The sequence below is a fragment of the Bos taurus genome, chromosome 15 (assembly GCF_002263795.3).
Source record: "Bos taurus isolate L1 Dominette 01449 registration number 42190680 breed Hereford chromosome 15, ARS-UCD2.0, whole genome shotgun sequence".
Taxonomy (NCBI): Eukaryota; Metazoa; Chordata; class Mammalia; order Artiodactyla; family Bovidae; genus Bos; species Bos taurus.
Window position 1 is genome coordinate 17,776,438 of NC_037342.1, and position 237,418 is coordinate 18,013,855.

Here is a 237,418-nt window from a genome sequence, read left to right on the forward strand (position 1 = left end):
CAAATGATGAGTTGCTTGTTACGGATGAGAAAAGGAAGTGGTTTCTTGAGATGGAATCTACTTCTGGTAAAGATGCTGTAACAACTGTTGAAATACAATTAAAGATTTAGACTATAACACAAACTTAGTTGATAAAGGAGTACCAGGGTTTGACAGGATTGACTTCAGTTTTGAAAGAAGTTCTATTGTGGGTAAAATGCTACAGAGAAATTGTTTATAAAAACAAGAGTCAAGTGATGTAGCAAACTTCACTGTTGCCTTAGAAACTGTCACAGCCATGCTAACCTTTAGCAACCATCATCCTGATCAGTTAGCAGCCATCAATATAGAGGAAAGACCCTCCACCAGCAAAAAAAATTATAACTTGCCAAAGGATCAGTTTTTAAAATTTATTTTTATTATTTATTTTAGATTATTCAATCTACTTTTTTCCTTTTTTTTTTTTTTTTTGGCTAAGTAGTATGGTTTGCAGGATCTCAGTTCCTCAACTAGGGATTGAATCTGGGCTATGGTAGTGAAAACCCGGAATCCTAACTACTAGGCCACCTGGCTGTGTGTGCATGCTAAACCACTTCAGTCATGTCTGACTCTTTGTGACCCTATGGACTGTAGCCTGTCAGGCTCCTCTGTCCATGGGATTCTCAAGACAAGAACACTGGAGTGGGTTGCCAGGGGATCTTCCCAACCCAGGGATCGAACCCTCATCTCTTATGTCTCCTGCATTGGCAGGCAGGTTCTTTACCACTAGCTCTACCTGAGAAGCCCTGGCCACTGGGGACTCCCAGCAAAAAAGTATTTTTATTTTTTAAGAAATATTTTATCTACTTTTAGTCTTCATTGCTGCATGTGGGCTTTCTCTAGTTGCAGTGAGCAGGGGCTACTCTTTAAGTTGCTGCCCAAAGGCTCTAAAGCACAGGCTCAGTAGTTGTGACACAAGGGCTTAGTTGCCCTGGGGCGTGTGGAATCTTCCCAGACCAGGGATCAAACCCATGTCCCCTGCATTTGCAGGTGGATTCTTAACCATTGGACCACCAAGGCATTTCAAGTATTTTTAAATTAAGGGATGTACGTTTCTTTTTTAAGACATGATATTATTTTATAGGCTACAGTATAGTCCGAAGATAACTTCCATGACTGGGAAACCAAAAAATTCATGTGACTTGTGTTATTGTGATATTTGCTTAACTATGGTCATCCATAACTAAACCTGTAATATTCCAAGGTATGCCTGGTACAAAAACCTTTTGCATTTATATACACAAATAATGAACTATCAGAAAGAGAATTTAAGAAAACAATCCCAATTGTAGCTGCATCAAAATTAATATACCCTAGGAATAAATTTAACCAGGGAGATGACAGATCTGGACACTGAAATGTATGACACTGATAAAATAAATTGAAAACATAAATAAATACAAAGATATTTTGTGCTCATGGACAGAAAGATTATGGTTAAAATGTCCATACTATTCAAACCCACCTATAGAGTCAATGCAATTCCTACCAAAATGCCAATGGCATTTTCTCAAAGAAATAGAAGACTAATTCTAAAATTTGTATGGAAACACAAAAGACCCTGAATTGATAAAGCAATCCTGAGAAAGAACAAAGCTGGAGAAATCATGCTTGTTGATTTCAAATTATGTTATAAAGCTATAGTAATTCAAACAGTATGGTATTGGCATAAAAACACAGATCAGTGGAACAGAATAGAAAGCCCAGAAATAAATCTATGCATATATGACCAATTAATTTACAACAAAGAAGCCTAGAATATACAGTGGGGGAAAGGACATGCTCTTCAACAAGTGGTGCTGGAAAAACTGAGCAGCCATTTGCAAAACAATGAAATTGGACCACTATCTTACATGATTCACAAATCAATTCAAAATGGATTAAACACCAAAGTTTAAGACCTGAAATCGTGAAACTTCAGAAGAATACACAGGAGGTAATATCCTTGAGATGCATCTTCATTTTTTTCTATATATATTTTACACCAAAAGCAAAAATAAGTACAACTAGATCAAACTAAAAAACTTCTACACAACCAAGGTAATCATAATGAAAAGGCAACCTCTGGAATGGGGAAAAATATTTGTAAACTATCTATAGACAGGAGGCTAATGTCCAAAATATGTATTGCATGCATGCATGCATGCAAAGTCACTTCAGTTGTGTCTGACTCTGTGCAACCCTATAGACAGCAGCCCATGGCTCCTCTGTCCACAGGATTCTCTGGGCAAGATTACTGGAGTGGGTTGCCATTATTAGAACTGATATAATTCAACAGCAAAAAAGCAAACTGATGAGAAAATGATCAGAAGATGAGAACATCTTTCCAAGAAGACATACAAATGGCCAGAAGGTGCATGAACAAGCAAGTACATAAAAATCCTTTGAGCTAGGCTTCAGTGGTGCATGACCCAAGAACTTCCAGATGTACAAGCTGGGTTTAGAAAAGGCAGAGGAACCAGAGATCAAATTGCCAACATCAACTAGATCATAGAAAAAGCAAGGGAATTAAAGAAAAAAAAATCTGCATCACTGATCACGCTAAAGCCTTTGACGGTGTGGTCACAACAAATTGTGGAAAATCCTTAAAGAAATGGAAATACCAGACCATCTTACCTGTCTCCTGAGAAACTTGTATGCAGGCCAAGAAGCAACAGTTACAACCGGACATGGAACAAAATCAGGAAAGGAGTACGTCAAGTCTGTATATTGTCACCCTGCTTATTTAACTTATATGCATCATGCCAAATGCCATGCTGGATGACTCACAAGCTGGAATCAAGATTACTGAAAGAAATATAAAAAACCTAAGATATGCAGATGATATCACTTTAATGGCAGAAAGCAAAGAACAACTAAGCCTCTTGATGAAAGTGAAAGAGGAGAGTGAGAAAGCTGGCTTAAAAACTCAACATTCAAAAAATGAAGATCTCAGCATCTGGTCCCATCACTTCATGGTAAATAGATGGGGAAAGAGGCAACAGTGACAGATTTTATTTTCTTGGGCTCCAGAATCACTGTGGATGGTGACTGCAGCCACGAAATTCAGACTCTTGTTCCTTGGGAAAAAAGATAAGACAAACCTGAACAGCATATTAAAGAGCAGAGACATTACTTTGCCAACAAAGGTCTGTATAGTCAAAGCTATGGTTTTTCCAGTAGTCATGTATGGATGTGAGAGATGGACCATAAAGAAAGTTGAGCACTGAAGAATCAATGCTTTTGAACTGTGGTGCTGGAGAAGACTTTTGAGAGTCACTTGGACAGCAAGGAGACCAAATCAGACAATCTTAAAGGAAATCAACCCTGAATATTTATTGGAAGGACTGATGCTGAAGGTGAAACTCTAATACTTTGGCCACCTGATGCAAAGAGTCAATCATTGGAAAAGACCCTGATGTTGAGTAAGACTGAGGGCAAGAGGAGAAGGAGGCGACAGTGGATGAAATGGTTGGATGGTATCACTGACTCAACAGACATGAGTTTGAGCAAACTCCAGGAGATAGTGAAGGACGGGGAAGCCTAGAGTGCTGCAGTTCAGGGGGTCTCAAAGACTCAGACATGACTGAGTAACTGAACAACAACATGAAAAGGTGTTCAACATTAGTAGTCATCAGAGAAATGCAAACCTAAACCAGAATAAGATATCACCTCACACATGCTAGAATGGCTATCATCAAAACGACAAAAGGTAAGTGTTCAAGATGTGAAAAGACAATCCTTATGCATTGTCGGTGGAAATGTAAAGTGGTGCATAAAGTACGGAAAACAGTATGGAGATTCCTTACAAAATGAAAAATTGAGGGATTTCCCTGGTGGTCACTGGTTAAGACTCTGCCTTCCATTGCAGGGGCTGGGTTTGATTCTTGGTCGGGGAGCTAAGATCCCCCATGCTTTGAGTCCAAAAAACCAAAACATAAAACAGAAGCAATGTTGTAACAAATTCAATAAAGACTTTAAAAAATGGTCCACATAAAACACTTTTTTAAAAAATTGAAAAAATATGATTCAGCAATCCCAGCTCTGGGTATACATCAAAGGAAATTATATCTCTCTCTATATATATATAATAAATATATATATATTATAAATATATATATATATATAAATCTACATCTCCATGTTCATTCCAGCATTATTCGCCATAGCCAAGATATGAGAAGATTTAAGTGGTAGTCAATGGATGAATCAGTAAAAGATATGGTAAATATATACAATAGACTATCATTTCACCAATGAGAAAGAAAGAAATCTTGCCATTTGTGACAACATATATGGATCTTGAGAATGATGCTAAGTGAAATGGGCCAGAAGAAAGACACATACTGCATGTAATCATTTACACATGGAATCTGGAAAAAATATTAAAAAAACACCAAAAAGAAGCCCCCAAACCAAATCAGTAGGACAACTAGGGGATGGGAGTATACAAGAAAAATAGGAAGAGATCAAAGTGTACAAAATTTCAGTTATAACATGAATAAAGTCTGAGGATCTAATGTATATTATGGTGACTGTAGATAATGGGCTTCCCTGATAGCTCAGTTGGTAAAGAATCCATCTGCAATGCAGGAGACCCCAGTTCAATTCCTGGGTCATGAAGATCCTCTGAAGAAGGGATAGACTACCCACTATAGTATTCTTGGGCTTCCCTTGTGGCTCAGCGGGTAAAGAATCTGTCTACAATGCAGGAGACCTGGGTTTGATCCCTGGGTTGGGAAGATCCCCTGGAGAAGGGAAAGGCAAACTGCTCCAGTATTCTGGCCTGGAGAATTCCAAAGAGTGGGACACAACTGAGTGACTTTCACTTTCATAGATGATAATACTGTATTATGAAACTGAAATTTGCTGAGAGTAGAACTCAAATATTATCCCCCTCCCCAAATTAAAGATGAATATGTGAGGTGATAGATGTGACAAATAACTAGTTGCGCTTTCAACAATGCATATGTAGATCAAATCATGATATACAGTACACTTTAAATATGTTACAGGTTTGCCAATTATCTCAATAAAGGTAAAAAAAAATGAAATTATGCTACTTACAGACTATGCACTAATATCAAACAACTTAACTAAAAACTATATCCAAGATAATTATAATGGGAAATTAAATATTTTTATCAAGTATTAAAAGCAAAGTTAAATGGGATTTGATAGTAAACAATTAAATATCAAACTTTGTACCTTTATAAACCTAATACTTGTTTTTAAACACCTATAAAACACAGAAATTTTAACCTTTTAGCCACAACAATCAAAATACTATAATGTTTAAATAAAAAAGCATGCTACCTTATTCTAAGTAGATAGAAAAAAAAATGAAAATACAATGAAAGTAACTTAAATGCTTAGGAAAGATAGGAAACAATAAGCAATTAGTGAATCAGAAAAAATATTATTTTTAAGTGTCAAGAGGTGATTTTGTTAGAAAAAAACACATGTAATTTAAACAGAACAAAAGCAAAAATTGAGAGAAAATATAATTTAATTCAGTAAAAAACTCATAAGTCTGACAAGAACAATCAGATTGAAAGAAAACTGGGGGAAAATAAACTGAACTGCTTCTGCAAAAGCTTTCAGTCTTGGATAATTTATTGGTGATTTAGTTTCAATTTTGTATTCCATTCTAAATACACTTACACCAAGATATGGAAGCAACCTAAATGTCCTTCTACAGATGGATAAAGAAAATATGATATATATATATATATATACACATATATATATATACACACACATTAGTTATTAAAAAGAAATCATGTTGTTTGCAGTCAACATGGATGGACCTAGAAATTATTAAACTAAAAGAACTAAGCTGAGAAAGAGAAAGACAAATACATATTGTTTATATGTGAAATCTTGAAAAAAAAAAAAAACACTAATGAACTACAAAACAGAAATAGATCCACAGACATACAAACTTATGGTTACCATAGGGGAGATGGTGGGGGAGGGATAAATTAGGAGTATAGGATTAACATATACACACAGCTACTAATAAGAGAGATAACAAACAAGGATCTTCTGTATAGCCCAGGGACCTATACTCAATATTTTGTAATAACCTGTAAGGGAAAAGAATCTGAAAAAAATATACATTCACACACACACATACATATATGACTGAGTATTTTGCTATACACCTGAAACTAGTGTAATATTGTAAACCAACTATCCATTAAAAACAGTCACAGAAAATAAAAATCAGCATCAGCTAGAGTAGCAGCTAGATGTTAAAATGCTTATTATGTTTCAGTGACCTAAATGCTTTACATATATTGTCTTATTTAAGTATCACATTAAAAATAGGTACCCTTTATTATTCCAATATTCAGACACATTAGAAAGTTTCAAGTTCATGTAAAATATTGGAATTTAAGCTTGAAACCAACATCAGTAAATATTTAAATAGAAATTGGGCAAATCAAATTTAGTTTTTTTTTTTTTTCAAATTTAGTTCTGTTTAAAGAAACACTAAGACTGCAAAGTATACAATATTAGGGTTAGAAATAAAAAGAGAAATTCTGGATTTTTTATTTAATAAAAATAATTGATATTAGAAGAGCATCCAACTAGGTTGAACAGATAATCCTGATATAATTTTTTTACATTTTTCTTGGCTGGTGGCTCATAGGATCTCAGTTCTCTGACCAGGAATTCAAACCAGGCCATGGCAATGAAAGCCCAAAATCCTAACCACTGGGCCACTAGGGAACTCCCTTGATATAAATTCTTAAAACTCTACAAACAAAAGCCAAAATTATACTCAGCATTCCTATTAAAGAATAAGACAAGAAAGCCTACTTTGATCATTATTAGTTATAACAGAAATAACTATTTGTTGTAAGAAGAAATTGAAGCTGGAAAGAAAAGCTGAAGTTGATCAGTTTTATGAAGACTTACAAGACCGCCTAGAACATCAAAAAATGTCTTGTTCATCATAGTGGATTGGAAGGCATAAGTAGGAAGTCAAGAGATACCTGCAGTAATAGGCAAGTTTGGCCTTGGAGTACAAAATCAAGAAGGGCAAAGATTAACAGTTTGCCAAGAGAACACACTGGTCATAGCAAACACCCTCTTGTAGCAACACAAGAGATGACTTTATACATGGACATCAAAAACAGTCAATACCAAAATCAGATTGATTATATTCATTCTTTGTAGAGAAAGATGGAGCTCTATACAGTCAGCAAGAACGAGATCTGGAGCTGTGGCTCAGATCATCAGCTCCTTATAGCAAAATTAAGGTTTGACCTAACAAAAGCGGGGAAAACCACTAAGGCAGTCAGATATGACTTAAATCCCCTATGAATATTAAGTAGAGGTGACAGATAGATTCAAGGGATTAGATCTAGTAAACAGAATGCCTGAAGAACTATGCACAGAGGTTCGTAATATTGTACAGGAGGCAGCGAACAAAACCTTCCCAAAGAAAAAGAAATTTTCTTTGCAAGAAGGCAAAGTGGTTGTCTGAGGAGGCTTTACAAATAGCTGAGGAAAGAAGAGAAGCAAAAAGCAAGGGAGAAAGTCAAAGGTACACCCAACTAAGTGCAGAGTTCCAGAGAATAGCAAGAGACAAGAAAGCCTTCTCCAATGAATAATGGAAGGAAACAGAGGAACACAACAGAAGGGGAAAGACTAGAGATCTCCAAGAAAACTGAAAATATCAAAGGAAAATGTCACCCAAAGATGGACACAATATAGAGAAACGGTATAGACCTAATAGAAACAGATCAAGAAGAGATGGCAAGAATATATAGAAATGTACAAAAAAGATTTTAATGACCCAGATAACCACGTGGGGTCATCCACCCAGAGCCAGACGTTCTGCAGTATGAAGTCAAATGGGCCTTAGGAAGCACTGCTGCCAATAAAGCTAGTAGAGGTGATGGAATTCCATCAGAGCTGTTTAAAATCCTAAAAGAAGATGCTATTAAAGTGCTGCCCTCAATATGTCAGTAAATTTGGAAAACTCAGCAGGGGCCACAAGACTGGAGAGGTCTTCATCCCAATTCCTAAGATTGCACTCATCTCCCATGCTAGTAAGGTTATGTTCAAAATCCTTCAAGCTAGGCTGGCTTCAGCAGTATGTGAACCGAGAACTTGCAGATGTTCAAGCTGGGTTTAGAAAAGGCAGAGGAACCAGAGATCAAATTGCCAACATCCGTTGGATCATACAGAAAGCCAGGGAGTTCCAGAAAAACATGTACTACTGTTTCATTGACTATGGTAAAGGCTTTGACTCTATGGATCATAATAAACTGGAAAACTTTTAGAGATGGGATACCAGATCATCTTACAGGTCACCTGAGAAACCTGTATGTGGGTCAAGAAGCAACAGTTAGAACTTATATGGAACAATTGACTAGCTCAGAATTGAGAAAGGCGTACAAGGCTTTTTATTGTCACCCTGTTTATTTAACTTATACACAGAGCACATCATGTGAAATGCTTGGCTGGATGAGTTACGGGCTGGATCAAGATTTCCGGGAGAAATACCAACAACCTTAGATATAAAGACGATACCACTTTAATGGCAGAAAGTGAAGAGGAACTAAAGGGCCTCTTGATGAAGGTGAAAGAGGAGTGTGAAAAAGCTGGCTTAAAACTTAACATTCAAAAAACTAAGCTCATGGCATCCTGCCCATAACTTCATGGCAAATAGAAGGGGACAAGATGGAGGCACTGACAGATTTCCTGCAAACGTCACTGTGGATGGTGACTGCAGCCATGAAAATACTTCTCGGCAGGAAAAAGCTACAGCAAACCTAGACAGTATATTAAAAAGCAGGGACATCACTTTGTGGACAAAGGTCCATATAGTCAAGGCTATAGTCTTTCCATTTGTCACGTACGGATGTGAGACCTGGACCATAAAGAAGACAGAGCATCAAAGAATTGATGCTTTTGAACTGTGGTGTTGGAGAAGACTTTTGAGGGTCCCTTGGACTGCAAGGAGATCCAACCAGTCAATCTTAAAGGAAATCAACCCTGAATACTCATTGGAAGGACTGATGCTGATGCTGAAGCTCTAGTACTTAGGTCACCTGATGTGAACAGCTGACTCACTGGAAAAGACCCTGATGCTAGGAAAGACTGAGGGCAGGAGGAGAAGGGGGCAACAGAGGAAGAGATGGTTGGATGGCATCACCAATACAATGGATATGAACTTGGGCAAACTTCAGGAGAAGGTGAGGGACAGGGAAGCCTGGCACGCTGGTCTGTGGGGCTGCAAAGAGTTGGACATAACTTGGTGACCGAACAACAACAAAGAAGAGATTAGAAAATAATTATATTGAAACCATTTATCTTTAGCAAATTAAAAATAAGCATCAGCAAAGTCATTAGCTCCATAAAGTCTATTCCGTAAGGGGTCCAAATAGAAAAAAAAAGGACACAAAATAGACTTCCTATAGCACTTAAGGTGTTGCGCTACTGGTATATCTTTACAAAAACAGACCAATGAAACAGATTGGGAGTCCAGAGGCAAATCCACACATACTCAGTTTACCAGCTTATGACAGCATAACAGTACAACATATTTGGGAAAGGATAATCCTTCTCAATAAATGTGCTGGATATGCCATGCTGTTCTAAGTCTTGTCTCTTTGCCCACCCCATGAACTGTATCCCACCAGGCTTCTCTGTCCTTGGGATTTCCCAGGCAAGAATACTGGATTGGGTTGCCATTTCCTCCTCCAGGGAATCTTCCTGACCCAGGGATCGAACCCACATCTCCTGCATCAGTAGGTGGATTCTTTACCACTGTTCCTCCTGGGAATCCCTCTCAACAAATTGTAGTGTGTTAACTGGATATACAAATGGGAAATCCATTACAGATGCATTATTTATCAAAATATAAAAGGCTGAATAAAACTTAGAAGAAAAAATGGCAAAATATTCAGACTTTAGATGTCCATCTGAAAAAGAACTTATATCGACAGCGACTGACAACTGGAACTCTCCTTACACTGCTGACAGTCATATGACTTAGTATAGCCACTCTGCAAACTGAAAAATCTGAGTAAGGTTAGATATATGCAACCATATGACCCAACGCTCCCCTCCTAAATATATATATATATATATATATATACACACACACACACAAGTGAAAAGTGTAATACATTCATCAAAAAATATACACAGGGATATTCACAGCAGTTCTGTTCATAACAGCTCCAAACTGGAAATAATCTATATGTTAAAATACACAAGAGATTAACAGTGGTACAATACAATGTGGATAAATACAATGAAAAATCACTACAATGATGACAACTGAATTAGATACGTGAATGGATCTCAACTTTGTGCAAGAGAAGTAAAACTCACTATATCCTGATAAGTCAATTTATGCAAAGGTAAGAAGAGCTAAAACTATAGTTTTAGAAGTCAGAATAATTACCTGTGGGGTTAGCAGTTAGTTACTAGAAGGAATATGGGGGGATTCTAGGGTACTGATAATGTTCTAGTCTTGACCTTGGTGATTTGTATGGATTTGTGTACTTCTAGAAAATTCACTGAACTATATAACAATATTTTATGCACCTTTTCCCTTTTGCTGCTGCTAAGTCACTTCAGTCGTGTCCGACTCTGTGCGACCCAATAGATGGAAGCCCACCAGGCTCCTCCGTCCCTGGGATTCTCCAGGCAAGAACACCGGAGTGGGTTGCCATTTCCTTCTCCAATGCATGAAAGTGAAAAGTGAAAGTGAAGTCGCTCAATCGTGTCCGACTCTTAGCGACCCCATGGACTGCAGCCTACCAGGCTCCTCTGTCCATGGGATTTTCCAGGCAAGAGTACTGGAGTGGGGTGCCATTGCCTTCTCCGTTTTCCCTTTTAGGTTTTCATAAAATTTTTACTTAGTTAAAATACTGGAATGCAGTTCCCTAAAAATAGCAAAAAACACCATAATATCCAGTTTAACAAGAAATTTATGAGAATAGGGATAACTACAAAATTATGGATATATACCATATTACTGTTAGCCTCTTTCAGTATCATTAACTCATAGGGTTAATGTATTTCAAATGAATATTCAAGTATCATTTTAACTTGGAAAAAATACAAGTGATTCTAAAGTTAGTCTGGAAGCATAAGAGATGAATTCTTGAAAAAAATCAGAATAGTTAAAAAGACACAAAGCTATAATGCTTTCATCAATGGCACAAAATAATCTCTACACTATATACTGTATTTATATGTATACAAATTTATTAATAATATAGGTACAAAACCTTTGATTTTATAACTCTGGTTAACTGGGTGTCAGCATTCAGAATACTTAGAATTTTTTAGAAGTAGTGTATGTATCAAACACCTCCAGCTGAGTCTGAAACGGTGTACTAATTAAGCACATTACTATTTTTCCAGAAAAATATGAATATTCGTATCAAAAGATATAAAGATTCATGTAGCCTCAGGTCAAACCAGGTCAGATTTTGCCTTGAAATGAATTTTGATGCTAAACTTAAGGGAAAAAATTAGCTGTCAGAACATTTTGGATTTTAGAATTGTGAATAAAGACAGACTGGGAATCCATGTAGGATAAGAGACATTATACATGTGTGTGAAGAGAGAAACCTTATTTTAAGCAGTTATATGAGTCAAACGTTAAATATTTAGGGAAAAAGGTACTGATTCTTTCTTCGTATCAGATATCAAAACAAATTACATACGGATGAAGAGCTTATCCTAATTTTAACAAATCAAGAAGAAGTAAATAGAAACCAAAATGATACAGTTGAATATTATCTGTGGTAAGGGATAAGCATGTGCTATGGAAGAAATGACAATTTCCTGCCAGAAATATAAACTGAAAAAAGTTTTCTAAAGAATGTGGCAAAATGTATTGAGATCCTTGAAAAGATGTACACTAACTTTCTGACTTGGTAATTCCATCCTCTAAAATATTACCTAAGGAAATAATCGAAAACATAAATATTTATTTACAAACATGTTCACTGCTAGTTATTTTTTAATAAGAGCTAAAAACTGGATAATGCTTGATATTATTTGAAGTAAAAAAAAAAACCTAGGAAGTCATATTTACAGTTTTAAGTTCAATTATGTAGAAAAAATAATTTAGGACAAAAAGACCAGAAAGTATACAAAAATGTTATCCAATATTTACAAAAAGAGGAAATTCTATTACAAGAGAAAGCATCATATTAGTCAAAATTTGATACATAATTTCAGTAAGTTAAGTCTGAGACTGAAAAGATGGTGGTCTGAAAAACGATGAACGTAGAATATATAGCAACATGCTTTTAAAATGACTTCTTTTATCAAAGCTTAACCTTGGTCTTCCTACTAGTCATGACATCTAGCCTTTGGCTGAATGCTGATGGATGTTAACTTACGTACAATTTCAACATATTTACTAAATGGTTCTAACTAAAACAATCAAATATTTTAATTGTAAGTCTTCTAAGATTTGTCATACAACTGAATACACTAAGTAATGTCCAAAGAAACAGTGGATCCTTACATGTAGTTGCAAAAATACAGTACCAGGTACAGCAATTAAGTCTAGCACATTTTGACTTTTAAGGTAAAATCAGAATTATGGTTTTGTTCTTGAACATAAATGAAAGCTCTGAATACAGATTATCTTCATACTATTTATCTAGTGGATTCTGGCCAAGTGAGTTTATTTTACTAGTATATGAATTCTTAGTACTTAGCATATACAAATTAATTGAATGAGAAGAAAATTTATAATCTTCAGCATTATGTAAACTTCTGAAAACAACAACTGACTTGGAAAGGGATTTATTAAAAGTATCTAAACTAGAATGACTGCCAATATGAAAGAATTCAAACTTTTGAAGTTAATGAAAATATTTATTCAAACCTAACTGTACAAGCTTAGTTAAATAAACATTAACTGTATTAACTATCCCTGGTTCTTTAGAAACAGACCACTTCCACATTATAAAAATTTATTACAACACAAATTTCTGCAGTAAGGTTCAGCAAGTAAGACGTGATTTCCACATTGAGAACTGTTGTGTTAAAGTAGGATGTTAAAGGCCCAGTATTAAAAAAAAAAAAAGTTAAGGAAAATGACTCATAAATATAGACATTTTCAGAAAAAACCTTGCATATACTGATAATAAACAAAACAGAAAGCACTTAAGAGAACATACTTTAATATCTAGGCACAATTGGTCAAATATGAATTATAATTTCTGTACTCATTTAAAGGTTTAAACCAATTCTTCAACTTGACTGATGTGTGTGAGTCTAACATACAGAAGGCACCTCTTTCATTCTCCTTAAGGACCTTTTGAGAATAACTCTATAATAAGGGGTACAGAGACAGCATCCTCTATCCAAGTGTAACACAGCCCATTTTAGGAGAAACTAAATTAAAATAGAAAACTATGATTTCTCTTTTTACATCTTATGATGGACATGGCTTTCTAAAAGGACAACAGAAGATAATCCTCCATACAAGCTTTAACATAGAACACAAAATTTAAATTAAATGTGCATTGGTCACTACTATGTAAGAAGTTTATGAATTAGTGCAATTCTTTAAATCCCCAGTATTTAGGGGAAAAGTATATACATACCAAGAAATTTCAACTACTACATAACCAAACTTTTTATGGCTCAATAGTCTAAACGCTTAAAGTTTTGTAAAAGATCTTACAAGTTATAAGTGAAAGATCAGAACACTTGAATGGTGTTCAAATGGCATTAATATTCTCTCCTTAAAACAAAGAGACCGGAACAACCAGAAGAGACAAAGTGTAAAATTTTAGGAGTACAATCTTTACTGCAATTGTAAGGAGTGGCAAAGTATTCACTCTAGGGAAAAAACCCAAATCGTTAATTTCTGGTTACTTTATTACCATTTGAATTCCTTATCACTTCTGCACTAATTACTGGCTGTCTTCAGATGTCTTGTAGGACAATTCCTGAAGGCAATTTATAAGGAAAAGTGTAATTTTCCCACTCAAAGTGAGAAACTATTCCAGATGAGTAAGTTTCAAAATTAGAGATCATAAGAAACCAAAAAATAAAAGAACATCAGGCTGATTTAACCTCTATTTCAATAAGATTTACACAATATTAACAAGATGCAATTGTTAAAGCTATACAGTTTTGCAGATTGGCTTTACTTACATTTCTGCAAATGTTTTTTCCACAATACCAGGCACATCTATTTACAAATTAGGAAGCTGTTTTAAAACAGCATGATTTAGAAATAAAGTGAAATTTCAGTACAATGAAAGAAAGTGCAGGTCATGCTCTCAGATTCCGTCAGTATCTCATTCCCTACACTCGTAGTTTAAGGAACTGTAGTTTTAAATAGCCAATGTTCTTATATGTTCAGAATATTTACTCATCATAATGCAATGATAACAAAAATTTGTCCACATCCATTCCAGCTGGAAATGAACTGGGTAGCTTCTTTTTCTGTCAAAAAAAGAAAGAAAGAAAAAATGAACTAAGTTGACATATCAAACTTAAACAAGGCCCAAAAGCTAGCTTTCTTATTAAGTCATGTAGAACTTCATACACTACCAAAATTTTTGTCGGAAGTTTAGTTCATTAGAATTTTAGTTATACAGAAAGGTAGACACAATTTTTTATAAATCCAAGTTTAATAAAGTATACTTCAATGGCACCTCAATATTATTTTAGAGCACAAAACATTATACAAATTCAGTATATGAATGTTGAGACAAGATAGAACATGCTTTTTATATAAGGTACTCATTATTGCTAAACCGTAAACCTCAGAAAGCTTTACTAAGATTTTAAGAGTAACAAGTACTTTTCAAGTTCCAAATATTTAATATACTCCAGACACTTTACAAACACTACATTTAGTCTTACAGCCATTGGGTAAGATGTGTGTAACTTCATGTCCAATGATGCAGTTAAGACTCAAGGGATGTTACAGGCTATTTAATAATTAATGGTAATAGAACCAATAAGCAGGAGATGCAGGATTCAGCCCAGGCTTAGAAACCAGGATTCTTTCCTTGATATCATACTTCCTTTATGACATTTTAAACCTTTCTATTCATATTCCACTTACTAAATGGCTAAACAGATTGAGGAAAAATTACTTCATCAGTGATAATCCTATATTACTTTCCTCAGGTAAGCATGGTTAAAGACAGGTAAATTTAACTTTTACACTGCTCCAACATATTAGCAAGTATAACAATCTATGGAAGAGATGGCAGGACATGGGAAAGAAACCTAAGATGAAGGGGCTGCAAGCAGTTTTCACTTGATAATTACAAATAGTAGCTTCCCAATTTTTCATCTTATGTCATTCTTTCCACCAAATACCTTTTCCCAAGGAAGATGTTTATAAATAAATGCCTTAGCAATTGTTTGGAAAATGTTTCACCTAGTTAACTTCTGAGTACCACAATGGCTGAGAGATACTGCTAGAGAATGTATTTTATCAATCAAAACCCAAAGCTATCTTGGTTAAATGTTAAGTAGCTATGGCAAAAAATGATGAGACCTTTAACCTGAGCGCTCAAAGAAGGACAACGTGTGGTTTTGAAATTAAAGACTTTCAAACTTGCCTTAATTTTCTTCTTTTTCATTGGCATTGACGAATTTGCAAGACCTTTGTTAGAAGTGCGGGAGTTTCGCTCATGTTCATCTACTTCCTCAATTTTCCGCTTTTTTGTGGTGCTTCTTGAAGATGCTCTAAATTGTTGGGTATTGTCTTTTAGAGGAGTAGAGGAAGTAGTCCTAGAGATGGCTGCTCTGGAGAGAATCATTAATGTATGGGCGGCCATGTTCACACTGTTTTCACTCCCTGTTTCACTGGCAGGGCTGCAGGCAGGCAAGTCTGGTGTGACAGGAGGGACCATTACTTTGGGTGTGCTGTCTTCACCAAAACGCCTACTAGAAGGGACCTTAATACCATCTGTAGGTTCTTCTTTAAGTTTTTCCCCTGCTCCTGAGCTAGATGTTCGGGGTACAGATAAATCAGTACTATCTGTCAGTCTATTTACTGGGCTATGCCACTGAGTATCTTGTAACATTTCTGTGGTATGTTTGGTGAGTGGGTTAATCAAAGAACTGGCAGACCTGGTTTGATCTTGTTTCAAATCCTTCACAGGTGCACCTACTGAAAAGACATTTTTACTGTTTGAGGATGTGCCTTGTTTTCTGGTTAGCTCTTGAAGTGAAGTTACAGTTTTCTCATTCCGCACACCCCCATTTTGCTGCCCATTAGACAGTTTTGAAGTTTCTGGATTTTTCTGCCTTTCCACATCGCTGCACAGTTCATTCTCCTTATTAGCTGTTGCTTTATGGAAAGATTCAAGTATAGTTTCTGTTGGTGAAACTTTCTTTTCTGACGGAGTTTCCTTTATGGTGGCATGTCGGCCAATGGGAGTTTCTGATTTAGATAAAATTTTAGGCATAGAAGGTTTCTCCCGCTCTCTTCTGACAGCATTATTAGCAGGGGGTTTTAAGGTGGAGGACACAATGGGTGAGTCAAGGTTAGAAAATGAAATGTCATTTCTTTCCTTGCTTTGGGACACCAACTTTTGATTTGTCCCCTGTGTATTTGCCACAGGAGAAGCAGTGGTATCAAAACAGAGCACACGTCTGTGGCTTTCAAATGGCTTGCTAACTGGAACTGTACTTTCTACTGAGAAGGGAACTGTGGTTTCTTCCAATTTTTTCCCAAGATCTGTAGCCATAATCTTGTCAGAAACTTCAGTTCTACAAGAAAAAAAAATTTTTTTTCTTAGCCACATAAAGAAATTCTTTGTTTTTAACTTGAGCATTCAAATATTCTATGACAGAAACTATGTTTATGCTCACCGCTGTGCATGACATCCAACTGAGTGACTTGATGAATCCACCAAATTATTTACCTGTTTCCCTGGAATTATAAACAAGTTAATTAGAAAAGAAAAACATTCCTGAAAGTACATTTTTCTGAAAGAAAATAGAACAGATCACAGAATCTGACATCATGAGAAAAATTTAAGCTATAGCTAATGTATAAATGAAATACTTTAATATACTGGATCTAAAAAAACAGCTTGGTAGTATATACAAGATAATCATTTTACTGAAGAAATATGTAACAAATGACCTGCTTCAACTTCAGGTAAATATGAATCCAGTCTTTGATCTACAGATTACAATGATCAATGTAACAGTTAAGGGCAGTACTTAGATCCAAAAAGTTACTTAAACAAAACACTTTATTCCTATTTAAAAATTCTGCTTATTTAAGGTGTCATGTTTGCAAACCTATGTCACTGAGAGGACATGCTCTGGAGTTTTAATATCCATATTTTAATTTCCAAGGACTTCTGAGTTTATGTGGAAGGGCAGCAAGATATGAAGCTGGGAAGGAAAGCAAACATGATACTGTGGAGGACTTTGTGTATTATTCAAAAGGTTTTATAGAGAATCTTTTAAGAGTTTTAACTAGGGATGATGTATGAATAGATTTGTTTTAGGACGTCACTCTGGCGATGGCACAGAAGATGAATTAGAAATAGGAATTCTACTTAGATGGCTAAAAATATTAGAGGTAGGAGATGATGAAGGTCTTACAGATGGGCACTCGCACGGATATGAAGAATAAATGAGGAATACATGTTGACACTAACCAAGAGGTAAAAGGTAGGCAGAGGAGGTTTTTGAGGAAGAAGAGAGACTTAGATATGTAGAGTATGTAGATCTTAAGTTACATAAAATTAGAAAGGGAGGAATGCATTCATTCTAGAAGCTACCAAGAGTATCAACTGTTAGACGGTAAAGTAAGAATGGAAAACATCCAATGGATATGGCAGTATTAGGAGGTCACTGGTGAGTTTAAACAGTTTTAGTAGAAACATGAGAAAGGACATAATATGGATGAACAAAGACTGGGAGATAAAGAGGGTTGGGGATAAAGGGCTGGCAGGTGGAAAAACCCTAAAGGAATGGTGGGAATGATCCTTGTATCGATAGTTGAATAGCCACAGAGGGAAGGAGCCAAAGAAAGAAAAGATGAAGATACACAGAAGACAGAAGGTAGACTGCATTAACCTTAGAAAGAATGAAATATTTCTCTAAGAAAGAAGGGAAAAGGGAAGAATGATTTTAGATGAATGGGTACATATTTAGTGGGAGTGATGTGAAAAAATGGACGTTACTATTGATAAAAATCAAAATCATTGGCTTAGAGTGAGGATAGTAGTGACTGAATAGATGTGAGAAAACCTGTGTAAGTATGAAACAGTATGAAGGAGAAATGGGAAAAAAGAAGACAGGTAAGCATTTAAAATGATCACTAAATGGCAGTGAGGGTGAGAAAATTTTAAGTGTTACTGAATGGCATCACTTCTGCAGTCATTAAGTCATGTTTGACTTTTTGGGACCCCATGGGACTGTGGCACATCAGGCTTCCCTGTCTCCCGGAGTTTGTGAAAATTCATATCCATGAGTCGGTGATGCTATCCAACCATTTCATCCTCTGTCGTCCCCTTCTCCTCCTGCCTTCAATCTTTCCCAGCATCAGGGTCTTCTCCAATGAGTTAGCTCTTTGCATCAGGTGGCCAAAGTACTGGAGCTTCAGCTCAGCATCACTCCTTCCAATGAATATTCAAGGGTTGATTTCCTTTAGGATGGACTGGTTTGATCTCCTTGCATTCCAAGAAACTCTCAAGAGTCTTCCCCAGCACAATTTGAACACAGCAATTCTTTGGCACTCAGCCTTCTTTATGGTCCAACTCTCACATCTGTACATGACTACTGGAAAAACCTTAACTTTGACTATACGGATCTTTGTCAGCAAAGTGATGTTCTAAAGCATTGCTAAGAAGCCCAGGTATAAAGGCAGAGAATATCTGGCTGCATAGATCCATGACTAGAGGGTATCAAGCAGACATGTTAGAAGAATGTGAATATGAAAGTGTTTAGGAATAGTGGGAAAAGTGGCTGATGTGGTAGATTCTGGGGTTTAGCCTAGATAGGGAATGAAATGAACCCAAGTGAAAATTCAGGTAAAGGTAAGGATTCAGGTAGTAAGAGCTCTCACTGGTTGAAGACAGATTCAATGGTATATCCATGAAAATGAGAGTATTTAGAGAGAGGTTACTGTTCAAAATTACATCAGATCAGATCAGATCAGTCGCTCAGTTGTGTCTGACTCTTTGCGACCCCATGAATCACAGCACCCCAGGCCTCCCTGTCAATCACCAACTCCCGGAGTTCACTCAGACTCACGTCCATCGAGTCAGTGATGCCATCCAGCCATCTCATCCTCTGTCGTCCCCTTCTCCTCTTGCCCCAATCCCTCCCAGCATCAGAGTCTTTTACAATGAGTCAACTCTTCGCATGAGGTGGCCAAAGTACTGGAGTTTCAGCTTTAGCATCATTCCTTCCAAAGAAATCCCAGGGCTGGTCTCCTTCAGAATGGACTGGTCGGATCTCCTTGCAGTCCAAGGGACTCTCAAGAGTCTTCTCCAACACCACAGTTCAAAAGCATCAATTCTTCGGCTCTCAGCCTTCTTCACAGTCCAACTCTCACATCCATACATGACCACAGGAAAAACCATAGCCTTGACTAGACGAACCTTTGTTGGCAAAGTAACGTCTCTGCTTTTGAATATGCTACCTAGGTTGGTTATACCTTTCCTTCCAAGGAGTAAGCGTCTTTTAATTTTATGGCTGCAGTCACCATCTGTAGTGATTTTGGAGCCCAGAAAAATAAAGTCTGACACTGTTTCCACTGTTTCCCCATCTATTTCCCATGAAGTGATGGAACCGGATGCCACGATCTTCGTTTTCTGAATGTTGAGCTTTAAGCCAATTTTTTCACTCTCCACTTTCACTTTCATCAAGAGGCTTTTTAGTTCCTCTTCACTTTCTGCCATGACGGTGGTGTCATCTGCATATCTCAGGTTATTGATATTTCTCCCGGCAATCTTGATTCCAGTTTGTGTTTCTTCCAGTCCAGTGTTTCTCATGGTGTACTCTGCATATAAGTTAAATAAACAGGATGACAATATACAGCCTTGACGAACTCCTTTTCCTATTTGGAACCAGTCTGTTGTTCCATGTTCGGTTCTAACTGTTGCTTCCTGACCTGCATACAAATTTCTCAAGAGGCAGATCAGGTGGTCTGGTATTCCCATCTCTTTCAGAATTTTCCACAGTTTATTGTGATCCACACAGTCAAAGGCTTTGGCATAGTCAAATAGATGTTTTTCTGGAACTCTCTTGCTTTTTCCATGATCCAGCGGATGTTGGCAATTTGATCTCTGGTTCCTCTGCCTTTTCTAAAACCAGCTTGAACATCAGGAAGTTCACGGTTCACATACTGCTGAAGCCTGCCTTGGAGAATTTTGAGCATGACTTTACTAGCATGTGAGATGACTGCAATTGTGCGGTAGTTTGAGCATTCTTTGGCATTGCCTTTCTTTGGGATTGGAATGAAAACTGACCTTTTCCAGTCCTGTGGCCACTGCTGAGTTTTCCAAATTTGCTGGCATATTGAGTGCAGCACTTCCACAGCATCATCTTTCAGGATTTGGAATAGCTCAACCGGAATTCCATCACCTCCACTAGCTTTGTTCGTAGTGATGCTTTCTAAGGCCCACTTGACTTCACTTTCCAGGATGTCTGGCTCTAGGTCAGTGATCACACCATCGTGATTATCTGGGTCATGAAGATCTTTTTTGTACAGTTCTTCTGTGTATTCTTGCCATCTCTTCTTAGTATCTTCTGCTTCTGTTAGGTCCATACAATGTCTGTCCTTTATCGAGCTCATCTTTGCATGAAATGTTCCTTTGGTATCTCTGATTTTCTTGAAGAGATCCCTAGTCTTTCCCATTCTGTTGTTTTCCTCTATTTCTTTGCATTGATGGCTGAAGAAGGCTTTCTTATCTCTTCTTGCTATTCTTTGGAACTCTGCATTCAGATGCTTGTATCTTTCCTTTTCTCCTTTGCTTTTTGCTTCTCTTCTTTTCACAGCTATTTGTAAGGTCTCCCCAGACAGCCATTTTGCTTTTTTGCATTTCTTTTCTATGGGAATGGTCTTGATCCCTGTCTCCTGTACAATGTCACGAACCTCATTCCATAGTTCATCAGGCACTCTATCTATCAGATCTAGGCCCTTAAATCTATTTCTCACCTCCACTGTATAATCATCAGGGATGTGATTTAGGTCATACCTGAATGGTCTAGTGGCTTTGCCTACTTTCTTCAATTTCAGTCTGAATTTGGCAATAAGGAGTTCATGGTCTGAGCCACAGTCAGCTCCTGGTCTTGTTTTTGCTGACTGTATAGGTCTAATAAAACATTAAAGGTAAAGGTATGGGAGGGATTGGCTGAAAAGAATATTAAAAAAGACTTAGAAATGAAACTAGTCAAAAGTTCCTAAGGTTAGGCATTTTGTCACCCATGAAGATTAAAAAGTCTGAGCTAGAGAAGTTTGAGAACTCAGCACAATATTCATAAAGGTCTTGAATGAAAATCTCATGTTATTTTGCATATGCTGTCTTTTATTGTACTAAAAATCATTTACTTTAGAGTAGTCAGCATTATCAAATTTTTTCCATTTATAAATTATTCTTTTTTAATTTTTCAAAAGCAATCCTTTATTTCAGCCCTCATTAGGATTCTTCTATATTTTCTTTTATTATTTGTTTTGCTGTTCACTTTTACCTGTTAATCTTCTTGGAATTCCTAATTTTATATATAGTGTGAGGAAGAGATTATTTTTTCCCTGTAATACATAATAGCTGGTAGATTTCATTTATTAAACAAACCATTCTGTTTCTTCTGACTTTTGATGTTATCTCTACTACATACAAGTTCCTATAAATACATGATCTTTCTAAATTCTGTTCTGTTCCATTTTTTTTTCTATTTACTGCAAAAAACTTTAAGCAAAGGTTAGACAATCACAGTTAAGAAAGCTATTAATATTAAAGAAAACAAAAAACAAAAAGATTACATAAAGTTGACATGAATCAACTCAAAAACATACCTGTACAAGGTTTGTTTTTTAGTCCCTGACTCTTCAAAGATTTTTGAGGGATAGGGAATTGAGAGATACTTCTATTGCATACAGGTGCTGCCAAAGGCATATGAAGGACCTAGAAGAGAAGAAGCCATTAACTGTATTTTGTTTGAAAAGTGGCACTGAGCCATTTTCAGTTCATAAATCTTACCTGCCGAGGAGGAGCAGAAAAGGTATTTCCATTCTGTCCAACCACAGACACAGGAATCATTCCCACCATTCCTTGCAGTACAGGTTGGACCGGAGAAGCGATTATAATGGCAGATCCTTCAAAAACAATGATGACAACAAAAAAAACAATTCTCAATAAAATGAGATTTTTCTTTCATAAATACAAGGCACCAAAGTAATTATTAATTTGAAATAAATTCTATACAATTATAAATTCCTTTTTATATAAATCTACTCTCCTTAAAAAAATTAATTTAGGGACAACAGCAAGACTAACAAATTGAGAAAAAGTCAATATGAAGTAAAGTATTCTATGGCATTTAGTGAAGCTAAACGTCATGAGTAAGCATAAGACTCTATAGCCAGGAGATCATATTACAGTTGTAACCTTGATTCCCCTCTAGAAAAAACAGTGCAAATGATTGAAAAGTTGGTAGTACAGGTTTCAAGTCTGAATCTTTTACCATAAAATTATGTCCTAACTGAAGACTGATAAATCTAAGATTTACTCACAAACCCAAACTATTATCTCAGTGGTATTTGTCCAAAAAGGTCCAGATAAGTGAGCAACAAGTCAAAACTGTGGGGGAAAGTACAATGTTCACAAGGAAACATCAACCATATAGTCTACGGCTATTATAATTCATTTAATCCTGTCCTATAAATGAATCTTTTCCTAATAAATTCATTAACTGTTCCTGTAAGTTTGATCTCCTCACCTTCATGAACACTTTTCAGTCTCTCAAATATCCACCTATCCTTGTGCTGCTTAAGATTCCCTTCCTTTTACTCCAAATACTACTTATTTCTCCAAGCTTCGGCTGAAGACCCACACGGCCTACTAATTCTGACCCTTTCTTTAACTTTAGATCCATCAGGCTTGATACTTAACTGCTAATATTTAATCTGCTTTAACTGTATGCCTAAATGTAAAAAGAAAAAAAAAAAGAGGGGAAAAGAGCTTGGGAATCAATAAATAAGAAGTATAGATGAATGTGCCACAAACTGCAACTATAAGGAACATACAATCAAGAATGACCATCATGACAGGCATTCAATCAGGAACTACATATAAAATGGCATGTAATAAATGCCACAAGTCCTCCTATAAACAAAGAATTCAAAAGACAGGGATCAATTTTCAAAGGTGGAAAATAGTGAGAAATTACAGAGTATTACAGAGGGAGAAATTCAAGTTTTTGTCTTGGAAGTCTGTCCAAATAGGTAATAAATTGCTGGAAAACCAAGACTCTAAACAGCTATTTAAGAAAAATCTCCCACAACATTGGGTTTTAGTAGGTATACAGCTTTTTGATGAATTAGTCTCCCCACTGCTCTTTTTCTTATAGCTTAGACACGGATTGAGAAGTGTGGAAAGAAAAAGAAGTGAAACACTAAACCACTGAATTTCATAGCTGAGCAGTAGATTAAAAAAGAAGTATGACTGAATTCTCTAAAGTACAGAAGGCATAATCACAAATTTCTGAATCTTATACCATCATCCATGATTTATTACCTTCTAGTCAATCATTACACACACAAACTAAAGTAGATCCCGTTCCAGAGAAATGAACTTCACTATGATGTTCTTAGTTACCTTGTGAAAAGTTGGGTGACACAGCTTGATTGACAGCAAATACACTATTTGACCTTGGGGGTGTCTGTAATTGAGATAGTGGAGGTTGAGCAGTCATAGGTGCAGAATTTCCAGGCAACACCACAACATTTGACTGACTGACAGTTGTTCCTAAGGCTGTTGGATCAGTTACACAAGTAGCTATCAAAATATTACTTGAATTGCCAAAAGTTGTGCTCGTAGCTGGCATTAACTGTATGTATCCTCCATCCTTGGAAACACATGGCGTAACATTGGTTGAAAGAGCAATGCTGTCTTCATTCTGCATGTTGTTTACTTTAGAGTCCTCAGGTTTGAGTGCTAAAAGGCTCTGTTCCATTGAGGCTGAATCCCCAGTTCCTTCAGCAGATGAGATAGCACCTGTGGTTTCTTCGGAAGACAGGCATTTAACTAATTCTGCATTTCTGGCAGGTGATTTAGCAGGAGAAGACAAAATTATAGTTGGCAAGTTTTCTCCACTGATACTAGAAACTGCACTGTTAAGTTCAGTATCTGAGGAAACAAATGGATCATCACTGATGATAATTTTGAGAGAGACTATATTTGATGCATCTATCTCTGTAGATTTGTCGTTAGCAGGTTTATTATTAGTATTCTGGGACTCAGGATGAGACTCCCTCATTGAAGAACACACAGATTCTGAAGGAAGAGAATGTCTATCTTCTATAGGATTACTTTCTGAAGGCATCAGTGTAACTTCTTCACAGTTATTTTCACCTAAAGAGAGAAAAATACTATCTCCATCTTCTTTTACAGAAGATGAAGGCTCTTGTGAATCCAAAGCAGCTTTCTCAGACTTGGAGGACTGAGTTTCATGTATTGTATGATTTAACTCAACAGATGATGAATCATTAGACGGCTGTTTAATTGAAGATACAGAATCTTCAAGGTGAATTTCTCCTTTTTGTTCAGATACAGTTAAACCCGAATTTTCAATAGACGCAGGTAATATCTGAAGCGAAGAATTATCTTGGCAATCTCTAAGATGCTGTGATGTAACTGGTAACACATTATTAATTTCAATTTTATTCTGATGAATTTCTCTAGAATCTGGTGACTTGGAATTATGGAAATCAGCTTTAAGTCTTCTTGTATCATCAGAACTTTCACAAAATTGACCTTTTTTAGATGCCTTTCCAGCTAATGGAATATTTTGGGGTAAAAGCTGAGAAGTTTTTCCAGAAAGAATTAAGTTCTCACTGTTAGTTTCACCACCAAGGGAAACAACTGAACTTATTGGTATAGGAGACTGATCGGGCTGTAACTGAGATTCATTCTGTACATTGGGAGATAAAGAATTCTTTTCAACTTCCAGAGCCATTTCAGTCTCAGTGGACATCTGACTGGTGTATAATTCAGCACAATGCTGATTACATTCAGCATCAGAGTTTACTCTTTCATTAAAGTCACTCAAACTGGGCACAGACTCAAAGGTAATATCAAGGTTACACTTCTGTTCAGTAGATACAACTGTTTTAAACGCCTTTTTCTGGATGCTAGAGTCTATGTGGGAAAAATGTTCCTGGGCTTCCTGTCTAAGCTCATCATGGTTGCTGCCATTCTTCAAAATATTTGATGTGTCTTCATTTTGATAGGAAGTACAAAATGAGGGTTGACCAGATGGATCATCTGTAAAATATCAGGATGGCAGAAACATATGTTGAGTGTATATAACAGCCTGAGGTAGTCATCTTTAGTGTTAAACATATTTTCCAAGGAGATAACTAATCTTTGACATACCAGCAAATGGAAATATGATAAATTCTCTCATTTTTTTGAGTACCAAAAAATTTACAGATACTTCTCTTATCACTGATGCCTATTTATACAAGTGTCAAATTGTTTTTCAAGCTTTTTAGAAAACAGATGACACATGAAGAAAAAAAAATATACTTTTAAGAACATTTAATATGTACCAACATATAAAAACTGGCTACAAACACAGTTTTTTCAAAACTGCTGACTTTTCAACTTCTACCATACTATTTGATATATTCATTAAGAAGGTGAAATGGGGCCAAGTACATTTTGCATAACTAACATTTGATGTTATTGTGTACTGTTTAAGATTACACACTGAATAGCAATCATATGATCAGTACTGGGATATAAAGATGAATGACCCAATTTGCCTTTGGTGATTTAGAAAGGGAGGCAGATACAGAACAGAAAGTCATAATAAAACATGCTAATAACTGTAACAGTATAGAACAAAAGGCACCTTTTCGAGCCTATGGAATGTGAGAAAGTTATAAAGAAGTATGTCATGAGGAGACCTTGACAAATAAAAGAAGTGCAATAGTTAGAAAAAAGGGCATATGAGAAAATACTTATATACTGTCATAGATCATTCACAGTTTAGAAAATATTAACAATATGAAATATATAATGGGAAAAATCTAGAAAAATGTATAGCAATCATTATCAAATTCTGTTAATGTGACACTGGTAACATAATAATGGGTATGGAGCACGTGAAAATCCTTATTGTGGGGAAATCAGTAAAAATTACATCCAGGTAGTCAGTTTCAATGGAGAAGGCCATGGCACCCCACTCCAGTACTCTTGCCTGGAAAATCCCATGGATGGAGGAGCCTGGTGGGCTGCAGTCCATGGGGTCACTAAGAGTCGGACATGACTGAGCGACTTCACTTTCACCTTTTACTTTCATGATTTGGAGAAGGAAATGGCAACCCACTCCAGTGTTCTTGCCTGGAGAATCCCAGGGACGGGAGCCTGGTGGGCTGCCGTCTATGGGGTCGCACAGAGTTGGACACGACTGAAGCGACTTAGCAACAGCAACAACAGTCAGTTTCAATCAAGTGGGAAGAGACTTTCTTAGAAAATAGGATTTCAAGTTTCATTTTGTGCAGGGCAGGGTACAATCTTCCACACATAATATATATGAGAAAGACATCCTACTACAATTCAACCTAAGAAGAAATGGAGGATTGGGCTTGGGTACAGGCAAAGGACTCTCAGTAGGAATGTAGTCTGACATATTCTAAAACTAGGTTTTGGAAGACATATTGTGAAACTTGGAAGTCATGAAGTTTTTTGATGAAGTTGGAAGGAGTAATGGCATTTAAGAACAGATGAACAGAAAAGATTACGTTGGCATACCTTGGTGTAGACAAAAACAGACAGAGTGGTACCAAACAGGCATAAAGTTTAGCAAGTGTGAGATGCCAGGATAACATGAGAGAAGCCAGGATAATGGTTATGAAAGGAATAGTGGTTGGGAAGGGATACGAACAGATGTTTTTGTGGTGCTGGCGGTATTCTATTTTTTGACCTGAGAGATTGTTATGTGGGTGTTTCCTTGCTGATAATTCAATGGGCGAAGTATATTTTTATTGTACAACATTTCTGCAAGTGTTACAGGATTCCCAGGTGGTACTAGCGGTAAAAACCTGCTTGCCAATGCAGGAGATTTAAGAGACATGGGTTTGATCCCTGGGTCAGGAAGATCCCCTGGAGAAGGGGATCTAGTATTCTTGCACCCCACTCCAGTATTCTTGCCTGGAAAAACCCATGAACAGAAGAGTTTGGTGGGTTATAGTCCATGGGTCACAAAAAGTCGGACATAACTGAAAAGTGACTTAGCATGCATCACATAAATGAAATTTTGAAAAACTTGGCAAAATTTTAAAAGATCTGAGACAGACATATTCACTGCCTGACCTCAGTTACTGTAGGACAATTATGTGCCATACTGGTATTCCATGAGAGGCAGAAACATAAGAAGTGACTTAGTAAACATACAGGAATATGACCTAAAACCTCAAAAATCTATTAATTCAGGACCATCAGCAGAGTATACAACCTCCTCTAAATAAGAGGTATAGATACTGAGCACTCAGCTGTATTTGCTTACTAGGCTGGATATTAATACCACAAATCAACCTTATATATGGGATTTATTCTGAACATGTGCCTCAAAAAATTATGTTTGAAGTTATAGACTTTGGTTGAATTGGTCAATACTAGTCATACCAAATTGTGCATGTCAAGTCTATTGTATCATGAAGGAATGAATAATAAAAATTCATCATTTAATCAAAGTACTAAAAGTGTGGGAATAATTCAAACAATTTTCAAATTAAACAACATTTTCTGCCCTAGAGATTTTCGGATTGATATTAGGATTTAGACTGATATTAACACATCGAATTCTTACCAGATTCTTCTGTTTCAAAAGTACCTTTAACTGCTAGATTAGTTTCACCTGCTAAGACTACACTGGGATTGGTTTCCATATGCTGACTGCAAATGCCTTGTGATATATTTTTATTATTCTTTGTTTTACCTGTTAAAACAGGAATAGGGAAACAATTGGTTAAATGACCAAAATAAAAATAAGCATCAATTAATACATCTTGACAGTGGTCAGCAAATATTAAAGTTTGGTTTTAATTATAGTCCTTTGATTATGGTTTTTAACATGTTGCCTTATATATCATTGACAAGTATGATTTTTCCTCTAGACCAGTAGTTCTTATACTTTACTGTATATCATAATATACAGGTCCAAGAATTTGCATTTTGAACATGTTCTCAGATAATTCTGATCTGCTGGTTAGGAGACTACACTTTTAGCACTACTGCACTAGGCCATAAGATGGAAGGCAGTGGCCAAATATTTTTATTTCTTTTGTGTTATCCAACTGTGTTTAGTATAATATGCGCATAGTAGTAGACCACATTTTTTTTTTTCACAACACATTTTTGATGACTGGAAATACTGCTCACAACTATCCCTCTCACCCACAAGACTGCTCTCTATTTTTACAGCTACTCTTTAAGAGAAACAAGACTTTCCTGGTGGTCCAGTGGTTAAGAATTAGCCTTCCAATGCAGGGCATCTGGGTTCGATCCCTGGTTGGGGAACTAAGATTCCATATGCCTCAGAGCAGCTAAGCTCACATGCCACAACTAGAGAGCCCCACGCACCACAATGAAGACCCAGTGCAGACAAAATTAAAGAGAAAGAAAAAAACTCTTTCATATGAAAAAACACGAACTTTCTCCAGATGCTCTGGGAAATGTTATTTCACCATTTAAGCTACTTCTCCAAAGAAACTGGAGAAACATTTTTTCTGAACTATCTTGAAAGAAATGGTCTACCTACCATAGTCAAATAGATCAAAGAGTGCCTGAAAGGCTGGATCTGATTCTGTCTGCTCCAATATATCCTGTATAGCTTCTTCAGACATATGGATCTCACTCTGCAAAAACAAAAACAAATAAAAGTGACTCCAATTGAATTGATATGGTTTAATACCAAGGAAGTAATTACAGGACATCTATTCCCTTCCAAGAAAATTTTCTTCTGATTATAACACTATTCACTCAAATTAAAACAAGAAGACTAGCAAATAGAAAGTGAATGTTCCCTAATTCTACTATTTAATCACTTTGGTGAATATATTCCCAAACATTACAATAAAATAAATCTAAGAATATTTATGAATACAAAGTAATATCAAGCTGCAATGTTCATACTTGAGATACAGCACTGTGTAAGTTTAAGTTATACCATGTAACTTGATGTACATATACTGTGAAATGATTACCAAAAGAAGCTTACTTAATATTCATCATCTCATACATATTTTTTAAAAAGAAAAAAAAAAAAAAAAGTTTTTTTTTTCCTTGTGAGAACTCTTAGGATATACCCTCTTAACTTTCAAATACTGTTGACTGTTGAACAACATAGGTTTGAACTGTGCAGGTCCACTTATATGCAGAATTTTTTCAATAAATATGTACTATAGCCCTACAAGGAGAAGGAAATGGCAACCCACTCCAGTACTCTTGCCTGGAAAATTCCATGGATGGGGGAGCTTGGTAGGCTACAGTCCATGGAGTCGCAAAGAGTTGGACATGACTGAGTGACTTCACTTTCTTTCTTTCTATAGTTCCTTTTGGAGAAGAAAATGGTAACCCACTCCAGTGTTCTTGCCTGGAGAATCCCATGGACAGAGGGGCCTGGTGAGGCTGCAGTCTATGGGGTTGCAAAGAGTCTGACACGACTATGCAACCACCACATAGCCCTACAAAATCCAACTTTGGCTGAATTTGCACTTGTGGAACTGATACATGAAGGGCTGACTATAAGGTTTGAAGTGGGCTTTTGATTGCATGTGGGGTCAGCACCCCTAACCTCAAGCTGTTACAGCAGTGTTAACTGTAGTCACTGTGTTACACACTGCATCCCCTGCACTTATAACTGAAAAGTTGTACCTTTTGACCACCTTTGTCCAGTATTCCAACTTCATATCTCTTTTTCTATGAGTTTGGTTTAATAATGTTCTTTAATCAGCTTTCTTCATATTAGTTTGTTGTACACTGCTTTCTAGATCCTCCAATATAAATCTATCTCATTCTTTTTATCTGCTTGTTTTTGTCTCATTTTATTTAAAAATTTTTTTTACTTTTTTTGGCTGTGCCACGAAGCATGTGGGATCTTAGTTCCTTCATTGGGGGTGGAACCTGTGCCCCCTGAAGTGGAAGCAAGGAGTCTTAACTCCTTACTGCCAGGGAAGTGCCTGTATCCATATTTTAAATACTTCCTCTAAATGTTGGACAATCCTTTCTTATGTGCTCATCCTTAAAAGCAGCATGCCAAAAGCTACCTTTAAATTCTGTTTAAATTCTTCAATTTTGGTGAAGCATACATTTGGATCCCAAGGGAGAGGAAATTCATGTGGAGCAAGAGATAAGGTGGAACTCTCATGAAATGATTAAAAGCTTGCATTTTTAAAATAAAAATGGCCATAAAATGAAAAGAGAAACTAAAGAACCAGTTAACCTTTGACAATGAAGATGTGCAGAGACCATCAATAATTCTTGATGAAATGTGATTTAGAAGAAAGCCAGGAGCTTGAACAAATACTTCTTTATCTATGAACTTGAAAAATCTATCATAATGTAAATAATGTCAAGAATCAACAATCCAATGTTAATCAAACTATGAAGTGGTACATAACCTCTTCAAAAGTTATTGCTGAGGAAAAGCAATTTTCTAGTAAATTTCTCATTACATTCAAACTTTAAAAATAATAATTGAAAGAATCCTGAAATACATGTTCCAAACTTGTCAGTCTGCCTTTTAACTTTAATGATGCTTTTAAAAAAATAATTTCTAAAACTTAAAACAATTTGTATTTATCTTTTATTTTTGGCTGTGCTGTGCTGTTGCTGCATGGGCTTTTCTCTAGTTGCAGCAAGTGAGGGTTACTCTTTAGTTGTGGTACACAGACTTCTCTTGCGGTGACGCATGGTCTCTAGGCTTCAGTATTTGTGACTTGTGGGCTCAGCAGTTGTAGCTTCTGGGCTGTAGAGCACAGGCCCAGTAGTTGTGGTACACGGGTATATGGGATCTTCCCAGATCAGTTATCAAACCAGTGTCTCTTGTATTGGCTGGTGGATCCTTTACCACTGAGCCACCACGGAAGCCCCTTTAATGTTGCTTTTAACAAGCACATATTTTGAATTTAAGGAAGTCTTAAAAAAAAATCACAGTCAGTGATTTGTATAACCCAAGATATCTTGCCTATCCCAAGGTTACAAAGAAGTATAAAAATATTTTTAAAATTTACCTATTTGTACAAGTGGCTCTGTTCTCTTAGTGAAGCTGATGCATGTATTACTCCATTGCTGTTCTTTCAGTTATTGAAATCTGAATTTTAAACTTTTCCCCAGTATACAATATTATGAATACCATGAACAGAGGGCTGTGTCTTCATTTTCTTTTAACCTCTCACAGTATCTAACAGAGTGTCTTCATTACAGTAAGCACCTGATGTATTTGTGGAGAAAATATAAGCAAGGAGTTGAAGATTATAAAAATTTAGAATAGGGGATATGTTAAACTTTAAGATAGTGGAAGACTACTAAATAATTTAAAAAGTGAAAGTGAAAGTTGCTCAGTTGTGTCTGACTTTGTGACTCCATGGACTGTCCATGGAATTCTCCAGGCCACAATCCTGCAGTGGGTAACCCTTCCCTTCTCCAGGGAATCTTCCCAATCCATGGATCAAACCAGGGTCTCCAGCATTACAGGTGGATTCTTTACCAGTGGAGTCACAAGGAAGCCCAAGAATACTGGAGTGGGTAGCCTATCCCTTCTCCAGCGGATCTTCCCGACCCAGGAATCGAACTGGGGTCTCTTGCACTGCAGGAGAATTCTTTTACCAACTGAGCTATCAGGGAAGCCAGGTTGCTTTCAAAAAGCTTGTTCATATTTTGTTAAAATTTACTGAATTATAGGAAAATGTATAAAAAGTTTTTTTTTTTTAAGTATTCTGAAGGAAGTGATTAAACAAAAAAAAAAAACTGAGTGGTTTTACTCAGAATTCATCATCTAAAAATAAACTGCTATCATGAATTCATTATTATGAATTCATTTGGTGGTACAGCAACAAAATGACTACATTATCTCAGAGTCTAAGTAAAAGCATATGCAACAACCACAATCTCAGCTGCTTTTCAAAAAGATATTTGCAAATCTTAAAATATGTATTGTTCAATTCTTCCTTTACCAGCTCATCCTCTTTCATCTTCACTGTCACTGGACTGCAAGTGATTATAGCCCCTATTTATATACTCTCAGCAGTAAATCTCACAGACAAGTATTCATTTAGTTAGTAACTTCTTTTTAAAGTGTCATGCTCACTTTATTTTGTTAAATATTACTTGGATTCTTCACATAAATTTAACGTATCATTTCATTGTTTCTTTACTTTTTATATAGTTTGTGCACGTGCAGAAGAAATGTAATTTATTTTATATACATTGTTCAGTACTGCTTACTGAACAAAAACACATCCACTGCTGCTGCTGCTGCTGCTGCTAAGTCGCTTCAGTCGGGTCCGACTCTGTGCGACCCCATAGACGGCAGCCCACCAGGATGCCTCGTCCCTGGGATTCTCCAGGCAAGAACACTGGAGTGGGTTGCCATTTCCTTCTCCAATGCATGAAAGTGAAAAGTGAAAGTGAAGGCGCTCAGTTGTGTCAGACTCTTCGAGACCCCACAGACTACAGCCTACTAGGCTCTTCTGTCCATGGGATTTTCCAGGCAAGAGTACTGGAGTGGGGTGCCATCGTCTTCTCCAACTAGATGGGTTAAGAATGTCTTATTCTACCATCTCAATAAAGCAATTTTAACATATTTAAATCAAATCATTGTACTGCATGCCTAAACTTATACAGTGATGTATACCAACTATTTTTTAATAAAACAGGAAAAACTATTGCAATTTTGATACTGAAAATTCACTAACACATTTTCAGGAACAGATTACATTTGGATAATGAAGGAAATCTGTATTTTAATTATTATTTTAAAGCATCTTATACATATGGTTAGCCATGGCTTTGAAATGAAACCAGAATACTATCAGTTTTAATGATGAGTATACCTACTGCACACACACATACACCCTTAACCATACCTGAAGTCCCAGGAGTTCATCAATTGAAGTCTCTGGTTCACTAGGGTTGCTATCTGTTTGCTTAGGTACTTGAGCAATACTGTTGTCACTGTAATACGCAAAGGAAAACTTTTATTGTAGTTCTCAACTAGGCAAAAACAATTAGGTATTTTAGACACAAATATTTTACCTAGTCAAAAATTTATTAATGTTTTCTGCAAGCTTTTCTTGAAGAGACTTGTTGCTTAGTATCTTTTCTCGTGCATTTTCAATAACCATTTGCTGAAAAAGAAATCAGTATTAGTAAAAGCACAAGATGGAGTATTATGTTATTTGTCTAAAAAGAATCAATGGAAGCTGGATAGTTTTAATGAATCTAGGTAGAAACTCAAAAGTTATGGTGGTGCCTTCCATATTAATACCAGATTACTATGTTAACCACTTACAAATATTTTCACAGATCCTTCACCAACTTCTTTTTCACTTTGGAACTGCATAGTTCCAAACTCTTTAGCTTTTCATACAAGGTTTTAAATAAGCTGACTCTATTCTGGAAAAATGTCCTATTATATTGCATAATCCAGCAATAACAGTGTATTTACAGTTTCTTCAACATACTTCTGTTTCTTACTTGGTGCATTTGCACGGGTTAGCTATTCTGACTGGACTGTTTCTTACTGGTAAATATCCCTACAGTCTTAATGATGTTCTTCAGTCCCTTAAGTTGTGTACTATTCTTTGCGCCACCAAGGACTGCCAGCATGCCAGGCTTCCTGAGCCTTCACTATCTCCTGGAGTTTGCTCATATTCATGTCCATCAAGTTGGTGATGCCACCTAATCATCTCATCCTCTACTGCCTCTTCTCTTTTTGCTTTCCATCTTTCCCAGCATCAGGGTCTTTTCTAATGAGTTGCCTCTTCACATCAGATGGCCAAAGTATCAGAGTTTCAGCTTCAGCATTAGTTCTTTCAATAAATATTCAGGGTTGATTTCCTTTAGGATTGACTAGTTTGATCTCCCTGCAGTCCACGGGACTCTTAAGAGTCTTCAGCACCACAATTCGAAAGCACCAGTTCTTTGGTGCTCAGCCTTCTATATGGTCCAACACTCACATTCATTTGTACAGGACGACTGGAAAAACCACAGCTTTGAGTATGCAGACCTGTGTCTGTTTTTTAACATGCTGTGTAAGTGTGTCACAGTTTTGCTTCCAAGGAGCAAATGTCTTTTAATTTCATGGCTGCAGTCACCATCTACAGTGATTTTGGAGCCCAAGAAAATAAAGCCTGTCACTGTTTCCACTATTCCACCTTCCTTTTGTCATGAAGTCATGGGCTGTATGCCATGATCTTAGTTTCTGAATGTTGAGTTTTAAGCCATCTTTTTCACTCTCCTCTTTCACCTTCATCAAGAGGCACTTCAGTTTCTCTTCATCGCCTGCCATTAAAAGTGGTACCATCTGCATATCTGTGGCTGTTGATATTTCTCCCAGCAATCTTGATTCCAGCTTATGCTTCACCCAGTCTGGCATTTCACATGATGTACTCTGCACACAAGTTAAATAAGCAGGGTGACAATATACAGCCTTATTGTACTCCAGTCCCAATTTTGAACCAGTCCACTGTTCCATGTCCAGTTATAACTGTTGCTTCTTGACCTGCATACAGATTTCTCAGGAAGCAGGTAAAATGGTCTGGTATTCTTTTTTCTTAAGAATTTCCCAGTTTCTTTGTGACCCTTACAGTCAAAGGCTTTCACATAGTCAATGAAACAGCAGTAGATGCTTTTTTTGGAATTCTCTTGCTTTCTCTATGATCCAACAAATGCTGGCAATTTGATCTCTGGTTCTGCTGCCTTTTCTAAATCCAGCTTTTTCATCAGCAAGTTCTCAGTTCACATACTGCTCAAGTCTAGTGTGAAGGATTTTAAGCATAACCTTGCTAGCATGTGAAATAAGCGCAACTGTATGGTAGTCTGAACATTCTTTGGCATTGCCTTTCTTTGGGATTGGAATGAAAACTGACCTTTTCTAGTCCTATAGCCATTGTTGACTTTTCCAAGTTTGCTGACATGTGTGCAACACTTTAACAGCATCATCTTTTAGGATTTGAAATAGCTCAGCTGGAATTCCATCACCTCCACTAGCCATGCTCTTAGTAACGCTTCCTAAGGCCCACTTAACTTCACATCCTAGGATGTCTGGCTCTAGGTGAGTGACCACACCATTTTGGTTATTTGAGTCATTAAGACTTTTCCTATATAGCTCTTCTGTGTATTCCTGCCAGCCGTGCTTAATCTCTACTGCTTCTATTAGGTCCTTACCATATTTTTCCTTTATCATGCCCATCCTTGCATGAAATGTTCCCGTGATGTCTCCAATTTTCTTGAACAGATTTCTAGTCTTTCCCATTCTATTGTTTTCCTCTATTTCTTTTGCCTTGTACACTGAAGGCTTTCTTCTCTCTCCTTGCTATTCTCTGGAATTCTGCATGCACTTGGCTGTATCTTTCCCTTTCTTCATTGTCTTTCACTTCTCTTTTTTTCTCAGTTATTTGTAAAGCCTCCTCAACAACCACTCTGCCTTCTTGCATTTCTTTTTCTTTGGGATGGTTCTGGTCATTACCTCCTGCATAATGTTATGAACCTCTGTCTGTAGTACTTCAGGCAGTCTGTCTCCCGGATCTAATCCCTTAAAGTATTTGTCACCTCCACTGTATATTCATAAGGAATTTGATTTAGGTCACACCTGAATGGCCTAGTGGTTTTCCCCACTTTCTTCAATTTAAGCCTGAATTTTGCTACAAGGAGCTAATGATCTCAGCCACAGCCAACTCCTGGTCTTGTTTTTGCTGACTGTATAGAGCTTCTCATTTCTGGCTGCAATGAATATTATTTATCTGATTTCGGTATTGACCATCTGGTGATGTCCAGGTGTAGAGTTTTTTCTTGTGCTCTTGGGCGAGTATGTTTGCTATGACCAGTGTATTCTCTTGACAAAACTGTTATCCTTTGCCCTGCTTCATTTTGTACTTCGAGGCCAAACTTGCTGTTACTCTAGGTATCTCTTAACTTCCTACTTTTTCACTCCAATCCACTATGATGAAAATGACATCTTTTTTTGGTGTTAGTTCTAGGTCTTCTAAGTCTTCACAGAACCAGTCAACTGCAGCTTCTTTAGGATCAGTGGTTGGGGTATAGACTTGGATAACTGTGATACTGAATGGTTTGCCTTGGAAACGAACCAAGATCATTCTGTTATTTTCGAAAGTGCACCCAAGCACTGCACTTTGGACTTTTTTGTTGACTATGAGGGCTAATCCATTTCTGCAAGGGATTCTTCTTGCCCACAGTTATAGATAAAATGGTCATTTGAATTAAATTCCCCCATTCCCATTCTAATTTTAGTTCACTGATTCCTAAGATGTTGATGCTCGCTTTTGTCATTTCCCACTTGACCACATCCAATTTTCCTTGATTTATGGACGTGACATTCCAGGTTCCTATGCAATATTGTTTTTTACAGCATTGGACTTTACATTCGCCACCAGGCACATCCATAACCGAGTGCTATTTGTGCTTTGGCCCAGCCTCTTCATTCTTTCTGGAGCTATTAGTAATTGCCCTCCATTCTTCCCTAGTAGGATACTGGACACCTTCTGACCTGGGAAGTTCGACTTCTGGTATCATGTCTTTTTGCCTTTTTTTACTGTTCATGTGGTTCTTGTGTTAGTAATATTGAGAGGTCTGCCATTTCCCCCCACCTCTAGTGGACCACAGTCCACAGTTTTGTACTTACAGTCTATCCCAAAGCAATTCTACGACAGTTTTTTTTGTGTCACATCATATGGCTTGCTGGATCTGCTTCCTGACCAGGGATTGGATCCTTGAAGTGGCAGTGTGGAGTCCTAAACACTGGGCTGCTAGGGAATTCCCTCTACTGTAGTTTTACAGAAATAGTACATTTTACACAGACACACACTATATATTTATATAAATCGTATACATATGAATAGTTATAAACTCAGGAATATCTTAAGTTGCAAAGTTTGGGAAGGTCACTTACTTTTTCTACTACAAATGCATTTGGATCCTGCAAATTTCGTATTGTTGAATGAGGCCCAGACTTCCGTTGAGATTCACTGAAACACATTTTAAAAGCTTATCTTTTAACTAGTATGAATAATCCAATGATCATTACATATAAAGACAAATCTTAGTCATGGTGGAAAAGATATTTTCTCTATTTGTGGTAGGAACAAAGGGCAGTAGAGTTGAAAAGCATTAATAGTCTTGAATTGAGAAATGAATCTGAGATCTAGCTTTATTATTTATTAACTATATGGTCTCTACCAGGTACCCTCTGACCTACTTTATAATGGGATAAAACTAAAGCTTTACAGGGTTAATGCAAGAATTCAATAAACATAAAGTATATGTAAAGACTTTATAAAAAGGTCAAAGTTCTTATAAATGTTAGATATTGTTACAGTACTTTTATAATTTCATGTGGTTAAGTGTGAAATCTTGCCAAAGAGGCTGAGGTCAGCCTTGAACGAGAGACAACCAATAGTAAACATTCCAACAAAAATACCCAGGGCATGGCAATTGAGAAAAAGCAAAAACATTTTAAACTATTATCTCTCTTTTCTGAAATATTCTTCAAAAAAAGACACATGGGCTAAATAGGACAGAAAGAGTACTTCTCAGAGAATGTCTGAGAAGATTTATAATTATCAGTTTAGGAGTTTAAATATATGTTTGTAGACCCTAAAATATGCTGATAAAAAATGATTATTTCCAAAAATCTGAGTTAACATTAATTTTAATGTTTTTCTATACTACTACAGAAAAAACACTTCTAATGAAACACATTCCTAGATCATTGATTTCTGAAACAATCTGATTTCAGGGAGATTATAAAGTAAAAAAAAGAAGTGCTTTGAAACAGCTATAATAGTAGAGTCTCAAGTACTTAATGCAATTTTGTTACTTTATTCATAATGTAAGTATCCTTGTGCAATTTTTTTGTAATGGTTACTGGAAACATGTCTTTTTAGAAAGCATTTACCTTTTGCGTCTACCAGGAGACATTAAACTGGCATGATTTTTCCTTTCCTGAGCACCAGTATTATTATTTAAAGCCTCTCCAGCTGTATTTCAAGAGAACAAAACAGTAAGTCAAGGAAACAGAATAGTTTTTTAAAACTTGAATTAACTGAATAAAAATAGCACTACATAGTGATTATTTTAAATTCAGTTAGTATATATTGAGTGCCTACTATGTGCAAGGCACTACAGAAGATATTGTGTGTGTTAGTTGCTCAGCTGTGTCCCACTCTTTGCAACCCATGGACTGTAGCCCACCCGGCTCCTCTGTCCATGGAATTCTCCAGGCAAGAATCCTGGAGTGGGTTGTCATTACCTTCTCCAATAGAAGATATTAAGATACATAAAATATAGCCCCCATGACTTAAGGTTTTACAGTAAAATACAAAGTAGAGTATACAGAATAGTTTCAACAAAAAATACCATGGCAGAACAAACGAACTGTAAGAAGTATAAACTAAATATACTGCTAAGTGTTTTTACCCAGAGGTGTTAAAGAGATTGGAGCAAAGATGGAAATAAGGGAGAATGTAATGGTTGTCAATACATTTTACATGCACAAAGAGAAAAAAAGACTGGTCTAAGAACCGAGAGGGGTGACACCTCAATTCTAATCCCAGTTCTGTTACTAACTAGCCTTTTGCTCCTAAATATCATGTGCTTTTAATACTATCAAGTATATAACAAACAAGAAGTACTAGATGACCTCTAAGTTTATTCTTAGCTCTAAGATTCAGCCAGGAATACGTAGGATTTTCAACATGTAGAGATGGAGGTTAACCAGAAAAACATTCCTCATTTCAGCAGGACAGACTACTATGAACAAAGTGTTCACATATAATGTGCATTCCTTTTAAAAGCAAATAAGAGGGTTTTTTTTTCCAATTAATGCAGATAAGTGAGAACTAGAAGAGACTTCAAGGTTGGACATCAGTTAGAACAGATAAAAGAATCCCAGATTAACACATCTCACAGATTTAATAATATGCTTAATGGCAAATTGAACAAGTGAGCGCGCACATATTATCTAAATTTACCCACTTCTAGCCTCTTATCTTGGAGAAGGCCATGGCACCCCACTCCAGTACTCTTGCCTGGAAAATCCCATGGACAGAGGAGCCTGGTAGGCTGCAGTCCATGGGGTCGAGGATACGACTGAGTGACTTCACTTTCACTTTTCACTTTCATGCACTGGAGAAGGAAATGGCAATCCACTCCAGTGTTCTTGCCTGGAGAATCCCAGGGACAGGGGAGCCAGGTAGGCTGCAGTCTATGGGGTCGCACAGAATCGGACACAACTGAAGCGACTTAGCAGCAGCAGCAGCAGCAGCCTCTTATCTACTTTTTGCCATATTTTATACCATGAATATAAAGATATTATTACATCATCTCATTCACACAATTTGATTAAAACAAAATTTAAAAGCACAAAATGTAAACTTACTGGTCATAGTGTCTTGTGACTGTGAATGGTTGACCACTACAAAATCTGACCTCAAAGGAGCTGAAATTTGGCCAGTTGGCCTAATAACTTGTGTAGCTGTCAAAGGAGAATTGGTAAATTGTCCTAAAAGATACGGTAAAGGCTCTGAACTGACAGGAGCTGCTTGAGATGCAAGCCTTCTCTGACGTTTGATTTCTGCAATCCCATTTCTTGTTCGGGCTGAAACACACAAGCATTTAAAAAATTAACTCAATGTCAGAGTAGTTTGGGAATTTTAAGATGTCTATACAATATATGTTCTACACATTTAACAGTGAACCTAAAAAATAGCCCCTAGAATTATCACCTGTTTATGTGATAATTTCACAAGAAACAAACTAAAATTGAGTACACTTGAAATTTTAAAAATCCAAGAATACATTTCTTCTGTAATAATTAAAACTGATAACATCTCCACAATCAGGAAAACAAATTTATGGAATGAGAATTAAAGATGTGAATACATGAGAGCCAATGAGAAAAATAAGATATACTATTTTAAATGCATATTTTTACAATTAATGAAAATATTATTTTCTAATATGATAACGGTACTTAGAAAAACAGAAGTTTAAACAAAATGTAAATGCAGCACACATGTATTGTTAACAAAAACGCTCATCTGACATTAAATTTGAGTTAAAGTAAAGTAATTCTGAACATTATTTAGAGTTTAAAGTTGAATACCAACCTCTCTGACTGGCAGCAAACCCTGGGGAACTTTGCATGCTCCTAATAAACAAAAGTAGTTAGACATTAAAAAATTTCTGTTGCTACGATACATTCTGATTTAGTTACAGTCAGACCTGAAGTAAATTATGAGTTAAAAGGCAAGAAATTTCTCTCAGATAAAAAAGATAAGCACTTTTTTTCTGGGTAACCAAATCTTATCTGCTTTAGGAAAAAAACAGTGGCATATAAAAATGCAAACATGTATAATTTTATTAATCAAGTTTCTATCCAATGCAGTAAGCAAGAGCTTTGAAATACCATTAAGAATACAATTTGCCTTGAATTTAGGAACTCAATATATTTAAGAAAGTTATATATAATATTTTATAATTATCAATTATCTTTTATAACTATAAAAATGCCTTCCCAGAGAAATTCTGATTTTATATAACTGCATACATAAATACTTCAGAATCCAAGTTGATTTCAAAAGAGATCCTGCTTTCATCAAATTTATGACTATGACATTGTTTCACCAAACTTCTAAAGAAGGAACAAAGCAAACAGGTAAGAAAATTCACAATATAAACTGATTCTCCTTTTGCTATGAATTGGTTACCCATGTATTTTGTAAACAATCAGATACTGTGCCATTTTCCTCAGAAATCTGTCAAATAAGTGTCTGCCAACAAGAGCCACAAAACTTACTGAATCAAATAAGCATTTTTAACAGCACACAAACCAACCTTGGAGAACATCTGGCTAGGAGGTTTCTTTTTTTATGTAATACCTTGTCAGTAAAACACTGCAGTAACTTATAAATACTTCATAGGTGTTAAGTTGTGAATGTCTTTGAAGACTGTTTGCAAGGGAATGAAAGAGGAAAGGGAAGTCAGGAAAGGGGAATAAAAGTAAGACTACCAAATAAAATGTAGTACAGAGTCACACAAAAAGCACTTGGAGCCATTCTAGCAGTTTCAGCTGAGGAAGGAAAGGAGGCCCCTGCTGAAGTGGGGTATTCACTTGTAGCTCTGGGAGAAAGTGTAAGAAAGGATGGTTTTCATACTAGACTCAAGTTGAGTAAGATATGTTATAAAATTGATTCCTATTCTAAAGATAGTGAGACTAGCATTCCAAGGCCATGACATAGTTAAGTTCTAAAAGCAGAAGTGTTATTATTCGGGTTTGTTCCTTTATCCAGTAGTGTTATTATTCGGCTTTGTTCCTTTATAAGGGAAGAACAAAAGTGGCATGGATTACACATATCAATTTTCTGCATGTGTAATGAAGATGCAACTGTATAAGGGAAGTCACATGGGGCTTGAGTTAGTAGATTTCTATCCATGAAGACTGGACTAGATTTGTATTCAGCCAGAGATCTGCCTCTAAATTGTTACGGGAACCTGGGAATATCATTAATTTCCTCATTTCTAAATATTTTATTAAAGTACACAATTTATTTAAAATCATCTAATCAAAGACAAATATCAATAACCTGTAGCATAATTTCAAAATTAGATCAGTGTTAAATGCACAGTGTGGGTCATAAGATTTAAATGTGAAGTGACTCTTAATTGTGCTTGCATTCCAAAATTATTATGCACATTCTGATAAGCTGATGGTATAAGCCTTTTATTACCTGATCTGAGAAAGTGTATGGTCTAACTTCTTCCACAGAGATGACATAATTGCTGGGACATCATTTGATGTTTCTAAATCATAAGAGGAAATGTTTCATAAAAAATCCATCATTTAATTTGAACAGACACAGAAAATCAATAAGGAAAACTTTTCTCTCAGCTGCTGATATTATGTTGGGAACTGAGAAATAAGCCTATTTTGTAAAGAACTGCAAAGCTATAATGATGTTGCTTTTTTGGCTCAAATCACTGAGAATCAGATACAATATGAGGGAAAAGGAAACTTGTGAAAACTATGAAGTTTTTTTAAGATCAATAATCTTGTATTTTCTTTGAATAAAAAGACAAACTATTTTAAATCTTTGTTCTACTTACGTGAAAGTAGTAGAATAAGTAGTAGTAGAATAAGTAGTACTTATTTCAAAGTCAAAATAATTTGATTTATAAATTTATAAAATTATACAAACTCATGTAAATATAGAAATTAGTTTTCTATATCCAATGTTTTCAGGTCCAAATCACCGTGATTTCTCAGCAACTCCTTGGTTACTCAGAATTACAGATAAAATTCTGCAGGACTAATCAGTCAGAATTACAGATAAAATTCTGGAGGACTAATTAGTCTTTTTCAGGATGTGTTCTAAAGCCACACTGATAGGAAATTCAAGGTATTTATATTCTTTACTATATACTTCTAAAAAGCTCAAACAAGAGAAAGTTACCAACATAAAAGTGGGATATAAACCTTTGTACTGCAGTAACATATTGTTTCTGAGGTCATTTATATTTATATTCTGAGGTCTAAATATTCCTGTAAGATAGTTAAGATAGTCTGGGAAAAGAAAACCTTGGTAGAATGATCAAATAACCTATTTAAGAGAAAGAAATGAAATTCACACTTTGAAATTCTAGGCTTATTACTTTCTACAGTTTCTAGTTTTGTGATATTAGAAAAGTTATCTGGCTTTCTAATCCTTAATTTTCTGACACTTAAGGTCTAGTGAACTTCCCTGGTGGTCCAGTGGTTAAGAATCTACCTTGCAATGCAGGGAACTTGGGGAGGATCCCTGCTGGGGGAACTAAGATCCCACATGCTGTGGAGCAACTGAGCCGATGCACAGCAACCACTGAGCCTGAATGCTCTGGAGTCCCTGTGCCACAACCAGAGAACTCTACAGTCCTTGCGCCACAACCCGAGAGTTCTGTGAGCTGCAATGAAAGATCACACGTGATGCAACAAAGATCCCTTCTGCTGCAACTAAGACTTGATGCAGTCAAATAATGAATAAATTAATAGATCTAAAAAATCAATACCTCTCATTGGATTATTTTAAGGACTGAAATAAAACCTCTGAAAGAACCTAGCACAATGTTGCAATAAACAGTACTCAATAATGTGAAGCTTCCATTTTAAAATGTTATCAACTGTACTACTTAATTCTTTACTGCTGAATCTTTTCTTAATATGTTGCAAACTATGGAAATAACGAATATGAGAGAATAAATTTAACTTTCCTCTTCAAGACACTAATTTAGCAAAGTATTAGTTATATTTATCACTCAATATAAACAGACTTTAATTGGCTATCTCTCAGTGAATTTTTAAAATTATTTCAAAATTTAAAAAATCACTTCTAATTAAAACAATTAGATAAATGCTGTATAAAACTGACAAAAAAAAAAAACACACCCTGAACCTGAATTCTTACCTTTTGCTTTCATAGCTACATATTCATTCAAAATTGTTGTCAAATTTTTTCCAAATAAAGACTGAAAAGAAAAAGATCAAGCATTACCAAAACCATAAAATACTACCAATAATTTCCCACTATGAAATATTTCACCATAAAAGTTACTAAAAGATATAGATTAAAAATTAATCGATAAGGAAATGGTAAAGAGTAGGTCATCAAAGGACTTCCTCGGTGGGTTAGATGGTAAAGAACCTGCCTGCAATGTGGGAGACCTGGGTTTGATTCCTGGGTTGGGAAGAATCCCTGGAGAAGGAAATGGCAACCCACTCCAGTATTGTTACCTGGAGAATCCCCACGGACAGATGAGCCTGGAGGACTGCAGTCCACAGGGTCGCAAAGAGTTGGGACACAACTGAGTAACTAAGCACAGCTGCTGCTGCTCCTGCTGCTAAGTCACTTCTGTCATGTCCGACTCTGTGCGACCCCAGAGATGGCAGCCCACCAGGCTCCCCAGTCCCTGGGATTCTCCAGGCAAGAACACTGGAGTGGGTTGCCATTTCCTTCTCCAATGCATGAAAGTGAAAAGTGAAAGTGAAGTCACTGAGTCTGTCCAACTCTTAGCGACCCCATGGACTGCAGCCCACCAGGCTCCTCCATCCATGGGATTTTCCAGGCAAGAGTACTGGAATGGGGTGCCATTGCCTTCTCCGAATAAGCACAGCACAGGTCATCAAAAATGAAAACAGTCACTCCTCAAGGACTGAATTCTTCTGTGGGTAAAGAAGCTTGTCTACTTGAATAAGATATCGTGACTATGTTTCCTTAGCTAAGATAGTACAATAGCAGGAATGCAGGTTTCAGTTTGGGAGGTAGGGATCCAGTCAAACAGATAAGGACCTACTTCTTTCTGCCCTTTTAATGCCAAAAAAAGCAAAACACCTGAGTGTAAGACATATCCTTTCCAAGGATCAGTACCTTTTCTATTCTCACTTCTATCATCTCATAAAGTCACCCCATCCCCCACCACCTTTGTATCAATAATAAAGGGCAGGTTTTAATCGACTCAAGTTTGAGGTCATATAATAGAACAGGGAAAAGCAAGGATTTTTTAGAACAGACAGTTCTGGATTTAGGTTCTACATTTACCGTATGTGTGAAAAATTACCCAGATTTTCTAAGGCTTACTTTCATATATAAAAACAGACACAGAACTTTTTAATTAATACAATTTTTTTGTGTGTTGAAGATTGAGGATATACGTAATATATCTAAGACAATGTCTAACACATAGTAGCTAATTAGTTTTCTTTCCTCTCCCGAACTTTCATTGCAGATTCCTATTTTATTGTTCTGTATTATTAAAAAAAATTATTTTATATTGGAGTATAGTTGATTAACAATGTTGTGCTAGTTTCAGATGTAAAATGATTCAGTTATACATATACATGTAACTATTCTTTTACAAATTCTTTTCCCATTTAGGTTATTAAAGAATATTGAGCAGTTTTTCCTGTGCTATATAGTTCCTTGTTGATCAGATCAGATCAGATCAGTTGCTCAGTTGTGTCCGACTCTTTGCAACCCCATGAATTGAGGCACGCCAGGCCTCCCTGTCCATCACCAACTCCCGGAGTTCACTCAGACTCACATCCATCAAGTCAGTGATGCCATCCAGCCATCTCATCCTCTGTCGTCCCCTTCTCCTCCTGCCCCCAATCCCTCCCAGCATCAGGGTCTTTTCCAATGAGTCAACTCTTCGCATAAGGTGGCCAAAGTACTGGAGTTTCAGCTTTAGCATCATTCCTTCCAAAGAAATCCCAGGGCTGATCTCCTTCAGAATGGACTGGTTGGATCTCCTTGCAGTCCAAGGGACTCTCAAGAGTCTTCTCCAACACCACAGTTCAAAAGCATCAATTCTTCTGCACTCAGCCTTCTTCACAGTCCAACTCTCATATCCATTGATAATCTATTTTAATTACAGCATTGTGCACATGTCAACCCAAAACTCCCAATCTATCCCTCCTCCCCACCTTCCCCCTTGGTAACCATAAGTTTGTTCTCTAAGACTGTGAGTCTGTTACTAAATAAGTTCTCTTGTACCATTTTCTTTAGTTTCCACATATAAGTGATATATTTGTCTTTCTAACTTACTTAGCATGGTAATCTTCAGGTCCTTCCACATTGCTGCAAATGGCATTATTTCATTCATTTTAATGGCTGAATAATATTCCATAGTGTTTATGTACATCTTCTTTACCCATTCACGTGTTGATGGACATTTAAGTTGCTTCTATGTCTTGACTACTGCAAACAGTGCTTTACAAAACATGTGGTGCACCTATTCTTTTGAACCATGTTTTTCTCCAGATATATGTTCAGGAATGAATTTTCTAGATGGTAATTCTATTTTTAGCTTTTTTAAGCTCTATTTTTAGTTTTTCTCCATTGTTGCTGTACCAATTTATATCCCCATCAACACTATAGGTGGGTTCCCTTTTCTTCATACCTTTTCCAGCATTTGCTTGTAGATTTTTTGATGATGGCTAGTTTGAGGTGATATCTCATTGTAGTACTGACCTGCATTTTGTAATAATTAGCAATGTTGAGCATGTTTTCATGTGCCTCTTAGCCATCTTCATGTCTTCTTTGGACAAATGTCTGTTTAGATCTTCTGCCCATTTTTAGATTTAGCTGTATTATTTATTGACTGAATGAACTATTTGTAAATTCTGGAGGTTAATCCATTATCAGCTGCATCGTTTTCAAATATTTTCTTCCATTCTGGGGGCTGCCTCTTCATTTGCTTATGGTTTCCTCTGCTATGCAAAAAGCTTTTAAGTAGTTCTCATTGTTTTAATTATTGTTTTTATTTCCATTACTCTAGGAGATGGATCCAAAACAATACTGCTGCCGTTTATGTCAAAGAGTGTTCTGCCAATGTTATCCTTTGGGAGCTTTATACTATCTGGTCTTACATTTAGGTCTTTAATCCAGTTTATTTTTTTTATATGGTGTCAGACACTGTCTAATTTCAACCCTTTACATGTAGCTGTCCAGTTTTCCCAGCACCATTTATTGAAGAGATTCTCTTTTCTCCATTGTATGGTCTTGCCTTCTGTGTCATAGATTAATTGACCATAGGGTTTATTTCTGGGCTTTCAATCCTGTTCCATGGAGCTATATTTCTGTTTCTGTGTCAGTACCATACTCTTTTGATGACTCTAGATGTCTAATAAGAGTCAGGAAGCCTGATTTCTCCAGCTGTTTTTCTTTCTCAAGACTGCTTTAAGCTATTCAGGGTCTTTTGTGTTTCCATAAAATTAAAAATTTTTTTGTTCCAGTTCTGTGAAAATGCTACTGGTGGGACTTCCTTGGTGGTCCAGTGGTTAAGACTCCATACTATCAATACAGGGGATATGGGTTTGATCCCTAAATTACAGAAGTAAGATCCCATATGTCCCAGGGAGGAAAAAAAAGCCACTGGTAATCTGATAGGGATTGCATCAAATCTATACATTATATTGGGTAGTACAGTCAATTCTGACAGTACTTGTTCCTCCAATCCAAGAACATGGTTGTATCTTTCCATCTGTTTGTGTCTCTTCTTTCATCAGCATCTTACTGCTTTCAGAATATAGGTCTTTTGCCTTTGTAGGTACGTTTATTCCCAGGTGTTTTATTATTCTTTTTGATGCAATAGTAAATGGGATTGTTTCTTTCTTTTTCTGATCTTTCATTATTAGTGTATACAAATGCAACAGATTTCTGTGTATTGATTTTGTACCCTGCACCTTTACCAAATTCATTGATGAGCTCTAGTTTTCTGGTAGCATCTTTAAGATTTTTATGTACAGGATCATGCCATCTGCAAACAGTGATGGTTTTACTTCTTCAATTTAGATTCACTTCTTCTCTGACTGCTGTGTGTAGGCCTTCCAAAACAATGTTCAATAAAAGTGGTGAGTGGACATTCTTGTCTTTTTCTTGATCTTAGAGAAACTGCTTTCAGGTTTTCACTGTTGAGTATGTTAGCCGTGGGTATGTTGTATATGGCCTTTATTAGGTTGAGATAGGTTCTCTCTATGCCTGCTTTTTGGAGAGTTTTTGTCATATTAATAAATGGGTGTTGAATTTCATCAAAAGCTTTTACTATATCTATTGAGATGATCATATAGTATTTAATTCTTCAATTTTGCTGACGTGGTGTATCACACTGACTGATTTGTGGATATTGAAAAATCTTTACATTCCTGGGATAAATCCCACTTGACCATGGTATATCATCCTTTTACTGTATTGTTGGATTTAGTTTGCTAGCATTTTGTCGAGAATTTTTGCATCTGTGTTCATCAGTGATATTGATGTGTAATTTTTCCTTTTAGTGGTATCCTTATCTGGTTTTGGTATCTGGGTCATGGTAGCCTCACAGAATGAGTATGAGAATGTTCCTTCCTCTCCAATTTTCTTGGAATAGTTTCAGAAGGATAGGCGTTAACTCTTCTCTGAGTGCTTGATAGAATTCAGCTGTGAAGCCACCTTGTCCTGGACCTTTGTGTTTTAGTCAGTTTCAATTTCAACTCTTGTGACTGGTCTGTTCATATTTTCCATTTTCTCCTGGTTCAGTCTTAGGAGATTGTACCTTTCTGAGGATTTTCCCATTTCTTTTAGGTTGTCCATTTTATGTGCATATAGTTGGTTGCAGTACAGTAGCTTTTATGTTATTCAAAGTCTGAGAAGTTAAGGAATTGCCTAATACTAACCTAGTCATTATAACTTGCTTTTAGTAGCTAAAAAATAACTGAATGAATGCTATATAATGAATTATGTCCTCATAAACTCATATAGCGCTTCTCTGGTGGCTCAGAGGGTAAAGGATCCTCTGGTTTGATCCCAGGGTGGGATCAAATGGGAGGCCCTGGTTTGATCCCAGGGTGGAAATATCCCCTGGAGAAGGACAAGGCAACCCACTCCAGTATTCTTGCCTGGAAAATTCCATGGACAGAGAAGCTTGGTGGGCTATAGACTATGGGACTGCAAAGAGTCAGACATGACTGAGCGACTAGCACACACAAACTCATGTGAGGTCACAGCAAAAAGGAGGTTGTCTATAAGTCAGGAAGACAGCCTTCACCAGGAACTGAAACAGGAGTACTTCATCTTGGTCTTCCCAGCCTCCAGAACAATGAGAAGTAAGGATCTGGGTGGTAGATTTGCTGGTAGTTACTAGGTTATCACTGTAGCTAGGACCCCACAGCACACAGTGCTACACAAACAACACAGACAGGCTACTCCACATTATTTCTGAATACATCTGTACATATATTAAAATAAACATTAATTTGTATTGATATCTCTGACTGTATAATTTAACACCACAGGTCTCATGCTTATTTGTATTTTCTTTCTCACAGAGTGAGAAGCTTGGCCCCCACTGTCTGTATGAACTTACTTGTTAAAATTGCCTACTTAGAAGAACTAAGAAGAATTTTAAGATTTGTTCATGTTATTATATGAGTCATCAGTGCTGCTTTTTACTGCTTAGTAAGAAGAACACACCAGTTTATTCACTCACTTGTTGAAAGACATCTTGGTTATTTTCAGTTTTTGACATCACACATAAACAGTATGTTTTTGTGTGAATATAAGTTTTCCATTTCACTTGGATAAATATCTGGGTATATGAATGCTAGGTCACATGGGACTCGGTTGTTTAACTTTAAAAACAACAGCCAAGCTGTTGGGGAAAGCAGCTGTATGATTTTGCAGCAATTTAAAAATTATTTTTTATACTAGCCATTCTAACATGTATGTATTGGTATCTGCTTGGGGTAGTAACGGTCATTTTCCTAACAGCTAATAACGTGGAGTACTTTTTTCATTTTATTGCCAGTCCTATAGTTTTGTGGGGACAGGTCCTCAGATCTCTTGCCCATTAAAGAAAAAATTCAGTTAAAAAAAGTTTCTTATATATTCTACACACAATCCCTTTTTCAGAGCTGCAAAAACTTTTTCTTACTCTATAGCTATCATTCTTTTAACAGTGTTTTTTATAGAGCAAAAATTTTAAATTTTTATAAAGTTGAATTTATCAAATTTTTATTTTACAGTCAGTACTTTTTGTATCATGCCTAAAAATTCATTACCAAAACCAAGACTGCACAAATTTTGTTCTATGTTTTTTCTGGAAGTCTTACGGTTTTATGTTTTACAATTTTGATCTATTATCCAGACTGGTTAACTTTTTATGAGGTATGTGTAAAGGTTCTTTTTTTTCTTTTTTAAATCTGGTTGTCTAATTGTCCTATCACCATTTGTTGTTAAGATTGTCCTTTTTCCAGTGAATTATCTGAATTTTTGCCAAAAATCACATTTGAAGTTTGTATTTTGTTTCACTGATCCAATGCCTAACCATTTCCTAATGCCATTCAATCCTGATTACTATTGCTGGTTAGTTAAGTCTTAAGATCAAGCAATGTGAGTCCTTGAACATATCCTTTTTAAGAACTATCTGGGTTATTTTTCCACAATACTACTTCAGTGGTACCCGTGCTCCTCCTCCAAGGGACCAGCATTGCTCATCAGCAAGCCAGCAACAGTAGTGGCTGGGCCTCAGGCCCCTGCTCACCAGCACACCCACAGCAGTTGCAACTCAATCACAACAGCAAGGTGCACACAGCCCACACAATGCATACCCTTAGAGCACCTGGCTTTGGTGACAGGGGAATTGTACTACTGAGCCCACAGGACACCTTCTACGTTAGGCCACTCTTTCAAGACCAGAAAACACAGTTTATACACCTAATAATAGAAACAAATACAGAAAGTTAGGCAAAATGAAGAGACAAAGAAGTACCTTTCAACTTCAGAAAATGAACTAATTAACAAAACAGAGATTATCAGTTCACCAGATAGTTTATTATAATAGTCAAAAAGATGCTCACTGAACTCTGGAGAAGAATGGATGAACTCAAGGGAGAACTTCAACAAAGAGAAAATATAAGAACCAATAAAGACTGAAGATCACAATAACTAGAGTGAAAAGAACACTACAGAGAATCGACAGACTAGAGAATGCCAAAGAATGGATCAGCAACCTGGAAGACACAGTGAAAATCACCCAGTTAAAAATGAAGACTGAAAAAAATGAGGATAGTTTAAAGGATCTCTGGGACACCATCATGCACACTAATATTCCCATAACAGGGTTTCCAGAAGCAGAAGAGAGAAAGAAAAGAAAACCTATTTAAAGACAAAATGGCTGAATACTTGCCTAATTTGTCAAAGGAAAAGACATCCAAATACAGAAAGCATATACTCCCATACAAAATGAAATGAAAGAGACCCACACCAAGACACAATATAATTGCCAAAAGTTAAACAGAGAATCTTAAAAGAATCAAGACAAAAACAGCTCGTGATATACAAAGATGATCAGAGGATATTTCAGCAGAAAATTCACATGCCAGGTAAAGGAGAGATACGGTTTCCTAGACGTTCAAAAACCAAAGGAGTTCATCACCACTAAACTGGCCTTGTAAGTAATGTTTAAAGGGACTTCCTTAAATGGAAAAGTAAAGGCCATAGCTAGAAATAAGAAAATTATTAAAAAAAAAAAAAAAAACCTCACTGGTAAAGAAAAACACATAGTAAAAGTAGTGGATCATCTACTATAAAGCTAGTATGATGGTTATATGCGGGTACGTGCTGTCTACAAGACACTCAGTTCAAATCGAAAGACACATATAGACTGAAAATGAAGAGATGGAAAAAGATATTCCAGGCAAATGGAAATGGAAAGAAAGCTGGGGTAGCAATACTTTGATAAAAGAGACTGTATAACAAAGACAAAGAAAGGCATTACAAATAATAAAGGGAAAAATTATCTTTCATTTGGGTGCTACTTATAAAAAAATCAACTACTGGCAATTAACCAATTCAATATAAACCAATCTGATACTGGAATATAAGTTAATGTTAAAAATGTGATTAGGACTTCTTTGGTTTTTTGGAACAATGTTTTTTGTAGTTTGACAAATAATTATATGAAGTATTTGGCAGGAAGGATAAATTATTTCTGGAATAAACCTTATTTTATGATGTGAATTCTAAAAAGTTTACTGAGTAATTTTCCCTGAATACTCTCATTCTTTAAAAGTACTGTCATTAAATAAATGAAGAAGCCAAGAGTATCAAGTCATTGGCGGTGAAGACCCCAAATCCCTGAAACTGTTGGGATTATATGTGCTATTTAATTTTTAAAAGCATCTAATGTTCACAAGAAAATTGAGAGGAAGGTATAGAGATTCTCCATAAACCCCTGCTTCCATATATGCAATGCCTCCCCCATTATCAGCATCACTCTTAAATGTGTTTTAAATTTCAGATTATGGATATAAACTGCATATTATGTATAATATGATACATATTATATAAACTGCAGAGTTATGTAATAACTGTTGGGATTGGGGCAGTATCCCACAATATAATATTAACATTTCTACAACTAAATGGATAAACAGTTACACAGACTTAGACTTTTAAAAAGGGCTATGAATATCAGTTTAAATGAGGTCCTGCTGTCAAGAGCTGTCGATATGTATAATTTATAAGATGTTATCATCAGTTTACCAATGATGAGTACGTTCCTGGCAGATATTTCGTAAATTAGGAGAATCACATCCTAATTGGTATCAAAATGAAAGCTGATTACATTAAGTCTCCTACGTGTGAATGAGTTCCATTCCAAGAGCATGTTTGTAAGTCCAACAAAGTTAGCCTAGGTACCCAATTAACACAATTGGCTATATAGTACTGCACTGTGATAGGTTTATAATACTTTTCACACAAATAATACGTAAAAAATAAACAGAAAGAAAACAGTTTTGAGTTTACTTAAAAAAAAAAAAAAAAAAAAAAAGGAAAACATTTTCAATCTTATACTACAGTACCTTGAAAAGAACAGTAGTACAACAGCTGGCATGGAGCCAAAAGGCAAGAAGAAAGTTACTGACTGGAGGAGGAAGTGAAGGTGGGATACAGTAGAGCTGAAGGATTGTCAGTAATAGATGGAGGGAAACCTGCAATTTCACTCACACCTGACTTTGAAGGCGCAGGTTCTGGTTCCTTGATGGATTCAATTTTATTTGCTCTCTTGAAAAAAATGGTCCAGTGATATCTTGGTAGTAAGTGGCATGCTTGCATCTTTGAAAGTTTGCAATTTCAAGGTTTATATGTAGAGGACTTATTATATTTCCCTTAGGCAGACACAAGGACTTGTGTGTCACATTGTTAGACACACTCCCCTTAAGCAAATGTGTTAGATATAGTTTGTCTGTTTATTCTTGAAAAAACTGTGTAAACAGCAAAAGGATGTACATGGTACCTTGCAGGCAGATATATTCAATAAACGGCCATTTCAAAACAAACAAAAAAATTACTTGTTGGGATTTTAACTGTAATAAATGTATAGATCAAAATGTAGAGAATGGACATCTTAATAGTACTGAGTTGCTCATTCCATGAACACAGTGTATTTTTCCTTTTATTTAAGTCTTTGATTTCTTTCATACAAATTTTAGCATACAGAGTCTATGGATACTTTGTTAGCCTTATTACATAAGTATTTTATTTTTGTTTGTTGAGTGCTACTGTAGATGATATATATATATTTTAAAAATTGTTCATTGTAGGTATAAAGAAATATGATGCACTTTTATATACTTTGTATCCTCTGACCTTGCTAAAACTCTGGCAATTTTACAGGTTTTTTTTTAAGGTTTCCTCCATAGATGATCATGTTGTCTGTGACAGCTGAAATGAATCTAAGGATCTATGTTTAAAATAAAACGACAAAATACCATTTCAAATAATGTAGTTCTAGCATATATCCACCAATACCAACAAACAATGCTCTATTGGTCTAGTGATGTTTAAAAAACAGGTGACTAGATATCAAAATATCTGTTTTATACTTTTCTGAAGTAAGCAACTACAGGAAAGCCAGATATAGGAAAGACTGGACTGCTATATAACGTCATAGATCAGGTGGCTTAAATAACAGACATTTTTTTCTCATTGTTCTTTCTGAAGGCTGGAAAATCCAAGATCAAGTTGCCAGATGATCTGCTTCCTGGTGAGGACCAAATTCCTGGCCTTATTCCCCTTCTTGATATGTGTTCACATGGCCTTTCTTTGGTGTGTGCAAACAGAGATTTCTCTTTCACTTTTCAAACCACATCATGAGGGTCTCAACTGCATGACCTAATCCAAAACTTAATACTTTCTAAAGGTCTTACCTCTAAGTACCATCACACTGAGGGATGGGATTTTAATATGTGAATTATGCAGGGATACAAATATTTAGCCCCTAACAGGCAATAAACAAGTGAGCCCCAGGACAAGCAGTTGTGAAACTAATTAGAAATGAGGGTGTCACTTTAAAACTGATTCTCAAAATCAAAGTTGTAATTCACTTCCCAGCTTTGACATAAATGTGGGAAAAGAAGCTAGTCTTCTTTGGGTCTTTCCACTTACGCATGAATACAAACTATCAAATTTCTGCCCATTTGGTTTTTGCTAATGAGTTGATTTTTAACACAATATCAGTCAGACTCATATTAACATGTATTTTGTTACCTGAATACTATTGACAGGAGCGTTTCAATATTGACTTACATAACAAATCGCTGGCCAAAGGAATTAGTTTCTGCAAAAATCCTATGGTCAATGTTTGTTAAGACGGTGTTTATAGTGTCTTATGTTGGTCAATGATGAAATACTTCCTTAAGGAACAAATCACTCACCAGTAGGCAGGCTGGGATAAAACCTTCATCTGTACAGTGTTCTGCATATTCTTTTAAGTCTGAACTTTCCAAAATAAAAGCCTGGCAGGTAGAAGTAAGGTTCTCCTGTTGTAAGTATCCTAAATGAAAAATAAAATGGAATTCAGTAATATCAGTAAATTCTGAACTTTTGATTAAAACTGCTGTTTTAAACACTATAGCAATTTCATATCAGAGATGCAACTTCAGATGAACATTATGGAATTCTGCAGCCTTGCCAGAAACACCAATTTGTGCTGAAGTACAAAGCAGAGATTATAAAATAGCTGTTTAAAAGAAAAACTCTAGTTAATAGGCTATAAAGTCATAATTAACAGAGTATTTAGTATGGTACTGGCATAAAAATAGACCAGGGAACAGAATTGAGAGTCTAAAAATAATCCCCAGGATATACGGTCAACTAAATTTGAGAAGGGAGCCAATAATACTTAATGGAGAAAAGACCATCTCTTCTATGAATGGTGCTAGGAAAACTGTATATTCACATGTAAAGGAGTGAAACTAGACCCCTGTCTTACAATACTCATGAAAAGTAACTTGAAAGGGACTGACTTAAACATAAGACCTGAAAGCATGAAACTCCTAGAAGAATATAGGAAAAAGCTCCCTGATATGGGTCTTGGCAATGATTTTCTGGATTTGACACCTAATGCACAAGTAACATGGAGAAGGCAATGGCACCCCACTCCAGAACTCTTGCCTGGAAAATCCCGTAGGTGGAGGAGCCTGGTAGGCTGCAGTCCATGGGGTCGCTGGGAGTCGGACATGACTGAGCGACTTCACTTTCACTTTTCACTTTCATGCATGGGAGGAGGAGATGGCAACCCACTCCAGTGTTCTTGCCTGGAGAATCCCATAGACAGAGGAGCCTGGTGGGCTGCCGTCTATGGAGTCGCACAGAGTCAGACACGACTGAATCGACTCAGCAGCAGCAGCAGCAGCACAAGTAACAAAACATAAAATGAACAAGCTGATTACATCAAATTAAAAAGCTTCTGTACAGCAAAAGAAACCATCAACAAAATGAAAAAACAACCTGTGGAATGGGAAAAAGTATTTGCATATATCTGATAAGGGATTCATAACCAAAATAAAGAACTCAATACAATTCAAGAGCAAAAAACCAAATTATCCAGTTAAAAAGTGGGTGAGAGACCTGAAGAGACATTTCTCCGAAGAAGAAAGGGAAAGGTCAACTGATATGTGAAATAATGCTAAACATCACTGCTGCTGCTGCTTCTGCTAAGTCGCCTCAGTCGTGTCCAACTCTGTGCGACTCCACAGACGGCAGCCCACTAGGCTCTCCCGTCCCTGTGATTCTCCAGGCAAGAACACTGGAGTGGGTTGCTATTTCCTCCTCCAATGCATGAAAGTGAAAAGTGAAAGTGAAGTCGCTCAGTTGTGTCCAACTCTTCTCGACCCCATGGACTGCAGCCTACCAGGCTCCTCCATCCATTGGATTTTCCAGCCAAGAGTACCGGAGTGGGGTGCCATCGCCTTCTCCTACCCATTAGGAAATACAAATAAAAACCATGATGAAAGCATTTCATGCCTTTTTAATGGCCATCACCAAAACAGACTCACTTAATATGATAATCTCCAAGTCCAGTCATGCTGCTGCAAATAGCATTATTTCATCCTTTTTTATGACTGAGTAACATTCCTTTGTATATATGTACCACCAGTCATCTGTCAGTGGACATTTAGGTTTTTTCCATGTTTTGGCTGTTGTGAATGTGCTGCTATAAACATAGGCATATGTGTTATCCTTTTGAATTACCATTTTGTCTGGATACATGCCCAGGAGTAGGGTTTCTAGATCATATGGCAATCCTATTTTTAGTTTTTTGAGGAAACTCCATACTGTTTTCCATAGTGGCTGCACTGACCTACATTTCCACCAACCATGTAGGAGGGTTCCTTTTTTTCTACACCTTCTCCAGCATTTGTTGTTTGTGAAACTTACTAATAATGGCCATTCTGACCAGTGTGTGAGAAGGTACTTTATTTCTTAATAATTAGTGTAGCAATATTGAACATCTTTTCAGTATATGAATGCTCTTATTTCAAGAACACTGTATGTGCTATTGCCTTTGCTTGGGCAGCTTATCTTTTCTTAGCTTGCATGTGAATGTTAGTCGCTCAGTTGTGTCTGACTCTGCAACCCCATGGCTGCAGCCCATTAGGCTCCTTGACTGGAATTCACCAGTCAAGAATACTGGAGTGGGTATTTGTTCCCTTCTCCAGGGATTCTTCCCAACCCAGGGATCAAACCCAGGTCTCCTGCATTGCAGGCAAATTTTTTACCATCTGAGCCACTAGGGAAGCCGAAGAGTACTAGAGTGGGTAGCCATTTCCTCCTCCAAGAGATCTTTTTGACCCAGGGATTGAGCCCATGTTTCCTTCATTGTAGGCAGATTACCATCTGAGCCACCAGGGAAATTCCAAAGGGAGAGGCTGGTGTCATTGCTGTTTTTACTTGCTAAGTTTGTCGACTCTTGCAACCCCATGAACTGTGCATAGGATTTACCAGGCAAGAATACTGGAGTGGGTTGCCATGCCCTCCTCCAGGGGATCTTTCTGACTCAGGAATTGAACCCACAGCTCCTGCTACATCTCCTGCATAGCAGGCAGTCCTTTACAGCTGAGCCACTGGGGATGTTCTTTCTTAGCCTAGCTAATTCCAACTCATTCTTCAGGTCTACTGAAGTAATTATCACTTCCTCAGAGAATTTTTTCTTTGAATTCTCTATATATCATACTCCTATTACAAGATGCTAGATTCCCTTTATAATATATTTACCTCAGTATCAGTATCAGTTCAGTTGCTCAGTCGTGTCTGACTCTTTGCAACCCCATGAATCGCAGCACGCCAGGCCTCCCTGTCCATCACCATCTCTTGGGAGTTCACTCAGACTCACGTCCATTGAGTCGGTGATGCCATCCAGCCATCTCATCCTCTGTTGTCCCCTCTTCCTCCTGCCCCCAATCCCTCCCAGCATCAGAGTCTTTTCCAATGAGTCAACTCTTCACATGAGGTGGCCAAAGTACTGGAGTTTCAGCTTTAGCATCAGTCCTTCCAAAGAACACCCAGTGCTGATCTCCTTTAGAATGGACTGGTTGGATCTCCTTGCAGTCCAAGGGACTCTCAAGAGTCTTCTCCAACACCACAGTTCAAAAGCATCAATTCTTTGGCTCTCAGCTTTCTCACAGTCCAACTCTCACATCCATACATGACCACAGGAAAAACCATAGCCTTGACTAGACGGACCTTTGTTGGCAAAGTCATGTCTCTGTTTTTCAATATGCTATCTAGGTTGGTCATAACTTTTCTTCCAAGGAGTAAGCATCTTTTAATTTCATGGCTGCAATCACCATCTGCAGTGATTTTGGAGCCCCCAAAAATAAAGTCTGACACTGTTTCCACTGTTTCCCCATCTATTTCCCATGAAGTGATGGGACCAGATGCCATGATCTTAGTTTTCTGAATGTTGAGCTTTACGCCAGCTTTTTCATTCTCCTCTTTCACTTTAATAGTTAATAACTACTAAGCCAATTTTGGGGCTTCCCAGGTGGCGATAATGGTAAAGAACCTGCCTGCCAACCCTGGAGACATAAGAGACATAAGTTCAATCCCTGGGTTGGGAAGATGCCCCGGAGGAGGGCATGGGAACCTATTCCAGTATTGTTGCCTGGAGAATCTCATGGACACAGGAGCCTGGCAGGCTACAGTCCAGAGTCGCACAGTCGGATCAACTAAAGTGACTTAGCATGTGTGCATGCAAGGCAATTATTACTAAGGTTTTTCTCAACTTTAAAATTATAAAATTTACCGACAATAATATCTTTAACCAGGCCCTACAAGTCAAAAAATTGAGAAGCCCTGCAAAATTATTATATATGAGCATTAAAAAAAGAAAAGGGCAAGGAAATCGTCCCATTTTAGGGAGAAGGAAATGGCAACCCACTCTAGTATTTTCACCTGGAAAATTCCATGGACAGAAGAGCCTGGGGCCCTACAGTTCATGGGGTTGAAAAGAATCAGACACTACTAAGCACACACACATATGCACTGGCTGGGATGCTGGCACCCATTCATCAGTGGCTCAGCAGTAAAGAATCCACCTGCATTGCAGGAGACACAGGAGACCCGGGTTTGATCCGTGGGTCGGGAAGATCTCCTGGAGGAAATGGCATCCCAGTCCAGTATTCTTGCCTGGAGAATCCCACGGACAGAGAAGCCCAGTGGACTCAGTCCACAGGGTCACAAATAGTTGGACACGACTGAAGTGACCATGCATGCGTGCAAGCACCAGTTTGTACTCACTGCTGATGAATCAGTTTTCCAACCTCTTGTTAATTAATGCTATAGAAGAAATAAACATACCAAAGACACTGTGGTTTGGAGTGTGCAAAAACACTTAGAAATCAGAAGAAACCTTTTATTTCAGATACTACTATTTCAATATCCCCATCACTGAAAATATAAAATCACCTTTGATGTGAAATTAGGTGGATCAAAGATGGCTATTTCCCTTTTTTTTTTTTCATTTTTCACAAATAAAACAATCCAATATAAACCCTTATAAAACTATAGCCAGCTGAAATCAGTTTTTATGATTGGCTTTCTGACAGTCACATTACTTGGAGTAAGTTAAGTCAGCCACCACTAGGGTTTCATGAATTTAGAAATTTAGACCACTATAGTCCACTATAGCCTACAGACCACTAGAGTCATCGTGGAAACAGAGCAGTCAGTGCTTTTTCTTTATATGCTTCAAAATTTAAATCAAAGACCCCAAACTGTTTCTTTTTACGGTAGAAAGTTTTAAAAGTACTAATCACCCCAGATACACTGGTAATCACTTGGGGCTTGTAATAGGTAATGGCATGAAATCTAACTCCTTAAAGTAGATTTGCTTTTCTCTAAGACCAGGTATTCTCAAAAACAGTGACACAGCCCCAACGGGGTGACAACTGGTACTGGGGAGGAAAGAGAATGAATTAAATATGTCTTTTATGCATAAATCACAGGTATACATACAATATGTAAACAGTCTATTTGTAACTTGGCTTAAAACATTAAAAAAACTAAGATCATGGCATCCAGTCCCAATACTTCATGGCAAATAGATGGAACAAATAGGGGAAACAATGGAAACAGTGACAGACTTTATTTTCTTGGGCTCCAAAATCACTGCAGATGGTGACTACAGCCATCAAATTAAAAGATGCTTACTCCTTGGAAGGAAAGTTACAACCAACCTAGACAGCGTATTAAAAAGCAGAGACATTTCTTTGCCGACAAAGGTCCACCTAGTCAAAGCCTGGTTTCTCCAGTAGTCATGTATGGATGTGAGAGTTGGACCATAAAGAAATCTGAGCGCTGAATTGATGCTTTTGAACTGTGGTGTTGGAGAAGACTCTTGAGAGCCCCTTGGACTTCAAGGAGATCAAACCAGTCCATCCTAAAGGAAATCAATCTTGAATATTCATTGGAAGGACTGATGTTGAAGCTGAAGCTCCAATACTTTGGCCACCTGATGCAAAGAACTGACTCCTTTGAAAAGACCCTGATGCTGGCAAAGACTGAAGGCAGGAGAACAGGACAACAGAGGATGAGATGGTTGGATGGCATCACCAGCTTGATGGACCTGAGTTTGAGTAAGCTCCGGGAGTTGGTGACGGACAGGGAAGCCTGGTGTGCTGCAGTCTGTGGGGTCGCAAAGAGTTGGACACAACTGAGCAACTGAACTGATACTGATATTTATAACACTAAAATTTCATGCAAGGGGTACTTAGGGAAAATAGCAAAATAAGGTTTGAGAAACACGGCCCAAGACTGAATGTAATGATATACAGTTAACTTTTCTAGAAAATATGGTGGGAATTCCCTGGTGGTCCAGTGGTTAAACTCTGTGCTTTCACACTGATGAGGTCTGGGGTTCAATCCCTGTTTGGGCAACTAAGATCCTGCAAGCAGTGCGGCCAGAAAAAAGAATCACCAAAGCTCAGACAGTTTTTGTCTTCTCATATTATAGTTTTGTATAGTCTACACTTGAGCAAAGGCTTTGTTAAAAAGATAGAATGTCTTTTAACAAGTGTTTAAAAAGTTAAAATGCATCTTTAAGTAGCAGTATCTGAGATGTATGTCTTCTGCTCTTAAAAAAAATAAGCCCAACTTTGGACTATCTAGAATATCCATTTCAGGCTTGATGTATTCTGGTTTACTTTTGTCCAGAAAGTTCCAAAATAAGGTTAAAGTGACAGCTGATTGCTTTATGCTCATTTATTATTACATTTACATTGCCTACAAAAAGCTTATTTATCATCCTTACGTACCTATTGTACAAGTTCTCAATCAGAACAATGGGGGAAATTTTAGGTACAAATTATCTGAACTCTAAAATGCTACAATGAAAACACAAAATAGAGACCAATTATCTTTTATCAAAAAAAAACAATTACTCTTCAATCACAATGTTTTAATTTTTCTTTTTATTCCTTTAAAAAAATTTAGAGTAAGATAACTACATCTTTTGTATAAACTTACTGGCCTATGTTCAAATAGGTAACTTGAATTTCTTTTTTTCTTAATATTGTCCTGTGCCTGCTTTTCAGTGGAGGTAATGACAAAATAGACTGAAGGGAAAACATAACTGAAAAAGAAAAGGTAAAATCCGAGCTATATCTAGGGTTCTGAATTTTCGAAATTTGGATGCCAAGAGTCTGCCCTCTCTTATCCCTATTTATAGAGAGGAAACGATAAATTGCCATGCCCTCCTCCAGGGAATCTTCCCGACCCAGGGATCAAACCTACATCTCTTGTCTCCTGCATTGGCAGGCAGGTTCTTCTTCACTAGCGCCACTTGGGAAGCCCCCAGTAATGAGTAATAAGATAGACTGAAGGGAAAACATAATTGAAAAAGGAAAAGACAACATCATAGCAAAATCTAGGGTTTTGAATTTTAGGAATGAGGATGCCAAGATTCCGCCCTCTCTTATTTATAGAGTGGGAAAGATAAAGAGAGATGCATCTGATGAAGAAACCAAGAGTGAGCTAATCCCCTTATCTGAAAATATTTCCTTTACATATTGTAATAGTTTCCTCAAAATATCAGTAGTTTGAGATTCCCCCATCCCCACCACCCCTCCATGCACCTTGTGAGATTTTAGTTCCCTGCCCAGGGATGGAACTGTGCTCCCTGCAATGGAAGGGTGGAGTCTTAACTGCTGGACTGCCAGTAAAGTTCTTAAGATCTTAAGACTTAACTTCCAGTGCTTTATATTACTAGATCCACAAAAACAAAGAAAATCTCTCCAAAAGAAGCTATAGTCTACAAGGACCCAGAAGATATATATGCAAATAACTGTAATAAAAAGCAAAGGTGGTAAGACAATTAGACTTATTTTATAGGGGCTAGAGAAAGTATAAACTGACTTGGGGAATATTACACACGTTTCAAGGAAGAGATGAGTCAACCAAGCTGATGGAAAGCATATATGGAACATGTTTGAAGAACATGCCTGGTTTGAATGAAGCACAGAATCTATGATAGAGAACAGTTGGAAATACAACTGAAAACACAGAAGGGGTGAGGATCATAAAATGCTGTAAATGTCAGCAATGACATATGATTATGAATAAATAACAGAATCTGAATAAGTGACAGATATTATTCAGTCGACAAAGGGGAAGGTCATGATCACAGCTACACCTTTGTAAATATTTATTAAATATCTATGTCTTAGTGATACAGTGATGCAAAGGTGAATAGAACCAGTGGCTCTTCAACTTTTGCAGGGTATGCCAGTCCTGGTTGTTTGCCTTCAAATCTACTCTGCCTGCTTCCCCTGCTCTGTACTGGAGTTCAGGAAACCTGACCCCCCTGCAGACAATTTCCTGGGTTCCATGTCAGCTGGCTTCTGACTGGGTTCCATCAATGGGAAGCACCAGTGGGAGACTGGAGGGCAGTTGTTAGGAGCCATGGTTTTTTCCTCCCATTTCCTCTTTACCCTCGTAGAACTTCCTCTACTACTGCTCCCATATAAGACAAGTCTACCTTCTAGTTTTCACATAGTGAAACCAGCCTCTGGGTTTCATCTCTACTTGTCCTCCTGATATCAGAGTGGTTTCCTGCTTACTGCCCTCCAGGTTGGCTCATGTAAGCTGCTCATTTTCTTAGCTTTTCACCAGTGTAACCAATTCCTTCATTAAATTCCTCCATGCTAAATACTCAGATTAGTTTCAGTTTTCCTGAATGGATGCTGACTCATACAGAAAGGAACAAATTTATTTAGGAATCTACAGAAAGTTCTGGATACCTTACCTCTAAAAAATGCCCCACCTGTACATAAAACTTTACAGATAGTTTGGGGCCTCCCACAACTCTTGAAGCCTGTACATTAATTCTAGAATAAAAATACTGAATGGAGTAGCAAATGGCAACTCACTCCAGTATTCTTGCCTGGAAAATTCCATGGGCAGAGGAACCTTGGCACGCTATAGTCCATGGGGGTCACAAAGAGTTGGACAGGACTGAGCATGCACAAACAAAGAATACTAAATAGGTCAAAAAGTAAGTTTTGGTTTGGGAAGGCAAAGTTCTACAAGTGAGATGGTGATGGTTACAGAAAAATATGATTGTACTTAATGCCACAGAATTGTAAAAATGGCTGCTGCTGCTGCTAAGTCGCTTCAGTCACGTCCAACTCTGTGCAACCCCATAGACGGCGGCCCACCAGGTCCCGCCGTCCTGGGATTCTCCAGGCAAGAACACTGGAGTGGGTTGCCATTTCCTCCTCCAATGCATGAAGGGTTAAATTTCATATTAAAAAAAAAAAAGAGTAAGTAAACACACAGCTACAATAAAACAAAGAGAGTATAATACAAGTAATCTACAATGCCACCAGAGCATGTAAGGAGAAAGTACTAACTGTACCTGCTGGAAACAGTTTGAGATTACAATTGACCTGAACCTTAAATACAAGTGTACTAGGAAGAGAAGGAGAAAAACATTGCAGGCAGAGGGAACAAAATACATTAACAAGAGTATCTGGAGAAACTGCAAATAGTTTGGAATGCCTGGGGCATAGGGCATATGTTGAGAACTTGAGATCAAGCAAAAGAGACTTGTAGGATCAGGTCCGAAGAATACCTTGTATGACATAAAAACCAAAACTGGTGGCCCAGAAACAACAAATGGCATTTTGACGTATATATTTTGACCTGTACAATATTTAAAGAAATTCTAGCAAGGCAATAGCTGGATATGGCCGAGTAGCAAGGCTATTTAAATGGAGTAGTGAGGTATAAAAGTCAGTGTAGTATGTTGAAGAATGAAAGTTAAGTAAGGAAGTACAGTAACTAAGCAGAGCTTATTCTTTGAATAAATTTGACTTGTAAAAGGGTAACATAGAGCATTAGATAAAATAAGAGGTGGGGGTCTAGGAAAGTGTTTTGGTATGTGTGGTAAGGGTAAAAAACCTAATTATGTAAATTCTAAGGGGAGAACTCTATTTTTAGCAATTGGCACAGTGCCTGGAACATACTAAGCAACCAAAGATTTGCTGCAAGAACATGATGAACAAAAGGGGCAACAATGAGAAGGAGTGAAGGAGTACTGAGAGGGAGGGAGTACTGACAGAAGAATCATGGCAAAGAATAAAACTGTTAATTTTTAAGCCACTAAGTTTTGTGATTCATAGATCTCCGTGGTGACATGATAATGCTAAATGAAAAAAGCAAGAGTGGTGATATTTGCTTTTTTTGGTAGTATATATTCTTTCGCACAACTTGAAATTTCTGGTAAGTGCACAGCTCTTTCAACTATTAGAACTGGAGGTGTAGTGTGAATGCTTTAGGCAGATTTTTGTAACCACAAATAAGATGAATTACAAGACTATATGAGAAACTATGAAAACAGTCCAAAGGAGAAATGGGACGCATACTGTTAGGACTGGTGGCAATAAAAATGGAATGTGAATGACAAGAATTTTAGGATAAGAAACAATGACTGTAATTTTTATCCATTTTTAAAGAAAAAGGAAGTCTAGGAGAATACTCACAAGTTTGTTTAAATTACTCCAGTTAGAAAATCGTACTGCTTTCTTAAGGCCAGTGGTCCTTGCCCTTCAGGAAATATACTGGCAACATTTGGACACTTATTCTCACAGTTGGGTGAAGGCGGGAACTGGGTCCCTGCTGGCATCTAACGGATAGAAGCCAGGGATGCTGCTAAACATCCCACAAAGCAAATAGGACAGCTACCATAATAAAGTATGTCAGTCTTATTGTGAATTTTGTGAAAGTCTATTTTGGATCTGTTTACAAATAAGCCTAATTAATATAACAATTACAAGATAGACAGCTTTCTTCTTTCGATGTAGGTTAACTGTTGATATTCAGTTTTGATAAAGTGGGCAAAATATTAACCAAACATTAACAAAATATGAGTTTAAATTTAAGTGATTATTTTCTCCAAAAACAGATGGTTAGAACCATTACCCTCTAAAGTTTCCTGCAAAATGTGCCTGTCAAGATTCTGTGCGTAAAAACTTTCTTCTTTTTTTGGACAGGGCAGAATACTTTAAAAAGGGAATAAGAAATGAATTTTTCTGACAGTAAAATAATGTTAGTAATGGCCTTTGGATACCAAGGGAAGTTTTAGAACAAATGTTTACCATTTAACCATTCACATATGATGTCTGTAAATCTGGCTCGGTTTTGAGTTTTATGTGGCTCTCATTCCCAGCAATACAATACTCTTTATTCTTTCAGGGGACAAACAACAAAACCCGTTTCCTGCACAGACAATACACCCTGACAACTGGCAGTGTCACTCTTCAAACTGAGGAAAAACTAGGACTAGAATACGTTCAACTGGAAGGCATTTCCAGTGAAAAGTCTTGCTAATTAAAAAAAAAAGGAATTGCTGCTGTCTTAAAAGTATGAAATTGGCGTTTCACACCTCTACATTCTACGACTTCTTGCAGGAGGTTGGGGGACAGAGAGGCAGGATCACTTCATTCGTTCCAAATTCGTCGCTCTAAAGGCAAGTTATGAGAAGGCCGTCAGGAAGGTCCTTCGCTAAAGCTAGGTGGCTGGGGAAGTCTTTTATTTTTCCTTATTCGGCCCCAGCTCTGACACGGGAAAGTGAGCCCAAGCTTGAAGAACACGCAGTCCATCCATCACGTAGGCAACTCCCCTGCAGGATTCTAATTAAATGTGCAGGCCTGACTTTCCCTCCAAATCCGGGCCTCAGGTGTTCCACCCGGAGTTTCTCTTCAGCCGCCCCTCGCCAGAGAGTCTCGGAAGAGAGGAGCATTCACATATAAAGAAACTTAAACCGCCCGAGCCTCCCACTGAAGAAGATTCACCGCTAGTCTGAACTTGTAGGTGGGGAGGCAAAGCCCCAAAGCTTCCCCTCCCTGGGAAAAACCTCTGGCTCCAAAGGTCCTTCCGTCCGGCTTAGCATGATCCAGTACCCCTCCCTCCCGCGCCGGCGCTTACCCAATACCAGCCGGGCTACATCCGAAGGTAACAGCATGATCGAAGCCGCAGAAGAAACCGTAGTGAGAGACGAGACTCGGGTAAAAACCAACACAGCGACAGCCCCTGCGCCGCATCTCCCAGTTCCAGTGGCGGCACTGAACCCGCGGCAACTTGTCCCGCCTCTTTCGCTCCCCGCCAGCCAATCGCTTCCGCCGGAGAAAGAAAGGCGCCGAAAAGAAACCCGCCTCCGTTCTACTTGGAGCTGTCGTCACATCCGCCCTCACATTTGGATGGGGGCGGGGCGGGAAGGCGGGAGCAGAGAGGCAGAGCAGGCGCTAGAGGGCGAGCGGCGGACGCAGGGCCGCACGCCATTGGCTGACAGGGCGCACGCGCGTTTCCCTCAGATGAGCGCTGTGTTTGGGGAAGCGAGTCTTGGGAGCGGAGAGCGTGCGTGTTTGGCCAGCGTGGGCAGACGGTGCCCCGGCGCCAGTCCGCCTTAGTGCTTCCTTTGGAAACGTACGCTGTGCGATCATTCCAGGTTTGATCCGGAAGCCAAATAGTGCTTGGACAGCCGGCTCGGGCCTTGGGGGAGGCGGGTTGAGCGGGCTTGTAGGCTGCGGACATCACCGCTTACAGAGATTCCGCTTCGGCCGAGTCCAACGGTAGGGCCGCCGAAGAAGCTGGCTTGACTAATCATCTTTTTCTCCCCTCTTATAATTAGCAGTTTTAATCACCGAGCAATTTGTAGAGGCTTAAACTGCAGTCTCCTGATTAACAGCTTGGGCTTTGGAATCACTCTCCAGTTCAAAATTCTGACTGTCGGCTGACTGTGTACTATCTTCCCTGTGGTAATTTTATCCTGTGGTAAGTGTCGTGGTCTGTGTGGGGGTTGGAAAAGAATTTCGAGGCATGAGGCAGAATGAGGAGGAGGATAAACTTTATTAGAGTGGGAGCTGCTGTTAAAACAGCTGGCCATTTCAGGGGAGAGCCAAATGCTTTTGCAGGCTTACAGCCAGTTTCCATAGCCTTAAGACAGAAAAACTTCCCACTGGAATGGTGGCATTAGATGATTGGTTAGGACGCTATAGGAGAAGGCAATGGCAGCCCACTCCAGTACTCTTGCCTGGAAAATCCCATGGATGTAGAAGCCTGGTAGGCTGCAGTCCATGGGGTCGCTAAGACTGAGTAGCTTCACTTTCACTTTTCACTTTCATGCATTGGAGAAGGAAATGGCAACCCACTCCAGTGTTCTTGCCTGGAGAATCCCAGGGACAGCGGACCCTGGTGGGCTGCCATCTCTGGGGTCGCACAGAGTCGGACACGACTAAAGTGACTTAGCAGTAGCAGTAGGATGCTATAGGATGGACAGTAGGGTGGGTATCTTACATATTATGGGGTTAGGGTACTGGCCGGTTTAGATCCGGAGGGTCATGGCAACAGTTGCTATGGGGCTTGGTCAGTTCCAGAGATTTTTTTCCTGTGACCTTGGTATAGGGCTCCACATTCCCCCCTCTTTTTATTTATGGGCCACACTTTGGCCGGTTAACACCCTGCTCACGACTACCTGTCTACCTACCCTATCCTTGTCTCAGGCCGCAGGGACACAAGTCACTGGGGAATGGGGCAATGACCACTCTGGCTTCTTCAAGCCGAGCAGGGACATTGTGGGGTCCTGAGTCCCAGTGCCCACTTTCTGTCAGGGTGCATTTACAGAAGGAGGTGAGAGTCCACAAAATGATAAGGCAGCTTGTTCCAGCATTGTCTGGATGTTGGTTGGGGGATATTCTAGTATTACTATTTGGAGATGTATTTGTTGTATTCTAGAAGAAACAAACTTAACAAGAAAGTTAAAGAAACATGGCCTAAAGCTTAAAAGAAGTAGAAAAACTGCTGAGGGGCTCACCAGGAGAACCAAGACCAAACATTGGTCCGTAACGTTAGTGTTTCTCTAGGTATGAGAGGATGCAAGAATTTGGGCTCATAAAAATCTTGACCTGAAAACATCTGACTATCTGAAGGCCTGTTCTTCCAGTTTTTCACAGAACACAAAGTGCCTTATTTCTGATCTCTACCCTGAACTTCTTTTAGGGGCTGTTGAAGCTCAGCAGCTTGCAGTGGTCATGATTTAATTTTTGTAGAGGCATCTGGCAATTACCAACGTCCAGTCAGCAGGTCCCCTTCATAGCCACATTTTTGACCGTGTTTTGGAGGCATTTCATGGCCACTGTGTCCCACAATGCGGGGAAGGCTCATTCCCAAGTCTAGTGAAGATTCCATTGATAGGTCACTCAATGTACTGTTACTAGACCAGGCCTTGTGAGTAGCAAAAGTCTCTGGACCATCCATGTTTTACTGGCCTCTTGGTCCAGGAAAATATTCCCTCCTGTTACTTCTTCCCGTGTCTAGAGTTACATTATTAAAATAGTTGATCTCATATGGAACTGCATATCAGCATTTTATCATAGGCTTAGTCATTCATTTGGTAACATAAGAAACAAGTTTCTGAAACAGGTGACATAGAATATAATATACCTAGCAGCAGCAGCAGCAGTTGTTAGTAAGATCATAAGTAAGAATTTAAGTCAAGAACTTCCATTAGGTATAGCATGGTATATGCCCAGGTCATCTGACTTAGTTGTTAAATGACTATAGCTTCAGTTCAGTTGCTCAGTTGTGTCCAACTCTTTGTGACTTGATCAACTGCAGCACGCCAGGCCTCCTTGTCCATCACCAACTCCCAGAGTCCCCCCAAACCCATGTCCATTGTGTTGGTGATGCCATCCAATCATCTGATCCTCTGTCATCCCCTTCTCTTCCTGCCCTCAATCTTTCCCAGCATAAGGGTCTTTTCAAATGAGTCAGCTTTCCGCATCAGGTGGCCAAAGTATTGGAGTTTCAGCTTCGACATCAGTCCCTCTAATGAACACCCAGGACTGATCTCCTTTAGGATGGACTGGTTGGATCTCCTTGCAGTCCAAGGGACTCTCGAGAGTCTTCTCCAACATCACAGTTCAAAAGCATTAATTCTTCAGCACTCAGCTTTCTTCACAGTCCAACTCTCACATCCATACATGACTACTGGAAAAACCATAGCCTTGACTAGGCAGACTATAGCTTGGTGGCAATCAAATTAAGCCTTTTAGCGATATAACAACTATCTCAGAAGTGAGTCTTAGTAAACAGACCTTAGTAAACAAAGCTAGAACTTAATATTCAGTGAAGCATATTTTTTTGTTTGTTTGTTTTTTTTTTCCTCTATTGTGAGGACATTAACCCTGTAGCCAGAGAAGGCTTTAACTCATCAAATAAAATGAGGTTTGTCAGGGACCTGGGAAAATCCAAGTGGTCATCTTGGATTTACCTTAGCCCTGACTCTGATTAGCAGCTATTCACCAATTTTTAATTCCCCAATTTAGGAGTAGACTCAGTTCAATTCAGTCACTCAGTTGTGTCTGAGTCTTTGTGTAGACTCTGAGTGGAGTGGTACACTCAAAGGGTGGATTTGAGTGGACCATTCTTTGAGTGGATTATTGCCATGTTTTAAATTGACAGGGGTTAATTTTTGCAGAAACAGAATAAGCTTTGTCTACATCTACCATAATTTTTATAGATCATGGTGAAATAATGCTTATTTAACAAAAGAACAAAAGATTTTAGAAACAAATATAAATCACTTAAAGGCAAAGAAATTCACAATCTGTGATCAAAAGCTGTATTCTAAGAAAACTTTTTCTCTTAACAGAGAGAGACGACCAAATTCCAGTCTGGTACCAGCTTACTGTTAATAATAAAATATGTTTATTTGGTTAACCTTAGAAAAGTCTTTTCCATAAATCTTGAAGTAGCAGTATTCTTGCAAAGACATCAGAGTGAAACTACAGAAGACATGTTTAAAATTTGGTTAACTTGCCATTGACAAAGAAACCTGGTCATTGCTGTGACATGTAACACTTTAACATGGTAGGTAACTAGAATTATAACTGACATTTTACCAGGACATATCAGATTTTCATGTATTCCACATAATTTTTAGGATATCTGCAGTAGAAGCATCAACCATACAATATAACCTGAGATGATTCATCATTCCTCCAACAGTACTTCTCATATAATTTAACATGTCAAATGAACCCAAGTAATTTAGTATCTCTTTTTGGAACATCTCACGGGCCCTCTGAAGCATCCTAAAGTTAGCTAAAAGTCAAATCATTTGGAAAGTTTTGTCAATAAATATCAAAAGGGTTTATAACAGTCAGATAGGCTCATATTGGTCACTGTGAAACAATAGTTATTCACTTAGCCAAAGTAGCAAAAAGGATTTCAAAGGCAAATATAAAACAGATCAATTAAGAGGTAAAGAAACTTAAATTTATTATTGGAAGCAGGACATACTTTCTGAAGAAAGTATGTCCTCTTAACAGAGAGAAAGGCCAAATTTAAGTTTTTGCACCAGCATTTAAATTCATTTAAAAGCAAATTAAATTTATTTTAAACTTAGTCCTAACCATGCACAAAACTTTTCTCAGGGTCCACTTTCCACAAAACTTCTTATCACTTTCTGTACCCATTACTTTGTTCTCCCATCCTGAAGCAACCACCTGTAAGTCAGACTTACTTCCTTTTCCCTTCATAAAATGCAATTTCATTCCTCATACCTTCTTTATTAAAAACATTCAGCCTACTTTGCTTAAGCAACCAAGAACTGACCTTTATATTAGCATTCTGTAGATTGGTGAGCATAATTTCTAAAAAAACCTTTGCTTTCTTATAGAAAATATCTCAGAGTAGCACCAAACATATTTATGAATAGTCCCAAATCTCTTTAGTTTCTCTGTAAAAGGAAGTTAGCATTCAGTGATGAATATTTCAGAATCTTATTTGGAAGTGACCTAGGTATTCAATAAACTTCTTTCACTTAGTTTAGCACAACTGTAGACATTCAGGTTACCAAAATCTGGAGAGATTATTTTAGACAGACATTTCTAAAGTATATTTATTCCTAATAGAGTTTATCTAAAAGCTCATATCATTTGCATATTATTTTTTAGAAGTTTCTTTACTCGAGATATTTTCCTCATTGACAAACATGTAACAGATATACAATATAACTATTTAACATGTTAAACCTAGGCACAATGAAAACATTATTCTTAATGTTAATGACTTGACATGTCTATATTAGATTAGCAAACAAACATTAATACTAGATACTTAATATTGAATATTTCCCAGCTCACGTGAACGTCAGATTCATTCAGTTAAGTTTCTCTTGTATTTAGAATTGTTTGATTTGTAAGCAATTACTTTTCTTTAGGCCAATTAAATTAGAGCTCATTTATATCTTAACTTCAGTATTATCGAAAAATATACACACTGAGAAATACGTAAGTCCAGATGGACAGATAGAGATCTCATAGTTTTCCAGTTGAGATTTAAAATGTCTCTTTGACACTTTTTTTTTCTTGGCTTGAAGTTCTAATTTGACCAAGGCTGAGGTCTCAGGCAAAGTGGGCTGTGTATTTCAAAGACCTGGCAAGGGTTAACATCAAGTTTTCCCTAGGCAGGCCTTTTTAACAAGCTAGTTGTTTTTAATTGCATATCCAAAAAGAACTGTTTTTGCAAGTTTCCAAGAAAAAAATTTCATTTTAACCAGTTTTCTCCAGGGTCTAAACAATATACGGCCATCCGTGTCAAAAAGTCATCTTTCCTTTCTGCAATGATAGTTTTATAACTAAAATATAGACCAAATAGTGCTCAAATTGACTCTCATGTCAGAGACAGACAGCTGATGAAAATATTGGATTGCCTGTCTGGGAGAAGTGGGGTCTTGTTTGATCAGAAGAATCTGAAGGAGTAAGGGAATTTGCAAGGGTAGGGAAGGAAGCTTGGTCCCTCCCCACCCTGAGAGACAGGAGTAGCTAGAAGGGAATTCTCTAGAATGTTCAGGAGAGTTTTTGATCCCTCAAGCTTTTGGATATAGGAGAAAGACCTGGACCAAAGGGAACCTCAGAATCCTTTCCTAGTCTCCAACAATAGATATCAAATGGGGATAGGAAAGGTCGAGTAGGGGTTGTCTAGGAAATCTGATGGAGAAGGAGGCAGAGGGGGATGGGATAGGGAGGCAACAGAAACACACATGTAGCATGAGTCCCTCAAATCCAGATTCTAAGGGCCATGAAGGACTGAACATAAGGAAACTCTGAGTCCTTTCCCTGATTTTGGCAAAAGAGATCAAGTTGAAGGATTCTGCTACAATCTAGTGTTTCATTCAGAGGATATTTTTTTTGTTCCCCCAGTTTGTATTGGGTCTAGGCCTTTTGCAGGGTCAAATTTTTCCAGTTCCAGAGAATGTAGCCAAGGGGTGAGTCTGAGACAGAGGCTCCCAGGACGTACCAGAACCCACTGTTAGCCTTCATGCCATAGAATGGGGGTACTGAGAGTCACCAGCTGACAGAAAGGCGTCTCTTTTGTTCCAGTGATCTCTCCGTGCGACTGATGGCACAAAATGGTTGACCGTCTCAACAGGTGCATCGGGCAGTGAGAGGTGACCCCTGAGAACGGTTCAGCTAAGGTACCGTGTGACCCAGGCAGAGAAAGAGATTCTCGGGAGTGACCATGGTTGACTCACCATTTGGCATTTCCCTGAAGTGTGGAGGGCACTCTTAGAATGGCTCAGAGGCAACACCTAGACTCCTGTAAATCAATCTGGACTAAAAAGGAAAGAAGTGAAAGTAACAGGGAAGATAGGCTGAGGAATCCAGCTTACAATCCTATTGGGGAGGCGGTGGCCAGCGGACGATGGGCTCTATGTTTTGATTCAACCACTATGTGCCTAACATGAAGCATGGAAGTTGTCTTGCTAGGGGGTAGATGCCCTTGTGGTGTGATTCATTCCATGACTCCCTTATCCTCACATGGGTATCTTCATGTGGCAGACACCATAGTGGCTTTTAAGTGCCTGGCCTGTGCCCACACAACCTGGCCTGTGCCCACACAATGTTGGTTGGCCTAATCCTCAGAAAGGAGTCAAAAGGAGAGACCTTCACCCATCTAGGTGGCAGCTACTGGGATGCAGTGAGCAGTGGGAGCCTTCCAGACAGAAAGTAAAGTGCATGTAAAGGCAAATAGATGGGGAAACAATGGAAACAGTGACAGACTTTATTTTCTTGGGCTCCAGAATCACTACAGATGGTGACTACAGAGCCATGAAATTAAAAGATGCTTGCTCCTTGGACGAAAGGCTATGACCAACCTAGACAGTGTATTAAAAAGAGACATTACTTGGCTGACAAAGGTCTGTATAGTCAAAGCTATGGTTTTTCCAGTAATCATATATGGATGTGAGAGTTGGACTATAAAGAAGGCTGAGCACTGAAAAATTGATGCTTTTGAACTGTGGTGTTGGAGAAGACTCTTGAGAATCCCTTGCACTGCAAGGAGATCCAACCAGTCCATCCTAAAGGAAGTCAACCCTGAATATTCATTGGAAGGACAGATGCTGAAGCTCCAATCCTTTGGCCATGTGATGCGAAGAGCTGATTCATTAGAAAAGACTATGATGCTGGGAAAGATTGAAGGCAGGAGGAGAAGGGGATGAAAGAGCACAAGATGGTTGGATGGCATTACCGACTCAATGGACATGAGTTTGAGCAAGCTCTGGGAGATGGTGAAGGACAGGGAAGGCTGTTGTGCTGCAGTCCCTGGGGTCGCAAAGAGTCGGACACAACTGAGCAACTGAACAACAACAAGGTTATGCAGCTTTTAAGTGGCAGGACCAGGATATGAATTAGTACAGTCTGACCACAGAGCCCACACTTTTACCATTAAGATGAGAATGGCATGCCAAGGGCAGAATTAGATCCAGGAAGATCAGTTATAAACATCATTGTCAAATTATGCAAAGGGATCAACTTGGTTGAGATCAGCAAAGGACAATGGATTTGCCAATTCAGAAGCTATTACTTAAGAAATATGTATCCATACCAGTTGCATGTTGGGACTGGAACCTAAATTGTTGTGGATTAATATATTAATTGAATTAAACTCTATCTAGTGATGCTCTTACTCTAGCTAACTACTCTAGTTCCTCTAGTTATCTTAAGTTCCTCCAACATTCTCTGCCTTTTCCATCTTAGGAACCTTTGGCTAGGCTAGTCTCCTTCTCTAAGATGTTGGTTCTCTTAACTCTTTCTGTGATTGGCATCAGTTCATACAGATCTTGGCTTTATTGTAAGCTCCTCTGATACATTTTCTTTGGTAGTTTATAAAAAGTAAATTTTACTTATTTTTTTGTTGTTTTCGGTCATTAAGTCATGTCTGATTCTTTGCGACCTCATAAACTGCAGCACGCCAGGCTTCCCTGTCCTTCACTATCTCTGCTGCTGCTGCTGCTAAGTCGCTTCAGTCGTGTCCAACTCTGTGCGACCCCATAGACAGCAGCCCACTAGGCTCCTCTGTCCCTGGGATTCTCCAGGCAAGAACACTGGAGTGGGTTGCCATTTCCTTCTCCAGTGCAGGAAAGTGAAAAGTGAAAGGGAAGTCGCTCACTCGTGCCCAACTCTTAGTGACCCCATGGACTGTAGCCTACCAGGCTCCTCTGTCCATGGGATTTTCCAGGCAAGAGTACTGGAGTGGGGTGCCATTGCCTCACTATCTCTAGATTTGCTCAAACTCATGTCTGTTGAGTCTGTGGTGCCATCCAATTTATCTCATCCTTGTTGTCCCCTTCTCTTCTTGCCCTCATCCCACCATCAGGGTCTTTTTCAGTGAGCTGGATCTTCTCATCTGGTGGCCGTAAATAGTATTTGCTTCCTTTGAGGCATATGTTACAATTTGGAATTATGCATTGACTTATCAGTGTACTAGTTTATTGTTACTGTCCCCAACTAGTTATGACTCCATGAAGGTAGGATTTGTTCTTTAAGTTTCTACCCCTAGCGTAGTGCCTTGAACACAGTAGTTGCCAAGTAAATATTGTTGCTTGTATCAGTGAAGGAACATTTCCTATTTATATAGATAATACTGAACTATTTTGTTTTCTTGAAAATAATCAATCTTTGAGAGATGTATAGGGAGAAGCAAAGTCAACACAGCTTAAAAAAAACACTTTAGAGCTACCATGTCTTGAAAGTGTCACATGTTCAGTAAGCATACATTTTTTTCATATTACAAATAACATATTAGCAATATAGGTACCTGCCTGTATGGTTCTTTGGATGTTGCTAAGGTGTTTTCATTGGTTCAGTTCAATTCAGTCGCTAAGTCGTGTCCGACTCTTTGCAACCACATGAATCGTAGCACGCCAGGCCTCCTTGTCCATCACCAACTCCCAGAGTTCACCCAAACTCATATACATCAAGTTGGTGATGCCATCCAACCATCTCATCCTCTGTCGTCCCCTTCTCCTCCTGCCCCCAATTCCTCCTAGCATCAGGGTCTTTTCCAGTGAGTCAACTCTTCACATGAGGTAATCAAAGTATTGGAGTTTCAGCCTCAGCATCAGTCCTTCCAATGAACACCCAGGACTGGTCTCCTTTAGGATGGACTGGTTGGATCTCCTTGCAGTCCAAGGGACTCTCAAGAGTCTTCTCCAACACCACAGTTCAAAAGCATCAATTCTTTGGCGCTCAGCTTTCTTCACAGTCCAACTCTCACATCCATACATGACCACTGGAAAAACCATTTCATTGGTTAGAATCCCAATTTTATTTTCATTATTGACTCAAAAGGGGTTAAACTAAGATTGAGCAAGAAGAGAGAGTTCTTGATAAAACTATAACAGAAAAATGAAAGCAACAGTTCTTGTCTTCAAGAAGTATACAGTCAAATGAAAATGGCTATCAAGTAATCAACAGCCTATATTATACAGCACAGTAAAGGAAGTTGTAAAAGAGGATGATATGGTTGGATGGTATCACCAATTCGATGGACATGAGTTTGAGCAAGCTCCGGGAGTTGGTGATGATCAGGGAGGCCTGGTGTGCTACAGTCTGTGGGGTCGCAGAGTGTTGGACATGACTGAGACTGAGCTGAACTGAACTGAAAGGAGGTTGTAATAACTCATTTATTACTGTAACTGTAAAGGAGGGGTAAAGGAATCAAAACAACTGTTGAATATAAATGGAGAAGACAACTAGAGCTATCTGCCAATAGAGGTAGTTCTGAGTGTCTAAAGAGACAGTAGTATTTTGTTGGAGAAATTTCTTCCTTTATAGGAAGTTTGGACATGGTCTCTCAATTCCTCCCAATTTTAAGACTCTGTGAGGTATTGCAGGGGGAGAAAAATATGCTTAATCTTGAAAGATTGAGTAGAACTTAAACGTGAAAAGATGGGGAAAGGACTCAGCCCTCCTTTTTTCCTCTTGAGATGTATATGTAGTGTAGGTATAATAGACAGACATAGGGACATTGCTTTTTTTGTTTATAAACATTTCTACTAATAATGAAGCTTCTTTGTAAAAAGGCTCAGAAATACTAAAACAGTGCTTTTCTTGAAAGATTATTTTTTAAGTTTATCAAAGAAAGGTTTGAGTATATCAAAAAATCTGAAAGGAAGTCTACTGCAATGGCATTAAGGTATAGAGTAAGCTATAGTTGACCTTTGACATTTACAAAGCTGTCACTAGAGCATGTAATTTCCTTCATTTCCTTGTATAACAATAGTATCATTTCCCTCTATTTTTATGTATTAAATGAGAACCATAAATCCAGTTGAGATGTAAGTGCTAGCTCTGAGAACCTCTTAACATATCAATTCGAAAACACAATTTAAGGTTTTGGTTCAGGAAAATGGCAAGTCACTATCTATAAAAAAGGGTGCTTTTGAATAGTTCAGTCAATGTTAAATCCTCAAGTGCTCTTTTCCTTATTCTTTGCCTGACAGTTTTCTTTATTCATCTTTTATATTTTAATATAAATGTCATGTTTCTTAGAAGAGGTCTCAAAACAATAAAGTAAATTATACATTTCTTATTTTTATCCTACTGCAGCTTCAATACATTTGCATGTTAAGGCTTTGTTTTGATATATTCTAAGAAAATCATTAAATATGGAAATATTAAGAAAAATCATTATGCTTTGTAATATGCCTCTAGTTATAGTTAGATCTAACTATATAATACCACAATCAAATAATTTTACATATATATGTATTTTTTTACAGATACGTTTTCTGAAATTCTGAATCATGAGTCTAGCACTTAATGATCTGCTTATTTGCTGCCGTCAACTAGAACTTGATAAAGCTACAGAGCGAAGGGTAGTAAATTACTTAAATTTAATCTTTCTTTGAAATGAATGTGTGATTGGTAACTCATTATTTTGTTCTTTTTCATTTTCAGAGAGAGATTGAGAAATTTAAGCGCCTGATTCAGGATCCTGAAACTGTTCGACATTTAGATCACCATTCAGATTCCAAACAAGGGAAATATTTGAATTGGGATGCTGTTTTTAGGTATTCGATTCTAATTTTTTTTTTCTGTCTTACTTTTCTCTTTCCTTTTTATTTCTGTTGTGATATTTTTGTGTGTATAGAGGTCAACTTATCTTTGCTCCTTGTATATCGTTGTGCCTTGCATAGGAAATTGATGCTCGATATTTATCTGAAACATAATTTTTAAAGGATGTTCATATAAAAAAGTTAAGATTTTTGAATTATTTGTTCAATAAAATGTCTTTGACATATCTCACTCAAGATGAGAATTTCTTTCATATCACTTTTTTTATAAGACTTTATTTCAAATTATAGAATAAAATTAAGTTATATTAAGTCCTTTATAACTTTGACATCTTTAAATATTGCTCTAAGTAACTGCCATGTATAAACATAATAAAAAAGTAAAAAGGAATTTTAGAAAAATTCCATATGATTTCAGTTAACAAACAAAACTCATGCTTTGGAAAGACACAATTCATTACTTGACTGGAGTGGCAAACAGAATTGATGCTTTTATATAAAGGCATAATTTTCAGTTATGAAATCCATTCATAACTAGAAATAGGTGGTAAGACTTAGGAAAGATAAAGTATTTTAAAGTAACGTAGAATACTGATAAACTTGAAAGAACATTTTCAGTCTAGTGAAATATGAGTATATATTCATTCTTGAGTGTTTAGAATAGATAATCTATTTTATTTTTTAGTTTTTATTTGACACTAGACATACCATTGAGGATTTCATTGTGGATAACATGAAAAATACACACTTCTTTTCCTGTGGTTCCTTACTTTATTTCAGATGCCACAAATAATTTTTGTTGTTTTTGTCACTTATTCCCATCTCTTTTGTGACCCCATGGAGTCTAGCCCACCAGGCTCCTCTGTCCGTGGGATTTCCTAGGCAAGTATACTGGAGTGGGTTGCCATTTCCTCTGCAGGGGATCTTCCTGACCCAGGTTTTGAATCCACATCTCCTGCATTTGCAGGCAGATTCTTTTCTACTGAGTCCCCAGAAAAGCCTACTACAAATACCGTTATTATCTAAAGATGAATATTTTGCATTAGCGGATCATGTAGGCCATCTGTGTACCTAACACTTCTAGCTAATCATGAATATCTTATAGGCAGACTTCATTTAAATTAGGGCTAGAAACCTTACCAACTCTTTAGGAAGGAGGTTCCTATTTTGCTGAAAGTTTTACTTTTGTTTTAGGTTCAAAGGATTTGTTAACAAAAGAAATCACTTGTTACAAATCAATAAGTTCAACTTTTAATAGATGATTATTTAACTTAATTTCAGTTCAGTTTAGTAGCTCAGTTATGTCCGACTCTTTGCAACCCCATGAACCACAGCACACCAGGCCTCCCTGTCTATCACCAACTTCCAGAGTTTACCCAAACTCATGTCCATTGAATTGGTGATGCCATCTAACCATCTCATCCTCTGTTGTCCCCTTCTCTTCCTGCCCTCAATCTTTCCCAGCATAAGGGTCTTTTCAAATGAGTCAGCTCTTCACATCAGGTGGCCAAAATATTGGAGTTTCACCTTCAACATCAGTCCTTCCAGTGAACACCCAGGACTGATTTCCTTTAGGATGGACTGGTTGGATCTCCTTGCAGTTATTAAAAGAACAGAAATAGAAACAATAGAGAAGAGTAACAGCACATACATCACCAAATTGGGCCAACCGACATTCAGACTTAAACAGTGCTGGGAAGTCCCTTGTTAACAGCAATCTGGAGTCCCAATTGGGAAAAGGTCCTGGGCTGTACGTCCACCCCAAGGGTGAGACTTCAAGTTGCTATTTTAGGGGCTCTCATTTATAATCCCAGGCCACTAACTGATATCATCTTCAGTTTACATGCACAAATGAAGCTCTGATTTAGTTTTTACAATGTGGTTTCACCTTGTGAGTCATTAAGACGTTTTAGACCCTGGGGGACTGGCCAGGTCCTCAGGGGCTTAAGAGATTCCAAGATCCATTCCTTTCTTATCTCAAGTGCCCCCTGACTTGCTATGCTTGCAGGCAGGTATGAAATCCAGGCAGTGTCCAGGCAGATCAGAAGCAGGTGACAGGCCTACTCGGTTGCTTCTGAATTTGGAGAAGACTTCCTCCATTTTAATTTCCCTAATAGTAGGTCATGTAATACACACACACACACACACACATACATGTCATGCACTAAATAGCAGAAAGAGGTGAGAAAGAATTGAGAGCTCTTAATTGTATTGCAAGCTTTTGATGATAAATGAGAAAGCAAGCAGGAAAACAGTAGAAAATCATGGAAGTTAATAGATTAAGAACTTTGTAGACCAGACTTTAAATTGGTGTTGAGGGCTTGGCCTTGGAAATGTAATTGTTTTGGTTAGTGTACCTTGTTTGAAGAAGTGTGGTTTAAAAGCTCTTTATGATGGCATGAAGAACACTTTGAAACTATTAAAAAATAATGTTAGTATTTAACAAGTTTCTGGAATTCCATTTCATTTTTTTGAAGGTTTTTACAGAAATATATTCAGAAAGAAACAGAATATCTGAGAACAGCAAAACAAAATGTATCAGCCTCGACACAAGCCACTAGGCAGAAAAAGATGCAAGAAATCAGTAGCTTGGTCAAGGACTTCATCAAATGTGCAAATAAAAGTAAGTGCTGTTACTTAGCTTAATGGGTTATTGTTTCATGAGTTTGGTCTGAATATGGTGAGATAAAAGTTGAGTACTAACTCTGATTTCTAGTACATATAATGATTTTTAATATTATAGCTTCAAATATTTGGAGGAATTTATACAAGCATAGTGAAAAAGTGAAAGTGAAAGTCGCTCAGTCATGTCTAACTCTTTGCAACCCCATGGACTATACAATATTCTGCAGGCCAGAATACTGGAGTAGATAGCCCTTCCCTTCTCCAGGAGGTCTTCCCAACCCAGGGATTGAACCCACGACTCCCTCATTGCAGTGGATTCTTTACCAGCTGAGTCCCAAGGGAAGCCTGTTATATAAGCATAGAATGATAGAATCTCAGGGTTGAAAGAATTAAAAGATAGTATTTCTGGAGAAGGAAATGGCAACCCACTCCAGTATTCTTGCTGGGGAAATCCCATGGACAGAAGAGCCTGGCCATCTACAGTCCATGGGGTCATGAAGAGCTGGATATGACTGAGTGACTAAACAACATTTTTTTTGTTTTACTCTAAACATAATGTCATGGTTTTCAAAGGTGCTTTTGTAGCTGGAGGGATGGTTTGATGCCTTTCAAATCTGAACACTTAATGCACTTCTCAGCTCCTCCTGGATCCCCATACCTTTGTCATATGCAGGTGTCTAGGCTGCTGGCGGCCGCTGGGTCTGGAATGCAATCTCCATTGCCTCCGCTTCCGCTGGCAGACAGAATACATCCTCCTTTTTTTCTGTTATCACCTGCAGTTTAGAAATGAGTTTCCAGAGGCTACTGAAACAGGACCTTAATTATGGACTTTACATGGCAGGAATCTACTCGTTAGAGCTTGGAAAAAAAAATTATTTCATCTACCCATTTTTCTTGAATCCCATCTATATATCCCTGGCACTTAGATAGTCTCAATGATTAAACATACCTTTGAGACTTTGTTTTCTATCTTTGAGTAGTTCTCATAGTAGGGAAAACTTGTCTGTTTGTTACTGCTTCTATTTTCTGAGATAATACAGAAAAATACTAATCTTTTTAATATGATGTCCTTTGAGATAATTGAAGTTAGACATGATATATCCTGGGTCCTCTTCTATAAGCTAAACAACCTACTTCCTTTAGCTCGTATGGCCTACTTTTGTGTCACTTTTGTAAATATTCTTCAGTTTTATTCTCTCTCTTAAAATGTGTGGGACTCAGTCTTATAGGCATATTCTGATTGGTATGGAGTGGAACAGGGCTTGGATATCTTTTATTCTATACTTTAACTAATTCATTCTAAGATCAATTAGCTTTCTTGGCAGTCAGAACCCATACTCAACCAGCACCGTGCTTATTATAAATAAATAAAAAACAAAAGACAAGTTCTTTCTTGCTCCTGATGAGCCGCATAGCTCCCATTTTATACTTACACGGTTGATGTTTTGAAAAGCTAATATATTTGAACGAGAATGCAGAAATTGCTTTCTATAAGGAAATGGTTGTCATACAGTGCTGAAAAGCTAGAAGCAGAAATATTTGTTTAGGAACTTGGACTCAAATTGTTTACTCTTCAGAAAGTGGCTTTGTGATGCCAAGTTTAGTTTAAGAATCAGAAAAGCTGAATATGGGTAAATGTTATTAAGTAGAAGGATATAGAATTGTTAGTAAATGATACTTCAGAACGATAGGATGCAAGTTTAGTCTAAAGACAATGGCTTTAGCAAAAATTTAGTTTTCTGTCTCCTCTGAGATGCCATTTCATGTGAATAGCTCCATGTCCTGAGAAGAGACTCCAGCCATAGACAAAAGAAAACCACACTGAAATGTTTTTGCACCTGCTTTTGCTCTGTATCTATTAAAATCTGTGTTCTTGGCTACTACTGCTGGGCTCTTAATAGATCTTAATATGGTCTTACAGAGTTTATGATTGAATGAAAGATACTTGTAGCTCATTCGTAGCCCATCAGAAAAGTATGCAGCTTAGAATTTTGCTTTAAAGTGAAAAAAACCCTTCTATTGCAAAATTAGCAATGGGGATCACATTTTAAAGTATATTTTTATTTAAGACTTTTTTTCTTTGGAGTTTTACTTTGTAACTTAAACATTGTTAATTTCAGAGCAAGACCAGGCTACTACTATCATGTTATCTCACTTCTTAAATTTTTTTTCAAACAGTTTGAGGGTTAATGGGAATTTAACACATGTCTAAATCTTGCCAGACTTGCTTAACATCTAAGGTTTGATGAAAGAAACAGAGATGAGAAAAAAAGAGGTATCTGGAAAGGAACCAGTAAGCAAATATTGTTCAACTATGACAGAAGTTATAGTTAAGAAAATATTACAAATACTATAAGAGAGAAATGCACAGGTTGTTACAGCAGAGGATATTGTGATTGTACATTTCATCATTAGCCAGATTTCTAAAATTATAATGCAAGTCATTAGTAAAAATAATATTTTAGGCAAAAGGCCAAGGAGCAATGATTTTTTTAGTTGTATCAGTGTATTTTTATTTATCATACTTCTATACTGAATACAACTAGTCTTATCACAAAAAACTCTAAACTAGTATATATTCCGATGTACATAATGACTTGCTCATAGCTCACAGCAAAATATATATATGCAATTTTAAGGTTGTTAGTAGTGAAATATGAAGAATTTCAACTGTGACACCAGCATGATTTACTGTAACAAAAGTAACTAAGTAATTTTTAAATGTATGTTGTTACCTTTAAGAATATATCCATTTTATATATATATGTGTATATATATATATATATAATGTATTTATGTGTATATATATATACACATATATATATATAAAACTTTCAGGACCTCTAATAAACAAAACTAAAAATTATAGCCTTATATATTAGTATGCAATAAATGCTATTATAGGACTTGAAAATAATTTTCTTTTCAAAGTAAATAATAGTCTCCTTAATATCTTATTCTAATATATTCATATTTTTATTAAAAACACCGAGAAACTTTGAATCATTTTAGGTCTAATGTCAGAAATTGTGAATTATTAAGGATAGAGTGAATGATTGTTTTTGTTATATAATCCTGCAGATTTGTCAGACTAGCAGATTGGTAAAGGGACCAGATATAAATGTTTTTGACTTTTGCAGGCTATATAGTCCCTGTCTCAACTACTCAGCTTTGCCATTTTAGCATGAAAGTAGCCATAAACAATATGTAAGTTAATAGATATGTCTGTGGTCTAATAAAATTTTGTTTTCAAAAACAGATGATTGGCTGAATTTTGCCCGAAGGGCCGTAATTTTCTGATCACTCTTTTATGAGAAAGAGGTTCATACAGTTGCTGTTTCAAGCATCCTTAACATATTTTTCTTGAGATTAATGTTTCTGCTTGTTTATTTTTAAATAGGAGCACCCAGGCTGAAATGTCAAGAACTGTTGAATTATATCATGGATACAGTGAAAGATTCATCCAGTGGTGCTATTTATGGAGCTGATTGTAGCAATATATTGCTGAAGGACATTCTTTCAGTGAGGAAATACTGGTGTGAAATATCTCAGCAACAGTGGCTGGGTATGTTTTGAAGTTTATTGCTTGTGATTTTTTCCTTGTGAAATGAAATTTTGCCAAAAGAGCATTGAGAGACTATATATATCTCCCAAATGACCTCACAGTTTAACAGTACCTTGGTAAAATTAAATGGTTATAGATTTTAACAGTTTTTATGTATTATTTACTTCCTAAATTATTATCACTAATAATGTATTTGGTGCCTGCTATCAGAACTTAAATTGCAGAATTGAAAGATGCCGTATCTCTCCTCAAAGGCTTGGCAGTCCAATGACAGAAAAAAACAAAGTAAACCAAAAGTTAGAAGGAAGTGAGTTCACAGATCAGTAACACCTAAACTCAACAATGATTCATAGAGTAGAAAGAAGAAAACAGAGAGAGGTGTCATAAAAGGGAAAGCAAGAGAGTTTCAAGTTGGAAGAGGTGTGTTTCAAGTGTTGTAGAGGTAGTAAGACACAGAAGTATCAATTGGATTAGGAAGTTAGCAGGTTACTGGTAAGGTGCTGTGCTGTGCTTAGTCACTCGGTTGTGTCTGACTCTTTGCGACCCCATGGACTGTAGCCCTCCAGGCTCCTCTGTCCATGGGGATTCTCCAGGCAAGAACACTGGAGTGGGTTTCCATGCCCTCCTCCAGGGGATCTTCCCAACTGAGGGATTGAACCCAGGTCTCCTGCATTGCAGGTGGATTCTTTATCAAAAACTACTATAATAGAATATATAGGAGTCAATGACTTAGAAGGTAAGTAGAGTGGGATGGATGCCAGCGAGGAATTGTTTAGTTTCTAGGTGAGAAGTACTAAGTGACCACAAAGGAAATTTGGTCAGAGACTGAAATTTTTGAGTTTATTGATTTCAGAGGTAGAGTATTTCTGGCTCTGGGTGGGCTTAGTGGGTGGGAATGGTATTTGGCTTTAACGAGGTGACTTTAAGCCAGCTGTCAAAGTCTTCTAATATAGCTGCCTCTGAAAATTTAGAAACTCAGTATTTTTCATTGAGAAGTATTCAAGATAAGTTGTGATAATTTAATAGACATTTATCTATATTTTGTTACTGTCAGTTTATCATTTCAAGATAAGATGTTTGTGGACTGTAAAACCATGACCTAATCGGTGCCCTGAGCTGTATTCTACTGTTCCTACATGAATAAAGGTTTTCTCAGCTATTGGTTAATTTCTTATCTATCTGGGGCCTTTGCTGTTTTTCTGAACACAAAGGAAGTTGTGTCTCAAACAGGGCCTCAGAAAGCCTAGAAGCAGCCTTTGGAGAATAGGCCAGTGATGTCTAGGATACTCCAACACATCTGTCACCAAAATAGTTCAGCCTAAATATTTAGGATTTTATACATTTTAATTATTACTTGTAACAATGGGTCTCTCTGAAAAATAGACAGTCATTCCTCTAGTCTCTGTATAATGATTCCATCATCTGGCACGTTCTCTGAAATTCTCTGTATTTTTAAGGAAACTACCTCCACTTACAATAATCAGTCTTTTTGTTGAATTTTTCTAGTTAGTTACCTTCTCTGAAATTTACTTCTCTAATTGGACTTCCCTGGTGGCTCGGTAAAGCGTCTGCCTACAATGCAGGAGATCCGGGTTCAATCCCTGGGTCTGGAAGATCTCCTGGAGAAGGAAATGGCAACCCACTCCAGTATTCTTGCCTGGAAAATCCTATGGATGGAAGAATCTGGTAGGCTACAGTTAGTGGGGTCGCAAAGAGTTGGACACAACTGAGTGACTTCACTCAATGAAACTCTGCTCAAGAGGTGTTTACATTCAAAATGTGTTTGGTAGAGGTGGCTATTGAAACCATTGTTATGGATGAAATTGTCTAGGTAGAGAGCTTAATATGAGATGAGAAGATGGCCTAAGACTAAACCAACATTTCTCTATTTATTTTGGAATCAGCATGTTAACTTCTACAAAAAGTTCTGCAGCAGTTTTATTTGGATTGTTTTGACCCTGTTGAACAATTTAGGAGAGACAGACATCTAAACAACATAGACTCTTCCAGTCCATGAGCATGATATATCTCTCCATTTATTTAGGTCATTTTTGATTTATCAGCATATGCAGAATTTGTATAGTTTTGTTAGATTTATACTGCTGTAGTTGGTAAAGTTTACTGTCTTTTAAAAACATTTTCTTTTCCATATTGTTCAGAAATACCATATTGATCGGGAACCTTGCTAAAATCACTCACTTATTAGGTCTAACACCTCTTTTGTTCATTCTGGGGAATTTTCTGTTTAGACAGTCATGTCATCTGCAAGTAATAGAGTTTTACTGAGCCATGTGGCCTGATTTCTTTTTTCACCTTATATTGGCTAAGACCTCAGTATAAGTATTTTTTAATGATAAGATATGCATAACATAAAATTTACTGTTTTAACCATTTTAATGTATACAAATCAGTGGTATTAAGAATATTCATTGTTGAGCAACCATCACCACTCATTTCTAGAATTTTTTTCTTCTTCCTAAACTGAAACTCAGAGAAGGCAATGGCAACCCATTCCAGTACTCTTGCCTGGAAAATCCCATGGACGGAGGGGCCTGGTTGGCTGCAGTCCATGGGGTCGCTAGGAGTTGGACACGACTGAGCGACTTCACTTTATTTTTTCACTTTCATGCATTGGAGAAGGAAATGGCAACCCACTCCAGTGTTCTTGCCTGGAGAATCCCAGGGGCAGGGGAGCCTGGTGGGCTTCCGTCTATGGGGTTGCACAGAGTCCGACACGACTGAAGCGACTTAGCAGAAGCAGACTGAAACTGTATCCACTAAATAAGAACCTGCCCTACTTCCTCCTCCAGCTCTTGGCAACTATTCTGCTTTCTGTCTCTGAATTTGACTATTCTAGCTACCTCCTATAAATGAAATTCTACAATATTTGTCCTTTTCTGAATGACTTATTTCACTTAACATAATGTTCACATGTTGTAGCATTCATCAGAGTTTTCTTCCTTTTAAAGTCTTAATGATATTCCATTGTTTATATATACTACATTTTCTTTACCCATTCATCTGTCATTGGACACTTGGGTTGTTTGTATGTTAGGCTTCTGTGAATAATGCTATTATAAACATGGGTGTACAAATAGCTCTTTGAGTCCTTGTTTCAGTTCTTTTGGGTATATATTCAGAAGTGAAATTGCTGCATCATGTGGTGATTCTATGTTTAATTTTTTAACTACTCACCATACTGTTTTCCACAAGGGCTACACCATTTTATATATTCACCAGCAATGGACAAGTGTTCCAATTTCTCCACACCCTCACCAGCACTTCATTTTCTTTCTTTTTTTTGATAATAGCATTCCTAATGTAAGGTAAATATATGGGAAGTGGTATCTCATTGTAATTTTGGTTTACATTTCTTTAATGACTAGTGATGTCAAACTTTTCATATGCTTATTTGGCCATTTGTATATCATCTCTAGACAAAAGTCTATTCAAATATTTTGCCCAGTTTTTATAAGGTTGGCTGTTGTTGGATTGTAGGAGTTCTTTATATACTTTGAATATTAATCCCTTATCGGATATATGGTTTGGAAATATTTTCTCCCATTCTGTTGCAGGAAGGGCGACCCCTTCCAGGGCCCAAAAGTGGGCTCTTATCTTAACACTTGGAAATGAATTGTCCAAGGAGACACATGTGCTGAAAAAGCAAGATATTTAATTGGGAAGATGTGCCCAGGCAGAAAGCAGCAGGGTAAGGGAACCCAGGAGAACTGCTCTGCCACGTGGCTCACAGTCTTGGGGTTTATGGTGATGAGGTTAGTTTCTGGCTTGTCTTTGGCCAGTCATTCTGACTCAGAGTCCTTCCTGGTGGCACAAGCATTGCTCATCCAAGATGGATGTCAGCAAGAAGGATTCTGGGAGGTGGTTCGACACGTGGTGTCACCTTTTGACCTTTCCTGAACTCTTGCAGTTCAGTTCAGTCGTTCAGTCATGTCCAACTCTTTGCGACCCCATGAACTGCAGCACACCAGGCTTTCCTGTCCATCACCAGCTCTTGGAGCTTGCTCAAACTCATGTCCATCGAGTCGGTGATGCCATCCAACCATCTTATCCTCTGTCGTCCCCTTCTCCAACGGACTCTTCCAGTTGGTGGTGGCTTAATAGCTCTGTGTTCCTTACCAGGACCTCCTTCATAAAACAACTCATGCAAATGGTTGCTATGGTGTCTGGCCAGGGTGGGTGGTTTCAGTCAGTGTGCTTCCCCTAACAATTCCTTGTTGTTTAGTTACTAAGTCACGTCTAACTCTTTGCAACCCTAAGAACTGCAGCATACCAGGCTTCTCTGGCCTTCACTCCTGGAGTGAAGTTTGTTCAAACTCATGTCTGTTGACTCAGTGATGCCATCCAACCATCTCATCCTCTGTCGTCCCCTTCTCCTCCTGTCTTCAGTCCTTCCCAATATCAGGGTCTTTTCCGATGAGTCAGTTCTTCACATCAGGTGGCAGGCTATTGGAGCTTCAGCTTCAGCATCAGTCTTTAAAATTTAATATTCAGGTTTGATTTCCTTTAGGATTGACTGATTTGACCTTCTTGCTGAAGAAGGGACGCTCAAGAGGCTTCTCCATCACCACAACTCGAAAGCATTAATTTTTCGGCCCTCAGCCTTTGTTATGGTCCACCTTTCACATCTGTACATGACCACTGGAAAAACCATAGCTTAGACTATACAGACTTTTGTGGATTGCCTTTAATTCTGATGATAGTGTCCTCTGATGCACGAAAGGTTTTGATTTGATGAATACAGTTTATCTATTTTTTCTTTCGTTGCCTGTGCTTTGGGGGTCATTTCCAAGAAATCACTTCCAAATCCAATGTCATGAAACTTTCCCCCTCTATTTTCTTCCAAGAGTTTTAATAGTTTTTCCTCCAATATGATTTTGATTAGGAGTGGTGAGAACAGACATCCTTTCTTGTCCTGTTCCTAGTTTTAGGTGGAAAAATTCAGTGTTTGCTCATTAGCATGTTAGCTATTAATACAGGCTGAGGACATTCCCTTCTATTCTGGTTGCTCATGGTTTTTTATCATGAGTGGTTATTGAATTAGGTTAAATTTTTTCCTGCATATATTGAGATAATCATAGAACTTTTTGTCTTAGTTTATTGATAATAGTGAGTTATGTTGATTAATTTTTCATAGGTTGACTCAACCTTATGTTCCTGCTATATACCCTACTAGGGCATGATGTATTATCTATTTTATATATTGAATTTGAAGGTCATGGTTGTTGTAAGGTTTTTAACTATGAACTCAGTTTCTTTAATAGATGTAAGATTTAGGTTATGCAATATAGATGCAATATATTTAGGTTATATATTTCAGTGATATTTGATTATTTGTTTCTTTAAGAATTTGTCCATTTCATATAAGCTGTTGAAAGTATGAGTGTAAAGTTCTTAAATAGTGTCTTACTATCCTTCTAAAATGCTTAGGCTCTGTTGTGATATTGCCTCTTTGATTACGGATTCTGATCTTACATTTTTAGTTCCTTCTGTTTGTTTTGGGTTTCATTCTCTAGTTTCTTAAATGTAGATCATTAATTTAAGAGCTTTTTTCCCAGTACATGCATTTAATATAATATATTTTTCTCTAAACACTACTTTAGTCACATCTCACAAATGTTGACAATGTTGAGAGAGCAATTTATAGCATTAAATGACTACATTAGAAAAGAAGAAATATATCAAGTATATATATGTAAGTATATCAATATATACCTTAAATTCCAAGTATATCAATATATACCTTAGATTCCATCTCAAGAACTAGAAAAAGAAAAATCCAAAGACTTCAAGCAGAATAACAGAAATCAATGAACACAGAAAACAATAAAGAAAAATTATAGAAACAAAAAGGTGACTCTTGGACTTCCCTGGTGGCTCAGTGGTAAAGAATCAACCTGCCAGTGCAGGAGACATGGGTTCAATCCCTGAGCTGGGAGGATCCCACATGCCACACAGCAGGTAAGCGCATGCACCACGACTGCTGAGTGGGTGCTCTAGAGCCTGGGAGCTGCAACTCCTGAAACCCACACACCCTAGGGCCTGTGCTTTGCATTAAGAGAAGCTACTTCAGTGGGAAGCCCGCTCGCTGGAATAAGAGAGTGTCCACTGCTCGTATCAGTGAAGACACAGCACGGCCAAAAATAAATTTTTTAAAAAAATAAAGATATTCTGGTTACTCATGGGCTACTCTATTCATTCTGGCTACTCTGAATACCCATCATTGCTGTGAGAAATTGTCCTTTTTCTCTGATTAGGAATCTCATGTCTTCTGTCAGTATCCATAAAACTGGTATTCTAATTTTTTTTTTACATTTATCTGACTGCTGCTGCTGCTGCTGCTAAGTCGCTTCAGTCGTGTCCGACTCTGCGCAACCCCATAGACTGCACCAGGTCTTAACTGTGGCACATGGGATCTTCTGTCTTCGTTGCGACATGTAGGATCTTTTAGTTGTGACATGTGGGATCTTTTTAGTTGGAGCACGTAGTATCTTTTTAGTTGTTGCATATGGGATCTAGTTCCCTGACCAGGGATAGAACCTGGGCCCCTGCATTTGGAGTGTGGCGTCTTAGCCACTGGACCACTGGGAAGTCCCCTGGTATTTTAATTTGTTAGATTGCAAATAGCGTAAAGTCTCAGTCTTTTCACACTTCCTGACACACTATACACACATTATTAGGCAACTAGCATAGAACAATATAAAACTATGGAGAACACACTGTCTCAAGTGCTTTCTTGGGCCTAGCCAAAGGAATTTAGGAATAGAGAAATTAAGTCTGAGGTCTGGCTCTTAAACTGGTGTTCACATACTTTGCTGCCTATAGTTGTTCCTGTCTTTTTTTTTTTTTTAATGATTTTTATTTCTTTATTTTTGGTTGTGCTGGGTCCTTGTCTCTGGGGGACTTTTCTCTAGTTGTGGTGAGCAGAACTACTTTTTAGTTGCTGTGACTGGGCTTCTCTTCACGGTGGCTCCTCTTGCTGCAGAGCACAGGTTCTAGGCATGTGGGCCTCAGTAGTTGTGGCACATAGGCTTAGCTGCTCTGCAGCACGTGGGATCTTCCTGGTCCAGGGATCAAACCTGTGTCTCCTGCACTGGCAGGCAGAGTCTTTACCACTGAACCACCAGGGAAGCCCTGTTCCTGTATTGAAGACAGTTTAATTTATAAAGTTAAATGTTGATGGGATTCTTTAACTGTATTAAATATAAATTAGTATAATTTTTAATGTTTTGTTTATGGGATTACCGAAATTTGAATTGTGGCATTTAATTAAATGTTTTGATAGTTTTCTTTTTAAAAACATAACTAATACTTTTTTTTTTTTTTTTTAAGAATTGTTCTCTGTGTACTGCAGTCTATATCTTAAACCTTCACAAGACATTAATAGAGTTTTGGTGGCAAGAATAATTCAAGTTGTGACCAAAGGATGCTGTTCACAGACCGATGGATTAAATCCCAAATTTTTGGATTTTTTTTCTAAGGCTATTCACCAGGCACGGTAATCTGATCTATTTTTGTTTTGTATTGGAAATCCATCTGATCCTTTTTACAAGACTGTGTTTTATATTCAGTGACTACAGTTTTTTAGCAATCTTAAGAAAGCGTTGCACCTGTTATAGTAGAACTAGTGGATTCCCTAAGAAAGTGTTAGGTCCAGTACTTCCTGAATATTTAGTATGCAGAACGTGAAATAATGTTCTTGAGTGGGGAGATGTCTTGCTTTTTTAATAACAGGGAAAGCTTTATGGCCTCTAAGTATTTTTATTTTCCCCATTTTCGAAGATAAGTATAATGCGCTAAGAATAAAATGAATTGGGGATGTGTTTTGGAAATATCAACATCTTATTGTGCTGCATTACCCAATTTATAATGTGAACTATTTTGTAAGTGGTAGGTATTATGGATTAGTTTATTTTTAGACAGTGCTTTAGCAGTAGGGAGAGAGAACAGATCTCTTAGTGCCAATTAAGAACTGTTTTTTGCTGTTGCTATGCAGTACTGCTATGATTTTATTTTATTTTATTTTTTCCTGAACAAGTCTGAAAGTAAGATTATTTGGATGTCAAATTTTTTCTTTCAGTGTGCAACTTCATAACTGTCTTCAGTTTGTGCATTTTCCCCTGTTGTATTAAGTCTTTTTATTTTATGTTACAGCCAAGAAAAGAGCCCTGCAGGTCTAAATCATATCTTAGCAGCATTTATTATCTTTCTCAAGACTTTGTCTGTTAACTTTCGAATTCGAGTATGTGAATTAGGAGATGAAATTCTTCCTACCTTACTTTATATTTGGACTCAACAGAGACTTAATAATTCCTTAAAAGAAGTAATTATTGAATTATTTCAGCTACAAATTTATATTCATCATCCAAAGGGAGCCAAAACTCAAGATAAAGGTATAAAGAAAGTTTTTTCCTATTTTGAATTTGTTTTTTCATTGATATACAAAGGGTTAAGTATGAAATCTGTATGATCAGGAGGTTATGACCTTCCTCTGGATTGTTATGCATGGTAATATAATTAGTCATGAGGATATCTTTCACTTTCTTAGAAAAAAATTGAAACTGTGGTAGCAAATCATATCATGCATTGCCATTTGTTTAGTACAGTTCTGCATTTTATGAGGAGTACAAAGATGAGACACTGTTTCCTCTAGGAGGTGATTATGTAGTAATAATTAGGCGCTAAGAGGTGTGACACAGAGAAGGCAAGATCTTGTTTATCTACATATGTATTGCTTTTATTAGAAAAATAAAATAGATAAATATGGACTGAACCAGCTAGATGTCAGTTCCCAATGAAGATAAATACATATTGCCTCAAACCTCATAGTTATTCCAGGCTTCTGTTTGCTAGGAAAACTGAAAATAAATGACTTATCCTCCCTTCATTCCTTTAGGTTAATCTTTCACCAAGAGAGTATTGCTTGGATGGTGTAGTTCCATTCAGTAGACAAGAATTTTAGTGGGTAGAACCAGAATTGAATGAGTTCACTCATGATTAGGCTATGTTTTGACTCTTGCTGATACTAGCTTTTAAGTCAGTTCATCATGGTTAGTATAATGACCTTACTTTATCACAATCAGCTGTGTGTGTTTTGTGCGGTCTTCTAGTATACATAGTTAGATGTATTTATAGCCCATGAAATGACTATAGGTCAAAGAATAGTGACTTTTCTCGGTTTTTCATCTTTCATATAGCTCTTACCAGAATGAAAATTAGGCTTATTAGGGCATGGTGTGATATGTTTAGGGTTTTAGTTAAATGCATGTTTAGGATGAATTGAAAATTGGCAGATGATAAGGCTGTCAGAAATGCTAATACAGTTTTAGGCTACATTAATAGATTATATTAAGTTCTTAAATAGATTAAATTAAATTCATTAATAGGTTTTAAATAGGTTATTTGTTTGTGGAAAGTAATAGCCCCACTGTTTGTTCCTCATACTTATTAGATCAGAATTGTGAGTATTCTGGTATGCTCATGAGATTTTGTAGAATAAGCATTTTTAAGAGACATAAGTTGACTGGAGTAAGTCTAGGGAAAGAGGAGAGATGACGATATGGTGTCTGGATAACATGTTATTTGTACACTTGTTGAAGAAATTGGTAATGTTTTTCTGTTAAACAAAGGCCTGCAGAGAAGCTGGTTCTCATAAAAGAGGGGATGTACTAATTGTATTGTTTTTTTAAATTCTTCCATATTCTTATCAAACTTTATCTAGCCAATTTAATCAAAATCTCAATCAAACTTTTATTTCTTCTCTCTTCAAAGCATATACAGTTAACTGAGTGTGAGGTGGACATCATTAGGAAGTAGAGCTTGTCAAGGATATAGTCAGAGGAGCCATTAGTAGTAAATAGGCTGCACCAGATGTCTTCTAATGTTTCTACCTGAAAATGGTTTTGTGGAAGTTGGCAGTACAAATGGATTGTATATATAGATTATATTTTAATTATTTTTTAATATTACAGGTGCTTATGAATCAAGAAAGTGGAGAAGTATTTTACACAACCTGTATGATTTGTTAGTTAATGAAATAAGTAATATAGGAAGCAGAGGGAAATACACTTCAGGATCTCGTAATATTGCTGTTAAGGAAAACTTGATTGAATTGATGGCAGATATTTGTCACCAGGTATAGTAGATCTTGTCACATTTTGAAATTTTCCATTCATTTTCCTTTTTATTAGGCCTGTAAAAAGCTTATAAAATTACTCTGTACGTGTTGATTCCTTTCAAAGCACCATAAATATTTAGAATTGCTCTTCTAACTTACAAGATAACTATCTTACAAATATAAACTTAGTAAAAACTGATGATGAACTTTTCCATTCTTAAAAAAGTTATCTATAGGAAATAAGGTTATCCTAACCCTATATGTTTCTTTTTTTCCCTACTGATTTAAAATTATATGGCATAAAATTCATTATTTTAAATATTATATATAATTCAGTGGTTTTTAGCATTTTCACTGTGTTGTGCAACCATCACCACTAATTCCAGAGCCTTTCCATCACTGCCAAAATAAACTTTGTGCCTATTAGCAGTCAGTTTCAATTCCCTGCTTCTTCCAGTTCCTAGCAGCCAGCCACTAATCTACTTTCTGCCTCTGTCGATTTGCCTGTTTTGGTCATTTCGTATAAATGGAATCATATAATGTGCAGTCTTTTGTGTCTGGCTTCTTTCACTAAGCATAATATATTCAAGGTTCTTCTATGTTGTACCATGAATCAGTATTTCATTCTTTATGACTGAATAATATTCAGTTGTAAGGATATATTACATTTTGTTTACCAGCTCATCAGGTGATGGCTTAGTGTTTGTTTTTTTTCTCTGTAGAAGAATTTAAAAAAATTTTTTATTTTCAATGCAATTTTTAAAGGTTATATTCCATTTAAAGTTACTACACAATATTAGCGGTATTTCCTGTGTTGTATAATATGTCCTTACAAACTCCCACTCAGTAGTTTGTACACCTCTTCCCTGGTGGCTCAGAAGGTAAAGAATCTTCCCACAATGCAGGAAACGTGGGTTCAGTCCCTGAGTTGGGAAGATCCCCTGGAGAAGGGAATGGCTGCCCACTGCAGTATTCTTGCCTGGAGAATTCTATGGACAGAGGAGCCTGGTGGGCTACAGTCCATGAGGTTACAAAGAGTTGGACACGACTGAGTAACTAAGACACCCTACTTGTAACCACTAGTTTGTTCTCTGTATCTGTGCATCTGCAGCTTTTTTATTATATTCATTAGTTTGTTGTGTCTTTAGAGTCCACATGTACTTGATATCATACAATATTTGTCTTTCTCTGACTTGTTTCATTTAAATGCCTTCCAAGTCTATCTGTGTCGCTGCAAATGGCAGACCTTTCTTTTTTAATGACTGAGTAGTAGTCGTTTGTGTGTGTGGGTGTGTATCCATTCATTTCTTGATGGACACTGAAGTTGCTTGCATATCTTTCAGTTGTAAGTAATGCTGCTGTAAACGTTGGTTGCATATATGTTTTCAAATTAGTACTTTTGTTTTTTATAGCTACATACCCAGGAGAATTTTACTGGGTTATAGGGTAATTCTGATTTTAGTCTTTTGAGTAACCATCAAACTGTTTTCCACATTAGCTGCCCCAATTTACATCCCACCAGCAGTGTAAAAGGGATCCCTTTTCCCCATGTCCTTGCCAGCATTTGTTATTTGTGTTCTTTTTGATGATAACCATGATAAACATTGTGACAGCGATGAGGTGATACGGTTTTGATTTGCATTTCCCTGATAATTAGCAATGTTGAGCATCTTTTCTTCTTCCTGTTGGTCATCTGCATTTCCTCTTTAAAAAAATATCTGTTCAAGTCTTCTGCCTATTTTTAAAAACTTACTTATTTATTTATTTTATTTTTGGTTGCACTGGGTCTTTGTTGCTACACATGGGCTTTCTCTGGTTGTGGTGAGCAGGGGCTACTCTTCATTGCAGTACACTGGCTTCTCACTGTGGTGGCTTCTCTTGTCACGGAGTATGGACTCTAGGTGCATGGGTTTCAGTAGTTGCAGCACACAAGCTCAGTGAGTTGTGGAGCAAGGCCTTAGTTGCTCTGTGGCATGTGGAATCTTCCCAGACTAGGGATCGAACCCATGCCTCCTGCATTGGCAAGCAGATTCCTATCCACTGTACCACCAGGGAATTTCCCCTTCTGCCCATTTTTTAATCAGGTTGTTTGTTTGTTTGATAAGTTGTATGAGTTGTTTATATATGTTGGATATTAACCCATTACTGGTCATATCACTTGCTAACATTTTCTCCCGTTCAGTAGGCTGTATTTTTGTTTTGTGGGTACTTTTCTTTGGTGTTCAAAACTTGTGTGTTTAATTAGGTCTCATTTGTTTATTTTGTTTTTATTTCCTTTTCTTTAAGAGACAGATCAAAAAAAAGTATTGCTATGATTTATATCAAAGGGTGTTCCGCCTATCTTTTCCTCTAGGAGTTTTTTAGTATTCAGTCTTTTAGGTATTTAATCCAACTTTTTTTTTTTAATATGGTGTTGGAGAATGTTCTAATTTGATTCTTTTACATGTAGCTGTCCAGTTTCCCCAGCACCACTCATTGAAGAGACTGTCTTTTCTCCATTGTATATTCTTGTCTCCTTTGTCATAGATTAACTGACCATAAGTACAAGGGTTTATTTCTGGACTATACACTGTTCCAGTGATCTATGTGTCTGTTTTTGTGCCAGTTCCATACTCTTGATTATCAACCTTTGTAGTCTGTATGGTCTGAGGGCAGGGAGTGTGATTCCTCCAGCTCTGTCCTTTTTTCTCAAGACTATTTTGGCTATTTGGGGACTTTTGTGTTTCCATGCAAATTTTAAAGTTATTTGTTCTGGTTCTGGGAAAAATATCATTAGTGTCATTTTATTTTGGCCACAGACAGCATGCAGGATCTTAGTTCCCCAATCAGGGATTGAACCCATTCCCCGCTCCGGCCCCCAACCCCTGCTGTGGAAACATGGAGTCCTAATCCCTGGACTACCAGGGAAGTCCATCATTGGCATTTTGATAAGGATCGTGTTGAATCTACGGAGAAGGCAATGGCACCCCACTCCAGTACTCTTGCCTGAAAAATCCCATAGACGGAGGAGCCTGGTAGGCTGCAGTCCATGGGGTCGCTAAGAGTCGGACACGACTGAGCGACTTCACTTTCACTTTTTACTTTCATGCATTGGAGAAGGCAATGGCAACCCACTCCAATGTTCTTGCTTGGAGAATCCCAGGGATGGGGGAGCCTGGTGGGCTGCCGTCTATGGGGTCACACACAGTCGGATACAACTGAAGCGACTTGACGGTGGCGGTGGCGGCGGCGGTGTTGAATCTATAGATTGCCTTGGGTAATATGGTCATTTTAATAATATTGATTTCTCCAATCCAAGAATACAGCATATCTTTCTGTCTGTTTGTGTTGTGTTTAGTTTCTTTTATCAGTCTTACAGTTTTCTGAGGACAGGCTTTTTGCCTCCTGTAGGCAAAAGGTTTATTCCTAGGTATTTTATTCTTTCTAAGGCAGTGGTAAATGGGATTGTTCCTTAATTTCACTTTCTGGTAGTTTGTTATTAGCGTATAAAATTGTAACAGATTTCTGTATATTCTTTTTATATCCTACATCTTTACCCAGTTCATTGATGAACTCTTGTAGTTTTTCTGGTGACATCTTTAGGATTTTCTATATATAGTATCCTGTCATCCACAAAAACAGTGACAGTTTTACTTCTTCCTTTCCAATTTAGATTCCTTTTTTTTTTTTTCTGATTGCCATGGCTAGGACTTTCAAAGTCATGTTATATAAAAGTGGTGAAAGTAGACATTCTTTTCTTTTCCTGATCTCAGAGGAATGCTTTCAGCTTTTCACCATGTGTTTCCTCTATGTCTGCTTTCTAGGAAGTTTTCATTATAAATGATGTTGAGTTTTATCAAAAGTTTTTTTATATTCTATCTATTGAGATGATCATATGGTTTTTATTTTTCACCTTGTTAATGTGGTATAATATATTACTGATTTTCTTTTTCTTTTTTTTTTTTAAATTTTATTTTATTTTTAAACTTTACATAATTGTATTAGTTTTGCCAAATATCAAAATGAATCCGCCACAGGTATACATGTGTTCCCCATCCTGACCCTCCTCCCTCCTCCCTCCCCATACCATCCCTCTGGGTCGTCCCAGTGCACTAGCCCCAAGCATCCAGTATCGTGCATCGAACCTGGACTGGCAACTCGTTTCAAATATTGAGAAATTCTTAAATTTCTGGGATAAATCCTACTTGGTCATAGGGTATGATCTTTTTAACCTATTGTTGGATTTTTTTTTTACTAGTATTTTGTTGTGGATTTTTGCATCTGTTCATTAGTAATATTGGTCTGTAGTTTTCTTTTTTATGATATATTTGTCTGGTTTTGGTATCAGGGTGATGCTGGCCTCACAGAATGTGTTCAGAATTGTTCGTGGCTCCACGGTTTTTAGAAATAGTTTCAGGATAGGTGTTAAGTCTGTAAATGTTATAGAATTCACTTGTTAAGGCATCTGTTGCTGGACTTTTGCTTGTTAGGAGCTTTAAAAATTACTGATTCAGTTTCATTGCTATTTATTGGTCTGTTCACATTTTCTGTTTCTTCCCAGTTCTGTCTTGGGAGATTGTACCTTTCTAAGAATTTGTTTTTTCTAGGTTGTCCATTTTATTGGCATATAGTTGCCTATAAAAGTCTCTAATGATCCTTTGCATTTCTGTGGTGTTAGCTGTAACTTCTTTTTAATTTCTGATTATACTGATTTGGGCCCTCTCCCTTTCTTTTCTTGATGAGTCTGGCTAAAGTTTTATCAATCTTATTTTTTCAAGAACCATCTTTTAGTTTCAATGATGTTTTCTATTATTTTTTTTAGTCTCTATTTCATTTATCTAAAACCTGTTGGAGGACTTTCCTGGTGGTCCAGTTAAGGTGGTTATGAATCCACCTGCCAGTGCAGGGGTCACAGGTTTGATCTCTGGTCCAGGAAGATACTACATGCCTTGGGGCAACTAAGCCCATTGGCTAAAACAACTGAACCCACACATTGCAACTACTGAAGCCCACGCACTCTAGAGCCCATGCTTTTCAATATGAAAAGTCACCACCATAAGAAGCTCTGACACCTCAACTAGAAGAAGCTCTGACACCTCAACTAGAGAGTAGCCCCTGGTTGCCATCACTACAGAAAGCCTAGGCATAGTAACAAAGACCCAGCTCAGCCAAAAATAAATAAATAAAATAAAAATAAAACTGGGCTTCCAGTTCAAGATGGTAGAGTAGAAGTACATGCACGCAACTCCTCCTGTGAGAGCACCAAAATTACAACTAAGTATTGAACAACCATTGAAAGGAGTATGCTGGAACCCTCCAAGAAAAGATATCTCATGTCTAAAGACACAGAAGAAGCCCCAGCAAGACAGTAGGTGGGGTGCAATCATGGTAAAATCAAATCCCACATGTGCTGGGTGGGTCACCCAGACTGGAGAACAGTAAAACCAAAGTTGTTCTTGCACTGTTGTGAAGGTTCTGAACCACAACTCAGGCTTCCCAGCATAGGGGTCCGACAAAGGGACTGGGAATTCCCAGCAAATCTGGGCTTGAGGGCCAGCAGGATTTGATTATAGGCCTTCCAAAGGAATGAGGAAACAGAGACTCCAGTCTTGGAGGGCACAAACAAAATTTTGTGCTCACCAAGATCCATAGGAGTGGAGCAGTGACCCCATAGGAGACTGAACCAAAACTACCTGATGGTGTTGAAGGGCTTTGTGAGTTGGCAGGGACTCACTACAGGGACAGGGGCACTGGAACGTTCCACCTTGGCATAAACCCTCTTGGAGTTCACCATTGACCCTACCATAGGGCCCATAGACCCTAAGACTGGCTTGCCTCAGGCGAGCAACTACCAGTAGGGAATGCAGCCCCACTCATCAGCAGATAATTGGATTAAAGCTTTACTGAGCAAGGCCTTGCCCACAAGAGCAAGACCCAGTTTTTCCCATCACCAGTCCCTCTCATCAGGAAGTTTACACAAGCCTCTTAGCTTCATCCATCAGAGGGCAGACAGAAGAAGCAAGAAGCACAGTCTCACAGCAGCTAAAACAAAAACCATTTTACAGAAAGTTAATCATGATGGAAAAGCAGAAAGTTATGTCTGAGAATTAGGGACAAGATAAAATCCCTGAAAAACAACTAAACGGATGGGAGATAGGCAACCTTCCAGAAAAAGAATTTGGAATAATGATAGTGAAGATGATCTAGGATCTCTGGAAAAGAATGGAAGAAAAGATTAAGAAGATGGGAGAAATGTTTACCAAAGACCTAGAAGAGCTAAAGAACAAATAGAAATGAATAATACACTAGAAGGAATCAAGAGCAGAATAACTGAGGCAGAAGAACGGATAAATGTCCTGGAGGACAGAATGGTGGAAATCAATGCCACAGAACAGAAGATAAGGGGAAAAATCAAAAGAAATGAAGACAGCCTAAGAGTCCTCTTGGAAAACATTAAGTGCACCAACATTCATATTATAGGGGTCCCAAAAGGAGAACAGAGAGAGAGAGAAAGGACCTGAGAAAATATTTGAAGAGATAATAGCTGAACACTTCCTGAACATGGGAAAGGAAATAGTCAACCAAGTCCAGGAAGCACAGAGAGTCCCAGGAAGGATAACCAAGGAGGAACACACCGAGACAGTAATCAAACTGACAAAAATTAAAGGCAGAGATAAAATACTAAAAGCAACAAGGGAAAACAGCAAATAACATACAAGGAACTCCCATCAGGCTATCAACTGATTTCTCAATAAAAACTCTACAAGCCTGAAGGGAATGGTATGATGACGAAAGGGAAGAAAGGAAAGAACCTAACAACCAAGAATACTCTACGCAGCATGACTCTCCTTCACATATTATGGTGATATCAAAAGCTTTCCAGACACACATAAGCCAAGAGAACTCAGCACCTCCAAACTAGCTTTACAACAAATGCTAAAGGAATATCTCTATGCAGGAAACACAAGAGAAAGAAAAGACCTACAGAAAATAAACCCCAAACAATTAAGAAAACGGTAATAGGATCATACATATTGATGGTGGTGGTGATGGTGGTGGTGATGGTGGTGGTGGTTTAGTTGCTAAGTCATGTCCGACTCTTGCCACCCCATGGACTGTAACCTGCCAGGTTCTTCTGTTGATAATTGTCTTAAATGTAAATGGATTAAATACATAAACCAAAGGATACAGACTGACTCAGTGGATGAAAGCATGTGCATGTATGCCCTTCTACTTATCTCTGCTTGACCCCCCGCAAATTGTATGTAATTATTTTATATTGTTAAGTTAATCATGTTCCCTTTCGCACTTGCAATTGTAATTATCTTATATTTTATGTCTGGCTATTAATTGTGAAGACTTCCCTGGTGGCTCAGATGATAAAGTGCCTGTTTACAATGTGGGAGACCCGGGTTCAATCTCTGGGTTGGGAAGATCCCCTGGAGAAGGAAATGGCAATCCACTCCAGGACTATTGCCTGGAAAATCCCATGGACAGAGGAGCCTGGTAGGCTACAGTCCATGGGGTTGCAAAGAGTCGGACACGACTGAGCGACTTCACTATTAATTGTGAAAACTGATAAACATCTTTTACTATTGTGATTATGTAACTATTACTCACTTAATACCATTGTATCATGATTGGTCCATAGAAAAGTAATAGAATTCTGTATTATCAAAACTAGGATCTAGTAGAAAAACCTGGTATTTCTTTTTAAAATCCAGTTGCATATCAGAATTATCTTCAAATATTTTGAAAACTACAAGTGCTCAGATGTATCTTTTTTTCCTCCAGAGCTCCAAATAAGTTTATAAGAGCAGTCATGTTTAAAAGCAACTGGACTATTCAATGATCTTTTACTTTTATCTAGTTTGTTTCACTTTTTCTATTTCATAATCACTGTTCCCGTTTCCTTTAGTTTATATTCTCCAACTCCTCTTTTTTTATGTTCTTTCTGAAGCCTTTATCAATGTAGTAGAAAAACTTTTGTGTGTGTGTATATATATATATATATACACACACATGAATATTTATAATATATTATCTAATATATATACTTTTAAATATTTATAAATATAAAAAATTTAGAAAACATGCATCTTTGCCTGACTAAAAAAATTGTGAAATTTTGATTCCATTTGTTTGACTTAATATAAATAGAATGGTAGATTTGTAATTAAAAAGTACATATGTAGCAAGCAAGAAAGGTTCACTGTATAGCATAAGGAACTATAGTTAATATCTTGTAATAACCTATGATGGAAAGTAATTTCAAAAATAATATATGTGTATTTGTATAACTGAAAACATTGTTAAGTCAACTATACTTCAATAAAATGTATGTATTTAAAAAATAATAAAAACAAATAAAACCTATGAGACACATCTAAGTTTATAGCAAACAAGCTTACTTCAGAAAATAAGAAAAATCTCAAATAAATAGCCTAACCTTATACCTAAAGGAGGTAGAGAAAGAACAAACAAAACCCAGTTAGTAGAAAGAAAGAATTCGTAAAAATTAGAGCAGAAATAAATGAAATTGAGCCTTAATGTTTCTTAAGTAAAGATTTTCCCTAGAGATTTGGGTACCATGCAAGGATGATTTCACTTGTCAAATATTTTCTTAACACTAAATTTATGATTTAATCCTTTTGAAAATTGGAATTTTTTCTTTACTTTTAGATGTTTTGGTGCTTTCAGTAAATTTTCCCACACAGTATAGCTAATATTTTACTTGGTAATGTCTGCTTTCTAGACAGCCATTATTATCTGCAAAATGTTTATTTCTATATGTCATATACATATATTTCAGTAATTTGTTACTCGTTATGACTAACCTTATTGTCAGCTGAAGAGGAACATTTTTTTCTATTGAACTATTAGAAATAATAGCAATATTAAATGTATTTTCCTTTGTTATTTTTCAGGTTTTTAATGAAGATTCCAGATCTTTGGAGATTTCTCAGTCTTACACAACCACACAAAGAGAACTTACTGATTACAGTGTACCTTGCAAAAAGAGGAAGATAGAATTAGGCTGGGAAGTAATAAAAGATCACCTTCAGAAGTCACAGAATGATTTTGATATTGTACCTTGGTAAGTGTTCTTTTTTTCTCTTTCAGTATCATTTTAGTCTCATTAATTTTTCTCACAAGACCTCCAGTAGGTTCCTTTACCTCATTGGCCTAGCCAGAACTAGGTCACACTTGGCCACACCCAAAGCAGTTACTGACTAAAGGGGAATGTCATGCTGAGATAACCACCTGCTGAGATAACCAGGACCTGCTCAGATAACCACCTTCATGACTATCTCCTGAGGCCAGAACTAGGGCCTTTCCTATGCATATTCCCTATGCATATGCACCTTTCCTATGCCTATTCCCATAGTAAGAAGGAAGGGAGAAATGCCTGATTGGTGGGCAATCTGTACAGTGTGCCTCTTGGAATTCACTGAGTTCTATACCTCAACACAAAGAGATTTTACCATGCATAGTACCTTCTAATATAATTAAATTAGGAAGAAATTAAAGATAGCATTCAGAATTTGGAGAGTAATTTGAACCTTATGCCATATTAAAGGCACTTTTTATTATTTGCTCTGTTCTTTAGTCTTATATAGCATTCACAGTTATTTAAGTAATTATATAAATTGTGGAATTCTGTGAAATCACAAAGTTTTAGGTCTAGAAGGAATCTGTAGAATTCTTACAGTTCAGCCTTTTTTGCTTTACCAAAAAGAAAACTGCAACTGAAAAAGGTTGAGCAGCTTGCCTAAGAACAGTTACATAACAGAACAATTCATAGACTAGTCATACTTTTATGAATAATGTTCTATGATTTTTTCCCATGTCAATGTAATGTTTAAATATAGTTGAGTTATTGGGGGGGATATATATATTGATTTTGATACTTACTGCTAAATTCTTGTTTATTTCCTATAGTTGATGGTACCTATTTCATATTCTTTAATTTACCCATTTAGTGAGGTCATTTATTGAACACCTACTATGTGCCAGGCATAAGGGGTAGAGAGTGAATAAGTTGCAGTTTCTATTCTTGAGTCGCACACATTCTAGGGCACTCGCAGCAAATACTTACTGAATTAACTGAATTAATGTCGGGGGAAACTTTTTTTTGGTTTTTGTTCTCAAGGTATATTGTTGGTGGCTGAAGGGCAGGGAAGTGTGCAGTAAGAAGTAGAATATTGGTAATTTAGTTATTTATAAGCAAATTTAGTTATTTGTAAGCAAAATATGATAGCTTACCCAGCTAGCCAAAATGCTGTCAATCTTCTTGCCACTTTAGGAAGTAGGACCAAATAATTACTAACAGCCAGTTTATTTTGAGGGTAGTCTGGAAAATGATGATGACAATGTTATAATTAGGATATTGTATGAGTACTATGTCTATATTTATTTTCTTTTGGCATCTTAATGGAGTAGAATAATGTTCAAATTATTTGTACTTTTTTTTTAGGTTACAAATCGCAACTCAATTAATATCAAAATATCCTGCAAGTTTACCTAACTGTGAGTTGTCACCATTACTAATGATACTATACCAGCTTTTACCTCAACAGCGACGTGGGGAACGCACACCATATGTGTTACGATGTCTTATGGAAGTTGCATTGTGTCAAGGCAAGAGATCAAACTTAGAAAGCTCACAAAAGTCAGATTTATTGAAAATCTGGATTAAAATTTGGTCTATTACTTTTCGTGGTATAAGTTCTGAACAAATACAAACTGAAAACTTCGGCTTACTTGGAGCCATAATTCAAGGCAGTTTAGTTGAGGTTGACAGAGAATTCTGGAAGTTATTTACTGGGTCAGCCTGTAGACCTTCATGGTAAGTTGTCTATTAATTATATTTTGCAGCATATATATTTCCTGATTTTTGTAATTTCTAACTTCAGTTAAAAATATGTTAAATTCTGTTTCAGATTCTTTTGTTTGTTAAGGAAGTCTTAATAAGTAAGTTTGAAATATGAAGAGATTACTAAGCCCAGTTTTAAAGATGAAGTATTTAAATTTCTTTTATTTGTAATTAGCAATTATCTGTTTGCTCATAAATAGAATAAACTTTATTTCTCTTAGTATTGCATACTGTTACAATAAGATAGTACTAAGTCAAGAATTTTCTCAAATGTAGTTGGATTTTTTGTGCTCATTTAGTCCATAGAAGTTTATATATCTACCGTGTGCCAGCACATGTCCTAAAAATTGACCACAGAGTAGTAAAAAGATACACATGGTCTCTGTCCCTCTAAGAGCCTAAGTGTTTTAAAATTGAAGTATAGTTGATTTATAGTATTGTGTTAGTTTCTGGTATATAAGCAAAGTGATGCAGTTTTTTCTATATGTGTGTGTGTGTGTGAGTGTGTATATGTATATTTTGTTTCATATTCTTTTCTTATGGTTTATTACAGAATATTGAATATAGTTCCTTGTGTATACAGTAGGACCTTGTTGTATATCTATTTTACACATAGTAATTTATGTCTGATAATCCCAAATTCTTAATTTATCCCTCTCCCACCTCCTTTTCCCTTTGGTAACCATAGTTTGTATTCTATGCAAAAAGTTTACTTTTAATATTAATTGTCTTTTGTTTTGCGACAGTCCCGCAGTATGCTGTTTGACTTTGGCACTGACAATCTGTGTAGTTCCAGAATCAGTAACAATAGGAATTGAGAAAAATATATGTGATGTAAGCAGAAATTCTTTAAAGGAATTGATAATGAAATGGCTCTTATTCTGTCAGTTAGAGGATGACTTTGAAGACAGTACAGAACTACCTCCAATTCTTTGCAGGTAATTTGAGTTCCTTAGCATGCTGCTGCTTTTTAAATTTATTTTGTAAGGTGCTCTCCATTTCTTATTTGATACTAGATGGCTTTATTTTGCAGTCATCTTCTAGAATTTTCCAGAATTAGTCCTAACTATTAAACAGTCCTTTTGTTTCATAGTGTTCTGTGTCTTTGTACCTGAATCTTTGCCCAAGTTCTTTTACTTTTTTTTCTCTCACTGCCTAGACAGTGAGAGTTACATGGTGATGATTGTCCCTAAATAGGTCCGTCTGAACATATATCCACTCAGGTTATATCGTGGAATCATAAGGAGAATGCTTTCTGGGCTAAATATGTTAAATTAATGAGGGAAAGAAATTAAAAAGACAAACTGGGACTTAAGCACTAAAATGGGGAGCAACTTGCCCACTTAACCTGTCCTCAGTCAGTAATTGGAACTGAGTGATTGAAGGAGTTTCTCTGGATCCTAGTGATTTGACTTGAATTTCATAGTTGTTTAGGCTCTTTGAAAATTGAATATGGCCCTACATCTAGAAGTGTTGAAAATGATAGTAACATAAAATTTATGTTCCTTAAGTACTTTTTCAGTTGTTAAGAAATTTAGTACAGATGGAAACAGTTTTAATTTGGGGTCCACATTTTAGAGATCAATATTTTTAGTTAAGTGTGGGCGTTTAAGTTTAAAGAATGCTTTAAATGGCTTTTGGTCTTTTAAGTAAAGATCTCTATTTTTTACTTCATAGTAATTTTCCTCATCTTACCCTGGAGAAAATTCTCGTGAGTCTCACTATGAAAAACTGTAAAGCAGCAATGAATTTTTTCCAAAGTGTGCCAGAATGGTATGTTTCCTAATGGAGTTCTGTGTTGTTTTAATTAACAAAGATAATAATTTTAGCAGAGTGGTAGCTACATCTTAAAAATTGTGAACCAAATTGGTCAATTAAAAAAATTATAACTGTTAGCAAGGGAAAAGTTTCTTTAACTTCAATAATTATAATTTATGTTCTATAATGTGTTTATGATGGAATATTAACATAAACACATGGAAAAGGCTTTTTTTATATGTCAAATAAAATCTGAATGACTACTTTAAAAACTAATGATAATTTAGTATAGGGAAAACAAAAATCCAAAAACCTCATTTTAGTCGATTGACTTCAGAGGCTTATGTTTATCACTGTGACTGAAAATGATTCACTGGCATGAAGTTTTCTAGTCTTTCTCAAGAGGGCATAATACAAAAAAAATCTACATTTTGGAGAAATGTAAAAAAAAGGGAAAAGTTTTCAGATAATTTGGTTTTCATTTTCTTTTTTTTATTTATTTGAGCGCCTCAAGTCTGAGTTGCGGCACGTGGGATCTTTCATTGTAGCATGCAGACTCTTGAAGGTTTGGCATGTGGGCCCAGTAGTTGAGCTCTCTAGTTGTGGCAAGCAGGCTCTGGAGTGCACAGGCTTAGTGCTTGCTGCGTGAAAGCTTAGTTGCTCCACTACATGTGGGATCTGACCAGGAATCAAACCTGTGTCCCATGCATTGCAAGGCAGATTCTCAACCACTGGCCCACCAGAGAAGTCCCTCAGATAATGTTATTCTTAATGTTTATATCTGTTGTTAATTGATGTTTTTTTTAATACTTCTGAATTTGCCTTTTAGATTGAATCTTTTATTTCTCTTGTCCATTTGTTAGTGAAATTGCTACTGAATAATGAAATTCAATGTAAGTAGTTATAAAAATCCAAAGAAGAAAAGCATTTAAAGAATAATTCACTAATTACATGAGCAATCTTTGAATAACATAGATTCAATGTTAATGCTAAGTTAATGTTTTATTTGTGATAGATAGATGCTATATAAAGGTAAAATAGTTGACAATTTGATCTTATAAATTGAAAATCTTACTTCTTTAAAGTGAGCAACACCAAAAAGATACAGAAGAACCTTCATTCTCAGAAGCTGAAGATCTGTTTCTTCAGACAACTTTTGACAAGATGGATTTTTTAACCATTGTGAAAGAACATGCAATAGAAAAGCACCAATCCAGTGTAGGCTTTTCTGTCCACCAAAACCTCAAGGAGTCACTGGATCGCTATCTTCTGAGACTGTCAGAACAGCTTCTAAATAACTACTCATCTGAGGTGAGATTTTCAAGAAGAGCTAAAGCCTGTGTTTGATTCTACTTTGGTAGACTGTTAGGAAGGAGAAATATGTCAGGAAAGGCCCTAAGGATGATGAGAAGCTTAATTTTAAAAGCAAAGTAATAGCACATGTCTACAAATTGCAAAAAAACTTAGAATGAAAAAAGTAAAACTGAAGAAAAAGAATTACTTTTTTAACCAGAAATTCTTACAGACATTAAAGAAGTAGATTTCTTTGGGTAGGTTAATGGGCAGTAATAATGGTTTTGAACATACAGATTATTTGATGAAAAAGAACCTTAACTCAGAAGAGGGAAATTTTACGATAACAGAAAAGTACATAATTTAAACTAATCTAATAGATTTTGGTTGCATGAAAAGGGAGAGAAGTCATTGATAAATGAACTAACAGTCACCCATATTTAAGCAGTCATTTAGTGATGTCTTACATATTATTTCCGTTGTCATCTTAAAATCAAAAAATTCTCATTGTGTGTGTTGTTCTCTTATCAAAACTCCTATGTCTTTCTACCCATTTCTCTGTGTTCAAATAATCCACATGTCAAAATCCTCACGAAAGCCTTTTTTGATAATCTCAGCCGTATATCTTTTAATTTTCATGTTGTTGTTGTTCAGTCGCTAAGTCGTGTCTGACTCTTTGCAACCCCATGGAGTTGCATGCTAGGCTTTGCTGTCCACTGTCTCCCGGAGTTTGCTCAGATTCATGTATGTTGAGTCAGTGATGCTGTCTAATTTTCTCATCGTCTTTCTCATCCCTTCTCCTTTTGCCTTCAGTCTTTTCCCAGCATAAGGGTCTTTTCCAGTGAATCAGCTCTTCACATCAGGTGGCCAAAGGATTGGAGCTTCAGCTTTAGCATCAGTTCTTATAATGAATATTCAGGGTTGATTTCCTTTAGAATTGACTGGTCAATCTCCTTGTTGTCCAGTGGACTCTCAAGAATATTCTCCAGTACCACAATTCAAAAGCATCAGTTCTTTGGCATTCTATATGGTTTAGCCCTTACTCTGCACGTGACTCCTGGAAAAGCTGTAGCTTTGACTATACAGACTTTTGTTGTCAAAGTGATACGTCTGCTTTTAATATGCTGTCTAGGTTTGTCAAAGGGGCAAACGTCTTTTAATTTCATGGTTGCAGTCATCATCTGCAGTGATTTTTGGAGCCCAAGAAAATAAAATCTGTCACTGATTCTACTTCTGTTTACCATGAAGTGATGGGACCGGATGCCATAATCTTCATTTTTTGAATGCTGAGTTTCAAGCCAGCATTTTCACTCTTCTCTTTCACTTTTATCAAGAGGCTCTTTAGTTCCTCTTCGCTTTATTTGCCATTGGAGTGGTATCATATGCGTATCTGAGACTGCTGGTATTTCTCCCAGCAATCTTGATTCCAGCTTGTGATTCTGGACCAGCATTTTGTATGATGACCTCTGCTTATAAATTAAATAAGTAGAGTGACAGTATACAGCCTTGTCATACTCCTTTCTCAATTTTGAACCAGTCAGTTAGAACCATGTCTGGTTCTAATTGTTGCTTCTTGATCTGCATACAGGTTTCTCAGGAGATAAGTAAGGTGGTCTCGTATTTACATATCTTGAAGGATTTACCACAATTTGTTGTAATCCATACTGTCAAATAGCTGAGAAAAGAAGAGAAGGTGAAAGGCAAAGGAGAAAAGGACAGATATACCCATCTCAATGCAGAGTTCCAAAAAATAGCAGGAGAGATAAGAAAGCCTTCCTAAGTGAACAATGCAAAAAAATGGAAAATAACAGAATAGGAAAGACTAGAGATCTCTTCAAGAAAATTGGAGATACCAAGGGAGAATTTCATGTAAAGATGGGCACAATAACGGATAGAAATGATAATGGGCCTAACAGAAGCGGAAGATGTTGAGAAGAGGTGATAAGAATACACAGAAGAACTACACAAAACAGATCTTAATGACCTGGATAACCACGATGATGTGATCACTCACCTAAGCCATACATCCTGGAGTGTGAAGTCAAGTGGTCCTTAGGAAGCATCACTGTGAACAAAGCTAGTGGAGGTGATGGAATTCCAGCTGGGCTACTTCATAGCCTAAAAGATGCTGTTAAAGGACTGCACTCAATATGCCAGCAAATTTGAAAAACTTACCAGTGGCCACAGAACTGGAAAAGGCCAGTTTTCATTACAATCCCAAAGAAGGGGAATGCCAAAGCATGTTCAGACTACCGCACAATTGTACTCATTTCACATCCTAGGAAAGTAATGGTCAGTATCCTCTAAGCTAGGCTTCAACACTGTGTAACTGAGAACTTCCAGATGTACAAGCTGGATTTAGAAAAGGCAGAGGAACCAGAGATCAAATTGCTAACATCCGTTGGATCACAGAAAAAGCAAGAGAGTTCCAGAAAAGCACCTACTTCTGCTTTATTGACTACTTCTGCTTTAATGAGAGTTAGACCATAAAGAAGGCTGAGCACCAAGAATTGATGCTTTTGAGCTGTGGTGTTGGTGAAGACTCTTGACAGTCCCTTGGACTTCAGGGAGATCAAACCAGTCAATCCTAAAGGAAATTAACCATGAATATTCATTGGAAAGACTGATGCTGAAGCTGAACCTTCTAGGACTTTTGCCACGCAATGAGAAGAGCTGACTTATTGGAAAAGACACTGATGCTGGGAAAGATTGAAGGCAGGAGGATAAGGGGATGACACACAGTGAGATAGTTGGGTGGCATCACCAGCTCAGTGGACATGAATTTGAGCAAGCTCCGGGAAATGGTGAAAGACAGGGAAGCCTGGTGTGCTGTAGTCTATGGGGTCTCAAAGAGTTGGACCCAACTGAGCAACTGGCCTTAACTGAACTGAATACTGTCACAGGCTTTAGCATAGTTAATGAAGCAGAAGTAGATGTTTTTCTGGAACTCCCTTGCTTTCTCCATGATCCAACGAATGTTGGCAGTTGAATCTCTGGTCCTTCTGCCTCTTCAAAGCTTACGTTTTACACCTGAATGTTTCCAGTTCACATGATGTTAAAGTCTAACTTGAAGGATTTTGAGCATAACCTTGCTAGCATGTGAAATGAGTGCAGTTGTATGGTAGTTCGAACACTGTTTGGCATTGCCCTTCTTTGGGATTGGATGAAGACTGACCTTTTCCAGTCCTATGGCCACTGGTGAAATTTCTGAATTTACTGACACTGAGTGCAGCATCTTAAAAACAGCATCTTTGAGGATTTGAAGTAGCCTAACTGGAATTGCATCACCTCTACTAGCTTTGTTTTGTAGAATGCTTCCTAATGATATCCGGCTCTAGGTGAAGGATCACACCATCGTGGTTATCCAAGTCATTAAAACCTTTTTGTATAGTTCTTCTGTGTCTTCTTGTATAGTTATTCTGTTTATCCTTGGACAAGAAAATGGCAACCCATTCCAGTATTCTTGCTTGGAGAATTAATGGACAAAGGAGCCTGGCAGTCCATAGCGTTGCAAAATGTCTGACATGACTGAGCAACTATCACTCACTCACTCTGTATTCTTGTCGCCTCTTCTTAATGTCTTCTGCTTCTGTTAGGTCCTAGCAGTTTCTGTCATTTATCATGCCCATACTTTTATGAACTGTTCCCTTGATATCTCCAATTTTGTACCATATGCACCAATATCTCTTAAACTATGCTAGAAGCTCATTAAAGGGCATGTATAATCTCTCTTGATCTTTGTATCTTCTTCAATACCTTATTATATGATAAATGTTTAAGTATTTGTTGACTAAAATAAAACCTACAAGCTACTATGGCTAGATTCAGTAGCCATAACTTATGATCCAAAGAACCAGAGAGAGGACAACGTGCCTATTTGATCTATCTTGGTCTTAATTACTGTCTTTCTTCTGGATTATAGTTATAACTACTTTCATTATAGAGTAATGAGATCTCCTGTGTTTTTTCCTAAAATGCCATTTCATATAATATAGGAACAGAAAAATCTGAAAATCTTTTTTTTTGTTTGTAAACATTTGCACATTTCTTACATAATTCTATAAAATTGGTTGACAGTAGCTATTGATAAAAATATCTTGTACTTGTCTGTGGAGTTTGAAAAGCTGAGTAAATCAAGATCCTTATCTCTTAGAAACTGAAAATGTCATTTTAATGTCTTTTTATGCATAAATCTGATTTCTGCTCACATTCTAAGAATTATAGATTGTTATTTGCCTATCAATTTTTTCTTTCTTTCTTCCTTACCTCATATATTTAAGGACGTATGTGTGCAATACACTGAGCCACTTTTGAAAAAGATGTGTTACTTGGCCATCAGGACATGCTTCTGTATTTCCTGAGAACCCTGGTTATTACAGCTCTGCAGGGATCCCTTAGATGTTTTTTAGAGATGATCAGAATTATGGCACTATTAATTTAGTTAACTGTAGTTTTTTAATGTGAAGACAAAATTTGCTCTTGCAAAAAACAATAGTACTCCAAATGATTTATGAAATATATAAAAACTTTTTATTCTGTACACTTAAACTTTTTATATTTTAAGACTTCAAATTCAGAGATGTTTGTCCGGTGTTCAAGTCTTTTGGTGGGTGTTCTTGGCTGCTATTGTTACCTGGGTGTCATAGCTGAAGAGGAAGCATACAAATCAGAATTATTCCAGAAAGCCAAGGTAGGAAGATTTATATCAATAGTACTTTGGATTAATTTAAATGAAATATATTCCTGGGAAAATTGGTATATTTGTTTGGAAAACAGACTATTATATAGGTTAACTGTTTCATTTATGTAGTCTGAGAGGAGATAATACTGTGTCTCTTTTCTTAAGATTTGAAATTATTTTAAGCCAATATAAATGCAGCAATTGAAATAATATCATGTTGAAAATCAATCTCATTAACAAAAATAAGGATTTTTATCTATCCTTTTAAAAAGTTTTTCCTGAAGCAATTATCCTAAAGAATTCTTAAAAGCATTAATCAAATAGTCTTTCTAAGCATGAAATTAACTAACTCTGGGTATTGTTTTGTCAGTTGTGTGATTTGTAAAGATAACATGGTATAAAATTTGTTGTTTTTAAAAAATTGTTCATTTTTAATTATGTACCCAACATAACTTCTTGAAAGGATTAATTTTACCTGTTAAGTAAAATTTAAAAAAAACCTTCAACAAGCTATGATTTTACCTGAAGTTTGGATTTTTCCTTCTTTTTTTCTTAATAGTCTCTAATGCAGTATGCTGGAGAAAGTATCACTTTGTTTAAAAATAAGACAAGTGAAGAATCTAGAATTGTTTCATTGAGAAATATGATACATCTATGTACAAGTTGCTTACATAACTGTTCCAAGGTAAGATGTTCTTCCTGCTTGACAGTGTAGCCTCTCCAGGAGGTTGATAATTGGTTGATGTCCTTACTGTTTTGGGGATCCATTCATAAGTAGGTATACTGATTTTAAATTAAATTGATAAATTAAGATAGTACTCAGATAAATAAAGCAACAGGTAATCTGAGTTTCTCATGAAACTTTCAGGAAAGTTTCTGAGATTGTCTTACTCCTTTTATATAACAGCTAAGTGATAACTTATTGCCAGTGTACTTTCATTCATTTAATAAAAGCTTTTTGACTACCAGGTATGTGGTATGCATACCACTACCCAAGGGCTTGTGGACACTGCAGAGATAAACTATTCAGGCACATATGTTACCCTCTTCTGCCCAGATAGACTTACATAAAATTTGGTGGAAGGATTGCTGCTATGTGTAATCTTTGTTTTTATTTGAAGGAGGCCTGAGGGGTAGTCAGGCCAGAGTATTGATAATAACCAGAAACATCTTTTAAAGCTAATGTTAAGTACGTGGCCATATTAGCAGTATTATCAACATGTATTTTTAGAAGTGTTTTTTTGGGGGGATAAGAGGGGAAGGAGACAGTGGAAGAATATACTGTAAGCTGTGATTATTGCCTGTGTATGTTTAGGGGCAGTAGCTAGTATTTTACTTTAATGTTGTTTATGTCCAATAAAAGATATTTGCTACAGTTATTATTACTTTAAGAAAGAGGTAAGTATATTTGAAGCAATGTATGTCTTGTTCCTAATAGTAAACTATTTATCCATGCTTATTCTGGTAGAGAATTTCCAGTATAAAAGAACATCTACATTTTATTCACTAAGAGAAAATATTATATGTGAAGAATAATTGTTTTTATATTGTTGCTTGCTGTTTTGTCTTAATTACAGCACAGTCCAAATAAGATTGCATCTGGCTTCTTCTTACGATTATTAACATCAAAGCTAATGAATGACATTGCAGATATTTGTAAAAGTTTAGTAAGTATGCTTCCTGTTTTACTATGATATTTCATTGACTCTAACATACTTTATATAACTTTGAAATTTCTTTGAAAAGGGATGTATCACTTCGCTTTTCCATGTATATGGAATCTTATGCTTTAAAAATGTGGAAATTTAATAAAGTTATTTGGTTTGCAGGGGAGAATGTATTTGCTTCTTATTATCAATACCATATGCTTGTCTGTTAATTTCTCAATGAATAATAGTAGACCAAGTGTTTGGAAATTAATCATTCAGACTCAGTACTTTTTTCTGTATAACGTCAGTTCAGTCGCTCAGTCGTGTCTGACTCTTTGCGACCCCATGACCCACAGCACGCCAGGTCTTCCTGTCCATCACCAACTCCTGGAGTCCACCCAAACCCATGTCCATTGAGTCGGTGATGCCATCCAACCATCTCATTCTCTGTCATCCCCTTCTCCTCCTGCCCTCAATCTTTCCCAGCATCATGGTCTTTTCAAATGAGTCAGCTCTTCGCATCAGGTGGACAAAGTATTGGAGTTTCAGCTTCAACATCAGTCCTTCCAATGAACACCCAGGACTGATCTCCTTTAGGATGGACTGGTTGGATCTCCTTGCAGTCCAAGGGACTCTCAAGAGTCTTCTCCAACACCACAGTTCAAAAGCATCAATTCTTCGGCATTCAGCTTTCTTTATAGTCCAACTCTCACATCCATACATGACCACTGGAAAAACCATAGCCTTGACCTTTGTTGACAAAGTAAGGTCTCTGCTTTTGAATATGCTGTCTAGGTTGGTCATAATTTTCCTTCCAAAGAGTAAGCGTCTTTTAATCTCATGGCTGCAGTCACCATCTGCAGTGATTTTGGAGCCCAGAAAAATGAAGTCTGACCACTGTTACCACTGTTTCCCCATCTATTTGCCCTGAAGTGGTGGGACCGGACGCCATGATCTTCGTTTTCTGAATGTTGAGCTTTAAGCCAACTTTTTCACTCTCCACTTTCACTTTCATCAAGAGGCTTTTTAGTTCCCCTTCACTTTCTGCCATAAGGGTGGTGTCATCTGCATATCTGAGGTTATTGATATTTCTCCTGGCAATCTTGATTCCAGCTTGTGCTTTTTCCAGTCCAGTGTTTCTCATGATGTACTCTGCATAGAAGTTAAATAAGCAGGGTGACAATATACAGCCTTGACGTACTCCTTTTCCTATTTGGAATGAGTCTGTTGTTCCATGTCCAGTTCTAACTGTTACTTCCTGACCTGCATACAGGTTTCTCAAGAGGCAGGTCAGGTGATCTGGTATTCCCATCTCTTGAAGAATTTTCCACAGTTTATTGTGATCCACACAGTCAAAGGCTTTGGCATAGTCAATAAAGCAGAAATAGGTGTTTTTCTGGAACTCTTGCTTTTTCGATGATCCAGTGGATGTTGGCAATTTGATCTCTGGTTCCTCTGCCTTTTCTAAAACCAGCTTTAACATATGGAAGTTCACGGTTCACGTATTATTGAAGCCTTTCTTGGAGAATTTTGAGCATTACTTGCATATAATGTACCAAAATTCAAAAGAATTCTCTATTCATAAAAACAAAAACCTTACTAGACAAGCAACATATATTTTTCTTTTTCATATCAATGGCTTGCATACTTCTTTGTCTGGAACAGTGCCTGGCACATAGTAGATATTCAAATATTTAATGAGTGAAAGAATATTCTGTAACTTGATTGTTTTCATTTAATGATAAATCTGAGTCATCTTTCCGTGCTGCTTTATAGAGTTATACCTTACTGCCTTACTTGTTTTTTTGTTTTGCAGCAATGTGGTGTTTCTATATTATATATGAAAATAGCATATATGTATTTTAACCTAACTGATCTTAATTAAAATTGTAAATGTTTGTTTTTTTCCTCCAAAGAATTGCTGCAGTAAATTTCTTAGTTTTGTCTTCTTCTTTTTGTGCCTCTGAAGGATGTAGGAAAATTTTACAAATGGAATTTCTTGTTCAAATGGAATATGAATTTTATTGATACTTTTTGATAGATATTGTCATTGTCCTCCAAAATAGTCATTCTGTCCTCTATATAGTCAAGTTATAATCTTGCCTTCACCCTCATCAGTTTGCAGCAGTATGAAGTTTCTTAATGTAAGAAGTCACTTGTAAAGATTGTGCATTATTCTGCTATATTGACAGTGCAGATTATATATCCATTTTATACACCTGATTCTTGAATTGTTTGATTAGGTCAATTTTAACTGCAGAGTGCTTCTGAAAGAAGCCAGCTTGAAACATCTTTCTTTCTCTTGTTTGAAGGCATTCATTATCAAAAAGCCTTTTGACTTTGGAGAAGTAGAATCACTGAAAGAAGATACTGATGAAAATCTAACGAGGATGGAGGATCAGTCATATACGAGTTTATTTAATGATTCCCCTGCTAGTAGTGTTACTGATACAAATGAATCTGGAAAGAGCCAAATTACTATTGGTAAATACATTTTATTGCATGAGATTTTTTTTTTTAACCTTCTAGTATTATTTGATATTATAAAAGCCTTCATATATATTATTTTATGCTCATTTTATTTCCTTTTTGTGTAGTCATTTAGGATTGTTCCCTTCCATACAGTTTAGAATTATCTCACATTTAATTGAATTTATTATCAGTTCCTATTTTATCCTTCATGGGCGAATTTAAAATAATTGCTAAAGAAATAAAAACATTTTTGGATAACTAAACATATTGGTTATTTGGAAATAATAAGCAGGATGTGCAAAAGCACCCATAATGCAGTCATTGTTTACCTTTTTTCTATTATTTCTACATAGACCCATATAATTCAAAATTATAATCAGCATCAATATTCAGATGCCTTTTTATACCTTTGTCTGTTTTCTTTTAACATTAACTAGAAGCAGTTTTTTCATTTAGGTACTTGTGCTGTTGATAATCATACTTTTTAATGGCTGTATAATAGCATATTTAACATACATACTGTAATTTACTAGGCCATTTTGTTTATTGTCAGAAATTTAGATCCCTTTCTAATGATATTGCAGTGACTATTTGCCCATGTATATTTTTCCATATATTATTTTTTGATGACAGAATCCTAGAGTAACCTTTTATAAAGAATTTTGAAGCTTTTAGTGTGTAATCAAATTTATTATAGTTTTGCTTTCCATATATTTTTATTTCTTTTTCTGTTGTTCAGGGAAGATACTTGTGTTAATGTTCAATGTATGTGGTTGTTTTACACTTTTGTTAGTCTTTTTTTTTCCCCATCTCTATTAGTCTTAATAAGTGCTTTTTATTTTTAGGTGCCATGAATCCTTTAGCTGAAGAACATCTGTCAAAGCAAGATCTACTTTCTTTAGACATGCTCAAGTTCTTGTGTATGTGTGTAACCACTGCTCAGACTAACACTGTGTCATTTAGGGCAGCTGATATTCGGAGGGAATTATTAATGTTAATTGATTCTAGCATGCTAGACCCTAACAGATCTCTTCATTTACACATGGTGAGTTCAGTGAAAGAAGTGCTTTGAGTGTACTTGATCTTGCTAGCTAAATGTAATGGACTGACATATAAGAATCACATTGTACCTTTGACGAATTGAAATTGCTTCCTTAAGAAATGAATCTGAGACTGTTATAAAATATACTTTTAATGTGCTGTAAAAACATTTAAGTGGATACTGTAACATTAAGACTTGAATGGACTTTGGATAGATTTCTTTGCTTTGGGTATAATTTTTATAAATTATTTTAAATCAGGCCAAGAAGCACAGACTCTGAATATGAAAATAATACATAACATTGTTATTGAAGTCTGAATCTTGCCTTGACCTTGGTTTGTATGCTTTAAAATGTTTTAATGTAATTTCAAAGTGGCTATAAAGTTAAAATACTACAGAATGTCATATATTTCATTCCTAAGCCTCTGTAATTAACATTTTGCTACATTTGACTTATCTTTCTCTGCATGCTATGCCCATACACAAACACACACACACACAGACACATAGTTTTTTTCTGTACCATTTTGACATTAAATATTCAAATATGATGCCCATTTACTTTAGTGTATATGTCCTAAAAACAGTGATGCTCTCGTATATAACCACAGTATCATCATCAAGAAATTAACATTGTACAGTTAATTATACATCAATTAACATTGATGTATAATCATCAAGAAATTAACATTATATCATGTTAACTAATAAATATGATCGTTTATTAGTTCCCAGGTCTGTTCACTTTCTTTCAGTGTGGAAGAGTTCTTTACTCTTTCCTTATCTTTCATGACTATTTTTGAATAGTATAGCCGCTGTATAGAATCCTACTGTTTGAATTTGTCTCATGTTTCCTCATTAAATTTAGATTTAAACAAAAGTAATCTCTCTCCTTTGCTTCCTTCATCAGCCTACTCATTTACAGATAGATACCTCCAATTCCAATCCAGCACTGTAGAATTTATTTTTCTCTGTCCATATGTGTAGCTCCCTTTCCAAGAGTAAGAAATCTGGCTTTCCACTTAACCTCGATGGATTTGTTTACTTAATATTATTACAAATAACTTATCTCCTGACCATGGGTGCTTAGCCCCCATGTTGGTGAACATGTGGTGGGAGCTCCTATCTCAGTGAGTATGCTGGATGAGTCTATGGTCATATCCCTAGTCACAGGCAGCAAGTTGGCAAACATGTTAGGTGATTTCCCCAGCCATGGGAAACATGCCAATTAGAATCCCTTGGAAATATTGAGGTTGAGTCCCTGATAGAATTTCTTGTCATATTCTAGCTTTGGTGAACATCCTGGCTGATCTCCTAGCTCTGGCAAATATGTTAGGTTGAGTCCTGTTTGATCCCTTGGTTTCCAACCTGGCAACACTCTAGTAATGTCTCTAGCCCCAACCAGCTGGGAGAGCTGTATCCTTTTCTGGGGCTTTGATGTTAAAAAGTCATTTCAAGACACTCACTAATATCACACATGACTCTCATGGCGTATATTTAAAATGGTCCAACTTAATGTTCTTTTTATAATATCAGAAGGAGTAAGAAACATTTTTCTACATATAGATGATGGCGGTGGGGGAAGGCTTCTGATTCTTAATACAGCAAGAAAATTATTTGACATGTCAGAAACTGGCTGCCTAGTTATAACTTACCATTATACTAGTGGTTGCTGAGAAGCCCTTTATATTGTACCATAGAGAGCCTACAGGACGATAAGTCAGGGTATTTGGATTATTCACTGTGCATATTTATCTCTGCTTTCTAAAATTCATTAATAGAATAGGTTTTAACCATTGAAGTTTTAAACCTCAAGTATTGTTTTCAGAGGTGGTGACATAGTTTCAGACTCTTGCTCAGACGGTTAATCCCAACAGTGGTAACAGCTGTCACTCACTGAACGGTGTCAAAAAAATTTAGACCTTTACATGCATTTCCTTTCATCTTCACAGTAATCTGGCCAGTTAAGTGCTGTATCCTTGTTTTACAGCTGAGAGTACAAAGAGGCAGATGACAAGGCAAGTGTTAAAACCACACAAGTAGTAACATTGTGGTGCTAGGATTTGTGTCCCACTCTCTTTGACTTCAAACTCTCCTGCTATTGCCTGGTAAAAAAATTCACTGCTCAAGTGTGTATGTGTAGGCACATGTGTTTATATATATGAATTTATGGTTTGCATATATGTATTTATTTAAGTGAATGATATATAAATATCATTTGAACAAAAAAACCTAATTCTCCCCCCTCCCCCCGCCCCGCTCCACCCCCTGTCTTAGTATCTAGTGCTTTTAAAGGCGCTTCCTGGAGAAGAATATCCCTTGCCAATGGAAGATGTTGCAAAACTTCTAAAACCACTACCGTAAGACATGAAAACCATATAGAATATTCACTCTAAATTTATAAACCAAACTGGTGTGTTCTGTTATGCTGATAAAGTTAAATTTTTTCCACCACAGCAATGTGTGTTCATCTTATCACCGTGACCAAGATGTTTGTAAAACCATTTTAAACCATGTCCTTCACGTAGTGATGAACCTGTGTCACAGAAATATGGATGATGAGAACACAAGGGATGCTCAAGGACAGTTTCTAACAGTGATTGGAGCATTTTGGTGGGTGTAGATTATTTTATGAAGTTCGTGTTTTTCTTTTGCCACTTTTGCGTGCAAATGCAAACTTTGCATTTCTACTTTAGTGATTTTCTTCTAATCCTTGAATGTAGCTATATATGTTTTTTAACAATACTGAAATGTAAGTTGTATTTCCCTTCTTAATTGCTTGAAGAACTACGTTGTTTTCTGCTTAAGGCTTGGCTTCCTAAAGTGAGTTTAGTGTATTTCTGTTTGAATTCTGAACCACTTAATAGTTTGACAAGTATGATGAATTAAAGCAAAGTACAACAAGTCTAATAAATCAGTTGAGTAGTTTATATTCCTAAAGTGAACAAGTTGGCCTTGTCAGTATCTGATTGTTTCATGCACAGAATCACAGTGTGAGATAATACTAAGATATTATAGAGGAGCATATATATGTAATTCAGGACCCTCATACCATTTGGTGAGTAAGGATTTCTGAATCAGTACAGAATATGGTTTTTTAAATCTTTGATATACAACACTAAAAATGTTTTCCTTTTCAAGCATGTTTTCAATAACATGGTTAGCTGAAGTGTGATAGCCCCCAAATGAGGTATAATCATATGACACAAATACATTAAAATAAGCTGCTTTTCAAACCAATTTATTAGCTGGAATTTTTGAAAGGTGAGAAAAATGGCATATACTGCATAGTGAGAATTAAATTTATCATGGAAAGTAATTTTGGAAGCTGCCTAGAATAATCTTAATGTCCAGTAATTTCTTTTTTGACTATGTTTTTATTGGAATAATTACTTGATATTAAGACATGTACTTTATTTCAGGCACTTAACAAAGGAGGGGAAAAGTACATTCTCTGTAAGAATGGCACTAGTAAAATGCCTTAAAACTTTGCTTGAGGTAAGTTATTCCACTTTAATTATTAGTAAGGTCTCCAGTGATGTTTTAAAAGCAGTCTTTATTTCTATTTGTTAATGGGTAGTTTTTCTCTTGGTATTTCACCTTTAACCTCAATTGATCTTTTCCCATAGGCTGATCCTTATTCAAAATGGTCTATTCTGAATGTAAAGGGAAAAGATCTTCCTGTAAATGAAGTATTTCCACAGTTTCTTGCTGATAATCATCACCAAGTTCGCATGTTGGCTGCGGAGTCAATCAATAGGTAATAGGTCAAGTATTCATGAAGTATCTGGAGTGCTGCAGATAGCAGTTCAAGGTCTAGCACAGTCATAGCTCACTAGGGGTGATATTAAAAATAATGATTACTAGGCATAGACTGTATGCCTGACATTTTTGTTTTCTCTTAATTCTGACAACTCTTTCACTTAGATATGATTATTTTATCTAATTTAGTCATGAAAACTCTGTGGCTTAGACAGATAAAGTAAGGTGATAAGTGCCATACATCTAGTAAGTGGTTGAGATGAATGAGATGTGTCTACTCCCAATTAGAGATACAGGGCTTTTAGGTATTAGATTTTACATGAGTTTATAAAATGAAAATTATCACATTTTACATTTTGCTAGTTATAATCATATTTATTCAAGTGAACATAAAATTAGGCATTGGAGTGATTCTCCCACAAGAATGTGTTATATTTGAGTACTAAAGAAGCCTTTGACTGTGTGGATTACAACAAGCTGTAGAAAATTCTGAAAGGGATGGGAATACCAGACCACCTCACCTGCCTCCTGAGAAACCTGTCTGCAAGTCAAGGAACAGCAGTTAGAACCAGACATGGAACAACGGACTGGTTCAAAATTGGGAAAGGCATACATCAAGGCTGATTATTGTCACCCTTCTTATTTAACTTATGTGCAGAGTACATCATGAGAAATTCTGGGCTGGATGAAGCACAAGCTGGAATCAAGATTGCCAGGAGAAATATCAACAACCTCAGATGTGCAGATCGTACCACTCTAATGGCAGAAAGCAAAGAGGAACTAAAGAGTCTCTTGATGAAGGTGAAAGAGGAGAGTGAAAAATTGGCTTAAAACTCAGCATTCAAAAAACTAAGATCATGGCATCTGGTCCCATCACTTAGGGCAAATAGATGGGGAAAAAGTGGAAACAGTAACAGATTTTGTTATCTTGGGCTCCAGAATCATTGCGGACAGGGACTGCAGCCATGAAATGAAAAGATGCTTGCTCCTTGAAGACAAGCTATGATAAACCTAAATAGCATATTAGAAAGCAGAGAGACATCACTTTGCCAACAAAGGTCTGTCTAATCAAAGCTATGGTTTTTCCATTAGTCATTTATACATGTGAGAGTTGGACCATAAAGAAGGCTGAGTGCCAAAGAATTGATGCTATCGAACTGTGGTGTTGGAGAAGACTCTTGAGAGTACCTTGGACAGCAAGGAGATTCCTAAAGGAAATCAACCCTGAATATTCATTGGAAGGACTGATGGTGAAGCTGCTTTGGCCACCTCATGCCAAGAGCTGACTCATTGGAAAAGAACCTGTTGTTGGGAAAGATTGAGGGAAAGAGGAGAAGGGAGCAACAGAGGATGAGATGTTTGGATGTTATCACTGACTCAATGGACATCAGTTTGAGCAAACTTAGAAAGATAGCTAAGGACGGGGAAGCCTGACGTGCTGCATTTCATGGGTTCACAAAGATTCACACTTGATTTAGCGACTGAGCAACAATAACAACCTGAAGAAGCAAATATTAAATTTTAGCAACTGTATGTTTAATGGGTTATTAAGTTAATTTTAAAACTCCAGATTGTATCCTACCTCTGCCTTTCCCACCTCACTCTCCTATAAACAAAATCTCTCTGCTTTATTTTTCTCTATAGCATTTATCACCAGTTGAAATATTATATTTTAATACATTTATCTAGGATATGAGCTCCAGAGAGTGTTTGTCTCTTTTCCTGTGTACTTAGCACCTAAAATAACACTTGGAATGTGTCAGGTGTTTAATAATTTGTAAAATCAATGAATATTTGAAAAAAATTACATTATGCTTAAAACATCAAAGCTAAAAATCATTTGAGCAGTTTTTCTGTTCAAATGTAGATGACCAATAAAGAACACTGAAGAAATTACCATGCAGTCACATAAATACACACATTAGAAAACATGATGTGTCCAAAATTTTGATATTCTGAAAATAATGTTTTCATAGGTCAGAAACATGTCTAACTCCTCAGGTTTAGGACTATTTTTAGTAAAACCACAGTGCATTGTAATGTTTGCTAATGTGTGCTTTATTTCAAATACTTAAAAAAGAAAATATGTACAGAAATTAAAGATCTGGGGTGACAGGATAACAAGTTGAATATAATAAAGCAGTGTAGTGCTGACATTTAAAAAATCTCTTAGGATTCAAAAATGCATAAATTCATGAATGGCATGAGCATATTTATTTACTTATTAGTTGTTTACTTGTTAGATATTTAATATTAAGCTGCTGAAGAGAGATTGGAGAAACTGAGGAATGAGAGAAATACCAAAAAGTTGATACTTTCATATGTTTTGATTAGTATAAAAGACAAAATTGGCTAAAGAGTTGTCCTTAAATATGACGGTTGCTGCTGCTGCTAAGTCACTTCAGTCGTGTCTGACTCTGTGCAACCCCATAGACGGCAGCCCACCAGGCTCCCCTATCCCTGGGATTCTCCAGGCAAGAACACTGGAGTGGGTTGCCATTTCCTTCTCCAATGCATGAAAGTGAAAAGTGAAAGTGAAGTCACTCAGTCGTGTCTGACTCTTAGCGACCCCCTGGACTGCAGCCTGCCAGGCTCCTCCGTCCATGGGATTTTCCAGGCAAGAGTACTGGAGTGGGGTGCCATTGCCTTCTCCGAAATATGACGGTACATTATGCAAAAAAGCACTAATCAGCTCTCCTTTACCACATAAACATAATTTTAATTGAACATCAAGACATTAAAGCTAATACCTTTTAGAAAGTGAAAGTTGATCAGTTGTGTCCAACTCTTTGTGACCCCATGGACTGTACAGGTCAGAATATTAGAGTGGGTAGCCTTTCCCTTATCTAGGGGATCTTCCCTACCCAGGGATCGAACCCAGGACTCCTGCATCACAGATGGATTCTTTACCAGCTGAGCCTACAGAGAAGCCCAAGAATACTGGGTAGCCTGTCCCTTCTCCAGCAGATCTTCCCAACCCAAAAATTGAACCGAGGTCTCCTGCATTGCAGGCAAATTATTTACCAACTGAGCTATCAGGGAAGCAATAACTTTTAAGTTGTGATTAAATGTTAGAGCAGGTTGATATAAGAGCCTGTGGCTTCTTCTTGTTGGTATTTTACCAGAGGACAAATTTTTTTTCTGGTTAGTTTGCATTCAGGGATATTCAAGTGTGGGCAATAAGCTAAGAGATCTTTTGAGACACTTTTCAATTCTAGGAGAATATGGGTTGTTTGGTAAAGATCCTGATACTAGTAGCTTTGAACCTACTAGACTTACATTTCCTTGGTCTTTTGAAGGAAGACCTAATATGTTAGTATGTCTCACAAAGTGATTTATTTTTGCCCTGTAAATATGCTTTGGGAAGTAGAGTTTAAGATTAAAAATCATTTCACTCTTTGCTTTTTTTTTTTTTTTTAAAGATTGTTTCAGCATATAAAACGAGGTTCTTCCACATTGAAAGCACTTCCTTTGAAGCTTCAGCAAACAGCTTTTGAAAATGCATACTTTAAAGCTCAGGAAGGAATGAGAGAATTGGTAATTTTATTAATGTATATTTGTTATTACATATACTTTCTATAAATATGCCATATGTTATTTTACCAAGTTTGGCCTAAGATAGTTTATATCTATTGTTCATAGTTAGAGTAGAACAGCTATATGAATTAATTGAAATTGCTTCATTTATAGGTCAAAATTGGTTTAATAATGGCAGTTTCTTTTGGTTCAATTTATATGCAGCATTTTTGTGGGAAAAACAGAATTTACTGAGTTTTTATGGGAGTATAAATGGCTTATTTTTTAGCTTAAAATTTTATTTCATAAGATCTGATTAAAAGCTAATTCACAACAGGTAACAAGAGAAAGAAATGGATTGAGAAGAAAATGTTCTAATTGGGAAGATCAAATTATCTTTGTGCTCTCTAATAAACCTTATTATTTTCATATTTTTCTGTAGAATAATATCTTTTCTTAAAACGGCAGAAGTTGTTTTAGTGGTAGAATTTATTCATTCATATATGCCTTGATTGGTTCATTCAAAGTATGTGAAGCAGTTACTCAAATGATTATATGTTCTATAACAGAACAAAACTGAAAAGGAAAATCGCATGAAAAAAAATGTGAATTTTGAAAAAGATTTCAAGAGGTTACAAAAATGAGTGTAAATAATATAAAATTTACTAGAGATAACGTATATTATGTATTTTAAAATCAGCATGTCATGTACAAAAAGAGAAAACACTGATCTGACAGCAGTTTATTTGGAGAAAGATCTAAGAAATTTTACATCTTGAGAGCATAATATGAACCAACATTGTGATGGTTAAGCAAATTCCATCTTAGATGTCAGTAATAGAAGCAGACTGTAATGAGCTAGTTTATAAGAAGAACTTGAATCTTCTATTCATTTTAGAGGGCAGCTGGTTTTGTTCCCAGTAAAAGTAAATCTCTAACTAAAATGTTAGAGAGTCTCTAGACCTATCTCTCGTACAGAATAGGTAAAGGAGTTGACTTCCTGGGAAGATCATAACTATTTTTAAACATGTCAATGATTGCCATTTAGTAAAGGAATTAGGTCCTTACTTTTTCTTTTACCAAAAATAGAAATAGGATCAGTGACTGGCCATTTTTTCTAAAAGTGAAGATAAACTTCTATCAATTATAGTAAGTCAAAAAATGTTTATGTCTGTTGGAAGAGTTTGATGATTGATTGTTAAGCTAGAAGCATGTATCATTTTATCTAGTAGTATGACTTTATTAGGTTTTTTTTGGTGATATCTATGATATTTTTAAAGGATAAAGAGCTATATATATTAAGTTATAATGGTAATAAGATGATAAAACATCTTAGAAGGTAATACTTGGTAGTTGATGAGATTTAGTCTTGCTCACATTCCTGTAGTTACTTTTTTTCTCTTCTTTTTTCTTCAAAGTGCTTTATACTTCATTGAAATGTTTGACAATTCTTATTCTATGAGGTGTTATAAACAGCAGTCTTTCCCATTGTAGCAACTTTGGTCCTTTCTCATAATCTCTTTAACTCCATCACTATAAGATTTAAAACTGTTCACTGGCTGTTTAGATGTTGTTGTGGTATTCTTTGGTGTTAGCCTGGTTGGTTTATTTGGAATATTTAAATATTTATATTACCTATTGTTTTAAAAATTCTAAAGTCCCACAGAACTGAAAACTCCGAAACTTTGGATGAGATTTGTAATAGAAAAGCCACTTTACTGATGATGATAGCTGTGGTGTTATACTGTAGCCCTGTCTGTGAAAAGCAGGCTTTATTCGCCCTATGCAAGTCTGTGAAAGAGAATGGACTAGAGCCTCACCTCGTTAAAAAGGTATATATGTATGAATATTTTTATTATAATTATCCTTTGATAACTTTTAAACAATTAAAGCTAGATTTTAAATATGGCATTTATTAAAGAGTTGGAGATGGTTTTATTTTTTAGATTTGAAGAGAGTGTATTTATTTGTATACAGTGTCATTTTTTACATTCAGTTTAAGAGCATTTCACAAGACTGTCATTGAACTAATAAGAGTGAGTGACCGGTCATCATTCACACCAGACCCTCTCGAATAGTATTTTTTGGGGGAAATGCATGGAGATAAAAAAGCAGTATGTATTTTGCCTGGTGGATTCTGGAGCACGACCTTGGAATCCAGTGGGGTGAGAAGTCAAATTTTAGATATGGAAAGCTTTTAAGTTGCATGATTAGAAAGACCAGAGTCCAGTGTTGTAGAATGTTTACTCCTGCCCTGGTCCAACACTTCAGCACTCTTGGTTTGAGAAATTCCAGGCCTTTCCATCCTTTATTTTTACAAGATAAACCAATGACTGATCATGGCTTGATGTAACTAGCATGGTTTCCAGTGGAACTCTTTCCCCAGGTTTGATCCCTGGGTGGGAAAAATCCCCTGGAGAAGGACCTTCCCCACCCAGTATTCTTGCCTGGGAAATCCCATGGACAGAGGAGTCTGGTGAGCTACAGTCCATGGGGTTACAAAAGAGTCAGACATGACTTTGTGACTAAATAACAAACAACAACAGCATAGATAAGTTAATCAAGGGATAGAAAAGCTACATGAATGCTCAAAGCCATACTGTAAATAATATTAAGGATGTAAGTGATTTATTATTTCACTATTAAAACATTAACTTCTTTTTTGATTTGTACAGGTTTTAAAGACAGTTTCTGAAACTTTTGGATATAGATGTTTAGAAGATTTCATGGCTTCTCATTTGGATTATTTGGTATTGGAATGGCTAAATCTTCAAGATCCTGAATACAGTGTATCTTCTTTTCCTTTTATTTTATTAAATTACACAAACATTGAAGATTTCTATAGGTAGGTTTGCATATGGCACATGTGAAAGATATTTAAAATTAGGTATTAATGATATTATGAGAATCAAGACAGCTTTTATAAATGAAAGCATATTGAAGATTATCAGTTAACTTAGGATCTGGTCCTAGCTGTGCCAGTAAGCCAGCTACATGACTTTAGGCAAGCCACAAGAACACCCACTGGGTCTTGGTTTCTTACTGTAAAGTTTCTTACTAGAGTTATTGGAGTAGAAAATGTCAACCCTCTTCAGTATTCTTGCTGGAAAATCCCATGGACAGAGGAGCCTGACAGGCTACAGTCTATGGGGTCTCAAAGAGTTGGACATGACTGTGTGCACACACAAGGATGTATAGAGATCTTTAAGGTCCATTTCAGCTTTAATATTTAATCATTTTCCCTGTGAAAAATCAAAGATAAATTATTGGTGGCTGATTATTTTTACCCTGTTTTTCTTTTCTCCTGTTTGAATGTGGGCTATTTAATTATTTCTGTATGATTTAAAGTTTAATATGCAGGTATTTATTTTGCTAACTCCCAAGTCTGGAGAAGAGAATTTTGAAAATGGAGAGGTTTGAAACAACTAAATAATAATGCTTAAATATCAGGATATGGGAAGGCAATCTGTAATTGTTTAATAGTCCTTATTCAGAGAAGGCAATGGCAACCCACTCTAGAACTCTTGCCTGGAAAATCCCATGGATGGAGGAGCGTGGTAGGCTACAGTCCATGGGGTCGCGAAGAGTCAGACACGACTGAGCGACTTTACTTTCACTTTTCACTTTCATGCATTGGAAAAGGAAATGGCAACCCACTCTAGTGTTCTTGCCTGGAGAATCCCAGGGACGGGGGAGCCTGGTGGGCTGCCGTTTATGGGTCGCACAGAGTCGGACACAACTGAAGCGACTTAGCAGCAGCAGCAACAATAGTCCTTATTGTTTGTTCATTTTGCCAATATCTACATTTATTTTTTGAATTTATAAATTGCTTTCACCTTTCACTATATAATAATTTTGCATAAAGATTATACAGAATAAATAAATATAAATTCATTTTCACTTGTTTTTCATCTTGCCTTTAGGGTGATAATACTCTTAAGACCTCAGTCTTTTTTAGTGTGACTATTTAAAATTTACTTAACTTCATGTCTTCATTTATAGAGTAAGAATGCTTAATGATTTAGATAAAGTGATGCTCTAAGCTTATTAAACTGTTTTATTTATTTTTTTGCCCACACCACATGACTCAAGGAATCTTTACCTTCCTGACCAGGGATTGAACCCATGGTGGAAGCATTGAAGTCCACTGGAACACCAGGAATTTCCAAAACCATTCTGTTATTTTAAGGACCATATTATAAAGTTTTACTTTGAAAAGTTATATTTTTAATGTATGTTTTTAATTTTTATATTTTTAGGTCTTGTTATAAAATTTTGATTCCACCTCTAGTGATTAGAAGTCATTTTGATGAAGTAAAGTTAATTGCTAATCAAATTCAAGAGGATTGGAAAAGTCTTCTGACAGGCTGCTTTCCAAAGATTCTTGTAAATATCCTTCCATACTTTGCTTATGAGGGTACAGAAGACAGTGGGATGGCACAGCAAAGAGAGACTGCTACCAAAGTCTATGATATGCTTAAAGATGAAAACTTATTAGGAAAACAGGTATGACTTCAATATTTACAATACCTTTTATCCCATAATTGATCTGAGGTGTACCTTTAGGCTATTCATCACTTATGCAATTAAATTTAATATTTTATGATAATCACTATCTCATATAGGCAATCCATTAATTTTTTTGTTATTGTACAGTGTTCTCTCCTTTTGATTGGTTTTTAAATGTTTTAATCAGGAATTTTCTTTTTAACTTTGGAATAATTTTACCACCTTTTCCTTGTAAAATATTGTTTTAATTGGCAGTAATACATGAATACAAACTGGTTATTAAATTCAAGCAATGCTGAGCAAGGTATAGAAAGTCTTCACTTTCTCTTGACTATCATTAAGCCCTTCATTTTTCAAGGAAAAGTACAATCCCATGTTCCTGTTCTCTGCTTTTTCCATGGCGTTTACTACTTTTTAATGTATGATGTAGCTTACTTATGAATTATGTTCACTGGTTTTTATCAACCTTCTCCACTATAAGTACTTGTAAAGGTTGGATTTTTCTTTCTTCTTTTTTCTGATGTATCCCAACTATCTAGTATATATCAAGTACTCATTATTTGATGAAAGATGGAGTCAAGTTAAAAACGACCTAACAACTTGTTTCTTTTATAGTAATTTATACATATCTAAAATTATTTGAGACAACTTATATTCAGATACATATATAAACTTTTTAAAGTGAAAGAAAAATTATTTGAGGCAACTTATATTCAGATCATATATAAACTTTTTAAAGTGAAAGAAAATTGGTCACTCCACTTTTTAATATAAGCAAAGGATGACTAACAAAGCTTGGTCAATGTTAGTATTAAAATTGGATAAACTTCAGTAGACTCTTTTTTTCATTGCCTAGTTATCTGTGAACAGCAAGTCTCTTAGTTGCTTGCTGCTGCTGCTAAGTCGCTTCAGTCGTGACCAACTCTATGCAACCCCATAGACGGCAGCCCACCAGGCTCCCCCATCCCTGGGATTCTCCAGGCAAGAACACTGGAGTGGGTTGCCATTTCCTTCTCCTTAGTTGCTTAGGTGAGCTATTCCTATTCAGAGCTGGTTGTAAGTCTGTGGTCTGGAGGCTTCCAACTGCCTCCCTAAAAGGCAGTTGGAACAGAATGTTGGCTTGCCAATGGGTATGGAATTTATGAGAGGCAGTCTGCTTCCAGACCCTTTCACCCAATCTTCCAGCTTACACTGCTGAGCAGGTCTACTCTTAGTATTCCTCTTTATGTATTCAAATCAAAAGAAAGCAAGTTTGAGTCAGAATAAGTCTAGATGGGAAATGTGATTATATTAAACCCTGATTAAAACACTAGTCTCAAGAACAAAGAGAGCTAAAAATTAAAAATAATTTCTTAGCTTCTTTGTTAAAGACATAAATTTTTATTTGTCTCAGTTTCATTTAGCATCATCATTTTAAGTTAATTTTTTCTCTATTTCTCTAATATGCAGCTTATCTAAATCAATCCACATTCTTTTTTCTGTGGATAAGTGATGGTACCACTATTATCAGCCTTTCAGTCTTCTATAACTGTCAGTTGTTGAATGCGTAAAATGTATAGTTATAAGATTGTTTAGGTATACCTAGATATCTGAATTTTTTTTGAATTATTTTTATGTATGTTTAGCTTAAATATTAGAGATTTGCTTGTAAGAAAATTATATAAAATTAAGGAAGTCAGTTGTCACCTATGTGCAGGGAAACTCACTAAGTTTTCCTCTGATATTAATCAGAGTTGGCCAGTTTGTCTTACTAATTCCAGATATACTGGAAATAGGATTGGATTTGTAAAGGGGCTGAAACCTTGGAATTGATGATATGATGTAACTAATGTTACATTACAGGGAAAGGCTAAGATCTTTACATTAGATTTCTGTTGTGCCACATTCCAGAATATTTTTGCTATTAGGAAGGGTTTCCAAATCTCTGTGTGGAAGAGGTAAAGATAGTAAATGAGCCCATTTGCCTTTTGGTTTAAAGCACTGTAGTTCATTACTTGGAGACCTAACAAAAAACACGTTTTAAGACTTTATAGTTCTCATTCATTTGGCTGAGGTGTAATGTAGTACACCCACTCTTTTTATTTAGAGAACTTATGCCTTTTGTGAGGCTGCCTGTAGCAAGAAGTGGGTAATGAAGAGTCTGCTCCTGTCCAGGAGGATTTTTACCTAGTATTAATGACTCTGTTGCTGGGAGGGATTGGGGGCAGGAGGAGAAGGGGATGACAGAGGATGAGATGGCTGGATGGCATCACTGACTCGATGGAGGTGAGTCTGAGTGAACTCCAGGAGTTGGTGATGGACAGGGAGGCCAGGCGTGCTGCGATTCATGGGGTTGCAAAGAGTTGGACATGACTGAGCGACTGAACTGAACTGAACTGAACTGAATGACATGTGGATAGCAGCTAGCCTCAGAATTTGGGATATCAACCAAGTTGGAATCTGGGGGAAAGATATGCAGGGAACAAAGGGTTGATAATTGCCAGTCATTGGGAATCCTTACTAGTAAAGTTCTCTAAGATAGTGTTCTCAAATAAAGGTAAAATGCAGGTTGATGAGCAGTATAGATCAGTGGGGAATTTGGTTGACAGGAAAGTGATTAGGTTGAGGAATTTCAAGCTAGACCTGAAGCCTTGCTCATTAAAGTGATTCTTTAAAATTAAATGAAAAAGTTGGATTAAGAGAGTCCTGTTTGATATAATTTCTCTGTTTTCCTTTGAGTCTGTAGGTTGGCTGCATAGCAGAAAAAAGTGGTGCTAGTTGCATGTTTTGCAGATCTTAGATCTTTGATAACTATTTCCTTCTGTAATCACTGAATAATTTTGGAAATGAGACAATAACGTGAGCCCCTTAAACTAGCTGACTTAAAGATCACAGACAGGAAAACTTAAATATATTTTATTTTGTATCCTTGCAGATTGATCATTTATTCATTAGTAATTTACCAGAGATTGTAGTGGAGTTATTGATGACGTTACATGAACCAGCAACTTCTGGTACCAGCCAAAGCACTGACCCCTGTGACTTCTCAGGGTATGGATATTTTTAATTTAGAGGATTAGCTGTAATTTCATAAGGTCCTTGGGAAGTTTATTAGTTGACACCTTCAAATGTCTATTTCAGTTATTAGACATGTACTGTGCTTTTAAATTCTGTTTCTTTTAAAATAGTTACCTTTGAATTGAAGTTTCTGCTGTACTGTAGCCTCTTCATAGTGACTGCTCTTTTGATTACCACTTTGTTTGAAAATTCAGTAACCTTTTTATTCTCAGTCTGTTTGTAATATTTGAGCATTGTGCCATCTCCTATCATGAAATTTTCTTCTGTGACTTGGCTTTCTGTATCATCTTTTTTTTTAAAAAGCATTCTCCTTTGCTAGTGGAATTTTACTATATTGCAATTTCATTTGCATGTAAAACCTACTTGTTGTATATGAATGGTAGAGTTATTCATATACATTGTTACTCATTTACCTTGATTGTAAAGTACTTAAAAAACATCCTTTTTTTATATACTATGCAATACTAAGCATGTAAAACAGTAATAATATCTATTAAAATATTTTTGAATGTGTAATTTCATTTGGTATAGAATTTGATTGCTGTCTTGAATGTTACTGTGTTTATGTGTGTACCCATGGCTGATTCATGTCAATGTATGGCAAAAACCATCACAATATTGTAAAGTAATTATCCTCCAATTAAAATAAATAATTTAATTTTAAAAGATATTATTGAGTTTAAAGTACTAGAATAGAGCTTTAATTCATACCTTAAGTAAAGTGATACTAGGTCTCTTTTTTATAACTGCTGTTAACTTTATAAATGATTTTTTAAACAAATTATTGACTACCTCCTAGAAAGTTATTTAGGTATTCTGATAGATGTATATAGACTGTAATATGTCATTTGTGATTTTATTAAAAGTCTAGTTTTCACCAAGAAAATAACTAAAATTTGGGGTATTATAATCTAAATTTTTCTTTTGAATTTTCACTAATCTATCAAGAAAATGTTTTTTCTTGATAGTTTTATTCTGAAAATGATGACTGATTTTTTCTATAACTCTTAGGGATTTGGATCCTGCTCCTAATCCACCTCATTTTCCATCACATGTGATTAAAGCGACATTTGCCTATATCAGCAATTGCCATAAAACCAAGCTTAAAAGCATTTTAGAAATTCTTTCCAAAAGCCCTGTAAGTATACTTTACTAGGATAGTACCTGAAGAGAGAATTCCATCTTTTTCAGCTAGAAAATCTGTTTAAGTACATTTTATTTTTATTTTTTTGTAAGTATAAGTACATTTTAAAAAGAAAAAAGTAAACAAATGGAACACTTACTTGAATAAATTAGAAAAATACTCATTTACAAGTTTATATCTTAGTATTTTACTTGTCAGTATTAATTGAAATATGTCACATATGAGGACTGAATTTTGTGACATTTTAGTCGGGTTGGCTCAGGATTTGTGTATATATGTATTTTTTTAAGAATATACTACTAAATATTGTTTACTATCTGAGAACAAAATAAATTGACAAGTTTTTTAAAATTTAAGATAGTAATTTTCTTAATGTGATATTTTGCATTTGATATCAAAACCGCAAGCAAAATTTTGAAATTTAGAATTCTGTAATTTGAATATAAAAATGTATGTATTATGTCTGAGTATATGTGGTTAGGCAAGGTTTTACTAAATGTATCTTTATTTTCTAGGATTCCTATCAGAAAATTCTTCTAGCCATATGTGAGCAAGCAGCTGAGACAAATAATGTTTACAAAAGGCACAGAATTATTAAAATATATCACCTGTTTGTTAGTTTATTAATGAATGATATAAAGAGTGGCTTAGGAGGAGCTTGGGCCTTTGTTCTTCGAGATGTTATTTATACTTTGATTCACTATATCAACCAAAGGTAAATAATATATTTAGACCAATATATAAGTTTTTCTACCCTCATCTTAATTGAAAACTTCTATGCTTCTACAGGGTAGAAGCCAGAGTATTATTTTCTGAATTTTGCTTAATATATATATATATATATATATATATATATACATACACACACACACTTCTCCAGCTACTTCTCCAGCTCCAGAAGTCTTTAAAATATTAAAGATCTTCTCTTCAACATTTTAAATATACTAATTTTACATGGCCATAAATACATGGTACCATAGCAGTTCTGCTTACCACTTCCAGTGTGTGGTAAGGGGACGGAAGGGGGATTCCCAGTGCATACCCAGGGTATTCTTCAGACATCAGCTGGTACCTGCCTGTAGATAGTGTCAGATCCCACAGGTTAAGAGCTCAGTCCTATAAGACTACCCTCTCTCCAGCCTCATCAGACTTCAGTTGAAAACTATAGATTGGAGGTTTCAATAACCCCCTTCCTTGGGTTTGATTATTTTGCTAGAGTGGCTCACAGAACTTAAGAAACCTATTTACTCACTAGATTGCTGGTTTATTACAAAAAGAAATAACTCATGAACAGCCAAATGGAAGAGATACATAGGGCAAAGTATGGGGAAAGGGCATAGAGCTTAAGTGGTCTCTCCAGTCACTTCATTCTCCTCATACCTGCAAATGTTCACCAACCCAGAAGCTCCTTTAACTCCATCCTTTTGGGTGTTAAGAGAGGAATCATCAGCCATTGGTGACTGATTGAAGGGAAAGCCCTTCTTGATCAGAGAGGTGGGACAGAAAGTTCCAACCCTCTAATTATAGGGTTGGTTCTTTTGGCAACCAGCCCAGATCCTTAGAGGCTTCCCCAAAGATACTTCATCAACATAACAAAAGACTCGTTTATTGCTCTCATCACAGGAAATTCCAAAAGTATTAGGGACTCTGCCAGAAATGGGGACAAAGACCAAATATATATTTCTTATTATAAATCACAGTATCACAATTACTATAGATTGGGGAATGTATGTTCTTTTTAGCATCTCTATCCTTTCCATTGGTTTTAATAATGATTCTACTGTCTATTGTTTTCTTATTAGTAGATAACATTGTAATCAAATAAATTTAAGCCCTCAAAGCATATGAAGATATCTATTTCCATTTTGTTTTCTCATATTCTTTTTTGCTTTTTAAAAATATAATTTTAATTTTAAGTCATATGTATGTGTGTGTACTTTAAGTCATTCAGTCTTTTTCCTTCACTTTTTTTTAGGTTTATTATGGTGTTAAAATATATAACATAAAATTTCTCATTTTTAACTATATTTTAAGTATCCAGTTTAGTGCTATTATGTTCATGGTATGCTATTAATTTTTATTTCTGTCATTGCAGTTTCCAAATCCAACTTATTTATTACCTCAAATAGAACCTTTCTATTCATTAAGCAATAACCACACAGTTTCTCTTCCTTATAGCCCTTATAGCTTCTAATCTACTTCCTGTCTTTTTTAATTTCCTTGTTTTAGGTATTTCATATAAGCAGAATCATAATTTCTTTGCCCTTTCCTGTTGGCTTGTTTCACTTAGCATGTCTTCAGTGTTTATCCAGCATCATGCTTTTTTGTGGCTAAGTAACATTCCATTGGGTTTCCCTGGTGGCTCAGATGGTAAAGAATCCTCCTTCTGTGTGGGAGACCTGGGTTTGATCCCTGGGTTGGGAAGATCCCCTGGAGAAGGGCATGGCAACCTACTCCAGTATTCTTGCCTGGAGAATCCTCATGGACAGAGGAGCCTGGCGGGCTACAGTCCATGGGATTGCAAAGAGTCGGATACAACTGAACGACTAAGCCCAACAACATTGGATATATGACACTTTTTTTTTAATCCATTCATCTCATGATGAACACTTGGGTTGTTTCATAGGCATGAAGTGGTATCTCATTGGGGATTTGATTTTGCATTTTCCTATTAATTACTCATGAATATCTTTTCATGAGCTTATTGATGATTTGTATGTCTTCTTTGGAGAAATGTCTATTTAAATCCTTTGCCCATTTTAAAAATTGGATTGTCTCTCAAATCAAAAACTGATTAGAGAGAATAGCATTGAAACATATTACCATATGTGAAATCGATCACCAGTCCAAGTTCAATGCATGCAACAGGCAATCAAAGCCAGTGCACGGGGACATCCCAGAGGGATGGGATGGGAAGGGAAGTAGGAGGGGGGTTTGGGATAAGGGACAGTACAATAAAAAAGAGAAAAAAAATTGGATTGTCTTTTTGTTGTTGAGCTGTAGGAGTTCTTAATATATTCTGGGATTGAACTCAGTGTGTGATTTGCAAATATATTCTGGATATTGAATTCATATGTGATTTGCAAATAGTTTTTCCCATACTATAAAATTTTTACTTTCCTGATAATGTCTTTTGATGAGCAAATGTTTTTAATTTTGATAAGGTCTGATTTATCTAATTTTTCTTTTGTTTCATGTGTTTTTAGTATTGTAGGTAAGAATGCATTTGGCAAATCTAAGGTCATGGAGATTTACCCTTAGAGTTTATTCTAAGAGTTTTATGATTTTAGCTCTTAGATTTAGGTTGTTGATTCATTTTAATTTTTATAAATAGTGTGAGTTAAGGGTTCAGTTTCATTCTTTTGCATGTGGAAATCTAGTTGTCCCAGCACTATTTATTAAAGACTATTCTTTCACCCTTGTCAAAAATCAGTTAGCCACTGATGTATGGGTTTATTTCTGGATTCTCAGTTCTATTCCACTGGTCTTTCCTTATGCCAGTACCATGCTGTGTTGCTTGTTGTTGTTCAGTTGCTAAGTCATGTCCAGTTGTTTTCAACCTCAGGGACTACAGCATGCCAGGCTTCCCTGTCCTTTGCTATCTCCCAGAGTTTGCTCAGACTCATGTCCATTGAGTCAGTGATGCTATCCAAATATCTTATCCTCCGTCGCCCTCTTCTCCTCCTGCCTTCAATCTTTCCCAGCTTCAGGGTCTTTTCCAGTGAGTCGGCTCTTCACATCAGGTGGCCAAAGTACTGGAGCTTCAGCTTTAGCATCAGTCCTTCCAATGAATATTCAGGGTTGATTTCCTTTAGAAATGACTGTGTTGCTTACTGTAGCTGTATAGTAACTTTTGAAATCAGGAAGTGTGAGTCCTCCATTTTTCTTCTTCTCTTTCAAATTGTTTTGACTGTTTGGATACCTTGTAATTCCATATGAATTTGTTGACCAGTTTTTCCATTTATGCAAAAAAAGTGCTGGAATTTAGATGGATATTGCATTCAATATGTGACTATTTTAGATAGTGTTAATATCTCAACAGTTTGTCTTCCAGTCCGTGAATACAGGATGTTTTTCCATTTAGTTGGGTTTAATTTCTTTCATCCATGCTATATAATTTTCATTGTACAGGCGATTCACATCCTTGGTTAAATTTATTCCTAGATGTTTAATTCTTTTAGGTGCTATTGCAAATGGCAACCCACTCCTGTACTCTTGCCTGGAGAATCCTATAGACAGAGGAGCCTGGTGGGCTACAGTTCATGGGGTCACAAAGAGTCGGACATGACTGAATGACTGTCGCTTCACTTCTGCTCCATCCAAAACTAAGGACCAGGATCCCATATTAGAAACGGGATCTAAAGTTTTCATGAATATTGCCAGGCTGAGGACGATGTGAGGCAAGGACAAGTAAAATCACCACAAAGCTTTCCTAGTTTTTAAGTTTCCTTTTTCTTGATTCAGTGATTGCTTGATTGTTGCTGTTTTACAGAGTTCTAACAAAGTTCATACAGTTTGCTCGTTTTTCACTATTTCTGTCAGGGGAGCTTGGAGCTGCCTACTCTGTCATTTTCTTGATGTCGCTTCTGTTTTTGGCTTTTAAACATCCAGTTTTAAAGAATTAGATGTAAAACTAACTTTTATGTCATGCCACATCAGAATTAGAGCTGTTGAATAATAATGACCTTTGAACAATTTGATATCAAAGTAGTGTCCTGTAACTTATTGTTTTTTCCCCCACATTAGGCCTTCTCGTTTCATGGATGTGTCATTACGTAGCTTCTCCCTTTGTTGTGACCTATTAAGCCGGGTTTGCCACACAGCGGTAACTTACTGTAAGGATGCTTTAGAAAGTCATCTTCATGTTATTGTTGGTACACTTATACCCCTTGTGGATGATCAGATGGAAGTTCAGGAACAGGTAATTTCCCAAATCATGTTCAAAATGATATTTGAAATATATTGATAAAGTATTCTTGGAAAGCACTGTTTTTTTATGTTTACTTGGTGTAATCAGTAATTTTAGTGAAAATAGTCTTTGAAAAATGACGGGGAAAACATTCTCAATGAATTAATCCTTGTAATCTTTTTGTTATAGAGCACCTAGTAATTTTGATCTAATAAATAACCTGATTTCTTTCTTATTTATACTGAAATGTAGAGGTAGTCAAAACTAGGGATCCAGTTCACACTACTCTAACGGTGTAAGAGATATTATATGAAATGCTTCAGTAATATTGACAACCGTGTTCCTCAGTGTCCATCCCACAGTAAAGGCCCTACATGTTTGTTGAATTATTTGAAAGCCCAGAAACAGTAGTAGCTAGGTGCCTTAGTAGTGATTAGAACATTTTATCTAAACCAGGTTAATAGAGTTTTTATCATTTATCACAGTGGGTTTCTTTGTTTTACTTTAACATAGAATTAATCCATTTCTCTTGATTTTTTCCTTTTTAAATTATGTTTAGGTATTGGACTTGTTGAAATTCTTAGTGATTGATAACAAGGATAATGAAAATCTGTATATCACAATTAAACTTTTAGATCCTTTTCCTGACCACGTTGTCTTTAAGGATTTGCGTATTACTCAGCAGAAAATCAAATACAGTGGAGGACCCTTTTCACTTTTGGAGGTAATAATTATTCTGTCATCTTGCTATTTTGTATTAGAGAGGATAGTAGTACTTTCTGGAAGCCTCTAATCCTCTCAGAGGAAAAACTGGTCTTTTTAAAAAATTATGATTAAAAAAGCGTAACCTGAAATCTGTCCTCCTAACAGATAAAAAACTGAATTTTTAAATATACTCTTGCTTTGCACTAAAAGTATAAATATCAAAGTTTCTTGGTAAAGATCTGAATTTAAATATTAAAGAAGTATAATATAAAATATGCTTGATGAAATATACACATAAGAGTCATTAATTTCTCAAAATTACCATCTGATCCTCTGAAGGAAAATATAATGCTTGAATTAGAGATGGTATGTAACTTTTTGAAGAGTTTTTCAGGTTTTAATCTTGTTTAACCCTTATAAATTTCAAAACTATGTTCAGATGTTTTCCTTATAAATCTTACTATAACTTTACTCTATATTTGGCTATAATCAATATGAAAATATAGTTAAATATATTGAGACATAAAACTAGAATTGTAGTGATAAATAAATACAAGTTTAAGTTTTTCCCTCTAATTGAGTATGCTATAACAATCTTAAACTCTAAATATTTTATCATGAGAGAGTCTATTAGAATTTAAATGATTAAAACACTAAGATTTGAAGTGAAATAAGTAACTTATTTCCACCTTGTTTAGTAGTAACAGTGATAAGAATCAGTGTCTGTGGAAGGCATTAACTGATTTTTAGAAATTTTATTTTACAGACTCAACCAATAAATGTCAAAAGCAAGTTACATTTTTAGCTGATTTTCTCTTTTAGGAAATTAACCATTTTCTCTCAGTAAGTGCTTATGATGCACTTCCATTGACAAGGCTTGAAGGATTGAAGGATCTTCGAAGACAACTAGAGCAACATAAAGATCAGATGCTGGATCTTATGAGAGCATCTCAGGGTACTCATTTTAATGACTTGGGTTATTTGTATAAGTTTCTTTTTGAAAGAATCTCTTAAAATTCTTGCTCTTGGTTTAATTGCCACAGATTTAGTTCAGACCCTAATCATTTCTCATCTAGTTATGAAAGACTTTCTAAGTTGTATCCTTACCTTGAATTACTACCATTTTATCCATGTAAATGTGGACCTGTGCTGGAATGTCCAAATTTATTCTACCGCTTAAAAAAATGTTAACAATTTGCTACTGCCCAAAAGAAAAATTTGAGTTCTTTAAAAGGAAGCATGCAAAGTAATCTCTCTGCCTACTACCCCAGTTTATTTAAATAAAAAAAACATTTCATTTTAAGCATCTTAGCCATGTATGTGTTTTGTTTGTATGTATGTATGTGTCTGTTTTGTATCTACACACATATTTGTATGTGTTTCTAGCTTTTTTTTTTAACTTAAGAAAACTTCCATTTTTAAGTTGATTTGATTTTAGTTTTTAGGTTACTACAGTACTGCACTTGATGGAAATATTTTCTACTTATGTTTTGATTTTCATCATCCTGTGCTCATTAACTTCATATTTCTATTCTGTGATTTTTGTCCTCAGTACTTTTAAAAATTAATTTTGTTTTGACCATCTGAATTCTGAGTTTCTAGAATATTTGTTCTTGAGGTATATAAATGTATATACATGTATATATATATGAAACATGAACTTTCTCTTTGTATATCTAATTCTTGGGTATTTGGGTATTTTATTGATTCATACCAATATAGCCAATAGATGTTTGTAGCTATTTAAATTTAAATGACTTAAAATTCAGTAAAATTTAAACTTCAACTTCTTTATTGTATTAGCACATGTCAAGTTCTAAGTAGTAACATGTGGCTTGTGGCTGTCATTGGACAGCATGGATTATAGACCATTATCACCATTGCAGAAAATTCTATTGGACAGGGCTGGTCTATTCTAAATGCAAGAGGCTAAAAAACCAGGCATTCTCCCAAGGTTCCTTCTAGTTTAATGCTGAATAATTTTTGTGTTTCTAAATGTGATTTTGCTAAAGGTCTTGATTTCTCTGCACAACTTGTTAAGACATTTTTCTCTCTCTGTCTGCCAAATATTGCTGCTAAATGTTTTTACATGATTCTATTGAAGAAGGAAATTCGGATACATTCATTTACTTTGTATTTTTAAAGCGCCCACAATTTAAAATCTTTATTAAAGTTTTCTAGTCACACAATTTAATATATGAGCATATTATAAAGGAAAGTGTTGTCTCCACCATAACTTAAACTAGTTTTTTCAAAACCGCTTCTAGATAACCCTCAGGATGGCATAATGGTGAAGCTGGTTGTCAGCTTGTTGCAGTTATCCAAGATGGCAGTAAACCACACTGGTGAAAGAGAAGTTTTAGGTAATCTATTTGGCTTAGTGAATATGAGCTTTTTTGTTTGAGTGGTCATCTACATAGCAATTTAAAAATCAGTAAAATTTGTTGTCTGAAATACTGGGGAAATGTGAGGTGCTAGTTCGATTTCTGTTTAGTTCAAGTATCCTTAAGCAGCCCTCCTTTCATATTTTCCTTCCTTAGACATTCATATAAAGTAAAAAGTTAGTAATTAATATATATGCATAACTATTAATTTGAAAATGGCTTGTACATATTTACTGGAGAGGGGAATGGCAGACACTTCATTATTCTTGACTTGAGAACCCAATGAACAGTATGAAAAAGCAAAAAGGTATGACACTGAGAGATGAACTTCCCAGGTCAGTAGGTGCTCAGTATGCTACTAGACAAGAATGGAGAAACAGCTCCAGAAAGAATGAAGAGGCTGAGCCAAAGTGAAAACAACACCCAGTTATGGATATGACTGGTGATGGAAGTAAAGTCTGATGCTGTAAAGAACAATATTGCATCTGAACCTGGAATGTTAGGTCCATGAATCAAGGTAAATTGGAAGTGGTCAAACAAGAGATGGCAACAGTGAACATCGGCATTTTAAGAATCAGTAAACTAAAATGGACCGGAATGGGCAAATTTAATATGGATGACTGTAATATCTACTACTGTGGGCAAGAATCCCTTAGAAGAAATGGAGTAGCCCTCATAGTCAACAGGGCTTCCCTTATGGCTTAGCTGGTAAAGAATCCACCTGCAATGCAGGAGACCTGGGTTCAATCTCTGGGTTGGAAAGATCCCCTGGGGAAGGGAGAGGCTACCCACTGCAGTATTCTCCTCTGGGGAATTCCGTAGACTATACAGTCCATGGGGTTGCAAAGAATCGGACACTACGGAGGAACTTTCACTTTCACTCATAGTCAACAAAGAATCCGAAATGCTGTGCCTGGGTGCAGTCTCAAAAGTGACAGAATGATCTCTGTTCATTTCCAAGGCAAACCATTCCATATCACAGTAATCCAAGTCTATGTCCCAACCACTAATGCCAAAGAAGCTGAGGTTGAATGGTTCTATGAAGACCTAGAAGACTTTCTAGAACTAACACCCAAAACAGATGTCCTTTTCATCATAGGGGACTGGAATGCAAAAGTACGAAGTCAAGAGATACCTGGAGTAACAGGCAAGTTTGGCCTTGGAGTACAAAATGAAGCAGGGCAAAGGCTAACAGAGTTTTGTGAAGAGAACACACTAGTCATACCAAACACCCTCTTCCAACACAAGAGACGACTCTACGCATGGACATCACCAGATGGTCAATACTGAAATCAGATTGATCATATTCTTTGCAGCAGAAGATGGAGAAGCTCTGTACAGTCAGCAAAAAGAAGACCAGGAGCTGACTGGCTCAGATCATGAACTCCTTATTGCAAAATTCAGACTTAAATTGAAAATCTATAGGAAAGCTACTATCAGAAAAATAAGTGGATTCAGCAAAATTGCAGTATACAAGATCAACATGCAGAATTCATTTGTGTTTCTGTACACCAGCAGTGAACAATCTAAAATGGAAATTCCATTCCATTTACAATTCCATTTATAATAGCACTTAAGAGAATTACATACCTAGGGTAATTTTAGTTAAGGAGGTGAAAGACTTATACACATTCTGTTTTTTAGAAGTAAGTCACTAAGTACAGCCAACACTCAAGAGAGGAATAGGCTCCACCTTTTGAAAGGAGAATTATCAATAATTTTTTAACATATTTTATTAAATACCATAATGACAGGGGAAGAACATGAGGCAGCCCTCTGGCATCCTGAAAACATCTATCTTCATTTGGGTAGTGAGAATATAGGTGGAAAGAAAATATATGTGCCTGCATGTATATGTGAATTTTCACTGAACTGAGTGTGTAAAATTTATGAACTTTATATAATACCTCAAAAAAAAGTGGATATATACAATGGCTATTGGAGAAGGTAGTGGCAACCCACTCCAGTATTCTTGCCTGGAGAATGCTTTGGACGGAGGAGCCTGGTGGGCTGCTGTCCATGGGGTCGCACAGAGTCACACATGACTGAAGCGACTTAGCATGCATGCATGCACAATGGCTATATTTAGACTTCCCTGAATATCTACATTTTACTAGTTAATCTATCTCTTGGATATGATTTTATAAGGGAAAATATTACCCACATGGATGATATGTAAAGGAAATGATACAATATTTTGTAGCTTCTTTAATCTGTTGAACATCTATGAAGTGAAGTGAAGTCGCTCAGTCATGTCCTACTCTTTGCGACCCCATGGACTGTAGCCTACCAGGCTCCATCCATGAGATTTTCCAGGCAAGAATACTGGAGTGAGGAAACATTTAAATGTTAAAGGATGACAAAAACATATTTTTGAAATTAGAAAATTTCTGTTTTATATATGATCTCTTAGCTATAACTTTACTGAATTGGAATTTCTATATGTAGAGGCTGTTGGAAGCTGCTTGGGAGAAGTGGGTCCTATAGATTTCTCTACAATAGCTATACAACATAGTAAAGATACATCTTATACCAAGGCTCTTGAGTTATTTGAAGATAAAGAACTTCAGTGGACCTTCGTAGTGCTGACTTACCTGAATAATACACTGGTAGAAGATTGGTGAGTATTTAATGATACCTTGTGTCTGATAGCACTTCCTCAATTTGACATTCAAGATTGATACCTGATATAAATTAACATTTCCATTAACTAAAGCTTTCTCCTTTAAGTTGCCATACTTTTGGTCTTAAATATTTAGTCAAAATCATTGTATTTTTATTAATTCACATAATTACTAAAACCCTATCTGCCAGGTGTTTATTATCATGATGTATATACAAGACGAGGTGCATGTTAAATTTTAGTGAGAGTGAAATCGAAAGTCGCTCAGTCCTGTCTGACTCTTTGCAATTGCATGGAATAGTCCATGGAATTCTCCAGGCCAGAATACTGGAGTGGGTAGCTGTTCCCTTCTCCAGGGGATCTTCCCAACCAAGGGATCGAACCTAGGTCTCCCGTATTGCGGGCAGATTCTTTACTGGCTGAGCCACCAGGGAAGGGTAGACTAGACAAATAAATAGTGCAAAACTACCAAGTGGTTCCACAGAAAGCATTAGGATAGGGGAATATAAATGGGGGTATTTTGGGCACTTGTCGAAATCAAAGGTACCACTTTCCTCTCAACTAGACGTTTTGATTCTTTTTTTAAAAAAAGTTTTATTTTATATTGAAGTATGATGGATTAACAATGCGGTGATAGTTTCAGGTGGACAGAAAAGGGACTCGGCTATATTAATATCCTTTCTCTCTCAAACTCACCTTCCATCCAGGCTGCCATATAACATTGAGCAGAGTTCCCTGTGCTTTATATACAGTAGATCCTTGTTGGTTATCCACTTTAAATATAGTAGTGTGTATGTGTCAATCCCAAACTCCCTATCTCTCTCCTTCATCCTTTCCCCTTGACAACCATAAATTCCTTCTCCAAGGCTGTGAGTCTGTTTCTGTTTTATAAATAAGTTCACTTGTATCCTTTTAAAATAGGTAATAGAATGGGAATTACAACTCCAAAAGTTTTAAGCTAATCAGACAGGGCTTTCTTTTTCCCATTAATGCTCAATACAAAACAAAATGGCAACAGTTAGTATAATTTCAGCTTGCTGATTATGAGATTACTTTTGCTTTCTCGTCCCCTCCCCATTTATCTATTTGCAGTGGAGAAGGCAATGGCACCCTACTCCAGTACTCTTGCCTGGAAAATCCCATGGACGGAGGAGCCTGGAAGGCTGCAGTCCATGGGGTCGCTGAGGGTTGGACACGACTGAGCGCCTTCACTTTCACTTTTCACCTTCATGCATTGGAGAAGGAAATGGCAACCCACTCCAGTATTCTTGCCTGGAGAATCCCAGGGACAGGGGAGCCTGGTGGGCTGCTGTCTATGGGGTCGCACAGAGTTGAACACGACTGAAGTGACTTAGCAGCAGTAGCAGCAGCAGATGGTAAAGCGTCTGTCTACAATGCGGGAGACCTCGGTTCAGTCCCTGGGTTGGGAAGATTCCCTGGAGAAGGAAATGGCAACCCACTCCAGTACTCTTGCCTAGAAAATCCCATGGACAGAGGAGCCTGGTGCAGGCTATTGTCAGTGGGGTCTCAAAGAGTCGGACACGACTGAGCAACTTCACTAACTTACTTATGTATTATTTACAGACCCTTGAACAACGTGAGGGTAAGGATGCTTTGCTTAGTGGAAGGTTCATATATACTTAAGTTGGGGCTCTCTATCCATGGTTCTGTATCTGAGGAGTCAACCAACTGCAGATGGTATAGTATTTGCTATTGAAAAAACTCTGTGTATAAGTGGATCTATACAGTTCAAACCCTTGTTGTTCAAAGGTCAAATGGATTTATTTTTGATATATTTGAGCATTTCATCACCACCATTTTTGGGGACTGGGTTCAAACGATTTTTGCCCACAATTGGGCATGTTTCTAAGGTGAATAGGGCTTCCCAGGTGGCCTAGTGGTAAAGAATCCACCTGCCAATGCAGGAGAAGCAGGTTCAATCCTGGGTCAGGAAGATCCCCTGGAGAAGGAAATGACAACCCACTCCAGTCTTCCTGCCTGGGAAATCCTGTGGACAGAGGAGCCTGGTGGGCTACAGTCCATGGAGTTGCAAAGAATTGGACATGACTGAGCAGGCATGAACTCCCATACTATGGTGAAAAGCTATTTTGCATCTGTTTCCCTGTAACACCCTCTCCTTCTCTTGGGGAATAAATGATTGGCAATAATGTCTACTTGCTATGTTTTCATTGTTGATTTTAAGGACATGTATCTTTCTCTCTTGTATTGTTGTTGTTACAGTGAAAGGGCTGGCATGGTTTCCTTCCCAACATTTTGTTAGAAAAATTTTCAAGCATACAGCGAAACTGAAAAAATTTTGCAGTAAATACCCATATAATTACCACCTAGATTTTTACTATATTCTGCCATTATTATCCTTATTTTATCACATTTAGCCATTTTTCTATTCATTTTTTAATTCATCTCATTCTAAAAAAATATATTTCAAAGTATCTGATACAGATTTTGAAGAGATTTTCCACAGAAAATTTGCAAGCTTTGTGTTTCACTTGTTACACAGTAATTTGCAATTGATTTTTCAGAAAAAGGTGCACAAAAATACCAGTGTAACTTAAACTTGAGAACCGCAGGGAATAGGTACAGTTTGTTTTTCCTGTCTTTTTTGTAAGAGGAAAAAAATCATTACATGTTTGAGGGACCTCAGGTATACAAAGGGATGTTGACTAAGGAATTCACAGAATCATGGAAGGCTTCTGTGAGGAAATGTAATTTAGTGGATCTGAGTGTTGAGGAATTAACTGGAAGATGATTAGGAATAAAACATTCCAGGCAGGGAATAGCTAGAGTAGAAAGAAGCTTCATGTGTTTGAGGATCAGAAAAAGCCTGGTGTGGAAGAAGATGATGTGAAATTAAATTAGAAAGGTCTGACTAATTCTGATTAATAAATTTGATTTTATTTGAAATACATAAGGAAGCTGTGGAGTTTTAAGCAGTGTAATCATGATGCAACTAATCCTTTTACTGGGACTTTTATATGGCAAGTGGCTTGTGATAGGGCAAAAATGGAAATAGGATGCCTGATTATGAAACTGTTGCAGTAGTCCAGAGGAAGGGTGGCAGAAGGCAGGCTTCCCTGCTGGCTCAAATAGTAAAGAATTTGCCTGCAATGCGAGAGACCCAGGTTCGATCCCTGGGTCAGGAAGATCCCCTGGAGAAGGAAATGGCAACCCACTCCAGTATCTTTGCCAGGAGAGTTCCATGGACAGAGGAGCCTGGTGTGCTATGTATGGTCCATGGGGTCACAAAGAGTTGGATGAGACTTTCACTTCACTTTCAGTGAAGATGAAATGGAACCTGGGGATATTTTTAACACAGAGCAGCAGAATCTGCTGATGAATTTAATTTGGAGGAGATAGGGAAAGATAGCAGAATGAAGGATGAATTCAAGTTTAGGGTTTATGCTTCTATGTCTTAAATTGAGACTCCTAAAAGGACTTAAGCCTTTACTTGATAGCTCATTATCATATATAGTATCAGGCTTTAAGACATTTTATGTCAGCTATCATATTTTCAGTACTGTTGTATTACAGTCCCCTTTTTCTTAATTTTTTGAAAAAGAGAAGGACCTTTAATTTTTTATTAGAGATTATAGAGTCTTACCTAATAATTCCAACTAGCTTTTCACTTACGGTTCGTTTAAAATTGCTCTAGACAATAATGTTATCATTTGTAGGGAAATTCCATTCTCTGTTACCCCAAATTATTTGTTCCTCATAGAGAAAATGTTATCAAAATATTTTTGTGGGTGATTAGTATTCTGTCATTCTCATTCATCATTAGTCAATATTATTTTCAAGTATTTCTTTTTATGAGACTTTTAAATTTATAGTAAGTCATAAACTTTCTTATAGTGAATGAAAGGAATTGCTGTTACAGTGATTAGTAACTCAGGTTTACTAAAGGAATATTAAAAAGTGCTTGGTAATTGTTTGGTATTACCCAATTTTATAGGTATAAAATTTCCTAATAAATGCAAAGGTTTCCTAATATAATTTAAGGTTTTAATTTTTTCATAAGGAGTTGCTTCACATTCATTAAGATTAATATTGATATATTTTGTGGTGTTTGAATTATATGTGTTTTTCAGTGTCAAAGTGCGAGCAGCAGCTGTTACCTGTTTGAAAAGCATTTTAACCACGAAAACTGGACATCGTTTCTGGGATATTTATAAGGCAACAACTGATCCCATGCTGATCTATCTACAGCCTTTTAGAACATCAAGAAAAAAGGTCTCTCAAATAATGAATGTTTATTGATATACCCAAATATAGTGGGTATTTGCTGTGGGCTATGAATGTCATATTGCTTAATTATGCTAACACTTAATGTTTTTGGAAATAATTTCAACTATAATTTGAATCCAAGGGATTTGTATTTTTAGTTATGGCAGTGTGGAAAATCTGAGAGAGGTAGCCTAGAGAAATTATGGTTGATTTGGGGGTGCATAGGAGGAGTTCTTAATGACAGGCTTTTTTTTCAAGGAGTGGAAAACCCCTTTCTTTGACTAGATACAAGCCATTGCTCCTGGTGTGGTTTATAGGTATTGTGATAATAAGTTAATGTGAAATTTAAGATGACCTAGATTTCTCCCTTTTTCATGTTGATGTCAGACATAACAAGGTTCCACTGAAAGGACTCTATGAAAGAGACTTAAGAACCTTTACTTTATTAATCTAAGCATTTTATAGCTTATTTAAAGCATTCTTTAATACTTTCTTTTCATAAAGCAACTGAGAAATATGCCATTGAGTTTTTACCAATTTAACTTCAGTAACATAATGTATCATAAATATAATTTTGGTCTTAATGAAATTATTGGCAGTATAAACTTATTAATCATTCCTGAATATTATAAATTATAAAATTATAAGTAATATTATAAATTACAAACCATTATAAAGGAAATCAGTCCTGAATAGTCATTGAAAGGACTGATGCTGAAGCTGAAGCTCCAGTACTTTGATGTGAAGAACTGACTCATTGAAAAAGACCCTGATGTTGGGAAAGATTGAAGGCAGGAGGAGAAGGGGACGACAGAGGTTGAGATAGTTAGATGGTATCGACAACTCAATGGACATGAGTTTGGGCAAACTCCAGGAGTTGGTGATGGACAGGGAGGTTTCCCATGCTGCAGTTCATGGGGTTGCAAAGAGTCAGACACGACTGAGGAACTGAAGTGAACTGAATATTGTAACCTGTTAAACATTGCAGTTTTAAGATTTTAAAATTTCATTTCATCCTGAAATCAGTTCTGTATGGTAGATATGGACTGGTTACATATTTAAGGCAAAGAGTCTGTGATTCAACATACCACTAATAAACTGAGAGTAGAAGTTTCCTCCTGTTTAGATCAGTAAATTTTCACCAGATTCTACCTTTCATAAGCATAATTGTCTTTTAATTTTTAAAAGTAACTGATGTATATAGATTTAGTTTTAACTATATTTAGTTTTATTTGGCAGAGAATGCAATGGCACCCCACTCCAGTACTCTTGACTGGAAAATCCCATGGATGGAGGAGCCTGGTGGGCTGTAGACCATGGGGTCACTAAGAGTCAAACAAGACTGAGCGACTTCACTTTAGGGAATGGCAACCCACTCCAGTGTTCTTGCCTGGAGAATCCCAGGGATGGGGGAGCCTGGTGGGCTTCCGTCTATGGGGTCGCACAGAGTCGGACACGACTGAAGTGACTTATTAGCAGCAGCAGCAGCAGTTTTATTTGGAAACGTGTTTGTTTATGCCTAGATATTTGTTTGGCACAGGAAAGATAAAATGTGTTTCTGGTTACTGTATTTACGTTTTCTTATCACTTTTTTCTAGTTTTTAGAAGTACTAAGACTTGATAAAGAAAATCCTTTAGAAGGCTTGGATGATACAAGCCTGTGGATTCCTCAAAGTGAAAATCATGACATTTGGTTAAAGACACTGACTTGTGCTTTTTTGAATAGTGGTGGCACAAAAAGTGAAGTTCTTCAGTTATTAAAGCCAATGTGTGAGGTAAGAGGATTAGTCTGACTCATACCCTTTCTACTTCTGCTTTTTCATTTGAGCTTTCTCATCATAATTTTCTTTGCTTGTCCCATTCCATTTTGCTTTTTTGTTCATGTTCATGGCCTATATATAAAGAAAGGTTCTGTGTATTGCACACCACCTTCATGCAAAATAACTTATACTCAGCTGTTGTGAACCCCTTCAACAGAGCATCTTTTTATATAGGACTTTTCAGCTGTGAGGTAGCTACATTTCAGAAGAGTTCTAAGGGTGTGTCATAAATAACATGTTACTAATGATAGTTAAAATACAGATGATTAGAAATTATTTGTGTTAACCAAAGGTGTGTTCTAACTTTTTAAATTTACTTTTATTGAGGTCATTGTCATTAACTTTCTGTGATGGTTTTTTTTTTTTTTTAATTTTTATTGAAATATAATTGGTTTACGATGTGTTGATTTCTGCTGTACAGCAAAGTGAACCAGTTATACATGTACCCACTCTTTTTTAGATTCTTTTCCCATGTGGATCTTTAAAGAGTATTAAGAAGAGTTCCCTGTGCTATACAATAGGTCCTTATTAGTTATTTGTTTTATATATAGTAGTATGTGTATGTCAGTCCCAGTTTCCCAGTTTATACCCACCCCCTGTTCTGGAACCATATATTATATTCTACATCTGTGACTCTGTTTCAATTTCGTAAATAAGTCCACGTGTACCTTTTTTTAGATTCTACATAAAACCTATGATATTACCTTTCTCTGACTTAAGTCACTCAGTCTGACAATCTTTGGGTCCATCCAGGTTGCTGCAAATATCATTATTTTGTTCTTTTTATGGCCAAGTAAAATTCTATTGTATATATATGTACCACATCTTCTTTATCTGTTCCTCTGTTGATAGACATTTAGGTTGCTTCCATGTCCTGGCTGTTGTAAATAATGCTGCAGTGAACATTGCAGTGCATGTGTTGTTTCGAATTATAGTTTTCTCTGGATAAATATGTCCAGGAGTGGGCTTTCAGAATCATATGGTAGCTCTGTTTTTAGTTTTTTAAGGAACCTCCATACTATTCTCCAATTGACTATACCAACTTATATTCCACCCCATAGTGTAGGAGGCCACACTTATTGTTTGTACGTTTTTTGATGATGGCCATCCTGACTGTTTGAGGTGATACCTCATTGTAGTTTTGATTTGCATTTCTGGAAAAGGTCAGTTTTCATTCCAATCCCAAAGAAAGGCAATGCCAAAGAATGCTCAAACCACCGCACAATTGCACTCATCTCACACGCTAGTAAAGTAATGCTCAAAATTCTCCAAGCCAGACTTCAGCAATATGTGAACCGTGAACTTCCTGATGTTCAAGCTGGTTTTAGAAAAGGCAGAGGAACCAGAGATCAAATTGCCAACAACTGCTGGATCATGGAAAAAGCAAGAGAGTTCCAGAAAAACATCTATTTCTGCTTTATTGACTATACCAAAGCCTTTGACTGTGTGGATCACAGTAAACTGTGGAAAATTCTTCAAGAGATGGGAATACCAGACCACCTGACCTGCCTCTTGAGAAATGTGTATGCCCGTCAGGAAGCAACAGTTCGAACTGGACATGGAACAACAGACTGGTTCCAAATAGGAAAAGGAGTTCGTCAAGGCTGTATATTGTCACCCCGCTTATTTAACTTATATGCAGAGTACACCATGAGAAACGCTGGACTGGAAGAAACACAAGCTGGAATCAAGATTGCTGGGAGAAATATCAATAACCTCAGATATGCAGATGACACCACCCTTATGGCAGAAAGTGAAGAGGAACTCAGAAGCCTCTTGATGAAAGTGAAAGTGGAGAGTGAAAAAGTTGGCTTAAAGCTCAACATTCAGAAAACAAAGATTATGGCATCTGGTCCCATCACTTCATGGGAAATAGATGGGAAAACAATGGAAATAGTGTCAGACTTTATTTTTCTGGGCTCCAGAATCACTACAGATGGTGACTGCAGCCATGAAATTAAAAGACCCTTACTCTTTGGAAGGAAAGTTATGACCAACCTAGATAGCATATTCAAAAGCAGAGACATTACTTTGCCAACAGAGGTTCATCTAGTCAAGGATGTGGTTTTTCCAGTGGTCATGTATGGATGTGAGAGTTGGACTGTGAAGAAGGCTGAGCGCCGAAGAATTGATGCTCTTGAACTGTGGTGTTGGAGAAGACTCTTGAGAGTCCCTTGGACTGCAAGGAGATCCAATCAGTCCATTCTGAAGAAGATCAGCCCTGGGATTTCTTTGGAAGGAATGATGCTAAAGCTGAAACTCCAGTACTTGGGCCACCTCATGCGAAGAGTTGACTCATTGGAAAAGACTCTGATGCTGGGAGGGATTGAGGGCAAGAGGAGAAGGGGATGACAGAGGATGAGATGGCTGGATGGCATCACTGACTCGATGGATGTGAGTCTGAGTGAACTCCAGGAGTTGGTGATGGACAGGGAGGCCTGGCGTGCTGCGATTCATGGGGTCTCAAAGAGTCGGACACGACTGAGCGACTGATCTGATCTGATCTGATGTATAGTATCATGTCACCTGACAACAGTACTGTTTCAACTCTTCTTTTCCAATTTGGATTTCTTTTCTTTTTTTTTTTCTCTGATTGCTATGGCTAGGACTTCCAAAACTATGCTGAATAAAAATGGCGAGAGTAGACATCCTCATCTTGTTTCTGATCTTAGAGAAAATGTTTTCAGTTTTTCACTGTTGAGTGTGATGTTAGTTTTGGTTTTGTCGTACATGGCCTTTATTAGGTTGAGGTAGGTTCCCTCTATTCCTGCTTCCTGGAGAGTTTTTGTGTGTTGTTTTTTTTTTTTTTTAAATCGTAAATGGGTGTCAAAAGCTTTTTCTGCATCAAATCTGTGACATGCTTTCTTTGTTATTGTTGTTCAGTCACTGACCCAGTCTTTGCAACCCCATGAACTGCAACACGCCAGTCTTCCCTGTTCTTCACTGTGTCTTGCAGTTTGCTTAGACTCATGTCCATTGAGTTGATGATTCCATCCAACCATCTCATCCTGTCCTTCTCCTCCTGCTCTCAATCTTTACCAGTAACAAGGTCTTTTCTAATGAGTTGGCTCTTCACATCAGATGGCCAAAGTATTGGTGCCTCAGCTTTAGCATCAGTATTTCAAATGGATATTCAGGGTTGATTTCCTTTAGGGTTGACTGTTTAAATCTCCTTACTGTCTAAGGGTCTCTCCAGAGACTACTCCAGCATCACAATTCAAAAGTATCAATTTTTTGGTGTTCAGACTTCCTTATGGTCCAGCTCTCGCTTTGATTATATGGACCTTTGTCAGCAACGCGATGTCTCTGCTTTTTAATATGCTGTCTAGGTTTTTCATAGCTTTTCTTCCAAGGGGCAGGCGTCTTTTAATTTCATGACTGCGGTCACCGTCCGCAGTGATTTGGGAGCCAAAGAAAATAAAGTCTGTCACAGTTTCCATTTTTCCCCCGTCTGTTTGCCATGAAGTGATGGGACTGGATGCCATGATTTTTTCCCCATTCTCTTGTTTTCCTCTATTTCTCTGGATTGATCACTGGGGAAGGCTTTCTTATCTCTTCTTGCTATTCTTGAAATTCTTCATTCAGATGGGTATATCTTTCCTTTTGTCCTTTGCCTTTTGCTTGTCTTCTTTTCTCAGCTGTTTGTAAGACCTCCTCAGATAACCATTTTGCCTATTTGCATTTCTTTTTCTTGGAGGTGGTTTTGATCACTGCCTCCTGTATAATGTCACAAACCTCTGTCCATAGTTCTTCAGGCACAATATCTATCAGATCTAATCTCTTGAATCTATTTGTCACTTCCAGTATATAATCATAATGCATGTGATTTAGGTCATACCTAAATGGCCTAGTGTTTTTCCCTACCTTTTTTAATTTAAGCCTGAGTGTTGCAATAAGGAGTTCATGATCTGAGCCACAGTCAGCTCTGAAATTAGGGTTTATTAAAAATGTAAACTTTTAAACATGACTGTTAGAGCTCTTCATTCTATGTAGAAAAAGTGCTAAAATCCTATTTTCAGCTTTTTTTCTTAAATGTTGATCCTCATTTTCCCCTTTGTCAAATCGATTATTAGTAACACTTTTCACATATCAAGTATTTTTTACAATAGTCACATAGTAATTTTATTTGTAAGCAATATCCTATTTCATTATATGCAAATAGCTTCAACTGGAAATGAACTACTTCAGTGTGACATATATGTTCTATATAGATATTCTAGGTTAGTTTGATTAAAAAAAACAACACTACCTGGTACATATTTTTTTTTGTATATTTTTTAGTAGTATATAGAGTTCATGACTTATGTCATTAACAGGGAATGAATATTTTAAGTAAAATGTTTTTACTCAAAACTATTGACTGGATATGTTTGTATATTTTAGGTGAAAACTGACTTTTGTCAGACTGTGCTTCCATACTTGATTCATGATATTCTACTACAAGATACAGATGAATCATGGAGAAATCTCCTTTCTACACACATTCAGGGATTTTTCACTAGCTGTTTCAAACACCCTTCACAAACAAGCCGATCCACAACCCCTGCAAATTTGGATTCAGGTATTCTGTTAAATTTCTCAACTTCATACTGTTAAAGTCTCAGTTCTAGAGAAAGATATTGTTTGAGTCCCATCAAGGCATTTTGTAGGCTTAATCTCATAACCTCTAAACATCTATTCTGCCATCTGTAAAATGGAGTTAAAAGTTGTAACAAGTTTTCTATGAAATATTGTGTGTAAAACACCTAGGATAATACTTAATGCATAGTACCCTCTCATTAAATATAGACTAATATTAATGGAGCAACTGATTGAGTATTTAGTGCATATTAAACACTGTGCTTATTGCTGCCAGAATTACTCATAGTTCTGTGATCTGAGATTACTACAATTAACATTTGGCATATATATTAGTTTTGTTTTTAAAGAAAAATTGGACTATGTTTTCCTTAAACTTTTATAACTTACCCTCCTTCCATGCTGTTGTATAAGAAGTATCTCCCATGCTGAGAGGTTATTAAGGAGAAGTTAAACCAAGAATTGAATACGCATGGGCTTCCTTGGTGGCTCAGTGGTAAAGAATCTGCCTGACAATGCAGGAGAATTCGCATGGGCTTCCTTAGTGGCTCAGTGGTAAAGAATCTGCCTGACAATGCAGGAGATGTGAATTCGATCCCTGGGTTGGGAAGATTCCCTGGAAAAGCAAATGGCAACACACTCCAGTATTCTTGCCTGGTAAATTTTATGGAGAGAGGAGCCTGGTGGGCTATATATAGTTCACGGTGTCGCAAAAGAGTCAGTCGTGACTTAGCAACTAAACAATAGCATCAATACATTGTTGAGGGCTCATTGTTGGTCAGTTTTTCAAACCTAAATTTGAGAAAAGGAAAAGATTTATAGATCTGTGATGTTAACTTACAGATTAATACGCCCTGAATATGTATTATTAATGTATTTTATGTACAAACATAAAACTAGGTACAAATTCACATACTGTACTTCAAGACCAGTACAGTTGACTAAGACTTTTTTTCATCTTTATCAGTTGTTTATGCATGTTTGTGCTATAGCCTTTCAAACATAAAACCGGCCAGTTTTATTTTATGCCAATATTTTTATTGTTGTAAATTAAAGTTTAAATTTCACATGTAAAATCTACTATTGGAAAATATATAGATGTCTATCAAATAGTTTCTTTTCTGGTGTCTGTAAGTCTCACTGCCTTCATTTGAATGTAGTCCGAAGGTAAATTTATCATCTTTACCTCCGTCCCCCAGCCTCCTCCTTTCAGGAAAGAGCATGCAGTGGTTTAAGCCTGAAACCTTTCTCACATGTCTCATCTGATTACCAAATCCTGGGAGTTCTGTGTTATAAATAACGTTAGTCCATCTATTTTTCTTTGTCCACAGCTGCTTTCCAGCTTTGTGGTTCAATACAGTGAAATCTTTCAGTAAATCCTCCATGTTAGTTCTTGTTTCAGCCATCTTACTGTTGTCTGGAACACTATTCTTTCTTCCTCTCCAAATGAAACATTAGTTTTTCAGATACCATTCTTTTCTGTGAAACTCTTCTTGTTCAGAGTTATTTTTTTATATGCCTCTCTGGTATTCTAAACTTTCTCTATCATTACACACATCACACTATGTTAAGAGTGTCTTAGGCTAGTCGTTGAGTTCCATTTGGTCAGAAATAGTCTTTCTTATACCATTGTAAACTGAGCACCTACCTAGTACATTAAAAAGTCCTAACTAAATCAATGAATTAGTCCTCTTCAGAAATAAAATATAAATTACAGTTAAATTCTTAATAAGCATATAGTTGCTTTTAAAAGAAAAAGAAATGTCATTAAATTCCATTTGTTGATTCATATTTATTAAGAGCCTGTTTTGTGCTAGAACCTTATGGTGTAGAGGGAGACAATCCCAGACAAAAGGAAGAGGACGCCTAAGCACACCTGTCTGGGACTGATGGGACATCTCTTTCTTTGTCAGAGTCAGAGCACTTTTTTCGATGCCATGTGGATAAAAAATCACAAAGAACGATGCTTGCTGTTGTGGACTACATGAGGAGACAAAAGAGGTAATGTGACTACTGGTTCTTGAGTTTGGGTATTTAGAAGTGTAACTTGTTATTGCTGACTGAATTTTAACATGATTATTTGAGGTAATGCTGTTGCAAGGTGCTGTATTTAGTATGTGTGGTGCTTATATCTCCTTGAAATAAATCCATATGAATAAATCCATATTCAGGGTGGAGCTTTGGTGAAATCAATGTCAGGAACTCTCAATACTTTTTTAAGTGAAGTATAGTTAATTTATAATATTGTGTTAGTTTCTGGTGTTCAGCAAAGTGATTTAGTTATGTATATGTATTTTTTTTTTCAGATTATTTTCCAGTATAGTTATTACAAGATAAATTACAAGACTTTGAATACTGTAGGAACTCTGAATTCTTGGAGAAGGAAATGGCAACCCTCTCCAGCATTCTTGCCCAGAGAATTCCATGGACAGAGGAGCCTGGCAGGCTACTGTCCTTGGGGTCACAAAGAGTCGGACACAACGAGCGACTGAGCACTGAATTCTAGCCCCAACTATAATAGTAACAGTGTTATCTTTGCTAAATCATTCAGTCTTTGGGGGCTTTAGTTTATTTCATTTATAGTAATGGAAAAGGAATAGTGATTTTCCAGGTTACTTTTAGTTGCATTGCTCCTCTTTTAACTTTTTTCTTTACTTTTGTCTCAAAAGTAGTTAGAATTATGTAAAAAAGTTCCTTTATTTATCTTTATTATGAAGCTCAAGTTTCTTTACTGTGTAACATGGTCCTCAAAATCTGTGCTTCTATATAGTAATACTGTCTATAGCAGTGTTTATTTTCTTGATTCTGATAAATTGCTTTATAATTCAGTATTTTTGTTCCTATTAATTTTTTTTTTGAGATGTTTAACAATGAGTACAGGAATTGATAGAGAGGATGGTTGACAGATTTGTACTGCTCCAGAGTTGACCAGAACCTTAAAGAAATAATGTAGTAGGCCTATGACTTGAATAGGTAGGCATTGATGTCTCATTAGTTTGTACGGTGGTAGTGGCAGTGACTGATAAAGAATGAGAGGGAATAGTGAGAGAAAAATAAAAAATTGGTAGTGGAATTTGGAAAATTTTTTTGACCGAAATGCGTTTACATCTTAAAAATTTACTCCCCCTGTATCCTCTTCATCCTTGCTATCTCATGCTTAGAAAAAGAAGTGTTAGGCCTTTCGGTGTCTGTGTTTCTGGTTAGAAAGTTACTGATTCACTATATTGTTTTGTATCGAATCCTCTTGTGAGAAAAACTGTTCAAAACTTTAACTGGCAGCATCTCTTTTCTCAGTGCTGGGATGCAGCTTCACCTCTGAATTATTCATTTTATATTTACCATTGAGTTAGAGTAGTATTTACTTTGGTTAGCCTTCAAGAAGATAAAATTTCTCAATATTAAGTTTTTATTCTAAATAAGGCCTTAAGATTCTTGAGAGAATACGGCTGGGACATAGAATAAAGCATAAGGACTTGAGTTCAGGTTCATGTTTCTCAGAATCAGTTCAGTTCAGTCGCTCAGTCGTGTCCAGCTCTTTGTGACCCCATGGACTATACCATGCCAGGCCTCCCTGTCCATCACCAACTTCCGGAGTTTACTCAAACTTATGTCCATTGAATCGGTGATGCCATCCACCCATCTCATGCTCTGTCGTCCCCTTCTCCTCTCGCCTCAATCTTTCCCAGCATCAGGTTTCTTTCAGATGAGTAGCTCTTCGCATCAGGTGGCCAAAGTATTGGAGTTTCAGCTTCAACATCAATCCTTCCAGTGAACACTCAGGACTGATTTCCTTTAGGATGGATGGACTGGTTTCTCAGAATAGCAATAGTTAAGTCTTGGCTATGTGATAGGCACTTTATTCATCAGCTTTGTAAGCATTATTTGCTCATTATAGCTGTTCTCTGAGGTATATATTGTTTCCTGGTTTTGCAAATGAAGAAACTGAGGCTTAAGAGGTTAATTTGCCAAAATTCATACAGCTTGTAGTAGGTAATCCAGCTGGATTTGAACTTAGCTAGTTTCCTGCTTTAATACCAATTTTCTTAACTACTGCTTTGTCAGATTTCTATGAAATTGTTTTGAGAAAGATAATGTCATCCCTTCCGGTTAGGCCTACTGTTATCACCGTGGAAGATTTTTGTTAAATAACCTCAACCTAGGCAATTAGCTCAGAAGAAAATTAACTGCAATAGAAAGACATGTAAATGTGTCTTAGAAGAAACAATATTTTCATTAAATTGATCATTTAAAAACACTTGTGTATGTATTTTTACTGTATACTGCATAGCCTATTCTTAGCCTATGGTCCATGGATCCCTCAGTGGGGGGCAAGTATGAACCTCAAATTTTTATGGGATGATGGCCCATAGCTTTTATCAGATTTTCTAATAGGTATGTGATCCAAAAAAAGTGCTGGAACTCTTTAGCTATGTTATTTTAGGTGTTTATTGTTATATATTGGGGATATGTGGTTTTTGGTTATTTGAATGTAATTTTCGTTTTAACTAGCATTCGCTACCATTGTATTCTATATCAACTTACTTTTGGTATGTAAGTCAAAGAAATGGACATGACTATATTTAAATTTTTTCTTTAGACCTTCTTCAGGAACAGTTTTTGATGATGCTTTCTGGCTGGAGTTAAATTATCTAGAGGTTGCCAAAGTAGCTCAGTCTTGTGCTGCTCATTTTACCGCATTGCTCTATGCAGAAATCTATGCAGATAAGAAGAACTTGGATGATCAAGAGAAAAGGTAATGGGATTTGGAAGTTTTGGTTTGTAAAATTGGTGTCGACATTGTTTCATTAAAGGTATATATTAAAGATGTGTTTTACTTCCACTCTCCCATTTAAAAGATATTTTAAATAAACACTTTCTACCTTTTAAGGAGAAATGATAATAAAAGTATGTTAAAGAAATAAGCAGTTCTGCCCTGAACTAGAGATGTTTATTACTCAATAATTATAAAAATTACACAGATAACAAACTTCTGGAGGACAGAGATCATCCTTATTTTTCTCTGTATTCCCCATAGTAACTAGCATTGGGAACTTTATATAAGTGATCACTAATTATTTTTCAAATGGTTGAATGATTCCCTAATTTTAAATTAAGTTTACCACTGTTCCCTCACTTTATTCAAGGTCCATTTTACTTATTGACTAGAAGTAATGTAACCTGATTGCTTTCTGTGACTAAATCGTTTTCATTGTTTTGGTGTCTACCTGGATTCCTGCTTCTTTACTTTGCTTTTCCTCTGAGTTAGAACTCTCATAAGAGTTTAACAGGTATAATCTTAGATAATAGAGAAAAGCAAAAAATAGCCAAGAAAGTTGAAAAGTAAAAAATACAGTTTACTGTCCTAATGGCCTTCCTCAAATCTTTGTTCATTTGAAATAGCTTAGTGTTTATTTTTTTAATTAATTAATTTTTAATTGGAGAATAATTGCTTTACAGTAAATATTTATTTTTATAGTTAGCCTCACTTTCCCACCATGAAATCACTCATAGTACAAAACTGAAATAGCAAAGAAGTGTTGTATTGATGCATTTCTTATGCTTGCTACCTATAATTTCTATTTTGGATTATCAGTAAGCTGAAAACAGTATGGTTTTTGGATTGTGGAAAACCAGGCACCAGAGTTCAGATCCTAGTTCAGATAGGATTAGTTTAGTAGACTTGGACTGGTTTGCTTAATGCTCTCATTTGTTTTAATTTCTCCTTTTCAATTAAAAACTGTTAAAAATCTACAGTGTGATCAGTATACCCTTATATACCAGTATACTTATCAACTGTAGCGTAATAGAATTGGAATGTAATTTCTAGGTTTTACTAAAATACCCACAAAAATCGACAGTGTGTAGATCATGTGTATAATGTGTAATTGACATATTTGTGAGCACTTAAGACTTTGTACAAAGACAAGTAAAATGACTAAGAAATTGATTTTTGACTACTTTAGGTCTTAAAAATTTGGCAGAAACCCTGCATACTTTGTAGTAATTTTAATCTGAGTGCACCTCAGTATCTTGGTTCCATAGAATAACATTTTTTACTAATCAGGGGTTAATAACAGTTCTTATCTGAGTATAAATAAAAGCTCTTTTAATTTGAGAATAAGTGATTGTATAGAATGTGGCAAATTTTTGCAAAATTGCTTAACAAGCAAAGGTGCCTGGATTTTATTTTGGTTAGCTTTAGGGGAGAAGTGCTTCAATTAAATGGGACTTGCTCTTTGCTTTGACAATCTGACTTTTTTTTTTCAAATGCTTAATGGACAGGGGAGAGCAAACAGACATGAGGTGTATAGAAAGGGTGGTGGTAGTTTAGTCGCTAAGTCGTGTCCAACTCTTGCAACCCCATGGACTGTAGCCTGCCAGGCTCCTCTGTCCATGGGATTCTCCAGGCAAGAATACTGGTGTGGGTTGCCATAGAAAGGGTAGGGAATGCTGATTTTCTTCAGTGACTCAGGTGAACTGATACTTTGGTAAATCTAAAGTGGTCAGGATAAGTATAAAAGCAAAATACAAATCAACAGTTTACAAACACTATCAGGTCAAAAAAGTGAACTGCTCTCTTAGGTTTCCTATTCAAGTTAGTTAATAGCAAAATGTAGACAATTCTAAGTCTGTCACTTATTACCTGTGATTCTACTGGTCCACTTCCTTTTCAACACTATCAGATTTCTTAAGTTTTGCCAAATTATCAAGTGTTAATTAGTATCTCAGGTGTGGTCTTAATTTGCATGCCTGTGTTTATTAATGAGGACTCTTTTGAACCCCATGGACTATAGCCTGCCAGGCTCCTCAGTCTGTGGAATTCTCCAGGCAAGAATACTGGTGTGGGTAGTCATTCCCTTCTCTGGGAGATCTTCCCGACCCAGGGATCAAAACCCAGGTCTCCCACAGTGCAGGCAGCTTCTACCCTCTGAGCCACTAGGGAAGCCCCAGTGAGGTTAAACTTCAGGTAAAATCACTGACGGACCATTTAGGAATTGAACTCAAGGGCTTCTGCTCTATGTTTAAGCTCTGTAAAAAATAAGCATATTTTGGCATATAGCTTTTCTATAAATGAGACTGTGGTTAAAATGTAATTCTCATTCAAAGACCTAATACTCACAAATTCCTTTTCTATTCTAGGCTTGGTATTGTTTTCAAGTATAAATGGTTCATTATATTTTATTTGTAACCTTTGTTAGTTTTTTCTTTCAAAGTTTATGGTATACATATTAGCAAGCCTCAAAATAGTATATTCCCATTAAAAGAGATGCTCTTGTGACAAACAGAAGTCTTACATTTGAAGAAGGAAGCCAAAGTACAACTATTTCCAGTTTGAGTGAAAAAAGTAAGGAAGAAACTGGGATAAGTTTACAGGTATATATTATAGACTTTATTATAAATGTTAATATTGGTTTTACACTTTGGACTATTTTGTTATAAAGACTATATAGATTTGTCATTTGATTTTCAAACGGAAGTTACCTTTTGGACTGTCAAATATGTTAAATTCATGTATTGAAGCTTAGGCCTTGGATTAGGCAAATGAGTTCTATCCTTATTCAACCACTTAGTTGTTTAATCTTCCAGAAATTACTTAATCTTTTCAACTTTGAGTTCCTTTATCAGAAAGATGAAAGTACAACCACCTATCTCATAGGGTAAATTATACCATATATTTTTCTGCTATAGTACTCTTTATTTTCTTCATAGCACTTAACATTTATATTTTTGTTTACTTGTTTAATGTATATCACATCTCAGAGCAGATTGCTTCTTCTGTAAATGTTTAAATTTAAAAATTTAAATTTGACTCTTAATTTGACCTATTCTTCCTTTAAAATGATTTTCTTCAGTCTGCTTACACCTCTGATGTTCTCTCCTCTGCTTTCAGTGCGTCTCCTACTTCTTAGACAAAATAGGGGACATAGATAGGAAGTGCCACCATATGACACTGTCAAACATAGAAATCTTCCTGCATCTGTTCCCACTGTAATCTTTCCTTTTGTTAAAGCAGAGGAACAGTTTCTCCTGCTGCCCGTTTTTCTGTGCTTTGTTTTTCAACTGTCAAGAACTTTATTTTTTTATTGTGCCATGCTTCTCAATATATTCAAACATTTCAGACTTTTCTTATTAAAAACATTCTCCTTCAAATGAACACAAATCATTTCCCTTTTCCTTATGTTCTCTTTAAGGTGACACCCTTTTTTCTCCCTTCCCATCACAGCCAAACCTTGTGAAAGAATTTCCACTGGATAGCACCTGCTAATGTCACTCATAAACTTGATGTTGCTAAGTCTAGCCCTCACCTTTCATTCAACCTCTTCCTTCATGTTTCATCAACACTTAAGACCGTCAACTATGCCTTACTTGAAATACATTCTGTCTGCCTTTTTGATATTGTTTTCCTAATTTTTCTCCTTCCCTATTTTGCTAGTTTATAGTTTTACCCTCTTTTCTGAGGTTTTGGAGTATCCCTGTGCTCCAGGTACTGTGCTAGCTTCAGGACTAAATGTTCCAACACTTGAGGGCTTGATTTCACCCTTATGAATAGAAACAATTTGATTAGAATGATAAACATGCCAATACCAGTTTGTGTTTAGAAAATATTTCCTGGAGCAACTACCATTAAGATAAGTAAAGTGCTTGATCAATTTTCTATACAATGCCATTTCTCTTTGTTTTCTTTTTCCTTTGCTTCTTTCTGTTTTGTCTTCCGTTTTCACTTTTATTTTACTGAGGTTATTTTAAAGAGAATCAATTCTTTCCCGAGTAAATTTTATTGCAAAGTTTGAATCATCAAGCCAATTCTTTATATCACATTTTACCAATTATTACATAATGCAACTTTGAATATTCTTTCAAAGAAAACCTTACAAATTTTTTTTACCAAGTTCAGTTTTGAAGAGTAAGACTTTGCAGAACTTCGTTTTCCCATGTACTGGTTTAGCTGTTGACAGGATTGTTTGCTTTTGTTTTCATGGGTTTTTTTGCATGTGTTAGAAGCATCATAGGTTGAGATTTATATCTTATCTAATTCATTAAATTGTGAGCAATTCTCTTCAAGTAGTCCATAGTCATTCTGTTGTCTCAGATCAGTTTGTTGTGTTGTAATCCATATCTTTAGTATATATTTCAGTATCATTAATTTTACCTTTATAACATGTTATATAATTTAAATTTCCTAAATTCATAAACTGATATTTTTTCCCTTCAATTAAAAAAAATTTTTCTGTTTTTAGGATCTGCTTTTAGAAATCTACAGAAGTATAGGAGAGCCAGATAGTCTTTATGGCTGTGGTGGAGGGAAAATGTTACAACCCCTTACTAGGTAAATTGTTTTTTCATAGATAATGCTATAGTAATTCTGTTACGAGAGAAGTTACATGCATATAGAACTCAAGGCATTTAAAAACTCTTTTCTTATAGACTACGAACATATGAACATGAAGCAATGTGGGGGAAAGCCCTAGTAACATATGACCTTGAGACCACAATCTCCTCATCAACTCGTCAGGCAGGAATAATTCAGGTACTTTTTTTTCTGCTTTAGTAAAGCACTACTTGTGTAGCGCTCAGATTATTTCAGTATATCAGTGGACTATTTACACAAACAGATAAACTATAGGGCTAAGACTGAAGGTTATTTTTCTTTCACTGGGATTAAAACTCAGAAGGATACACAGGTAAATTGTACAGACGACTGACCAGAAAGATAGTATAGATTTGTTGGTCATAATCTTCTTAGCTAACAATAGAAGACATTTCTTGAACTGTATACAATGTGCCTGGTCGTGAATTAAGTCCTTTGTATGGAAAATCTCATGTAAACTATTTCTCATAGTTTGAACTAGAGTTTGTCCCAGAAGTTATCATTTCTGGGTATCATTACTAATGATATCATTATTAATAAGTATCATTAGTAAGTATGGTAAGTATCATTACTAATATTCCTGGCTAATATTTCTTAACCATTCTTTTATCAAATAGCAGAGCCCTTTGAGCTCTGTCTTTGTGTTTTAGGGGGAACACACAAACAATATTTTGGGAATTTAAGTGATATTGTGAACTACTAAAATTTTGAAAGTTACTTTTTATGTTTGATTGCTGTTTTTTGTTTCTCTAGTATTGTTATTTTTTTACTTTTCTTTTTTTTTTTTTAACTCCTGCTCAGGCCTTGCAGAATTTGGGACTCTGCCATATTCTTTCCATCTATTTAAGAGGATTAGATCATGAAAATAAAGAGTGGTGTGCTGAACTACAGGAACTTCATTACCAAGTAGCATGGAGGAATATGCAGTGGGACCACTGCATTTCTGTCAAGTAAGAACAATTTAGACATTTAATATTGCCATTTCTCTAGTTACGAACAATGAGCTGTTTTTATAATGGGAGTTGTGTTTTTATGTTTTGTAGATACTGTTAAGCTAAATGCTTGAATAACATAGCAATAAGCAGTGTACATAGGCTTGAATTTCATTCTGTTTCCACCTCTACCCTCATGATATTTTTGAAAAGAGAAATATAAAAGTTATTTTCTCATGAGAATCTTCTCACGTATTGTTTACAAATCCAAAGAGAAAGTCAGGCATTTCCCTTCTCTTGCTGCAAACATTTTATTTATTCAGCTGGCACTTTTATTGGCTGGATGATACACAAAAGACTGTTTATTTGTGAAATAATTTATATAAAAAACTGCTAAATCAATAGCATAGGAAGATAATGACTTTAGCCTACATGTAAGGTCCCCATGTGTTGTGAATGAAAAGCCAAGCTCCTAATCTAATAAAAGATTGTGTATTCATGTAAAAGTCTTTTGATGATATAAACCAAAGAATAATTAAATCACAGTAATTGTATGTTTAATCACTTTCATAGAAAAAAAATTCGTTAATTAGAATGTCTTTCAGATTTCAAACTGTTAGATTGCTGTAAAATCAGGGGTATGCAGTCATATTTTAGAAACAGTTTACTCTGTGAGTTGATTCCTACTTGCCTCTGAATCTCCATATGCTATTTTTCTCCTTGCATACTATATTTCTGCCACATAGTGCTCCTTGTGTGTTTTTTTTTTTTTTTTTTCCATTAAGCCAAACTGTACCTAAAAGCCTTAAATATATATCTTCTTTTTTCTCCTCTTACCATGAAGGTGGCTACTTGTCAGAATTTTTCTGACCTTCCATTCTAAAGTAACCACTCAGTCATTTGTTTTGTTACCCTGTTTTACTTTTCTACATGTCCTTTGTCCTGGTATTTTTCTTATTTATTGTCCATCTCCAAACCAGAACATAAACTCTGTGAAAATGGGGGCCTAATCTGACTTGTCTGCTAATGAACTCACTGCATCTAGAACCTGGTGACTAGTACCTGGCACATAGTAGGTGTTCATCTAATAAACAAATGGGAATATAACATGTTTAGAGCCTGAAAAAAAAAATCTGAGGAATTTACTTTTTTTTCTGCTTTAAGAATTAAAAGATCCACAGAATTCTTCATGATTCTTACCAAATTTTCTAGAAATGCATTTTTTAAATGGAGATAATTCTAATTGTAGTTTAAAATGTTGCCTCTTGGTAAAACTATTTATACACACACACCAGGATTCTCTGTTTTTAAATACATTTTTTTCTCTAATTGTTTAATTATTTCACAGCAAAGGAGTGGAAAGAACCAGTTACCACGAGTTGTTGTACAATGCTCTGCAGTCTCTAAGAGACAGAGAATTCTCCACTTTTTATGAAAGTCTCAAACACGCCAGGTATTGTAAAAAGAAAAAGTTATTGTATTTTAACATTGCTTCTTTTCTGAAAACCTGAAGAATAATTTCAGTACAAAGATTTGCAGTGGTGAAAGGAGAGGACCTGATAGCTTTGGTCAGGTTGTTTTTTGTCATTCCCTTTACTCCCTTAAAAAAAATTCCTTGTGTAATTCATAATTCATACCAATCAGTGTTGAAACTCAGAATTTCCAAAGTGGGAGGAAATACTCAACAGTTGACAATTTCATAGCTTTTCCACATCTGAGAAGTGAGTACTCAGATGAATTTTATCTTTTGCAAACATGTTTGCATAAGAATTACAAGTGTTCCTGTTTTAACAATTGTTTTCTGTATCTTCATATTTTGAATGCTTTATATGAAAGAATTCTTTGACATACACTTGTCAAAATATATATACATATATATATATACACACATGTATGTGTACACACAAATGTTTATGTATACCTTTAAATTTTTTGTTTTAAATGTAAGAGCATTCTCATATGTTAGGTACTTACATAAGCTTTTTTTTTTTTTTCTTATATAATACATTTTTCTTTGCTTATGTGGTTCAAATATATGCTATCTTTAAAAATAAAATTTCCTTTTGGAACCATGATCAATTTATGCTGAACCCTGAAAAGTCTTATTGTTTCCCATCCCTTGGTTCTCTTCCTGGACAAATGTACTGAGAATTTTAATCTTGTCTCTAGTGGTTGTGTGTCATTTACCTCTCTTAGCATTTAATGTTCTTTTTGTAAAATGGTGATTAAAGATTAGTACTTACAGGCTCGGTCTGAGGCACAAATGAGATAATACACAAAAAAGAGCTTAACTATAACAGGCTAGATGAATGTAAGACGTTTTTTGGTTAACAGTAGTTGTGACCTAATAAATCCTGTATTTTTTTACAGAAGTAATACTACCATTTTAAGTGCTTATCATGTGGTGGCTACTTTGTTAGACTTTTTCTGTATGTATTCTCTAACATTTAAAATAATTCTGGAAGTGAAAAAACTTTGTTTCAGAGGAATCCAGTAATTGCCCAAAGTTATACAGTCATTACTGGCAAAACTGGGATTTAGATCTCAGTCGTACAATTCCAAGGCTTACTTTGTTTTCACTACCTTATGCTGGTGCTTCTGAATATTGCTATTATTAAATCAACACAAAGGTCTATAATGAGAACTCAGCTTTTATTTTCTATAAAAAAATTTTATCTTAGTTTTCAAGTATCTTGTCTTTTCTGCTACTAGAGTTAAAGAAGTGGAAGAGTTGTGTAAGGGCAGTCTTGAGTCTGTGTATTCCCTCTACCCTACACTTAGCAGATTGCAGACCATTGGAGAGCTTGAAAACATTGGAGAACTTTTCTCAAGGTATGTGATTCAAGTGACTGTGTATCCCAAAGCACAACCTGTTACCAAAGTGACTTTAAAAAATAAAAACTATATAGAGGCCAGCCATAGGTTCCTCTCCTTTTATCACAGTATAAGTAAGTTGACCAAAGAACTGTGATCTTGTTAAAATAAACATTTTCAAAAATACTCATTGTAAAAATTCAAGTTTTTAAATTTAACTTTGTGTTTTTCTCTTTACAGCTTTTCCCCTGTTCCACCCTAGATGAAATTATTTCTCATGTTTTTCATCATAGCATATTGTATATACTCCACTGTTTTAGTACTGCATTGCATTATTGTTACTTTGTATATACTCTGCCATGCTATACTATGCTATGGTATGCTAAGTCACTTCATTCTTGTCCAACTCTGTGCGACCCCATAGACGGCAGCCCACCAGGCTCCCCCGCCCTGGGATTCTCCAGGCAAGAACACTGGAGTGGGTTGCCATTTCCTTCTCAATGCATGAAAGTGAAAAGTGAAAATGAAGTCGCTCAGTTGTGTCCAACTCTTAGCAACCCCTTGGGTTGCAGCCTAACAGGCTCCTCCATCCATGGGGTTTTCCAAGCAAGAGTACTGGAGTGGGTTGCCATTGCCTTCTCTGATGCTATACTAGAAGGTTCCTAAAAGTGGGACTTATTTCTTCTTGTATCCCTAGTGCTATTTCGTGGTGACTAATTCTTAGTAAACAGTCAATGTTAAAGAATATGGAGTGTTTAAGGGAGACTGCCCCTTTTAATGATGGAAAGGAAGTCATCTCACTTTGCAGTATTTCTGGATCTTTCTCTGCTAGGGAATTTTAAGGAAGAAAAGTTTGACGAATTGGTAACACATACTTGTGTTCTAGGATAGCAGTTCACAAAATGTAGTGTAGAGATCCTGCAGGCCCTAAAATCCATTCAGGGGTTCATGAAATTAAAACTATTGTTAAAATTATAGAAAAATCTTATTATTTTTTTTTTTTTGCTTTCATTCTTTCATGAGGTTTAATGACGTTTTGGTGAGGTATCAGAGAATACCTACAATTATTTGAAAAGACTGTTACCATATTCCTGCCTTTTCTGTATCTGTATGAGGCTAGATTTTCTTCACATTCTCTAACCAAACATCATAGCACAGCAAACTAAATGCAGAATCTGAGATGAGAATTCAAGTGTCTCCATTAAGCCAGACATCGAAGAGATTCATAGAAATGTGAATCTCACTAAGTTTTGTGTGATATATAGTTGATTTATTATTCTTATTTTAAAATAAATTTTAATATATGTTACATTTTTCTCAGTTTTAGTTTCTAATAAAGTAAATATTAATAGTGAAAATGTTTAGTCACTCAGTCGTGTCTGACTCTTTGTGACCCCTTGGACTGTAGCGTACCAGGCTCCTCTATCCATGAAATTTTCCAGGCAAGAGTACTGGAGTGGGTATCCATTCCCTTCCCCAGGGGATCTTTCTAACGCAGGTATTGAACCCAGGTCCCCTGCACTGCAGGCAGATTCTTTACCATCTGAGCCACTAGGGAAGCCCAAATGTTAATAAGTATCAGGGAGGCCTGGCGTGCTGCAATTCATGGGGTCGCAAAAAGTAGGACATGACTGAGCCACTGAACTGAACTGTAAATGAAAGCTCTTTAGGAGTCTTCCTTAATTTATAAAAGTGTAAACCAAGGGTCCCCAAACTGGGCTATGGAATGTTAGGAACCAGGTCACGCAGCAGGAGGTAAGCTGGCAGGCAGGCAAGTGAAGCTTCATCTGTATTTACAATCTTTCCCCAAGGCTCGTATGCAGCAGCCTTAGATTCTCATAGGAGCACAAACCCTACTGAACTGCACATGCAAGATATTTAGGTTGTGAGCTCTTATGAGAATCAACCCCAAACCATCCACCCCACCAGCTCCCCAGTTTGTGGAAAAATTGTCTTCCACAAAAACCCATCCCCTGGTACCAAAAAGGTTGGGGACTATTGGTATAAAGGATTTCCTGAGATTAGAAAATTTGAGACCCGCTGCTCTTAAGATCATTTTGGGAGGAATTAAAGTTTTGGTTCCTGTGAATTTGTGTTACTGTTTCCTTCTTTATCAAGCAACTAAAAGAACTTTCATTTCCTACATCACCATAAGGTCATCTTCTGAGTTTCCCTGCTTCAAATGGCAACCCACTCTAGTACTCTTGCCTAGAAAATTCCATGGATGGAAGAGCCTGGTGGACAGTCCATGGGGTCGCAAAGAGTTGGACACGACTGAGCGACTTCAGTTTCACTTTTCTCCCCATATAGTACTCCTGAAGGATTGCACAGTATTGCTTAATTTGAACATCTGGGAAGCACTCTGCTCGTATGAACTAATTGTACAAGATGTATTTTCTCTTCCTTTAATAAATAATATTGGTATATGAAACCTTTGCCAGATGCCAGCATTTCCTTCATTGGATTGTGCTTTCTTTAACAGCTTTGCAGAATCATGCCCTGTGCCTGATGGGTATGGTAGATAATTAATGAGTTTATTTCATTTCCTTGCTGACTGTCCTCTTTGAAGGATCATTGAAGTTGTACTAAAGGTATAGATGTTCTGAGTGAGAGGCCTGATAAATGTGTTCTCATTTCAGAAGAATGTTAATTTAGAAGTGCTGCTTTTTGTGAGGTTGAAGAGTATTTTTAAGAATATCTTGAAAGTAGCATCTATAAAAATATTGACTCGCTCTCCTATATACCTGAAACTACTATAATATTGTAAGTCAACTGTGCTTCAATTTTAAAAAAGAAAATTTTTAAATGTTCATCATCTGTTCTCTGCTGACTGACCCTCAGAGGTCTGACCATATTGTAGGTTTCTAAACTTTGATTCTTATTTTCGTTTATTTTAGGAGTTCCAATCATGTTGCTGCAAAAGTTCCTTTAGTGTTTATTAAATCTTAAGTTTTAGAACCTGCGTAATAGCACCTTTTATTTTCATTTCTGTTGCTAATGTGTTTATTTCAGAAGTTCCAGTCATGTTGCTGCAAAAATTCCTTTAGTGTTTATTAAATCTTAACTTTTAGAACCTGCATAATAGCACCTTTTTTTCATTTCTGTTGCTAATGTGAACCCTGTGATTTGGCTTTCAGATCAGTAACAGATAAGCAGCCCTCTGAAGTGTACATGAAGTGGTGGAAACATTCCCAGCTTCTCAAAGACAGTGATTTTAGTTTTCAGGAGCCTATAATGGCCCTACGCACAGTCATTTTGGAGATCTTGATGGAAAAGGAAATGGAAAACTCCCAAAGAGAGTGTTTTAAGGACATTCTCACCAAGCATCTTGTAGAACTCTCTGTATTAGCTCGAACTTTCAAGAACACTCAGGTAATCAGATTTAAAACTATGTCATCTCACTCATTGACCTTGCCTTTTAATTACCTAGAAAATAGAAAGCATAAGTAAAAAGAAATGTCATTGAGAGACAGATTGCTATTATAACATTGTATAGCATAGTTGTTTAAGATTTTCCCTTTTGGAATTAGACCTGAATTTGCGTCTTGCACAAGTCTTTCTCTAATCCTCAATTTCCTGGTTAAATAATGAGAAGCTACCTAACTTACTATATGTATAACATTTCAGTGACTGTATATACTGTGTATAAACACACACATAATTATATATGTCTTTATGTAAAGAGAAAAACAGGCAGATATGGGGGCTGGGGAAGGCAGTGAGAGATGCACTTAAGACAGTCTTTTTTTTTTTTTAAACTTTACAATATTGTATTGGTTTTGCCAAATATTCGAAATGAATCCGCCACAGGTATACATTTGTTCCCCATCCTGAACCCTCCTCCCTCCCATACCATCCCTCTGGGTCATCCCAGTGCACCAGCCCCAAGCATCCAGTATTGTGCATCGAACCTGGACTGGCGACTCGTTTCATACATGATAGTATACATGTTTCAATGCCATTCTCCCAAATCTTCCCACCCTCTCCCTCTCCCTCTCCCACAGAGTCCATAAGACTGTTCTATACATCAGTGTCTCTTTTGCTGTCTCGTATACAGGGTTATTGTTACCATCTTTCTAAACTCCATATATATGTGTTAGTATACTGTATTGGTGTTTTTCTTTCTGGCTTACTTCACTCTGTATAATAGGCTCCAGTTTCATCCATCTCATTAGAACTGATTCATAAGACAGTCTTAAAAATTGTCAAGTCCTTAGTGAATGGTGGTGACCTCTTTTATTAGTAGAAGTAGTAGTAGTAATAGTAAAAATATTTATTTCCATTTGTTATTTTCATTTCAGCTCCCTGAAAGGGCAATATTTCAAATTAAACAGTATAATTCAGCTAGTAGTGGAGTCTCTGAGTGGCAACTGGAGGAAGCACAAGTATTCTGGGCAAAAAAGGAACAGAGTCTTGCCCTGAGTATTCTCAAGCAAATGATCAAGAAGCTGGATGCCAGTTGTACAGAGGTTCACAATTTTTCTATTGGTTGAATTAGTATTTACTGTAATAAGAAAGATTACTGTGCTTTATGATATTTTAAATAAATTTTAATATAATTACTAATTTTATTAAAGATTTGAAATTACTGATCCATGAACAAGAAATTATAAAAAGGAGTCTTGAAAATTAGTATTTGTAAAAGTTTAGGCAGCATTCATTTTTCCTATTTACAACATTTCCATCAGTCCATCTCATCATAGATTAATTTATCCCAATGATAAGCCTTATTTTTTTAAAACTTTCTACAATATTCAAGGAGGGTGTGTGGGAAACAAAGATGAAATAGCTACTATAGATTTGAAATGACAAAAAAATGCAAGAAGAAATGCATAAGAGAATAAAACTTTTTAAAAGGCAAGTTGAAATAATTGGGTTGTTAATCCAAAGACCTTGAAAACATCACTTCTGATATTTTATCTACCATTACCTATAATGTACATATATATTTTATATTAGTTATTATAAACTTGATTGCTTCTTCAACTCTGTCTCCAGCATATGATGGACAAATTTAGCAGCATTTGTAGGAATCATGAAGTATTTTAAAGGTTTGGACTCAATGATGTCCCTCTGACATACACCTACTAGGTGAATATCAACATTTTGTACTTTTGGATAATGGAAACTTGTATAACATCCTCCATTATTAGAAAATTTATCATTATACCAAGTCCTGGGAGCTCACATGGTATGATTGTTTAAATATTGCTGAATAGGATGGACCCTGAAAACTAAGATCATGGCATCCGGTCCCATCACTTCATGGCAAATAGATGGGGAAACAGGAGAAACAGTGTCTGGCTTTGTTCTGGGGGGCTCCAAAATCACTGCAGATGGTGATGGCAGCTATGAAATTAAAGACCCTTGCTCCTTGGAAGAAAAGCTCTGACAAACTTAGATAGCATATTAAAAAGCAGAGACATTACTTTGCCAACAAAGGTCCATCTAGTCAAAGCTGTGGATTTTCCAGTAGTCATGTATGGATGTGAGAGTTGGACTGTAAAGAAAGCTGAGGGCCAAAAGTTGATGCTTTTGAACTGTGGTGTTGGAGAAGACTCTTGAGAGTCCCTTGGACTGCAAGGAGATCCAGCCAGTCCATCCTAAAGGAGATCAGTCTGAGTGTTCATTGGAAGGACTGATGTTGAAGCTGAAACTTCAATACTTTGGCCACCTGATATGAAGAACTGACTCACTGGAAAAGACCCTGATGCTGAGAAAGATTGAAGGCAGGAGGAGAAGGGAATGACAGAGGATGAGATGGTTGTTGGATAGTATCACCGACTCAATGGACAGGACGTTGAGTAAACTGTAGGAGTTGGTGATGGACAGGGAGGCCTGGTGTGCTGCGGTCCATGCGGTTGCAAAGAGTCAGACACAACTAAGCGACTGAACTGATGGACCCTGAAGTTACCTACCCTCTTTGTACTTCAGTTGTAGTTTTCTAATTAAGGATAATAATTGTTCTTATATCATAGGATTCTTGTGAGGATTCAATGAATTATTATATATTATTATATATAGTAATAATGCCAAGCATATAAAAGTACTCAATAAATGTGAGTTGTTTCAATAATAGTAATAATAATAGTAATAGTAGTAAAGAATGATTATTTTATAAAAGTAAATATTGGAATTATTAAAATAATCGTAAGTTGAAAGCCAAAGAGGAAAGACATTTTTAACCTGTTGTTTTCCTACATGGAAGATATTTTTGTACAGTCATTATAATGAATTACATTTTAAGACTTTGCTTTCCTTTACAGAATGATCCCAACTTAAAACTTATATACACAGAATGTCTAAGGGTTTGTGGTACCTGGTTAGCAGAAACTTGCTTAGAAAATCCTGCAGTCATCATGCAGACCTATCTAGAAAAGGTAAGGTTTTTGAGGAACCCTAATAGAGTTGCTTAGCATGAATACATTTGATCTTTTCATTGAAGTGAAGTGAAGTGAAAGTTGCTCAGTGGTGTCCAAGTCTTTACAACTCCATGGATTGTAGCCTGCCAGGCTCCTCTGTCCATGGGATTCTCCAGGCAAGAGTATTGGAGTGGGTTGCCATGCCCTCCTCCAGGGCATCTTCCCAATCCAGTGCTTCTACCACCTTTGAGCTTCCTTTTTCTCCCTTTTATTCATATAGTTTAATTTTAAAAATAGCTACTTCACTAATAAATGAACATGAAAAGCCTAATATGTTTTTTTAGTTCTACCATTCTTTACATATATTAGCTATTTCAGTTGTTTCTGCTCTGTCAAAATTGTTTTGAAAGCTCAAAGAAATAATGTATTTTGTATAATTTAGCTTATATACATATATATATATGTTAAATTTTACTGTGGGTATTTCTTTGATCTGAGTAATTCTTTAGATGCATTTAGTATCTGTAAATATAAATGGATTTTTTTTTTCTTGAAGGCTGTGGAAGTTGCTGGAAATTATGATGGAGAAAGCAATGATGGGCTCAGAAATGGAAAAATGAAGGCATTTCTCTCATTAGCACGGTTCTCAGATACTCAGTACCAAAGAATTGAAAACTACATGAAATCATCAGAATTTGAAAACAAGCAAGCTCTCCTGAAAAGAGCCAAAGAGGAAGTTGGCCTACTTAGGGAACATAAAATCCAGACCAACAGGTAACTGAGGGTCTACAAGTAACAAGATATACAGTATTTATACAGGTATACAGAACCAGATAGGAATTCATGCTGTGGCTCTGTACTAATTGTGGAATATACTGGTGTTAACTTTGTTTTGCTTTTTTAGTTTGTTTGTTGGTATCCTAGTTGAAAAAGAGATATGTGTTAAAATTAGAGAGAAGTTACTTAGTTTGATGTAATTAAATCCTTTATTCAAACCTGCTTTTCGTATATATATTTTAGAGTAAGTAGAAAATAAAGTTAATGAAACACCTTGGCTAGAGTCCACTTTGGTTGCCTAAAATAGCTTTTAAATTGCAGAAACTTAAAGACAAAAATAAGTTTATTCTGTTTATAATTCTTAGAATTTTGCTTTTTCTCCTAAGATGGACACCTGATTTTTCATTTATATTGTATGTCTTACTTGATTTTGTAGTTCTATAAAATTTAACGGCTTTTGTGTTTTATTTTAATTATCCAACGTAAGATACACAGTAAAGGTTCAGCGAGAGCTGGAGTTGGATGAATGTGCACTCCATGCATTGAAAGAGGATCGTAAACGTTTCTTATGTAAAGCAGTTGAAAATTACATCAATTGCTTATTAAGTGGCGAAGGGCATGATATGTGGATATTTCGTCTTTGTTCTCTCTGGCTTGAAAATTCTGGAGTTTCTGAAGTCAATGGCATGATGAAGGCAAGTTTTCTTTTTCAACCAGGTATTCTAGCCTGTGCTTTAAAAGTTAAGCCATTAGCCCCTCAAATGTCATGCATTTTGTATACTTTGTATCCTTGGCAGTTGGTTTAGGGCTCTACACACAGATACTTAACTAACTCTAATGATGTAGGTTTATGTGAATATGAGAAAATTAAGTCAGTCTTTTCCCATAGCATTGCAATTACCATCGGAAAGTACCCAGAATGCTAGATAGGGAGATTTGGAAAGCAGTTAAAGATGATGTGATCACAGGTGGTGTTTTTTTTCCCCCTGCTTTATTATTTTCTGTTGATTTTTTTTTACAAAAATAAATTATTTTTGTAAATGGAAAAAAAAATTTTAAGAAAACATTAAGGCAGTAGAATTTTATAAATTTTTATTTAAAAATCTTGGGTTTTATTAATGACATCTAAATAGTATGCCTATCATTTATTAATGATACTTAAATGATACCTAAATTTATTAATGATACTTAAATGATACCTAAAATTATGTTGTCAATCAGTTTGAAGTTTAAAAGTAAAATAGTTCTGGCTGAAGCAAATGTTAATATTCATAACAGATACAACAAATTTCTGCTACTAGTGTACATTAAATCCTGTTACTTTTAGTATGTACAGAAAAATAGTTATTCCATTTTATTCACACTGACTTCTCAGGAGTCAAGATTACAATAGTCCTTAGATCAACATTTGTCCTCCTTGGATTCACTGGCATATAAGCAGTACCAAGTATTCCACTTCTGAATGCAATCTGATACATGCTCAAACATGATTTACCAGTGAGTCAATCTAGACTTTGAGATAAATAATAAATAAAAAATATGTCTGCTTGATGATTGCACTAATAGAGGAGCATTTTGTATTTGTTTAGATGTGAGGACTAGTTGAAATGCATTGCTTTTTAATTTTGTAATTTTTAATGGGCAGAGAGATGGAATGAAGATTCCATCATACAAATTTTTGCCTCTTATGTACCAACTGGCTGCTAGAATGGGGACCAAGATGATGGGAGGCCTAGGATTTCATGAAGTCCTCAATAATGTAAGTAAACGTGAAAATCAAACCACAACTGCTTTTCTTTTATATTATTGTGTATTACTGTTCCGCTCCAGAAAGTGGCAACACAAAATTTTCAGTCAGTCATTCAGTTCAGTTACTCAGTCATCTCCGACTCTTTGCGACCCCATGAATTGCAACACACCCGGCCTCCCTGTCCATCACCAACCCCTGGAGTTTACTCAAACTCATGTCCATCGAGTCAGTGATACCATCCAGCCATCTCATCCTCTGTCGTCACCTTCTCCTCCTGCCCCCAATCCCTCCCAGCATCAGAGTCTTTTCCAATGACAAAACTCTTCACATGAGGTGGCGAAAGTATTGGAGTTTCAGCTTCAGCATCAGTCCTTCCAATGAACACCCAGGACTAATCTCCTTTAGGATGGACTAGTTGGACCTCCTTGCAGTCCAAGGGACTCTCAAGAGTCTTCTCCAACACCACAGTTCAAAAGCATCAATTCTTCGGTGCTCAGCTTTCTTCACAGTCCAACTCTCACATCCATACATGACCACTGGATAAACCATAGCCTTGACTAGATGGACCTTTGTTGGCAAAGTAATGTCTTTGCTTTTGAATATGCTATCTAGGTTGGCATAACTTTCCTTCCAAGGAGTAAGTGTCTTTTAATTTCATGGCTGCAGTCACCATCTGCAGTGATTTCGGAGCCCCAGAAAATAAAGTCTGACACTTTCCACTGTTTCCCCACTATTTCCCATGAAATGATGGGCCCAGATGCCGACACTTTCCACTGTTTCCCCATCTATTTCCCATGAAATGATGGGACCAGATGCCATGATCTTCGTTTTCTGAATGTTGAGCTTTAAGCCAACTTTTTCACTGTCCTCTTTCACTTTCATCAACAGGCTTTTGAGTTCCTCTTCACTTTCTGACATAAGGGTGGTGTCATCTGCATATTTGAGGTTATTGATATTTCTCCCAGCTATCTTAATTCCAGCTTGTGCTTCTTCCAGCCCAGCATTTCTCATAATGTACAATTGCATATAAGTTAAATAAGCAGGATAACAATATACAGCCTTGACGTACTCCTTTTCCTATTTGGAACCAGTCTGTTGTTCCATGTCCAGTTCTAACTGTTGCTTCCTGACCTGCATACAGGTTTTCAAGACCAGGTCAGGTGGTCTGGTATTCCCATGTCTTGAAGAATTTTCCAGTTTATTGTGATCCACACAGTCAAAAGGCTTTGGCATAGTCAATAAAGCAGAAATAGATGTTTTTCTTGAACTCTCTTGCTTTTTTGATGATCCAGCAGATGTTGGCAATTTCATCTCTGGTTTCTCTGCCTTTTCTAAAACCATCTTGAACGTCTGGAAGTTCATGGTTCACGTATTGCTGAATCCTGGCTTGGAGACTTTTGAGCATTACTTTAGTAGCATGTGAGATTTAGTAGCATGTGAGTGCAATTGTGCGGTAGTTTGAGCATTCTTTGGCATTGCCTTTCTTTGGGATTGGAAGGAAAACTGACCTTTTCCAGTCCTGTGGCCACTGCTGAGTTTTCCAAATTTGCTGACATATTGAGTGCAGCACTTTCACAGCATTATCCTTCAGGATTTGAAATGGCTCAACTGGAATTCCATCATCTCCACTAGCTTTGTTCGAAGTGATGCTTCCTAAGGCCCACTTGACTTCACATCCAGGATGTCTGGCTCCTGGTGAGTGATCACACCGTTGTGATTATCTGGGTTTTGAAGATCTTTTTTGTACAGTTCTTCTGTGTATTCCTGCCACCTCTTCTTAATATCTTCTGCTTCTATTAGGTCCATACCATTTCTGTCCTTTATTGAGCCCATCTTTTCATGAAATGTTCCCTTGGTATCTCTTATTTTCCTGAAGAGTTCTCTAGTCTTTCCCATTCTGTTGTTTTCTTGTATATCTTTGCATTGATCGCCGAGGAAGGCTTTCTTGTCTCTCCTTGCTGTTCTTTGGAACTCTGCATTCAAATGAGTATATCTTTCCTTTTCTCCTTTGCTTTTCGCTTCTCTTCTTTTTTTTTTTTTCCTAATTTTATTTTATTTTTAAACTTTACATAATTATATTAGTTTTGCCAAATATCAAAATGAATCTGCCACAGGTATACATGTGTTCCCCATCCCGAACCCTCCTCCCTCCTCCCTCCCCATACCATCCCTCTGGGCCGTCCCAGTGCACCAGCCCCAAGCATCCAGCATCGTGCATCGAACCTGGACTGGCAACTCGTTTCCTACATGATATTTTACATGTTTCATTGTCATTCTCCCAAATCTTCCCACCCTCTCCCTCTCCCACAGAGTCCATAACACTGTTCTATACATCAGTGTCTCTTTTGCTGTCTCGTATACCGGGTTATTGTTACCATCTTTCTAAATTCCATATATATGCGTTAGTATACTGTATTGGTGTTTTTCCTTCTGGCTTACTTCACTCTGTATAATAGGCTCCAGTTTCATCCACCTCATTAGAACTGATTCAAATGTATTCTTTTTAATGGCTGAGTAATACTCCATTGTGTATATGTACCACAGCTTTCTTATCCATTCATCTGCTGATGGACATCTAGGTTGCTTCCATGTCTTGGCTATTATAAACAGTGCTGCGATGAACATTGGGGTACCCGTGTCTCTTTCCCTTCTTGTTTCCTCAGTGTGTATGCCCAGCAGTGGGGTTGCTGGATCATAAGGCAGTTCTATTTCCAGTTTTTTAAGGAATCTCCACACTGTTCTCCATAGTGGCTGTACTAGTTTGCATTCCCACCAACAGTGTAAGAGGGTTCCCTTTTCTCCACACCCTCTCCAGCATTTATTATTTGTAGACTTTTGGATAGCAGCCATTCTGACTGGTGTGAAATGGTACCTCATAGTGGTTTTGATTTGCATTTCTCTGATAATGAGTGATGTTGAGCATCTTTTCATGTGTTTGTTAGCCATCTGTATGTCTTCTTTGGAGAAATGTCTATTTAGTTCTTTGGCCCATTTTTTGATTGGGTCGTTTATTTTTCTGGAGTTGAGCTGTAGGAGTTGCTTGTATATTTTTGAGATTAGTTGTTTGTCGGTTGCTTCATTTGCTATTATTTTCTCCCATTCTGAAGGCTGTCTTTTCACCTTGCTAATAGTTTCCTTTGATGTGCAGAAGCTTTTAAGGTTAATTAGGTCCCATTTGTTTATTTTTGCTTTTATTTCCAATATTCTGGGAGGTGGGTCATAGAGGATCCTGCTGTGATCCTGGTCTTACGTTTAGATCTTTAATCCATTTTGAGTTTATTTTTGTGTATGGTGTTAGAAAGTGGTCCAGTTTCATTCTTTTACAAGTGGTTGACCAGATTTCCCAGCACTACTTGTTAAAGAGATTGTCTTTAATCCATTGTATATTCTTGCCTCCTTTGTCAAAGATAAGGTGTCCATATGTGCGTGGATTTATCTCTGGGCTTTCTATTTTATTCCATTGATCAATATTCCTGTCTTTGTGCCAGTACCATACTGTCTCGATAACTGTGGCTTTGTAATAGAGCCTGAAGTCAGGTAGGTTGATTCCTCCAGTTCCATTCTTCTTTCTCAAGATCGCTTTGGCTATTCGAGGTTTTTTGTTTTTCCATACAAATTGTGAAATTATTTGTTCAAGCTCTGTGAAGAATACTGTTGGTAGCTTGATAGGGATTGCGTTGAATCTATAAATTGCTTTGGGTAGTATACTCATTTTCACTATATTGATTCTTCCAATCCATGAACATGGTATATTTCTCCATCTATTAGTGTCCTCTTTGATTTCTTTCACCAGTGTTTTATAGTTTTCTATATATAGGTCTTTAGTTTCTTTAGGTAGATATATTCCTAAGTATTTTATTCTTTCCGTTGCAATGGTGAATGGAATTGTTTCCTTAATTTCTCTTTCTGTTTTCTCATTATTAGTGTATAGGAATGCAAGGGATTTCTGTGTGTTGATTTTATATCCTGCAACTTTACTATAGTCATTGATTATTTCTAGTAATTTTCTGGTGGAATCTTTAGGGTTTTCTATGTAGAGGATCATGTCATCTGCAAATAGTGAGAGTTTTACTTCTTCTTTTCCAATTTGGATTCCTTTTATTTCTTTTTCTGCTCTGATTGCTGTGGCCAAAACTTCCAAAACTATGTTGAATAGTAATGGTGAAAGTGGGCACCCTTGTCTTGTTCCTGACTTTAGAGGAAATGCTTTCAATTTTTCACCATTGAGGATAATGTTTGCTGTGGGTTTGTCATATATAGCTTTTATTATGTTGAGGTATGTTCCTTCTATTCCTGCTTTCTGGAGAGTTTTTATCATAAATGGATGTTGAATTTTGTCAAAGGCTTTCTCTGCATCTATTGAGATAATCATATGGTTTTTGTTTTTCAATTTGTTAATGTGGTGTATTACATTGATTGATTTGCGGATATTGAAGAATCCTTGCATCCCTGGGATAAAGCCCACTTGGTCATGGTGTATGATCTTTTTAATGTGTTGTTGGATTCTGATTGCTAGAATTTTGTTTAGGATTTTTGCATCTATGTTCATCAGTGATATTGGCCTGTAGTTTTCTTTTTTTGTGGGATCTTTGTCAGGTTTTGGTATTAGGGTGATGGTGGCCTCATAGAATGAGTTTGGAAGTTTACCTTCCTCTGCAATTTTCTGGAAGAGTTTGAGCAGGATAGGTGTTAGCTCTTCTCTAAATTTTTGGTAGAATTCAGCTGTGAAGCCGTCTGGTCCGGGGCTTTTGTTTGCTGGAAGATTTTTGATTACAGTTTCAATTCCCATGCTTGTGATGGGTCTGTTAAGATTTTCTATTTCTTCCTGGTTCAGTTTTGGAAAGTTGTACTTTTCTAAGAATTTGTCCATTTCTTCCACGTTGTCCATTTTATTGGCATATAATTGTTGATAGTAGTCTCTTATGATCCTTTGTATTTCTGTGTTGTCTGTTGTGATCTCTCCATTTTCGTTTCTAATTTTATTGATTTGATTTTTCTCCCTTTGTTTCTTGATGAGTCTGGCTAATGGTTTGTCAATTTTATTTATCCTTTCAAAGAACCAGCTTTTGGTTTTGTTGATTTTTGCTATGGTCTCTTTTGTTTCTTTTGCATTTATTTCTGCTCTAATTTTTAAGATTTCTTTCCTTCTACTAACCCTGGGGTTCTTCATTTCTTCCTTTTCTAGTTGCTTTAGGTGTAGAGTTAGGTTATTTATTTGACTTTTTTCTTGTTTCTTGAGGTGTGCCTGTATTGCTATGAACTTTCCCCTTAGGACTGCTTTTACCGTGTCCCACAGGTTTTGGGTTGTTGTGTTTTCATTTTCATTCGTTTCTATGCAAATTTTGATTTCTTTTTTGATTTCTTCTGTGATTTGTTGGTTATTCAGCAGTGTGTTATTCAGCCTCCATATGTTGGAATTTTTAATAGTTTTTCTCCTGTAATTGAGATCTAATCTTACTGCATTGTGGTCAGAAAAGATGCTTGGAATGATTTCTATTTTTTTGAATTTACCAAGGCTAGCTTTATGGCCCAGGATGTGATCTATCCTGGAGAAGGTTCCATGTGCGCTTGAGAAAAAGGTGAAATTCATTGTTTTGGGATGAAATGTCCTATAGATATCAATTAGGTCTAACTGGTCTATTGTATCATTTAAAGTTTGTGTTTCCTTGTTAATTTTCTGTTTAGTTGATCTATCCATAGGTGTAAGTGGGGTATTAAAGTCTCCCACTATTATTGTGTTATTGTTAATTTCTCCTTTCATACTTGTTAGCATTTGTCTTACATACTGTGGTGCTCCCGTGTTGGGTGCATATATATTTATAATTGTTATATCTTCTTCTTGGATTGATCCTTTGATCATTATGTAGTGCCCTTCTTTGTCTCTTTTCACAGCCTTTGTTTTAAAGTCTATTTTATCTGATATGAGTATTGCTACTCCTGCTTTCTTTTGGTCCCTATTTGCATGGAAAATCTTTTTCCAGCCCTTCACTTTCAGTCTGTATGTGTCCCCTGTTTTGAGGTGGGTCTCTTGTAGACAACATATGTAGGGGTCTTGTTTTTGTATCCATTCAGCCAGTTCGCTTCTCTTCTTTTCAGAGCTATTTGTAAGGTCTCCTCAGACAGCCATTTTGCTTTTTTTGCATTTATTTTTCTTGGGGATGGTCTTGATCCCTGTCTCCTTTACAATATCACGAACCTCCGTCCATAGTTTATTAGGCACTCTATCAGATCTAGTCCCTTAAATCTATTTCTCACTTCCACTGAATAATCATAAGGGATTTGATTTAGGTCATACCTGAATGGTCTAGTGGTTTTCCCTACTTTGTTCAATTTAAGTCTAAATTTGGCAATAAGGAGTTCATGATCTGAGCCACAGTCAGCTCCCGGTCTATATATAGTCAGTCTATGCTGACTGTATAGAGCTTCTCCATCTTTGGCTGCAAAGAATATAATCAGTCTCATTTCGGTGTTGACCACCTGGTGATGTCCATGTGTAGAGTGTTCTCTTGTGTTGTTGGAAGAGGGTGTTTGCTATGACCAGTGCGTTCTCTTGGCAAAACTCTATTAGCCTTTGCCCTGCTTCATTCTGTATTCCATGGCAAAATTTGCCTGTTACTCCAGGTGTGTCTTGACTTCCTAGTTTTGCATTCCAGTCCCCTATGAGAGTCCCTTGGACTGCAAGGAGATTCAACCAGTCCATTCTGAAGGAGATCAGCCCTGGGATTTCTTTGGAAGAAATGATGCTAAAGCTGAAACTCCAGTACTTTGGCCACCTCATGCCAAGAGTTGACTCATTGGAAAAGACTTTGATGCTGGGAGGGATTGGGGGCAAGAGGAGAAGGGGACGACAGAGGATGAGATGGCTGGATGGCATCACTGACTCGATGGACGTGAGTCTGAGTGAACTCCGAGAGTTGGTGATGGACAGGGAGGCCTGGCGTGCTGCGATTTGTGGGGTCGCAAAGGGTCGGACATGACTGAGTGACTGATCTGATCTGATCTGATTATGAAAAGAACATCTTTTTTGGGTGTTAATTCAAAAAAGTTTAGTCGGTCATATTTAGTATGTTATATAAGGGCAAGAATATTCTCTTTTGTCTCCTTTCATACTCCACTTGTTACTCACTTTCTCTTTCTTTTTCCTCATATACTTCTCTCTCCCATACATTCCCGCACCACCACTCCCGCCCCCCACACACAGTCCACCCACTGCTGCATCTAGCACAGTAAAATGTATCTTAATGTTAAGTAAAAGTTAAAAGGTTATGGATTTTTAATTTTTTTCTTTCCATAAAATTAACAGTTCTTAATTTTCTGACAGCTCATCTCTAGAATTTCAATGGATCATCCTCATCACACTTTGTTTATTATATTGGCTTTAGCAAATGCAAACAAGGATGAATTTTTGACCAAACCAGAGGCAGCCAGAAGGAGTAGAATTACTAAAAATGCACCAAAACAAAGCTCTCAGCTTGATGAGGTATTTGAATTGAACTTTTTGAGTTGCAATATTCATTTTTTCCCCAAAATATTCCTTTCTTAAGTCCCAGGAATTCAAAGAATATGTATTGTTGACAATATTCAATTTGTAAATCCTTTGTTATTATGATGCTACCTAAAATTGGTTCAAAATTCCTGAATATTTCTCAAAGCATAAGAGATATCAAAGGTATTTTACTGTTTTTCCTCAAGTAATGAGCTAAGAAAAAAATAGATTTTACAATGTACCCAAGTCATTTACTCTTGAGATTATTATACCTTTGATATGTTTCATTCATAATATAGTGACTGCTTTGTCTCTGAGGGATTATAGTCCTTCCATTGTCTAGATAAGTGCATAGATTCCATTTTTTGTTTTTATAACTGTAAAAAGTTTTAATGTCACATGTTTGCTTTTGTAATATTTTTTGTTTGTATTTTATTAATAGGATCGAACCGAGGCTGCTAACAAAATAATACGTACTATCCGAAGTAGGAGACCTCAGATGGTCAGAAGTGTTGAGGCACTTTGTGATGCTTATATTATACTAGCAAATTTAGATGCCACTCAGTGGAGGACTCAGAGAAGTATGCAGTTTGAAAGAATGAATGTTGCATTCTTGCTGTGTTAATCTCTGTTGTTGTTTTTAGGTGCTAAGTCATGTCTGACTCTTTTGTGACCCCATGGCCTATAGTCTGCCAGGCTCTTCTGTCCATGAGATTTCCCATTTTCCCAGGCAAGAATACTAGAGTAGTTGCCATTTCCTTCTCCAGGAAATCTTCGCAACCCAGGGACTGAATCTGTGTCTCCTGCATTGCAGGCGGATTCTTTACTACTGAGCCACCAGGGAAGCACACTTATTCTCTGTAGGGATATTTTAATTACAAAACAGAATGTAAATCTGCTCAACTCACATACATTAATTATAGATACAAAAGTTTTGATGATTACAACTCACACATGATTCAAAACTTAATTTTTATCTAAAAAGCTTCAATACCCCGCCAGTTACTTTTTCACTTAATATCTTGTGGAACTGATAATAGATAACTGCACTCTAGGACTTAAAAATGAAAAGATCTTATCATTTTCTCCTTCACTCTTCTTGCTATGTCTCTTTAAATAATTACAAGCTGCTATATTTGGTTGTGTGTATCTGTCTCCCCATACTTTAATAATTATGTTCTTTTATTCTGTTCAGGATCATATCTTCATATTTAAATTCTTACTATTTTAAAATAAAAATGAGGCTTCTCATAGTGTTCCTCTAAGCAAACAGAATACTGTCATGTTGTTTAGTCGCATTTAATAGTAATGTGTATACCATTATCTATGTGCTATTCATACTATTATATAATTATCTTAAGTCGTCCAACTTGGCACCTCAGGTGGAGTCTGGTCTAATTACCAGTGCCAGGTAACCTGCAAATTCATTTGTAAGCCACATTACTCATTGCTATGCCCTGACCCTGAGCGGCACTGTGTCCCAGGTCTTTGGTCTTCATTTCTAAATCAGAACCACAGATTAGCCATAGTTTGGGTTTATGGTAGCTGCTGAATTCTCCTCCTTTACCTTCAGTACTGTTGCTCAATTTGTGGTTGTCACTGAAACTTCTTTATTTTAAATACAGAAGGCATAAATATTCCAGCAGACCAGCCCATTATCAAACTTAAAAATTTAGAAGATGTTGTTGTCCCTACTATGGAAATTAAGGTAATTTACTATTAATTGTTTTGATTTTTTTTGTTTGTTTTTGTTTTGATTTTTTAATTAAACTAAATTACTTTTTAGCAAGTTAAACCGTTTGAAATAGCCTTTTACTGTAGGTCAAAAATGGTTAATTATTGGCAGTTTCATTTGTTTCAACCAATAGTTTTTTCTTTATTGGGTTCCCTTTGCCCAAGACTTAAAATACTTAAAGATCTCTCCTGCTTTCTTTTCTATTGCCTCCAGTTTTACAAATGTCATCTTTCTTATGAAGAAGTCTGTAGACTGTTATTGATACTTTTACTGACCAAAAGAAAATATTTTGTGTGCTTATGTCAATATTTTTAACTGAGCAAGAAAGTCCCTAATTGTTTTATATTGATTTTTAAGATTCTGTATGCGTTAGAATATTGACTGTGATGTATTACAATATTAAATAATATAATATGTATTACAGTATTGACTGTAATATACATGACACTTTCAGCTGTGTCCTAATGGTTTTTTATTGCTGGGAGTACAATGTGGGCAGGGATAAATATAATAATAAAGGTTGTTGTTTGGTCACTAAGTCATGTCCATCTCTTTTGTGACCCCATGGACTGCAGCACTCCAGGTTCCTCTGTCCTTGAAATTTTCCAGGCAAGAATATTGGAGTGGGTTGCCATTTCCTTCTCTAGGGGATCTTCCCGACCTCGGATCTAACCCAAATCTCCTGCATTGGCAGGTGGATTCTTTACCACCAAGCCACCAGGGAAACCCATAATAAATAAAGATTACAGTTTAGAAAATCATCATTTTAACTACATTGTAAAATCTCTCCTTTGAGTTTGCCTTTTAGTGTTTAATATGAATGGTTATTTGATGTGAAATGTAGCTTCATCGTGTGGATTAACCTATCAGCAAAGTTACTTATTTAAATATCTTGTGAAACTGCCAGATTTAGCAATTAAAACCTAGAAAACTCCTCTCTGTACTTTTCTAAAATTTCCCTTATTGTTTTTGTGAAGAGATGACTTAATTTATACTGATGACTTAACATATACAGATCAATGGTAACACCTGAACCAGGGTTATTGAATAGTTTTTTCAGCAACACTAATTGAACTTCTTTTATTAGGAGATATTTAAGGAGGTAAATTGTGTTATCTATATTGCTTTTTGAAGCCTTTCCAATGTCAAATCTCCTTTCTTTCATTTATAAAGTTACCATTTCTGTTCTTAACCAACAGCACATTGTCATTCATTCCTTTGCTCAGTATTAAAATTGTCATTTAAAATTAATTTGTCTTTAAATGCAAATTGAGTAATAAGGTATTGTCATATACTTTATTAGGTGGACCCCACAGGAGAATATGGAAATCTGGTGACTATAAAGTCATTTAAAGAACAATTTCGTTTAGCAGGAGGTTTAAATTTACCAAAAATAATAGATTGTGTGGGCTCTGATGGAAAGGAAAGGAGACAGCTTGTCAAGGTGAGACTTTGCTTTTGTGGTGTAGTTCCTAGTGGATTAATGGAAAACATCAAAGAAAAACTAACAGATATTTTCTTCTTATTTTGGCTCTTTGGTTTTGTTCTCAGTAATTACAGGTGAGGAAAACAAAGTAGAAATAAATTGTTTTCTAGAAGCAGAATGCTTTTCCTCATGGTTTTGTGTGTGTGTCTTTAAGACCAGCCTTATTTTAACAGTTGGTTGAAGTGAAAGAATACTTTTTACATGTATAGACATGGTGAGGTTTAACCATCAGCCTACTTGTTATGAAAAAAATTTTTTGAGTGTTGCTTACTTTCTTGAATAGTTCAAGTTGAAGGCCCGTGCTTCAATGTCCTGGATCTGACATTGTGCTAAGTGCTATTTTAAACATATCCGAAAAGGATAGCACTCCTCCCTTACTCTGCTTTTACGCTTTGGGCCTTGCTGGGAAGTGGCAGAGAGACAACAGTGCTCCTCCACCTTGGTGCTTTGCAGTGTGCCCGTAAGTGTAGGCATTCCAGTTATTTTAGTCACAAAAGCAGCTGTGACGGGGAGTGGGGAAGGGTACTTCTTTTTTCTAAATTGGTCTACAGTGATGTACTTTACTCTAATACTTGTCTTTTGTTCGTGTGTTTGTGTTTGTGTGTCTTAATTACTTAAGAGACTAAAGGGGAGCACAGATCCTCAGACTGATTTCCAAGTGCCCTTTGGCTGTCCTCAGATGATTTTGTGTGATTTTATAGTAAAGAAAATGAACTGTGCTTAGTTATTTGTGTTTTGATTATTCTGAAGGGCCGTGATGACCTGAGACAAGATGCCGTCATGCAGCAGGTTTTCCAGATGTGTAATACATTACTGCAGAGAAATACTGAAACCAGGAAGAGGAAATTGACTATTTGTACTTATAAGGTAACTTTTATTTCTGCTGCTTCATAAAGGACATATAAAAGACGCCATTATTGAGGTAGGGGTCAGCAAATACTTTCCTGAAGGATAATATTTTAGACTTTGTGGGCCACATACATAGGTCTCTGTTGCATATTCTTTATTTATTTTTTTCCTTGATAGCCCTTTAAATCTGAAAGACCATTCTTAGCTCACAGGCTATACAAAAATAGTTTGGGACTGGGTTTGGTACAAAGGCCATATATTGCTAAAGCTCTGATTTAAACAGTATTTTTCTTTTGTAAAAGTATACATTAATGTTAATTGCAGCATTTTTTTGTTTCAAGAAATCTTGTTCTTATAATCAGCTAAAGTATTTTCCCTTTATGTTTGACCATTTAGCCTATTTCTGATATAAAAGTGCTCTTTAGAAGAGAAATGATGTTAAAAAGAAAATACTGATTCAGTGAAAAATATATTATATAAGGTAGAGTTTTAAAATTCTAAATATGCTAGTTTTTGACTAGGTAATACATTTGCATGGTTCAAAAATCCAATAATAGAAAAAGGTATAAAAAGGGAAGCCTTCTCTCACCTTTTTCCCTTTCGCTGTAAACCTCATGCCCCACCATCTCTTATTCTTATAAGTACCATTTTCATTTGTTTCCAGTGTTATACAAATAGAATATATGAATATAATTCCTTATTTTCCCCCCTTTCCTAGAGACAACAATATTTTTTTAACTCAGCAATATATTATAGAAATTTTTTGCTTTTTTAACAACTGCTTTCTGCATTAGTACAGAGTTATCATAAAAGTCCTTATCATATAAAATAGGCATTTGGGTCATTTATAGTCCTTTACTGTAGCAAGCAGTGCTGTGCTGCAATAAATAATATTGAACATATTTCATATATGTACTGGTGAATCTGTGGGATATATTTCCTAAAGTTGGACTGATGGGTAACAGTAAATGCACCTATAATTTGGTAGATATTGTCAGATTACCTTTAATAGAGGGATGTCCCAAATGCATTTCCTCCAGTATTTTGCCTGAGAAGATAATTCTTAAGTCACATTATTCTATTAATTTACTCATCTTTGACTCTTACATGAATGCTCATCTAGCACATTTGCATTTTTAAAAATTGCAATAAACCTCCATTTTGAAGGATGTGTTTTCTATCAGATCAGATCAGATTAGATAAGTCACTCAGTCGTGTCCAACTCTTTGCGACCCCATGAATCGCAGCACGCCAGGCCTCCCTGTCCATCACCAACTCCCGGAGTTCACTCAGACTCACGTCCATCGAGTCAGTGATGCCATCCAGCCATCTCATCCTCTGTCGTCCCCTTCTTCTCCTGCCCCAATCCCTCCCAGCATCAGAGTCTTTTCCAATAAGTCAACTCTTTGCATGAGGTGGCCCAAGTACTGGAGTTTCAGCTTTAGCATCATTCCTTCCAAAGAACACCCAGGGCTGATCTCCTTCAGAATGGACTGGTTGGATCTCCTTGCAGTCCAAGGGACTCTCAAGAGTCTTCTCCAACACCACAGTTCAAAAGCATCAATTCTTCAGTGCTCAGCCTTCTTCACAGTCCAACTCACATCCATACATGACCATAGGAAAAACCATAGCCTTGACTAGACGAACCGTTGTTGGCAAAGTAATGTCTCTGCTTTTGAATACGCTATCTAGGTTGGTCATAACTTTCCTTCCAAGGAGTAAGCGTCTTTTAATTTCATGGCTGCAGTCACCATCTGTAGTGATTCTGGAGCCCAGAAAAATAAAGTCTGACACTGTTTCCACTGTTTCCCCGTCTATTTCCCATGAAGTGGTGAGACCAGATGCCATGATCTTCGTTTTCTGAATGTTGAGCTTTAAGCCAACTTTTTCACTCTCCACTTTCACTTTCATCTAGAGGCTTTTGAGTTCCTCGTCACTTTCTGCCATAAGGGTGGTGTCATCTGCATATCTAAGGTTATTGATATTTCTCCCGGCAATCTTGATTCCACCTTGTGTTCTTCCAGTCCAGCGTTTCACATGATGTACTCTGCATATAAGTTAAATAAACAGGGTGACAATATACAGCCTTGACGAACTCCTTTTCCTATTTGGAATGAGTCTGTTGTTCCATGTCCAGTTCGAACTGTTGCTTCCTGACCTGCATACAGATTTCTCAAGAGGCAGATCAGGTGGTCTGGTATTCCCATCTCTTGAAGAATTTTCCACAGTTTATTGTGATCCACACAGTCAAAGGCTTTGGCATAGTCAATAAAGCAGAAATAGATGTTTTTCTGGAACTCTCTTGCTTTTTCGATGATCCAGCGGATGTTGGCAATTTGATCTCTGGTTCCTCTGCCTTTTCTAAAACCAGCTTGAACATCAGGAAGTTCACGGTTCACATATTGCTGAAGCCTGGCTTGGAGAATTTTGAGCAGTTTTCTATAGGTGTTCCTTTCTGGTTTCATTCCTATATGTCCTATTTGCCCTTTATTTTCTGTCACTGCTGTAACAAGGCTTATTTATTTATTCGTTGTTTCTATTTCTGTGAAGATATAAACAAATTACGGTAATTACTGTCTATTAGTAGAAAAGCAGTCTTTCAGAGACACTTAGGATAGCCCCATATCTGTTTCCTAAACCTGCAAAATGGTATATAAACAACTGTTTATTTTTTCCAGCAAGTTAACCCTACTTAAACTCGAGGTATCCCAACCATCAACTAAAATTAGTTTAAAAATATAATTAAAAATACAATAATGTTTATAATGTGAATAAGCTGCTTAGGATTAATGATAATAAGAAAGATGCAAGACTATATGAAAAAAAATTATACAAATGTAACAAGAAAGAAAAAAGGAAAAAAAAAGTACCACATTATAAATGGGAAGACACTTAAAAATGTCAGCTGATTTCAAATTAGCATAGACAATGAAATTCCAGTAAAAATTTTGTAATGTGGAACCATGATATAAAAGTTTATCTTGAAAAATATATTGGTGAGAATGACTAAAATGTCTTTGATAAAAGCAATACGTGAAAGTGGACACTGTCCAGTCATAATGGAACCAAAGTAGCCTTGACAGATGTTTATATATACATGTGTTAGAAATTAGTATATAGCTTTGACATAAAGTTCCTTAAATGCTATTAACTCTGGGTATGATGGGATTATGGGCAGTACCTGTTTTTTAAATATATTTTGAATTGCCCTCAATGAACATTTTTTTAATTATAAAAATTATTGTTAAATTAAAAACACCAAAAAAATAAAAAATAAAAACACCAAATAGGGGAGCAGGGAAAAAGAAATTAGATCTACCCACCAAAATTCTGATTGAGTTAGGCTATTGTAACTGAAAACTGAGGTTGTAACTGAAAACTGAGGGGTTTTTTTTAGAGCTTTTTAACTTCCTACAGAAATAGAAATATAAAACTCACTTATTATTTGGATGAAGTTGAAGAGTGGGAAATCATTTTTAAAAAGCACACTTTTTTCTTACTTGCAAATTTGTGAGAAATTTGTCACATGAAACTTTATTGTTAACTTGATGCTTTCTAGTACCAGTTAGCAAAAAGCGAGTTCTCATGGAATGCTAAGAGCAAAAGTTAAAATTAAAGATCTTTGAAATCTGATCTTTGATGTGGTTTAGATCAGTGCTACTCAAATTTAACAGGCATTCTAGTCCCTGGAAGGGTCTGTTAAAACGCAGATTGCTGAGCCCCTAAAATTTCTGATTCTAGGATGGAGCCTGAGAATATGCATTTCTACCAGGTACCAAGTTGATGCATCTGCAGTTTAGGAACCACACTTTGAGACCCAACAGTCTAGTTAATTTGCTATCTATTGATTTAGCTTCATTGTAGGACAAAGTTGATTAGTTGTTAACTGTCTCCTCTGACTGCTCAGACGTTTTTAGAGGGCAGATATTCAGTAACATGAGTGAAAGGGAGGTTTTGTGCTCTAAGTGCTAGACTTTTAGATGGCAAAAGCGATGAGTAGAGAGCTGGGATCCGATATTGTAGCAGATTTGGGCTGTGAGTGCTCAGTCACTTCAGTCGTGTCTGACTCTTTGCAACCCCATGGACCATAGCCCGCTAGGCTCCTCTGTCCATGGGGTTTTCCTGGCAAGAATACTGAAGTGGGGTGTCATGCCGTCCTCCAGAGGATCTTTCTGACCCAGGGATCAAACCTACATCTCCTGCATTGCAGGTGGATTCTTTACCACTGAGCCACCAGGGAAGCCCTTGGGCTATAGGATCACCTGGTTTTCTCAGAAAGCAGCTCAGGCTTCCAAGCAAATAACACAGTTTGGCTTCCAGAGTTCATTGCTATAAAGCATGAGAGAAGACCTTGACCTAAAATATTTAGAAGGCAAAAACAACTAAACTCCATCTCTACCTGGTAACTTTTTAAATATCTGATTTTCACAGAGAACTCTTTTACCAATTAAATAGTGGAATTATTTAATGTTATATATTTGAATATTAAAAAATGTCCTCTTGGAAGACTGTGTGCTCCCAAGGCAGGGGGCACGGGTTTAAGCTCTCTCAGGGAACTGGATCCCACAAACCGCAACTAAGAAAGTGTCCACATGTCACAGCTAAGAGTTTTAACATGTTGCAACTAAAGATCCTACCTGCCATAATGAAGATCAAAGACCCCATGTGCTGCAACTAAGACCTGGCACAGCTAAGTAAACTAAAAAATAATAATAATAAAAATTTTAAATGACCCCTAAATATGAGAGTTTGGGTTTGACTTTATTGTTTAGAATTGTATTATTGGGCCAATAGATCTATATTATTTTGAGATTACTCCAAAAATGTGAAAGCTGTGTTGTAGCTTTGTTGCTAGTTGTTCTTGATTTCAGTTAAAGGTTCCTGGAAGTACTGTATTGTATGTAGTGAAGTAGTCTGCCTAATCTTCTTTGGAGTCATTCCCAATCTGTCATTCAGGCTTCTTGTGACCATTGTAACAACAAGCCGGGTCATTGACTGCCTGGAATTAACTCTTGGTACGCAGCTGTGGCTCAGTGGTAAAGAATCTGCCTGCCAGTGCAGATGTGGGTTTGATTCTTGAGTCAGGAAGATCCCCTAGAGAAAGAAATGGCAACCCCCTCCAGTATTCTTGCCTGGGAAGTCCCATGGACAGAGGAGGCTGGCAGGCTCTGGTCCACAGGGTGGCAAAAGAGTCAGACACAACTTAGTGACCGAACAACAACAAAGACAACAACCCAAATGTCAAAGTGCAGCCTCAAAGGAGAGACTTGTATATTGAGGAACACAAGATATCAGAGAGAATCACATGGAGATGCAGGAAGACAAAGTTCATATTGTATTTGCTGGCACTGAGACATGGCCCTCTGATAACCAGGATTCGTGTGACTGGGCTAGTTTATCTCTACCAAAACTACATTTTTAGAAAGTATGTTGAACAACTAGCCTGAAATCTTAGATATGAGAGGATTCATTTTTTAAAATCAGTGTCTTATAAACAATATTTAAATGCTGAAAGAAGCTTTGTACTTAATTCTTCATTATGCCTTATGAAAAACATTGCCATTTGCCTTTTGAAACTTGAGTTCAATGTTTTTACGTCACCCAACATCTCTGAAATGAGATAGAAAGAAGCCAGCCTACTCCTTTCTCCATCAGTCTCTTAACAAAAGAAGGGTTTGATTTTTTTTTTCCCCTCATAACTAGATAGTAGTAGAGAGTAATTTTAGAAAAGGGATCTTTGATGGAATATATTAGGAGGTAAGGATGTTAATGTGATCAAGCATTAGGGTCACAGCTAGCTCAAAGTCAAAGATAAAGCTGGATTTTCTGGGAGGAACGTATTTAGAGGTACTTAAGTAGGAAGGAAAATAAGTTGGAAAGACTATGAGATCTGTTCATTCATTTGTTCACTAATTGTTTATTTACATGCCTAGTGGTGTATTAGATACTCTATCAGGTGTTGGGGATATAGAAGTAATACATAGTCTTAGTTCTTAAGAAGTTCATAGTCTACCATGGGAAACAGACAATTACAATACAGAGTGTTAAGTGCATTTTTGAAGAATGAAAAGAGCTGAAGATGGAGAAATCATACTTATCTTTAACATCACTGGGGAAGACCCAGGCTGAGGGCAGGAACAGGCTCCAATGATGCCTGGGGAGAGAAAAGGGAGAGGCTTGGCCAACAACTCCCAGTGGACCCTCAATACAAGGCCATCACCCCCAGGGTCACTGTGACTTACTGGAGCAAGTGCAGTCTTCTGAGCCAGGGTTCTTCTAGCTCCTTTTTCTTGTACCAATTAGGAGACCTTCCCACATTAATAGGCAGCCAAAACCTGTTTAATTGTTGCCTACCAAAATGCCTGTGATCTAGCACTGCTCCCGAGATTATGGCCCTGCCCCTAAAGAGAGGGCCTTGTTTTGGGAGCTTCTTGGCCCTGAGAGTGAGCACAGGCTCAGGAAGGATACACAGCATGGGACTCACAATCATTTGCCTCCTCCTACTGCTGGAGACAGTTTAACATCTGAGGGAGGATGGGAAGAAAGGAGGGGCCAGCCCTCTCTGCCCTGCCTCATTTGCTCCTGGTTATGCTCCTACAAGAAAAGTGATGAGTAGCCTAAGACCCACGGTACCTGGGCCCTATTCTGTGTCCATGATCCTTGGCAAACCCTTCCACTCACCCCTTTAACCAGGGCAGGTGGGCACAGGGCAAAAGGAAGCCTGAAGCCATGAAAAAGGCTTTAAAACACAAATCTTTTGCAGAGGCTCCTCTTAGGAACCTCAGGGCATGGTTCCTGTTCTGCCAGACTCCAGGGCTTAGGCCTGTGAACATCTTGGGGCTTAGGGTCTTAGGATCTGAGCAGCAGTGTTTTCCTCCACCAGCTAGCTCTTGAGATAGGCCCTGAGCCTACTCATCCAGAGAGGACAATCAGAAAGGGTTCAAGGCCCAGACACTGTAAAAACTGAGCGGGAGCCCACATGGGAGGGGCATGCACCCTGCTGTGGGATCACAGCTGCAGGGGACCACTTCAGGGGAAGGGCAGGGGGGCAGAAGACAGTAGGGGCATGCGTAGGCAAGGGGTGGGGAGTGGTGGCTTAGGACTGAAGCACCTTAAGTGCCAATTTTGTTTCACTGCAGAGCTTTTCACTTCCCTCTGCCTGTAATACTCTTTCTTCATATCTCTGCATGAGCTTTTCCCTTAGGTTATTAGTCTTTCAGGCTTTTCTCCAGTGTCACCTCTTCAGAGATGCCTTCTCTCACCATATAGAAAAGTCTCTGTTACTTTTTTAAATGTCTGTTTTGTTCTATTATACTTGTTATCTGGCATCATTAAATGTCTATTAGTGTATGTGTTCCCACACTAGAATGAAGCTTTATAAGGACATGTTCTTCATCTGCCTCATTGCCGCTCTATTCTCAATGCCCTAGCATCATGTGTAAGACATAATAGACTCCCAAAAAACATAGTTAATAAATTAATGAAATCTCCTCCATGTTAAGACACAGAACATAAAATAATAAAACATTTGAGTATATTAAAATTAAAAATGTATAGAATTAAAGATACTATAAAGACAGGTGGCTGAGAAAACAAATTTTAAAATGTTGATAACAAAAAGGATTGTTATTAATAACAACAGGGATTTATGTACAGAATATGGATATAGCTATTACAGACCAGTAATAAAAAGAGAGCCAGTGAGAAAATGGGTGAAGAATACAAACAGGCAGTTCACAAGAAGAAAACATTTGAATAGCCAATGAGCCTGTCAAGTTTTACTCAGCTTTCCTGGGAATCTGGAAAATACAAATGAAAACCACAATAAGATACTGTTACACACCTGTTGGATTGACAAAATGTGGAAGTCTTGATAAATACTACATGTTGGGAGGCTATACAATAGACTCTGCTAATGGGTATATAAATTGGTACAACTACTTTGGATAGTTATTTGCCAGTATATGTTAACTAAGTTGAAGATGCATATCCTGAATGACCCAGCTCTTCAACTTCCAGGTACATGTACACCCTAGAAAAACTGAAATGTATTCATTATTAAACTAATAGCATTGGGGATAGCAGCATTGGGGAAATCTGGAAACAATGTAAATGTTAATCAGTATTCCAGTCATCCAATAAATTGGATGATTATGGTATATTTATACAATGCAGAGTTGTTAAAATGAATAACTTAGAGTTAAATGTACTAATATAGTTAAAGGTATTAGTAAAATAGTGTTGATTGACAAAAAAGCAATTGCAAAACATACATATGGTATAAATTATTTAAAGCTTCAGTTCAGTTCAGTTCAGTCGCTCAGTCGTGTCCGACTCTTTGCGACCCCATGAATCGCAGCACGCCAGGCCTCCCTGTCCATCACCAACTCCCAGAGTTCACTCAGACTCACGTCCATCAAGTCAGTGATGCCACCCAGCCATCTCATCCTCTGTCGTCCCCTTCTCCTCCTGCCCCCAATCCCTCCCAGCATGAGAGTCTTTTCCAATGAGTCAACTCATGAGGTGGCCAAAGTATTGGAGTTTCAGCTTTAGCATCATTCCTTCCAAAGAACACCCAGGGCTGATCTCCTTCAGAATGGACTGGTTGGATCTCCTTGCAGTCCAAGGGACTCTCAAGAGTCTTCTCCAACACCACAGTTCAAAAGCATCAATTCTTTGGCGCTCAGCTTTCTTCACAGTCCAACTCTCACATCCATACATGACCACAGGAAAAACCATAGCTTTGACTAGACGGACCTTTGTTGGCAAAGTAACGTCTCTGCTTTTCAATATGCTATCTAGGTTGGTCATAACTTTAAAGTTACATATATATATATATACGTGCTATGCTGTGCTAAATTGCTTCAGTCGTTTCCGACTCTGTGCCCCGCTATAGACTATAACCTTCCAGGCTCCTCTGTCCATTGAATTCTCCAGGCAAGAATACTGGAGTGGGTTGCCATGCCCTCCTCCAGGGGGGTCTTCCCTAGCCAGGGATTGAACCCACAGCTCCTGTGCCTCCTGCATTGGAGGCAGATTGTTCACTGCTGAGCCACCAGGGAAGCCATATATATATATAAAGCTTTGAAATACACCAAAATATGTGAACGTGATAAGCAAGGTAGCAGTCATCTTGTTGGTATGGAGGGGCACAGGGTCAGTGAGGAGTAAAAGGGAGTTTTGTCTCTTTCCCAGCAAATATGAAAAATCTTAGATTTCGTAAAGCAGTTTAGTAGGTAAAAGAGTGTTTATATTATTTTCTACTTATATGTATATTTATAATGTCATAATTTTCAATCATTTTAATCTTTGGTAAAAGTACTCATTTTACAGTATGTTTAGGAACACATTTCCTCTTGAATAGCTAACGAGACTACAAAGCAAGAATACATACACTTTCAATTATTAAAGTAAAAAAAATGTATTAAAGTATACCCAAATTAAGACTACATTTGATGTCTTCCAAAGTGAAATTCTTTAAATTTGATTTCAAAGTCATAAGGAAAGCAAAGTTAATTCCTCTGCTAGATGGAGTAACCTAAGTATGGCTTGGTCAGTCACAAATGATGAGTACAATTAACAGTATTGACCCCTTAGAGAATCCTGAAGAGTGAGAGAAGAGCACGTTCTTAGAAGTCTAAGCATCAGGCTAGAAAATCTTACTGTTTGAGCTCATTTATTTTCAGTTGCTTTCTTCCTATGGACATTCTGTAATGCAACTTGTAGTGCAACTTGAAAAATTGCTTCACACTGACTCTGATAATTAAATAATTTTCATATGCTCTTTAATGCCAGTCCATAAACAAAAGGTATTTAATCTGTAACTTCAGGTGGTTCCCCTTTCTCAGCGAAGTGGCGTTCTTGAATGGTGCACAGGAACTGTCCCTATTGGTGAATTTCTTGTTAACAATGAGAATGGTGCTCATAAAAGATACAGGCCAAAGGATTTCAGTGCCATTCACTGCCAAAAGAAAATGATGGTGAGTAACATTCAAATATATATGTTATTACAAGATTATCTGGTAGCTTATTAAAATTGACAGTTATCAAATATTTTGGAATGTAAAAAATTTTAATTTCATCAGGTAATTGTATAAGACAGTATGCTCACTAGAGTGAAAGTTTGTGTGAATGAAAAAGGACAGTTTTTAAACTACGTTGTGTCAATCCTTGTCCGATGAGAAATGTAACTTTATTCAGTGTTTGCCTGTTTGTTTCCAATTTGGGGTAAGGTAGTTCTTAACAAACAAAATACTAACTAAAACCAAAAGAGAAAAAGTTATGAAAGAGAGGGAGACCTTCTAAGACTTTTGCCACATCACATCACACTGGCCATCTGGTCTGACATTCATTGACCCAATCAGTGACATTTATTGAATGTCTCCTCTTTATCAGGTTCTATGGTAAGACTTCACAAATATGAGTAATCACTATCATACTTATCCCATTTTAAGATGAAAAGAAGTTCTGAGAATTTAGCTTCCCCCAGGTCAGTGAACTAATAAATAATGGAACAAAGATTTAAACCTTGTCTGTCCAACTCTAAAATCTATTTACTTTTTATTTTGTTGTGCTTTCTGTTATACATTTTAAAAAATGTATGGTAAAGCACTGTAGGGATTGTGAGGGAAGGGTTTGTGAAGGGACAGAGGAGGAAGTGATCCATTCTACCTGGGACAGGAAAGAGTGGAAAGAATCAGATTCAGCACTTGGTGGTCCAGTGGTTAAGAACCCGTCGTCCAAAGCAGGGGATGTGGCTTGATCCCTGGTCTGGGATCTTAAATCCCACATGCTGATGGGCAACTAAGCCCATGTGCCACTGCTAGAGAGAAGCCCTCTTGCTACAATGAAAGATCCCACGTACTGCAACTAAGAGCTAACTGCCAAATAAATAATAGACAAATATTTATTTATTAAAAAGAAAAAGACTTCATAGAGGAGATGGTGTTTGAGGTGAGTTTTATAAATGAATTGGTTTTCTAGGAAGGAGGAACATAGAAGCAAAAGGGAAGGAGGCACGAACAGGCAGGTAAAGATGGCATAGGCTTAGTTTTTGAGGAGGAATAGATGAGACTGAAGCAGTAGTCATTAGTCAAAAAGTGGAGGGTTGCTTCATGAAATGTTAAGAAATTTGCACTTTATCCTGTAAGCAATAGAGAACCCTTGAGAAGTATAGTAATATCAGATTGGCATTTTAGAAAACTAACTCTGACAACACTTATATTTTGAGAAAGCTGACTAGAAGCATGAGATTAAGTCTGAGAGTAATAACAGTAGGAATGGAGAACAGGCAGTTCAGTATCATTGGTGCCCAGTTTCTAGATGGAGAGGCTATTTACCGTGTTGATGAATAAAGGAAGTAGCTGAGGTTTGCCAAATCTGAGAAGGTGAATTAGTTTGGATTTGGAAGTGATCCAAGTGAAGATATTGAGTGAAAGTTGGAGAGGCACATCAGGCTGGAGCTTAATAAAAATACCTGAGCCAAAGACACAGATGTGATTTGCATTTCTCTAATAATGAGGAATGTTAGGCATCTTTTCACGTGTTTCTTGGCCATCTCTATGTCTTCTTTGGAGAAATGTCTGTGTAGGTATTATTGCAGGGCAGCAGTGGTGTCACAGGCTTAGAGAAGACTTGTGGACACAGTAGGGGAAGAAGAGGGTAGGATGAATTGAGAGAATAGCAAGAAAAATAGATAGCCAGTGGGGATTTGCTGTGTGACACAGGGAGCTCAATCCAGTGCTCCCTGCCAACTTAGAGCTATGGGATGGGGTGAGACAGAAGGAAGTTCAAGAGGGAGGGGATGTATGTGTACCTGTGACTGATTCATGTTGATGTATGGCAGAAACCAGCACAATATTGTAAAGCAATTATCCTCCAATAAAAATTTTTTTAAAAGGAGGGGACATATGTATACCTATGGCTGATTCGTGTTGATGTATGGCAGAAATCATCACAATATTAAGTAATTATCCTCAAATTAAAAATAAAATAATTTTTTTTTAAAAGATACAGATTTGGAAGTCATTAGTCCATAGGTGAGAATTGAGCCCTTTGATGTAAATAAGCTTTGCTTCAGAAAGTTATTATATAGGAAGGAAGTGTTGAAGGACAGATCTGAGATGTTCGGCTGCCCTGCTGCCACAGTCAAGAATCAATCAACCCGTGATTGATTCTTCCTTTTTCTTATCACACCCCTAGATCTGTGATATACCTAATAATATATGGAGCTATCTTTGGCATTTTTGTGTTTACTCCACATAGGTTACAGAATCACTCAAATTACAATTGAATTAAAACAAATTACAGTCACTGTTGGTGTGCCTCTTTCCCCTAAAATTAACATGAAAACCCCAAAGGGATTATATTTTGTTGTTAATTGCTTCCCTGACCAGACTTGTAGCTTCGTGTGTGTGTGTGCTTAGTCACTCAGTAATGTCCAGGTCTTTGTGACCCCATGGACTGTAGTCTGCCAGTCTTCTCTGTCTATGGAATTTTCCAGACAGACAAGTTTCTTGTAAGCAAAGATAATGTCTAGTTCTTCTTTTTATTACCTTTATACCTACTGTTCCATTTTCTTATTGAAACTCCTAGTACATATTAGTTGAACACAATACTGAGAAAATAATTTTATATTTTATCTATTAAAGGATATGCAGAAAAAGTCTTTTGAAGAGAAATATGAAACTTTCATGGAGATTTGCCAAAATTTTCAACCAGTTTTCCGTTACTTCTGCATGGAAAAATTCTTGGATCCAGCAGTGTGGTTTGAGAAACGATTGGCTTATACTCGGAGTGTGGCTACTTCTTCTATTGGTAATCTTCTTCTACATTTTAGTAGATTCAGCACTTCCTACATTCTGTGTTACAGGGAGATGATGATGGTGATCATGGTTTTTCAAGCCACCATCATTAGATCATTGTGTTTCTTGTTGATCCTGATTCTTAGCTTCTAAATATAGCTCTTCTTATTTTGGCAGGAAAGAATTTCTTTTTCTCCAGGAAGAGAAGTAACACTGATTATTTTTCCTCTTTACTTAATAATGAATATGTCTTATTTTCTCTTCCCTCAATGTATTATTTTCTGGGATTTTCTTTGGAAAATAAAACTCATGATAATTCCATTTAAGTTATTTCCTTTAATTGTTACTGGTCTTTTGCATACAAACTTTATAACACAATGATATTAACACCCAATGATTGATTCTGTTTAATAGGAATAGGAATAATGATATGTATTTAAATATTCTGTGTACAATATATATTTTGACTTTTTAATTTGTAACAGTTTGGAACTAACAGTTAGTTAACAGTTAACAATATCTTAGAGTAAGGAAACTTAACAGGAATATCAGTGATCTATTGTTTTTAATAAAAGAACACTCTTTTCATCACTTAGGTACAGTATACCAGGAAGGCAGGACATGTATGTTTTGAAAAGTTTCTGGGTAATAATGAAACCCTCTTTTTCTACATTGAGAATCATGAATCTGATTCAACTCGTTTTATGAACAGGAAAGTAGGCCCGGTTAATGACAGAGCTAGCCAGGCATCCTGACACTCTGTTCACTATTTTTTCTGTAACATCTCATGGTGTTTTTCATTAGGTTAAAAACATTTCAAAGCATGCTATCATCTGTCTTAAAAATAGAAATGTGGTTTTTCCTGGATATATACCTGATTAAATGAATTAATGATTAATTTGTGTTAAATATAATTGATCAAGCAGAAGAAAGTTTCACTGAAGAATGAAGAATTTACCCCATAGGCATCTCAATTTAAAAGTATACTTAATAAATATTTGATTATATATAATGTACTGCTTTGGTAAATAATGGGTCTCAATTTTAACCACACTTATTTTGAAGTACAAATATTTGAATATATGTACATATTAGTAAAGGAAAAAAAATTTAAAAAGTCATCTAGGATTTGTAAAATGCAGTATAAATTAGAATAGCTGGCAAGATTTGACTTAAACTGAGCATGGCCAAAAGGAAATGTACAAAATATACAAAATTTCCTTTAGTAGGCACAAAAGCCTAATAGTCAATAGTATTAGTTCAAATTATGGCTAATTGTGTTATAGAAATAGATGATATCAGTGATTTCAGGGTTTTTTTGTTGTTTTTTTTTCTAGTTGGTTACATACTTGGACTTGGTGATAGACATGTACAGAATATCTTGATAAATGAGCAGTCAGCAGAACTTGTACATATAGATTTAGGTAAGTAACCAAAGATATATTTCTTTGTTCAGTAAATATTTGGTCATCAAGAAATTTTTGTTGTTGTTTGCCTACCAGGATTGCAAGTATGAAAGAGAGACAGATATATCAAAACAATAAATATTGTTTTTTTTTTTTTTTTTTTTAAACTTAAACACAGTGATACTGGAAGGAGTAGCTAATTCTGCCTCAGATAATGAGTGACATTTAAGCCAGGTCGAAAAGAAAGAAAGGATAATCTAGAGAGAAGATAGAGCAGATAATGAGGGGAAGGATATTGAAGATATAGCATGTTGTTGGAATGGGAAATTAAGAGTGGCTGGAGTGAAGTTTGTATGTAGTTGAGTAGCTTGAGATATAGACTGGTACGAGATTATAAAAAGCCAGGCCAAGAAGTTTCAACTTTAATCTTTTAAACAATGGAAAGTGAATGAAGATATATTTGATGAGGACATAATCCTGTTTATTGGAAAGATAATTTGGAGAACAGTATTAGCAGTAGGAATATAAGTTAGGGGAGATTATAATAGTTTAGACAAGAGATAATTTGGACTAAAGTTGTATGGACCATGAGATTGGATTTAGGGACATTTTTGTAGTAATTTTGCACCAGTGATGTAAGATGTGGAAATGAAGAGAGAGGGGACTCCAAGATAATTGAAGCTTCTAACTAAGGAGAACAGCAGGTTTTGTGGAAAATAAGAAGCTGGTGAGCTTAGTTTTGTGCGTAGTTTTGAGATATTAATGGCATTTCCAGGGGAAGTAGGCATTTTAATATATAGGAAAATAAAGATGTTGAAAATAATAAGAGATGTAGAACCTTAAGCAAATAGAGTACAGTTAGTCACTGGACTAGAGGAGGTTCTAATCTTATACATCATTCTTGATGAAGAAGACTAAGGATAGAATTGTAAGGAATACTAACATTCAAAAGTCTGAGTCTTTGATATTCCCCAGTGGTCCAGTGGTTAGGACTCAGCTCTCTCACTGCCCAGGGCCCAGGTTCATTTCCTGGTTGGGGAACAAAGATCCCACAACCTACACAGCAGGCCCCAAAAGAAAGAAGGGGAAGAAAAAGGCTGAGTCAGAAAAAAAAAAATGAGGAATAACCAGCAAGTAATAGAATCATAGAAATTAGAAGTAAGGCTATCTTGGAAGCCAAGAGAGAATAAATTTTCATGGACGAAGAAGCGATGTGCTCAGTAGTATCTGATGCAGAAAGGTCAAATAAGATGAATGCTGAAAATAGGCCTTTGAACTTAATTAATCAATCTTAGTAAACTTTGGATAGAATGGAGGAAGTGAGATTGTGAAAAGGCAAGGATTGAATGGAGGTTTGGAAGTTAAGGACATGTAATAATAATGTGGAACTGTTCTGCAAGAAGTTTAGAAGTAAGAGAAGAATGAAGAGAAATTTGTTACAGAGATGGGAGGTACATATTTGGCCCCCTCTCCCACCCATGTTTGGAATTTTGAGGTGTTTTTATTCTTATTCATTTGCTCTCTTTCTTTTTTTGGCCACACTGCATGGCTTGTAGGACCTTAATTCTCTGACCAGAGACCAAACCTGGGCCTTTGGCAGTGAGTGTGTGGAGTCCTAACCACTGGACTGCCAGAGAACGTGCTCATTTGCTTTCTTAAGATGGGAGGTACTTATAGGAGAGACAAAAAGATAATTAAAATAGCAAGGGAAATCATAAAGTATGAGTGTGTAGAATCGGCTTAATACTGGAAGCATGTAGAAGAAAGGATGAACACATTATCATTAGGAAAGTTTTTGACCAGAGGGGAATTTGAGAAATTATATTTGCTATTGAGAACTGAAAAACATGTTTATTTGCTAAGAATTGGAGGGATGGTAACTGACCCTAAAAGAACAATAAAAATTTTTAAAGGGGTACCATGAAAATGAGACCACAAGTTGACTAGAAAGGGATATATAAGACTTGCCAAGCATTTTAAGGGATGCTTTCCTAGGATAATAATCCTAAATTTGTAGTATCATCATATGATTTCTTCCAGCAGTCCTCAGTATCCTTAGAGTTAAGTTCTACTTTGAAATGGTAAGCATAGAGGAACAAGGGGCCAGGAAGATTTAAAGTACTAGTAAGAGTAATCAACTTTGCAGGCTATACCCTGAGCTGAGTAGGGAAACAAGAGAGACTAACAGACTAGAAATCTCGATGAGTTTGAAGATTATTTAATAAGAATAAAGGGATAGAAAGAGAAGAGGTTTTAATTAGAATGTAGAATTTAAGATTACTTAGGAAGTACTGTTTTAGGATATGGTAAGTTTTATAGTCCAGATGTTCCAGCTGGATTTAGAAAAGGCAGAGGAACAAGAGATCAAATTGCCAGCATCCATTGGATTGTAGAAAAAGCAAGATAATTCCAGAAAAACATCTACTTCTGCTTCATTGACTATGATAAAACCTTTTACTGTGTGGATCACAACAAATTGGAAAATTTTTAAAGAGATGGGAATACCAGACCACCTTACCTGCCTCCTGAGAAATCTGTATGCAGGTCAAAAAGCAACAGTTAGAACCGGACATGGGACAATGGACTGGTTCCAAATTGGGAAAGGAGTATGTCAAGGCTGTATATTGTCACCCTGCTTATTTAACTTAAAGACAGAGTACATCATGCAAAATGCCAGATTGGATGAAGCACAAGCTGGAATCCAGATTGCCGGGAGAAATATCAATAACCTCAGATATCCAGATGACACCACTCTTATGGCAGAAAGTGAAGAGGAACTAAAAAGCCTCTTGAAAGAGAAGAGTGAGAAAACTGGCTTAAAACTCAGCATTCAAAAAATGAAGATCTTGGCATCCAGCCCCATCACTTCATAGTAAATAGATGGGGAAACAATGGAAAAAGTGACATTATTTTCTTGGGCTCCAAAATCACTGCAGATGGTGACTGCAACCATGAAATTAAAAGATGCTTGCTCCTTGGAAGAAAATCTATGACCAACCTAGCAACAGCATGTTAAAAAAGAGAGACATTACTTTGCCAGCAGAGATCCATCTAGTCAAAGCTATGGTTTTTCCAGGAGTTCTCACATCTCCAGGATGTGAGAGTTGGCCCATAAAGAAAGCTGAGTGCTGAAAAATTGATGTTTTTGAACTGTTGTGTTGGATAAGACTCTTGAAAGTCCCTTAGACTGCAAGGACATCAAACCAGTCAATCCTAAAGGAAATCAACTCCCAATATTCATTGGAAGGACTGATGCTGAAGCTCCAATACTTTGGCCACCTGATGCCAAGAGCTGACTCATTGGAAAATACCCTGATGCTGGGAAAGATTGAGGGCAGGAGGAGAAGGGGACAACAGAGGATGAGATGGTTGGATGGCATCACCAACTCGATGGACATGAGTCTGAGCAAGCTCCGGGAGTTGGTGATATACAGGGAAGCCTGGCATGCTGCAAATCCATGGCATCACAGAGAGTTGGACACGACTGAACTGAACTGAAGTTTTATAGTGTAAGTTTTCACTTAGCGGTTTGCTAAGAGAGAGTAAAACTGAATTTCATTAGAACAGATAAGATCAAGGATATTATATGATTTTCCCCAGAACGAATTCCAGAGTTAGGACAGAGAGAGAAAGATCGTGAGCTAGATCCATGTCAACATTCAATGAATTTGAGAGTAATTCTTAGAAGCTGGGGTATAGTAAATACGAAAATGAGTGGAGTTGTTGGAGCCTGAATATGGGAACTCAGTAGAGGAGTGAAATTTTGCATAAGAATGAAAGGACAGTGGTCTGGAAGGGACAAAGTAGAGATAGTAGTATGCCAACCTATGTTCAGGCCATGCTAAATGCATCTATAAGTGAGAAAGGTAAATTGGTATAGCTACTTTGTGATACTGTTTGGGATTATCTGCTAAAGCTGGGAGTTGTGACCCAGCAATTCCACTGCAGTAGAAATACACACCATGTGTATAAGAATGTTCATAGTAGTACTATTCATAATACCCCAAACTGGAAATAGCCCCAATCCCCATCACAAATAGAATGAATGAATAGTTTATAACCACCCTGAATGCATCCAGTCTTGTCTGATCTTGGAAGCTAAACAGGATTGGGCCTGGTTAGCACTTGGATAGGAAAATGGATGAATGAATTGTATTGTATTCATTGAATGAAATACTATATAACAATGAGATTGGATAAACTATAGCCACACACAACATGGAAAACTCACAAATACAATATTAAGTGAATCTAGATATGAAAAAATATATACTGTATAATACTGATAAAATTAACCTACAGTGTTAGAAGTCAGGATAGTGGTAACCCTTTGAAGAGGTAGTTCATGATTGTTAGGGAGATGGGGTGGGGCTTCTGGAATGCTGGCTACATAGATTTGTTTTGTAAAATCTCGATAACCATACACTTGAATGGCTTTGTTAATTGATTCACTTTTCTGTGTATCTCTTTGACTATCCATTGCTGCATAAGAAACCACCCTATACTTAGTAGCTTAAAACTACGATTATTATCTCTCACAGTCTATGGGTTGACTGGACTCAGCTGGACGGTTCTAACTTAGGATCTTTCATACTATTGTAGTCAGAACCTGGGGCTGAATTTGCGTTAGGGTTAAACTGGGCCAGTGTCTAGGATGGCTTCTTACACGTTTGATGCTTCATTGCTCCTCCATGTGACCTTCTTTGTATAGCAGAGTAACCTGAACTTTGTGTGTGTGTGTGATTAAAAGTATATTAGTTTTTTTAAAAGTAGCTCTCCCTAAGATTTGTTCTTATTTGCCTGAGGTCTTTTTTTTTTTTTTTTTTCAATTGAAGGATAATTACCTTAAAGTATTATATTGGTTTCTACCAAACATCAACATGAATCAGCCATATAACCTGAATTTCTTATAACACATCTCAGGGCTCCAAGAGGAAGGAAGTGGAAGTTAAGAGCTAGCATGCAACTGGCACAGTGTCACTTCTGCTATATTTTAAGTCATAGTAATGTCATAGTACCCATCCAGATTCTCCCCTCTCTTTCTGGGACTCCAGTAACAATATATTAGACCATCTCACTGTTACATATATTCTGTTTACCTCCTTGTCTATATTTTTCAAACCTTGTTTTTCCTCCAGCTCACCTGTGGTGTCAGTGGAAACCATACAGGAAGCCTGGACTTCCAGTCTCACCCAGCTATAGCAAGGAACCCCCTCTCCCCAGTCTCACCCAGCTATAGCCCGGAACCCCCTCTCCTCTTGGATGTCAGAGGAGGGCAAGTGAGGAATCTGGTCTTCTATCATCACTTAGCAGTTACTTCAGTATGGTTACTTCAAAAGGCAGCAAAAGCAGAAGTATAAATCCAGAGTCTCGTAATATACAGAAAGGTTGATTTCAATTGAAAATCATTTGTCAGGAAAATCATAGTTTGAATGAAAAACAATAAATATCAGCACTAAGATGACAAAGGATTATCTGAAAAAGATTTTAAAGCAGCCATCATAAAAATGCTTCAAGGAGTAATTGCAAACATGTTTAAAAGAAATGAAAAGGTAATAAGTCTCAACATGGAAGCAGTCTCAGCATAAAAATAGGACATATGAAAGAACCAGGTGAAAATTTTAGAACAGTAAAATGCAATAATTAAAATTTTTTAAAACTCAGTGGTTAAGCTCAAGAAGCAGAAGAAAGGATCAGTGAACATGAAGACAGAAGAGTAGAAATCATCCAGTATGACAACAGAGAAAGAAAAGGAGAACATCTTCAGCAACTTGGGCTAGACAAAGAGTCCTTAGACTTGACACCTAAAGCACAGTCCCTAAGAACTCTCAAACTTCACCAGTATAAACAAAACAAAAACAGTTATTAAATGGGTAAAAGGCATGAATAGACATTTCATCAAAGAAGATATACAGTTAGTAAATTCAGCACACAAAAGGATACTTACCTATACCACCAATTATAGCAGATTTCTTCGTAATAGCCCCAGATTGGAAGCAATCCAGATGTCCTTTAAATGGGCAAATGTTTAAGCAAAATGGTACATCCATACTGTGGAATACAACTCAGTATAGATGACAGTTTGGATGATTCTCTTGAGAATTATGTTGAGTGAAAAACTAATCCCCAAAGGTTACATACTGTTTAACTCCATTTATATAACATGCATGAAATTACAAAATTATAAAAATGGAAAACAGATTAGCGATTACTGGAAGAAGAGAGAGTAGAGGTAGGCCTTGGGAGGTAAATAGATGTGCTTAATATAGCATAATCTAATATAGCAGAGCGCAAAGAATTGATGCTTTCAAACTGTGATGCTGGAGAAGACTCTTGAGAGTCCCCTGGACAGCAAGGAGATCAAACCAGTCAATCTTAAAGTTAACCCTGAATATTCATTGGAAAGACAGATGCTAAAGCTGAAGTTCTGATACTTTGGCCTCCTGATATGAACAACTGACTCATTGAAAAGACCCTGATGTTGGAAAACATTGAAGACAGAAGAAGAAGGGGGCAACAGAGGATGAGATGGTTGGATGTTATCATCAATTCAATGGACATGAACTTGGGCAAACTCTGGGAGATGGTGAGGGACAGGGAAGTCTGGTCTGCTGCAGTCCATAGGGTCATGAAGAGTCAGACAGCTTGGCGACTGAACAACAGTAATATAGCATGAGAGATCCTTATAGTGATGAAAATATTCTATATCTTCATTGTATTAGTGTCAACATCCTGGTTGTAATATTGTACTATAGTTTTTTGCAAGATGTTACCATTGGGGGAAAATGGGTAAAATATATATATATATATACATATCTTCTGCATTTTAAATTCTACCCTTCACTACCTCATTCTTAAAAGTCACCCTTTAATATAGGTTTCTCTGATTACATGTTAATAAATAATTTTTAAACTTGTTTTTTAAAATTTGAGGTTGATTTTTCTGGAGCATTTTGAAGATAAAGAAGGCAGGCAGAGCATAGAACAAATGACTGTTTGTTCTAATACTGATTGAATATTGGTGACAAGTTATTTGGTGCCTCTGCAAAGTTCACAGGCCAGTTGAGAGGAAAGAAATTAGCTCTGTGACCTCCTAACCTCACTATATTTTTTACTTTAGGAGTTGCTTTTGAACAGGGCAAAATCCTTCCTACTCCTGAAACAGTTCCTTTTAGACTTACCAGAGATATTGTGGATGGAATGGGCATTACTGGTGTTGAAGGTGTCTTCAGAAGGTAAGCCAAATAAGGTAAGGTAGGGTAGATGATTTTTGGTGTAAAAATTATTCAGATTATTGATTTCTATAGATTGTAGAATTCACTGCTAGAATCACATTCCAGTGCTTTACTAGTACTAAGGAAAAGACTATGGGTAAAAACAGTAATTTCCCCTTCCTTCAAACCACCTAGGATGTCACTCAATATAATACACATACTGTTCTCCCTTACTACCTCTGAAAGCAGCCTGCCTTTAGTTTTCACACCTCTGTCCTAGCTAAATCTTTGTTTATTGATCAGAACTTCTATTAGGTACTCATTCTTGGGTGCATAATTTATTCTAAAGAAGTTTATGGTGTGATACCAATTCCTGCTTTCCCAGCATAGGTCTACATACTCAATATTCTTTCTTTAGTCTACACACTCAACTTTTAACTTGGCAGATTCTAGTGAAAGTAAACTATTGATTACCATAATAATCAACTGAAAGAAATGTTTCATAGTAGTACCTTGTTATTCTTATAAATGCTAAGCTTATATTCACATACCTATTTATATTCTTTTCAGAAACATCTACTGAAAACTCACTCTGCCAAGTACTGTGCTCTTTGAGACATTAGTTTGGGCATTATTAACAAACATAGTTTCAGCACACTAGACAGGAATATATAGGAGATAAAGATACATTGAAAATGTTCGTGTAAAATTCATATTTACAATGTGTTTGTAGATGCTGTGAGAAAACCATGGAGGTAATGAGAAATTCTAAGGAAACCCTGTTAACCATTGTAGAGGTAAAGTATATTATTAGGAAAATTTTATTTCTCTACCTAATAGACTGCTGTCTTGTTGGGAGGGCACTGATTTGAGGTTCAGTACTTTGTTTTAAAGATGTGGGATGATACTGGCAGCAGGAGAGTTAATAGTGGTTTAGAAATGCCTTCAGTCCCCTCAAGTTTCTTGGAATGTACAGCACTATAAATAACCTCTGGTCTTCAGTACATACATCAGCACTGACATCTTAGTTATCTTGTATGGTATTATTTCCAGAATGGTCTCCTTTGGAGTTTTAAGAGAAATCAGTAAATTATATCTCCTTTCTGCTGCCCAGGTTCATAACCATGTAGTGAGTCAGATGGAGATCAGAGTGTCAGCACTGTTACTGCAGGAACATGACTGAGGAGTGAGGGCCAAGCTGGCTTGCTACTGGTGCCACCTCAGTGCCTCTCTACTTTCTTAATGTGGGGACAGCCCACTGAGTGGGGTTTGGGCCTACAGGGCCTAAACACTCCATCAGAATTACTGCTTCATGTTGATCAGGGCAGAAAAGGAAAGAAGTCCAGCGAATTTCCAGTGCTTATGACATTAATTCTACCCAAGTGAGATTTGAGTACCCGAGGCAGTCCTTTTCTCTCCTAGTACAGGGTACGGGGGGCAAGAGACCATGAGAGTATCCTCCTCAGAGAAGCATAGAAGTAGAGTTCTGTTAAACAGCATCGATGTTGACCAAATTTGAACTTCTAGGGATGAGGCAAGAACACTTGTATTTTAGAAAAGCTCTCCTACTGGCAGCCAAGGTTGAGAATCTCTGCTAATTCACTGGCATTAACCATTAAACCTGTGATCAACAACGAGTGGAACTATATGCCAAGGAGGGTGAAATTAATAGTCTTTTAGTGTGGTCCTATGTCTGCAACCTTTATAAACCAAAGTCCTCTTCATAGATCTTTCAACTGCTGGTGGCAATATAGGTTTTTGGTACAAAGAGTGTTAAAATAGGTCCCAATACTATGTTGATAAAATTAATTCCAAGGATGTGCTGTTCTCAAGGCTGGAAAAGCTTTCCTTTTTCCCATATTATTTTTATACATGTTATCATTTATTACAGTTTGCCATTGGTTCTGCAGCAAGAATAAATGATAACATGGATGCCTCAATAATGTGGAAATCAAGTTCTAAAATTAAATTATCTTGCTTTTTTGCATTTATGCCATAAAAAAATCTAAACTTTTCAAATTGATTTAAGATCCAAAGAAATTTAATATATTCCCCAGTATTTTACTCTGCTTAGTCTCAATCAAAAAGTTTTTTGTGCCTGGGTAGATTTAGGGGTTCCTGGCTTCCCTCGTGGCTCAGAGGTTAAAGTGTCTGCCTGCAAAGCGGGAGACCTGGGTTTGATCCCTGGATCGGGAAGATCCCCTGGAGAAGGAAATGGCAACCCACTCCAGTATTCTTGCCTGGAGAATCCCATGGACAGAGGAGCCTGGTGGGCTACAGTCCACAGGGTCATAAAGAGTCATACACAGCTGAACGACTTCACTTTCACTTTCACTTTCACTTTTGGTATTTGAATCCTGAGCTACCGCTTGGCGGAAGAGGGTTATTCCCTCAATGCCTCAGAAGTTTTACTGGTTGAATGCCAAATTACTCAGGAGCCTCATTGTTCAAGGAGTAGTAGAATATAAAATTAGATAGGTAAGAGTGAACAGATTATCTAGGGATTCCTACATGAGTGTGAGTACTTTAGATTTTACAGAGTAAGATGTAAACTGTTGGGGAGTTTCAGACTTGAGAAGTGATCCGCATCTCCACCTGCAATAACTGTGTAACATAAGCTTTATAAGCTTTGTGTATTTTACACTGACCTGCCTACTCTATCCTCTGTAAACCTGTCTGAATTTCCTCAAATTATTTGGTGTGGTTGTCCCAATCTTCAAGAGTAGTTTCTCAATTGACTTCACTATGGACTTTGTATCTTCAGCTTTATCAGGGTACTTCTCATGAGTTTTACTGGATCCCAGTCCTCTGGAATGTTATTGTAGTCTATTCTCCTGTCATTATGTTTACAAATTATTTTGGTACTCAAATACTACTCCATATATAGGTTTCAGAATGCCAGCCATAGCAGTAGACCTTTGGTTCTGAGAAGTTTTCAATAAATTATACCTTTTCTCTCTTATCCAAATTTGGAACTAAGTGAAAAAGAAAGAGCCTTAAGAATAATATATAGAAGATGGCGAGGAATAGGACAGGGAGATAGATCACTTTCTCACCCACAAATACATCAAAAGATCATTTGAATGTGGAGCAACTTCCACAAAACAAGTGAACACTGGTGGAGGACACCAAACACCCAGAAAGGCAACCCAAAAGGAGATAGAACAAAAGATAAAAGACGAAGAGAGAGACAAAGGACTTAGGGACAGAGACCTGTCCTGGGGAGGGAGTCATGAAAAAGATTCCACACAAGAGGAAACCCTCTCACAGGAGAGATCAGTGGGGAGCTCTGGAATCTCAGAGGGCAACATAACCAGAAAATAAAACACCAAGAATACGCATCTAACCACAATTACTGCAGAGAAAAGGCTCAGGTGATTGTGTTTGCCTGCAGCAAATAGGGGCTGGGCGTGGAGGTGTGGGCTGCATCATCCGTCCTTATGATAAGGACTGGGCTTGAATGGCCTGAGGACAATCTAAGGGGGCTAAAGGGACATAGCAACCCTAACCATAGGACTGCCAGATAGACAAAAAAAAACTGAACCTTTCCTGCAGGAAGGCTCTAATTGGCACAGTGACACCTGGCATGCTTGCACCCTAGGGAATACCAAAGGAGAGCAAGCCTTCTACCATTTACAACCCTCCCTTCCTGGAGGCAGAGAGGCAGGAGTGCGGCAACCAGAGGCAGAAAGGCAAGGGGCCACTGCAGTCTCGGCTCCGAGATCACATCTCCCACCAAACTGAGCAGGCTGCCAGTCACAAACCACATCTTTCTGGGATTCGGACAGATCACATCTGCCAGGAGTGTTACAACCTGAGACCAGCTTTCCAGAAAAGACACATAGCGCACCTGGGACTGTGCCCTTGTGGCACACCAGGGAAACCAAGCGGCCAGGACTGGGCGGGTGCATGAGATTCATGGCCTACCTGGGACAGTGTGCTTATTGAGCACCCGATCACCTGAGCAGCTTGGACCTGAGAAGTGCACAAAACGCAGGGTCCACCTGGGACAGTGCCCTCGCAGAGCACCTGGGAGCCTGAGCACTGTGGACCCAGGAAGTACATGCCGCTTTGGGCTGCTGCAAACAGTGGTCCATCCACTGTGAGCACTCCCCACACATACCCACATACCAGCCAATTTTGTTTGCAGTGTCCCTTGCTCTCCACAGCACAACTGAGCAACTGAGCATGAATAAGTGGCCACCTTCACCTCCTCATGCCAGGGCAGAGATTAGACACTGAAAAGACTTGCAAACAGAAGAAGCTAAGATAAGCAAAGAAGCTCTGTGGGTGGAGAAATCTTGAGGCTACTAAGAGGAGAACCAAAACCCAGAGGCAGAAGGCTCAACTCCAGAACTTTAGACCATCATAGAACTCCTGATGCCAGCAAATGTTAATAGACAAAAGCTTACCCAAAAGTCCCCACACCTACACTGAAACCAAGCTCCACCCAAGAGCCAGCAAGTTCCAGTGTGAGACACTTGACACTAATTCTCTAGCAAAACAGGAACGCAACCCTGAATATTAGGAGTCAGGCTGCCCAAAGCCATACCAAACCCATAAACATCACAAAACTCACTGCTGCTACTACTAAGTTGCTTCAGTCACGTCCGACTCTGTGCGACCCCATAGACGGCAGCCCACCAGGCTCCCCTGTCCCTGGGATTCTCCAGGCAAGAACACTGGAGTGGGTTGCCATTTCCTTCTCCAATGTATGAAAGTGAAAAGTAAAAATGAAGTCGCTCAGTCGTATCCAACTCTCAGCATCCCCTTGCACTGCAGCCCACCAGGCTCCTCCGTCCATGGGATTTTCCAGGCAAGAGTACTGGAGTGTACTGGACACTTAATTGCACTCCAGAGAGAAGAGATCCACCTCCATCCACCAGAACACAGATACAAGTTCCCCCAACCAGGAAACCTTGATAAGCCACTGGTCTAATCCCACCCACAGGGAGCAGACAACACAATTAAGAGGAGCCATGACCCTCCAGCCTGCAGAAAGGGGACCCCAATCAGCAATCTAAACAAAATGAAAAGGTGGAGAAATACCCAGCAGGTGGAGGAACATGATAAAAACCTACCAAACCAAACAAAAGAGGAGATAGGGAGTCTGCCTCAAAAATAATTCAGAATAATGATAGCAAAGATGATCCAAAATCTTGAAAACAAAATGTAGTTACAGATAAATAGACTGGAGACAGGGATTGAGAAGATGCAAGGAATGTTTAACAAGAATATAGAAGAAATGAAAGAGTCAATCAGTAATGAACAGTGCAATAACTGAGATTAAAAACACTTTGGAGGGAACCATAGTACAGTAACTGAGACAGAAGAAAGGATAAATGAGGTGTAAGATAGAATGGTGGAAATAAATGAAGCTGAGTGGAAAAAAGAATAAAAGGAAATGAGGACAACCTCAGAGACCTTTGGGACAATGTTAAACACCCAAACATTCAAATCATACGTGTCCCAGAGGAAGAAGACAGAAAGGGCATGAGAAAATACTGAAGGAGATAATAGTCAAAAACTTCCCTAAAATGGGGAAGGAAATAGCCACCCAAGTCCAAGAAACCCAGAGAGTCTCAAACAGGATAAACCCAAGGCAAAAAACCTCAAGACACATGTTAATCAAACTAACAAAAACACAAAGAGCAAATATTAAAAACAGCAAGGGAAAAGCAACAAATAACATACAAGGGGATCCCCATTAGGATAACTGCTGGTCTTTCAATAGAAACTCTTTAGGACAGAAGGACATACTTAAGTGTCCACTTTCACCACCAGTACTGAACATAGTTTTGGAAGTCCTAGCCACAGCAATCAGAAAAGAAGAAGAAATAAAAGGAATCTAGATTGGAAAAGAAATAAAACTCTTCACAATGTTTGCAGATGACATGATCCTCAACATAGAAACACCTAAAGAGGCCACCAGAAAATTACTAGAGCTAATCAATGAATATAGTAAAGGTTCAGGATATAAAATTAATATACAGAAATCCCTTTCATTCCTATACACTAATAATGAAAAATCAGAAAAAGAAATTAAGGAAACAATCCCATTCACCATTGCAACGAAAAGAGTAAAATACCTAGGAATAAATTTACCTAAAGAAATAAAAGACCTATATATAGAAAACTATAAAACACTGATGAAAGAAATGAAAGATTACACAAATAGGTGGAGAAATATATCATGTTCATGGATTGGAAGAATCAGTATAGTGAAAATGAGTATACTACCAAAAGCAATCTATAGATTCAACACAATCCCCGTCAAGTTGCCAACAGTATTATTCACAGAAACAAGACAAATAATTTCACAATTTGTATCAAAATACACAAAACCTCAAATAGCCAAAGCAATCTAGAGAAAGAAGAATGGGAGTGGAGGAATCAACTTTCCTGACTTAAGATTATACTACAAAACCACAGTGATCAAGACAGTATGGCACTGGCTTTGTGTCAGAAATATAGATCAGTGGAACAAAATAGAAAGTCCAGAGTCAAATCCACATACTTACGGACACCTTATCTTTGACAAAGAGGCAAAAATATACAATGGAAAAAAGACAGCCTCTTCAATAAGTGATGCTGGGAACACTGGTAAACCACATTTAAAAGAATGAAACTAGAATACTTTATAACACCATACACAGAAATAAACTCAAAAGTGGATTTAAAAGACTTAAATGTACCACCAGAAAATATAAAATTCTTAGAGGAAAACAAGCAAAACACTCTCTGACATAAAATCACCTGAAGATATCTTCTCTGATTACTTCCCAGAATAATGGAAATAAAAATAAACAAATGGGACCTAGTTAAGCTTAAAAACTTCTGCACAACGATGGAAACGATAAGCATGGTGAAAAGACAACCTTCAGAATGGGAGAAAATAATAGCAAATGAAGCAACTGACAAAGAATTAATCTCCAAAATATACAAGCAATTCATGAAGCTCAATACCAGAAAAACGAACAACCCAATCAAAAAATAAGTAAGAAAACTAAACAGACATTTCTCCAAAGAAGACATACAGATGGCTAATAAACACATAAAGAGATGCTCAAGATCACTCATTATTAGGGAAATGTAAATCAAAACCACAATGATGAATTGTCTCATGCTGGTCAAAATGGCTATCATCAAAAAGTCTACAAATAAATGCTGCAGAGTATGTGGGAAAAAGGTAACCCTCTTACACTCTTGGTGGGAATGTAAACTTATACTACCACTATGGAGACCAGTGTGGAGATTCCTTTAAAAACTGGGAATAGAACTGCCATATGACCCAGCAATTGCACTGCTGGGCAGACACCCCAAGGGAAACAGAATTGAAAGAGAAACATGTACCCTACTCTTGATTGCAGCACTGTTTTCCAATAGCTAGGACATGGAAGCAGCCTAGATGTCCATTGGCAGACAAATGGATAAGGAAGTCGTGGTACATATCCACAATGGAATATTCAGTTCAGTTCAGTTCAGTCGCTCAATTGTGTCTGACTCTTTGCCACCCCATGAATTGCAGCACTCCAGGTCTCCCTGTCCATCACCGACTCCCGGAGTTCACCCAAACCCACGTCCATCAAGTCTGTGATGTGACCCAGCCATCTCATCCTCTGTCGTCCCCTTTTCCTCCTGCCCCCAATCCCTCCCAGCATCAGAGACTTTTCCAACGAGTCAACTCTTTGCATGAAGTGGTCAAGTACTGGAGTTTCAGCTTTAGCATCATTCCTTTCAAAGAATACCCAGGACTGATCTCCTTTAGAATGGACTGGTTGGATCTCCTTGCAGTCCATGGGACTCTCAAGAGTCTTCTCCAACACCACAGTTCAAAGCATCAATTCTTCAGCACTCAGCTTTCTTTTCACATCCATATGTGACCACTGGAAAAACCATAGCCTTGACTAGATGAACGTTTGTTGGCAAAGTAACGTCTCTGCTTTTGAATATGCTATCTAGGTTGGTAATAACTTTCCTTCCAAGAAGTAAGCGTCTTTTAGTTTTATGGCTGCAGTCACCATCTGCAGTGATTTTGGAGCCCAAAAAAATAAAGTCTGACACTGTTTGCACTGGTTCCCCATCTATTTCCCATGAAGTGATGGGACCAGATGCCATGATCTTAGTTTTCTGAATGTTGAGCTTTAAGTCAACTTTTTCACTGTCCACTTTCACTTTCATCAAGTGGCTTTTTAGTTCCTTTTCACTTTCTGCCATAAGGGTGGTGTCATCTGCATATCTGAGGTTATTGATATTTCTCCTGGCAATCTTGATTCCAGCTTGTGCTTCTTCCAGCCCAGCATTTCTCATGATGTACTCTGCATAGAAGTTAAATAAGCAGGGTGACAATATACAGCCTTGACGTACTCCTTTTCCTATTTGGAACCAGTCTGTTGTTCCATGGCCAGTTTCAACTCTTGCTTCCTCACCTGCATATAGGTTTCTCAAGAGGCAATGGAATATTACTCAGCTATAAAAAGAAATGCAGTTGAGTTAGTTCTAATGAGATGGATGAAACTGGAGCCTATTATATGAGTGAAGTTAAATCAGAAAAAAAACACCAATACTGTATATTAATATAAATATATGGAATTTAGAAACACAGTAATGATAATCCTACATGCAGGACAACAAAAGAGACCAAATGTAAAGAACAGACTTTTGGACTCTGGGAAAAGGCAAGGGTGGAATGCTCTGAGAGAATAGCATTGAAACATGTATATCACCACATGTAAAACAGATGACCAGTGCAAGTTCGATGCATGAAGCAGGACACCCAAAGTCAGTGCTCTCTCTGGGCCAACCCAGAGGGCTGGGATGTGGAGGGAGGTGGGAAAAGAGTTCATAATAGGGGGACACATGTATACCTCTGGCTGATTCATGTTGATGTATGGCAGAAACCATCACAATATTGTATAAAGTAATTATCCTCCAATTAAATAAAATTTTTTTTAAAAAGTATAGTCTGAACTTGAGTAAAGAATAGCTTTAAAGTGTAGAAATATAATAAATTAATTAGATTAAATAGTACTAAAAAAAGTAAGAGATTGGAATGTCAGGTTTATCACTGATACAACTGTTGGAGAATATGGCTTAGAAGTAAGGTCCAAATAGACTTGCTTCTGCTGTCCACCGCCCACAACCTAATCTGTCCCTTGGTCCAGCTCACCTGGAGAATTGGGGCCTGCAAACAAATGTTCTTACCCAGGGCCATACTCGTCAAGAGGTGAGAGAGAAGGAAAGAACGTGACTAGTGCTTATGACCTTTTAATTGATCAGTTTCTGTCAGGAACCATGGTCAGACAATGTCACAGCCCCCAGTTGGGAGGAAGAATGGATTCAGATGGGAGGAGAAGCCCAGAGCATCGTGTTAGTGCAGTTTTCTCCACAAGGAGGCATGAAGCACATGTGATAAATTTGCCCCTCCATCCCAGTCAGCTGCCGTGTGGTTGGTCTCTATTATAATACTGTTCAGAGTGCACATTGTTCTTCTAATGCATATGTACTCTATCTAGGTCCTCCTATATGATCCTCTCTTTGACTGGACCATGAATCCTCTAAAAGCTTTATATTTACAACAGAGGCCAGACGATGAAAGTGAGCTCCACTCCACTCTAAATGCAGATGACCAGGAATGCAAACGAAATCTCAGGTAAGCAGGATCTGTTGACAGTTGTTCTGATTCTCCTGTTCCCAAGACCCTTTAAACTGTTCTACCTCATTAAAATCTTTGTTTTTGTCATTAGTGATATTGACCAGAGTTTCAACAAAGTAGCTGAACGTGTCTTGATGAGACTGCAAGAGAAACTAAAAGGAGTAGAGGAAGGAACCGTGCTCAGTGTTGGTGGACAGGTGAATTTGCTCATACAGCAGGCCATGGACCCGAAAAATCTCAGCCGACTTTTCCCAGGATGGAAAGCTTGGGTGTGATATTATGCATGTGATTGCCTTGGATTCAGCCTTTATAAATTGTATTTTGGCCTTCATTGTTAACCCACCCACATACTTTGAATAAGTATTAATATTGAACTAAGTGAATTACTGTGTTTTTTAAAAAATGTTTAATACTTGCTTCAGTTCCCTAAAGCTGCATTACTAGTCTCAAGCCCTTTAGACATAACTGTCAATCATGCTCTGCTGCTGCTGCTGCTAAGTCGCTTCAGTCGTGTCCAACTCTGTGTGACCCCATAGACGGCAGCCCACCAGGCTCCCCCTTCCCTGGGATTCTCCAGGCAAGAACACTGGAGTGGGTTGCCATTTCCTCCTCCAATGCATGAAAGTGAAAAGTCAAAGTGAAGTCGCTCAGTCGTGTCTGACTCCTAGCAACCCCATGGACTGAAGCCTACCAGGCTCCTCCGTCCATGGGATTTTCCAGGCAAGAGTACTGGAGTGGGGTGCCATTGCCTTCTCCAAATCATGCTCTAATCATGCTAAATATTTGTTTTTTCTTCTCAAGTACATACTTGTATCAGTTTCAGTAGAATCACTGAATCAGTAAAATCACTGTTATAGTCAGAACAAAGAAATATACTGCTAACTTTGATGAGGTTTTAATTAAAACTTGTTTCCCAGATATTATATATGAATGATTAATTATTTAATATTAGTCTATAAAAGGAAGGAAAAACTTTAAAATTGTAACCATCTATATACCATCGTAAGTAAATATGTTGGATTTTCAATAGTAAGGTCACATTCAGTGCTGCTCAATAATGAAGATGTTACAATATGGAGAACAAATTTCACAGATACAGTATGGTTACCTTTTTTTTAGAAATGTTTATTAGACTTTCTCATTCTATTCTCTTTATCTTTTAAGCTCTCTGTGTTTCCAGTACTTTATCTTTCTATAATGCCTTCATATCTGTCTTCTAGTTCATGAATTCTCTTGTCGCTTGCTATATAATATCCTTTTTAAACTATTCACTAGATTTTTCCTTTAAAAGTTGTTATTCATTTCTAGGTATGTACCATTCTTCAGATTTTCCTATTATTTGTTTCATGATGTCCAGTTTGTTTTTTTTAACTTTAGGTTCTGTTTGTATCTATTGGTTCTTATCTTTGGTGGACTGTTTATCCATGTATTATGTGATTATATAAGGTGAGCTTATTTTCAGTAGGACCTTCTCATGGGAATCTTGAGTGACCTGGGTTAAGAATAATTCTTTCCAGAAAAGCTTTATATCTGGTTATGTCATAGTTCCAGGGCTATCACTGACAGAGGACTACTTTTACTTTAATTTCTTGGCTTCAGGGTTTCCTGACCTGAAGAGAACCATACACTTACTGAGGGAAGACTACCAGGCCAAAACAGACATTTTCCCTCATTATGTCCCTGTGCTAGTGGGCTGGTACAAACCTGCGTGTGTCCCAGCTTTACTGTGGACACAAGGGGAGGTGCATTTAGTTATTGCCCACTGCCCTTTTAAAGTCCTCTTAGAGATGTTACAGCTGAATTCATAGATTAGTGAAACTGGCAAGTTTGCTCTGGTTTTTAGTTTCCTTCTGAAACTGAAAATTTCTGACCATAAGAAATTCCTCTTTCTTATAACTTCTGTTATGCATTTAAAAATCATTTCTTGTATCTTATCTAGCATTTCTGTGTGTTTTGTTGGCAGGGAGGGGTTTAGGTATCAAGTTTGATATATAGCTAGAAACAGAACCCTTCTGTCCACATACTGTCAATAGACAAACAAGTAAAACTACTGACTTGTCTGACTATAATCCTCCATCCTTAGGAAACTGTCCGTATCTGCAGAGATTAAGAAATGGGTGGTAGAGCTTTCTTTTTATCTGTACCTTAGGTGGTTATGTAAGCAGTTTCTTCTGATGACAGGTTCGTATTTGTTTCTTTTGCCAATGTCAGGTTCATTTGATCTCTCCACCTTCTCTTTTCTCCAAAAACAATCTCCAGAACTTTTCATACTATAAATTTCTTAGTTTGGTTTCTGGGAAACTGTTTTTAAATTTTCTATTTTGCATTTGAAATTAGAAGCTTATTGTGATATGTATTTTTTTCTTATAAACTTCCTAAATGAATATTTAATATATATTGGTAGGTTTATTACCACAGTGAATCGAGGGAATACAGTAAACTTAGGATGTCTTTAAGAAAGCCTTGAAAAGTAAAAAGGTTTTTAAAAATTAAAAAACCTTGAAATATTGATGCGTGGAATAAGAAATGATCAGCTAGATGATAGTATAGGTAAGTGAATTAATTGCTGATTCTTACTAATTGATATATCCAGATAGTTTTGAGTAACATTATTAATCTACTTTTCAACCTTGAATGATATGCTGTAAAACTCCTATCTTATTCAGGCTATGAAAAGCTTGCCAGATAACAACCAGAGGGAATAGCTAATTCATAGGTGATATAATTAAGATTCTAAAAATTATGACATCAGGAACACTATTTGGAAATGAATAAGATAGAAATTTACTGGGAACAAATAAGGAGTGGTTGAATTTCTTAAATATTTATGATAGAATATTTATTGTATCCTGAGTACCTGACATACCTTATATGCAGCATCTTTTGCAAGATTAGTGATATTATCTCAGCTTACAGCTGGGGAAATAAAGTAACTTGTCCAAGACCCAAATATAATAAACTGAAGAAGGTATAGGTTTAATACAGACAGTCTTTAACATAGAAATCTTTCAAGTGAAAAGAATTTAGGCTTCACCAGTCAGTTGCTCATAAGGTCACTGGAAACCAAGGAGAGAAGCTACTAGAAAAGCAAATAAATTATAGACTTAAGAGTTGTGTTCAGATTAAGGGAGATAATATCCCTTCCACTATTCTCTGTGCTGATCATACCACCCCAAAATATCTTCCTAATTAGTAGGTAAAATAAATCCATGGTCATTATAGTATATACTTAAAATATATATGCTTAGAAATGGCTAAAAATTTAAATATGGCTTAAAGCAAATAAACACAAAGAGGAAAAACTTTGGTCTTTTTAAAGATTAAAGTAGGCTAGTCTTTAATTACCTAAAAGCTAGTATACTGCCTTGAAATGTGGACATATATGCCACTTTAAATATTTTAATTGCATCTTAATGAAATTACATATTTTTTTGTAGATTTATTTCAGTACTGTTGAATGTATATCTTTATTATTCTGTTCTGTTCAGTTCAGTTCAGTCACTCAGTCATGTGAAACTCTTTGCAACCCCATGGACTGCAATGCATCAGACTTCCCTGTCCATCACCAACTCCCAGAACTTACTCGTATGTCCGTTGAGTCAGTGATGCCATCCAACCATCTCATCCTCTGTCATCCCCTTCTCCTGCCTTCAGTCTTTCCCAGCATCATGGTCATTTCCAATGAGTCAGTTCTTCGCATCAGGTGGCCAAAGTATTGGAGTTTCAGCTTTAGCATCAGTCCTTCCAATGAATATTCAGGACTGATTTCTTTAGGAGGGACTGGTTGGATCTTCTTGCTGTCCAAGGAACTCTCAAGAGTCTTCTCCAACACCACAGTTCAAAAGCATCAATTCTTCGGTGCTCAGTTTTCTTCATGGTCCAACTCTCACATCCATACATGACTACTGGAAAAACCAGAGCTTTGACTCCATGAACCTTTGTTGGCAAAGTAATGTCTCTGCTTTTTAATATGCTGTCTAGGTTGGTCATAACTTTTCTTCCAAGGAGCAAGTGCCTTTTAATTTCATGGCTGCAGTTATTCTGTTACCTGTTTTAAAATAAATCTTAAAAAAAATATATGCTGACTCATTCATTGTATTCAAATATTTTGAGTGTTTTGTGTGCCAAGCATGGTGCTGGTTCATAGGGAGACAGCAGTAACCTGCTGCTGCTGCTGCTGCTAAGTCACTTCAGTTGTGTCTGACTCTGTGCGACCCCAGAGACAGAAGCCCACCAGGCTCCCCCGTCCCTGGGATTCTCCAGGCAAGAACACTGGAGTGGGTTGCCATTTCCTTCTCCAATGCATGAAAGGGAAAAGTGAAAGTGAAGTCGCTCAGTCATGTCTGACTCTTAGCAACCCCGTGGCCTGCAGCCTACCAGGCTCCTCTGCCCATGGGACTTTCCAGGCAAGAGTACTGGAGTGGGGTGCCATTGCCTCCTTCGCAACAGTAAGGTAGAAGGGCATAACCATCCCTGTAGAACTCCTAGTCTGGGGTATATAGGCAGTTTACAGTGTAGTGTGAACTGGGAAGTCTGCTACACAGGAACAGACCAGTATGATGTATCTCTTTCTAAATAGTTTTTCTTGATTACCTTGTGACAGAAAGCCAAATGAATGCTCATTTTTGGAAGCAGAGGCCAGAGAGTGATCTAGTTGACATTTCTGCAGTCTATAAGAAATATACTACAATATGACAGACACAAAGATTGTGATACTCTAAATGTGAAGTTTGCATTCTGCGTATTTATCATTTTTAAAAAATCAGTAACTTTGGTCTTCTCTTAGAGTTTCAAGTTCCTTTGTCCAGTTTCTGAAAAAGTGAATTTTGCATAAATATAGTACAAAGTTTTTACAGACATTAGACTCTGAATTTGATGAATAAGGCAAAAACCTAATGAAAATTATTCCCTGAAAATCACTTTTCCCATGAGGTACCGCATGTATAATTTTTTTTAACATACAGCAATATGTAAAAGTACATACTTTTACACTAATGTACAATGTGTAATTCTAAAGCAGTAGATCTTAGGAGGTTATTTTACTTTCCCACTGCCCCCATTTAGCAACATCTGAAGACATTTTTTGTTGTCACTAACATGGTGAGAGCATGAAACATTGACACATAATGTTCAAAGTGTAAGGTTAGTACATATTTCCAAACCAGGAAAGAAATGGTCATGATGTGGCTTATAGATCTTGCGTTGCTTGTGTGTGTTCATAGCTGGTCACCTATTAATGTGATTTGCTATTTTTTAAAATTGTAAAATAGATGTAACATAAAATTTACCATCTTGACCATTTTTAAGTGTACAGTTCAGTAGTGGTATAGTACATTCATACTGTAGTCCAGCCAATCTACAGCATACTTTTCACCTTGTAAAACTGAAGTTCTGTACACATGCACAGCTCCCCATGCTCCCCTGTGCCCAGCCCTTGGCAAACACCATTCTATATTCTGTCTGAATTTCACTGCCCTTGCCACCTCCTATAAGCATTTGTCTTTTTGTGACTGAATTATTTCACTGGTTTACTATTTCACCTATTATTAATGTTCATTCCTGTTGCTGTATATCATAATTCTTTTTTTAAAGACTGAAAGTATCCCATGGTATGTATAGATCGCATTTTTGTCTATCCATTTATCTGTTTATAAACATTTGAGTTACTTTCCTCTTTTTGCTATTGTAAATAATACTGCTATTGAGCAGGGGTGTACAAATACCTCTTTAAGACTCTGTTTTTAATCCTTTTGGATATGTACCTAGAATTGAAATCACTGGATCATATGGTACTTCTATTTTGGATTTTTTGATGGAAACACCATGTTGTTTTCCATAGTGGTCAAAGTGTTTTGCATTCCTACAAACAGTGCCAAAGGGCTTTGATTTCTCCACATCCTCACAAACACCTGCTATTTTCTGATTTTTTTGTTTCAGTTGTAGCCATCTTAATGCATTTTCTGTCATCATTGCAAGAAAAAAATTGTATACTTTTTATAAATCCAATGAGTTATTTCAAGGAACAACCAGTCTTAGGAGGAAAACAATTGTCTGCTGACAGTTCTGAAAACCTGGTTCTGCTTTGCTTAATGTTAAGTTATATGAAAACCACCCCAAAATGTTGCCTAGTATTAGAATATTCACTGTAGATTTATAATTCTTTGTAAATACTTAATATTTCTTACTGCTTAAGCAGTATTTAAAAGTTTTATCCATGATTGTGAAGAGTTGGAAGAATTTTAAGAGAGAAAATGGTAATCACTCAGCTGGTTGCAGATTTTTTTTGGGGGGGGGGGTTTGTTTGTTTTGTTTTTACTTTATTTTTTTCAATTGAAATATTGTTTATATACAGTATTATGTTAGCTTCAGGTGTACTCAATGGTGATTTGACATTTGTGTACATTATTAAATCACTTGCATAAATCTGATAACCATCTGTCCCTATATAAGGTTATTACAGTATTATTGACCATATTCTTTATGCTGTATATTATATCCCCCAGGTTTATTTATTTTATAACTGGAGGTTTGTACCTCTTAATTTCTCTTCACCCATTTTGCCCCCTACACCGTCTGCCCTGTGACAACAGCCTATTCTCTGCATCTGTGAGTCTTCTTTCATTTTGCTGTGTGTTGTTTTTTAGAATCCACATGTGCGTGACATAATGCACTATTTGTCTTTCTCTGACTTATTTCACTTACTATACTTACTCTACCCTCTAGATTCATCTGTGTTGCTGCAAATGGTGATATTTCATTCTTTTCTTAATGGCTGAGTAGTATGCCATTATATATATGCCACATCTTCTTTATCCATTCATCTATTGCTTGACACTCATGTTGCGCTTATTTCTTAGCTATTGTAATGCTGCTATGAAAATTGCAGTTCGTATATCTTTTTGAATTTTGTTTTTTGTTGGGGGTAGACATCCAGAAGTGAAATTTCTGGGCCATATGTCAGTTCTCATCTTAATTTTTTGAGAACCCTCTAGAACTTTTTCTCATAAAACAGTGCACCATGGTTTCCTTTTCCTCACATCCTTGTCATCAACACTTGTAATTTGTTGTTTTTATGATGATGGCTCTTTTGAGAGGTATGAGGTGATAACTCATTGTGGTTTTGTTTTGCATTTCCTTGATGATCCGTGATGTTGAGCATCTTTTAATATGTCTGTTGGCTATCTGTATGTCTTCTTTGGAAAAAATATCTATTCAAGACTTCTATCTTTTCATTGGGTTGTTTGGTTTTTTGATGTTTAGTTGAGTATATTTTGGATATTAACCTCCTATTGGATTTGTCCTTTCCAAGTGTCTTTTCCTTTGCAATAGACTGCCTTTTCATTTTGCTGATAGCTTTCTTCTTTAATATAATCATGTTAGTTTATTTTTTTGTCTTGCTTTCCCTTGCCTGAGGAGACAGATCAAAAAAAGGTATTACCTTTTTTTTTTAAGATCGATGTCAAAGATCATACTGCCTTTGTTGTCTTCTTGGAATTTTATGACTTCAATTTTTAATTTAGTTTGAATTTAGTTTTGTATATGGTATAGAAAAATAATAGTCCACTTTTATTGTTTTGCATGTAGCTATCTGATTTTCTCAACACCATTTATTGAAGAGGCTATCTTTTCCCATATTTTTGATTCTTTGTTATAGATAAATTTACCAAAAGTGTGGAGGTTTATTTCTAGTCTTTCTATTCTGTTCAATTGATCTGCCTGTTTTTATACCAGTACCATCCTGTTTTGATGACTGTAGCTTTGTAGTGTTGTTTGAAATTGGCAAGCATGATAACCACCAGCTTTGTTCTTCTTTGCCAAGTTTGCTTTGGCTATTCTGGGTCTTTTGTGTTTCGATACAATTTATAAAATTATTTGTTTGGGTTCTGTGAAAAATGCCCTTGGTATTTTGATAGGGATTGCATTAAATCTGTAGATTGCCTTGGGTGGTATAGTTATTTTAATAATATTCTTCTAATCTATGAGCACAGTATATCTTTCCATTTGTGTCATCTCAATTTCTTTCAATAATGTATTTTAGTTTTCTAAGTATGTTGGAAAAGTTTTACCTCCTTAGATTTTTTCCCTAGGGATTTTATTCTTTTTGATGTAATTTTAAATGGAATTATTCCCTTAACTTTTCTTTTTCATATCTTGTTTTTAGTGTACAGAAACAAAACAGATTTCTGTATATTAATTTTGTGTCCTGCAACTTCACTGAATTCCTTTATTAATTCTTATAGGTTTTTGGTGGCATCTTTAGGATTTTCTATATATAGTATCAAGTTATCTGCAAACAGTGAGAGTTATTTCTTCCTTTTCAGTTTGGATTCCTTTTATTTCTTTTTCTCATCTTACTGTTATGGCTATGAGTTCCAATACTGTGTTGAATAAAAGTGGCAAGAATGAGCATCCTTGTCCTATTCCTGATCTTAGAGAAAATTCTTTCAGCTTTTCACCATTGAGTATTATGTTGGTAATAGGTTTGTCATATGTGGGCTTTATTATGTTGGACTATGCTCCCTCTGTCCCACTGTCTTTGGACTTTTTATCATAAATGGGTGTTGAATTTTGTCAAAAGTTCTGTGTTTATTGAGATAATCATGGGATTTATTCTTCAATTTTTTAATGTGGTATATTTCATTGATTTGTGGGTTTGGAATTGTCCTTTCATCCCTGTATAAGTCCCACTTCATGGTATATGATCCCTTTAATATGTGGTTGAATTCCACTTACTAATATTTTGTTGAGGATTTTTGCATCTGTATTTGTCAGTAATTTGGTCCTGTAATTGTGATGTCTCTGGTTTTACAGAGTGATGCTGGTCTTACAGAGTAATTTTAGAAGCATCCATCCACTTCAGTTTTTTGAAATAGTTTGATAACAGGTGTATATTTTTATTTAAATGTTGAACAGAATTTAGTTGAAGTTATCTATCTGGTCCTGGACTTTTGTTTGTAACTTCTCTTCCTTAATTTCTGGTTTTATTTATTTGGGCCTTTCTTTTTCGTGATGATTCTGATAAAAAGGCTTGTCAATTTTATCTTTCAAAGAACTACCTCTTAGTTTCACTAATTTTTTTTTTTTTCTTTAAATCTCATTTCATTTATCTCTGCTCTGAGTTCTATGATTTCCTTCCTAATAACTCTGGGTTTTGTTTGTTCTTTTTCTGATTCTTTTAGATCTAACTTTAGATTGTTTATTTGAGATAATTCTTGTTTCCTGAGGTAAGATTGTATTACTATAAACTTCCCTCTTAGAGCTGCTTTGCTTTTTTTCCATAGATTTTGGATCATTGTGTTTTTATTTTCATTTGTCTTCGGGCAGTTTTTAATTTCCTCATTGATTTATTTAATGACTCATTGGTGGTTTAGTAGCATGTTGTTTAGCCTCCCCGTTTTTGTGTTTTTTGTAGTTTTTTCTTGTAGATTGATTTCCAGTGTCATGCCATGTGATCAGAAAAGATACTTGATACAATTTCAATCTTCTTAAGTTTATTGAGACTTGTTTTCTGGCCTAGCATGTGGTCTTTCCTGGAAGATGTTCCACATGCACTGAAAAGAATGTATATTCAGCTACTTTTGATGGAATGTATTGTATATGTATTGTAATCTATCAAGTTCATCTGGTCTAATGTGTCATTTAAGGCCAGTGTTTTTCCTTACTGGTTTTGTCAGATGATCCATCCATTGATGTAAATGAGGTGTTAAAAGTCCCCTTCTGTGTTATTACCAGTTTCTTCCTTTATGTCTGCTGATGTTTGCTTTATGTATTTAAGTGTTCCTATGTTTGGTGCACCCCGACAGTTTTACCCTTTTGGATGGATCCCTTCATCATGTAATGTCCTTCTTTGTCTCTTGTTACAGTATGTGTTTTAAAATCTATTTTGTCTGATATAAGTATTGGTATCCTGGTTTTCATTTGATTTCCTTTTGCATGGAATACCTTTTTTTCATCTTATGACTCAGTCTGTGTGTGTCTGTAGATCTGAAATGAGTCTCTGGTTGGCAGCATGTATGGGTCTTGTTTTTCTGTTCTGTGTCTTTCAACAGTCAACATTCAACTGTTCTGAGTCTTTCGGTTGGAACATTTAGTCCATTTACATTTAAAGTGATTAGTGATATACATGTTTTTATTGTCATTTTGTTAATTGTTTTCTGGTTGATTTTGTAGTTACTTTTTGTTTCTTTTTTCTTTTGTCTTCTTTCCTTGTGAATTGATGGTTTTCTTTAGTTTTGTGTTTAGATTCCTTTATGCTTCTTGTGTGTCTATTATTGGTTTTGGTTTCTGGTTACCACAAAGCTCCCTATAACATATAAATATAGCCAGTTTCATGGTGTTGAACCATTTTAGCTTTTGTTTGTCCTTGAAACTCTTTATCTCTCCTTTAGGTCTGAGGGACAACCTGCCAGGTAGGGTATTCTTGGTTGTAAGTTTTTGCCACTTAATCACGACACTCCCTTTTGGCCTACAAAATTGTTGCTGAAAATTCAGCTGATTCCCTATGGAGGTTTCTTTGTATTTTACTAACTGCTTTTCTCATGCTGCTCCTGAAATTCTCTTTACATTGCATTTCTGTGATTTTAATTAAAAACTTTTTTTTTTCTTTTGGCTGCACTGGGCATCTTCTGGGATCTCAGTTTCCTGACCAGAGATTGAACCCCAGGCCACAACAGTGAAAGCCTAGAATCCTAACCACTAGGCCACCAGAGAACTCCCTTTGCAATTTCAATTATGATGTGTCTTTATATGGACTTCTTTGAATCATCTTGTTTGGGATTCTCTGTACTTCGTGAGGAGAAGGCAATGGCACCCCACTCCAGTACTCTTGCCTGGAAAATCCCATGGACGGAGGAGCCTGGTAGGCTGCAGTCCATGGGGTCGCTAAGAGTCGGACATGACTGAGCGACTTCACTTTCACTTTTCCCTTTCATGCATTGGAGAAGGAAATGGCAACCAACTCCAGTGTTCTTGCCTGGAGAATCCCAGGGATGGGGGAGCCTGGTGGGCTGTCATCTCTGGGGTCGCACAGAGTCAGACATGACTCAAGCGACTTAGCAGCAGCAGCAGTGCTTCGTGAACTTTGATGTCTTTTTCTTTCCCCGTGTTAGGAAATTTTTCAGTGATTATCAGATAAGTTATCTTCCCTTTTCTGTCTTCTTCTAGGACCCCTATAATGTGAATGCTATTAATAGTATGTTCTATGTTGTCATAGAGGTCTTTTAAACTATACTCATTTTCTAAAATTATTTTCTCATTTCTCTGTTCAGTTTGGGAATTTCTACTACTTTGTCTTCTAATCTGATGATCCATTCCTTTGTATTATCTAATCTACTGTTAATTCCTTCTAGTATGTTTTTCATTTCAGTTATTTTATTTGTCAGCTGCTTTTGGTTTTTCTTTATATTTTCTAATTCCTTGCTTAAATCGTCATGGTGTTCTCTGTTCTTCTCCAGAGTTCAGTGAGCACTTTACAATCTACCTTGAACTCTTTATCTGATAGATAAATATTTTGTTGTTAGATAGATAGATGTTTAGTTCTTTTCCTGATGTTTTGTCTTATTCCACTATTTGGAACATAAATTTCTATCTCCTCATTTTGCCTAATTCTCTGTGTTTATTTCTATGTACTAGGTAGGTTGGTTAGCTTTTCCAATCTTGGTGAAGTGGCCTTATTTAGAAAACTTCTAGGGCGCCTAGCAGCACACTTTCTCTGATTCAGTTCAGTTCAGTTCAGTCACTGAGTCGTGTCCGACTCTGCGACCCCATGAACTGCAGCACACCAGGCCTCCCTATCCACCACCAACTCCCAGAGTTTACTCAAACTCATGTCCATCAAGTCAGTGATACCATCCAACAATCTCATCCTCTGTCATCCCCTTCTCCTCCCGCCTTCAATCTTTCCCAGCATCAGGGTCTTTTCCAATAAGTCAGTTCTTTGCATCAGGTAGCCAAAGTATTGGAGTTTTAGCTTCAACATCAGTCCTTCCAATGAACACCCAGGACTGATTTCCTTTAGGATGGACTGGTTGGATCTCCTTGCAGTGCAAGGGACTCTCAAGAGTCTTCTCTAACACCACAGTTCAAAAGCATCAATTCTTCAGTGCTCAGCCTTCTTTATGGTGCTATTCTCACATTCATATGTGACTACTGTAAAAACCGTAGCTTTGACTAGACGGACCTTTGTTGGCAAAGTAATGTCTCTGTTTTTTAATATGCTTTCTAAGTTTTCCATAGCTTTTCTTCCAAGGAACAATACACTAGAAGGAATCAGTAGCAGAGTAACTGAGGCAGAAGAATGGATAAATGACCTGGAAGACAGAATGGTGGAAATCACTGCCACAGAACCATATATAGAGAAAAGAATGCAAAAGATGAAGACAGCCTAAGAGACCTCTGGGACAACATTCACATTATAGAGGTTCCAGAAGAAGAAGAGAGAAAGGACCTGAGAAAATATCTGAAGAGATAATAGCTGAAAACTTCCTGAACATAGCAAAGGAAATAGTCAACCAAGTACAGGAAGCACAGAAAATCCCAGGAAGGCTAATCCTAAGGAGGAACACACCAAGACACATAGTAATCCAACCAATAAACATTAAAGGCAGAGATAAAATATTAAAAGCAATAAGGGAATAAAGACAACATGCAAGGGAACTCCCACCAGACTATCAGCTAATTTCTCAGTAGAAACTCTACAAGCCAGAATGGAATGGCATGATATATTTAAAGTGATGAAAGGGAAGAACCTACAACCAAGAATACTCTATCCAGCAAGACTGTCTTTCAGATTTGATGGAAATATCAAAGGCTTTCCAGACAAGCAAAAGTTAAGAGAATTCAGCACCACCAAACCACCTTTACCACAAATGCTAAAGGAACTTCTCTAGGCAGGAAACACAAGTGAAGGGAAAGACCTACATAAAATAAACCTAAAACAATTTTAAAAAATAAAAAAGACAATAGTATCGTATATATTGATAATTACCTTGAAATGTAAATGGATTAATGTACCAACCAAAAGACATAGACTGTTTGGGTAGATGAAAACTTATGCATGTATTCACGTTCACATATTACCACATTAGTCTGCTTGACCCCCAAATTATATGTAATTATTTTCTATTGTCATGTTCCCATTATGGCTTGCAATTATAATTATCTTTTATTTTTTGTCTAGCTATTGATTGTGAAAACTGATAAACATCTTTTACTATTGTGGTTATGTAACTATTACTCACTTGATACCATTGTATCATGATTGGTAAGAGAAAAATAACAGTACTCTATATCACCAAAAATTTATAACACCAAATTAGAAAAACCTGTGGTCACTTTTTAAAATCCATATGCATATCAGAATTATCTTGAAAGTTTTAAAAAAATACAAATGCCTAGTTATTGCTTTTTTCCAGATATATTTCTAGTGAGCAGCCATGGTTAAAAACAACTGAGCTATATGATGATCTTTTATTTTTATCTAGTTTGTTTCACTTTTTCTATTTCATATTCAGTGTTCTCATTTCATGTAGTTTATGTTTTCAGATTTCTCCATCTCTTTTTGTTTTGATGCTTTTTCTCAAACCTTTATTAAGCATAGTCGAAAAGCTTTTGTACGCATATATAGACTCTTGAGAGTCCCTTGGACTGCAAGGACATCCAACCAGTCCATTCTAAAGGAGATCAGTCCTGGGTATTCTTTGGAAGCAAGGATGCTAAAGCTGAAACTCCAATACTTTGGCCACCTCATGCAAAGAGTTGACTCATTGGAAAAGACTCTGATGCTGGGAGGGATTGGGGGTAGGAGGAAAAGGGGATGACAGAGGATGAGATGGCTGGATGGCATCACCGACTTGATGGATGTGAGTTTGAGTGAACTCTGGGAGTTGGTGATGGACAGGGAGGCCTGGTGTGCTGCAATTCATGGGGTTGCAAAGAGTTGGACACAACTGAGCGACTGAACTTATGACCAAGCTAGACAGCATATTAAAAAGTAGAGACATTACTTTGCCAACAAAGGCCCGTCTAGTCAGTACTATGGTTTTTCTGGTAGTCATGCATGGATGTGAGAGTTGGACTGTGAAGAAAGCTGAGCACCAAAGAATTGATGCTTTTGAACTGTGGTGTTGGAGAAGACTCTTGAGAGTCCCTTGGACTACAAGGAGATCCAACCAGTCCATTCTAAAGGAGATCAGTCCTGGGTGTTCATTGGAAGGACTGATGCTGAAGCTGAAACTCCAGTACTTTGGCCACCTGATATGGTGAACTGACTCATTGGAAAAGACCCTGATGCTGGGAAAGATTGAAGGTGGGAGGAGAAAGGGACGACAGAGGATGAGGGTTGGATGGCATCACTGACACGATGGACATGAGTTTGAGTAAGCTCTGGGAGTTGATGATGGACAGGGAGGCCTAGTGTGCTTCAGTCCATGGGGTCGCACAGAATTGGCCATGACTGAGCGACTGAACTGAACTGAACTGATATAAATAATACGCATAATATATATAATAGGAAAGTTATGAATTTTTGCCTAACTAAAAACTGTATGACATTTTGATTCCACTTATTTGACTTAGTATAAATAGCATGCTAGATTTCTAATTTTAAGAAATGGATATGCAACAAGCAACAGAGGTTTACTGTTATCACACAGGGAACTTATAATATCTTGTAATATTGTAATAACTTACAATATCTTGTAATAACTTATAATGGAAAATAATTTCAAATATATGTGTACATGAATACTATTTTGCTGTGCACCTAAAACATTGTAAGTCAGCTATACTTAAATAAAATGTATATATTAAGAAAAAATTATGGATAAAGGTATGTATAAATGAACCATTTGATGTATATCTGAAACAAACACTGTAAATTAACTATACCCCAGCATAAAATAAAAATTGAATTAAAAAAAGAAAAAAATGTTAACTTGAACTCCGTTAAATACTTTTTATCCTAAAAGACATCGTAAAAGAAAATGAAAACACCACTCACATTGGCAAAATAGTATCTGATAAAGGGTTTGTTTTTAGAAAATATTTTAAAGTATTTTAACACAATAATGGAAAAAACAATTTAGAATTGGCCAAAGATTTGAAGAGACATTTCACCAAAGAAGATACCAAATGGTGGATAAGCATTTTAAAGTTCTTCACTATCATAAGTTATTTAGAAAATACAAACTAAAATCACAATGAGAGGCTATTCACTCTACATCCCCTAGGATAAACATTTGCTAAAATGACCCTGGAGGAGTAAATTACAACCCACTCCAGTGTTTCTGCCTGGAAAATTCCATGGATAGAGAAGCCTGGCAAGCCTCAATCCATGGGATTACAAAGCGTCAGACCCAACTTAGACAATGTGCACACATACACAAAATGACCATGCTATTTAAGGCAATATACAGATTCAGTGCAATCCCTTTCAAATTTCCAATGGTGTTTTTCACAGAACTGGGCCAAAATTTTTTGTAATTTATATGAAAACACAAAAGACTCTGAATAGCCAAAATAGCCTTGGGGGGGTGGGGGATGGGGGCGGGAAGAATGGAGCTGGAGGAATCACATTCCCTGATTTCATACTATAGGATGAAGCTACAAAGCCACAGTAATCAAAACAGTATAGTACTGGCACAAAGACAGACAGGTAGATCAATGGAACAAGATAGAAAGCCCAGAAATAAAGCCAAGCATTTATGGTCAATTAATCTATGACAAAGGAAACAAGACTATACAATAGTGAACAGTCTCTTCTATAAGTGCTGCTGGAAGTCCTAGACAGCTACATGTAAAGGAGTGAAATTAGAACAGTCTCTAACACCACATGGAAAAATAAACTAGATTAAAGACCTAAATGTAAGCCCAGATAATATAAAACTCCTAGAGAAAACAAGGAAGACACTCTTTGCTATAAATTGTGGCAATATTTTTCTGGATCTGTCTCCTAGAGTAATGGAAACAAGCACATAAATGAGACCTAGTTAAAGTTAAGAGCTTTCTCACAGCAAAGGAGATCATAAAGTGAAAAGACAGCCTACAAAACGGGAGAAGATGTTTGCAAACAAATGCAAGTGATAAAGAGTTAATTTCCAAAATATACAATTTATACCATTCAGTATAAAAAAATCAATACGTAGAAGACCTACATAAGCATTTCTCCAAAGAAGACATAAAGATGGCCAATAGGCATATGAAAAGATGCTCAACATCACTAATTATTAGAGAAATGCAAATTAAAACTGCAATGAGGTATCACTTCACACTGCTCAGAATGGCCATCATCAATAATCTACAAATAATAAATGTTGGAGAGGGTGTGGAGAAAAGGCAACCCTCGTACACTGATAGGAATGTACATTGTACAGGCGCTATGGAGAACACTGTGGAGATTCCTTAAAAAACTAAATATAGAACTACCAGTGCCACTCCTGGGCATATATCTGAAGGAAAACATGGCCCCCAAAGATACATGCACCCCAGTCTTCACTGCAGCACTGTTTACAATAGCCAAGACATGGAAGCAACCTAAATGTCCATCAACAGAAGAAGATGTGGTACATATATACAATGGAATACAAGCCACAGAAAAGAATGAAATAATGCCATTTGCAGCAATATGGATGGACCTAGAGACTGTCATACTGAGTGTTATAAGTCAGAAAGACAAACACTATATATCACTTATATGTAGAATTTAAAATGACATGAATGAAATTATCCACAAAACAGAAATAGACTCATTTAGAAAACAAAAAGTCGTTTACCAAAGGGGAAGGGAGGAGGGATAAGTTAGGAATTTTGGATTAACAGATACACACTACTATATATAAAATACACAACGACCTACTGTATAGCACAAGGAACTATATTCAATATCTTGTAATAAGTATAATGGAAAAGAATCTGAACAAATATACACATATTGATATATATCTGAATCACCTTGATATATACCTGAAACATTGTAAAGCAAGTATACATCAATAAATAAATAGATAACTAAACCTATAGTTATTATTTGCCCTAGCAATTCCACTCCCCATTATTTCAGTAATGATCCAAAACTGGAAACAACCAAATGTCCATCAATCTTGTGAATGGATAAAGAAATTGTAATATAGCCATGTAATGGAACAGTAGTCAAAAAAGAAAGAAACTACTGAAATATGCAGCAACAAGATTGAATTTCAAAAGCATAATCATAAAGAAACAAGACCAATAATGACTACATATAGTATGATTCCATTTATGTGACAGTTTAGAGAAGGCAGAATAGTAGTGATTGAAAGATCAGTCATGTTCTGTGGCATGACATGGGGTGGTGAATTGACTACAAAGATGTACATTTTAGGGGTGATGAAAATGGATTGTATCTTGATTGTGGTGGAAATTGCATAACTTTATACATTTGTCAAAACTCAAACTGAATACTCAAAATGGGTGAATGTATATGTAAATTATATGAACAAATTTGTTTTCCTTAAATATACATTGGGGCTTCCTGGGTAGCTCAGCTGATAAAGAATCCGCCTGCAATGCAGGAGATCAAAGTTTGATTCCTAGGACAGGAAGTTCCCCTGGAGAAGGGGTAGGCTACCCACTCCACTATTCTTGGGCTTCCTTGGTGGCTCAGACAGTAAAGAATCTGCCTGCAATGCAGGAGACCTGAGCTTGCTCCCTGGGTTGGAAAGATCCTCTGGAGGAGGGCATGGCAACCTACTCTAGTATTCTCGCCTGGAGAATCCCATGGACAGAGGAGCCTGGCAGGC

At 36.7% G+C, this 237,418-nt stretch overlaps 2 protein-coding genes across 10 annotated transcripts; one reads left to right on the forward strand and one right to left on the reverse strand.

Annotated features, from left to right (window-relative positions):
- Positions 1-12,849: 12,849 nt before the first annotated feature.
- NPAT (nuclear protein, coactivator of histone transcription) lies at positions 12,850-66,380 on the reverse strand. Of its 2 annotated transcripts, XM_002692975.5 has the most exons (18): positions 66,242-66,380; positions 54,691-54,809; positions 43,904-43,964; positions 42,194-42,266; positions 40,574-40,614; positions 39,844-40,062; positions 38,362-38,443; positions 37,357-37,432; positions 33,483-33,574; positions 33,314-33,401; positions 28,987-29,083; positions 28,036-28,164; positions 23,817-25,484; positions 22,200-22,315; positions 22,016-22,124; positions 16,846-16,906; positions 15,588-16,743; positions 12,850-14,454 (listed from the first exon to the last, which is right to left on the reverse strand). In XM_002692975.5, the coding sequence occupies exons 1-18, from the start codon at positions 66,276-66,278 to the stop codon at positions 14,377-14,379; spliced, it is 4,302 nt and encodes a 1,433-aa protein (XP_002693021.2). In that variant the 5' UTR covers positions 66,279-66,380; the 3' UTR covers positions 12,850-14,376. The 2 variants fall into 2 exon arrangements, with proteins under 2 accessions (XP_002693021.2, XP_005215845.1); XM_005215788.5 differs by lacking the exons at positions 42,194-42,266; positions 43,904-43,964; positions 66,242-66,380 and having other exon boundaries at positions 54,691-54,777.
- A 245-nt stretch (positions 66,381-66,625) lies between these two features.
- ATM (ATM serine/threonine kinase) lies at positions 66,626-223,721 on the forward strand. 8 transcript variants are annotated; one of them, XM_005215785.5, is made up of 65 exons: positions 66,626-66,761; positions 66,945-67,087; positions 72,700-72,794; positions 77,385-77,480; positions 77,563-77,675; positions 80,156-80,301; positions 83,704-83,868; positions 91,219-91,384; positions 92,041-92,279; positions 93,858-94,021; positions 102,910-103,079; positions 104,460-104,831; positions 105,605-105,796; positions 106,536-106,631; positions 107,702-107,927; positions 112,474-112,599; positions 113,150-113,275; positions 114,168-114,257; positions 116,552-116,723; positions 117,557-117,756; positions 120,031-120,113; positions 120,211-120,366; positions 121,176-121,251; positions 121,383-121,513; positions 124,938-125,052; positions 126,690-126,863; positions 127,707-127,876; positions 129,291-129,537; positions 132,455-132,570; positions 133,609-133,735; positions 134,257-134,456; positions 138,488-138,662; positions 139,210-139,374; positions 140,178-140,310; positions 141,623-141,718; positions 144,188-144,359; positions 148,472-148,613; positions 150,206-150,382; positions 154,811-154,988; positions 156,919-157,006; positions 159,603-159,758; positions 162,292-162,379; positions 164,245-164,333; positions 164,432-164,534; positions 165,177-165,325; positions 166,656-166,760; positions 168,020-168,139; positions 171,259-171,493; positions 172,423-172,590; positions 174,388-174,501; positions 175,040-175,257; positions 175,748-175,955; positions 176,906-177,019; positions 184,332-184,490; positions 184,939-185,077; positions 186,122-186,204; positions 187,535-187,675; positions 188,468-188,584; positions 198,397-198,546; positions 201,217-201,382; positions 202,707-202,793; positions 209,896-210,010; positions 210,723-210,786; positions 219,505-219,641; positions 219,736-223,721. In XM_005215785.5, exons 4-65 carry the CDS (start codon positions 77,409-77,411, stop codon positions 219,917-219,919), a joined length of 9,165 nt encoding a protein of 3,054 aa, XP_005215842.1. In that variant the 5' UTR covers positions 66,626-66,761; positions 66,945-67,087; positions 72,700-72,794; positions 77,385-77,408; the 3' UTR covers positions 219,920-223,721. The 8 variants fall into 8 exon arrangements, with proteins under 8 accessions (XP_005215842.1, XP_010810623.2, XP_010810625.2 ...); NM_001205935.1 differs by lacking the exons at positions 66,626-66,761; positions 66,945-67,087; positions 72,700-72,794 and having other exon boundaries at positions 77,409-77,480; positions 219,736-220,044; XM_010812321.4 differs by lacking the exons at positions 176,906-177,019; positions 184,332-184,490; positions 184,939-185,077; ... (8 more) ...; positions 219,505-219,641; positions 219,736-223,721 and having other exon boundaries at positions 162,271-162,379; positions 175,748-176,894.
- The last annotated feature ends 13,697 nt before the right edge of the window (positions 223,722-237,418 follow it).

What these genes read in the sequence shown, in the direction of transcription:
- ATM (XM_005215785.5), top strand. Translation starts at nt 77,409, where the DNA reads ATGAGTCTAGCACTTAATGATCTGCTTATTTGCTGCCGTCAACTAGAA. An exon ending in AGCCTCACCTCGTTAAAAAG is followed by an intron (nt 126,864 to 127,706) that starts GTATATATGTAT and finishes TGATTTGTACAG; the next exon opens with GTTTTAAAGACAGTTTCTGA. An exon ending in TTGGATGATCAAGAGAAAAG is followed by an intron (nt 159,759 to 162,291) that starts GTAATGGGATTT and finishes TGTGACAAACAG; the next exon opens with AAGTCTTACATTTGAAGAAG.
- NPAT (XM_002692975.5), bottom strand. Translation starts at nt 66,278, where the DNA reads ATGCTGTTACCTTCGGATGTAGCCCGGCTGGTATTGG. An exon ending in CATACACTTTCTCAGATCAG is followed by an intron (nt 40,615 to 42,193) that starts GTAATAAAAGGC and finishes TTTGTTTATTAG; the next exon opens with GAGCATGCAAAGTTCCCCAG. An exon ending in ATGAACTCCTGGGACTTCAG is followed by an intron (nt 29,084 to 33,313) that starts GTATGGTTAAGG and finishes TTGTTTTTGCAG; the next exon opens with AGTGAGATCCATATGTCTGA.